At 43.6% G+C, this 288358-nt stretch overlaps 3 protein-coding genes and 1 long non-coding RNA gene across 10 annotated transcripts in view; 1 reads left to right on the top strand and 3 right to left on the bottom strand.

The window, feature by feature from the left end:
• csmd3b (CUB and Sushi multiple domains 3b) overlaps window positions 1-19108 on the bottom strand; it is a 363253-nt gene extending 344145 nt beyond the window's left edge. Inside the window, exons 1-3 of one of the 2 annotated variants that reach the window (XM_037092815.1) lie at window positions 18992-19108; window positions 12251-12639; window positions 11051-12127 (exon numbers count right to left, since the gene is read on the bottom strand). In XM_037092815.1, the coding sequence (XP_036948710.1) occupies window positions 11051-11300 (250 nt within the window). In that variant the 5' untranslated portion in view covers window positions 11301-12127; window positions 12251-12639; window positions 18992-19108. Of the gene's footprint in view, window positions 1-11050; window positions 12128-12250; window positions 12689-18991 lie in introns of those variants that run through there. The other variant, XM_037092814.1, reaches the window with a different exon arrangement.
• LOC119017026 (neurofilament light polypeptide-like) lies at window positions 15894-106493 on the bottom strand. The gene is made up of 3 exons (XM_037093414.1): window positions 106355-106493; window positions 16398-16619; window positions 15894-16319 (listed from the first exon to the last, which is right to left on the bottom strand). The coding sequence occupies exons 1-3, from the start codon at window positions 106491-106493 to the stop codon at window positions 16261-16263; spliced, it is 420 nt and encodes a 139-aa protein (XP_036949309.1). The 3' UTR covers window positions 15894-16260.
• A 44734-nt stretch (window positions 106494-151227) lies between these two features.
• trps1 (trichorhinophalangeal syndrome I) lies at window positions 151228-274999 on the bottom strand. Of its 6 annotated transcripts, none has more exons than XM_037093421.1 (11): window positions 274530-274999; window positions 251908-252399; window positions 220615-221316; window positions 218944-219059; window positions 213197-213809; window positions 212596-212810; window positions 211916-212117; window positions 211580-211829; window positions 204273-205110; window positions 162523-162645; window positions 151228-157252 (listed from the first exon to the last, which is right to left on the bottom strand). In XM_037093421.1, the coding sequence occupies exons 2-11, from the start codon at window positions 251918-251920 to the stop codon at window positions 155660-155662; spliced, it is 4665 nt and encodes a 1554-aa protein (XP_036949316.1). In that variant the 5' UTR covers window positions 251921-252399; window positions 274530-274999; the 3' UTR covers window positions 151228-155659. The 6 variants fall into 6 exon arrangements, with proteins under 6 accessions (XP_036949316.1, XP_036949322.1, XP_036949318.1 ...); XM_037093427.1 differs by lacking the exon at window positions 274530-274999 and adding an exon at window positions 274263-274521; XM_037093423.1 differs by lacking the exon at window positions 274530-274999 and adding an exon at window positions 273905-274182.
• LOC119017034 lies at window positions 274680-275579 on the top strand. The gene is made up of 2 exons (XR_005074320.1): window positions 274680-274813; window positions 274975-275579. It is a non-coding gene; the product is annotated as an uncharacterized LOC119017034 (long non-coding RNA).
• The last annotated feature ends 12779 nt before the right edge of the window (window positions 275580-288358 follow it).

Genomic DNA, 288358 nt, shown 5'->3' with positions numbered 1-288358 from the left:
GCGGGGTAGGGTCAGAGTGCGAGAGCAACAGACGGCCGGTGTCAAAGATCAAAACGTTTAATGTTGTCTGCTGCAGCGCCCTGCTGAGCCTTTGTCTGCGAGCGGGACAAAGGCTGCGTGCCGTCTGCACCTCTGGGATCTGCTCTGTCCTGTGCAATGCAAACTCCATTTCCCCAAAAGTGATGGAGAAGTAATACTTAATGCAACATCATTATTATACAAACTCATTTGCCTTTCCTGTTTGCAGACAAATGTGCTCTCTCTCTCTCTCTCTCTCTCTCTCTCTCTCTCTCTGTCTTGTCTCTGTTGTTTCTCCTTCTTTGCCCATGAGTTATTTTTACGCTACAGTATGTTTGTGTTTATGGCACGCACATTAGCTGTGACTGTGCCCCGCAGAGGTGTCCTCCTTTTTTTTTTTCGGGGGCACGCTGGTGGCCACTCGAGCATGAAAGCTTTTGAAAACGGCAATTTGAGTGAGGACCTGCGCTAAATACTGGTGTAAAAATAGGACTTTTGGACTCCTGGTGCAATCGTTTGACCCCACGGACTCTTTGGAGCAATTTTACTGCCAACTCTAAGAAGGACAGGTTCCAATTCACTTTTAGTTGTTTCTTTTGCTTGTCTGAGCTGGCCTCAGGACGAGTACGGGGATATATGGTTTCACCAGTGTTATGGCTGACATGAAGGTAAGAGGATAATGGAGGACACCGAGGAGAGGAGAGGAAAGAAGAGGAGAGGAGAGGGGAGAGATGTTAGGTAAGCAGGTGACAGCAGTAGCCTCTAGCTGTGAACTGAGTGCACCCAGAAACAGCCTGACAGGGCCTGCTGGGGAAATGAGTCTTCTCTGGGAATGAAGCAGACAAGCACGCATGTGCACATGCACGCACACACACACGCACACACACACACCCCAACAGAAAGGCACCCTATGCACGGAAAAGACACACACCTGCATAGACAGGATGAACAGCAGAACAAAAAGGCTCCCAGAGCGCAAGACTCAGACAGGAAATACATCATGACTCAGGGAGGAAATGCATCACCTGCAGAGCTCTGAGACACCGGGCCAGTAAGACTGCGGGAGATGGTAAGGTAACACTCTCATTTAATAGGGCTGTTTTAACTCTGTATAGGATCCTTATCAAAATGAATCCAACAGTTTAAAGCACTTGTGAGAAACAGCTTATGGACTGCTTACAATTGTAAATGAAAGCCTTGGGATTGTCTTATAATTGTTTATAACACTTTTCAATACAAAGTTTTATCAAGAAATTGAAATTGTTTGACTTTGTACAGTTTTAAATATAACATCTTTAAATGTTTGTAAGGTATGGTGAGATCACGTTCAAGATGATCGATTACAATATTTGCATGTATCCTGGAAATCTATACTGGCCAACATGTTGTTGTAAAAACACTGTGTATACCTACATTTACAGGTCACTGGGCTGCAATACAATATCCTAGATATAAAACTGCAATTGCCTATACTAGTAAAATGTCTCTGGTCACTTTGCTGTATGTTAATGTTCTTATAATTACAGTATACTACTGTGAATATACTGAAAAAAAGTCATTTAAGAAGCAATGCAGGCAAAAAAAAAAAAGGATTTACTGTGTAAATATTTTAAAGTATGTATTCATCGCACATATCAACACTTAAATGTGTTTTTACCGCTCATTATTGTCATCACAATTATTACTGGCGCTTCAACACAAAAAAAGCGCCCTCAGAGGCGAGGTTGCTGTATGCACTTGAGCACAACTAAACAATTACAACCGTAGTAATTCCAAATATTTTATTGTTTGCAAACACTTAGGCATGTTAGGAAATCCCGTGACAGAGGAGTATCGAAATTCTACCTCATAACCGCGGACGGGGGAATTAATTCAACTGCACAAATAGACAATCAACTATCCTCACGAGCACAACAGCATAAGGTGATGAGCCTGTGAGATTGTGTGTGTATGCGTGTGTGTGTGAAGCTGGCGAGGTACGCGTCATGTCAGCTGACAGCCATGTTTCTGTGGGTCCGGGGCACTTGGGCATACCTGTCATCACACACACGGTCTGAACACAGGCACACAAAAACAACCGCTGCTGCTCTCTTTTCCTCTCCTCTCCAGCGCACAGTTGTGCCAACAAATGCTATTTTCTCAAATAGTGGGAAAACAAAATGCTGTTTGTGTATGAATGTTATTTAATTGCTCCCCACAGGGATCACCATGCCAACTGCACCACTTGATGCGCTGTAGTTTCAACCAACAAACGAGTGTGACTCGTGTGTCTTTCATCCATAATTGATGGGAATTAAAATTGCTGAAAACGCTGAAGTTGAGATATTATTGTCTGACAGCAAAGACTTTAGCTGGGTTCACCGAGGGTTCATTTGTCCAGCAAACTGACTAATCACATTACTTTCATGCGTGTGTCCTGTGTACTCGTGTAGGTTAGCAGCTCTCAGTGTCTTCGGAGACCTGACGTTTAACCACTGAGCAAATATCAAATAATTGGTCCACAAATTGGTCCACAAATATCAGAGCAATTACTGTACAGTAGAGATTGGACAATACAAAGTCCCTTATGGCTCTGTGTTCATGCATATGTTTATACAGCTCTCTTAACTCTGTTCTTTTCTCACAGCTCCACAAACACAAATCAGATCTAACATTTCATTTTCGTGAAATTGCTGGATGTTTTTTGCAAATCTTACAGTAATGAAGGAGGCAATTCAAAGTGCACTTACACAACATTGTTGTGATTTTTTTTAAAGTCGGTAATCTGATTTCAGGTATTTTGTTTGCCTCTAAACTATTTTGTTTGTTGGCAAATGCCTTTTCTTTGTGTGTGTGTGTGTGTGTGCGTGTGTGTGTGTGTGTGTGTGTGTTTTACTGCTTAGCGACGCACTAAAAATGAAAAAAAAAAGCTAAAAATTTAATGTCCGCCGGTCACCGTAGAAACAATCTGATATCCATAAAGACATCAGATTAAAATAAGATAAAGGCCTAAAGAAGCAGGGCGAAGGAACTGGAAAAAGTATTAAAAGCAGAAGCCGATCTGTAAACTCTAAATACCGCAGATAAAGAAACTGAGCGCCCGCCGAACTGCGAGGTGATGGATCGACTGCAGAGGCTGAGTCACGGCGGGTTAAATTACAAAAGACAAATCACATTCAAGGCATTTTCAGGCTAATATCAGCCTCGGCGCCATCAGCATTAATACAATTAATCAACACCATATTCATGAGTTCAGATTATCACGCCGCTGGTGGGTGTAATCATTTGCACAGAATTACCTACAACGATATGTCAGCGGCTCGCGACGCCGATTCAGTGGGAACTCACAATTACCATTAGCCAACCTCTCGCTAAAACAGGTACAAATCAAAGTCACGGTGACAGGACTGACACCGAACTTATTCAAAGTAGCTCGACTTAATCTTTGGTTGCCATGACGTCCCCTTGATTTGGGCAGCCTGTTTATTCTCCGATAATGAACAACCTTCTCTATGTCATTATATTCTTTGCATTCCAATTAGTCAATCCCTCTGGTTCTTCACTTCATTCCTGCCGTTTCACTCCTGTTCTGTGGGCATTTCACGTCGGCTTACTGTATGTGTGTCTTCCTCACAGAGCAATGGCGTCACTGAGGGCGTCGATATCCTCCTAAAGGACGGCCCGACTCTGCCCGTCACCGGGGATCGAACCTTTGACCGACACTGCTGTTTATGTGTCCATCTGTCTATGCAGGAGGATTCCACTCTACGCTATGTCACATTCCACATTTCCACAGCGAGATTCTATCTTAGATGAAATACCTCACCCCATACTGCCTATGTTGCCCGTTTCTTTATTTAGATTAGACCACCTCACTCACACACACACACACACACACACACGAACAGGGAGCACCAGCTGGATATGAGACTGTCTGTCTTTGTTAATTTCTCATCTGCCTTTCTCGTAAGGCATCAGGGAGAGAGTGTGTGTGTGTGTGTGTGTGTGTGTGTGTGTGTCTCCTGTCCCTCAGCATGTGTGTGTGTGTGTGTGATTGCGGTCACACCCTCAGGGTAACACATGCTATCGTGGTGTGCCCAACATATTTGTGTATTTATTAGCGTGTGTGTGTGTGTGTGTGTGTGTGTGTGAGAGAGAGAGTAAGAGAGCATGCTTGCCCACTCAACATGTTCACGTCATGTCTACTTCTAATCATCTTTGAAAATAATGAAGAGGATTTGGAAGACGGACAGATTGTGCGCGAGCGTGTGTGTGGGTGTGTGCGTGAAAGCAAAAAGCTTTGAAAAAAAAACAACAAATTTCTCCCAAAAGTCACCTTCTGAGTAATTAAGAAACACTGTTGATGTTGCCAGTTTGATGAGCCCGTAATCAGACCTGTGTTCTTTATTTGGAGAGCCACACAGCGATTTAAGTAATTATGCATTTGATGTGTGAGTGTTGAATGCACAATGCATTCAGTGATGCAGTTTTCGTTGACAAAATACATAAGCGACCTCTCAGAAAGATACTTCTTCTAACTCCATCATTTCTCAGCTTGCTAATGGCTCCTGCGAGGAGGTCGCCACGTCTTCGCATCTAATAATGACGAATTATTGACGAACCAGTCTGTAAATGAGCATTTTGCACTCGGCCTTATGGGAAAACAGCAAAGGCAATGTGAAAATGCTTTTTTTTAATGGATCCACAGGGCCACGGAACAGCTGGAACAACTAACTCGGGCGCATTCTCTTTTTATTTCAATTTGCGCGACCACGTTATCGCTTCTTTCAATTTTAACAGCCCGCTCGATACATTGCGAGCTGATGTTTTTTTTTTTTTTTTTTTTAAATCATCGCAGGCAAACACAAATCTGAAATACATGAGTAAATTAAGCTCTCTGGTGATTTAAAAAAACAAACAACAAGAACACACCGCTCGGCTGGCAATCGGCGCGCTGGAATTGAATGCGTATCCTGTTTGTTGACGGGGGAGAGAAACCACACATAAGAGATTAAGAGAGCCGGCGTCTGTGAGCACCGACCACCTATTACAATCACCACTTACAACAAATCTGCAAAGGATAGGGGCTGGAGGGAGGAGAGGACAGGCGAAGACTAATAGAGGATAGGAGGGAGAGTCAGAAAGGAGAGACAGAAGAAAGGTGTGGGATGCGAGAGAAAGGTCGTGATCGTAACGTTTCGGCACGGGCCGGTGTTTGTGGGAGGAAGCAGAGGAAGAGAAGAATGGGCGATTACGGGTGGAGGAAGATGGATAGGAGGGAGAGTATGGAGCAGCTGAACATCAAAACCGTGCACCACGAAATACACGCTCGCTTGCTTACTCAATGGGAGAGCTCCAAGCACGTGTACTGTGGTGACAGTCCAGGAAGAACAAGGGTTAACGTGGCATAAAGTGATAAAAACGGGACACAAATTACTACTACAGTAAGCTCGCCACAGTAGTCAGTGCTCCCGGTGTTAAACGGCGTTAGGGGCTCACACCGATTACATTACTTGCCCATCGCCCCCAGCTTCATTTTACAGAGTTGCTGCGGCCAGGATCGCTCATAACGTGGGTAGCTGACTGACAAAATGAAGGTGGAGGATCTTGTTTTGAGAGAGCCCAACTTAGCAGTGTTTAGGATTTCATCCCGACGCCAACAGGAAACCCCAAATGAAGTTACGAGGGAAAATGAGTCGGCTACCTCCCTGAGAAGTTGGAGGTGTGCAGCCTTTTGCGCGAAGCTCTTCGTCCATCGGCTCTTTCTTGTTCCTTTACTCGCAAACGCCTCCCCGCGGTACTTGAAACCGATCCGTTGTCAACAAAGGCCGACAAATGCAGCAATCTACAGAAAACGAGGGTCTTACGGTGTTGAAAGCCAGTTTACCAGGTAACACCAGCGCTGTCACAAGCTTACAAGTCAGTGGGAAAATGTCATCGCTAAGGCAACCCTAGTGTTTACATGTTTGCTACTTGTTTGCTTTGGTCTTGAATATGATACCGCCGCGCAGAGCACAATGATACTGCGGCACAGAGCACAGGCTACAATACAGCTAACTTCCTGGAGGGAGATAGATGATGGAGTCTCGTCTTTGGGTCAGCATTCCGCCCAGAATTCTAATCCAAAGCGTCTGACAACCTTGGAATGGGACTCGACAGTCAACTATCTCCCTCCAGGATCGCCTTCTCTACCCTCGGGTCGTCAAACACCGACTCTTTTGTTTGGCGTCCAACCAGAGGTGCCAACCCAAAGCGCCAGAGTCTGGCAACCTGGAGATGAGACTCGACCATCAACAACCTTTCTCCACGAAGTAACATTTTGTTGCTTTCGGGTAAAGGATGCACTTCTCTGTTGAAAAATTGAAAACGTAGACTGAAGTATGACCTGAAATGTGGCAGACGATGTTTCATACAACTTTCAGCTTTGGTATAAAATGTGTAACAGTGGAGGAAAAGACGAGACGAGACAGAGGGGCGGCGGGGGGTGGTAGTGAAACAGCAAAGAAAAACAAGTAAATATAAGTGTGCTGGAAGGAGGGCTGGAAGTGCAGGAGAGAATTAGGCGAAGCAAAAGTCAAGAGGGACGGATGAGGACATATTAGAGCCGAGGATGCAACAGCACAGACTGAACTAAGTAGGTATGTTTGTGCATAAAAAAAATAAAAAAAACACAGGCAGGCACAAGAGCGCTGAGAGAGAGAGGCAGAGATAAAGGACTGGAAGGGGAAGGGAGGACAGAGGTGAGAGGCTGTTACGCCAAAGCCCGGGGGATGAACGTTGCAGCAATTCCTCACGTCGGCGGGCTTACAGACGATGCGCCTCCCCCCATCTCTCCCCCCACTTCTTGCTCCTGCTCTTCCTCGGTAAGTTAAAAGTATTTAATATGATCAAGAGGCTGACTCTGCGACAGACACATCTCCCTCCCAGAGAAAGGCTTCCATAAGCTATGGGGATTAAATGTGTGTTAGAGAGTCTGCGTTGCACAAATGTTTCGGCTCGTCTGCCTCAGCTTGCATACCCGGGGTGCTAATAGCACCCGGAAGCGTGTCTACGTGTGTGTGTGTGTGTGTGTGTGTGTGTGTGTGTATTTGTTGAAGAAAGACACAGAGATTTTACGCTCCCCTGTCTCATCGTAATTTTGCCTCCGAGCTCGCCATTAATAAGCCTCGTTATTAACTGTGCGTGGAATATCAAATCGATAATTGGCAGCGGGGAATGCCAAAATACTCAAACCGGTGAGTAACACAGGTAAATGATCGGCGGCGGCAGCGGTGGCACATTAATGGACGACGTCAAATCGATGATTTATAATCAGCATTAGAGGTGTAGACGGCACCGATCAATCTCTCATGTCCAGTGATGGGTTTATGAAACCCGGTTGAAGGACCACTTCACTGCGCCGGGTAGCCCGTTCCAATTTAACACTGATGGCCAGCATTGAATTACTAGACGCTAGCGGGCGGGGGGGTGACTGATAAATTTCAATTTAGCCATGTTGCAAGAACAAAGCACTACATTTCCATGGCTCGTCAATATAAATTAAATTAGCTATTTTTAGCCTCCTGGGTTAATTACTTGGGTCGGACGCTGAAGACTAGCCTTCAGTAGAACCGATGCCGCAGCCCACCGATGGCCAGAGATAGATCACCCAGCAGTCTAATTGATAATTAGGCCCCGATGATTGATCCGTGTTAGTCCCTTGATTGAGTGCAGATGAGACGCGGCTGTCAGTAAAACGCGCGCGATAAGGTGAAATCCTGGAGACGGCGGTGAAGCGAGCTCGAGCGTGGATCCAAGTCGGACGCGTTTTTTTTCTGACAGGCTGAGCGAAGCCCCAGAACACACCGAGGCCCTCTGAGAAGACGGTGAAAAATGTGTGTGGATTTTTTTCCCCTCCTCGCGCGCGATTTAGCATGTTTGGCGAGTAAATTAAGCCTCTGGAGCCACGGGACAAATCTGACAGACGAAAATGAAAGCGAGGGGAGCCGAGGAGGAGAGGAGATGAGAGCACAGAAGAAGTGCTGAGCAGAGGAGGGGTGGGGGGGGTATAAAAAAAAAAAACGGCGGGGCAGGGGGATTGGAGAGGGGAAGAGAGGAGAGGTGGAGTTAAGCTGAGTGGAGCAGCAGGGAGGAGGAGAGGGGAAGGGATGAAATGGAGAGCGGGGGGGGGCACCAGGGGAGGGAAGAAGATGAGCAGAGGACAGAGTACGGCAATTTCTTTAAGCATCTGACTTGGAGGGAAAACTTCATTTGAGGTGAATCTGTTGGCACGAGCTTCACCAATGTGCTTCTTAAATTACATTCCCTCGAGGCATTCAAAAACACACAAAAAAAGCGACCCTTTTTATAATAACCCGTCAGGAGTCGGGCTCCAAAAGGAAGCTTTCAGGCCTCTCCAAGACCGTCCCCCTCGTCCTCATTCTGACAGAAAGCCTTCGTGGATCACGGACTCCTCGATTCAAACCTCGGATCCTGACAAAAGGCCTCACTTCTTTGGGAAAACGGCACTGTGTCTTTGTGTCAAATGCGTTAGGCAAGTTGAGAAATCAACGGTTTGATTTTTTTTTTGTCCACCGGCTGCAGAAGCAGTGTGAATCCATTACTGCCTCTTTCATTACTTTACCTCCTCGATGGGTTTTTAGAGTTGCGGGGCCCCTTACAATGATTGGTTACCTGCCAATGGCCGATGGAGTTGACTAATTCGCGGGCCACAGCCAAAATGTAACAGCATTTGGCTGTGGCTGGTTTTAATTTCCCAGCCTCTCTCTGTTTTGATTTTTTTTTTTTTAAAGCCTTGGTCCCCCAAAATGTCAGCATGGATCAAGGGGACGTTTAATTACACATTTGTTTACCTCTTTATTCGGCCTTTACACTTCACAAAAAAAGTTTTTATTTGCTGCCCGCCTGCTCTGCCAACTTCTAGATTTACCTCTGACGTTTTATTCATCTCAATTTCCATTTAGCCGAAAACTATTCTTCAGCCGCTGTTTTTCTTTTTCTTTTTTTTAAAACGACGCCAAGAGATCTCCCGCGGGCTACGCAGCCATGAAGAGATCAGTGTCAGGATCTCCGCGCCCCGGGGGGTTTTAAAAATAAGACCTTTCGTGCCTGAGGAAATCCCGCCGTTCTCGTCTTTGTCTTGGTCGGCACCCCCCCCCATGAATCGCAATCTCTCATCTGTCTGATGGAGTGAACCGTAAAGGAAACAGAAGGGAAAGCTTTCCAAGCAGGCTAGGAAAAGACTGGAGATTCCTGTTGCGATGTTACAATCCTGCAAAGCCCGCGATGGTGAAAAAGACAAAGTGTCTAGACGTTTCCCGCTGTCGATTTTGAAATCCGTAGTATTTCCGCTCGCTCAGCCCGCACATGATCTCCCTGCTCCTGAGGATCATTGCGGACTTTGCGATGGCAAAATGGTTCTCAACAGCTTCCGGTTAGCTTTTTTGATGTCTTCCCCTGCCTCCCTCGTTTTTTTTTTTTTTTTTTTTTTAACCCCGAGTCTCCTCTTTCCTGCTTAGAATCATCGTTTGAAAGTTTTTCTCTTGACAAAATCAACCCAGCTTGGTGTTTTGCAGAAGCTCAAAGATCTCGGCTTGGTGTTCAGTTAGAAACCCTCTCTTGCTCGTGTCTCTCCACTTCCCTTCTCTTTCCCATCTACTCCTCTGCCCCCCCCCTCCCCACTGTCCCCCCTCTCCTTCTCCTTCCCTCATTATCTCGACCCGCTCCACTCCATCCTCCTCTCCCTTCTCCCTTTTCCTCTCGAGGTGCGTTGATGAACGGTCGGGCAGTTTGTGAAAACAACGCGAGCCTCCCACCTGATGCAGCAGTCGGCGGGGTTTGTGAGGAGTCTATACATGCACGCGTGTGTGTATGTGTGTGTGTTCAATCAGTGTGTGAGCTCGCACAGCATTTCTGAGCAGGATCAGAGAGAGGAGCTCAAATCAGAAAAAAAAAAAAAAGCTAGGGGAAGACCGAGACACAGACCGACAAAGACAGTGGGAGAGAGTGTGCTATACTGTGAATATTTTAACATTTTATTTCACTGGAGGAGCAAAAGCGAGGGGGTTGGGGGGGGGACACAGAAGACAGAGCAGAGGGGGGTGAGAAAGTGTGTGTGTGTGTGTGTGTGTGTGTGTGTGTGTGTGCGTGTGTGTGAGGGAGAGAAAAGGTGTGGGGGGGGGGGACACCCGCCACATAGGGCATCTTTTGACAGGAAAAATGAATACAAGTTGGTGGAAAATTTGGGAGGGGGGATAAAATGCTGTGTAAGGCTCAGGCCTCATCACTATAAACAACTCACGTTCTCTCTCTCTCTCTCTCTCACACACACACACACACACACACACACACACCAACACAAACACACACTCCCCGCACACACTTTTGGTATAAGCAGCTCACGTTCACTGCCACAGCCCAAGAGCTACCGCAAGAATATTTATTGGCTACCAGCTCAATGGCTGTATTGAAGAGAAGGATGGAGAGAGAGGGAGGGAGAGAGAGAGAGAGAGAGAGAGAGAGAGAGAGAGGAAGAGAGAGGGAGCAAACTGAAGCAAGCAGAAAACGAGGAAAAGAGGCTGTTGCCGCTTCCATCTCTCTCTCTCTCTCTCTCTCTCTCTCTCTCCCTCCATCCTCCCTGTAAGCCAATTTTCTGTTTCTCCGCTCTCCTCCGCAACACACCATACATCCAGGCGCGCATGCACGCACCCCGCACGCCCACACGCAAACCTACCGCCTCACACGCGCGCGCGCACAGACACCTCACAGACATCCTTTCGCGCACGCAGACACCCTCAGAGACACATACACACACACACACACACACACACACACACTCCTCACACACGCGCACGGAAGAACATAAAGAAGAAGCAGCAGCATATTTCTCCTGACTGCAGTGGAGGAGAAGAGAGAAGGGGGGGAGAGAAAAGAAAGAAAAAAAAACTCCCCAGTCTCACCCAAACCGTGCTCGTGAGGGCGTTTATGTCACACTGCGCGCGAGTGCGCACTTGTGTGTGTGTGTGCGTGTGTGCGCGTGTCGCATCCCCCTTACCTTGCGCGCGCGAGGAGAGCGAGCAGAGAACGAGACTCCACAGAAAACAGCGCATCGCCGTCATCCCTCCGTCCGTCATCCTCCTCCTCTCGTTCGCCCCTCTCATCGTCCTCCTCTTCTTCCTCGTCGTGCACCTCTTCGTCCTCCTCGGCGGCGACGAGGGGTGCGCGAGAATACTGGCGATACTGTCAGCCTCGACGCATCTTCCGCGAGCCGAACGCGAGCCCTCTACGCTCTCACCGGGCCGCATGCTGCTTCACATCCAGAAAACGGAGGGAGAGACAGAGAGAGAGAGAGAGAGAGAGAGAGAGAGAGAGAGAGAGAGAGAGAGAGGTGAGGAGAGAGAGGCGTAGAGAGCGAAAGAGAGAGAGAGATGGAGGGGAGACGCGTGCGTTTTCCTCGCCTCCTCCTCCTAACAGAAACTAGATAAATCCTTCATATCCGAGAGAAAGATGACTTTAGTCAACATCTACAGAGAGAAAACTGGGAGACAGATGGGGGGGAGGGAGGGATGGATGGATGGAGGGAGAGAAGGGACGGGCGCACAGGTTGCCCCCCTCTGTCTTTAAATCCACTCTCCGCCGGCTTCTGGCGGCGCCCCGTCGTCAGTATCTCTCTATTCCGTCCCGTCCCCGTGCAGAAAGAGTGATGGGGAGCCTCAAATCCACACTTCCTCCTGGCTGCATCCCCTCTTCATTCTCAAATTCCCCCTCTTTTTTTTTGGTCGCCTCGTACAATGTGCGTATCTTTTCCTCCAGAAAAATCAAAAACCAAAACCAAAAAAAAAAAAACAAGACACACACACACACACACAAACAAATGAAAAATATAAAAGATCCGCTCTGCTCTGTTTCTGCTCCCCTCAGGAAGAAGAAGAAGAAAAAGAAGAAGAAGAAAAATATGTGTTCTGGTGCTTCTTCTCCGGCCAGATGACCCTCCTCTCCTCCGTCTCCTCCTGACTCGTGCGTCTGTCAAACCTTCCTCTCCTTTTTCCTCCCTCTTCTCCTCCTTTTTTTTTGTGTCACCCCCTTTTCTCACAAACAGCGGCGGGGGAAACGGAGCATCTTCACCCCTCTCCTGAAAAGGAAGAGACATTAATCACTCTCTCATCATCCTCTCATTCATTCGACTTATCCCCCCCCCTCCAACGCACACATAAAAAAAGCACCCGGCATCAGTCATTCCTTTTCATATCCTCACCAAACAAGCCAAAGCAGCGCTCGCTCGTTACGCCGAGACGGTCCTCCTTTAGTTCTGTGTGAAGTCCGCCGAGGAAAAAAGATAATATGAAAATCCCTCTCGTAGTCAGAAACCAGAGGAGACATGTATCACCCCCTCCGCTCGGTGCACTTCTCTCCCGGTGTAGCGGCTGGCGCGTCTCTTCCTTCTCTCTCCCCCCCCACCACCGCCGCCGGTTACTGAGGATGCTGCCTTCAAGTGCTCCTCGTAAGCTCCCGCTTCCATTCACGTGCTGTAGGTCGGAAATAATACCCTTAAATGGATTCTCTGTTCAAACTGCTCTGTTGTTTTGAGATGATGCTTTGGTTTATTTGGAGCAGCAGCAGACTATATGGCGGAGGATGGCGGAGCTGTGTGGAGGAAAGAAAGAGAAAGAAGAGAGAGAGTGAGAAAAAAAAAAGAAGAAGAACAAAATGCAGGGGCGTCCGCTGATGGTGAGGAATGGGTGGGTGCCAAAACTTTACCAAGGGTGGCCGATTTGATCAAGTGGAAGAGGGAAGATCGACAAAAACCAAGAAGTGCACCCCCGAGGCCAAATTCAAACTTAAACCAAGCCATGTTAGGGGACTACTGCTGCCAGCTTCTCCCCCTAACAGCCAGGAGAACTAACCAGTAATGACTTCGCCTCATCACTCATTGCTCCACTTGTCGCCTGAGATGAAATCAATACAGGGAAGAGTTTGGGATTTGGTGGCACATGATTGACGGAGACACTTCTGCGTAGTTACTGGTCCTCTGAAGTGACACTGTTCAGATCGTCAATGGCATCTAATTGATTTTCTAGCCAATACAATTCATCTGCATGCTGAATGTTAACTCGCGGCCTAGCACTGTAGTTAACAGTTGACAGGGAAAATATGGGAACGCGTTACACTGTCGCCAATGACTGATTGCCGCGTTGAACGTTTATATGACTTTCTGTCATGTCTCCTGTTTTTGTTCTTGTTTCTGGTTTTTGGTTTCTTGTTCATGATTTACTTTTGTATCTTGTCTTGTGTTATGTTTTGCTTTTTCCATGTCTTGTGTCTCATGTTTTGATGTTCCATGTCTTGTGTCTCATGTTTTGATGTTCCATGTCTTGTGTCTCATGTTTTGATGTTCCTTGCCTTGTGTCTCATGTTTTGATGTTCCTTGCCCTGTGTCTCATGTTTTGATGTTCCTTGCCCTCATGTGTCCTTTAAGTTTCTCCTATGTTCTCCCCTCTGGCTCCCTCTGTCTGTTGTCTTGTTCCCTCCTGGTCTGTTCCTCTGTGCTCCTCCCCCTCATCATCACACCTGGTTTCCTTCCTCCTCTCTCCTCACCTGTGCCTCGTCATGTCATTAGTGTCTGTGTATTTAGTCTCTATGTTTCCCCTCACTCTTTGTCCAGTCATTGTATTCTGTTTGATGCTCCATGCTCCATGCTCCATGCTCCATGCTCCATGCTCCATGCTCCTGATCCATGCTCCTATCCATGTTCTTTGGTCCCGTTTTGGTATGTCTTGGTTTTGAGTTTTTTTTTGCTACTTTGCCTTTTGCTCTTTTGGTCTGCTTTTGGTTTTTTTGTAACAGCTTTAAATAAAAGCTCGCTTTTTGTTCTCCTGATTTTGCCTCCGGTGTCACTGCATTTGGATCCACCTTTCCCTTTCATAGTTTTCCCTTTACCCCAACGTGACAGAATGACTGGACCATATAACAAGGACCCAGCAGTGAATGGCCTGGAGATAATCCGTTGGTACCAGGACTTTGTTAATAACCCCACCAGCAGGGCTCGGCAGATAGCGGCTAGCAAACTTTTCTTTCAAGCCTACGACTCAGCCCATGCCTCAGTCACAGCCAAGCTACCAGCCCAAGGCCATGCCTCAGCTCCAGCCTCAGCCCATGCCTCAGCTCCAGCCTCAGCCCATGCCACAGCTCCAGCCTCAGTCCATGCCACAGCCGAAGTATCTCCTTTTTGGGGAACCCGGCTTGCCTTCAAAGTGCCCCCACCGAGAAAGCGACGAGCCCGTCCACGTCCTGGCTCCCTGAAGTCAGGCTCAGGGGCCACAGCCACAGCCACAGCTAAGCACCCAGCCCAGGCCGCAGTCCCAGCCGTAGCCACAGCCGAGCTCCCAGCCCAGGCCACAGCCGCAGCCACAGCCGAGCTTCCAGCCCAGGCCTCAGCCTCAGCTAAGCTCACAGCCCAGGCCGCAGCCACAGCCACAGCTAAGCACCCAGCCCAGGCCGCAGTCCCAGCCGTAGCCACAGCCGAGCTTCCAGCCCAGGCCACAGCCGAGCTTCCAGCCCAGGCCGCAGCCACAGCCGAGCTTCCAGTCCAGGCCACAGCCACAGCCGAGCTTCCAGCCCAGGTCGCAGCCACAGCCGAGCTTCCTGCCCAGGCCGCAGCTTCAGCCACAGCCGAGCTTCCTGCCCAGGCCGCAGCCTCAGCCACAGCCGAGCTCTCAGCCCAGGCCTCAGCCTCAGCCACAGCCGAGCTCCCAGTCCAGGCCTCAGTCTCAACCCCGTCGACACCAGCCAGTGGCCCCCAGTCGGCGGTCCGGTCGACACCAGCCAGTGGCCCCCAGTCGGCGGTCCGGTCGACACCAGCCAGTGGCCCCCAGTCGGCGGTCCGGTCGACACCAGCCAGTGGCTCCCAGTCGGCGGTCCGGTCGACACCAGCCAGTGGTTTTCAGTCGGCGGTCCAGATGAGGCCTGTACCTGCACCTCGGTCGGAGGACCGGCCGAGGCCTGTACCTGCACCTCGGTCGGAGGACCGGCCGAGGCCAGTTCCTGCACCTCGGTCGGAGGACCGGCCGAGGCCAGTTCCTGCACCTCGGTCGGAGGACCGGCCGAGGCCCACGCCACGCCTTGTTCATGCACCTCGGTCGGAGGACCGGCCGAGGCCCACGCCACGCCTTGTTCATGCACCTCGGTCGGAGGACCGGCCGAGGCCCACGCCACGTCTTGTTCATGCACCTCGGTCGGAGGACCGGCCGAGGCCCACGCCACGTCTTGTTCATGCACCTCGGTCGGAGGACCGGCCGAGGCCCACGCCACGTCTTGTTCTTGCACCTCGGTCGGAGGACCGGCCGAGGCCTGAACCTGCACCTCGGTCGGAGGACCGGCCGAGGCCCACGCCAGGTCCAGCGCCTGTTCCTGCTCCTCGGTCGGAGGACCGGCCGAGGCCCACGCCAGGTCCAGCGCCTGTTCCTGCTCCTCGGTCGGAGGACCGGCCGAGGCCCACGCCAGGTCCAGCGCCTGTTCCTGCTCCTCGGTCGGAGGACCGGCCGAGGCCCACGCCAGGTCCAGCGCCTGTTCCTGCTCCTCGGTCGGAGGACCGGCCGAGGCCCACGCCAGGTCCAGCGCCTGTTCCTGCTCCTCGGTCGGAGGACCGGCCGAGGCCCACGCCAGGTCCAGCGCCTGTTCCTGCTCCTCGGTCGGAGGACCGGCCGAGTCCCACGCCAGGTCCAGCGCCTGCTCCTGCACCTCGGTCGGAGGCCCGGCCGAGTCCCACGCCAGGTCCAGCGCCTGCTCCTGCACCTCGGTCGGAGGCCCGGCCGAGTCCCACGCCAGGTCCTGCGCCTGCTCCTGCACCTCGGTCGGAGGCCCGGCCGAGTCCCACGCCAGGTCCTGCGCCTGCTCCTGCACCTCGGTCGGAGGCCCGGCCGAGTCCCACGCCAGGTCCTGCGCCTGCTCCTGCACCTCGGTCGGAGGCCCGGCCGAGTCCCACGCCAGGTCCTGCGCCTGCTCCTGCACCTCGGTCGGAGGCCTGGCCGAGTCCTACGTCAAGTCCAGTGCCCGCTCCTCGGTCAGGGGTCCGGCCGAGGTCATTTATTGCCAGAGACCCTTCATCGGCTCCCAGGCCACCAGCTCCCGGCAAAACTCCGTCGGTGGTCTGGCCCAGGCCCTGGAGGGTTTCCCAGCCAGTGGTCTGGTCACCTGTGGGTCTCAGCCCACGCTTTTGCCGCCAGCCTCCAGCGGGTTCCAGCCCTCGCCTACGCCTGTGGTCCCCAGTCACCAGCCTCCAGCGCTTACGTCCTCGCCATCAGCCTCCAGCGAGTTCCAGGCAGCACCCACACCTTCGCCACCAGCTTTCAGTGGGTCTCAGCCCACGCCTTCGTCGCCAGCCTCCAGGGGGTCCCAGCCCGCACCTACGCCTTTGCCTTCGCCTTCGCCTTCGCCTTCGTTACCAGCCTCCAGGGGGTCCCAGCCCGCACCTACGCTTTCGCCTTCGCCTTCGTCTAGGTCATCAGCCTCCAGTGGGTTCCAGCCCGCATCTTCGCCTTCGTTACCAGCCTCCAGGGGGTTCCAGCCCGCGCCTTCGCCTTCGTCTACGTCGCCAGCCTCCAGCGGGTTCCAGCCCGCACCTTCACCTTCGCCGTCGGATTCCAGTGAGTTCCAGGCCGCTCCTATGTCTTCGTCGCCGCCCTCCGGCGAGTTCCAGGCCGCGCCTACGCCTTCGTCGCCGCCCTCCGGCGAGTTCCAGGCTGCGCCTACGCCTTCGTCGCCGCCCTCCGGCGAGTTCCAGGCCGCGCCTACGCCTTCGTCGCCGCCCTCCGGCGAGTTCCAGGCCGCGCCTACGCCTTCGTCGCCGCCCTCCGGCGAGTTCAAGGCCGCGCCTACGTCTTCGTCATCGCCCTCCAGCAGGTTCAAGCCTGCGCCTTTGCCTTTGTCCCTGGACTCCAGTGGGCTCCAGTCCTCGCCTCCACCCTCATGTTTGTTTGGACCTTGGTCCTCCCCTTGACCCCCTCCATCCTCCCGGTTTTGACTCTGGCCCTCCTCCTGACCCCCTCCACCCTCCCGGCTTCATTTGGACTTTGAACCCTAGTATTGAGGGACATCTGGGAGCTGTCCCTTAAGGGGGGGGTTCTGTCATGTCTCCTGTTTTTGTTCTTGTTTCTGGTTTTTGGTTTCTTGTTCATGATTTACTTTTGTATCTTGTCTTGTGTTATGTTTTGCTTTTTCCATGTCTTGTGTCTCATGTTTTGATGTTCCATGTCTTGTGTCTCATGTTTTGATGTTCCATGTCTTGTGTCTCATGTTTTGATGTTCCTTGCCTTGTGTCTCATGTTTTGATGTTCCTTGCCCTGTGTCTCATGTTTTGATGTTCCTTGCCCTCATGTGTCCTTTAAGTTTCTCCTATGTTCTCCCCTCTGGCTCCCTCTGTCTGTTGTCTTGTTCCCTCCTGGTCTGTTCCTCTGTGCTCCTCCCCCTCATCATCACACCTGGTTTCCTTCCTCCTCTCTCCTCACCTGTGCCTCGTCATGTCATTAGTGTCTGTGTATTTAGTCTCTGTGTTTCCCCTCACTCTTTGTCCAGTCATTGTATTCTGTTTGATGCTCCATGCTCCATGCTCCATGCTCCTGATCCATGCTCCTATCCATGTTCTTTGGTCCCGTTTTGGTATGTCTTGGTTTTGAGTTTTTTTTTCATGTTTATGTTGAACTTTGAATTTTGGTTTGAACTTTGTCTTGATCTTTTGTTTGCTACTTTGCCTTTTGCTCTTTTGGTCTGCTTTTGGTTTTTTTGTAACAGCTTTAAATAAAAGCTCGCTTTTTGTTCTCCTGATTTTGCCTCCGGTGTCACTGCATTTGGATCCACCTTTCCCTTTCATAGTTTTCCCTTTACCCCAACGTGACACTTTCCAAATAACAACACACGTGTAAATCTATTATTTATAGCAGTAATTATGCTATCAATCATTAAATGGCTCCTATATGATCACTATCGCCTAAATATCATATCTTAGCAACTTTCAAGGTGATTTATTTGTCATTACGAAACATGGGGATGCATGGCGAAATTAAAATGCAACACAAACGTACAACACATACGCTATATACACATACATAGACACAGAATGTAAACAGCTGCAACAGGATGGTCGTGATAATACGGTCGGCATCTTCACGTTAAAAGATTCGCATACGTTAAACACCGTCAAGCGACAAGCATCAGTGATGGAAAACACAGAATCCAACCACTCCTTGTCTCTCCTAGTCTTGTGGTGTATGGGCTCAGGACACGGCCCACCTGTCGAGTGCAACAGCAAGATGTGGGATGTTGTGTTGGAGACAGGATTCTGTAAAGATACGGGGTATTTTGTTGGAAACAGGTTTCTATAGATTCTAGAAGTTGTGTTTTAGTCAGGTCTCTAATGCAGGATGTTGTGTTGGAGACAGGTCATATATCTGTTTTAAGAACAATAACAAACATGATGTAATTGGCATGTTTCCTTTTTCGGGAGTCAAATGCACCTCTTTTGTATTTATTTTTTGGAGTTACTGAGGCGAAGGATTAGATGCATGTAGTTTTTTTTTTCTTTGACGAGAAAAAAATTAAGTTGCTATCAAGTCAACAGAACAAGCCAAAGTGCTGCAGTGTACTTCATATGCTGTAAGACTCGCCCAAATAGCATGGGAACTACATATTTGCATCATCACAAGTATGTTTCATCATCTGGATTTTGCCAGCAGACATTCTTATGGTTTTTAAGGCCACCTGAGTTTTAACACTTTGGATTTATTTCTCAAAACAACAGCCAAGTTGTATTTATTGGCATCATATAACCGAACTTATCACTGCCTCAGTGAGTCGAGACGTATAATGGGCTTGCTGATATCAGTGCCTGTGCAGAAATCTGAGGTGTACGTTTGACTCTGTGGTGCCACAAACCGATTTTAACTACTGAATGAACCGTCTGGGTATCTATTTTTCACATAGGCCACATCCATTTTTTATTTACCTCAGAGGAAGCCGGCGCATCAGAACCCATCTCCGGCCATCCGTTTCGTGCTGCATGGCATGTGGTTTTCCTTCAAGGTTATGAATGGGCCGTGTTCAGACTGGAGATGATGTCAAGTCCTTGATCTTGAGGCCATCTGAGTTAAGAGAGCTGGGAGCTGGTGGGTGCAGTTTTTCGGATGATGCAACCGAGCTGTTTGTCGAAAGGGTGAGGTTTGATTACTTATAAATGCAATGCTACCATCACTGAGCATGAAATAGCATTTCCACCACAGTCGTTTTTCGGGTAACTTTTGCAGACTAACTGAGAATGAGGATTAAAAAAAAAAAAAAAAAAACAGTTAAAATCAACTTGAAAGTCAGAGTTAAATCGCTTTTTAATGGTACATTTGTTAACCTTATTGTCATTTGATAAGTTAATGTGTTCCTTATCTTCCAAGCATCATTCATGAACATACACACAACCAACCAACCAACCAACCAACCAACCAACCAACCAACCAAAGGACGTAATTATTTCATTTGATACTGTAGTTACTGGATAAGTGGATGAAAATGGATGGATGGATGGAAGGACTGTAGTTAAAAAACAACCATGCACATGTTCCCACAAAAGGAAATAATATTTGACAGACAATTCCCGAACACTGAAATTCCCAGAAGGAAGAAATGCACATATTCAATGTAACTATTGATAGGAATAGAAATTAAGTTCAACATCACGGGGCTTTCAGAAGGAGTCTCAGTCAGTAAACAGCCCCAAGAGAAATATGCAACGCAAACTTCAGTCCCATATCATAATCAAAGTATTAATTAATGACAGTACCTCTGATTTTCTGAATAATCACTCTCAGTATGATTGCAGCCTCAGTGCAATCTGCAGTACCTGTGTGTGTGTGTGTGTGTGTGTGTGTGTGTGTGTGTGTGTGTGTGTGTGTGGTTGCCTGAAATCAGTTTAGGGTATTCTGTAAGGCGATGGTAGATCCTCACAGGTGTAGCCACATTAACACGTCTGTGCTAGGGGGTTAATGAGAATATGTGTGGGTGAGTGGGCATGTGTGTGCCTCTATGTGTGTGTGTGTGTGTGTGTGTGTGTGTGTGTGTGTGTGTGTGTGAAATCAGCTCCCACACGCTCCCTTAAAGCACTCTTCTGCCATCTACAGGCACATTCTCTCTCCCCTTCATCTCCGTCCCTCCTCCTTCCCCATCGCCAGCCCCCGGTTAAATGTTTTCTGGCATCATCTAAATATTCATTGCACGACTTGGGGGAGCATGTGCGCTCGTACATACTGTCCCGCATACGCGGGACCTGGATGGATGTGCGCCTCAAATCCTCAGCGTGCAGATTTGTGGGCCCTACGTCGGCTGCACGTCTGCGTGTTGCTTTCAGAAATCAATAAGCCATGTGTGAGGTTGGTGTCCTGAGAGAGCGACGGGAAGAGAAAGAACAAGCAAGGAGGGTGGAGGGAATAGGGGGAGCCAAGGAGGAGACAGTGGTGGTGGTGGTGGTGGTGGGGGGGGGGTGAGGTAGGAGATGGAGACGGGTGTGAAGAAGAATGCGGCAGTAGGTAGGAAGGAGAGGGATGTAGGATGAGAGAAAGAGAGGGGGAACCCAAGAGAGGCGAGAAAGGTGGCAATAAAGCAAGAAAGGAAGTAAGAGGGGGGAGGAAGAGAATAGAGGGTGACGGGGAAAAAAAACGTGGGGAGGTACAAGATGTAAAACATTTAGGTTAGAGAATTGTAGATAGGGAGTGAGTGAGGACGGAGTGGGGGGGGTGTGGAATGAGCATGTTAATGTGGCGTAAAAAATAAAAATGGGCATGGACATGTGAGAGGGAGGGAGGGAGAGGAGGAGGGGGAGGAGGAGGAAGAGACAGACGGGTGGAGATGGCCGAGCTGGAGAGACTTGCATGAGTAATCCACTTTTCCTCAATGGTTCCTGTAGTCGCCCCCCAAATAAACTAGACACACTGAACCGGTGGCTGTAATGTATTCCGGCATGTCCTAGAAACCCAGGAAACTGAGGTTCACATTACCTTTTTTCGACTGTATTTCTTATCCACTGCAGCTTGAAAGCCGGCGGAGGCATCAGTGTCTTGTTCAAAGTAATGTTGGTGACAGAGCTGAACCCGTCAACTTGTCCTTATTTATCCCCGTGTTCCTTCCCGACACACGGCGGTACCGCCGGTTCAAGCCAGGGCTACATGTTACGTGACCGTTCGATTTCTCTCCCCCTCAAAACCTATTTGTTTGTGTCCATTACCGCTCAATTGTTCCGAGCACGGCGATCAATTACTTGTTATGATTTGCGACGACACCGCCCGTCTCCTCGGATTGTGACGCCAACAGCTGACGGTGCTCGCGCAAATTGACAATTTCTCGTCCATATGCAATCCTTACTGTTGCAATCGTGGATGGCACAATTACAGCAGCCCCCCACCCCCTTACGCGGATTATGTTTTATATTGTGTTTGTCATGTCTGAGCTGTCCTGAAACGACAGCGCCTGGTGCAAGCAGGCAACGCTTAAAGGGAATTCATTAGTAACCCTCAAGAAAGAGCTGCACTGTCCTTCTGTTCTCACACAATGACAATTGTGTTCTCAGTCAGACAAAAACAACGCTTTCGTTTTGAAAAAAGCTTACAGGGACATTCAAATCAAGTCGAGTCCATTTGATTTTTTTTTTTTTTTTTTTTTTTTTTTTTTTTTTTACTTTTGCCAAATATCACAAAACCACAATTTGCCTCAGGGAGGTTGACTTGAGGGATATTTTAGCGACTAATGCTAGACGTTGTCAGGATAAGTCTTCGTCAAACTATTTATTTTTGGTTGATTCCATTGTTGCTGAGTCACAGAATTCAACCATTGGTGTGCGTGTGTAGCTCGTATACTGCATGATTTAAAAACTTCAAACAAAGAAGCATGATGTCTCAAGGCAAAAAGTGTTAATCATCATTCCAAAGGCTGTCACTTAATGAAACGTTGCAAAGATTTGCACTTTGGTGAGGTTTAGGGACTGAATCTATTCAGGGTAGGTTTAGGAAAAGATCACATACTGGGTGTTAGAGAAAGTTCATTCAGTGTAACTTCAGTGAACTCAAGCGATCCAACTGATGCCATGTTGGCAACGTACTTGCCGAGGCTAGTTATGTCACAGCTTCAAAGCAAAGCGAGTGGAAGTGTTCGGCCCACCCCAGCCACCACCCTGTGTCCCACTTTTTTTTTTGCTCTACTACTCTCGAGGGGGCACTTGAACGACTGATGCAAGAAGTGTGTTACTTAGAGGCGTCGGTCCACTGACCAGGCTGCTGTATTTGACATGTTTTTTTTTTGGAGTAAGAACGAGCTGAAAAACAGGGCACGACAGAAAAGAGTCGTCCTGGTGTGAACTGCCTGTTGGAGGTTTCAGAAAGGGACGGAAGTGTTCAGCCGCGGCCCTCCAGTTCTGACACGTGAAGTGCGTTTGTCAAAATACATTTTACGCATGTTACTGTAATTGTCCTCTTCTACCAGCGTGCTCTGTATCTCTTCATTCTTCCCTTCTGTCCACCCACCCCAAATCCCTATCACTGCTTCGAAACCGTTGGGCAGACAGGAAAGACACTCAGGTGCTTGCCCCGTGCAGATCTCGCATGTTACTGATCGTCACATATTTTGCACGGATGCCATTTTTTTGCAGGATCCGCCGTTCATCACAAGTATCAAGCATATTCAAAACGAAGGGAACTCCTGGCGGAGGCAGCAGCTAGGCTCCAGAACAGCAGGGCAGCAGGCATCCGCGCAGCAGGGTGGCAACAAGCCCCTGTCAGATGTGTATTCGTACTGTTTGACTTGAGCCCTTCTGGGACTGGCATAAAGCGGTCACGTCTGTAAATGAGCAGGCGGCTTAACTGCAACTGTGGAGCATAAGACTCCCGTTTTGCAGGACGTTGTGTGAGGAGCGGCATCCAAGCAGAACAAAAATAAAGGGACGGATTTACTTATTTATTTATTTTGTCGGCGGCACGCGGTCCCTCAACGGGATATCCACTAATGAGGTAATTGACTAACGAGGTATCCAATCAGGAGCCACGGCGCCGGAGGGCGGGAAGGCGGCTGCTGTCGACACAATTGAGTGATTCCCATTTCGCAGGCACACACGCGTTTATGACCACACACTCCACAACAGAGAGAATATTTGTTCATCACCAGCTGCCTCTGCACAAGCAATGTTGCTTGTGGGGTGTGTGCACGTGCGCGTGTGGAGAAAAGACAGATTGGATATTAGTGCGTGAATGTGCGCGTCTGTCTGTGTGAAAGGGGGGGATTGTGCAACAAGCAGCAGCATCATTGACTTTACAACAAGGCGCCGGTGGCTATTGCAAGGCAGACACACCCACACACCAACACACACTCACAGGCATGCGCGCACACACACACACACACACACACACACACACACACACACACAAACCAGGATTTGGCTCTGATTAGTTTCACACATGGCAGACAACATCAGGAGTGTTACCCTCGGTTATTGCGAGGATGGATACAGATGCCACCTGATTGAAAAGAGGAAAAAAGGGAGGAATGGCATTACTGCTACTGTCCTGCAGAAACCCTGTATGTGCAACACCCCGCCACGTCAGTTATGAGGTTTCTGCAGCACCCTGATCTTTGAACACTGTGTTCATGTCGAGTCGAAGGCTACCGCGATGCTTTATGTGCTGAGTAAGTCCCACGACCGCTGCACGGAGGAAACCGTAGCCCCATTTTTCTTCATTCCTGAAAAGTTGCCTTTCAGTGATTTCACCACTGTCAGTTCTCCCACATGCGATGCAGGAACCTCTTGTGTCGGAGCAAGAAACTTTTCAGAAAGTGAGCACAGCCGCTGCCCGCTGCCGCAGACACACGTCTTTTTGACAGTTGTGATTAATAATTGAAGGCCTTGTTTGGTAGGAATTCAAGAATTTTCCACTGCATTACAGATACTGTAATTTATCAGAGACGTGGACTTGAGTCATTGTGACTTGGAGGCAAGAAGGCTGCCGAGCCAGTGTTCAAAAGGCTGCTTTTTCGACATTTGTGAGCATGACACCGCTGGATAGTTTTCGGGAGAATTTTCTGTCTAGAAACTGATATTTTTGATGGGAAGTCGGGATATCTCCAGCTGTGACTGTGTGCGACAAGGAGACCTGGTGACAACTGTCGTCTTGTTTGTGGCGGTCAAAGCGGGGACTTAAAGTCAAAACGTGATCCTTTCCTGATCCTAACCAGGTGGTTTTTGTGTCTAAACCCTAACCAGAGCTTAAGCACAGTGTCTCACATGACATAAATAGAAATTTGAACCCTAAGTAATGTAAAGATGCAACATTTACTCTGGTGATTGGGTTGTAATAACAATATATCAATATCAATGTTACTGTTATTAGACTTGACTTGGCACAATCTATGAAAACAAAACATACTTGCTTGAGTCTTGGATAAGTTGACTGGGAGTCAAGACAAAACAAATACAGACGACGGTAAAAATCTGACACACGACTGTACAGAATGTTCCTCACACTCGGATATCGTGCTGTACTCTGTTTTTGCCACCGATGTGCTCAAGTGACATTTATCTCCTCTTGAGTGTTTCAGCTGATAAGAGAAGAATGTTTTGTCACCACTGGCAGAAAGCACATCGATTCTGAAAGGGTTGAAACATTTCAGTTTTAGTACCAGTCTGCGAGCGATCCTGCTGGTATTATTGCACAAAGTGAGATATTGAAGTGGCGTTTGGTTTTTTAAGGGGGTGAAGCGGACGTGGCCTCAAGCTACCCATTTTTATTTATTTTTTTTAACTTTATTTCCTGGATGGTGGTGATTTGGATGCAATCTGCTGCACCCCTGTTGCATTATGGTGTGTGTGTGTGTGTGTGTGTGTGTGTGTGTGTGTGTGTGTGTGTGTGTGTGTGTGTGTGTGTGTGTGGTCAAAGGTGTTTTGTAATCTCTAATAAAGCAGTGATGGACTGTGGCGTGCAGCCATTTTGAGCGAGGTGGACTGAATCTAAGTATTGTACTGCCTGCTCCAGCACTTTCTCTCTCTCTCTCTCTCTCTCTCTCTCTCTCTCCTTTACTCCTCTTTTTTCCCAGCCTCACACACGGCCTGCGGGAGAGGAGGAGTCTTCTAAAATGGTTATTTATCTACATCTCATTTCCTCTTTTCACTACCTTTTTCCTCTGTGTACTATCAGAGCAGGACATAAACACATCCTCAATCACACACACACGTGCGCACACACACACACACACATACACACACTGACAGGCAGGGCGTTTTTTTGGGCTGTAAATCCACCGCCGACCAAGAGGCTGTCACCGGCCCCACCTGATAAATAAGGAGCTCTGTTGAGTGTGTGCATGTGCGGGCATGGCGGGGCGGCGCGCGGGCCATGCGCGTTGGGGACGGAGGGGATCGAATTTATGGCTTTCAGTTTAATGAAGTGAACAATGAGGTCACACTTAGAAAATCATCAAAGGAGAGCGAGGGGGGGGGGGGCGAACACAGCGGAGCACAAGCATGTCCATCCATTATGCCATGTCGAGAGGGGAACACACGGGCCAGTTTGTTGTGGCTGTGATTGGGTCGTGTCAGAATTAGAGGGCTGGAAGTGAAAATTCAGTGTCTGAATGATTAGCAGTCTAATCCTTTAATTATTTATTTATTCATTTTTTTTTAATGATCGAAATAAATCAAAGTTAAATAGATAACGAGATTGGAATCATGTTTTCTGGACACTTTATATAGCCAAGTCCAGTATTTACTCTCCTTATTTGCTCTGTTTTTTTTGTTTTTTTTTTGCTCTCTACCAGCTACTGGGGATAATATCTGGCTCTTTAGCGGCTAAATGCTCTGCTATGTTATATAACAAGTCGCTAACTTTGTCTGTCTGCCATTTGTTGCCACAGCAGCCTTACAGCTGCGTTTTTTATTAAAAAAACAACCACCTGCTGTGGCTGGAGATGAGGCAGCGAGAGGGAACCGAGCTGCAAAAAGACGCTGTACAGCTCTGCAGAGCGGAGGGGAACTGCAGGGCTGAGTGGTATTCAGGAGGCTCTTCACTGTGGGCGTCCTCCTTCTTGTAGAAGTAATCATTTGATCCATAGTTGAAATATTAATAATAGCAGCTTTAGATAAATACTAAGCACGAACGGAGCAAGAGATGCCACGTGTGTCTCTTAATGCTCCTCGTTTTAACTCTGTTCCCGCGCTTGTGAGTCTAGCCAGTCTCAGAAGTGAAATGTGCACATTACATGCATTTGATCATAATCACTGGTCTGATCCCCGTCTCAACAAAGGAGCCAAACATAGCCCCGAGATTACTCAGAGGGTCCAAATCCCGAGCATGAATATTTACGAGAGTACCTGTAGACTGAGGAGACTTGATTCCACGTGCGTGAAGGCTCATCAGCTGTCGGATTATTTCCCCTCATTGTCCTTGAATGTGTCACGCAGCGGGCCTTTACACACCGGGCCTGTTATGTCTGTCACGCCTTTCATTTCTCTCACCTCATTATTTTTCTTTTACTGTTGTTTTTGGTCATGAGCACTTATCCCACACAGAGGCAACTATTACACGGCAAATTAGTGTTTTTCTTCCCGAACGAGGCTGATTTTTCAGAGCTTTTCGCACCATGAATGAAGGCATCAACCAGTCGCGTTGTAGGAAATCGACGTCTGCTATGACTATACAAATATTATATGACAAAGGGAACAGAACTATAAAGACAAGGTGACGAAGGCGTCTTGGGGGATTCACCGACTGGGACCTTAAGGTGTTCTATCCATCCGTGCTCTCATCAAACCCACCAGACTACATGGAAAGAAGCTTTAATTTAGTAACTAGTCTCCTGCTGCCTCAATTAGTTACTTTGTTTGTAACTTTGCTGTCATAATGTCTTCCTACATCTCAGAGCTGGCCCTGGGCATAGGCAGTATAGGCGAATGCTAGGGGCGCCGCAAACAGGGGAGGAAAATAAATAAATGATTAAATAAATAAACATTTGTTTTTACCAGTGCTATTGCTGCTATTATTTCGAAATATTATATCAGCTCACAGCAACATAACATCACAGCTAAGGCCATTAAACAATGGGGAGGACTTTTTTCTGGGGGGTCGAGAGTCGAGCTGCCTGAATCTGACCCCTGCGTTCAATTGTCCATCTAAAGGCCTTCAATTGTCCCCACTTTACTATAATAACAAAAAAGTTGAATGCCGGCTTTTTTTATGTAACATCCAGTGGTCACATATACTTCTCTTACCCTGCTGACTGGCCATCTCTTCTAACTGACAAAGTGAGATGAGAGTTAGTTCACAGAGGACTATTTCAAATTTAAAAAAGCAGTTACTCATTTCCCAAAAATGAAGATGGGAGAGTGTCAACATGACTTCTGTAACAGAGTCTTAGTCAATGGGGAAAAAAATCAAAAGAAGCTGGCTGATGTACTACAAACAGAAATGACAGCTCGCACTGCTTCTGCTGCTAAATGTTTTCTCCAAAAGAATACAGACTTAATAAGGAAGGACTCAAGGACTGCAACAATGCAAGCCACTTGCTGAAGGTTCATGAGGAGAGCCGGGAGCACAATACCCACATAGCAACATGGAACTAGTTGGAGGTCGTTTTGCAAAGCGGCTGACAATAGATAAGCGAGAGTTGGCACTTGCTGAGGCTGAGAGATAACATGTTTGCGCAATGCCTTATTTATATTGTATCTTTATCACATGTTTCTTTCTTCAGTTTTTATTTTGTACGATATTTCTGATTTAAAAAACATAAAATCTCGAATACATAATACGTGTGAGTATATGAAAACTGATTGTGAAATTGACTGCCATGCAGGGGTGCGCCGGCTAAAATCTTGCCTAGGGCACCAAATTACTCAGGGCCGGCAGTGATGCATCTCACCGGATCGGACTGGAGCCCCAGGACAGGTAGCTGAGATGAACCAGGTGAATGTGTCCCTGTCCGGTGCTGCTGGCAGTAAGTGCCAATTATAATGAGATAATATGCCTGAGCTGCAGTTCTTGCACATTAACGCACACTATCGCAAATCTGCATCGCGGTGTGAATAGTTTTGACGCAACAAGTCTGCAGCTGAGTATTTCACATACTCGTTGTTGTTTATTCATCACGTCCCCCGGTGTCTAAAGGCCTTCAATTGTCCCCGTTTTACTGTTGGTGCCACATCACCGCCCCCGCAAGACCTTTCAGCTCCAATCGCTGACCTCACCGACAGCAACACCAGATCATCAGGCACAGGACATAGGTTACCTAGCAACAGCCATGGTGCGGGGTTTGAGCTAACATGCTGCCGCTGAGAACCGAAAAGCACTTTCACAGCTCCTGGTGTGGATCGTGTCACGAGGGGGTTTCGCTGAAAGGCTGGTATCTTCATCTATCCCCCTGCGTGATGCATTCATTGCTTTTTTTTGGCAACACTTAATAATGAGATTTTCCCAAAGAGGTGTTGTATCTTTCATGAAAAAAAAAAAATTTTTTTCACAAAATAAGTGTTAAAAAGCAGTTTGCCCATTGGACCATGCAGGTTAGATGGAAGCGTGCTGTATTACCGACTCTTTTTACGCAGGTATCATCTCAACTCTAGTTTAAATTGTGTATAGACGACTTGTGCTTTCATTTCCCTCATTGCAGCGCTGCAGATGCCGGGTACACGCTGCCAATTTGGTCCCGACAAAGACAATTACGTTATGATTAGATGCAAAGAGGAGAGAAAATTAAAATTCCCAGAGTTCCCTTGGTCATCCCCTTAACAAATGACTCAATACAGTAGAGATAACAAATCTACGATGATGTAAAATGACACGTCATATGCACTCGTCTCATCTTACCGTGCAGGGATTTACCGTGGCTCCTTGCTCAGCCTTGGTGTAAGTGTGATAAAAGAAAAAAAAGCAACATGCAGGGACTTGTAGCTGCTTACAAAGACGCCATGAGGACGTTACTGTGTGTGCAAAGATCTTATCACTCTTATGATTGTCAGCATAAATGCCCCCCAATATGTCAAGCGGTGGTAAGGAACCTCGTAGAGGAGCAAAGCACTCCTGACAAATATCCTCATTTAATTTGAAAATATCTGATAATAGTTTATATTATACGTGATCCTTTTCTCTTTTTCTGGTGCGTTAAAAATACACTCCTGTCAATTTGACACCCACTGTCACACACTCATTACACTCAGCTGATGGCGTGTAACACCGGCTGCACTGTTCAGAGGACATTGTCGAGTGAGGTTTGAATTGCTCTCTGCAAAAAGGCCCGCTGTGTCTGTGTCAGGGACTTAAGAGAATTACCTGGAGAGGGAAACGGAACAGAGGGTGGTGTCCGAAGAGGTCGGGGCTGTGACTGGCAGAAGAAGGGCGGCGAGGCAAAACGGAGGCAAAGTCAGCGAGAGACAAAAAGAGGCAGGTGCTTGGCGCCGTTGTTGGACAGCAGAGTTAACCCGCTAATGCTAGAGTACACGTAATTGATCGAATTATCTCACAACAGCACACTTCTCATGTGGCCTGCACAAAACGAACGACATTTAGAAATACTATCATAATCGTATGTAATTAGAGCCTCTCTATTCATTTGCAAATTAATATAATGTGGAGGAATGAGTGCGTGCGTGAGTGCACCTTCATGGGAAAAAAAGGAAAAAGGGAGACAATGGGAGGAAACAGTGGGCACAGGTGAGATCATGCAAGCTCCATCTTGTTAGAATGACACATTTCATAACTTTGCATGGATAAGAAACTTGCGGCTTATCTCAAGGACACTGCCGGGAAGCGGGATTGTGGAGCCTTGAGGCACTGTGCTACAGTGTTTTCCAGTACCTGAAATATTCTCAAAGTCAAGATTCTTCCCGTTGTATAGAACCCACCACTCCATGTGCCTCTCAAGATCTCAGGTTCAGGGTTTATTGCAACATTTAAAAGCCAGAGATGGTAAAAAAACTAAAAACTAAAAAAATAAATAGGACATTGATGCTGATCCTGATGTTTTGTTTCTTATTCTTCAATGTATGGTATTGTGCAAAGTTGACACCAAGGGAGAAAATGGAGGTCTATGGGTGACCTAGTGGTTCGAGGCACCATTCAATTACTGAAAGGTCACGGGCCAGATGACAGAAAAATCCACAGAGTGTCCATCAACAACTGCGTATCATGTCAAATGGTCCTTGAAGCAGGCCCTGAACGCCTCTCGGCTCACTTAGTTCAAGTTCATGAATGGTAAACACAATGGTATCCCCTGTATGTTAATCAACTGGGGATAATAAAAAAAAAGAGGGGCGCGAAAGTAAAAAAAAAAAAGAGCTTTCACCTGGGAGTGTAGTGTGTGAAAGCAGAAAAAAATGAATACAAATCTTTGAAAAAACTGTGCAGCTTTCAAGCTAAAATGCAGGATAATCCAATGTTAAACACGGGACACAAAAGAGGAGCCCTTGGGGTCAAACTGAAGAGGCACACATCGTGTCTTTAAAGACTCACTTAGATTCTTGTGAGAGAAGGCTGTCAGCGCCGACTGCATCAAATATGGCGGAATGTGCAGGAAATAAGTTCTTGATGTCTCACTTGGAGAGGCTGAAGGCTCCTCTGATGTTAAGTACACCCTCAGATACCTGGTCAGCAGAGCGATAATGTGCCTCTCAGCACAGCGCCTTTCAAGACATGGAGATAGCGTCTCAGTTTCAGTCAGAATCACTCAGTGAAATGAAGGATGTAACGTCTTAGCAACCGCGGTAGCAACGAGAGGCTGCCGCAGCTTTTTTTTTTTTTCCTGAAAATGCAAAACACAAGAGCCGATGATGAGATTGCCGACAACATCAAAACAAAAACATCATTTCATTTTGTGCCTTTTAATGATAGTTAAACCTTAATCATATATGAAGGAATACAAAAACAAAAAGAACGTCAAACTTTTGCTGCTATAAATTCTACTCCGATCACAAAAGGGGAGGAAATATTAGGATGCAATCAGGCGTGATTTGCCATCGGTGGTGGTAGGTATGGGCCCAAGGTGAGAGAATGAATGTTGGGAGGATAGAGAGGAGAGGATGGATGGATGGAGTGGGAGGTTGAAGGGAAAAAAAAGATAGATGGATGAGGCGGGAGTCTCCCACTGAAAAGGTCAGGTGTTCCTGCTGCAGTTAATGTTTTACCTTTTATGTCCCGAGACAGAGCCAGACAGAGGCACAGTGATATATCACAGATTTTTTTTTTTTTTTTTTTTTTTTTTTTGCCAGGTATCATTCAAGGAAAAAGGCCTTGCTCGCACTAAGGTGGTGAGACATCTGTGGTGGATGGAGTCTATTAGCCCCCCCGCCCCACCGATGAAGCTGGAGAGAAGAAAACAAAAAATAAAGCACCCTCTTCCTGTTCCTCCCCTCCTCACCCTGTACTTTGTCAACTTCCGTTAGATGGGTTGTGACATTTCTTTCACATGTTTTGCACCAGCAGAGACTGTTTTTTTTTTTTAAACACCGGTTTTCAGTGGTACATTTGATGTACTTAAGGTCAGGAGCGGGGAGGGAGAGGTGTTTTATGGCCTTTCACAGGCTAGTGGGAATGTAGTGGTGTGCACCTGCTACACCAGAGAGAGGAGGTGTTAAAAGCAGCTGACAAACAGCGCTGTAACCGCCGGAGTCATTTCGGAGCAGCGAGTGGGTTTCCACCAGCTTTAAATTTAACTGCTCCAGCTTTAAGAGCGGTTATGTCTCATGCTCGATGCTAATTGAAGAGAAAAGTTTGGAAAGGGAGCTCCGTCTGACCTCAGGTGTAAATTCCCGGACCTAAAGCTAAAAGTTAGACCCGCTGTATGCTCAAACTACAGAAAAAAAAAAAAAACATCTGGTGCCTCATTTGTAAAAGCTGTTTTCGCTTCATCCTTACTTCCTCGGTGAAGCTCAGACGGAAGCAGCTTTGGAATAATCAGCCTAATTACAGGAGAAAGACGTCTTTTTTGGGAACACAGTGAGTAGAGAGCAGAGTCCATTGTGCTGACAGGGAGCAGGTGCAAGCGCAACTGCTCGCACTTGTCGGAAACTCCGGCGTACCTCGACGCAACAGCAACAACAACAACAACAACAACAACAACAACAACAACAACAACAAAATGCTCCAGCCCTTCATGCAAGGTTTTGTCACAATACACAACCAGAATTAACAGTCAAAGAAGAAGCTGCGTCAATCTCAAATGGGTTATCAAAACCATGTTTCACACGACGGCTGGTGCTTAAAAAGCAAAATATGTTCCCGTCCTCAGCCTCATAAAGAGTTTTTACTGCCTTCAAACGGAGTCTGGGAGTCCATGAATGTTCATTTTCAGTGAAGTGAAATGTGGCTGAGTCGGACAAGCTTGACAGTCAGAAACATGGCAATGCCAGCTGAAAATGTCATTTTCAATGATAGGCATTCCAGTCTGAAGGAACAAACAAACAAAAGAAGAAAAAGGGCATACTTTTCATAGAGGTCGGCCGTTGCGTTAGCCAGCCGGTAATCGTTTTTGCCAACACTGGCTAACCTATGATATGATAACTGTATATGATGCGATGCGTCCGTGATGATCTTGGCATGAACGTGATGAGACTCCACGTCGTCGAGTTACCCTCGGACAAACGATGGGTCTTCGTCGATGGCGTTGACGTTCTGATGGTGAAGTCAGCCGAGCGTGTGCCTGGGAGACATGCGGTCTTTCAAGTCAAGAAAAAAGCCGAGTTCATCATGAAGACTCATCATCACACTGCTTTTCTTTTGTTTATGGGGACACAAATGAAGCGGGATGAATTATTGAGCGCAGGAGCCTCGTGTCTATTTAAGGTAAGGCTGAGGCTAAGTAGGTCTGCTCAGGTGGGGCGGAGCATTCAGGGGGGACGTCCACTTTAGAGACAGTTCTGGAGTACAAACAGTTTCAATGTTAGACGGACAGAACAGTGCCAGATACACTGGAGAGCTTGTGGGGGGAGGGTGATAACAGTCTTGTGTGTGTGTGTTTGTGTGTGTGTGTGTGTGGGGGGGGTGGGCGCCGCTGTTTAGAGGCCGGGATCCAAAAGAACTGCAGGGTTTGTCATCGTCGCTGAATTCTGATGAAATGGAAAAGTGGCTGCTCTCCAAGATGTCACAGAGAGGATGGGTGCAGATTATTAATAATCTGGCAGCATCATCACTGTGGCACCAGCTGGCTGTTTCTTTTTTTTTGTTTTTTGTTTTTTTTTTTTAAACCAGCACACCCCTGCTAAGCCTTCAGAAAGCGCCTCTCAAAACAGCCACAGTCGATGTAACAAAGCAGCCTTCTACCTTGCCTGTGCATGAGGGAGGGCAGCAGGGGTCGGTGCACCAGAGACACAGACGCCTGACTTCAATACTCCACGCGGCTCAGAGCGTGTTTGAGTGTCGTGGAGGGGGGTGGACCACTGGGTTTCGAGCAGGAAGGCCAGCATGTTTGGATGCAGCTTGATTTTTAGGGTTAATTTAATCTACCTGTCACGAGCACTGGATATTTTTCGACAAATATACCCTTTTTTCCAGCATTTGGAGGGGAGAAAAAAACTTGAAAAAGACTTTCAAAGGAAGTTCTCCTGCAAGATAATACATATACTCCAGCGCTCCAGAGAAAATCTCCTGGATTTTCAGATGTACTGTACATATCATGCAGCAAACTAACTTCGTCTGTGCGTAGACCTGCTCCAACGATAGGAGCAAATTTTGAAGTCATCCAGCAGCCAGTTATGAAATGAGTCATCCCCGACTCAAAGCATCTCCCTGTCTTTTTTTTAAAGAAAAAACAAAGTTTTAAGGTCCCCTCACTGGCTTTCAACCCCTGCCCCCCCCCCCGGTTAAAACACTGACACTGGATGCAATCAGCCTGCTTGAGTTTAAATCTGTTCCTACTTTTACTTTGTTTACCTGTAGTTATTAATTTTGTACTTATCTGCATCTGTTTCTTTGTCTTGCAGTCACAACCTCATTTGCTTTTCTATTATTGAAATAGATTATCTTATCTTCAAATTCAAACTTGCCGTGATTTTCAGAACAGAAGAGTTGAGCTGTTTCTGATTGAACAGCCACACATTTCAAAGTGTAAATTGAAGAGCAGTACAGGAGCAATCTGATATTAATCCAACTAAGTTTAGTTTCCCGTCTCTTTGCCCCCCCCCCCGCATTTACACAAGAACATTGAATTCCTTAGAAAAAAGGACTGATTGATGAAGGCTGGAGCCTTTGGTGCACGAAAGCAAATAAAAGGAGAATTTTGCACGAATGCATGAGTGATGGAAGCTGATGAAACTGCACGGAGCTGGTGAAATAAGCAACATTTGTTTCCAGTGAGAGTGTTTTTTTTCCCTGTTCAGACAGACAGCTATCTGAAAAATGTGGCTGATTTGCATCCAATAGAAACAAACCTTTGGGGGGGGGGGGGGGGTGGTAGAGCTCTGCATAGCAGCGGTTGAAACCAGAAGCCCTCAAGGCTCCTGAATACGCTAGTGAAGATCAGTGGCAGGCAATTCTGGGAGAGCGGAGCATGGCTGAGGTGGAGGCAGATATTTACGCCACCTGTAAAGGATCAAGTGATGTGCAGAGGAGGATTTTTGGCGATATAGTCCACTTTTTTTTTCTGTTTGGTGCTCATTTAAAAAAAAAAAACATACCCATACCAGCCGGAAAAAAAAAAAGCAGAACCACTTCAAAATCACACGTGAAAAAATTTTCTGATTTTCTACGGTAACATTATTTCTGTTTATCAGCTTTAAAGTTCAAACTATTGTTGAGATGAGGTGCTGAAAAATGCATATCCGGACTGTCCAAAAGGACGAAGCCGGCGACGCCCAATGCGCTCATGAAACATGAATCCGTATCGCCGGCATCGACGAAAGAGACGTTTCGCTTTGCTTTAAATAGCCTCTTGGCTTTATTAGCATGCCTCATTCAAATCACAGGCACACAGCTGGAGGCGCTGCTAACGGCAAGCTCGTGGGCCGAGCAAATTGGAATAAAAGCGCTAAGATCACAACCTGACAATGAGAAACAATGTCAGTTCTACTTGGGAGGTTTAACTCTGTGTGTGTGGGGGATGTGCGAGCGAGAGTGTGCCTGTGCGTATAAAACAGTGTTGAAATGGAAAAATTGCACTGCTGTCTTACTCCCGTTCGAACCAGTCTATTAATGATTCATATATAGATTCTCTGCAGCTCAATTGTGGTACTCCGGCGATCTTATGCAGCACACTCAGACAGGCGGTTTTCTATTCTTGCGACTGCTCTCGATAACGTCAGCCTCGCTTGGGCTTCTGAAGCTTCGGTCCCTCGGAACCTTTCCAAGTGACTGACAGGTGATCTGGCTCCGCCCCTCCCAGCGCGGGCGGCAAATCACAGCCGTCTGCACATACGGACGGTTATTATATGGTTCTGGCTGTCTCGTCTGAACATTTATCTGTCTGGCTGGCCAGCTGGTCGGCGGACTAATAAAGGAAATTAAAAAAAGGTAAGGTCAAGTAACAGCAGAGAGAAAAGAGCTGATAAAGAAACACAACACTCCTAAAAAGGCAAAAAAAAAAAAAGTATGAAAACATAAAAGAGAAGATTTTCCCCCTTCCACCTCGCAGTCTGCTTGTTTCTGCAGATTGCTCACTTCATTCCTCTCTGCTAACTTATGACATTAAAAATGCAGTACTTTATAAGATTGAGTGTTTGCACAGTCCATTATCACTCCCACACTCAAAGTAAAGCAGCCTGGTCAGCGGCCCTACTTCTTTGAATAAATAAAGAGCAAGAGGAAGAGGATTCTGGGGCTGGCTGGATCGATCGTACACTGGACTTCTCCTATGACAGAGAGTTGAGAGTGACTTGTTTTGAGGGTAAAGCTAAATGAGTACATTAACTTGTGTCCTTATGTGAGTGACGCACTTGCATGGCAAGTAGAGCAATCCTTTGCAAAAGAAGCCAGTCACTTTAAGGAAACTTGGGATCCAGCACCGTTCCCAACTCTTGACAACAACACAGCTGCTTTCTTTTGGCCCCTGGCCGACCATTAAGGTTTACTTTTTACCCTCTGAGAGAAAAGTTGTTAGTACCCCGGGTTCTACACTACAAGGGCACCGACCAAGCTGGCGTATTTGACGGGTTGGGAGTGAGAACGTATTGGTTTGTGAGGGATGACGACAGCTGATGTCAAAAATGTAAAAACGTGGCCCCTAGTGAGCCGGTTTAAGAGTATAAGCCAGTTTCCCCTCACTGTCCTTGAGTGAAGCACTTAACCCCCCGACTACTCCAACAGAGCCCGAGCTCTTCCGCGCAATGTCATGGATTCATATTTGTCCCGGGGCCCCCCTCTGAGTATTTCACTCTTTGAATAATGCAATGCAAAGACTCGCAAAAAAAAAAGTCTCGCCAAAACTCACATAACGAATCAATCCATCTCTGAGTACGCGGGATGTAAGAAATCTTAAAAGTTCTTCATTAGCATTTTCTTTAGGCTCCCGTATTGTTCTGAATAAAACATTGCTCGGTTTTTCGAGCTGTTTACAAGGCGCGTGTGAGAGTGCGATGGCGCGAGTGAGTGTGTGTGTGTGTTCAGTTTCGAGGGTGTGTGCGTGCGTTTCCTTTGGGTACCAACCTATTGGAATTCATTGCTCCAGGCTGTATGTCCTCTACTTGTTCCCGCACGCAAATACACACACACAAACACACACTTGCGTGTCTGCTGAACGTGACCCAGCATATCAGCTATTATGTCAAGCCAAGGGGCCTGTAAATGCAATCATTGTGTGTGTGTGTGTGTGTGTGTGTGTGTGTGTTTTCACCAGCTCCATTCATTTTCCTTTGATGACGACTTAGCAATTTTAATTTGCCTTGGTGTGTCTGGCGCGGAGGTGGCGTAGATTTTAACAAAGCTCCCGCTGACACGACGCGACGCAACACAACGCAAACCACCAAATTAAACCCTTCGGATGTTTCCTTTGTCGGTTCTGATGGTTTTGATTTCAAGCCATATGTTGGTTTTTCCAATTTCATTGAATTTTCCCACCGCAACAAACCCATTCAAAACATTCTTTTCATGTTCCGTACCTCCGAACCCATCGACCTCAGAGCGGGGTTTTCTTTTCATTTTTTTCACCCCGTTACAAGTTGCTTTTTTCCTCACGGCTGTGTTGTATTTCAGACGATCCCGGAGTTCTGAGTCGACGCGCACTCGGGTCTACACTGACGTATCAATATGCGGGCAGCGTACGGCGGCGCGCACAAAGATGTAACTGCACTTTCCAGATGTAGGAGGTGTAGAAATTTAATGCCACCCATTTGCCTTTTCTTGTAATTCAGCGTAAAAAAATGTGAAAGTGATCACATAGGCAGGAGCTGTAATTTGCTGCATTTCCTTTTTTATGTAACCACAGCAGGGGCCGGGGATGCTGAGTGTACCATACGCACGCAGCTTACTGCTGCTCATTTTTCACGATTTTTCCATAATGTGTGACTGTTACAAAAAATAAAAAATAAATCTGTGCACTTTTTATTTTTTGGCTTTTGCTTTCCGTCTCCTGCTTCGCTTTCCCTTTTTCCCCCCAAACTGATGCTGTGTTCAGAAGCTGCAGGGACACAAAAAATATGAAGTTAGGTGATTGTTCTTTGCCGGGTTTGAGAAACAGACTGAATGAGGCTTTGTGGAAAAGCAATTGAAAAAGTTGAACGAATTATTGAAAAGGGAGAATGCGTACGTCTTTTTATTGGTATATGTTGGTATTTGATGTGGTCCGCGACGACTGAATAGGTCGTAGCTTTAGGTTGGACCTTTAACATCGACATACAGAGAGGTCAGACAGAGAACGACAAACATTTCTCTCTGTTCACTCCTAGTACTTCTTTTTTTTAATGTCCGCCTCCTCACCTTTTTGATGTTCATGCATCCCCAATTCACCCCCATCACTCTCCATCCATCCATCCATCCAGTGCTTGATCTCCCTTCCGTCCAGTATTTATCCATCCATTCAGTCATCCATCCCTTCACGCCGGAGCTGACTTTTATTTACTGTGCTGGCGAGATGAAAGCGGTGGCATTTAGCGAAAATTATGAACAAGATCCACTTTCAGTATTTCTGTACAATGGATTTAAAAAAAAAACAAAAACGAATAAGTAGAATTGGTTTAAATTTTAACAGTCCACACTGTTCAAGTCAAGTGTGTGTGTTGTTAACAGGATTTCTCTGATAAACCCATCCGTGGTTTTGGCAGCACTACCTCGCGGAAAACTGCTGAAAAAAAATTCCAAGGCGATTCTCGAAACGTGGACCCATCATTTATTCATGTTACAGGTCCGCAGGCTGTAAATCTCGAAAACATCTCGCACTGCTTGAGGATGTACCTGTGTGATATTGTGTCTGTGAATCAATTCCAAAATGCGAGGTCTGATCTTTTTCACATCATTATTAATATTTTTTTTGTGTGTGTGTGGCAATGACCATGAAATGTACTTCTAAATACTCACAATGTATGTGTGTGTGTGTGTGTGTGTGTGTGTGTGTGTGAGTGTTACACTTATCTGATTTCTCTTCTGATGCGAATGGCTCTCTGGTGGATGTGCTGGTGCGCTGTGCAGTGGGATCTGTATCAGAAAATCATTACCGTGATGAATGCAAAAATAAAAATACGGATGCCTCTACCTTATATCCCATCCGTTTTCAACTCTGAACTCGCGTAACACCCGCTCACAGTACAGGTTGCCGCTCCATTAATCAGCCGTTGAGTAAACGGTTGGTGACTGGGCATCATCCAATTGTATTGAATGGATTCGCTGCCAGCACATGTTAAAAAATTTAAATTGTGCGATCTCTGAGACGATGAAAAGAAATACAGTTCACCTTCCGGAAAAAGAAAGTAAGACTTACAGAAACAAAATGCCCGTTAAAGTGATGTTGAGCTCGAGAATAGCAACGGCAAATAAATACAAACACGCTCACTCTTTGTTGTAAAAACACACCGAAAATAATACAGCTGCAAACACTTAGCAGCTGCTGTTGAAGTCCCCCTTGTGAACTGAAATCCCTCATACGTCAAAACCTCAAATGAACTTCTGTCTTGTGCAAGGTCTTTTTTAAAAAAAAGTTGTATTGCTACATTTTGTCATCTTAGGCTTTCATCCCAAATTACCCCAAAATAATAAATACATTTTGAGAAAAAAAAGAGCACTTTGGACAACAGGGGTAGGGTGAGCTTCCCTTGTTCTCCGACTTGGCACAGGACAGACCGCCCCCTCTTCACTGCTTTAAGACCGCAACAGATGTCTCCAATTTTCTTTTAAAAGACTAAATACCGACTGTGATTCCTTGGGAAAAAAAGTGCATCTTTGATGTACGTGACAATGGACATCCTCTCCAGTATCGGTCTCAGTCAGATAAACACAATCTGATACTGTTGTAAACTTTTCCCCAATGTAAAAAAAAAAAAAAAAAAAAAAAAAAAAAGATTAAACCAAATGAAGCGCACGCAGATGTTTTCACTGGACTCGCCAAGGACATCCAGGTCATCCAACATTTTTCCATTTATCCGCTTCTTATCTTCTCCCTCGCTGTTACGAGCCCGAGAGGTGGGCAGACAAATATTAGTGTTTGAAATGAAGCACATATATTATGATTCCTGCGAAAGGGGAAGTGATTTAAAATGAAATTTCAGGATTTTTATCGGTCTCGATGTTGGCATCCTCGGAGTAAGCTTCTCCCAGCTGAGAGCAATTTTGTCGGAGACAGTGTATACTTATCGGAAAGTTTTTTTTTGTTTTTTTTTTTGCGCAAACCTGATTTAACTCGTGGGAGAGGGAAAAAAAGTTAAGAATAAACTTTAAAAAGGTAAATATAAGTGAAAGTGAGTTGCGGTTGGACAGAAAAATGGATTACAGCAGCAAACAGGCTCATCTGCTTAAGGAGGCTCATGTGTGCACAGTGCACTGTTATGCATGTTCTATCAGGCTGCTGCAGCCAGTATCCTTTTTTTGTGCCATTGTCCGCCGCAGGCCTGGCAACGTCAGCTCAGGGGACACGCGGAGTCGGAGAAAAGGCTCCTGTGGCTCTGACATCGCACTGAGCCCAGGCTGTACTGGCAGCGTCGGAGGAGAGGATGTTAACAAAACTCTCTGTTATAATAGGCAACGACCTCCACCCCTCTCCATGACACGCCGTCAGTCCTGCGGAGGACCCTCGGCCATTGGCTCGTTTCACAGAGCTTTGCCAAAGTGCCCATCAGGCGCCCGGGTTTGCCAGCTACCAGCTAACCCTGCGCCACCTCCTCCCACGGTAACACTGGCAGCGCCATTAGCTGTTGCCAGCTGGGAGTGTGTTCAGGAACATTTTGTATGCACAGCTCACCCCGCGCCCTCCCGCGTCAGCTGAGCACTGTTATGAACTTTAAAATATTCATGATTTGTGTTTTGTTTTTGTTTTTTTGTTTTTTTTTTTATGTTGCTGTTGACAGTGCGAGCGCAGCAGCGCTGTTGCTGGTGCAGGTACGAGCCGGGCGCTTACATCAATTTGGAATCATTTTCTCACGGCTTACCAGGTTTTGAAGATATATCGCTCACATTCCCTCGACTGTAGAGTGATGCCAAAACAGAAACAGAAACAGAACGGCCTAATCTATGCATCTGTAAAGCCTGGTTCGATTTTGTGTGTCAAGAACGAGCCTGGCAGGATGGGAGTGGGATGAGATAAACTCGCACAAAGTGAGAAACCTTTCAAAGTTTTGCAAAACATTTGCAGCAGAAGGTGTCAAACTGTGTATTATAAAATCGTTGCGAAAGCTCCTGCAGGTGGGAAGGGCCTATAGACTAACAGTTTTTTTCTTTTTTTTTTATCCATGGCTGGCATGTCCTCTATCTTCTGCTGGCGTAACGTTCCATTACATCTTTATCCTCATCTCATGTTCAATCCTGAAGTAAAATCAGTCAATCCTCTATTTATTACTGGATATGAGGGTGAGCTGAGGGTGACGCGCCTACCACACTTTAAGTCAGTGTTTAAGAGGGAGACGGACGGGGATATAACAACTGTTGGCTCTCAATTTACAGCTAAGACATTCAGACACACACACACGTAATACTTTTTCAAGCTCAGCTGCCAATTTTTTTAGGGGAGAGGAGACAAAGGCTGCTGAGCGTCCGGGGGGGGGGGGGGGGGGGGGCGGGGTGAGTGAGATGAGAAGGAAGCAGCAGAAGAAGAAAATGAGTGAGAGGAGAAAAAGAAGGGAAAAGGAGAGGCAAGAAGGGATACGGACAAAGTGGAAAACAAATTGAAAATGGAAATGCATGTGGGAAGAAGGAAGGGAAAGGAAATGAGGAGATAAGGCGATTATATTTTTCAGTCTGGTCAGGGATTCTTTTTTCCCCCTTTCCCTGAGACACATGGTCCTCTATTGTCTGCTTTTAATTTAGTCCAATCACAGTGCTTGAGACCAATCGTGTTTTGCGTGTGTGTATACGGGAAGGCCTGCGTTGCAACAAGGCGCGGGACAATTTCCAGCAGCGTTTTCTGGTGACCAAAAAGAAAAAAACAGGTTCTTTCAAGCCAATACATCTTTTTAGTGATCCTCACCCTGTGGTTTTGTGGCCGAACTTAACCAGAGCGCAAGTGAAGCAATAACGCAAGATAAGGAAATTGAAAATTGAACCAAGGCCTTCGGTTCTGCAGAAATGTATCAGTGTCACAGTTGCAAAATGCAACAAGCTGAATGGAGACACAGGCAGGCGGGTAGCATGACAAAAAGGCAAGCTTTGGTTCGCTGATTGTCCAAAATCCCTCCAAAAAAATAAAAAAATAAAAAAATCCAAAAGCGCAAACAACAACAGTGAACTATGCACGGACTCGCCTAGCAGACTAATTAATGCAATGAGCCACAGGTGGTGGCCAGTGCAGGTGTGACCCTTATTTCAGAGCAGCAGTGAAGCAGAGCGTGAGAGAGGAGAGGACGCCAAGACGGAGGGTGCCGGGGATGGCGGGCGCCATGATGCCGAGGACACAGAACGCCAGGACGGCGGCCGCCTGGAACGGTGGGTGCCGGGAATGCTGGGGTGGTGGAGACTTGGGCTGGATTCATCTTTTATTTTATAATAAATCTTGTGTGCCCTGTCTTTTGGACTTGTGGTTTTTAACTCTGCTCAACCCTGATTTTAATTAAGAACCTGTGTGTTTTGTTTTTTAAGCGTCCTAGGCTCTCAAACCTAGGTGGCCTTGTCGGCTTTTTTACTGAAAGCAGAAAACATAAGAGGCAGGCAAGGGCAAATCAAAGAACTAAGGAACTACAAAGACAAAAAAAACAAAAAAACTAAAAGCTACACTGGGAACACAGGCAGGAAGTGGGCAAAACATAACAGACAAACTGGCAAAGAGAGAGGGAGGGAGAGGGGCAGACAAGGACCTGAATCCACAGGGAGGGATGATAACTAATACAACACAGGTGAGGAGCATAAGGGTGCGGGAGGAAACAGACAAAGGGAGGAAGTACAAAGGGAAAAATGACACAAGAGGATATAATTGTGTTGATTTTTAAAAGAAAAATGTTTTATGTTTAATGCTGATACCTGCCAGTCTGTGTATATGGCACAACTTAGACTCCGCACCAACATGCTGTTATTTCACCTTGTGTTCTCCGGTGATAATAACGTCGGCCTTGGCCTCAGTCAGATGGTGACCTGACTTTTAAACTGAAAAGAAGAACCTGAAACTCCACCATATGTCAGCTCGTATGAGTGTGACATGAAATGAAAAACGAAATCTGAGCATTAGCTGGAGGCCATTTGAAAGCAGTGCGGATGCTCCTCCTGAAAGCTGGGTTCGCACCCCCCCGAGGCCAAGTCATCCTCTAATGCCTTGATGAAAGTATTGACCCGTATGTGATCGGATAACGGCGACTGCAGAGTTTGAACGGATCCCAATAACACAGCTCGGGCCCCGCAACGGTTATTGTACACTGAGTACACCAGGATCAGCGGAACACACAGAGAGCCCATTGTCCAAAAAAAAAAAAAGAACACCTCCATGAAAGTGTTTTTTTAGCCCCGGCCTGGTTCATTCCCCGTGGGACGCTGCACTAAATCCCTGCAGCAGAATAAGAAAGACAAAACTAACCCGCGGTATCGAGCAAAGACGAGGGGGGGAGACAGACTGCAGCATGTAAAGCCTGCGAACACAGCTGGGAATTTTTCAGAGGCTTTGCGCAGTTCCACACTGGCTAGGACTGGTACGAGCAATACAAAAGCCGACGTTCCCTGTTGGCACAAAAAAAAAAAAAAAAAAAGTTGAGGAAAGCAGGAAACTCAATTTCAATAAAAGAGCAGCTGAGATTCCCCGCGAGGACTCTGTGGCAGTTTTCACAGGCCGCTATTTTTTTCTGGCGAATCACGCGGCACCTTGTCAATGCGCTGATGGAAATATCTCGGTGTCAACTCACTCAATCGAGACTTCAGCAAAGTTTTGTTTCGGGAGACTGTTCGTTCTCCATATGCCGCCGTCTAACGTGCACCGGTTTGATATGCAGACCCCCTTTTTTTCAGACATTAGCTGACTAATCTCATTAGCCGTCTAACCATGTTCTATCTTATTGCCTCCGTCCCTGAGTGGTACAATGTCTAAGCCACATTACAGAAGTTAATTACGCCTTGTGAAGTTGTTCTCGACGGTGTTGGAGTTATATATATATATATATACACACCGCGGCTTCTTGCCAAGTCTTCAATATGCTGCCCGGTCTGTGTAGGGCACATTGAAGAGCAGCTGTGCCGAGTGCCACATATTTCTTTATTGCTGTTTCGTTGTCATAAAAAAAAAAAAAGGTTTTCAAAACTTAGCAGCTCGAGCGTTCCCTGCCTGAGTTGCGTTTTGCGCGCGAGGCATCTGATCTCCTCTCTTAATCTCCATCTTTTTCTTGCCGTCTCTCTCTCTCTCTCTCTCTCTTGCTCTCTGTCTGTGTCCTTCCTCATTAAAGTCAGCGACTTAACCAAGTTATGGATCAGTGCCATCTGCTCTCTCCTTGCAGCCAGATCGAGAAAAAAACGGAAAGACATGGGGCCCCGAGATAAAGTGACGGGCGCGCAGCGAAAAGGTCGGAAGAAAGGCGGGCGAATGTATAAGAGGAAGAGAACAGAGACGGAAGGCAGAGGGCGCGAAGCTGTAGTGAGGGGGAAAAAGGCATTAAAGTCGGCATGATGACTGTAAATTTATTTTCCCTGTGGCAACTGTCTGTTTCAATATTGGAAGGTCACGTCACTGCCCGCATGTCACATGGTGTTAAACTGAGTGTGTGTGAGTGGGAGTTCAGGATATAGAGTGGAATGAATTACATACTGCCGCGTATAACATATTTAATATGTAATAAAACAGGACCAGGCCAAGTTTATGTAAATTATACCCATTTTTATAAGCAGTTTAACTGGACACGGAGCCCAATCACACCCCTGCTATTTTCATAAATCCCCTTCAGTTCTAAACAGTTTCCATCTTGGTAGGATGGCATTTCAGTAAACAGCAATATGCACATCATTTCTTTTCCATTTTAGCTGTGTCTGTGGCAGTAACTGTTTGGTGGTTTATAGTACCTCCGGTTCGCATTAACCGTCCCCTGTTGCTTTGCAGCGTGGGTCCCTAACTGCATAAAAGATGTACAGTAATTACGATAAGCACGACGACGACTCGCAGCGGTTCGCGTGGAATATAACTCCCGATGAGGTAAATCGGCTGTATCTGCTCAGTGTGATCGTGTGAGACGCGGCACGAGGCTGCAATAACCCCTCAATATTTAATTTTCCTGAAAATGAAAATTAACCACGCGTAATGTGTACGCATCCACCTCTCCCATCAGAAAACAGCCATGTTTATACATCGACGCCGTAAGCAGCGATCCTGGTAGGCATACCGACAGGCTGAAAAAAAAACAAAAAAACAGACAAAGGTCGGTTTTTGGAATCACATAAAAAGGGGAAAGGTTAAAAACACCTGAAATATGTTTTACTCCTCTGTGGCAACGAGGTCTGGGCCCCTTATTAAAGTTAATAAAAACTCCACTAGAACAGCTGTGCAAGCACATTCTGAGTGCCATCTGAAGCTGCTCTCACCTGGCATGTAGAGCAAAGCTTGGCAGGTTAGAGAGAAACACCTGGCCCAGCCGTATGATTTCCCCCAAATTAATGTAATGAAAACCTTTAAATCGATTGAATCTGATGTGTGGTTTCTTTCTGGTGACAATAATGTTTTTGTAAAACACAGTGCATCAGTTTTTAAAGGGTAACTCCACCAATTTTACACTCTGACGTTTGTTTACAGGTCTTGGCGAGTTGCTACTGCATATGTGAAAAAAAAAAAAAGATGTATAAAGTCATTTTTGATAGCTGTGTGGAATTTGGTAAATTGCTTTTGGTGATGTCGCTCTGTGGTCAAGTTGCATTGTGGGTATTGTAGGCGCCATGTTTTGAAAAGCAGTCCATTAGTCCAGCCTTGCACTCCGATCAACACTGTTAGACTCATGACCAGTTAAAAGACAAATGATCCAAACGGACACAGCAGAACCTGAGACGTCACTTTTGTTACTCCAAACCTGGCACTTACATTACCCACAATGCAAGTCAGTCACCGAGTGACATTGCTGGAGCACTTTACCACACACAGCTCCCCATCTGGAGCCACAAAGAACTTTATACTTCTTCTTCACATGTGCAGTGGTACTCCCCAAGACCTGTTAGCACATTTTCATGAGAAAAATTGGTGGCTTTGCCCTTTAAATTGAAAAGCCTCTGTGCTGTTATGTCACTCAAGCAGTTAGTAATAGGCGGTCTCTGTGCGTGCTCAGTGCTGTGCAGGAGGCAGGAGGCAGGCGGCGGGCTCAGCTGATTGAGCTCCTCGGCGCCGTTCACTGTTTGTTTCCTTACAATAGACAAGTTAGAATAAAAAGCACATTCTGAAAACAAGCCATCATAATGCCTAATAATGCACTCTAGGGGGCCGACTGCAAGTAAATAAGCGAGTGAATAAATGAATTCAAATGTGAGTAAATTAAGGCCACGTTAGCTTGTGATGATAAAAAACAAAAAAACAAAAAAAAGAATTTCAGGACATGTCGCTGATGCATCTGGAGGGACAAATGTTTTCGGATGGCCATGGCGCGAAGGACAAAGGCCATCACAGAGAAGGATGAGACGTGATGAATCATATGATAATAGGGCATTGTTTTGGACAGTCTCTCCCCTAGGGCATTCGTGGTGTTGCGCTCATTTGCACATACAGAAAAGCTGTGCGAGGAATTGAAAAAGGAGAGCCTCAGAGAGACGTTCAAATGCTGAGCGCTTTCTCATCGACCGCCGCATAGGGGTGGACGCGCCTGATGGATTGATGGATCTGGAAACTTAAGTTCCAACATCTCGAAGGTTTGGGGTGTGTGTGTGTGTGTGTGGGGGGGGGGGGTCTGGGTTCTGACGCTTTTCAACCATCTGACAAGCACTTTTATTCTACAGACACACACACACTGGGGGCTGAAATACATTGCGGGGCAACAAGTCGACTTGTTGAGGCCGGGCTTGCGTGTCTTCCGGGCAGTCAGATACGGCTAGACGTGTGCTGCACGTCCAATCAACTGCCAGGCAGCAAAATTGCTTTTTAGGGCCAACTCCGCCTGTCTTTCTAAAACAGTATCTGCAGGGTAGTTAGCAACTAGTTTGCAACCATTCAGATCTGTGCCCAGTTCAGACCACTGTGCTGGGATTTGTTAACTGTCTTGCGAGTTTGCATGTGTGTGTGCGTGAGAGAGGGGGAGAGCGAAAGAGAAGAGGGGTCGGCAGGATGCCAGCGTCCTCGTTTGACACAGCGAGACACTGACAGGTCTCAAGGTCTGCCAGCGAACACACAATCGCAGGCGTGCACGCACAAACACACACACAGAGTCACGCAGAAACCCAACCACACAAGGTCTGCCAACTCACATCTGTAAAACTTTTCATGGCCAGAGGCTGTTATCACGGAGGGAGGGGAGGGTGGGCGGGTGGTTGGAGATGCGGAGGGGAGATAGCGAGGGATGAGAGGAGGTAGGAGACGGGATCAAGTGAGTGAGAGACAGACAGACAGACATGTGCACACACAGGAGGAGCGCTAATAAGCCTTTAAGGGTAAAACTAAAAAGCTGAGGGGATTTTCGGATGAATGGCTGGATTGAGAGGGAGCGGGAGGGAGGACAGACATTTCTTAAGATTTCTGAGAGCCGTGGCAAGAAGCCCAAGACAATCTGACCCAGTGAAGCTCGTTCCAAAAGGCTGCAGACACACACACACACACACACACACACACACTTCCTTAAACCACTTGTGGAAATAATTTCTGCCATTTCACAAACAGCTCCGAGCGGAGAAGATCCTTTACAAGCTCATACACATTTCAGTATTAATTAGCTGATCGCGCCCGTCTGTGGAAAACATTTCATCCCACTCTTTTCATTCACCTCCCGCGCCGCGGCTTCACCCTCTCCTCCCATCTGCCGCTCGCCTGCGTTTGGTTTCCCTCCGTGAGCCCACTTTTCAGACCAATTTTTATTCATCTTCAGGCCAACGCGTTTTTTTTTCACCCGATCCCGTCCTCCTTGTTTACCTCGTGTGTCAGCAGTTTGGAGTTTTAAGCGTCTAACCGTGATGCGTGATGACAGTTAAGGCGTAGTCGCGGCTTAAAATCACAGGGATTTTCTTAAAAATTCATCTTGTGAAGCAAGTTCTCTTTTAAACAGGAGGGTGCACGCCGTTCACTTTTGGGGGAATCTACAATTTGTGAGATTAACCTGCAGAAACACTAAAGAGCAGAGCAGTAAACTGTACTTGGACTGGCTATTGATTTCTCGGCAATTCAAGGGTCAGTAAAAACACATGAAATGGCGAACGACTGCGCCGGCTCCACTAATCAGTTATCTCCTACACTGAAAAACTAAGACATGAAGTGAATTAAAAAAAAAAACACACAAACTGGTTTGACTAAGATACATGACAAGCATGCAGGATTGCATATTATGTGTCAAATTTGAATTTAAGGTGCAGTATGTAAAAAAAAAGTAAACCACAAGTAAGGGGCAAATATAAACAACTGCAACTGCTACTGACTTAGCCTGCCTTTTTTGATGGTTAGCTCAGTTAGCCGTGCAGCGGCCTGGACTGGGAGCTCAGGGAGCAGGTGTGGGAGTGTTGGAGTTTCAAAAATCGCTAGCACAGGAGCACTGGACTGGGGCTAGCTGGTTAGCATGCCAACATCAGTAAATAGAAATCATAGTCAACTTTTTTTTAAAAAATGTTTTCAACTAAGACTTTCTACAAATTAGCTTCGTCTCGGACAGTGTGAAAAAAAAACAAAAAAAAAAAAACATGGCCAACAGCAATTCTTGGAAGATTCTTTACATTTTTTCTCCAGCATGTGTTTCCATGATTAGGTAGTTATGCATGTATGTCGGTATGTGCATCTATATCTACAAGCATGTATCCGTCTGTGTGTATGCATTAATGTGTGTGTGAGTGTGTGCGCGTCCGGTTGTGTATGTCTAAAATCCGCAGTTCAGCTATCCTGCTTAGAGAGCAGTTCCTAAATGTCAGTCTGGCCCCTGCAGGGCTTAACTTCCTGGTACTGGAGGATTATGGGAAAAATGTCAGGGAGAATCTGAGGTACTGACGAGTGCAATTAGTGCAAAACCGGAGTGAGGGAGAGAGAAAGAGAGAGACATAGAGGGAGATAAAGAGCCAGACGCGGAGAGAGCGGGTTTTGGGAATATGGCGATGAATGACAGAAATTAATCAGAGGATATACATTTGCAAAGGGCAAGACACACACACACACACACAGTAACACACACACGCAGGTGGTACGTCGCATAGCCTCTAGCAAAATGGCAGGAAGGACCACTGTGCACGTCTCTGTCTCTGTGTGTTTGCGTGTGTGTCACATGTCGTACTCTGTGAAGGACGGCGTGGGCTTCTACTTAGCAAACCCTACAGCCAGGCCAGATCAATCAAGACACGAGTGGAGCAGAAAAAAACAACTCCCACAGCAGAGAAATTGATGAGCGGGAGAAATAGACGTAAAGTTAGTAATCAACATGTACTGAACATGACACCGGTTTAAAGAGAGAGTGCTTAGCCGGAAGCCACTTGATTTCGATGCCGCGGCGTCGAGGGCGGAATTTGACACGTACTGAAATCATCCGCTGGCAGAGGGCATGTCGGGTTATCGGGATTTACAGCAGAGGAAGCTGGATGACGCTGGTTTGCGTTTGCGAAATAAAGCCGGAAGAAACTGTAAGGGAAGCTGGCTAATTTGGAATTTGCAGGAGTGGATGTCTGGCAGACAGAGTGAGCCTTTGGGTGCTACGTGTATAACAAAGATATGGGAAATCAAGAAGCAAACTATTTTCACCTTTTGTTTGCTAGACATCTGTGTTTTGGGTGACGTGTCTCTACATAGCGGTGATACATCCAACAACAATCACAGGACGGACACGCAGAACACCAATGTGGCACATTATAATAAGCTACAATCAAGCGAAAACAGCGCCCGACGTACCTCGGAGAAGACAAGCTCCCGAGATCTTATCCAGCACGCTCAGAACAGTAAATGTGACTTATTAAGACAATGACAGCGAGATAGGGGAACAGATGGAGAAAAATGATGCCGGCGTAGGACTTTCAGCCAACATCCAGAGCCGCCAGGACGGCGCCGGCACCCGCTGCCAGGTGGAAAAACACTGTGTCACACAGGACGTCAGCCAGTGCTAACATCTGTGAAAGCTACGACATTGATAGCGTCCACTGACACGTGGTGTTGCTTCGCACAATCGTCTGAGAAATGCGCCCGAGAGGCGGAAAAGACAGGTAGACACAAGCATGCGCACACACACACACAGAGCGCATGCACAGCTGAGTGGGGAGTGGACCTGATTTTGAATTATAGTTCAGATAGTCATAATACATTTTGCCTACCTACACTCACCTATAAACATCTCAACAAACAAGGAAAGTTAATTGCACATCGTCTGTTTCTGAAACAGAATTTAACCTGTATGATGTAAAGTCCCGCCCTTTCTGCCCCCATATTTGGTCAAGAGAAATTGAGCAGTAGTCAACAGCGAGAGACGAACACCCATCTTGTCCCATCTGAATCATGTCATGACTTACACATGTGATATTTAACAGCACAAAACGTGATTTTTAAAAGTTGAGACAGTCGCAGTTTGTCATGTCCTGGCATTTAGTTTCGTGTGAGACCGCTCAGTGAACTATGTCGACTCGCTTAATATAGGTCACCAATACCAACATGGCCGACAATTCGACACGAAGGAAGTGTCGAAAAAGGTTGAAAATCGCAATAAATTTGCCCGGATTGACACCTGCAGTTATACGTGAGCCGTACGTAGACAGTTCAGTCAGCTGGCTGATACAAGGACCAGCTCTTTGGGGGGGCGTGAAGCAAGGCAACATCACAGCCGGGTGTGTAGAATCAGTAAGAAAAAGACAAAATACGCTTTTTCACTCTGGGATGAAAGCAGTAAATTGTCGCTTTGGGCGCGTGTGTGTTCTTGTAAATCTCTACATTTTGGCATTTTACTTAATGATCACTTTTGATGCAACATAGAAGCACTCGAATGCTTGAGAATGCATTTCGCTGTACCTACCACCTACGATGAAACCTTATAATGAAGCATGTGTTGCCACAGACGCACACATGACTTAACCCAGCACACTCAATGATAACTGATGACACCATGAACTATTATACCATACGCCGAGACTACAGTCGATTGTCGAGGCGCGTGAAAAAAAGCAGTCATGACGCATCATAAGCCTCATCGGTCTAAGTGTTGTTGTCAGGAGCACATTCAGACAGTTGAACTCGTCCACGCTGCTTCGAGACATTTTTCTCTCTTGTCCTACGCTCTGCAATTATCTCCGCTTCTTCTTCACCTACGCATCTTGCTGCTATTGCAGAATGACAAGCAAGGATGATGCCCCCCCATTTACTTAAAGGACTTAAAGGGGATGGCCTCAAACAAGTAGCATTTTCAAAACTTACACAGGCTTCTTGAATCCGTCAAGCCATCTGATCAGCCTGGGAAAAAAACTACTGAGGGGATATTTTCTTCAATTTTCTAGACTAAATGAACATGATGCCACCTCAGTAACCTTGAACGTAACCTACCTTAGACTTCTAATTCAAAGTGTTAGTGGTTAAGACTTGTTAAACATGTTTGAATATCATATGAAAGTGGTCCAATAACACATCTGATCCGTTGTTTTCTACTGTTCCCCGTTTGTCTTGTGCATTAGTGATGACGGATGCAGCATGTGGTACATGGTGTTCATTATATCAGACAGCTGACGCCCTGAACCGCAACCTAATCATCACTCAGCATAGGTTTAAAGATAGATTAAATGCCTAACATTATGTTTTCTCTTCTCTTTATCAGTTTTGCTTCTCGGGCACAAAGTGATTTTTATTAGTTCTTTTAAGCTGACAGTGATGCAGCAGTATTTCTTTTTTCGCTCCAAGGGGAGCTGCGTGGTGGTGCCACCGAATGAACCAAGGTCATCTTTGCATTTTGGAGGGGGAAATACGACCTCTCTCCCCGACCGACGTAATAGCTCACTTATATTCACGTTTATGAGTTCAATAAAAACCGGAGCAAGGCCAGTTACTCTTCATATATGCCTTTCATAACTTTCCATCGCAGTGATGTTTTTTTTTTCTTGCTGACTGCGTGGAAACGACTAAGACGGTGCGAGTAGGACAGCTGTGTCAGACGTCTTCACTGTGCGCTGCACTCGAGCTCACTTCACAACACCATGCCTTCGTTTCAACAAGTGAAGGGCTGAAAGGAGTCTTGAGAGAGTCGGTGAAACTAATCGCAAGTGCTCTGGCGTTTTTGGGGTTTTTTTTTTTCCCCTTTTCATTTCTCCAGTTTCAGGAGCGGCAAAAGCCAGAGAGGGAAGGTGCTGGAGACACACTGCCGTAGATCTGGCTGTCCAAATTGTCCGTTCTGCTTTGGGAAGTGACTTGTGTCCAACCTTTCATTAGAGGCTGGTTTTTGCTTGGTTTGCTGTCAGCGGGCCAACAATCACAGTCTGTTGTGGAACAGCACTCCGAGCAATCTGCGCCTTCGCCGTGAGCTGCTCACACAAAGCTTCGGCAGAGTCTCCACTTAAGGGTACCGGTGAGTCATGCGATATGACCCTCACACACAAAAAGCACACCAGTATGTACAGTGAAAAGTTTGCCAGCCTCCGGAGGGTTGGAAAGAGCTATTAATTCACGGGGGGGGGGTGTATATCTCTATGAAATCTCGCCCTTCAAATTTTTCTCTTTGAAGTTTTCCATTTACCGCGAAACACTGGCCGCGTAAAATAAATTGGATCGAATGAAAGTGTGCCGTATCATTATGTGCAATTATTGAGTGACTAGGCAGAGAAAGCGGTGTCGCGTTTCCAACGGGAGGCGAGACGCACCCCGAGATGCTTGCTGAACCGCGCTGCAACGTATCTAAGAATGCTCTTTACCCCCTCCCCTCTCCTTCAGATTATCCTTTGTGTTTGAACTGCTAGTGTTGATCAATGCCAGTGATTGAACAATTACTTCACAGAGTGCTGAAATGTATGCCTTAGAAAATCACGTTTTCTGAGTGTGAGCTGGAGGTTTCAGAACAGGAGCTCCATGTCCCTGGCATTCAGGTTAGCTGTAGATGATGCAACGTGAACCTCTGACTCACAGCTTGTTTCCGACTTCAGTCCCTGCAACTTCAGTGAACTTTGAAGAGAGGATGGAAGCAGTGGCAGCACGTAGCGCTTTTTCCTTGAGACACTGTGATGTTTGCCTTTTGAATATTTTAGTTTGATATGGGCCGTCAGATCTTTGGACAAACCCTAAAAACAGGGTTCTTATCTTGATTCATTTTGATTTACTGATTATTGATTCAGCTAAAGATATTTCAGTTACAATGCCAGTTTTGCATAGATATGAAAGAGAATGTCCGAGATCTAGTGCTGTTAAATGTTCAAGGAACCCTCTTACATGGTGAAAATGTTAATGTTTACATTTGGAATCGGATTAAATGGTTCCTGAGGTTAAAAACCTGCCTCTACCTGAGAAATTAACAGGATACTTTTTTTATGATTCTGACACAGAATTATTGATAATACTGGAGTGAAAGATGGTAGTAGGCAGATGTATCCAAACAATAAATCATGAATTGGGAGTTGGAGATGGAGTTTTACAAGGTGCACTTGAATGCACCATGGATTCCCACTGAACAGCTCTTCTTGCTATTTCCAAATGGAAACTCGACCAGCATTTGGTGCCTGGTGAGTGCTAAGTGTAGCCCCTTTCGTGTACCCATGAGAAAATGCATATCAGTAGATGGAAGTCAGGATTTTACGAATCAGTCAGATCGTTCAAGTGAAGATCAGTTTGAATCGGGGAATTGATTTTTTTAAAAACCCAGCCCATGTGGGAGGGCAGTCAGCCTCAGTCTGCTGTCCTTCATCGTGTTTAGCATCTAGCATGTTTCTTCAGAGACGTTCTGTTTCCTCTACCGTTCCGTGAACTAAAAAAAGCAACTCAATCTGAGCCGATGGATGTCTTTTTTCCACGGTGTTGGTAACAGAATCACAGAAGGGTGAGAGGACTCCCTTCAACCACAAACAATTCCCCTCAAATGTGTTGTTTTAACATCTTCATTTGGCCAACACAGACCAATCTGTATGGATCAGGCCACAAATTAACCAAAGGAACCTTAACAGGTAACATAACCTCAGTGTTAAAGCTTTAGGTTGTAAAAGCGTGCAGTGTGTGTGTGTGTGTGTGTGTGTGTGTGTGTGAGCGAGCCTCCCTGTGCTGTACATCTTTGTGTGTTCCATTGTTTCAAAGTGGTGGACCATCCATCACTATTAGGCTGAAGCGGAGAGCCTGACTCACACTCAGGAACAATCTAATTCCGCTAAAAACACCTCTCTCCTCTACTCTCTTCTTCGCGTTCCCCACAGTCGGCTCTCTCCGCCTCACCTTCTTGTTTTCTCCCCTCCTCTCTCTCTGTCCCTCTGCAGGATTTAGGCAACAGACTTCGGCAGATGAAAACCTCCCAAGCATGTCTGCAGTAATACCTCAGATGCACAGATGCTGTGCTGCACACACACACATGCACACAGAGGACACAATCATGCAGTCAATATATTGTTCTGACTCAGCCTTTGGCATGTGTATGTGTGTGTTTGTGTGTGTGTGTGTGTGTGTGTGTTTGTAGTTATCATACTGTATGCAGCGTCGAATGTGAGACGAGAGCCTCTTCAACTTTTTTTCTGTCTGGGACCTCTAAGAGAGTGAAAGTAGCAGGCTGCAGGAAAACCCAGGCTTTCTGTTAGGCGAGTGGATTTTTGGCTTGAGACGGGTCTTGCAGAGGTCCAGAATAAGAAAACAATCGTTAGCTTGTCGCTGGCACAAAAAAGCACATGTAACCTTTAAGTGCGCACCTCAAAAATGCCAGTGCTCGCAGACTGACAGACAAGGACGATGGAGAAAGGTTTGTTTTGCGATCACAAGAGACGTTCAAGTCAAACTGGTGCGTTTTGTCAGGAGTGGAGAAAAAAAACGATTAAGTTATTACCCATGAGAGCAATTATTATTATTATTTAAAAAAAAGGGCTTAACGTTTGACAGGATATTCTAACAATAGGTCCAAAAGCTTTACTTAATTATAATTTTTCCAGTGCAGCGTCTCTCAAATAATACACGTCTTGATTTATGACAAAAAGCTGTTGACAAAGAAAAAAACAAGTCACTTAAGGGAGTTTAACAAAAATGAAGAAATAAGAGAAGGAAAATGTAGATAAAAGACGTTGATGCAAACTGAGGATACGCTGCAACTTTACGTTGCTTTAGGTTCATTTTCAATTATATCTTTTGCGATGCCATGATAACGCCCTGGTTAGGTTCAGGCACAACAGCTCTCGGTTAGGTTACCTTTCGGCTCACAGTGCTTGCTTTGGTTGCCGCAATCATGGCTGGAGGTGTCTCAGCTTCCCAACAACTCTTACATGTTTGTATGTCAAACTAAAAAAGTGAACTGAAATAATGTTTCCCCAAAGTTGGCCTTCTGTAATTTTTAGGCAGCTCTTACTTTGCTGATTTGCGCTCAAGTGTTCCATCTTTCAGGGGGAACTCTCTGTTGGCAACACTCGCATCTGGGATGTATTGACTTTTTGTCAAGTGAGAGGAAGCACGGAGCACATCTTTACATATCTCGATGTCCTGGGGCCACAGTGACAGGAACGCTGCCATCCTTCAGGTCAAAAAACATGGGATTGCCAGGATATTATGGACAAAACACAAAGCGTCGCTTGACAAACAAAGAGCGAGTGGGCTCCCCCGGCTGACAGACAGCCAGAGCAGGGTTAGCTCGAGCTCTGCCAGAGGAGAGAAGAGAAGAAATAGAAGAACCTTTTCCTGGCCACGGAAAAATATGACTCAGCTTCAGCAACACTTTGGAGAATAACAGAAAAGGGCAGCACCGTGTGTAATTAATACTTCAAACTTTTGGTCGAAATTGGAATTCTGCGTTTTCCTTCCAGCTGCTTCAGCAAAAATGACTTACTCTTGTGAAATCGCAAAGAACTGTGAGCTAAACAACACTTGGTATCTGAAAGTAGAAACCTGAGTGGGTTTTATGGACAGGTTGCGTGGACGGATTGCAAATTAGAAGTTTTGGCGGCAGATGGAAGATGGTGGGAACATTTGCATGGTAATTTCTGGTGTGTGCATATGTGTAGCAGACGCGCTCTGAGGCCTGTAATATCAGCGGGACGGGTTAAATCAGGCCCGTGACACGTGTCCTCGCGCCCTTCCACAGACGCCCCCAGCGCTTCATCAGACTGTGCTCATGACCGCGCTCGTTTATGTTGCCCTCTAAAGACCAAGAAAAACGATCCTGGTTCCTGCTCTGATTTCCCTGAGTCTCGGTTATTTGTATTGTAGGATTAGAGCGCGAACCTCCGGGGCGCGAGGAAGAGGCTCTACCCCTCAGGCTGTTTTCCCCCGATCGATAGAGACACTTAATCTGACTCGAAGCACTGAATGCCAAGTCGCGTCGCTTCACCAGCCAGAGCGCGGAAGAAGGAGAGGCTATTTAGCACCATCCAGTGCCAAATTATGTGTTTTTTCTTTCTTTTTTTTTTTTAAATCAATTTGCATGAATTGAAGCCGTCCAGACTTTTTTGACTTTTTATTTTTTCAGCGCTCTCTCTTGGGATAAATGCAGGTTATAGCGTATGAAGACTGTTTTGACTGAGATGCCGAAGAAAAAAAAAAAAGAAATCTTCCCTCAAGACACAAAAAGGTGAGGCGAGGTAGAAGGAGGTGGAGAAGCTTTGCTATCTAGGCCGAGAAAAGGGGGGGGAAAAAAAGGATAGGAGGGAGTCATTTATTATTCTTTGGCTCTCTTCACATATGATTATTTCTCCTCAGAATCATGTAGGAGACATCCTCAGCTGTCAATTACAGATGGAAAAAAGGGGAAAGATAAAAGCCTTTTTCGCCTGGACAGGTTAATAAGACACCGGCAAACAAGTAATTAAATCATGTGGTTTTTTGTTTTCTCTTTTAGATGCGGTGCAGGTTTTTGTTGGTGGGGCAGGGTTTGGCTTTTTCTGACGGCTGGCGTTACAAAATGTCGGCTTTGAAATGGAGTGCGAGTGAAGCGGGGCACTGGTGGAGCAAGTAAGAGCACGCTGCAATATTGTGTGGGTAGCACCCTTTTGCAGCGGTGATAAAAAAAAAAAATAAAAAAAAAAGGCTTGGCACAGGTTGAAGTCTCTTTGTGTATGACTCAGCGGGACAACGAAATACAAAACATCCACTGCCAACAGGGCAGGAGCAAAAACTGAACACCCACTGTGGACACACAACTGGAGGGAAAAGACAGGAAAATTTTTTAAAAAAGGAACACAGGACCATACCGAGCGCCAAAACAGAAGCTAATTATCACTCCCACTGCACGAGGCGACACGAGCTGGATTGACTGGCGTCGTCTGGTGGAGTCGATTCCAAGACTGAGCAATCTGTGACTAAGAAGACGCGCTGTTCTGGTGGCAGGGAGGAGACAGGAGGAAGCAAACGACATGCAGATTGACTGAATTGTTTGTGTTGGCTATGAAATCTCACCAGTGGCATTTCTGCCTGCTGGCGCCCGCGAGAGAGGCCTAGCACCTCGGACAGCTCCCGTGCTGCCAACAGACCCGGGATCAGCACTTTGGAGAGCGGCGGGTGGGGGGGCAGACTTTTTCCAGACCTACACTCGAACTATGAAACGGCCTCGCTAATTTACAACCGTCGAAGTTGCATGAATAGAATCTGTGGACTGGCATACGGACATTTAAGCATACGTGGAGAAAACAAGGTGGCAAACACTGAAATGAATTTCCGCCTTGGTCTCTGCATCGGATCTGCGAATACAAGCAGAAAGACGTACATCATTTCAATGATCTTGTTACCTCCGCGTGCTTGAGCTCTTGCGGGTCCGTGTCTGCAGCGTGTTTCGAAATGTGCCACTTAAGGCCGAAGCAGGAACCGAGCAGAGCTACAAAAAAGAAAAAAAGCCCCGCAAAAACATTGTTGTGAGCATCATCCGCGTGTACTTCTGCCCTGATCTGAGGTGGGACACTTTGTTGGGTCCAAGGTACATTGCTAAAAAAAAAAAGGACGAAACAGAAGAAAATGCATTGTTTTTTGCGAATACACAGTGTTAAAATGTACTAAATGTACGTGGCTATTGTAAGTGAAATCTATCTCTGCCTTGGCTATCTGATACCCTGATAAATGCACTGTTTGTATTTCCGCCGGTGAAAGTGTTTTTTTTTTTTGTGAGGAAACAATCTGAAAGTCATTTCCACCAGCAGACTTCTGGGTTTTGTGTGTGCGTATGTGTGTATGAGAGCAAGAAAAGAGTGTGTGAACAACTGTGCGGGTGAGAGCGTTGGGGTGTGTGTGTGTGTGTGTGTATGTGTGTGTGTGTGTGTGTGTGTGTGATGGAGAGCAAAGCCCACTAGAGAAAACCCAGACAAAACACTTCAACTCTGAATTCACTTCTTACTCCTTCTCTCTCTTTTTCACCGAGGAGTGCCTAAGAGGCAGAGATGCTGGATTAGGATGGATGCGTGTGTGTCTCTGTGTGTTAATGTGTGTGTGTGTGTGTGTGCGCATGTATGGGTGTGGAATTGGTTTCTGAGTACAGGTGCTTAAGCACGTCTGGGCTTCGCAGATTTGAAACCTCTCCTGCCATCTCTCTCTCTCTCTCTCTCTCTCTATCTTTCTCTCCCCCTCTCTCTCTCTCTCTCTCTCTCTCTCTCTTTCTCTCCCCCTCTCTCTCTCTCTCTCACACTCACACACACACGCACAAAGAACACACGGAATGATGCAAACATGACACGTTGGCATGTCCTTGTGTGTGCGAGTGTGCACAGGACTCACGCTCATTTAAGGATGCTCCCCCCCACCTCCCCAAACAGCTTTAACAAATGAAAGCACAAACAGTAGAGGCTACACACACACACACACACACATGTGCGCACACACTAATCTGAAAGCGAGCGGATTCATATTTATTGTATTTTTTGACACTTTTATTGCCAAACCGGTGCTTTCTGTGTGAGTGAGAGAGTGAAAGAAAAGCCCATTAGGAGGGAAAAAAATATCGAGATGAGGAAATACAAAAGAGGGGATGGGGAGATAAATGAAGTCAGTAAATGAAGAAAAAGAAAAGGGAAGCCGGGAAACATGAGCGAGAACGATAGGCATCTCAACACATGGATGTATACGGGAGATTAGGGGAAGACAAAGCAGCACAAATGCTGAAAAATGTTGCCGCTGTGCTGGTTGTTGTCGGCTTTGTCAGGGTTTTTTTTTTTCCCCCTCTCTTTCGCCGGTCAGCCCGCTTCTGCTACTGGACAAGATTGGCAGGTAAAAATATAATTGGGTGGTAAAATTCTTTCGCAATGAGCCGTGGCTGTTTGACCACATAGCTTGTTTCATGGCCTGCATATTACCCTGGTGACCCATCACACAGGCGCACACACACACACACTGTTATCAGGTGCAGTTGTGGCCCGTGTAAGCCATGCGTCTAAATAAAGATACAACAACACGCTTCAGTGTTTGGATTCAGCCGAGCTACGCCACTGGGAGTGTGTGTGTGTGTGTGTGTTTGTGTGTCTATTTCTGAGCAAAGTGTGCACTGTGCCGCTCTGTGGGAGTTTTTCTGACACTGTGCGTGTGTGTGCGTACGTGTCCGCGTGTTTAAAGCTATTGTCTAGCTACTCCTCTCAGCTGAAGCCAATTAACTTCGCTGCTCTGCTGGCGATAACACACACACACGCATGTGCTCTCTCTCTCCCCGACACACACAAACACGAACAAAGATATGAGTAGACGTGCACCCGCAGACGCACTTTTGGAGAGGAGAGGCTTTTCGAGCACCACTGTCGAAGTGACAACGTTCAAGGTTCAGACAGTGCTTGTAAACATGGCGGAGAAAATCTGTAGCGTACGGCTGCACGGGGGAGTCGCGGGTCGCCATATTTCACCAATTTGTTTCAGAATGTTTCTATGAAGAGATACTGCAGGGCGCGAAATGACAGGAAAGATTACAGACATTATCTCTCCATCTGCCTCAACGTGCATCCGACAGCGGGCTGTAATCCATAGAATCAGACGATGTAATTAAAATCCTTATTCCTCAGTTAAGATACGTAAACAAAATTGAGCATTTATAGAAAAGGCAGACTCAGTAATACTTGCAGCAAAAGCTCTGTTGGAGTGCTTTTCCAGATAACTTTTCCAGAGTCTTCGCAGCAGCAGCGGGTCAGTTACTGGGTGGACTTTAACAGAAATACACGAACACTATGTTCATCCTATCAGATAAACAATACCAAAAGTGTAGCACGTAAGGAGGAGGTTGGGGTCGCAGATCGAGCTGCTTCAACCCATAGTGTAGGCAGTAGCAATGCATCAGGATTGTATCAGAATGACAAGAATGGATCTTACTGGTTAGCTGGTAGCTAAACTGATAAAGAATGGACCAGTGATGCTGCAGGCGGTGCTTATGGAGCAATGCAAACATGACTCCGGTTCTCTGCCTGAAACAAGTTCTGCTCCACATGTGGCAGGCAAACCAGAACAATCTGGTCTGGATCATCTGCGACGTGTGGAGAAATTAAATGAAATGCAAACACAAAATTGTAATGAATAAAATAAATGGATCCATTCCTTTATCTGGATCCACATTAAAGGTTAAAGAGGTCTATTATAGAGAACCATTCTCCACCCAAGTTTAGTGGAAATCCATTCTGTAATTTTGTGTAGTCCTGCTGATAAGCCAACCAACCAACCAACCAGCCATCCAACAACCAGCTAACAAACATAACCTCAACTTATCTCTCTGAAGAGATATCAGTGCCTTACAAATTCTGCTCCACTTCATGGCAGAGCCAGCAGTAGGAGACAGTTCAGGCATTGGATAATCTGTCAAGAATCAGAGCGATGCCTTTCGTGAAGGTCATCCCATTTCATTCATGCAACTAAAGCCAGCCAGCTCATGTGGAATATATTTATGTGTAATTATTTGGATGTTTGGCATCTGGGCTCGGCCTTTGTCATTCCAGCAGGCATACATTAAGCCGAGCACTGAGTGGATTCAAGGTTGATGTAATAAATTGGCCTGGAGGAATGAAGAATGAGAACTTTGAGGTGGCAGCAGCAGCAGCAGCAGCAGCGTCTGCTAATGAGCAGTGCATCAACAGCATAACAGAACTAAGTTGGCAGAGCGTTGTCAGCTTAAATAAACAACATTATTGCAAAGGGTTCATTGGGGGCTCACTCCAAAGCCTTGCTCTAATCATCTTCATAAAGGTACAGGAATCAACCTACAGTATGTGGGTTACAGTTAAGCGAAGACACAGTGCTGAAACTCAACAACAAACATAATCCCCAGTGTGTGGTGTGTGCTCCCATGTGTCATATGAAACACATTTGTGCATGATCTAAGATCAGGCATCTCTGCCAGAAGTGCTTGGAGTCAAAAATGGCGACAGAGCCCTCCAAAAGTGGCTTATAGGTTTCACATGAGGCAGGTGGTGATTAAAAAAAAAAAAACCCATCATTGACGCAAACGATTCCAAAAAGGCATGCACAGACACACTGACGCAAACCCACAGAGCCACAGTCGGTCATCACTGTGCAGAGGGGGATCGTCGAGCTGACAGGTGTGTGACACGAAATCTCTGTGGTTATGGAGGGGTCGCAGCACTGATGTCTCGGTGTGTACAAACAAAGAGTCAGACGATTGATTCCACCTCTCTGTTGATCCTTTGTGGGTGTGACACAGCTACACACACCTCTGCCTACCTCTCTTACTTTTCTGTCACTCACCACAAATGCTTTTTGGAGCACAGTACAATTACCTTTTTCTCCGCCTGCAAGACAGGTGCGATTCCACTTGTTACATGAAAAGAAATCCAAGGGGGCAAGTACCCCAGGATTCTAAAGTAGTTTGTAGCGATGTAATTGAACGATGCACATTGGTGGGCCAGAGTTTTTTTTGTTTTTTTTTCTAGACAGGGCCGCTCAGTTATTTACTTGAGGTGCTACTGTGTGTAACTTGTAGTCACTAAGTGCTAAAGGCCAGGCATCAGTTGATCTGGCAGAGGGACAGACAGAAGCCAGTAGGCAGATGTACAGTAACGATAAAAACTTGCAAAACTGAAACTGCGGCTCACATCTTGACAAACAAGAGGCCTGAACTAAATGGCCACAAATGTGCTTAAGTGCCCTTTAGTGAGAGAATGCTCCAGCCAGCAGGCCTCATGCCCACAGCATTAAATAAAGCTCCTTCGTTGGCTGTGCGATGTTTGCAATGGGTACATTATCCACGCCGGATGTTGGGGTCTTTCTGATGGCTCCCACTGCTGACAGCATGGCCAGGAGATCAACTCTTGTTTGTCAAAGGCGATTTGCTCCTGCTTTTTGTTTGATACCTGCAGTCACTTTCTCATTTTTGCTAGTTTCTGGGGTGTTGTTGTTGTTGATGATGAGGAAACTAAACCTCTGCTGAGGCCAATATCAACATATGCAAATCTGCAGACAAGAACGTGACTTACACCACTGACAATATGGAAACACATCTGCTGGACTGAAGACAAAAAACCCTATTGCAAGATGTAAACTCAAGTATTAACACGTGAATCTGTTCTGTGATTTGGATCAATGCCGCAATATAATTAAAAGTGAATTTTGAGCAACATAAATTGTAAGCTGCAGTCCTCCCCTCCCTTTACCTTCCTGACTTTTATCAATGAAGTGTCTCCAAGTGCCTGTTATGTATCATAATTGCAACAAAAAGTACAATTGCGGTTGTGAAAGTTTGACAGTGAGAGGGTGTGTTATTATGAAGCCTGCTTTGCTCCTTCAACAGAGATGTGAAGTGCCTTGCTCCAAGGCACTGGCAATGAAAGTGTTGCTTGCTTCACCCTCTAGATACTGAGGCTACCTTTGCAGTTTTAGGTCACAACCCAAAAATCTGTCACCTCCTGTATCATATCAGTCCAGGGAGCCTGACCAAAAAGAATAATACATGTACTGTATTCAGAGGGAGAGAAAGGATGAGAGAGTATGGGGGAGGGGGGGAGGAGGGACAAAAAGGGAGAGACATTTAATAATTTATGCATTGTCATGTGAGAGACAGCAAAAGAGCGTGAGGGTTTGAGAAAAAAAAAAAAAGAAGGGGGGAGAGAGACCTAGAGAGTGACTGTGTGTGTGTAAGAGAGACATTTCTGTGACCTTCTGCCTCGCAAAAAGCCCCATCTGACTAAGAAATGAGGAGGGATGGAGTGATGGGGGTGAGGAGGAGGAGGAGAGAGGAGACTGCTAATGAGAATGGAGGGGGATGAAGGGGGAGAGAGTTACAGAGATGGAAGGGTGGGATTTAGCCATAAGTGTTGAATAGTTGACATTTATCCAAATGATAACACCCTCCCTTGTCTTTTAAAAACAGACAGAGAAGGCACACAGTGGACAGCAATCATGATTAAAAAAAAAAAAAAAAGACAGGTACTGAAACATAAAGTGGCGTTATCTTAAACACAGAAACAACGCTCGATTTGAGATGAGTCCACGCGTTTGATCGTCAGGTGGAAGCCTGACGTCACAGCGCGGCTGAAACCAGGCCTGCAGATCACGCGGCAAATCGGCAGTGTAAAGCTTCCACCTCCATTTCCCCCCCAAGGGACGGAGCTAATTATCATCCCACAACTTGTGTCTATCTAGCTTCATCACCCATGAGCTCATCTGAAGGTTGCTATAGTAACGCATCACAAAAAGTACTCTTATTTAACTTGACGGACTGACGATCCTGTTGAACCCCTCCCCGGTGGCTCACTAAAAGCACATACTTGACCAACAGATGAAGAATATGTGGTTATCGCCAGGATTTTTTTTTCATCAGTGATGTTTGTTTTGCTTTTCCCAAGACGTTAAATCCCTTCATTAAAAGGTTTTACATTGCTGTTATTAACAACCAGCGGAAGAGGGGGTGGTAAGCTCTTTGTAAACAAATGGGGCAGGACCTGAAACTAGATCACTAAACACAAAGAAATGGCCCCTCCATGTCAATCCAAACCTCCTCCTCTGGATAAAATACTAACAGCAGCACGACGTTGGAGCATCCGGTTGTTCCTCCCTTGCCGACTGCCCCCGCCGCAGACCTGTTATTGTAACTCTTTACCGCCTGTCTGCTGCCTCATTGGTTGCTCAGGGCTCCGGACAACCCGGCTTCAAACCAGCAGCTTCACTGGCTCCGGGAACCAGCTGTTTTCCGTAAGAGACCCTGTCGATAATAGCATCTCAGTTCAAAGCCTGCTTTGGCAAGTAAAAGCCAACTGCAGCTCTGGTGTAAAAAAAAAGCCCAAACAACAACAACAAAAAAAACCCACTGATGTGGCCTCTACATTGGCCTGGAGGACAGTGAGGCCTACTGCTCTGGCTCACATGACATGCACCAGAGCTGATTCTGTGGCCGTCCTCCCAGGCCCCAGCTGGAGTAAAGAGCAGGGCCGAATCATCGCTGTCCCCATCATCTTACCATCCAGCTACTGCCCAGCAGGCACATCTGTTAACCGGTGAGCATATGAGCTTGAGGAGACTCTCCATTGGAAGCAGGAGTGGGATCACTGATACCCAAAAGGCATTCACTGGACAGGACCGCCCGCTCCCCCCAAGGGTTGATGTACTGGCAGCAAATGGGGAAGCTTTCTGATCTCAGAGCTGGTATCAGTATGGTTGCACCACTGTCGTCGGGATTGTCAGATGAAAAAAAAAAAAGTTGCAGTGGGGCTACGTAACAGGGGTTTGTTTTGCAAAGCCACCAGTGTAAGGTTCTTTATCTCCTCTGAAATAGAAGTTGATGTCCTGGCAGATTAAAATAATACTTTTTCCTTAATCACAGCTATCATCTGGTTCCCATGGAACCCAGGAGACCTGTCCTGGACCTACGCATAACTACAGAATCTCTACTTTTACTGTAAAAAGGTGCTACTGTATCTGGTCATCAAATTGCTTTTCTGAAAAAGGCAATCATCTGATAGAGAGTTAGAAGTTCAGCGTGCAAAGCAGGTGAGTGCCAGCTGGTAATTTGTTTTGCAAGTGAATCAAAGTGCAGTAGTGGCTGTGCAGCTGCAGCTGCTCATTTACACCTGGTTTCCTCTGGAAATAAAAGGTTGTGGAGTTTATACCAGTCTGTAAGTCCCTAAAAGCTAGGATGACAGGAAAACACTGAAATCTCAGCTGAGTACATGGCGTTAAATTAAGCTGACTGGTCTCAGTGTGTGGGCGTCTGCGCTGATGAGGCCACCGCCATGACCGGCAAACAGAGTAACAGTGCTTATCAGGCCGAAAACTCCGACAGAAGGACGGTCGGATAAAACCGACAACCTGTGTAAGTGCCACAAAGTCTCCCAATCAAAAGGCTATCCACCAACATCCGCCCCTCTGTTGCCGTCTCTCAGGTTCTCCATCTTCCTCATTTAAACTGTGATGTCGGCATTGTAAAAAAATATAAATAAATAAATCGATAAATAAATAAATAAACTAACCCATAAAAACAGGCTCCATCTGCCTCGCAGGTGGCATAGCTGTAGAGTGGCAGCTTTCTTCCGGCTGACGCCTTCCACAGCTTAAAGTTGTGTGTCGTCGAGTCAGTGCCGTGGCAGGGGGTGCAGCTATCAGACTCCTCACAGAGCTGTCTAACAAGTCACCCCGCTGTTCCACTATAGTCACAACGGACATGGTGGATGAGAAGTAATCTCGTTGCTGCTTCTTTAGAGGTGCAGCCACCGTATTGTCGAATGGCCTAATCCTGATGTACATGAGAAATGGAAGTGTGTATACGATTGACAAAGCTTCTCGAGCCTTCTTCAAGAGCTGGGGTCACGTTTGTACGTAACTACACATGTTCTCTATACACATCACCTCTCAAAGGGACAGGGCAACTACACAACAGCGATGATGGTGCAGCGCCACTGGTTTCACTGTCACAGATATGAAAACGAGAAAGTTGGATCATTACTCAAAAGCCAATGACAGTGAAGTTCATCAAAATAACCGGCAAAATTGTTGTTGTGTATATGCATGTACAATAAAGGTCAGTCCATTTCAGAAACCTCTGGCTCAAGATGGAGTGTCACTTTGTCCTAGGGATGATAGAGAGCGTGACTGAGACAAACAGAGGCTCTCCCCCGAGATTCATCAGGACAAAATGGATTTTTTTTGTACATAAGCATCCATAGCTACGGCTCAGCAAATGTCAAACTTAATTGAGCACTAACTACAACGGAGAGCATCCTCTCATGCTGGCTGTCAAATCAGCATGCGGCCTACCAAAAATATGATGCGATAAAGGGGATGCAATCAATCCACCATCTTCGGGGGGGCACACAATATTTTTCCAACAATAACGCTTCACTGTTAATGCCGGTGTGCATCAGACTCCACAACAGCTTGTAGTGCAAAGAGAGCTATGAGAACTATGGCGTGAATTGCGTATAGCTAACAGAGCTTATAGAGCAAACGGTGCCTACGTTATTGAACGTAATGAGTTACAGCTACTGGCGCTAATACAGCCAGTCAGAGAGTCAGACAGACAGTCACACTGCTGCACTGCAAGTTTTTGCTCAGAGCAAGAAAATAAGAATTGCATGGGACAACACAAGTTTGCAGAAAAGAAATGTACTGACGCACTTCAGCTCAGTACAGTTTGGAGGCAAAATACTTTGAATGCTAATTTTTTATACTAACAAATACAGATGATAATAATAAAAAAAAGAACAAAAATGATAAACATTATTATTTTGGGGCGCTTCACTTCTCAATGGATAAAAATGTTTTTTTCCAAATGCAGGATCCAGGATGGTAGCATAAAACAATAGCCTGTGACCCTACATGCGTCAAGTGTTACCTTATTAACTGCTGGCTTTCTTTAAGTGATCTGATAATAGAATGCACATTTAGGTAAGTACAGCAAGCTAGCTGGAGATGTAGTAAATGTAGAGGAAGAGAAAGGAGAGCTACAGTATCATCAGGTGATACATTCACACAAGTCAAATTGCCAGGATGGATATGTTCCGGTGCAAAGACTTCATGTGGGTGTGTGTTTGCTTGGGCACGAGATTTGGCCTCATCAGATTGCAATGGGGAACCTCAACATCTGTTCCTGTGCATACGACAGTGTGTGTATGTGTGTGTGTGTGTGTGTGTGTGTGTGTGTGTGTCTCACTGTCTCCCAGGGGCATCATGACACTTCATCATTTGTTAATTAGCCAGTTAAGTCATCTAATTAACACGCCATCTCTCTAGTTCTCCGTCAGACTTGCATCTTCTTTGCCGTCGTGCGTTTGGAAAAAAAAACAATTGCTTGGGTAAAAACCATATGTGTTTAAACAGAAGCTAAATCAATTTGGCAAATGATAATCCGCTCGCAGTTCAAGGGCTCGGTAAACGCGCATGACACGTTTGCCACAGACATCTGCCGCTTGCTCACTATTAAGAGATGTTTCAAAATAAATCTTTGCGCATTGAAAGAAAAAAAGAAGAAGATGAGCCGGCCACACCTCAGTTAATACAGAAATATAATCCACATTCAATTACCATGATGTCAAAATGGCTCCCCGTGCATTAACTAACCCGCAATGACATTGATAAATCCCTTATTACCATCTCTCTGCCTATTAAACACAGACACACACACACACACACACACACACACCACTATAACATTTTCATTAGCATATCATCAATATCCATGACTTAAATGACCATAATGACCTACTTGTGTGTGTGTGTGTGTGTGTGTGTGTGTGTGTGTGTGTGTGTGTGTGTGTGTGTGTGTGTGCGTGCGTGTGTAATTCAGAAACACAATAAGAGTAATTAAGGATTCATCTCTGTCAGTTAATGAGACTCATGTATCCCGTACAGGGTACAGCACAGTTTGTGCCACTGTATTTTCTTGTTGGCTTTGTCTCCCTTTGAGTGTGTGCTCTTGTAAACAATCCACCCTATTATGAACTATACCCCGTTTAGATAATCACATCTGTCTTATAATTATTCTTTTGATTCTGTTCATGTCAAAATCTCCCCCTGTGTAATCATTTCTTGATTAGTGAGCCCATCTGATACGGAGGGTTTTATAAGAACAAACTGTCCTACTTAGCGTCCCCAATGCCCAACTTTAGAGGAGACGAACAAATATGTTGCTGTTTTGGTTATGATTTATATCATTTGACCATCATGACAATTGTGCTGGGGATGATTTCTATACAACCCACTTGTTAAGATTATATTAGAAGTCCCACGATGTGTACATTTTTCTGGTGCATATTTTCGTTTTGTGTAACTATTAGAAGAACCCACATCACTTGCCTCTTTTTTTCACCCTCTGTTTGAACGCTCTGTATTAGTGCCTGTTTCTTTAAGAAGCTCCTCCACTGAAGCCCAGAATGCTCCGATTGGTCAGCTCCCACAAGCCTGAGCAGGAAACGCCCACACTATGAGTTTGTGATGTCAAATACATTCAGTGGCATTCCTGACAGCCCATCTGAAGGCTAAGTTTCTCAATACAGGCTCTGTATATTTCTCCGAGGACTGAGCACGTTGATACTTGTAGTGGATACAGTACTTATATTGCACCAAGAACATTATCGGCCTTTAGGGAAATACTTTTTTTTCCCCCCCAAACTATGTTGTTATTGTAACAATGAGCTTACCCATAGAGCTAACCAAACCTTGACCATACCAGTGTATAACCATAATAACCTGCACCTTACTTTCCACTTACCTCCACATTTAATTTTATTTACCTCAGTATTTGTATTTGTATCTTATTTCATAACTACCAATATATACATGTTATTGTATATGGTATTCAGTTGTTAGGAACGTTCTGTTCTTTTCTTTTCTTTTGCATGTTATGTGTAGTACTTTATTGTTTCTTACTGCCTGTGTTTGCCTCTATATTTGCCATTATGTTGTATTTGTATTTATATTTGCCCTTATATTGTATTTGAACTGAATGTACTTGCTGGTATGATGACCGAACTTCCCCTGGGGAATAAATAAAGTTATGTCAAAGCTGAAAATTTAATGGAATGGACTTGCATTTATATAACGCTTTCCCAGTCTACTGACCACTTAAAGCGCTTTACAATATTTGCCACATTCACCCATGGCAGAGGCAAGGTGCCAACTGCACATCAGGAGCAATTAGGGGTTCAGCATCTTGCTCAACGACACGCAGCGCATCTCAGCCAGGGGGATTCAAACCGGCTACCTTCGGATCACAATACGGCCGGCTCTACCCCCGAGCTACAGCCACCCCTTCATGAAAACCAGGAGAACTATAAAACTAGACAAATCAAAAACGCGTCAAGGACCGACAACAAAGTAGCAGCAGAACAGCTTAAACAGAGTGCGGCAGAAAAGCTAAGGTCAAATAAAATGAAAAGTTACAAAATCAAAATCCAAACATACAAATGGGGAGGACACAGGAGGAGACACCAGAGAACATCGCGGCGAGACGGCCAGAGGCTGACGGAGAGAGAGAGAGAGAGAGAGGGGAGAACAAAGACTATATACACAGAGAAACTAACACGGGGATTGGAAACAGGTGAAGTGAGAGAGGAGGGAAAAGAGGACAGGTGAGGTAACGAGCGGAAACACTGAGAGGGGAAAAAGCACACACTAGAACTAAAAGGGACTTTGTTGCACAGAAAAGAATTGAGCAGCAAACATACAATCATGTATACATGTACGCCTGCATCTGCATTTATGTGGATGAAAGCAGCCGAGGATGCATGCTGAGTGTCATCGGCATAGAAAGAAAGTCTGCGTACTGTAGACAAACAGACGTGATCTGCCATCTGACATTTTGTCTAACCATTTCATGTCAGCATGTCAGGTCCGTCTCTTTAGAGAGGAGGTTATTGAGCGGTCACCGATTCCCTATAAGTGGAGGGCGAGGACCGAGACGCGGAACAGCGCGGGGAAGCAGGCGTGGAAGGAAAAAAAAGAAAGATGAGAGCAGCAACAGGTACGATATGAGCGGCTGACTTAAAACACACTCCACAGGTATTACAAAATAAATCAGTTCCCAGATAACTCCTTACTTATATAGATATATAGATGGATAAAGGTCAACAGAGTATGGTTTTGTCATCCGCAGTGGATCCATATCGCCAGTCAATATTGTGCGTCTGTGCGTGGTCTTTTCTATTCCTCCTCCAAATGGACTGACCTTTTCTCTAAAGGTCAGCCTGTGACACCGCTCACATGCACAATACTCCCCGCGAATGTTTAGCGACACAGAGTCACAGACCGGCTCAAACGCTGGCACATCCTCTGGGCTTTTTTTTTTTTTTTTTCTTTCTTTCTTTCTCAATACTGCTCCCAAAGTCTTTTAACCTTTCTCGCATGTCAATCTGATATGTTTCTTACATGTAGCCGCTACATGAGACCGCAACATATATACGCTGGACTCAACGTCAGTCTCACGAGAAGGCGGTAAACGCTGCCGTTATCGCCCTCTTTGTAAGGAGAGGATGGCTTCCTTGTCTGCTGCTGAGGAGAAACCTACCAAGGCTTTCTCACTCACTTTTTTTTTTTTTAACTGAAGAATATTTCCTCTCGACAATCTTTAATTACTCTGCGCTCTATTCATCTGCTGGCCAAGGCAATGTGTGCTCACCATAAAAGAAAGTCAAATCTGCCTGAGGAAGTGAGGTCTTTTCTATTTTTTTTTTTTTTTTTTTTTTGTCAAGGTCACAACATACAGTATGCGTCCTTCAAAGTGCCACTGAAAAAGCAACCCTGAGCGGCTCAGACTACTACACATCAGAGTTAATTAAATTTACATTAAAAAGCTGGATATATGTACATTAATTGGCAAACAGCTAAAGCGAGGTGAATATGGAAAAAAAAAGGCCTCACATTAGAGTTCAAGGTGGTGGTGTGTTCAGATACGTTAGATATGTAAAATGTGACACAAAACACAGTGTCCATGCAACGTGATACAACATTTGCTGTCTTTTCACATTGGGACATGACATGGCAGCAAGGCAAATTTGTGATAACTGCAACACGTGTTCAACAAAAGGTCTGAAAAGACTCCTGCCAGCTCATTCTTGAAAATAAAAAATAAAAAAAGAGCTGAATTCAGCATCAAGTGGCGACGATCTTGCACTCCTGCTCACTCAACAAAAGAAGAGGAGACTTTGTGTTCATCCCATTTTACAAAATAGAGGAAGAAATGGGTAATTCAACATCATTCAGGGCTGAAACTCTGGCACAAATGCTCATATTTTAGGCGGTCTGTGGGACACAATACATTTATAATGGGGAAGGTTGGACGAAGAAGTTCAACAACTTCCCGTTTCTTGGCACTTCATTGATGTTTGTGGCTCTGTCACGCCCACGGCCCTTGACAAAAACTCTGACTTTTGCACTGACAAAATCTGAAATAGGTGGCTTCATAGATGTGGGAGGAATTTGTTAAAATACAACACGAGCAAAAATGAGCACTAAGTTAAAAAAAATGGCCGATGTGATTCAGGAGAAACTGAGGTGTAAGAAGAGACACACAAGGGCATAGTTTCAAAATAAAAGCGTAAATCAAACAATAAAACCCAAAGACAATAAAAAAAATAGATAAAAGATAGTAAAAATATATAGAGCAAGATAAATAGCAAGATACACGCAAAAAAATAATAATAATAATGCGTGAAGGCCTTTCAGCAGTACAGATTAATAAAACGTCCGATCTTACAAGGAGTGCTGACTTTAACTGGTGTCTGACAGCTTTATTGAAGGAAGCTGTGGGTGTGGTGGGTGGTCTCAGACTTAAAAGATGGCTGCAGTCTCCAAATAAAGAGCTTTTTTGGAACAGGTGGTTGCCTGGCTGTGCAGGGTCGTGCGGTCCTTCCTGACTTTTTACTCACCCTTCATGAAGGGCAGCTGCCGGCCAATCAGCTGCCCAGCAGGACGGACGAGTTGGACCTCGTCCTTGGAAACGGAGAAGGCAGAGGAGAGGCGTGAGGGACTGCAGCGCCGAGTGTCAAGGTGACGCGTTGACGAGTTTTCGCTGGCCACCGCGGCAGGAACAGCCTGCTTCGCTGCTCTTAATTAAGCAGGAGGTGTTCAAATCTCATTCTCGAGCGCCGCTAATTGGAAATTTGGAAAATTTGGACAACTCATCTGAGCTAACGACGGGGCAGCGGCCCACAAAGTCCAGCCGAACAAGTGGGATTTGTTTCTCGAGCACAGTCACAGATGCAACAGTTGGGGCGTGAATATCACTTCTGTCGGGAAACAAAGAATGTAACAACACGAATGAATTGCCCTCCATGTTTGTGTTTCAGAAAGAATAGAAGGGGTTTTCACTATCAGTCATTTCCAATTATGCAACAATTTTCAGGCAGTCTGAGAAACCTCCAGATATTCTTTTTCCTCTTGTTTTCACCTGAGAGCAGGACAAGATATTCATTGCTCAATCTCTGTTTACGGAAGAGCGCGGAGATGAAAAACTAATCTGACGCTTGCCGAGATGTGATTCTTTTCAGAGAGATGAGGTTTTGCACAATGTTCCTCAACATTAGAGACGTCTTGTTCGGGATGCTGAAAAAAAACAAAAAAACAGCAGTCGGGATTTCACAAGATGATGGATTCCTGAAATGGTTCGGGTGGGACTTGGCCATCGGAAGATGTAAAATGTGACGACTAATAAGAGAGGCTTATTCTCTCTGTTCGTTTGCATGTATCCCTCCTGAACTTGGATTTTTTTCCGGGTGTCCAAGGCTCGCATCAGGTTGTTCTGTGTCTCTTAAATCCTGTGTAACTCCTCTGTCTCTTAATGACGGATTAGACTTCTCATAGTATGACTGCTCATCCAGTGATAATCCGCACACATAGACTTTGAGCTGGAGAAGGCAGTAGGGCCAGAAGGGGGAAGGCAGGAGGAGAAGGGGGGGGGGGGGGGGGGGATGTACAGTAACTGTGAGCAAATTATTAGCTCCCATATAAGCGGGAAAGTTATACTACAAATCCGTGCAGAGAGGATTGGCGAAAGTGTGTCAGCAGGATCCAGACTCATCCCCTAAATTTCCCCCCCCCCCAACATCAAAACTTTCCTGTGATGTTTTCCCGGCACCGACTTTCTATTTTTACCGGCGCGTCACAATGTTGCCTGTGTCAACTTTGACATTTCTCTCCGCGTCTGTCGTCAGCCGGGGAGTGAAACTGAAGGAAATGATGTCTGTCAGCGTGACAACCCCGAAAAGCACAGAGCCCGCGCGCAACCGAAGTGAACCCGCTGCCGACTCTCCTTTTCTTCTCGGTCGTGAGCGAGCCTACTGTATGTCTGACGCTCTCCTTCTCCAGTGCTGAGGGGGAAATGACTGATTTTTGCTCCGAGCCTGTCTGCGCAACAGCTGGATGCGGTTGCCTGCGCAGTGACGAGACTCCGCTGTGACACCTGTTGTTGTTCTGTCTTGTCATTTTGTCGGGCCATATTGCACACGCTATCCAGCATCAGCCTCACCGGCTAAATTACTGTCTTCCTGCTAGCATTTAGCGACGCAGTAGCTGGATGCAAAGGTGTAATGAACTGATATGGTAATAGTGCAATTTAGGAGAATTCTGCTGTGAAATAAAATGCAGTTTCAAGAACTGAAAAGGTGTACCTGTATATAATCAATAGGCATTATGAGACAGCAAACTGCAGTATTTGAGTTTGCACATTGATTAATTGGACGTTAAATTGTCTGTATGTAGACAGACATGAATGGACGTTGATGGAAAAGGGAGACAAAAACACAGTGCTGGAATGTTTTGATGAAAAACAGAGCAGTCAGATTCTTTCCGCCTCTCCACTGCATTTCTTTGTCAGGAGCTGGACTGTCTGCTGCCTTGGAACCAGACTGGGTACCTGTAACAGAAATAATAGAGAGTAATCATTCTGAGTAGTTTCTGCAACTGAGCAAACAACAATCTGTTTCCCGTTTCCACCAACAGCATCGGTGAGCGGTGACATGCATTGTCAGGCGCATCAGTAATATAATAATATATATTTTTATCCCTTCCAATTGGTACTTTTTTCTGTATACCTCCCGATTTCACAGCGTTCCAAATCTAATGGGAGTCCCTCAGTTTCCTTCGTGGGATGCGTGTCGTGGCACCTGGCAACCCGGCAAGTTCGCCTCGCTCAAGCCCTCCACTCAGCTCAATTTGCCCATGATAATGGTCGAAACAGGTTGTGAGAAAAAGATGTGCGGCATGCCTCTAAATTACACTCCACTCTTACTGCCATTTGCCCTCTGACTCACAGTTCCTGCATCATTTTCTCCTTCCAGTTCATCTTTTCGGAGGTCTGCCATTGCAACAACGCCTCCTCCACACAAACACACTCTCACTGAAAGATATTTTATACTGATACTGAGTTTTTATCGTTGTTTTTTTTTTTTTGTATATTTATTGTCCTGTTTTTTCACTTTGAGCTATAATTTGAAAAGTAATATGAAGTAATTTTACACTCTCAGAGTAATAACCCAGAGAATCTCTCCGTCTCATTCACCGCCCTCATGTTGGCAGGTATGCTCTGGTGGGTCCCTTAACGTTTTATGTGGCGCCATCATCAGACTAAATTTATTCTTTCACTTATCACCAAATCAAATTCAACAACATTCCCTACAGCTCTGTGTGGACGTGATGAGTGTAAATGGTAGCATGCTAACCTGTTGGCATGTTGGTGCTCGCTCAGAGAGCACCACTGTGTCAAAACACAGCCTCTCAGAGCTGCAGGTGCTTTTTAAAAAAAAAAAAAAAAAAGCTAGTTATTTATTTTTTGAGTCTATATTCCACCTGGAGGAAAAAAAAACAGGGATTTGTTGTAACCATTACATTTCTCTTCTTAGGTCACCTTGAGGTTGAACTCGTCTTATGTGCCGGCATCACGCACACGGACATGAAGTGTACACGCCGGCACACACAGAAGCAGACTCGTGGTCTCGCTTTGTCAACCAAGTGTGAAAGAAAGAAAGCCCGCTGTCCCTCTGAGATAGTCATACATGTTGCACAGGGCTGCACACCGAAAACAAGAGCGCACATTCATCCGTCGTGACAGACAGAACGCCGCAAAAACACACACAGCGACGATCCATCCGAGGAAACCACACAGAGACATACAGCGAGGGGGGGAAAAAAAAAAGTACACAGCGGAACGCGGACGAACAGATGGGCCCGCAGACGATCCCTCTCACTCCTTTTACACTCGCTCAATCTCTCCGTAATCACCACTGATGTGTCGCTGTCCTGATTTAATTTCAGCGACGCATGAACAAAATCAGCAAGTTTCCGTCGCAGGAAAGAAAGAAAGAAAAAAAAAAAAAAAACGACTAGAAGGACGCTTCCTCGCGCTTTGGCTGAAAAATGATATCAAGCAATCTGCTGCTGCGATATGAGCAGTCGAAAAACCCGAGCCGCGCGAGAGCAATTAAAAAGTCCTTCCTCTGATTCTTAATGATTTCAGCGGGTTTGTAAAAAAAATCTAATGCAGCTTCATCCAAATTGGGTTTTTAGTGACTCATCTGGCAAATGAGTTGACTTTCTATAAAAGGCACTAGAATCACTTTTGAAATTGCTCTCGCGCAGAGGGCAAGGGTTTTTTTTTTCCCCCGGCCCCGGTGTTAAAGTTCCCGCTTTAATTTTCACCCGCAAATGGCAGACGGCGGACACAGTGTGAGACGCTGCGAAGGAGGCGGGTGGACGGGCAGGCCGGCAGGTATTTCAGACGGGGACACGCGAGGGGGAGAACGCGAGATTGGAAAGCAATTTACTTTTTTCTCCGGGCATTGTGAGGTGACTTCTCACAACCCTTTTTGCTTCGAACTCCAGGGGACGGTATTGGTGTAACCGTGGTAACGGCACAAAACAACCCACTGTCTCCCTGTTCAAGTCTTCGGGCTGGCACACACACACATACACACACAGATTGAGCCACAGGTATAGTCAGGCAGGCACGTGCATACACCAGACGCACATTAAAACACTATTTTCGTGAATTTTCATCTCGACATAAGCGCATCCATTTGTGATTTGTTTAATTCTCCACTGGCAACAGCGGCCATTGCGTTTTCAGCCTTGACTTTTGTGAGATATGTTCTTGTTTATCCATTTGCTTCTCAGTCAGACAACTCTCAAACCTATGAAGGGATTCCCCGTGAAATTTGGCGGATAGTCAGAGCGTGGCCCACAGAAAAGATGAACGAGATTTCTCCTGGCAGCCTGGAGCCAGGATTTCCCACGTTCAAAGCCGTGACGATTTTGAGCAATAAATGTGGAGATGCGAGAGATTTGATTCCTAGGTGGGTGTTTTTTAGAGCCGGGACATCAACAAGTGTGTGACAGGATTTCAGCTAGAATGAATTTGGTTGTTGTTTTTTTTCTTCTTCTTACAACTCGTTTGAGGGCAGCATTAGATTATCTTCTATTTTCAAGTGTTCACTCGAGCCTCCGAGTGCGTCAAGTAGCTCGTCTGTTTGATCGAGGCGAGGGCAAATTAGCGAAGGCACAGTGACGATTCTGCGAGTGAGACGATCATCCTACAAAAATAGACGACACAGTGGCGTGTTGTGTTTGCGTCTCCGCATCTACTTCCGTGCCCATTTTTCTTGACACGTGACTGATAACATTTACCGTCCCAGGTGCACGCTCCTGATAGCTTATTGAGATGGGTTCCAAAATGCTCTGGGTGTCAGTGGCACTGAACTGTGCAATTATTTCCCAATTGTAAGCCTGGGGGCTACAATCTCCAGCACTGTGTGAGTCACAATGGCGTCAGCGCCGTCTTCTGCATCTGTCTCTCCCCTGCTCCTTTTCCCATTGCCTCCTTGTGTGTGTGTGAGTGTGTGTGTGTGTGTGTGTGTGTGTGTGTGTGTGTGTGTGTCTCCCACGTCTTACAGATTCCCCACCTGTCGATCAGGTGGGGAATCTTCTCATCAGCCCTTGCGCTCTGGACACCTGCCTCCACAGCTGACTCATATTACTTCATTACACTCCCTGTATGATTACACTCGACTGGCTGTGTCATTATTAGACGAGGAGCTCTGTGTAGAAGACTTAACTGTTTCATTATTCTTCGTAAAGGAGAGGATCACGCTCACACACTAAAAGAAAAAAAAAGAAGACACATGTAGAGTTCATCAAATGACGGTGTCCGATGGTCTGCGATGCCTTTCTGTATTTTTTTTATGTTACGGCACATGTCCGTCTATCCGGCTGGAACCGATGCCTTGCCGGCTTATTCCAGTTATTGCTTGCCTCTCCCCATTTCTGATAAGCTGGTTTACACCTTGTCCCCCCAAAAAACAAACATCTTTTATCATACTGTTTCTGCATACTCAGTCCCGCACTTGGGTCCCAATTCTTGCAATCTCAAATGGGCTGTGCATGTGCTGCTGTGACACAGAATATGGGGCTTTTGTGTATTTTGCATGAGAGTGTGCCTCTAGTTTAGCTAGAGGTGTACTTTGGTCTTTTCTTTGAATCGAAAAAGCTTAAGAGAGAGAAAACGCCAGGGGTCAATAGCTCGACTGGTCACGCTACTGCTCATCGTCGTTCATCGTCTCCCTTCCTCCTATATAATTTCTCTCTTTCTTCCTCCCTCCCTCTCTCTCTCTCTCTCTCTCTCTCTCTCACTCGCTCTCTCTCTCTCTCTCTCTCTCTCTCTCTCTCTCTCTCTCTACATGGTCGCTTTTTATTTCTTGTCGTGAGTAATTAGTTTTCTGTTCTTGCAAGGGAAATCATTGCCTTTGCTGAAAAAAGATTTTTTCATTTGAAACAAACCCAGGCGAAGACTATACTCGGATCAGTGTGTGTGCGTGAGTGTGTGTGTGAGTGTGCGTGCGTGCGTGCCTTTGATTTACATTTCCTGTAAGTGTGGCTGTACGTACACTTTTGCAATGCTCAAATCATCCAGATGAAATCCCACAAAGCAAAACCAGCGGATGAGCAAAACAACAAAAAAAAAACAATATCAAGACAAGAGCAGATACATTTCTGCTCTGGTACGCAGCTTTGGAATGAGATACGAGCTAATTAACCAATCAGAATGCTTTGATCTAATTAACCAAACATGACATGTTTGGTTTGATATCAGCAGACTGCAGTCTGCTAGCATGACAATACGTGAGATGAGCAGCAAAATTCAGCCTCGTCATTTGCTCTCACTCCGTTTCTAACGCCTCGCTCAATGAAACAGCCTTGTGCTTTAATTGCACTGAATTGGCCTAAAATCTTGAAATCCGCTGCACATAATTTGCCTTTTTTAATGTGTGTGTGTGTGTGTGTGTTATTTTCACGTTTTTTTTTTCCTCTCAAGCTCCGTTTGTCACTGCAGCATCTATTCCTGGTCCCTGTAGGTGGGCGCCATGCGGCTGAAGTGGGTGACTGTGAATTCAAGTCAGGCCCTTGACAGACACGACAACAATGTGTCATAAATGAATCAAATATGATAATGAGAAGTGGAGTAACAACATGCGAACAGGTGCACCTCGGCGAGTGTTTACATGCACATTAATGTCATGATACTATTAAAGATAAGAATGTCTGCGCCGGCAGACAGAAACACCAATTACCCAGATCGGCATACATGAAACACTAAAACGAGTGCATTTACATACACATTAATAATAGAATATTTTTCAAAAGGCTGAAGTACTTTGTTTTGCATTTTGTTTCTTGTGAATGGCTCATTTACATTAACCTGGATAAGAACAACTGGGGTCACATCTCAAAGAGAGCTGAATTCATTAGTAAGTATTAGGATTAGTAGTGCATTTTTCAGTGGGAGCGCTCCTCTATGTTCTATAATTATAGGTTATTATTATACTCTTGTATAGACACAGGCAGGGTGAAACTGTATTGGAGAGACTGTGGCACACAGAGTCAACAATCAAACATGACTTTAAGGCCTTATGTTGTAGAACATGTCTTGTGTCGAGTGATTTACAAATATCAAAACACTCAGCATCTATTAACAGTCCAAGCTTTTAACGGCACAATATGTAAGAATTTTAGTTGAAAACATGAAAATGATCTAAAATTATAATCTGAGTGTTAAAAAAGTAACAACATTTGATCTATTGACACATATGTATTGTGTTGTAGGGGCATCACTGAAGTTGGCATGCTAACAGCTACACTTGACCTGTCCCAGTCATGGACGTATAATGAGACCTGGATACAGTGTCAGAAAACGATCACGGTGAAATCCTATGAAAGCTTCTCAGTGGTGCTTGAAGCTAAAAAAGCGACTTGTTCTTCGACTTCTTCCCTCTTGTGGGGCCCGTAGAGTGTGCGCGCTAAAGACTTCTGACGACCGAGCCAGCCAACCTTTGGTTTAGCATCCAGCTAACTTGACTGGGGATGAAACAATTTCATCGTAGAGCTCTTCCAGACTTTTCCAAATTCTATTGGACCAAATAGCTCAGATGCTGATAGTAAACCAAGTCAGGGAAGAAGTATTTTAGGGCCACAGTGCATCACCAATGTCAGAAACAGGGTGGGCGGTACTTGCTCAGGCCTGTGACAGCTGACCAATAAGATCAGACGGGGCTTTTCTGAAGGGGTTACCTTAAAGAGACAGCCACCAAATTGCAGCAGTGGCACTTGCAGGACAAATAATGTGTAGCACGTTCACATTTTCTAAGTAGATATCCAAAATGAAAGTTCTTATAAAATACCTGAGCATAAAATGGGGCTTTTAAATGCTGCACAACTGTGTTGTTGTCTCAATAAAAGATGATAGAAACACAAAAAAGGCTGTTTACTCTTTCCTGTTGGCTCATGGGACAAAAGATCAGCGTGTGTGTGTGTGTATGTGGATGATTTTGTGTGTACATGTGTGCCTGCACTCTGCATTTTAAAAGGTTAACTATCGAGTCAAATGTACCGAGAACTTTCGAGACGAGGCCAGTGCATGTTGTCACGGCAAGTTTTGTGCCGAAGAAAAAAGCCTGGGGAAGCTCAAGCAGAGGCTGCAACGTCTCAGAGAAAAGCATGTAAGAGGAGCCAGTGCTTATTTGTGAACACACTTCAGAGACGCGCCGCAACTCATCAGTCATCACTGAGGATGTGCTGTTCTACTGCGTTACCTCCAAACTCATTAAAAGCTAATTTCCCGTCTTTCTTTAACATCTCCACCGAGGAGCGTATTCATCTGAAAACTATAGGCCTCTTGATATATCATCAAATTATCTGTGAAAGAAAAAAAAAATCACAAAATTATCTTTTTGGAAATAGAAAACAGGTTAAGTACTACAAGTATCTGTGTACTTGTAACATGTGTATGTTACTTTACTAGATGAACTATGGATTAAGTCTAAATGCACTAATATAATAACACTGAATGCATCTGGAAGGATCTGAAATAATAGCAAACAATAAAAAAAAAAAAATCATGAAAGTACTGAAGGTCTTTGAAATCAAACTCAATTCTCTGATGCTTTTTAGTATTCTGAGTTGTTTGCACATGTTTTTGTGTGCAGCCCGCTGCAAAGGGCAGCTTGGTTTTACTGAACAGACCTTTATGTCAACGGGGCAGCCCGGAGAAAAAAAAAGAAATCTATTAAAAACAGCTGCTTTACAAATTCCCCAAACAAAATAATACATTATTGACGGTTAAGTTGTCCTGACCCTGAGTTTGCGACATGAAGTAATGTTCGCTGCGGAGGAAAAACTGCTTAAAATCCAGTCACATCTCAGATCAATTCAGCTCTTGGATCACATCACATCTCCCTCATCTTTCTTCCTTTATTTCTCTCCAGCGCAAGGAAAATGAGACGCTGCGAAAGATATAAAGGGAGGAAAAGAGAGATAAAGATACAGAGAAACAAGGCGGACTGTCATGATCGCGATCAATCTGTGAAAGTGCTTTCATGCTTACGTGAAGGGTGCACGTGCACGTGTGTGGGAAGGAAAGAATTGCAGTAGTGGAGTAAAGGCATCTGAACTCATGTGCAATGATGTTTTTAACATGATTGATGTACATTTTTTATTTACATTTCTAAGAAGAAGCAAAGACCAGCTGCTCTATTGGTCGCTTCATTGGCGAGTCACTCTAGGAGGTGGAAATTTTCCATGAAGGTAGGGCTGGGCGGTTATAGATAATAATCGTCTCAATACAACATGACATAAAAGTTGACAGTCGTTTGATACAATTACTGTAAACCTGCACCTTGGCAGAACCTTTGTGTTTGAGAGCAAGAGCGCACTGAGAGCAGAAAAGAAGAGAACCGTTCCGACAATCCTACAGCTCTGTGAACGCCAATATGGTAAAATGTGCCATCAGATATATTCATGATATATATATATATATATATATATATATATATATATATATATATATATATATATATATACTCACGCTGACAGAACACAACTGAAAAGAGGTCATCCCAACAGTCCCTCATTTCAGGCTGACCACAGAATTTCAACGCAATAATACTGCACTTCATGTTCCCTGTACTACTCCAGATGAGGGAACATGAGCTTCTTTGGACTATTGTATTTTAAAATAAGTGACAAAATGTGTTTTTTTTTTTTTTTTTTTTTTTTTTTTAAAAGGCCAGCTGCATTCAGCGTTTGTTTTTTTTTTTTTTTAATGCCATAGAAAGCGCCAATTCCATGAACGCTGACCCTGAACTCAGACTTGTGACATTACTAATAATGTTTTGCATCTGAGAATTCACCTTTGTTAAGGCTAGAGTCAGGGTTACGGTCGTATTGGAGAAACCGGCGACAGCAGGCTGGATCTCGAAAATATCCAACCGTCTAATCTTTTTCTTTCAGGCCGCATGAAATGATTGGATCGGCTTATCACATCTGATGATTTCTGCCGAGATGTCAAGAGGTGTCTGAAGAAACTCGCCAACCTCAGCTTTGAGCATTGTTCATGGAGCCTCACACCAATGCCCCCATCTGCGCCTGTTCTGAATTAAAAAGGCAGATCCTGTGGTTTTGTTTTGAACATCAAAGCCAAAATAATTTCATCATGGAATTTGAAAAAAGTCCAGACCCCTCCGGAGCAGCTTTTTACAAAGTCTCCTGACTTGCTCCGCTGAGATACAGCATGCTCACAGGGATTTAGGCAGCTTAACGGTTGTTAAAAGATTGCTGTCAATATTTAGCAGTACGGCACTTGAGGTTTAGAAAAGTGCAGCTCATCCCCAGAAATCTGCTGAAAAAGGGCTCGCGACAGCATGTTTGCCGCCGTGTTCAGTGTGCCTCTAATTGACGCCGTCCTTCCCTTTCCCCGCTTCACCAAGGCGGGCGGGCCTCGCGCGTCTTAAACTTCAGATTCCTGCGAATCAAATTCTCTTCATGTTATTTTTGCATGTGTTGTACAGTGACGACTCCATATTCACACAAAAATAGAGGTTTTTTTTTTTAAACACTCTGATCCTCCAGTGACTTGATGTGCATAAAATAACATATCAGCCTCTCTGAACGTCTATTTCCATAATCGCTGCCCTCCAAGTTAACAGAAGATGCAGTGTGGCCTGTTTCAAAAGGCGGCTTGGAGGTTATTTTGCATTCTGAATATATTATCATAGCTCTGCCTCATGACATTTTTTGACAAGCGCAGTCTACTCTTGACCATGGCCCCTCCAACACTTACTGCCCTAGCAATGGCTGATGGCCCAGGGGAAACCTTGATCTGCACACCAACTGTCAATACTATATCAACGATCACAAAATGTGAAGATAAAGGTTAGCTTGACCAACGCTTGCAAAGTTCGGTAGTCGGGTTTTAAATCAGAGAAACAGGCCCATTGCATGTTGCGTACAGAATGAACCTTGCCACATCTGGGACTGGCTTCCCATTCGCAACTGAATCGGCTTTTGTGAGAGCAGCAGAGGTGGACCCAAGTGCAGGACACAGCAGGCAGGCAGGCAGATCAATGGACCAACATTTATTTAAAATAAGTCACAGGAGCAGCCTAACTGTGCAGTGAACAGACGAGTCAGCAGAGTCTGAACTAATGGGCTGGACTTAAATACGAACTAAGCAGATGAGGGAATGAGGTGTGGTTGAGAGGAAATGATGTAAAGAAGTAAAAGAGCAGGGAAGGAGCTGATAGGCCGGGAAAAACACGGAGAGTGGGGCAGGACTATAGAGGCCGAGACATAGAGAGAGGAGGGAAAACTGAACACAGACACGAGAGTGAAACACTGGGAACACAGGTGAGCAGGAAAAAGGAAAAAAGACAAAGACAGGAAGTGGAAAGTAAAACATGACATGAGGAGATTAAAGAGGAAATAACTGAACTAAAAACCCAAACCACAACAGATCTTGGCCTTCAGAGGATGTGGAAGGATGGTCTGGTTATCTTTACACACAAAAAAAAACCACTTGGTTAGGAAAAGATCATGTTTTGGCTTAGAACACCTGTTTGGTTTTGACATAAACACAGCGGGATACGGTACATAGCCTGTGGTACTTGCAAATGCTAACGCCAAGTGAGCTATTACAGTATACCCCCAGGATCCCACCCTTATCGGTGTAGGTGAGCCAGCCAATCAATAGATGTCTCTTTATCTGCAAACCGATGTGATTCCTCACTGGCTTCTCACTGGTGGGATAGCTGCCAATGATAGAACCAAGCAGGAGAAGTTTATGGTGTTTCTTTAAGCAGCCACATTTATTTTCTCATCAGTCTTTTTCTAACAAAGGCTGTTTAACCTTTAATGGGCAAGTTAAGGAGGGTGAAATGTCCACTGGGTCAAAGGGGCTGACTCAAGGACAGCTGAAACGCGGGGGAGTAAATTCTGTTGACAGAGCATTAGAGCAGCAGAACAAAAGGGCTGCGGGAATGTGAAAAAAGCCCTTTTATTTCAATAGAAACTCTGAGACACGGTTCATCTGTGGTGAACAAGTCGAAGCAATCAAGACAAAGCCACTTGACTTAGAATTCACGAAATGTTTTGAAAACGTTCCCCCCGTCACTCTCGCTCTCTCTTTTATCCATTACAAATCAGGCTCCCTCCCTTTCCCCTCTTCTCCCTTTTCCCTCTTCTCAAGAAAACCTTTCGTTTCCTTCTTCGTCTCCTCACCTTTTCTCCCCAGAGGCTTCTCACGCCCCCCCCGGGTTAACTTAAATAGTGATTACAGACACAAAGCAGACAGACAGTGACACACACACACACATTCACTTGCATCTGTAATGCCAGGGGCAGTTTGCATTGCGTGCGCGATATATTAAGCACCTGCGCGAAGGTGCATCACGCAAAGGCAGCCGGATTGGAGGTCTTGTCTCAGCTCTTCAGAGAATATGATGAATATGAATACAGCATCAATCTGCGCTTTAATACTCAGACGTTTCGTGCGACAAATTTCTACTAATACAGAGTTGAATGAGTCGTCGGTTGATGAGTGGATTCAAACTGAGCGCCTTCATGGGTGGAATGCAGATTTTTTGCTTTGTTGTACATCTGGCTGGAGTGGACTGCTGATTATAAGTAAGCGGTGTTCTTAATTGGAAATTCCCTGCCAAAAAAAAAAAAAAACTTTGTCCCCCAAAATCAGAGTGTTTCATTTTTCAGACGGGTGGTTTACATTTTTTTCTGGAACAACTGCGTTCTCCTGACTGAATTACATGGAGTAGGATGCTTTACCGCTAAATGCTTTGGTACGGCTCGGAGCCAGTGTTTTCATGATAAACACGCCTGCGGTAATGTGCCGCTGGTGCTCTTCTTTTCCTTTATGCACCTATACAGCTCCCACTTGTCTGTTGTCCGGCGCTGAGCGTGCCATTAATATTCATCCTCATACTAGAAAATGGCTGATGTCAGAAAACTGTCACTGTGAAGATGCCTCGTCCTGCTCTGCGGCAAATAATTACACCCATTTCCCGGTGATAAATGACATCCCTGCTCTCTTTCCACTCCTTCCCTTTGCCCGTTTCCCCCTCGTGCCCGCTCTTATTTCATAAACTTCTTTAGTTCTGCCTTAAAACACTGACATTACTCAGTTTTGATAGTTTCACATGTTACCGACTCCTGTCACCTCAAAAGCGTCCCTCACACTGTGTTTTCCTTCTCTCTTCCCCCTTTTCCTCTCATTTCCTCCGGTGTTCTAACTCATCTCCTCACCTTTGTGTCCCAATTTCTTGCCCCTGCTTCTCCCCTCCCATCTGCAGCCTCTTCACTCTGGTGTCTCCACTCCACTCATCTTCTCATTTCTTTCCTGCCCTCTCCTCCCCCTGCTCGGCTCTCTCCATTAACAGTAAATTACAACGTTGTTTTTGACATGTGACATTTCCCCTGCTCCGTATCGCGCCGTCTGCTCTGACACATGGAACCTCTGCCTTGACGCATGACACGTGAAAGCTCTGGCATATGAAAACCTCACGCCCCTCTTCCCTTCACTTACATCCCTTCTTCCTTCACGTCTCCCTTGCTCAGCTCTGCAGCTCTCAATTACACCGTCTGCCACTGACATGCATGTGATGTCATCCCTCTTCTCGTCACATTTTTTCACGTGTTTTCCATCACTTCCCCTCCTCTGCTTTCTCCACTCGTCTCCCATCAACTCATCAACTGTCCTTCAACTTCACACGACTGAATCGAATCTGCTCCTGTAGTGTAGATGATGATGATAATGCTTGTTTTTTTTCTCTTGCTCTTTAGAAGGTAATCCTATCCCCCTCTCTTTTTATAAGGTTGAGGTTGAGGTTACCTCCTTAACCTACTCTCTCTCTCTCTCTCTCTCTCTCTCTCTCCCCGTTTCCTCTTCCTTTATCCCCTCCAGCCATAAAAATCATTAAAAGCCCTTGTCGTGACTTAAACTGATGAGTGTCAGCCAATGCTTCCTGCTCTGAATTAGTTAAGAAGTCCAAAGAGTTGGTGCTATGGTGGCCCTGAAGGTCAAACACACGGCTGTCAGAAAACTAAACAAATACTTTGGAAAAAGTGACATTTCGCAAAATTAAAAAGCACATTTCACATCACAAAAGTCTGAGTCGTGTTTGTGACTGGAAAGAATGCAAGTACCTGTTTCCATCGTGTCGGGATGCTGGCGTGACGCCGTCTCATTCTTAGGAAATACAAGATCGTGAGCATGAACACTTTCCTCCTGCGATTGGAGAACAGCCCCAAAAATAAACACCACCTGGATCTCCTGGAAAATGCTACCAACGTAGCACCGCTATTGCTAGGTGACTCTTGTACCAGTGGTCATTAGCGGCAAAGCACGAACCTCTGACTCCGACAGATGAAAAGCAGCGTGTTAAATGCTGCATTAGCCTAGTCGCTAATTGCATTTCTGCTGCATCACTACTCAAAGCTCTTGATATGACTCGTGCTTTTCTCTGTGAGTCAAAGATAATGTGTGTGCCTGACTGCGGGTGCCAGCCTTAACTCAAGTCTAGATCACTGCAGCGTTTAATGAAGGTTTGCGAAAATCACTGAGGTTTTTTTTTTTTTCCTTATGTGCGATGATGCCAAGATACAGAAAATTACAAAGGATAAAGGGAAAAAAAAGAGTTAAAACATCTAAAAAGAACAGGACTCTGTGAAAACGCACACGGAGGTGTTTGTAGATCACAATCTTGATCTGCTTAGAGGAAGCGAGAGCGTTGATCTTGGGAGTGTTTTGTAGATAATCCCATGAGTTTGGTGCACAAAAAATAACTTTAAACCCCTGCTTTTAAAAAACAACAACTGTAAAGTAAATTAGGCAGGGTGTTACAAGTTGCTGTTACGAGCCCGAAAGAAAGCTCACAGCCTAGAGAGGTATGTTGCAATTACACAAGTCAAGAGGTCTGAAAAAGAAGAATTTTAGTTCAACAGAGAGAACATGATCAACTAAAGTTCAACTTAACTAACCCCAAACTACAAACTGATGGGCCGGCATCAGTGATGGTCCAAAATCCTCACAGTGCCGTCGAAACCGGGCTCTTCCCTCCACCCTACCCGAACATTCTCCAAACTGAACCGTACGACAGAAATGGAGCCACATGTCTGAACCACCAGGAAAAAATAAAAAGCAAAAAAACAAACAATCAAAGCTACGTGTGGTGCTGGAGACCACGAGTAAGCGACGTCAGGGCGTCACAGGATCAGGAGATGAGGAGCACTCAACATCTGTACATTAACAAGATGAACGAATGCTACTTTACTTCTGATGGACTTAGTATTCACACATCTCGTTCGCATTAGCATGCAATCCCGTAACTTCTCAGGCTTCTGGTCTTGACGGACGTGAATCCTCTCCTGTCTCCTGTTTCACCATAAAAATGGATTCTTTTCTGGGGCTCGACTGACACGGTCTATTCATGTAGGACACCTCTTCCCTGAATTTCTCCGCCCTTTTCCTGTTCGTCTGTCCCTCCTTGTCTGTACTCTTCTCCTCTGCTCCTCCTTCTCACTCCATCTGGTTTCTTTCTGTCCTCCGCAGCCCTCTCGTCAACCTCTCCCTTCTTATCTGCTCTCTGCCTCTTGTTAGCTCCTACCTGCCTGTAGTAGTGGGGATTTTTTTCTCACTCTCGTCCCCCCCCGCCCACACCTTCCCACCACATCTTTCCATATTGTCTCTTGCCTCTTCAGCACTTCTAATCTCCCCCTACCTGACTTTTTATCATCTTTTCCTCCGTCCACCTCCCTCTCATCCCTTCTCGCCTCCCCTTCTCTTGTAATCTCACATCGTCTTTCTCCCCCCCCGCGCTTTCCCCTCCACTCTCTTCCACCCCTGCTGCTACATCCCTCTGTCTGAAAGTATTAGAGCCCATTGTTCCCACATCAATTAACATTGCAAATCCCTTTTTCTTGCCCGGATCCAGCCACATGAATCATTCGTCTCCTCCGCCGCTCGTATTTGCTTCTGAACCATGTGATATTTTGGATTTTCTGATTCATCTTACTGGCTTTTGCTTTCTTTCAGGGATGGGTGCTTTCCCTCGAATTCATCATCTCGCAGACTGTTTCATGTTCGAGATCTCGTCGAGGAAGGGGGAAGGAATGCATGTGATCATCAGGCCACAGATTGGTGTGCCCGGTTAGATTCTTCATGGCTGCGCAGTCGCAAAGTGAACATTACAAAAAAAATAAAAAAAAGTGAGCATGTCGGGGTCAGTGAATAAATCAGTTGCAACGAAGGAGCGTGAGTCATCCGGCTGGATTTAGGTAACCCTCTCCCCTCTCCTCCTCTCATCTCCGTTATCTGCAACACACTCCTCTCCAGTGGCGGACTCAGACTCAGTCGGACGTACGAGGGCCAGGGGGCGAGACATTTTGTCCCCTGGAAGGCCACCGTAGAGCGCGCTTTATCATGCTTTATATGAACCACCAGTGCTCCTCTCTTTATCTCCCAATTCCCCTTCCTCTCAAGAAGCCTCTCTCGCTCTCTTCTACTTTGCCCCTTTTGTCTTCCCACTCTCATTTTTCCTCCCTCTCCTCTGTCTCTCTGGTTTCCATTCCCCCCAATCTTCTCTTCTCATTATTTCCTCGAACACATCATTGCTCTCGCGAAAAAGGATGAGCATCTCCGAAAAAAAACGTCTCACTTTATCTAAAATTGCAGGAAAAAAAAAAAAGTGAAAAGAACTTCTTTTTTTTGCTACAGTACATCATCGCGGTTTGACACGATCAAAGGGGGGCTTCTGTAGAATATATAAAAACATGTCAGCGTCATCTTTCAATTATGATATGGAAAAGACGGGGCTTGCGTCAGAACGCTGGCAATCATAATATTGCGGCGATATGCACATCGTGTGCCATCCAATCTGCCCCGGGATTTAATAGAAGTCTAAATTGACATATGGCTCATGAAGAGAGGAGCGCCGCGCCTCAATCACTGTCATGCTACGGACACGCACACACACACACACACACACACACACACACATGCGGAGACCACATATTCACTTGTACAGTAAATCTAACCACACGCGCACACACACACACACACACACACACACACACACACACACCTATAAAGTCCATATATGTGGAGTGACCCCGGGTTGAACTAAAGCTGATTGCAGTCATCTGTCCGTTAACTACATTTTCTATAGGAGGATGACACAGTGATTAATGAAAGATGAATAGAGGGGGACTTGAGAGGGAAGATGGAGGACGGGAGAGGTGACGAGAAAGAAATAAAGAGGGAGCGAGAGACAGAGATAATCAGGGGGGTAGTCGGAGAGAGAGAGAGAGAGAGAGAGAGAGAGAGAGGGAGGAAATCATGATGAGGGGAGAAGAAGAGTAGTAAAAAGAGATAATCATCCCACTTTCCACTTATGACGCCGGATGCTGATTGGTTGAGTGACCTCCGGGCCCAACGCCCCCCCCCCCCCCCCGGCGCTATTAGCAGCGGCATGACTGGTGGGGAAAATATAGTCCAGCGAGGGTCCAGAGTTTGGACAAGGAGACGGTTCTACTGCTCCCTCATGGCCGGACGCGAGGGGCTCATCTTATAAACCGCAGGTCACGACCCGAAACTGGGCTGGACTCTGTTATCCTCACATGGCAGGAGGTACTAATATGCTTTAATGAGCCTTAGTCCCAGGGTGACAGAATACGTGTACTCATTTTTGGCTCCCGCATGACAGGACTATGTCGTAATGAGCCAGGCTCCCAGGGTAAGAGACTACATTTGCTCGGTTTGGGTCCCCAGATGACATGAGTGCTAATATGTTTTAATGAGCTGGGGAGACAACATTTACTCATTAGAATCGCCACGTAAGAGGAGCTGTGGTATCATCTAATGAGCCTATAGGTCCCAAGGTGACGGGCTGCTCAGTTTGGGTCCCAACATGTTTTTTTTTTTTTTTTTAAACGTGTCTGACTCCCAGGTTGTTTTTTGTTTTTTTTAAAATTATTTTTACATTCGGGGTGTTGCTGCTTTAATACAGAGTGATCTGTGAATAATGAATGAAAATGAAGACTAAAAATATATTCCTGAATTACCTAAAAGCTGCCAAAAAATGAGGGGATACAAAATTCTTGACCTCGTGACAAGAAAGCTGACGGTAAGCTGAGGTTTTTTTTTTTTTTTTTAAAGAAGAAGCAAAGTGAGTAGTGGTAAGCGGAGAGGAAGTGACATTAAACTGGGGAGCTGCTCTGCTCTCCTGGCACTGATTGAGCAATTTCACTGCGAGAAGGCAGAGAGTGCAGACTGGAGGTAGTTTTTGATTTTGTTGAGGAGAAACGTCTCAATACTCGTTATGTACACTATACTCACTGTGCCGAGCCAGTTCCTTTTCTGGGCGGGGGGAATGAGGTGTGTCCTTACTCTGCTCCTTATTGTTTTATTATAATTCAACTGAAATACACCAGTTGCTCTCACTATCAGCACAAGAAGTGCATCATTCCCCGTACTCAGTTAAAAAATGCAGCTGGTCAAAGTTGGCCTGCCATGAGGTTCAATTTGCGCGGCCAGATGATTCTAAATAAAAGAATAAATAAAATAATATAAATAAAGAATTGCAACTTACTGTATGCTGTTTTGTCTTATTTTTTTAAGGTAGAAATGTCCTTCTTATATCCAGGATCCTTGATTATTTGGTATTCTTTATAATCCAAGGACAGTGTGGTATTTGCGCAGGAAGTCAGTTAATTAAGTGAGCTTGGGATCCTACCGCTATTCTGAATCTTAACAATAAAATACAATAACATTTGGTTTCTAAGTGAAAAGAGTTTGGGCACCAAGGGCCCTAAAACCTGCACAGATTTCTTGCTCGCTATACCTAAACATCATCGTAGTATTTCCAGTGAGAACAGGGAACTGCCCTTGTTTTTTGTGTGTGTGTGTCTGTGTGTGTTCGCTATATAAGTGCTCCTACAACCAGATTCTGTAACTGCAGACCAGTAAGTAATATTTGAAAAAGCAGCATTTATATTCACATGTTACTTAGTATATTCTATATCAAATACCTGTTGCTTGTTTGGACTCATTAGTCTAAATCTCAGTGTATAAGCTTCTGACATTCATGTATGCATATATGCAGAATATTTCAATACTAACCCTCTCATGTTTCTTGTTTCCCATGCAAATTTTATTAGCGCGAGCGACTCAGCCGACTGTTTGATTTTCAGTCCCGTGATCATGAAGTTTACGTTCAACTGAGCTCGACTGCTGAAATATTTCTGGAAATGAAACCCTCTGACAGCGACAGGGTTGCCCAGGGTCTATATCCTTGACAGTAAATGGCAGATGAGCTTCCAAGATTGCATTCCAGCTTGCACCTTATTGGGCAGGGCTTTAACTGTATAATGACCTCGTAAAATGATAGATCTAAGGGAAGGTGGGCAACATAAGTGAGTAAGAGAAATAAGGCGAGCCGAGAGATGAGTAAAGACAGAGCAAAGCACAGAACAGGATTTCTTCCCATGGCCTTAAATATTTTTGCAACCCACAACAAGCATCGGGTGACCCCCTGGTGGAGGGCCCCCCCAGGTCGGCTGGGTCCAAAAACCAACGATTCCCCCCCGCTGTGCTCCCGTTTTAAGAGATAGTAAGTCGCTTTGATCTCTGTATGTTTGTAAGTACACCTAGTAGAAAAAGGGTCTGCGTAAACACCATCATACTCGCAGATAGAGGGGTGTACGCAAACACATAAAAGCATGCGCACACACACACACACACACACACACCCACACACACACACTTTGTAACAAGATTTATTGACTGAAAAAGCATGTAATGTGAAAGAGCACAAAGAGCGGGCTGTACTGCATTGCACGCTGTCACATACACACACACACACACACACACACACACGCATGCACACACACACACACACACACACACACACACACACACACACACACACACACACACACACACACACACACACACACTTGCCAAAGGAAAAGAAAGATGAGAGGAGGATGCAGTATTGAGCTGTCGGCATCTCGGACATTTCGAGACAGCTTGTTTCTCGCTTCCTTCCCTCCTCCCTCAGACACACAGAAGTTCTGTGCGATCCCTTTTTTTGTAATTGCATTCATGTGATTTACGTGAATGAGAGGAGGGGGTCATTATCTACTTGGTGCCCCTTGTTAGAACCAAAGTGCATCATCTTCAAAACTCCGCCTTCACTTTAACTATCGCTACTACTTGTACCTTTAAAGAAGCCAACAGACAGATAGACATTTTCACAACTGTGTTACAAAAGAAATGTCTTCCCCCGTTGATTAACACACACACACAGACACACACACACACACAGACTAACAAGGTGAAAACATCTGGATGCTGTGTGTCAAGTGGTCTCCACATGAATGCCAGCAGCCAAGGTTTCCCAGCAGAATGTTGCAATGTTGTAATGAGATTCTCAATGTGATCCACAGTTCAAACTTATTCGTAACCTCTGTGTCAAAATTTGATCTCTGAAGCCACTGATTCTTTTTTTTGTGAGGAGAAAACAGTAAACGGTCTTGCATGGTCTTGCATTTTTATAGTGCTTTTCCAGTCTACTGACCGCTCAAAGCACTTTACAATACTTCACCCATTCACATGCACACATTCATACCCTGATGGCGGAGGCTGCCATGCAAGGCACCAGCTGCTCATCAGGAGCAATTTGGGGTTCAGTATCTTGCTCAAGGACACTTCGACATGCAGCTGGGGGAAAACTAGCAACCTTACGATTACTAGATGACCCGCTCTACTTACTGAGCTACAGCCGCCCCCCCCGAGCGACAGGAAGAAGACGGGGTGACACTGCGTGGGAGTGTTCGAGCAGTCATCGCATTTTTTTCTTTAACGATTCAGCTGGAGCACACAGGTAGAGGCATGGATTTTATTTTATTTATTTATTTATTTTTTCATTTTTGTTATTATTATTTATTTCTTCAGCACAACAATGCCGCGGGCATCACCGGGCAAATTCAGGTCAAAGAGTCAGAGGTGAGACATTCCATTTCTCAGTTTCCAGACCTACTCACGGCGCATGAAAATAAGGAGAGTCTGCTGTGAGGAGCAGAAGCTTGATCGAGTGAGAAAATCTGTCCTGGTGCTTTATGAAGACAAGAATACCCAACACATTCAGTTGCGTTGTTCTGTCAGCATCATTGTTTGTCGAAAGGACAATTTAATCATTTTAATTCCAAACTGATAGAAATCTAAATCTTCAGAAATGCGTCATATCAAATATGCCTATCTTGATCGCATTTGGCATGCTTTATTTTCAACACGCACTTGTTTAACATGGCTTTCTACGAATTGCGTTGCTGCAACTGCTAATGATTTCAAAAACCAGATTAAGATTATCATCTGAGAAGCAGCTCTTGTGCGATTTAAATGGTGTAACAAGTGCTGTTCAGGGCTGAATAATACGAAACCGATCTGAGCTCCTAAATGCTATTAAATCAAGAAAAGTTTATTCTGTAGTGGCAAGACCCACACTGGGCAGATTTTCCAAAAGCGAGGCCAGCATGACACGAGAGGCTGCTACAACCAGGTATAAAGCCTCCAGTCAAATTCAGTAGAAATATTCAGATGTAGGGGATGTTTTGCCTTCTCAGAAACCGGTGCCTCGCAGAGGATGAACTACACGCCGACCAAAGAGAAGCACCGTTCCATTCTTCAGAGGCCAAGCCCCTTCTGACTGGAAATCATGCGGAAAAGGATTCATTTTCCAGCGGGACAATGGGCCCCTAAACCCGCGGCGACGCTGTGCCAGGTCCGTTTGAAGTCCAAGGAAGAGCAAAGAGTGCTGACGTGCAGGCCTCTCCCTTCACAGTCACCAGACGTCAGCCCCGGCCGAACATCTTTGGGAATATTTGAAAAGGCAAAAGGTGAAAGCTACTGTAACATCACAATACTCTCTCTTGGATGTGCTGAGGGGGACTGCTTGCATAATGTGTATTTTCATATATTCCCAGAAACTTGCCAACCGAAGTGAAAGCTGCAGTAACAGCAGACAGTGGACATGATGTCTTTTACTTATATGATAGACTATAAGGGTACTGAGAGGGTACACACACACACACACACACACACACACACACATAGTGTAGATCGTAAAGTTATGTGGAAAGATGGCACCTTCCTCGTCTCTTTTGGTTGCTTATACGAGCCTGTGGACGATTCGTTTAAGTTGTTTAATGCTACTAGATCGTGGATTTCATTGTGAAGGACTCGGGTTGGATTTTCTGCAACAGTCCAAAGGGATGTGACTTCATGCACGTTCTCAGGTGCCTCATCTCTCCACTCTGCTAACGGAGAGCAAATGTTAGTTTTAGGAATAGAGTCCGCCAACATAAACTGACGACCGGCTTCCAGCATTAAACCCAGGAATTGCCCTGCCAGGTCACCAGGATCCAATGTTAGCAGTTTCTGCAAACCACAGGCACATCGGAGATTGACTTTTTAAGCAAACATGGCATCGGCGCTGGCAATATTACATCCGACAAGGCAGCCAACCGCAGCTCGATTCACACCAGTGGATATTTTTTAGGAGACATGTGGACGTTTCCATCTATTTTTCGCAGGAAGTCGACCTGTTTTTCCATGGACACACCAAAACAAGCGCCTGTGCCTAAACCCAGGCAGATCAAACATAACTGTGACAAGACCATTTTTTTTAAAATGCAACAAACGTGAAGTTGCAACACAAAGGAACGTTGAGTTTAGAACGTATCTGTGGTTTTGCAGAAACGTGCACAGCTAACTGGACCTCTAAGGCAACACGTAAACAGAAAAAGGGTCTTTTGAAGGGTCTTTTTGGAATTAGAAGCAAGTCCTCAAAAATACACGAAATACCAAACAAATGATTTGGTCTTTAAACACATGTCCGTAAAGAAACACACCTTTAGTGACATCTTTATTCAAATTCAGGCTCTCTCTGCTCCGTCGGCATATCCTTCCACATGTTCTTCTTCTTTTTCTTTTTTTTTTTTTTTTATCTGTACAGTGTACCTCATTTGTAAATCAACATTCAAGTCCACTCCCAGTCGTCCTTATCATTCACAGCTCCACACCTCACTGTCGTGGTTTTAATGAGACGTGGAGACACGAGTTGGGAGACTTTCGACATGGTAAGTACCCGGCGCGCCTGCGGAGAAACGTTAGGCTTCTGCTGCAGAGCCTGCATGTTTCAGCAGGACACACACACACACACACACAAGAACATCCAGACAGTTTGATATGATTCATGCACAGATTTCTTTCTTTTTTTTGGGGGGGGGGCGCTTGTTTGCATTTCACTTTGCATTCCATGTGGCCAATATATTCACAGAGTCGCACATACACACATAAAGAAATAAAATGCAGAGGAGAATAACACTGTGGCGCTGGGACTGACTCACCGGGCATCTCCCCCGTGACACCCCCCCTTGTCGGCGGCGCATCGCGGCATATATTCCATGCAAATGACTCGCACGTACGCATGATATGACCGCACACATGGAAGCGCTTGTTCCCCTGTGACAGTCGAGCAAAAGTTCCTTGGGGAGCACTCTTACGATTCTACACAATGTGGGGCACGCGTTTCGACGCGCATCTCACTGTGGTGTTGACATGTTTGTTTCCAAGTGCCCGTCTTATCTCGACTTCTCTGCACGCACACTGTGCCCTTGTTATCTCAGGCACCATGAGGTCGCCAGTGTTTCTGCATATTGTGTTCATAATGTTTTGAATTTTTTTGACTTTTTTAATCAAAAATTCTGGCTATATCTTACATATAATGTGATCGTTTCTTGTTAGTGTCAGTGTTGTATCATTAACTGAATACCTGAAGGAAGCTGAAGGACAGTGGTATATTGCAGAACACTGTAAATCCCATTTATTATTAACCCGTCTTTGTGTTTGTGCTTGTCTGAGCATGTGTTTGTGGAGTGTCTCTCCATATGTATTGTCTGTGAATCCATGTGATTTCTTCATAAGACCCGAAGACCAATCTATAATTCACATGTTGATGCCTTGGGATGATGTTTTCCCCGAAGCGCAATTCTCATTTTTTTTTTTTTTAGGCGGATGACCTAAGGCCTTGATCCAATATTGATAGAACTTTATGACCATGTATTATTGGAAAGGTTTCCAGCTGCATTATTCAGGTCTACAGAACCAGCTCGGAGACATTTCAAAACGACTCTGACTGTAAATATGAATGGAGGAACCTGATTAGGCATCAACAAACATTTTAAACCCGCAGAAAAAGGAGGGATTCCCCCGGCACTTACTGCGCTGCATGTTGTGTGGTCTTGTATGTATATTATCTACTGTGTTTCCATACATTATTCACTGGTGTCTGTTCCGCGTCGTCACTCGCATCGCGTTGGGCTTTTTCCCGCAGATGTCTGTGAAAGAAATACAGCTGATGATCATAACATCGATGATATTGTTTTCCATTATCCTAATTTCTCTTGTTTTGGAGTATTTCTGTGTTGTGGAGAGCGAAAAATAACTATTGCACACTGTGTGTGTGCATCAGAACAATGCCTTGGCCTGGAGAAATTACAGTTTTTCAATAGGCGGTCCACTCCCCGCAGCCCCACATTCGACCCGTAACAACACATCACCGAGAGAAAATTGCCTATTTTGTATCAAATTACTGTCCGTGGTGTACCAGAGTCTGATGTTTTATTTCACTAAAACAAGACAAACAGTGTTTACACACGTAAACTTTAGTGTGGTCAGCGTTGCGTTCAATTCACTTGAATTTCAGAGGGAAATCCAATCATCTGCAATTAAAACAGAGGCCATATTGCTGCACTCTGGCTGTGTTTCATTCAGCTTACGGTGTTTAGCTGAACATTGTGATCAAACACTGACACACACACGATGTACACATTCACACGATTCACTGCTAGCTGCTTGTCAGCTTTCAGTCACTGCTCCATACAATGAATAGCCACTGCCTTCCCGTCCTCTCTCTCTCTCTCTCTCTCTCTCTCTCTCTCTCTCTCTCTCTGACACACACACACACACACACACACACACACACACACACACACACACACACACACACACACACACAGTCAAGGGTGTAATAGATTTCCCAATCACCACTGCAGAAAATTGTCTATGGATGTGCACGCACATCCTTGATACATGATTATTAAACAACAAATAGCAGACAGAGAGGTGGAAGAAATAATTTGGTGAGCGACGGAGAGAGAGGCTGCACAGAGACAGAGAGAGAGGGTGAAAGAGAGAGAGAGGGTGAAATGGAGAAGAGGAGGAGAAGATGATTATGAGGTTGTACCGGCAAATGGATATTGCTCGAATCATTCGGTAAATGACAGAAAGATAGCGCAATATTTACCAAATGGTTGAATGAAAGATATACTGAATTATTCAACAAATGGCCTGGAGATGCGGAGCGAAGGAGCTGGGTGATGGGATAAAGACACAGGCTGGGAGAGAGGCAGAGACGGAGAGAGGGAGGTGGAGGACAGAGCAATTTAGCAAATGGTCAATGGGACACACGACAGATATTGTTGTCGCCTTGTCAAAACGGGGAGGGGGGGAGGACAGGAGAGGAGAGGAGAGGAGAAGGGGAGGAAGCAAGAGGGGAGGAAGGTGGGGAGGAGGTGTGAGAAAGAGGAGACGAGATGGTAATTGGTCCATCACGACAGTCTCTGGAAGCAAATAACCATGGCCATAATCACACCGCACACTTAACAGATAAAATGTGTGTGTGTGTGTGTGTGTGTGTGTGTGTGTGCTTGTGTCGGGCGGTGGTCCTGGGTGTGTGTGTGTGAGTGTGTGAAGCATTACTTGCTATGGCTGTTTGTCAATTACAGTTTCTGCTGCATCATCAAAAGAGTGTGGAATGGTTTCTTTGTCCTTTCACCATGTCTGCGTGTGCTTGCGCGTGCACACGTGTGCGTGTGTGCTCTCGCATCACCTCTCATACTTTCCAGTACTCTCTGTGAAGTGCAGTGAACATTTCAACACCTTGAAAGAGAATGAGCCGTGAGAAATCATCGGCTCAGCAAAGGGAATCTGTCACACACGCATGTATGTACCTCACATATACACACGCGCAAGTTGGGTTCGGTGTCAAAATGTCCTTTTATTGATGGACGCCTTCAAGTCAATGTGAGATGAAGATGATGAATGTGTAACAATTACCATGTTTGGAAGTATACACACCTGTAATCATTAACATGAGAGGCGTTCAAGAGGGTCAGGTGACTCCCCCGTGCTAAGCCCCCTCTCTTCGTTCGCCTTCCTCTGATTGCTGTGTGTCACTGATTCTCCAAACGTGAACACTGACATGACAGTAATTGTACGGAATGACTTGTTTGCGAGATGAAACCTTTTGGCAAGAGAAGGATTACAGTGCAGCTCCCGTGTCCAATCCCAGTGACCAATTTCTCTGAAAGTACTTCACGGCCTGTGATTTTGTGTCACTCGTGCTGATGAACCACTCGTCCGAAGCTCCAAGTTCAGAAATGATTCGGATGCCGATTCTGGCAGCCCCTGTGGACAAAAGCGGTATGGGCACCGTCGCCACGGTCTGGCTCTCCTTTGCGTTTGTTTTAGAAGCCCATAAAAACAAACATGCAACGTATTTTTTTTAATACTGTATTTTAATACTGTACTTTTTAATAGCTAGGAGGCATTTCTGGCCATGTAAGATTAACAACTTTGCCTTTCCAGAGCAGCCTTCGTCCTTAAGGCTGTGGTGAGACCTCTCAATTCATCCCCATAAAACATAGTTTAATTTTTGTGACATATCTGACCCAGATACGTCGGTGACAGGCATTAAGAATAACTATTATAAAATATGTGGAACTATTCAATCTTCTCGCTGATTGTATCATTTGCTTATGTAGGTCACGAACAGGGATCAGTGCTGAGTTGAGGCGGTTCCATAAGGGGTTACAACTTCATGCAGTGCGTTTCAATTTTTCTGATTATTGGTCATTTGAAGTTGTGAAACCAACCTATAGGAAATTAGATAATATTTCAAAGTTGTATGTCAAACAGGCATCACCCTTCACAGTTTGACAGTCCCTTAGGCCAAGACTATGCGATCAGTGAACGAATCATATGCCCTGTACAATTAGAATTTGAGCATACGCAGTGTGTTTAGACATAATGGGGCATGTGAAGGTGTGACCGATGAATGAGAGGAACGCGCACAGTAAAAAAAAAATCAGATTATTCCTGTTTCTTCTGCAGCTGCTGGGATCCAACCGTGACTGACATTCATGTTTGGGAAAAACCGTAATAAACAGCTTAATAATAACAGCAAAAAAAAAAAAAAATCATCCCCAACCTGCCATGTATCTTGTTGATAAAACGTTTTCTCCCTCAAAATAACTTCACAGTTCTACCTGTGGAAATAGGATGGCTTGACACCGTGTTGTTAGAGGTTAATTTACAAAGCGAGTCCCGATTTCTGTCTACGCTTTGCATTCTGACATTTTCTGCTACACAATTTTGAAGATGAAACGCTGCACTTATCGCACGCGCACGCTCGCACGCATCCTCGCAGGCGCCGCACACACACACTCACAAGCCCTTGCTGTTACTAAGTGGAAGCCAGTTCCATAATTATGTTTCCTCTCTGTCTGTCTGATTACCAAAATAACAATTTCAAGATGGAAGCAGTATGCAAATAATGCGGCGTTGTGTATCTGTGAGCATTTCTGTTTTTTTTTTTTGTATTTCTGTGTGCGAGGGGGAGATAATCAGATGCCAACTGAGCTGTGAAAGTGATTGCCGCGGAGCACTGCCGTCAGAGAGTGGGAACAATCAAAGAAACACGAAACTTATCGCGCCCGCACATACACACACACACAGACACACACACACATGTGAGTGGCGCGCGGCAGGACACGACTCATACACCAGTTTTTGGAAATCTGAGATTGCAATTTGGGAAGTAATTACGATTCGCCACTTTTTTTCGGGTTTGCACAGGACTCTCAGATGTCCTTTTTATCTGCTAACAACATATCAACAACATAATTGCAGAAGAAGGAGAAGTAAGATCATGAATCATTAGGAGGTGCAGCAGCGGTGTCATATCTGTACTTGTGTTGCTAATTTTCACACTTGCCAAACTGTCTTTTTTTCCCCCTGTATGGTATAATTATACTGAACACTGCTGGTCACTGAATTCACTGTGATTGATTCCCATTAGAAACGACTATGTGTAGAGCAACAAGCATGCTAACACACACCTCTGCCTTGTAAAGAGCCACCTGAAGAGTGCCTGAATGCATTTCTTTTTCTGTGTTGCACTGAAGCAATAGTGAAACATACGCCCTAAAGCAAGAAACGAGCGAATTAGACTATATAGGCATGGAAAAAGTCATCTCGTTAAGATAATGAGTCAAGTGAGAAAAGGGTAATTTTCTCATAAGCTTACTTACAATCGGACTTCCTATTGGAACCAGTGGATCTGCTCCCTACAGGCCACCAGAAAGAATGTGGTTGTAAGGCACCTCTGCCTCAGCTTAACTTTCTAGACCAGGAAGTTCATCATTTGTACAGCCCGTGCTTTGCCGTTACTACTTTTTTATCTGCAAAGGTTAGGAAGGAATGTAAATTGCAAACTGAACTACCATTAGGCTAATTGTGGCACACACACACACACACACACACACACACACACAGTCACATTGTTTTTACACTTTATAATTAATTCATAATCCTCCACAATCCTCCCTCCATTTATCATTCGCCTCTTTCTCTGCAACATCGCCCTCCATGTCTTATAGTTTCTATTTTTCCCCCCAATGTATTTTTTCTCTCTTGTCCTTTGCTTCTTATCTCTGTTCTCATTCTGTCTCTCGGAGTGTGACCTCTTGTTTCCTACCTTTGACACGGGGAGATTTGACTTGACCCATGCATAATTGCGAGCCTGTGTGTGGCGGCGACTGTGCCTGTGTCACTATGTGTCACTGTGCTGTGTGCGCTTGTGTGTGTGTGTGAATGTCTTACATGGATGCCTTTGCATACTGAGGGCACAATGTCTTTTTCGTTCTTCGGCTCAGTCTTTCCGTGAGTGTGTGTGCGTGTGTGCGCTAGTGCATGTGATCACTCGGAAAGCCCCCGGGGAGCTGCCGATGTCGCAGGTCACACCCTCAACACCTCTACTCTGTTCTTTCTTCCCCTCCTCGTTAAACACTGGTTTAGAGGTCCTCAATTTAGAGGAGATAACGAGCACAGGTCAATTACGGAGGGAGATAACAAGGGAAAGTGTGATAGAGGGACAACACCTGGGGGCTGCTTCACACATTAATGAGACATTGCAGAGAGAAGGAGGAAGGTGTGTGTGTGTGTGTGTGTGTGTGTGTGTGGGGGGGGGGTGGGTTCAGCGTTGACCGCTGCTAAACAAACTTCGGCCAGCCCGTGAGCCGTATCATGAATGCGAACCATCCCGAGAATTGATATTTATCGCGCGAGCCCTGAACTCTTCATTCCTACGACACAAGTACAGCGCAGAGAAACCTTGACCCAGAAAGCCTGAATGTGGATGTTGCTGTGGAGGCGGGGCTCTATGAAATGCTATGAGGAAAGCCTCAGCAACAACAAGTAACAGCGGCGATGTATAGGGTATGGAAGTCATATGAATGTGACGCAATAGTTGGGTTGTCTGCCTTAATTAGCCTGACTGTTTGCTTCATTTTCTGCAGGACATACACAAATCGCACATTATGAATGGTTATTGCTCCCACGTTAGAGGTTCTGCCACCGGTGTATGAATGTGTGTGTGAATGGGTGAAGGGATTTGAGTGGTCACTAAGAATAGACAAGGATAAAATATTTTTCCAAACATTTAAGCCTTGATAGGATGGTCAATGTACCCATTAACATGATAAAATTAGAAAGGCACTCGATTGAGCGCATACCTCCAACAAGGCCAGTCCCCTTTCATACTGTATACTCACAGACCAGATTTCTAAACCGAGATCCTAATATTAATCCTTAGGAAATTAACAGAAATGTCCAAAAACACCTCATCTCATAATTTAAAAGAAAGTGAGAAACAATTCCTAGATCTATCCCTTTGTCCGGGTCTGCACCAAAAGCTGAAGGGGTCTATTCTGGGCCAAGAGCCATTTTCCAAGTTTTGTGGAAATACGTTCAGTATTTTTTGTATAATCCTGATGAGAAACAAACCAACCAACCAACAGAATCACAAACAAACACTGACTTAAATGTAACCTCCTTGTTGGAGGTTATTATTTAATTTATTAACGGTTCAGGTAGTGACAGTTTAATTAAATGTCTGAACAAAAAGCTAGTTTATTTGAGTTTGATAATTAGGCCCGCTATGATACACACACCCACACACACCTCTTCAAATAAAGAACAACCAAATTATTTGATCTTATTATCAACCCTTTAAAGAAGATTAAAAAAAAACATGTTCAATAATAGTCAATAGAGAAAGGACCTCCACAACATGGTAGAACGATCTCTGATACAACCAAAACAAGACAAAACAGCCACGTGAGTTTAACTTGCCATGCGGTGGAGTGTTTTCATATAATAAGTGCTATCAACAATCCATCAACAGGAATGGCAGAGAAAGGGTTAGGGTTAGGTAGGCGGTTCTGCCGGCTGTGCAACATCTTGACATGTGCTACTTTGATCATCTGATTGCTCCCGAGCCGTCCCCACACTGACATCTGTATCAGTATTTATCTTTTCTGCTTTACTGAGCTGTCTGGTAGCCATTTCATGCTAGCCTCTCACAGCCACGGACTTGTGTGTAAAAAAAAAAAAAAAAATTGTATTCTTCCCATCTCATACACCCACGAAAATTGCCACAGTCGATGACAAAGATCCAATGTAGCAGCCTCTGATGAAGAGTCTCAGTGTCAAGTGACTTTTCCTCGGAAAACACATCAGTCAACCCGGGAGCACAAGATTTTCTCTCCGGCTGTCAAGGCCAGATCAGATTTACCGTGATTGCCACATCCGGTTAGCAAATTCCTGCAGCTTTTTAAGCGCTATAGCTGAACATCAAGACGCCGCATGACCAATCAACACTGCATTTGTTGAATGGCATATCAGAGCTGCTTCTTTGCTGTGTGCCAAGCCTGGGGAAAAAAAAGAAAAAGAAAAAAAAAAAAAACTGGCAGGATGAACACATCTAAACTGGTAGTGAGCTCTCCAATGCCCCCATACTGTTATTTTGGCCAAAAATGGAAGGCTGGCATTGTTACAGCCATGGAAGGTTGCATATCCAGCAAACTCGTCTAATACATGAACGATAATTGTTGTGTCTTTTATCCAAACTGAAACAGTGGGGCGGTGTTTTTAATTGTGTTTCGTGCACAGTTTGGTTCATTAAACCTACGGTGAGGCAGATGGACGTACTGCAATTTCTTTTCGCTGGCAAAATTTGGCGCTGATGTCGGCTTTATGGTGATCATCTGCGAGTGATCAAAACTACACAAAGTTGATTCTGGAGTCAACAGAAGCAGCAGTATATGGATAACCCAGTGAAACTGTGTGGAAGGCATCAACCGATGAATTAGGGTCATCAAAGTTTTGGATGTTAAATACACATAGCGTTGTACTTGCAATAACACAATTAAGGCGTATGCGGGTATCTTAGTGGTAATAGTGCTAATCAATTCAGAAATGGCTGTTCAAGCAGAATAAATGGGGTTAAACAACCTGGAAATGCAGGGTTATGGTAAAGCATTAAGAATTAGCTGTGTAATGGCAAATGATGATACCACTATATAACTGAAATAAGAAAACAAATGTGTTGATAAACTGACAACTTACTGATCTGCTGCAGTCATTTTTTTATCTACTTATTTTTGTGTGCAGTGATAAGGATCTTCTCAATGTATATAGAGTGAAATGTAACCAAAAATGTACCAGAGATAGAGTAAAACACCAGGAAGAAGTACAATTGACAATGATGAGCGAACCTATGAAGGTTAGAAGGTCACTGTTTTTGCTTTTCTCCACCTGCAGAGCATCTTACCTCAGATTGTTGGTGTCAAAGCCAGGTATTTAGAAACTCAGCGTTTTATTCAGGTGTGCCTTAAGTGGCATTGCATGACAGTGTTAATCTGAAAATCCACCTCTCTGGTCCAGACAGAAATAACTCAAAATCTAACAATTCAGCCAATTTCACTTCCCACAGTAGATATATTTCCATCAAAATCTGTTGCACATATAATCGAATTTCAAGAAAAATGCTAATGACTACCACTTTTCCATCCATTTAATTTCCATTACTGTAAGGCAATTGTTACGATTTGGTTAACTGAAATAAGCAGTAGGTGGTGCATATTTCCAGTTGGGTGCCATTATACCACTGTGGGAGGAGGGGGGCAAAACAAGATGACATAATTGGACCAGCCAAACCTCAAGCCGCCACAGTGTATTATTGTGAGGATCATTACAGCCTCCTGATCAAAGTTTTAAACTTTTCATCTCTCCAGCGGAGCAAAAGCCTCAGTGGACTTAAGTCATATGTTTTATGTATATTTATTCACTTTATGTCTGTTTCCATTGCACTTCATGGCATTTCGCCTTCAGCGATACGACAAGTATTCCGCCTTTTCCAAGCAAGTGTAAAGACATTTTGTAATACTTTAGAACATTTTCTTGCAAAGTTCACAAAACAAAATTATTATTCATAGCACCCAGAGGATGAATCCTGAAGATATAATGACTTTTTCACATGACATCATCACAAATATGCATGATTAGATTTGAGGAATATAAGCCTTGATGAACCCACAAACATTTTTTAATAAGCGACCATCATACTCCCACACAAAATCAAATCTGATTGAACAAAACCGTCTAAACTGAACCTCATGATTTATGCAGGTATACATATAGCTGGTGAAAAAAAAAAAAAGCGACTGTTCGGGCTGTTAAATGTACACCCATTACGGCTCTTTAACTGTCCTCTGAGTGCTTTGGCGTTATCAGTTTCATATTTAAATTGTCATACAGGGTTTATGAGACCGGCTCGTGCTGCTCGGCTAATACATCAGAAACGGCGAATTTCAGAGCTCATTATCTCTGCTGTTTCAAAAAGGCCATTTCGCAGGTCTTCTCATGCCCACTGAACTGCTCCGATATCACCAATCCCTGAAATAATTAATATTCAGATTTAAGCCTTTTTAATTGCTCTAACAGCTCAATTTCTACCGTTCATATTTCTAAGCCACCGCCAAAACATCAGGGTGTTGTTTCTCCGGCCTTCTGGAGTCATTTATTTCAGGCTTTTTTTTTTCTTTTTTTTTCCACTTTTCACATGATTTCATGTGTAATTACCTTGAAAGCAGGCTGTGCATTTCACAAGCATTCTACTAAGGAAAGCAGGGAACGGGCCTCTGAGCTGCAGGTCTGAGACTCACTAAAGGGAAGCTGTGGTCACACAATGCCGTGTGCGTACGCGCGTGTGTGTGTGTGAGTGCGTCGTGTGATAGGGGATCGAGATTTCTGCACTGATCATTAAAGAGCTGTGTTTGTGTGCGGAAGTGTGTAACAGGTTTAAATCTTGATGACATATATAAGAAAGAGAGAGTGTGTGTGCCTGTTATTGCTCCCCGAGATACTTGATATTTAATGAGGGAAGGGAAAAGTGGAGAGAAATGGCCATCTGGGCTCCAAGTGGTTGTTTTTTCTCCATGCATCCACGCTTTCTGTGCGTGAATCATGTAAGTGGATGTTCTCTCTCTCTCACTCACTCTCTCCGGCGTATGCGCGTGTGCATTTAAGTGTGTACTTGTTACTTTGTGTGTGCATGTAATTATCTCCTATAGTCACGGGGGCTTAGGTAGCTAAATACACAAGCCTTGTGTTGGATAAGTGGGTCGCTGCTGTGATGAGTTTTGATTTATGCCGCAATGTCATGTTTTGAGTCAGTGCCAGAAAAAAAATAATAATAATAATAAAGCGAGACACAGCTGTGTTAGAGTTGTACTCTACACCTAAATGATCTGCAGTGTTGTCAGGGGGCGTCCACAGCGAAATAATCATTTTCCGGTACCTGATAGCCAGGAGAAACCCAGGCTGCACTACAACTGGAGGAGTCCTTTACCGTGTAAATCACTACTTCCAGTGTGGGATCAGGTGCTGTCTTGTTAATGAGGGGTTTGATACACCTTAAAGCTTATGTTTTATGAAGTTGTTCAGTTATGGACAAAAAGGAAGAAGCAGGTTCAGAAGTCAAAAGCAGAAATCAAGCATGTTCAGTCCCAACGCATCAAATCCAGCAGCCTACTCAGTGGCCACATGAAATATCGACGCTGCAGTTACCCCCTCCAACGTCACTTCTTGAACCTCCTAGTGCAGTTTGTAAAAGCAAGAAGAGTCTGAGCCAGGGGCTGTTGAAGGTCGTTGGGTGGGTCATACAGATTCATAACATGTTATTTAATATGAAAAATGTTTGTCAGCTAGCATTATTTTGAAAGTCGATGTGTATGTTTTACTGTTAACTTGATTTTGGGGCCATTCACATCAGAAACTAACGCAAAGATATATTCAAACCAAGCTAAAATGCAGATCGGAGCACACACACAAGTACTGATAGCAAACTAACACCGGCAGCAAAGTGATACATCACCTATTAACATGCCGCAAAGAAATCTTGTTTTACACTGCACTTCACGGATGAAGCTCTCCATCTAGCATGAAAAAATATCAATTTTGTGATGATAATGATGCGCCGTGTGATTAACGCTGACGGAGCAATCTGCTCAGATCCCCCGTGGTATTACATTTCTTAACTCGGAGACGTGAGACCGATTGCGAAATAACAGGACCAGTCCTAACATATGTGTTGTGGGGACTTGTAATTCCAGGCCTTGGCGCTTCCGTACCACTCCTCTCCGCTTCCGCACATGAGGTCCATAGACACATTCCACATGGTCCCTGACAGAGACAGACCCGGGTCGTACAACGTGGACTCCATGACAGCTGGGGAGCTGTCTCCGCTGCACCCTCTCTCCGCCTTGGAACACCTTTAGTGCGAACCTGTTGGCTAACCGCCATCTGTCACCTGCTCCACCAACGCTAAGACGAGGTAGTGACTCTCCAGAGAATAGTATGTCCCGGGCTCTCATATTTTCACCAGAAAAATGGCTATATGCATCATGTTTCTGCTCACACTGAGACTCATCTTGGCCATCTTAACACAAAAAAATCACGTGTCATGGTTCTCACGCATCATTTCACATGAAGTATTCGCAAATTCAATACGAGAAGTTCCAAGAAAACATGCACCTTCATGTGAAGTTTACATGTGAAATTGTGTTTCATACATGACAAATTCACTTGTGCTTTTCTGCAGTCGAATACACACACACACACACACACACACACACACACACACACACACACACACACACACACACACACACACACGTACAGTAAGTTTATTGACCTATATAGCTTCCTACAGGTATGGGGTAAATCAACCTAGTTGGGATCTTAGGAGTCAAATCTACTCGGCTCACGCTGCAGTAAGCTGTCATTCTAGATCATAGTGTAAACACACACACACACACACACACACACACACACTAAACATAACATGGAGAGGTAAATATACCCAATGTACACATCCATGCCTACAGCAGACACATTTGACAGTAGGTCAAGAGAAAGTGCAATGTCTTCATGTTAGAGATTACTGAGGCGTTATAATTGGCAGTAGGCTAAACATTTAACATCATCATCAGCAACGCAGAACATCACAATGACACACACTAAGACATAGTAGGCGTTTCTACATGGTGAGAGTTGTCCTCTTCCCTGTCTTTGCCTTTCTCGGTGTGTTATCGTCACCTGCAGATCGGCGAAATGGCCTGAAACTACTGGCACGGACACACATGTGCTCGAGATAACCAAACGGGGTCCCACTGATAGAAAAACAGCTCCATATCGTTACCAGAGGCGATAAAAAGAAAAAAAGAAAAAAAAAACACTACAGGGAGTCTTTCATGTGCAAATCTTGATCAGTGTTTATTTATCATTTTATGAGCAATCTGTGTACCCAAAAAAAGCTGTGGTTCAAGTTACACTATTCGACTACTGCGTTTGACTAGCTCGCCTGAAAAACTTCCCATGAACTCACTGATCCCGTTTATGCCTAATCAGTGTCTGGGTTATGGTCAGTATTACATTTGTGGTCAGAGTTACACTTAAAACGCCTTTCAGAAATGCAGACTATCGTAATGGCGTTGGCGTTTAGATACAAACAGAAAAACTAGTTGGGATAAACGAGCACACCATTATCCATATATTTGGAATGGTGTTAGTGGTGGTGGTACGATACTCCTACTAATATGAAATTCATTTTATACATGGGGAACTTCCTTTAGGCAAGTTGCTCGCTCAACCGTGCTAACTGGCATTAAGAGTCTCACCACTTGCAACAATGTCCTACTGACTGGTCAGGAGCACCAATAACACTCACCATGCTCTGTTGGGTAATCTTACACATGTTCATCTGTGGAGAAAGCCAGATAGCACAACGATCTGGCCTACTGTGTCTGTTGTCCGCCACCAAACATAGGGTCAATTCTGTTATACGGCGGTCTGCCATCTTGTGGGACTCATTAGGTCCGATGATTGTTCTAAATGGCTGTGTAATGGCTGAGGAATATGAGGCTATTTTGCAGAACCAGGTGCACCCAGCGGAGCAGAAACTCTTCTCATATCCCAAGATGAAAATGGCCACACACACACACATACATACACACAGCTAAACAAAGTGATTTCATGACGGCCTCCACTACCAAAATTTGAAAATAAAATGAGCCCATAGTCATGAAATGCAAACAAGGATTTTATGTGTGACAATCTACGGGAATGATTTGGATCCTCGAAAAGACACACTGGGAGGAGAGTATGGTCGATACAGCGGGCGGTCGTGAACTAGCACAAGGTTTCAGGTTTCAGTAACGATGAATAATAAATAATAAACAGAGAAGGAGGTAACCAAAGGTAAAATAAATGAATGTGTGACAAGCTGTGGCAGCGCAAATACAGAGCTCCACTGTGTATTTTTAAAAACTTGAGTGACAGGTAAATTTGAGTGCATCCATTTAGCACTGATGAGTGACAGTGACAAAAACCATTAATTGTTATAATCATATCACCAAATTTAGCATGCAAAAATTGAATTTTTCTTCTACTGCATAAATAAAATAACATTCAAACTTGAAGTCTTAATTCTCCATGTAAGACTACAGTATATCAACGCGGTATCACAATATCTATAGCTTGATATAGCATTTCATTCAAAATGATAAAAAACACATTGTTTAAAGATTGTTGTTGCAAAGGTGGAACCTAAATGAGTGAGCTCAACCGTACCATATCCAATTACATACATATGCGATTGAGTGGTATTGTAAAAAATCATTTATTTGGTCCTAGATTTATAGTACTTCTTACTTATTTCATGACCCAAGTAATTTTAGTTGATAGTAATTTCATTGTAAATATGACTTTATTTAGCAATTGTTTAAGTTGCAACTGATGTTTATAATACTTTCTCAATGGTTAATACATACCATTTTGTTAATGCATATACATTACTCGGATAGCCATTATAAATTGATGTTTACAGACAAAAACTAGATAATTATACTCTACATTTATCATAAATAATACATAACATGTCAGGTGAACTAGAAATGTATAGAGGCAGTGCAGAGTGGGGAGACACATGGGTGCATCCATCAAGATCGTCTTCAAGCTATAGAAATTACACAAACTTGTATTGCAACTCCAACAAGAATTCGCAAGGAATGTTTGACAGCCTTGACCCAGCACTCTGTCTACCCAGCAATCGATCAGCTAAGTATAAAAGCACTCAATGGTATTTTGCTCTTGTGAGGTAAAAATCCAGACTTGAAACCCTGTTCAGATCACAGCCCCTTCTTTCATTCTTGAGTTATATCACACAGCCCCTTGAAGAACAGGCATCTGATCCGCTCAGCAGTACAAACAGCATGCTGAAGATTGTCCCTGGAACAGGAGGATGTGCAGCTGTATTAGATAAAACAGGGAGGCTTGAAACAGTGTTGACCGTGAGGACCGATTAACAGTGAGCCTCATCGGTTGCCTCTGAGCGACTTTTTGTTGGGTTTTCTTCATTAGTTAGAATTCTCATCTCACTGGAAGATATTCGTGAAAGCCTTCAGCTGAAACATCAATGATTTCACCTCTTTACGGTTTTTATATTTTTGTGCATTTATATATATATATATATATATATATATATATATAAATATACACACACACCAAAGACAAGCTGCTATGTGCCACGGAGGACTGGATTTCTGTAGGTTTTCATTCCACTGACAAAAGACACAACATGTTCATCCAGGAGGGAAAAAAATGTTGCCAACATATGGCCCGTTGTTGCCATCCTTTGCCTTGTGCTGCATAAGTTGTTTGTTTTATATGTAATGTTGTTTTATTACTTACCCATGAACAATGGACAGGAAGCACTCTAATTACAGAGACTACAGACTATAGACTTCCACTGACACCGAATAATCTCTTAAGTCATATCAACAGTGTGTAACATCAATGTCAAAAAGCACGTGTATAAATCTAGCCAAAGTTTAGCTGGTATTGCTAAGGGGAAAGACAATGAAGTATGAATATCTACAGCAAATATGGCATTAATACCTAGTAGGCTATGGTGTACCTTCACTGGAAAAATAAAAATGAACATAAACAACACAAAAATGACCAATTTCACAAAATAAAGGGCAAACACCAAGGTCAGATTTTCTGCTCTTGGCATTATGTCTTTCCGGACATAGAAACTGAGTGGCGATCACATCGCCACCTCTCAAACACACATCACTGCAGTCACTGTCTAGAGATTGTGACTTCCATGCTCTAATTTGTAAACCACTTATTAATAAAACAATAATGGATAACATCTGTTAAAAAAAAAATATTCAATACTCGTTTTGAATTTGCGAATACTGTGGCGGTTACATGTGGAGAGAATAAGTAAGATATCACACTAAGACCAACAGGGGGTTAAGCAAAGCTTGGACATCTCAATATATGTTTTATGAGGGAATGTGTTGCTCCTGCTGGGTACAACAAATCAAACAACGGCAAAGAAAATGTGAGTCCTTCAAAACAATCCTCAATGCTGCAAAGTCAAGGTAAAGATTAAGTCATCTTCGAAGATCAAAAAGAAAAAGAATGATTAGAGGATAAAAGAGACTGAATGATAAAAAAGATTTGGTTGTTAAGATCATCTGAGTTCAGACGTTACAGAAAGCAACGGTGAAATTAATTTGGCTTTCAAGCAAATTGTCTCCCGTCGTCAACTTCAGTGTCAAAACACATGGCTCGCAGGAGTCAACAAGGGAAGGGCCTTTAAGTCGGACCAAATATCATTGATTTCTGTACAAATCCTCAAGGTTATGCAGGACATACCAAATATTGGCATTTTTGGCATTGATGGAGGATCAATAAAACCTAGAACTGACCTATGGATCACAATTTGATCCTGGGTTTGTCAGATTCATCACAATTTAAGACACACACGCTACAAAACTAAGACAAGGTAAAGGTCTTTAAAGATACAGAGAGCAGTGGCCTAAGGGTTGGAGAAGCAAGCTTGTGACTGGAGGGGCACTAAAAGGCAATGCTTGCCCCTGCCTCTATATTACCACTGATGTGCCCTTAAGCAAGGCCCCTAACCGCAAACGCTCTTCTCCCCAATTCTTCCCCACTATCACTGATCAGTGCAGAGGTTCATCAGCATTGGATACTTGAGAACAATCAGTATTGTACCCTGCATGCATCCACAAATGGTCAGCCATAAAACCACGCGTCTTCAACTAGGATTGAACAAGCACAATGGCTAGACTGCAGTCACTGTGGGCTCTTGTTATTCCCACTGCCGGCATTTCAATTCTGCCCGAAAGACATTTAAGACCTTGTTTTCCAGCAAACAATATCGTTAGGTCAGCAACTCTAACCCAGGTGAGATGTATGTATGACATCAGTGAACCCTGGCTGGGGCACAAATACCTCAGCACGTCTCTGCAATTGTTACCTCTTCTGTGTTACCCAGATGGCAATCACTGAAGACCGGCTTTTGCTATTTGGCCATTGTTTGCAACCTGAGACTGGGGAGGAAAACAAGCATCTTTTATCCCCTGTGAAAATTTTCTCAGTGGTTATCTCTGTTATACAAGCAGCGTTTCCTCACCGGGGGCAAACTTTCCTGCACAATATTACCCACTGAGCTGAATTCTGTTTGGATTGTCGAGTTTCATTCTCAGTGGCTGGACTGTCCTCTGAGATTTAACTGGGTCCGATGCAGCTCTATGTTCTATTATACAAACGGTCGAGGTGATTGTGGGGTGGCCCGTGCCTGCTTAGAAATCCAGATCATTCATGGATTTGTACTCATGAACAACTGTCACTTCCCATTTAATTAACATTTGTAATCACCCAATTAGCCATGTCCTTGTATTGTGTCCATCTGAGAAACTACATAATAGAGGCATTAAACACATACTCACTCCCGACCCACACACAGCAGCTTGGTCAGTTTTGGACGTGAATTTGCACGTCAAGTTTGCAATAATACATATGCAACGTCCAGCTCCACTTTTAAAATAGAGCTTGCTGGCAAATATTTGACATTATGACATATTATGACTTTTGGACTGTTATGAACATTTTGGTTAGGTTTGGGCGCAAATACAAATAGCGTTTTATTAGATCTGGGGGCTAAAACTGGTTAGGTTTCGTGAACAATACCACTTGGTTAGGTTAAGGGAAAGATCACGTTGGGGTAAGTCATGTAACTTATGTCATGTATGTGATGTAAGTTACGTCAGTTACATACATTAACTTATGTACCATCGAATCAACCTAGCCAACCTCCAACTTGGAGCTAGTTCTTTATACTGTTTCAAAAAGTGACACTAGAGGGTTCCGTCAAACTTACAAGTGAAGGGGCATCGATCTGGCTGCTGTTGAAGCAGAATATTTTTCCTCTGTTGTACCTCTATACAGAACTTCCCTGGGCAAATCTATTTTCCCCAGCACAAACCTAGCCAGAGCCTACAGCCATTATATTGTTAGTAGTCTCTATGACCCTAGTAAACTGTGCCACTTCCTGTTGTGCCTGGGCAGTCAACAGCTGATGATGCCAACTCTGAAAGCAGGACCCCCCCTCACAACATGAATAAAGGCAGCAGATGACCCAGCAATCAAGGGCAATGTATTCAGTGGCCCGTTTGTGTCTTTTGAGCTTGACCACACATTCAAACCTTCACACCAACTGGGTGTGAGAAAGACTTGATATTTTCTTGCTTTCAACAAATTCTTGTATCTTCAATACATCAACAAAGTGTTCTCTAAAAGTTTGCCATTGTTGTTAATGTTCTATTTTAAATTTTGAAATCTAAATAACTGTAACTGTCTGTAGTTTTGCTATCTGGCGATTTTTTTTTCTGGTTCTAAAATCTCAGTCATGAGAATCTTTAAAGGTTAAGTGAAAGGGCAGGTAACCATAGACTCACCCTGGTTAAATTACTAGTATGGATGTGCCCTTGAGCAGGACAATTAACCCCTTTCTGCTTTGGTCAGCTGACATTAACAGACTCCCCCCCGACCCCCCGGGGTTCGGTCTGTTAGTCGGCAGGTCAACGAGGGTGCAGAGGGGAAAAAAAAAGTGTGCATGCTTTTATAATCCGTGGATTAAAGAATGTTAAAACACACACAAACCTCACAGTCCACTCAACCCTGAGTTCTGATTAACTGTGTACTGAGCAAGATCTGGAAATGCACATCACATCAGCTCTGGCAACCCCATTAATTCAGCCTTTTGGCCAATATAACCAGTACACAAAATGTTCTCATTTAAACTGTGTGTGTATAACACCGTGGGGTCTTTATGGAGAACTGAAGGCAGAAGTGAAAGAAAAAATTAATAAAGAGAGTTTACATTCTACCATGCAAGTAACCTTGGAGTGAAACAAGAGCACATTTTCTTAATTGTGATCATTTTAAATCAATTGATGATATGAGCAAAGTTGAATGCAAGACCCTTAAAATCTGATTGACGACAGAAATAAAACATTTACAAAATCGTGGTTTGCCATATTCTAGGACCCTGCTGCTGCGACGATGCATTGCAGATGAACAGGGTTGTCTGAAGGAATTAAGCAACCAGCCTTTCTTGGTATGCGCTGAGAGGAGTGCGCCACGACATCTTGGACGGGTCACCAGCCAATCACAGAGGCAACGCAGATTGACACACATCGACTCACTTTCACGCCAAAGGGCAGTTTAGATAGTCCAGTTCACTTGACTTGCATGCTTTCGGAATGAAAGATTGTTTCCTCAAAAAAACAAACAAAAAAAAAGGACCATCACACAACACTCAACATGGAAAGGACCAGGAGTTCAAGTTGGAGGGCAACAATGCCATACGCTGAATCACCTGAATCGAGACAGTCCAGTCAGTTTTAGAGGACTTGCATTTTTGCACTGCAAACAATGACTTCACAAGTTCTCTTCCTGGTTTGTAAATGCGTTCACACCTGACAATTAGGCTGCGATGGGGTGTCACACTTGACAGCACGACTTACTTGTAGGCTGCACTGATGGCTGTTAACATCACAGGAGCGCGAGAGTTGCTGTGAGACGTGACCATCAATGTGATAACAACGACAGAAATTGAGGTAAACATACAAGCTCAACATGACCTGCTTCACCTCCTCTGAACCCAGAAAGGATTTCTTAAGGGGGTCATTATGATCTGAGAATACAAATATGACTCAAGCCACAACTGGCTATCTGACGGATCAGCACCACCATTCATGGAGCTCCACGGAACTAAGAATAGCTTTAATGCGGCCAACAGATTACTTCCTGTGGGTGCGTTCCTGTGTGTGAAACATTAATTATGTAACAACCAGAGGTTGAAGCATACTCAGAAACTCTGATGCCATGCAATAAATTTTAGGCTGAAAGACAAGAATACAAATGCATATGCATTTATGTGCACACAGAGACAGATTGCAGTGGCTGCTGGCTCTGTCCTCAAAGAAGGAGGATATTTATGACACTGGCCAGAGTAATGGAAATGGATTAATAATTTGTGATGCATTAGGAGTGAGAAAGTAATTGAATTAAACATATAATCAGAGATATTTTCAAGTAACCAACTGTGTCAGTGCTCTAACAGCTAGTGACTAAAATTAAGCATGTAGCAATATCATTATGCCGTGATCAATGACTAGCACAAGCTACACAGAGCATGTGGAAGGAAACAGTGACAAGTTTCCTACGTCATACATATCAACGTCTTAACTCCCTCGTCGTGTGTTCTCATTTTTGAAAAAATTAGAAACCAAAAGGAAAAAATCTAAACAAAAAACCTAAAATGTTTTGGTTTCATGATATCACACCCTATTTTGCATTGATTTGACTCAATAACGTTTTGGTATTCGTCTACATAGATGGATACATACAGCAAGTCAGATGTTACATCAGCTTTTGTCATGAGCAGAGCAGACACACAAGAAAAACAGTGTTGAACAACAACCGCACTAGCTTTCGTGCTAAACCATCCTTCTTATCTTACTTATAAACATTAACACACGTCACGTGCACCTCAGCTTGTTGAACAAGGGACCAAGCAAACATTCACTGGGGGATTAGCACACTATTAACTTCAGCTTGCAGGCTATCCAAATAACTACTCTGCTGCGAAACATTACACAGCACGCAACTGTGCCTGCACATCACTTTGGTTGTGGTCTTCACTCGTGAATACCAAACTTGACCTTCAAGACACTGTTTTTCAGTGCTGTTCCTGGAGGCCTCCTGCCCAGCAGCAAACCTGATTCAAGTGACCAGCTCGTCATTAAGCAGCCTGATATTGACAGATTCATTTGATACAGGTGTGCTGGGGAAGGGAAACATCTTAAACATGCAGGGCAGGGGGGAAAAACACTGCTCCAAGACATAATTTTGCACAGTGCAACATTGCAAACAAACCCTTCACAAGCCAGTGGTGCATGTGTCAGCGGCGTTACTGAATTAATTGTATCAGTTTTGTGCCACATTCAGACCCAATGCGGTGAAAATACGCGGCATTGGTATGAGCCCAAAACTAAGAGTGATCTGTGATCTGACTGCAATGACGCTGGAATAACATCAGAATGCCGCCTCGTGAGGAGCCTGAATTCATGCTTCGTCAGGTCCAGACGACAAGCAAACAACTTTCACAATCCTTGTTCCCCGAATGGAGATCGGATCGATCAGCGTTGTGCTTTGTTGACATATTTCCATGACTTACCAGGTAGCCTGACCTTCTCGCTCACTTCCCTCCGCGGCAGCTCCTTATTTGTTGTAGATGTGTTATGGTACGGCCCCGGTTGTCCATAAACAGCCAAACATTTGTAGACGACAATTCAGTTGTTTTTTTTTTTTTCAAAAAATATAACAATAGTTGCCTGATAATCACCTGTCAACTGTTCAATGTATTCATTTTCCGACTGTTGCAGCTCTAACTGGGGAAAAAAAAATCACTGCATAACTCTGTTTTATTGTGAAACTTCAGTCCAAAACATCATTACCAATCAACCTGCACCTACAACAAATGCTGCGTCACTGCTCATCTGGCACACGCCTACAGTATAAATCACCCTGACAGTATGTTTATTGTCTAATATACACGGGCCATTCATTTACTTGACGGTTTGTGAGCGATGCTACCAGTCCACCCGTCTCTCCATGCCCATTTACATTCCAAAGATATCGGTTTTCTTTTATCAGTTCCCCTTTTTTTCCAGGCTGGTGACAGTTGAGGCAGCAACATGTGTAAAGGGCTGACATGGCTGACATCATGATATGCTGACAGAAACATAAAAAGATGATGTGGTCCGGATGGGGATCAGAGTCGCTTGCGCAGTCTGAGCCTGACGCCTTGTCCCCAGCTTCCCCCGAGGAATCCACTGGCAGGGTATCCATCACCTCCGTGTTTGCATTCCATTTAGCATTTTTCTCAAATTACAACTCAGCCCCTCGTTTAGAAAAATGCACATTACCAAACCTAAGAGCTGCGACGTCGACGGGCGAGCACACTGAGCATTATTTAAAAGTTTGAAAACAAGCCAGGAAAGGCTTATCAAAAGCATCCACCAGAGGAGAATGAGAGAGAATCCGGGGAGAGAAGGGCAGCGTCGTTTCGGATGATTGATTTGTTTGAAATAAAAATAGTTTTGGTCCCCTTTTATACAAAAATGGTCTCTGAAAAAGCACCAAAGAGGAAAAGGTAGTCGAGATGATTAAGTTGGACAGCGCCGCGCCTTTGTGCCTCTGGTTACGTTACCTTTGTCGCTCATCTCGTGTTTCATTGTCACGTGTACTTCCTGTTTCATGTTGATACACACCTCTTGTCTCGTTTTAGGTCCTGCACTTCCCACCCTGGTGTGCTTCCCTCCCGTGTGGTCTATCTGCCCTGCCCAAATGTGTTGCGCCCGTGTCTCATTTTCTCCCCTCCCTCTGGGTATACAGTTTCTACCAGCTTTCTGCCTTTTTGCCTGACGATTTCTGTACTCCTGCCTCGATGACTGATCTCCTGTCTACTGACCTGGTTTATCATTAAAGGGCCGACTATGAACTTAAACCTCCATGTCTACGTTTACGTATGCCTGAGGTTTTCATAAAGAGCTGTTTTCCCACTGCAGTTTACCGCTTTTTTGTTTCCTGTTCCATTGTGGATCATACCTGTTAACAAGTCCTTTCATCTGTATCACCTCGCCAAATCTAAAAGGTGAGAATTCATATTCATCCTCAGCAGTGGAGTTGTCTGTTCTGCAGTAACTGTAGGCTGGAGTGTCACAAGACCAAAGTAAAACTCTGTCTGTTGTTTTCCAGCAACTGGAAAGTGAAAGTGGCAAGGCGCTGCTGTGACGAACAGCTATTAATCCCACCTTTGTTTGGGGGCGGGGGGGTTAGAACTTCGTGAGCAGACCCGGGCTGAGGCGAAAAACAGTACACATGGGCTGACAAAGTTGCTCTTAGACTGATGAGAGCCGACTGATGGGTCCGGTGTGACTTCAGTGTTATTCTTTGTTTTCATTTTTCAAAATTCTCCTGAACTTCTAATGGAGTCAAAAGGCAGCAGTTTCTGGAGGGTACAAAACTCTACATTTTGTTTTCATGTATGTGTGTGCGTGTGTGTATGCATGTGAAATACGGATTCCTGTAAATATGCGTGTGGCTGCTAATTTGCAAACTCAGCAGAAAGGAAACAAAAGACAGGGAAAACAAAGGTAGAAGATTGGCCTTAGGCGATGTTATAGTGTATATGGCCAGTGATCTCCAGCTGCAGCACCGTGTGTCTCTGAGAGCTTACAGCCCCACGCAGGGTCCAAATGTCCCAAAAAAGAACAACAAAACAGAAGAAGGGGTAAAAAAAGAAACTTTTGTTTGTACTCGCGTTGCTATCATGCTGTTTTATGCCCAACATATAAACACACATCGGTTGGAAACAGCCTAATTGCTGTTTGCATGAACGGTCAAGAAAACAGCATTTTCAGTCCTGCTGTGTTTTCTGAAGACTATTGCGGCTTTGCATTAACCGAAGGTTATTTTTGATTATATTAAACAACAAAAGTTTCATAATTACAGGCTACGACAGCACATTATTTTAATAGTAGTTTTGTTGTGTCCATTGCAATCATTTCAGGGGGAGGGGGGGGATTTGTTAGTTTTATTTACAGATCTCTCATTGCGCTGAATCATTTCTAAATGGCTATATTTATGCGTTAAAAAAAAAAAAAAAAATCAATGGCCTGTACTCTCAGAATACTCTACAGATGTTGTTTAGAACAGACTTTTTGGCAGGAAAAAAGCTTTAATTCCCAGGGAAGGACCTGAAATTGTTGGAGTTGATTAGTATTGGAGCATTTGATTTCATTTTAAATGATTGTGAAAATAGCAGTCTTTGGTAAATGTGATTGCTGCTATTTTCCCCTTAAACCATTTCAGGAAATAGTTCCTATTTCTTCATAACAAGTGTTTATTCTGCGGCCTCTGGTTGCTTCACTGCAAGGTGAGCTCATCCAAACAACTTCACACTTCACACTGGCTGCAGAGGGTCATCAAAACACTGACATTAAAACTGAAATTAGCGGACACCTTGTTATGTTGTTTGTGCTGCTTTCAGCATTTCGGCACATTTCACTGCCAAAACTGACATGTCGACTTCTAGTAGATTACAACCTCAAATCCCCCCAAAAGTTGGGATGCTCTGGAAAACTGAATGCTATCATTTGTTGTGATTATTGACCATTGTTTTAGAGCACTTAGAGTAATACCAATTTATACAATTCATGTGTTGAATCCTCGCTTGTGACAGACAAACGATGAGTTGACGAGTCTAAACACATTAGCTATAATGTCTTTGTACTGTTTTCAATTGAGTACTTGTCAATAAGACTTTAGGAACTGTCGACTAGAAAGAATAGAATTCTTAAAGAACAGAGCCGCTCAGATGTGCATCTCTATGCAAGCACAACATGTAATTATTGAGTGGCCCGATGAAATGTAGTTTTGTCCTTGAAGAAAACAATTTCTCGGGTTTCTTATTGTTTTTTTCTTTGTGTTAACAATGGTTTAGTCAGGAGCTGTCCTTCCCGCCACCGCATCTCCGCTCGGCAGCTGCTGCTTACTGACTGGAGCAGTCAGCGTCTAGCCAGTGAACGGAAGTTGGAGTCGATATGTAGCCTATTGGAGCGAGGGTCTCTTGAAAAAATACCCAAGTACCGCTGATTTGTTACATCTGGTGCGAAGTCAGTGTGTGCTGCACTTGGCAGGAGATTGAAGTCCTAAAGAGGCCTTTTGAACTGGTAGGGTTGAGAAATCATCTAGCTTGAAATAATGAGACTGCATGCTGCCTGCTTGCTTACTTTCTCTTGTCTTTAAACTGCTGTCCTTGGCTTCTTGTTGAAAGAGACTTCCCAGGGACCGCACGCAACACTGGAAATTAACATGAATAAAATGAGGATCGGACCAGTGAAGAAAAAGAAGAAGAAACCAGAGGAAAAAAACCTTTCCAGCGGAGCTTTAACAGACAAACAGACAAATCTAGAATATTTTTTGGTAAGTCAGTCAAAATGTCCCCGCTGCTCAAAGCACTTGTCAAAACATCTCATGAGAGGTTTGTGCGAGATTCAGGTGAGGTGCTGCACGTCCTGGTGACGAGCCCCCTGACGAGCAGAGTGATTATTCTAATCACGCCCTGCCTGTAATCAATGACAGAAGGTCACACACACGCCTCAGAGTGCACACACCCGCGTCGGACTGATGCACATGCATCGGGGCAGGATGATGTCCACGGGCTTGCACGATCGGTCACGCACGCACACATGCTAATGCAAAGCAGATACAAAAACACACGCACACGCACAAAGACTTCCACACATTCCTGGATCGATACATTAGGTCATAACCCTAGAGATGAACCATATGGAACATCAATAGACTCATCAATCACACAATCACAGAAAATGGCAGGGTCACTCAGTCTGTGTGTGTCTGTGTGTGTGTGTGCGTGTGTGTGTGTGTGTGTGTGTGTGTGTGTGTGAGAGCTAGAGAGAGAGAGAGAGAGAGAGAGAGAGAGACACACACACACAGTGAGTTTTACCTCCTGTGTGTATTGTACGCCAGCCCATATTTAAAGGTTATGAATACATTTCCTAGATCAACCATATGTACCGATTGGTCCCACTGAAACTATGTATCATTCCGGTGTCCAAGCATGTGTGTCTGATTGTGTGTGCGTGTGCCGTGCCCAGATCTATAGCGAATGATTACAGGAAGCAGCCGCATGTGTGTGTGCGCATGTGTCTCCTTGTTCGAAAGGCTTATTTGCTCATATTTAAAGGTTATGAATAGGTGTCAGATATTGATTGTGTGTCTGAGTTAGTGTTCTTGAATACATTTGGGACTGCTGTCGGTGTGTGTGTGCACGCATGTGTGCGTTCACGTGTCAGATATCGACAACCTGCCCATGAAACATCTGAGAGCCGTAAACTTTTATTTTATACATAAAGATTATTATGAGCACCTTGGCACTTGATTATCAGTCTGACCCCTGATGCTGGCAGTAAATGACCTTCCTGTTAAAGGGGCATTGGACTGAATCAAAACAACCCGGCTCTGCAATGAGAAATGAAGATGACTGGTAGCATTTCGCTGCGAGAGGTAATTTCCTTGTGATCTCAGAGGTCACTGGTGAAGTAAATAAGGAACTGATGATAAGGTTCTCTTAGTAATCAAAAAGTATTCAAAAGCCACAGTAAACTAGGCTTGGGGGTGTACTCTGAAGCATTTTAAGATGTAAGAGTTTAAAAATGCAGTATCTTGGACAGTCTACCTACACACCAGCCTGCCTGCACACACTCTAGCTTTTGCTGTGTAGAATCTACTACAAGGGTAATCTTGATGTATTTCCTAAGCTTTTAGCAAGCTAGCTGCACAAGCATGGCAGAGAAAATGCAGCCATAATACCCTAATACTTACTTGCCTGTCAGCAATGAGCACCATTAGCAGTGTTCGTTGTTTACATTGACTGTGAGAGTGGTGGGCGTTCTCTCACCTATGAGCAAGACATGAGGCAGTTGGGTTGCTAAGTACATGTCAAATGATTCACTGGACTCGCAGTGCACAGCAGCTACCTTGACTAAGTCGGTAAGACAAAGCACACAGTCCCCCAGCCGTAGATCAGAGCTGTGGCAATGGCAACAGCCTCCTTCATTGGCTAATGTTAGCAAAAAGTGCACGGCGCCAGTAGCGCAAAGCACACCTACAGCAGTAAGGAGTAAATGTCGCGCCACTTGCTTGTGTTCATGCGCTTGTGACATTTTGGCACTGAACAGTTGTTTATGTATTCATCAGACAAAATAAAGCCTTTTGAATGTAGCAGACTAGCTGCTAACGCATCTCCCTGCAGGCTAGCGAAGGCTATGGGGCAGTCGGTATGCATGAAGTCATGCAGTGAGCATTCATGTGTTCTGATGAGTTGGTCTAGAGGGAGGCCTGAAAAGAGGATTTTGGGTTGTAGTCTGTACTTTAAAAATGTAGTTAGCTCTTGCTGGGTGTTACAATCTTATCAGCCCCAGCTTTGAAGAAAATACAGGGGGTTTTTTTCTTCTTTTTAGTGGAGGGCTCATAGAAGTATTAAATCAAGCTTGATTTCTGACTTTCTTTTCTGCCCTTGTTCACACCCCGGGAGCCTGCAGTCCTGCTGCCTTTGCATGATCAACTGCTCAATACTGACTTCTTTAAGTAGTGCTTATTTATGCTGTGACCACCTTATTCTATATTACAATCCGCTCTAATGCACTGGGTTGGTAGCATCTCTTGAAACTTTAAAAAGTCTCTCAAAACTACATAGCAATATAGCAAATGCTCCAGTGTGTAATTGTGTTTTGATTGGTATATAATCAGCCATGAACAAGAAGTGTTTGTGTTTTCATTACCTTGAAGAGTGAAACATTTATATCTATAGAAGGACTGGGTCTGCTGTGTTTCTGGTGCCTGGAATGGACAAATGAAAGACTGACTCCAGGGACGACCTTCACCATATTTAGCAGCCACTGCAGTTTCTCTTACACACTTGGAAGGTGGAGGGTCAGGCAAGGGGTATTCAGTTGGTCACAAATCTGCAACCTCATAGCAAGATCCCACCAAATCCTATACACTTGCCCTTTTTCAGGAGGATAGTGTATATGTTCTTTTGTGTCTGCAGAATCTCTCCTCTATTAGCCAAGCTCTAGATTCTCACACATTCTGCCTTTTAGAGATACAAACTTAAAATTGTAATTTTCTGGTTTCCAAGAAGACCCCAGTGTATATCTTAAAGCTCCTTTGAATCTCCAAACTAGTCTCTTTCACCTGGTTCTATCACACATCTTTAATTAAAGATCACAAACGCTCCTATTGTATTCCTGCAGAGACATTCGGTGTGTGAATCTCATTAGGAACCCTGCCTGTAGTGGACAGCTCAGGCCCAATTGAACCTCTAATGACAGCAGTGTGTTTTAATGAGCCTGAGCCCTTGAGCGACTCTCATTATCACATGGTAGTAAAATGACTACTGAACAAAACGTATTGTGATGCTGCAATAAGAGCTATTTGTCTCGCACACTTCCTTTTTCATTGTCTCTCTCTCTCTCTCTCTCTCTCTCTCTCTCTCTCTCTCTCTCTCTCTCACATCTGGCCTCATCTGGGTCACGTTTGATGCAATCAGTGTCGTACACACACTTCACAATCACACGAGCACATGGGTGAGTAATAACAATAGCCGCTGTGCGCTCACTGTACCTAGGCTCACAGGCCATTCTCACTCCCGCGGTCTGAAGTAAATAACCTGTTGTTTCTCACTCTTGACACATGACTCCTTTTTTTTTAACCCGTCTTCCCCCCGTGAATGTCTAAATTCGTTTTTGTTCTTTTTTCTTCTTTCAGAGCAGAAACACTGGCCAAAGGCTCAGCCCTATCACACGCAGCCTCGACGCGACAAACATGCACGCCGCTCACTGATATCTGCCCTAAACAAAACAAACACACGCCCGCCCTCACTTGGTGATCATTCATTTCCCATAGAGCCCCTCGGCCGAGCTACAGTGTGCGTTGCCGTGGTAACTAAGTACTCTCCAAATGATGAGTTGTTTGGTAATGCCACTTTCGGGAGGGGGGGGATTCATCGCACATTTGTGTACGTATGCGTCTGTGTCCTGATTATGAGCCCAGGTGCATCCGAGGGATACGGGCACACACCCCCTGCTCGCACAAATGATGGCCCATCCATTGTCCCCTCTGTCAAAAGGCTCAAAATCGCTGATGACACCATGCGGGCATTGATGCGAGATGGGTCGGCTGGCTGTCAGCGTGGAGCGCAGACAAACAAATTGGAGCTTAATGTGCAGAAAACAATAGAGATTCAGGTCTCACACTTTTCCTCACACTCGCCCACTCATCCCCCTCCCAGATCTTACAGGCAGCAGGGTGGCTCAGTTATTAGAGAGACATCACTCAAACAGGAACAACTGTTTTGTTTTTTTCTCCCAGCTCTGCGCTGTGACCTGAATGGAGTTGTGGGGCAGAGGGACCGTATGCTGATCAATAAAGCGTCACATTATTATAAAATAATAGGCCCAGCAGTGAGCATGGGAGTGCTGTTAAAGTTCCCGAGGATCATTATCTCTCACACTCCAAAAATTCTGCCCACCATCCACCAACAAAAAAAAGCACAATTGAGGTTTTTCTTTCTTTCTTTCTTTTTTTTCTGTCAGAGCTGAAAACACTACAATGTATCAGTGTTATAACTGATACTCACCCAAGTGTGCAGATCTGTTTTTTGACGAGCATCAGCACGGCGTCCATCACTGTCCAGGGGCTTCTCCTGTCTTCCAATAACCCCTGAGAAAAGATATCTGCAGTGTCGCCCTGTCCCGCCGAGAGAGTTGGTGGCCGCTTTCTTCTCATATCAAAGACCTGCAAAGTGTAAGAAAAGTGAAGCACTGATTCCCATGACCCCTCTCACCCCCCGCCTAACACCTGCTTGAGACAGCACACTTTGGGAGAGGGTACTTGTTCTTCCCTACTAGAAGAGCTGACTACCTCTTTAAAAGCTGCCTTAAGACTGTGCCCTGTCTCAGCTTGTGCTCATCTGTCAATCTGTCTCCAAAATCTCTCCATCGGCTGACTCTGTCATTCCGGTACTGGCTACGCTTTAATTGGCCAACAAGGTTTTTATATATAAAAAAAGAAAACTCCTACTACATGCGGTTCTTTTTCTCAACAGCACATTAGGGCACCATTTCTACCCTTTAGGAGTCCCGGATAAATATCTTTGTTTCTGGCCCAATTCCCACTGTATACTGTGGCACGGGCTGCTTCACTGATTATTGATTATCTGCCTGCCGTATCTACACACACAGATACACACACAGATAATTTTAATCCATCCTGGGACCAGAGACATTTGTGTTTTTGTGTGGGTAGACGATAGTGCTGAGCACTTTGGCCAGAAGAGGCAAAGCTTTTGCACAGAGCAGGGAAGAGATATTGAAAAATCTGGACTCTCCGACTCCAACACCAACACCCGGGCCTGTCAGTCTGTGTTTCCTCTGAGGTTGCAGGATACAGTACAATTATGGATTACCTTTACTTTACACCCTTTACCCACATTTCACAGGGATTTCTGCTATTTACCACAATAAAACAACCTAAGAGCTATAACTAGGTACACAGATGTGACATTGACATAAATAATGACCCTATAAACTGTGACATTTAAATTCCACGTTAAGATACGAAATGTATGAATTCTGCATAAAATCAAGACAAAAAAAGACTAGAGTTGTATACTTAAAGTGTTCTGTTCAAACCCAGAGAAATCCACAAGTTTACTCAAGGCAGTGCTATGCTTCATTAGGGTTTCCATCGGGAACAGGGAAGTCAGCAAACCATAATAAAGTTTACATAAACAAAACTTTACCTCATCTGTTAACATTTGTGCCTGAGCCACATCAGATTTTTTTCTATTTATTTTTTTTCAGTAATGGTGGCTGGTTTTGCATCACCAGCAAAGCGAGTATGACAGCGGGATCATTTGTGGATATTTTGTGTTACTCTGTTACTGCAATGTTTAGCCGCCAGCCAGGGATTTTCTCACCCCTTTTACCCCATCTTCCTTTCTGTAATACTGTTCTTGTGGTGAAGTACATATCACATTCAGCGCCAGTCAGTAGTCAACAATATGGTAACATTACACAACATCCAAAAATGGAGATAAGGTTGATAAACAGGAGTGATTTTTAAATCCCAAAAGCAACAAAAGTCGTCTCTGATTTCTGCTCATGACAGTAGGCATCCTGCACAATGAGTAGTTTTACTTCTGAAATGTCACCTGCTAATATGTCTGTACTCGACTGCAAAGCCAGACAGTCTGGCACTGTCTGGATACTCTGTCGCCTTTATGGAAATAAAGCCCAAAAATGCAAACACATCTCTGACTTTGTTGTGGAGTATATCATCTGAATTACCATTCGAAAGCATACCATTGGCACACTTTTCTTTAATGTAACAGTGTTATATTGTGATTTCCAGCTTTGTTACCCTTCAACGGGTCATGATACAAAAGCACCTTAGAACACATCATAAAATGCAGTTTTGAGTAATTCAGCTCCAAAGCCATTTGGTTTGAAAAAACCTCTGAGGCCCTTTGCTGTTTGCTTCTCAGGTGAAACTGTTTTATGACTCAACACAAAGTCAGCCCACTAAAGATTAATCGCTGCAGTGGATGTGAAACATGGGTGTCGTTGTTGTGCATTCAGTATGCGTGTGTTCGCATTTTGCAGCACCGGCTTGCTGCGTGAGCAATAATTTAAAACCTCAGGATTTTACGCGAGGGCTCAGTTGTCCCTCCGAGACACACACACACACACATACACACATACACACACAAGCGTGCACATACACACACTTTTGAGTGATCGTACTTATTTGCCGTCTTGTGTCGCAACACACTTTACAAAACAGGACAGCAAAGAAACGCGCAGTGAGGTTTTGTGAGAGCTCAACTTCATTAAGGAATTGTAAACAATACCTATGCAGACAGGCAGCGACAGAGCGATATACGGTTCGGGCATCACATACAAATGCAAAGAGCGCCCGTGTGTGTGTGTTTGTGTGTGTGTGTGTGTGTGTGTGTGTGTGTGTGTGTGTGTGTGTGTGTGTGTGTGTGTGAGAAGAATATGAGAAGTCATCTGGGAGAGTAAGGGATAAAAGCCCACACAGCATACTGGGCTATTTGTGTTGTGTTGTGGTTGCAGGGAGAAAATTGCGCAACATGCTGCAAATAATAATGACAATCAAAAGTTCTCCAGTCGAACAGGCCAGCAGGGACTGACTCACTTCGCCGAGGCGAGGCAGGAAATGATCGTCAGGCCGGCGGCGGCAGAACGCTGCTGAGATCAGAAGAAGGGTGGAGCAGGATGGAGGTGGACCTGGGTTCAACGCGGAGCCAAGCCAAGTAAAGAGCAAGTCCCGCACCCGTCTGCCTGTCCCCCTTTATTGATCTAATGTCTTCTAAAGTGTTCAGTCCAATCTCTGTCACTCTCTCTTTTCACCCTTCTCTTCTCAGCCCCTGTCTACCTTTCATGGGCTCACTGGTTGTGCCTTTATTTATCTCTCTGGAGCTGAATAACTGATATTCAAATGCCGCACCACACACACTGACACACACATACAGGTATTCACAGTTTGAGTTAGCAGCAGGTGGGACTAATTGTCTCAGCGTGGGTACACTTCTCCTCTTGTTCATCCACATTTTTACCCTCTTCTCTCTTCAGCTTCTGTCCTTGTCTTCACACTTCACCTGTCCTGAACTTTTTTTTTTTCCCATTCTCTCCCCTCCCTCCCATTATCTGTTCCCTTCTCTTAGTTGCCCTTACTTCTTCTCTCCTCTATCCCTCTCATCCTGTCTCCGTCCATCGAGAGTACAACCTGGCCTGGCCACACATACACACCTCACACCGGGATGGTGCAGCGGAGACGCCGACTCAGTGTCATTCATTTTTAATGAGAGATTATGGCTAAATTGGACGCTGCTGAGTCTGACTGCAGGGCAGCAGGAGCTGAAATAGTAGTTGGTTTTTAGCAGTTCCAGATTTTAGCCATCCATTGCAACAGACTGTCGGAACAGATGTTAACAGTAACAACAAATCAGAGCTTTTTAAACACATTTGGTGGACTGAATGGTCAGTGGCTTCTTCTTATCAAATGCTCATACTCTACTCTTCAGCTCCCACGAAATGCTGCGCCCACAGCAACAAAACTGACTGCGTAATGTCCATCTTGTCTTCCTGACAGAAGTTATTATTCCACATCAGATTTGCCTCAAGTCCCACAAAAAAGTGTCTCAAAAGTCTGAGGGTTCAAACTGTCTGACTATCTTAAAATCTTGCCCATATATATATTTTTTTCCTTTTTTGTGTATCTAAATCTGGGATCAGTACCACTGGAGAAACCAGCAAGAGAGCAAGCCAGATTTTAAAGTATCCAACTGAAAAATATCCAACCCCCTTCCTTCAAGGCCTCCCTCCAAAGCAGCTCCACCAAAACACATGCCTGACAACACAGACTGCCCTGTAGCTATACTGGCCAGCTGGGAAATGTGAGTGAGCAGTGAGTTTGCAAGGTTCAACAAGCTCTCTTATCCCTTTTAGTCTAATAAATACATAAATAAACAACTCTGCTGAAAATCTTGTTAACACGAGTAAAATGGCATCATGAATGTACGTCAGTCTGGAAAGGCTAGCGGGCCCGGCTGCTCTCTGATGTGGGTTTGTGCCATTGTGCTAACTGCTAGGCGCCATAGCAAACTTTCACTTGAGTTCGCTGCAGCATCATATGTGTTTGTTCACATCGCACGCAAACACTCACTAGAAACTTTGGTTCTCTCCCTTCTTTTCCTCGTTTCTTCTGTAGGTTTCTAACAAAAAGTACATTTCTCCGACAGCTCCCGTTGGCAGTCAACATCACAGTCCACAGGCACCTGACAATGGAGGATCATTGCTGCGGTCAGGTCGACGAGCGGGGATGAATATAAATCAACTTTTGAATTCAAACAGTTTGAGAGTAATTTCCAAGTTAACCTCAGGTCGGAGTAGAATCTGATGTGATGCTGGGTGTTTACTCCTCCATAAGATTTGGCTCCCGGCACAAACACTGCTGATACACGCAAACCTTTTTGCTTTCTATGTCTTCAGCCCAAATTTAAAATTCAAATTACTGATAAAATTACTGAAATGACCAACTCATGCATCGATGATTGGTTTCGTGATCAACTTTCCAATCATGTCTAAAACCATCAGTTCTTACAATAGAGTTAGTTTCATGATCCTGGTTTTGTGTTCATGGTTTTCTCTGTTATTTTGTCATTTTGCCTCACTGTGTCATGTGTTGCTTTTCATTTTCTCCCATTGCATCATTTTCCCTCCTGTTTTCTCGCTGCCCACACCTGCCTCGGCATCTCTATCCTTAGCCTTTCCATCCGTCCTGTGTCCTCAGCTCTTCCGTCACCAGTTTAGTTCCTTCACCTGGGTTCCTCCGCCTCACTCCACCCATACCTCTTCCCCTTGTTAGTTGTGCGTGTATATAGTCTTTGTGCGCCCGCTGGTCTTTGTCAGTTTGTCCTGTGTTACTACCCTGTATTATTTCTAGTGTATCCTAGTGTCTCCCCATTTTGTATTTAGGCGTTTTTGCACCTCTTGTTTTCTTGGATCTTGTTTTTTTTTTTCTTTTTAAGATTATTTCAGCTTCAGTTAAGGAAGCCCACCTGTTGTTTCTTAATCCTGCCTGCCTCCCGCGTGTTCCTGCGTTTGGGTCCTCACCCTTTCCACAAACTCTAACAGAGAACTTTATCTAAGGACTAGTACTTCTGTCAGTTTGGAAAGTGAATAACTAATGAAGCTATGCCCAAATGGTGATAGACGATCACGCAGTCATGTCTTCTGACAGACCAAACAAATCCAAAATTATAATAATGGCTACTTTTTTTGTGTGTTATCTTAGCTGTACACACAGGCTGCTAAGAAAAAAAAGGCAAAGAAAGTCAATTTCTCTGATTTCTTTACGCGTCTAAAGGTATCTGAGGTGACTGTCTCAAATCGAGGTAGTGTGTCGGCGGACTCGAGGGCAGCAAAGCCTCAGCGGGCAGCAAAACAATAATCTCCTCTGTGATATGGTCACCGTTGTAATTAAAGACCTTTGACACTCCACACAGCAGCATCAGTAGTGAGCACCCATCAGCTGACTGAAGCAGCAGCGGCTACTGAGGGACGGATGAAAAGGATCGCTCTCCCTTTTTGTGCAGTAAACAATGTTGGCGGTGGCGCAGGTTATAACCCTAAACTTAAAAAAAACTATATTTTTGACATTGAGCAAAAAAAAAAAAAACTCGCCTCTGCAAAGAACACGAACACACACACACACTATTCCTTGCCAAAAGATATAAAAGGGCCATGACCAAGTAAACTGCTCAAAATGTTGGACATAGAACAAATGCACAGTCAGATACTGTTGTTATTCTCTCGCTGCAGCTGAGAGGACAATCTTTATTTCAAGTCAGAACTAAAACGGAGTGCATTTGGTGCTAGCTAGTTACTAAATGAACCAAATCGCGTAGCTGCTGTATTCATCTAGCAACGCTTCAGCCTGACCTCCAGCGGATAAAGCGGTGAAGTCGTGTTTAGTGCCAATTCTCCCAATCACTTAAGCGCAATTCAAACCATTCTGGGCCATTTTCACGCACTCCCACAAATCACACAGCCGAGGCGGAGAGAAAGCTCGAACAGATTGCAAACACGCCTTTGTGGAAAAAAAAAAAGAAGATTTTCCACTGAGTTCTCTGAAACAGTAAAGAGCGCCTATTGATTTGCAGCCTGTGAGAAAATACTTAAAATGGACCATCTGCTTCGGTTTTTTTTCACTTGGGCTGCGTCCGGGTGTCGTCTTTCGCTTCTGTGTACATGGCCGGAAAAAGCACTCCAAATGCAAGTGGATTCTCCTCCTCATTTCACTCTCAAAATGTCATTAATGAAAGTCTATACGTGATGTACATCATTTTTGTTTGGTAATTTTCTGAAGTTAATTGGCACGGACAAACTTGCTTGCTCAGTAACCTCTTGCTGCCAGATATCTTCCTCTGCTCCGTCCGAAGCTGATTGCGTTGTTGGCTTGTACGGTGATGGATGGTTTGGATATCTGGTCGTCTGTTTTTTTTTTTTGGCGGGAAAGACAGGAAATGAAACATGACACACATTAAAACATCGGGGGGGAAACAGAAATGTGATATAAGGTAAACTTATTCACGGATTATCTGCGAGTAGGAAAACTCGGCAGCAGTCGCCTGAGGCCCCCGAGAAACTCCAGTCAGGCTCTGACTCTGTGCATGTGTTTTATTATCTGTAATAATGCCATTAATTGTTAATGGATAGACTATCAGGAAAATACTGTCTCAAAACAAAGAGGAAAAAGGAAGCAGAAGGATGGAGAGGAAGGATGAAGAAATGAAGAGTTGGCGATCGGGGTGGGTGAGGGAAGGGGGGGATAAAGAAGCCGTTAAACAATGGGATGACAGTGGGTGATAAAGTATTTCAAAATGAGAGGAGAAGAGAGACGGCGAGAGAAAGACCTCCACCTTTCTATCTGCGTTGTCATCTTGTCCTCACCACTCATTTCCCTCTGTTTCCCTTTCCCGCGACTCTCCCCTCATCCGTCACTCACCCTATCTCCACCTTGCTCCCTCCTAATGCTCTCCTCCCTTAACTCCTCGAGGATCATTATCGTTCCCCCGCTTTCTCTTGTTGCTTCATTTATTCACTCTAACTCCCTCCCCGATGCATTTGTTCCCCATTTCTCTCTGCCCTTCTCCTCCTCCTCCTCCTCCTCCTCCTCCCCCCGTCCCCCCTCTTTGTTCACTCCAGTCATCAGCTCTCCGCTGTCTCTCCCTCACTTGTACTAAAAATGCCTTTAGTGCTGGAGAGAATCTACGGTCAATTTATATCACTTGGTGGGCGCTTTCATTTTCTTTACAACTCATGTCCCTGGCTCTCTGTCATGCAAGCTATTCCATTTGCTTCATAATTTATGCTCCCTCCTTTGTCTCTCTCTCTCCCTCTCGTCTCACCTCCTCATTTTCTGGACTTTCTCTGCTTCTCAGTTGTCATACTAAATCGTCTTTTCCTCTTTTTTTTTCCTTAATTAGTCAAGTGCACCATTTGAATCTCTTGTTCACTCCACAACGCTGCCCCCACCCCTTTTTTTTTCTTTTTGGTTTTAACTCGCTTTACCTTACAATACCTCTACAACACACTTTATCCAGCCCAACTTGTATACATATTTAATCGCGCAGCGTCCACTCTCTCATTATCCACTCATTCAGGCTTCTTCCACTCCAGTTGATCCTTTCTCTCATGCTCTCGCAATAAAAAACAACTTTTCTGTCCCCGGCGTTCTCAGTATTAAGGCCTCTTAACTCGACGCAAATGTTACATGTGCTCTTGTGTAAGGACTCTCAAAATACAAATGAACACATGTATTTTAATGAGCTATTAAATTGTTCCCGGTGCTGTCAAATGTGGTTTTACTTCAATGTGTTTGAGTGAAAAACATCTTAATTAAGGGGTCTATTCCAAGCAAATATTGACAGACGTAATATTCAACAATTAACTGCCGTATATATATTTCGGTATTTCTCCATGCCACCCTCTTTCAACCCCATGAATATTCACCCCCGGTATGGCCATTTCAATTTGATGCAAATGAAATCAGCCCGGGCACATAAATAATATAAAACTACCTCAAGGCACCACGCAACAATTCCACTTTGCCTCAGTTGCTATGGCAATTCATGACCGCGGTACAGTGTAAAGGTAGCAGAGGAATCCCAACTTCACAGAAAACTGTGTGTTTGAGCGCAGGTGAGCTTTCTGAACGGCCCCAACCGCAAATGATTTCAGCCGCCTCATTTTTTTCAATCAAACCAAAGAGAGACCAAAGAGTGGAAAGATTTATGGTTGATTTACATGCTGTCACCTTGGCGATGCCATATCAAGTTAGAATATTAGCACAACATAGACTTAAACCAATAAATCATTTATTATTATAGATTAAGCCAAAATTAAAATTAACTCCAGCATTACCTGAAAACATTTCTGTAGCTCTACAGCAAAGCAGCACTGCAACACTCTCCTAAACAACTGAGGAAGCTAAAAATGAGCCAAGGAGCCATTTATTGCTTTTCTTTTATTTCAGTTGTTAATTTACATTTTAAGACAAGTCCCCATCTACTTCGTCTGTTTAGGAGGATGCCGTGAAGCTGTTTTGAGGTCAAGCTCCATAAACTTTCCATCTGCATGAGGTTAGAGTAGATGACGAGTGAATTTACATTAGGTGAAGTTATTGTGACAGCCCTCAGCCTCTTGACTTCCTGCTTGGGCCGTCCCTCCTGATTAGGAGTGGAAGCAGGAAGTGCATCGCTAATTACCACCTGTGACTGCAGCTATATAAACAGGTGGATTTAAGTTTCTCTCTCTCTCTCTCTACCTGGACGTATGGTGTGTTTGAATTAGGTGTGTGTTCATTTTTTTTGTGCACCACACTTGATTCAAAAAAGGGAAAACACAACCGACACTGCAGATGTACAAACTTCATATTGTTACTGGTTCATTTATTTGTTCAGTCATAAGTTGTGCATTCTGTTCCTAGAGGCAATGTTTTGGGTCCTGCATAACCATCTTATTTGTTGCATACTGGTTGTGTGTACTTCCTGATGCTCTATTCAACAACTGAGGGAGTGAAAAATAAGCTCTTCATGCACATTTGTTTGGACACTTTATCATAAATATAGTAAAGCTAGTTTAAGGGGCTAATTTATGTCTGCAAATGTAGCTAAATTATGGAAGGCCTAAAGGGCCATGCATTCATACATTTTATTTCCTCCGTTTTCCCGTGAGAATGAGTTCATTTCATTTGTTTTCTTGAGATCTCGAGTTATTATCTCGAAATAACAACTGCCGTTTTCCCGAGATATGGGATAATTAATTGAGATCTCGAGATAATGGCTGTGATATGATAGGCCTGAGATTACCATCACGCACAAGTGGCATGGCATGCTGACCGATGGGTTTACAGATAATATTCACATTAGAGTGCATAATCTAAAGAGACGGTTAGCAAGATTTCAGCTGTATCGGCAGCGCAATCTAAGTGAGTCTGATGCCGTCATGAACTACAGCTGACCAGCTACAAGGTCCAGGGCATCCATGGAGACGCTCGGGACCTTGCTATCTCGGGAAAACAAAGGAAATAAAATGTATGAATGCATGGCCCTTTAGGGCTTCCGTACTAAATAGCAGGGGATTCTTCTCTCTCAGAGCATGAGGCAGGACCTGGAAGCAAAAGTACTAGTTTTTGGGTTCCTGTCAGCTCATTCTCACTCCCTCATGTCAAAAATAAAGCAGCATGGTCAGCGACCCTACACTTCTAGCAAGACGATGCAGGTACCCTCGTCCAGCATCACTTATTGATGCACCCCTATATGGCAGTCGTATAAAGAGCAAGAGAAGGGGAGCTGGGAGAGGGATGGGTTCGCTGGATGGTTCATACAGTAGTCAAAGCTGGAGTTCATACCCATGTGTTTGACCCTATTCTAACCCTATGTTTAGACTGCCGGCCCAAATCCACATATCCAGATGGATTTTAGTAAGTCTGGGGAGTCAGTGGTTGTCAGTGTCGCTTGCATCGCAACACACAACAGCGACATCAAATCCAGACAGACGGCAGGGCCTCGGAGCAGCTGTGCAGCATCCATGCTGCTGCTAGCAGAGCGGTGTGGAGGATAACACAGAGAACAACGATCCGCGGGCAGTCGCACTGGCATGAATTGTGTGTTCGCAGCTTGACAGTGTGATATGAGAGATGATAATGTTTCCATGTTGGAAATTGGTGACCGGCATCGTTACTCAGCAACCCATGCAGTTATATTGCCAATGTCTGGGCACAAAAATCCATCTTTCTGATGTAGTTTGGACATAAATCAGCTTTGCCCGCTGTCTGAACACAGCCAAAGAGTCGAGTGACTTATTTGAAAGTTATGTTAGTTGAGAAAGTTAATGTACTTGAATGATTTCAAGAGTAAATGGAGTTTTGTCCAATGCAGTATCATTTCCTTAACGTAACCAAACCACAACCATTTCACCTTGTTAAGACAATTCAAAAAGTCATATGTCATAATCCTGGAACTGCTTTATTTTGAAAGTCTAACCAAACGTTGCATTTCTATCATAGCAAACTTGACCGTGTAGCCCTTCGCGTGCTGAGGCTCGAGGGGTAGGTCGAGCGTCAGAGTCTGAAGCCAAAGGCTGCAGAACTGGCTGCCACATTTGCAAGTTGGAAGTGAGAACATGTTGAAATGTTGCATTGTACTTTAGAATCATATTGTGTTGTGTATAGTGGGAACCGCTAGTTTTCAACAGTGTCAATGGGTTCTGGAAGAAGTCTAAGAGTGTATGTGAGAGTCAGACACCTAACACGAGTACACACTGAGCGTTCTTAAGAAAACAAAATGTATTGAATTTGGGTGTTATTTACTGAGGCTGAGAAGTGGTGTGAAAATGGTAAATAAGGGCCAAAGTGTGTGCCAACGTGTGAAGGTGAAAAATGAGAATTCGAAATGGGAAAGAAGAACAGACGTCAGCCCGAGCGACACTCGACTACCGCCACGGCGGCGAGAATATGAAATTTAACTTCCCTTCAACTTGGTATTTCTCAAGAGCTGTAATTCCCTTTCAGTCATGGCAGAGAACTCAGGCTTTTGTGAGTGGAAGGTAAAAGGAACCTCCATCTAAAGAGACACAAATCTGTATTAAAAATGCACAGTTGCCCTGAATTCTACCTGGAAAAAGAAAAGTAACTCTAGGGGCTGCGGGGAGTGTTAATCAGTCACACAAACACACACGCACACAAAGGCCGATACTGACTCAATGCGTTTCGGAATTTAAAAAATGAAATGCCCAATAGCCGCTTATGAATGAAAAAGCTTGACACTTTCAATTTGTGGCTGTCCCGCTCTCTTTGTGCTTTTGCTCCCTCTGAAAAAAAAGAAAAAGAAACTACCATCGAGCCCTGTGTGTAGCCATTAAGAATGAAGAAGTGGAGGAAAGAGGAGAGGGGCAAGTGACACTTTACTACCAGGAACTTCTACCCTTCAAAAATCTATGTGCATATGCCTGTAATTAAAATCCTGGAAAAAAAAAAAAAAAAAAAAAAACAGCAATAAAGTTCTGACATTTCAGAGCGAGGTCTCTTATCCCTCAGGTCATATCTGGGGAATATGAAAAGGGTGACAGGGAGATGGAGAAAGGAAAGATTCCAGAGAGGGAGATGCAGTGCAGAGGGGAAGCAGGGAGGTGGGGGGGGATGTAAAGAAGACACTGGGAGTTTTGACCTGAAGGTATACTGAATTATGGATGGGTGAGGCGCGGGATGGAGAGGAGAGGTGGGAGCCGCCATTCACCTCGTTCTCCCTTATGCGTCTCTTTGTCTGAACTCGCTTTCTTTGCTCCTTTTCCCTTCTCTTCGATCGACACCACACAGGAGAGACCCCTTGTACTCCCATCGTGAGTATCTCATCTCATTTCTTTTTTTAGTTGTTGTGGATGCAGTCACAGTAACAGAAAACAAATGCTAATTGTTTTTTTTTTTAATTCTCAATTGCTGAATTTACAAAAGCAGCGGAAAGCTCTTCAACTTTATCCAGCGGCGAAAGGTCGGCACACTTTGACCCCGCGTGTTGTGTTTAAGCGGAATCGCACGCCGAAGTGCGCCGGAGAGATGAGTGTGCACACCAATTATTAAATGGATCCGCTTTAACTGAGCCATTGGAGAAATTGGTGGTGCTTTGACCCGTGTAAACACTGTAATCGAGAAAAAAAAAAAAGAAGAAAAAAGAAAAGGAAAAAAAACTGCCTGAAGCTGATAGCTCCGTGGCGGTCGAGGTTTTGTTAAAACGTACTCAATTAGCAGATCATAAGAATAAGCTTAAACTCCTGGATTGCTAAGATTACAAGCGGGCAACGCTGGGAACACAAAGGTCAGGGCAGCAGTGCAGGGAAAAAGAAAAAAAGAAAGAGAGAAGAAGCAAAAGAGCGAGAGAGATGCAAGGTTTTTGGATAGCCGCCACTGGCAGCTTTTAGGAGAGTTAGAGTTTTAAAACCTTTTCGTGTTCTTTATTTATTTATTTTTTCCCGGTGACCAGGGGGAAACAACTGGAGGAGTAAACAAAAGGGGAGCTAGGAATAATTTCATACCCACCGACAGCAGCTGGAGGTGGTATCTCAACCGACGGAGACGTCAGATGATTTAATTAAAGAGGAGGATTTCTCGGCGGCTCATCCTCAACACGCAGCAGCGCAATATTGGTGTTCTTTATCGACTGGTATAATCAAACACATATTCTAAGGTCAACTTACAAGCTTGTCTGAGCTTTTCTGAGCATGCCTTGGCGGTAATTACTTCATGAATTACTAATTAGGGCTCAACATTGGCTGCAAAAAGAAAAGCTCCTTTGGGTTACTCATTACTCATACTCTTTCAGGTTACCCACTGAGTTCTGCTACAGGTTAGTCTCCCCCCCCCCGCCCAAAAAAAAAAACATCCAGAACACCTGACTCCTGAAGTGAGCGCCGAACAGCTCGCTCTTTCTTTGCTCTCACCAGAGAGCCCAGCACTTACTTTTACCTCCAGTGTCTTTTTTTCTCACTCGGTCTGCTCTCTGTATGTTCACAAAATTGAAAATACTTTCCCCTTTCAGGCGAGGGTGCGGTCAAATCCGAGTGGAACGCAGCACATTACATCGGATTCCACCACCTCTGCAGCCCTTTGCTTGCTGCTGTTAAGGCCACAGCAAAAGCAAACAGCTGGCCCTGCCTTGTGACCAGCAGCATATTAGAACAGGACGCCCCCGCTCTAGAAGGTGTTTGCTAAAGAAAATATTTATTCACAAATCATTCCAAACTTACGGGAGTCTGGAGGCCTCGGCAAAATGAACAAAAAAGATGGAGAAAGTCTGGGCAAGCCACGCAGCGGGCCATAGGTCCCAGAACTTCGCTCTCTAAACCAACAAAAGACTGCATAAACCAAACTAACAAACAAAGCTGTGAAAACTGGACTGCCAGACCCCCACCCCCCAAAAAAACAACTGAGGACAGAGACAATCTAAAACAGTTTGGCTCAATCAAGTTGACATCAAGCGCTCCTTCTCCTCCACCCCCGACCCTCCATCTAATATGAGGCCAGGCTAACTGCCTGATGAGCTGCACCTGAGAGAAGGGAAGGAGAACAGAGGAGGGGGGAGCATGTGACAGCTGCAGACATGTTGGGAGGTGAGAGTAAACATAAATCCACTATAAAAAAAAATAATGCTATATAAGCAGTAACTAACTCCATTAGCACTGGCTTAATTTTTCAGTTGCCACTTGTGGCTCATTATTGTTGTTATTATTAAACATGAACTGCGTGGTGGAGCGTTCAGGGGCCTCACAGTTTGAAGGAAGAAGCTGCTCCGTCGTCTGATAGTAGACAGAGTCCAATAATCGCGAAGTCACTAGTTTGATTCCCCGGCTCCCCCCAGTGCTTGTTGAAGTATCCTTGAGCTACAATATACTATATTTAAAATGAAGTGAGGCTGTAAGAAAACTAACATACACAGAAAAAAATATAAAACTGCAAATACTACAAGATAAAAATGCCCAATCAAGTGAATAACAGACGTCAGAGGTGGCAAATAACAAGAACAAAGTACGTAAAGGAACGAATAACACACTAGAAAACTAAGGGAGATCAACAGTTTGAGGCAACATTAATACAAAAACTTTTTAACTGTAATTTTAAAATGTTTACAGAACTTGCATCTGTTATTGCTTTGAGAATTGAGTTCCATAGTTTCAGCTCAATGCACTTTGTTCAACTATAGAATGCCTTAATGTATTATTAAATACTGCTTTCAGGGGAGTCCCAGGCACGTATATTGAAAACAATGGAACAACAAAATAAAACACTGTTGAAGCTGATCACAGTGGCATTGACGAAGACGTATTTTGGCTACAAGGGCTGCATGTGAAGCCAGATGAAGTTCAACTTCCACAGAGGATGTCGTATCCACTGCCCTCCACTCAGTCTCCACACACATCTTTAAAAAAAATAACAACAGCCACATCAGGGTGCTGTTCGTTTCACTTCACCTCTGCGTTTCATACAATCTCACCCACGGAGCTGGATGGAAAAAAACTTAATACACTGTGCCTGAGTACCACTCTCTCCAATTGGATACTTCACTTCCTCGCAGAGACCCCAGACAGTACAGATTGGCAGTCACACCCTCCACTATGTGTGTGCTCCCCGATCATCATTTCCAATTGTTCCAATTCGCATTGAAATTTGCATTTTCGCTTCATCAAAAAACGCTTTTTTGAAACAAAGTGTCGAGGCGTCGCTGTTCTTTTCACGCTGTGGTAATTATATACAACAGTTAAAGTCTTTTTTTTTTTTTTTTTAACAAAGCATGATGGTGTGGAGCAAAGTTTGTGCTACCTGTCAGGGGAACTTGTGGCTGGGGCCGGCCGTTGCCAAGTGGAATTCAAACAAGACACTGAAAACTTCTGCTCTTAGTAGGATCTCACTCAAAAGTTGTGTTTCAGAGCTGCACCATGGCCCGGAGCTGGATGACCCTTTCACACCCTTATTCATAAGAACCATCCCACTGTACGTTCCTCCCAGCGATTGTGACCGCAGGACGGAATATATTAATGAAAATGAATTTTTTAGTTATCATATTCCTTCGTAGTCCTCACTTATTGAGCATGAATATATTTATCACTAACTGTATCACTGGTTGTTGATGTGAAGTGTCAGTTGCCTTAAGCCAAGTTAAGATGTATACGAACTATTAGAACCATCATTGAGGAAATTAGCCAGTCGTGAAGAGAAGGAGTGAAATTGCCATCGGCAGTGATTTTTAAACCAGCTAATTTTTCTGTCAGTGCAAGTGGAAGTCTGATAAGCATGAATAGAAGATTAAATCACTCAGTAAGTCGGTCACTGCAGTGTTTTCTCGCTGGGCTCTCACAGCATGGTGGGGTAAACACATTCTCTGCTCGTGTTTTTTTTTTTTGAGTAAGGGTTTGTTTATCTTGTTCATGAGGCCACAGTGAAAAACACAAAGAAGACCTCTGTCTTTCATATTTCTTCTTTGGTTGTAGTCGTATTTGGCAGGTATGATTCTTATGTGGGGTCGCACATAAGAGCTCACAGAAGGCAAGTTTTATTGAGGCCGAATACTAAATTAACCAGTGCGTCGCATTTTTTCTCAGGAAGTGGAACCAGGCTGTGCCCAAATTCCCACTCGTCAACACGAAATTAGGTTTGATTGTCAGACTTCCCTACCGATAAAAAAATGATTTGCAGCGATTGTGCAAAGATACTTTTAAGCTTATTCTATCTATAATTTGTAAAATGCCTCAAAAAGAAACTTTCCCATTCTATATTTCTTTGTGCTGTTCTTTCGTCGTTTTTTAATGATATATGAGATGTTTTAGGGCGTCTGAAAGTTTCTTCAGCTCATATTTCTGAACGCCGCAGCAGTGATTAACTGCTGCCTTTGCATAGGTTACAAGTGGGTTACTTATAATGATGGTTATATAACACTGTGCATGTAAGCTGATTTTGTCAATTGCTTAAAATTGGGAATGTGTGAATTCAAACAAAAGTGGGAATCAAGTCATGAAAGTTTTGACCTATCCTGTTCACTGTTAGTGTTGATGAAGGCTCTCAGCCACCCAGGTCATGGTAAATCCAGGTGCTGTATCGTAGGCAACTGGACCTGTTTCAGTTTCTTGAAGACGTCTTGAAGATGTTTCACAACATTACATCTTTCATCTCTCAATGCAGTACTGAGTTCTCTTCCCAGACAGCTTAACAACCATTTACACCTGGGCTCACCTAGCCATAGCAAAACACACGAAGGCCAGTTGGGTCAACGACCAGCAAGTTAGTTTGAACTGAACAAGCCTCTTGGATTAGAGGTGAAACATCTTCAGGAAACTATAACCTAAAGCACCTAGATTTACCTTTAATATTCTCTTGTCCTAAATCAAATCTACCACATGGAGCTCTTGGGTCAGAAACTTGGTCTATCCAAGTACTCAAAAGCAGACACAACGCTTCAAGTTACGCTCGATCAATCTCGCGTTCTGAAGTGTGTCACCTGAACGCCAAGCCTCAGTCCTATTCTGATTGGATTCACTTCACTTCAAAACAAGAACTGCTTTTCAGTTTGACGAAGATCTCGCTGAGCATGTCTGTATGCACTGGCGAATTTATGATTCTTTCTTGCTCAGTGGGAACAGCAGTACACTTCCCTCCACAGACACATTGCTTGTTCAGTGCTGCGGTCATGGAGACACTCTGCTTAGCTCTGTTTCATCACTTTGAGGAGTTGTGCATCAGTGTCTGCGCTGAGTATGCTCAACCAGGTGTACTTGCATAGCCCTGGTGTTGACTCCCCACACTGATGTAATTCTCCCTTGATAAAAGATGCAGCATGACCCCTAGATAGGGCATCGAAGAATCCAGGGAAGGCAACAACAGTAAGTATTTGTCACAGATGCGCGACACATCCTGTTTTGACTCGACAGTGTTTATGTCACTGTTTTGCCTAATAACTTCAATTTTGAGGATGTCAGAATGCAGCGGTGGAACACATCAGTCTCCCAAATTTGATCAAATTCCAATTGTGGGGGAGACATTGCCCCGCGAGCAGACCGATGATTGGATAGGGGGAGGCTGTGGGAGATAATAAAGCTGAAAGGAACAGACACATCGATGCTGCGCGAGCGTACATCAGTGATCCGAGGGTGCTGAGCACAGGAGGCACACTGTGAAGACACCAAAACGCTTCCATAACAAACTGTTTGAGGGATATATATTTTCTTTTTTTTAGCATTGCAGCCTTCACAAATATCCACTTCCACAACCAAAATAGCAAATAAACAATAAAGTTATGAAAACAATAAGGTAGAAAAAAAGTCTTCACTGCATACTTAGACTACAGGCTGGCAAAATCTGCTGCTCAGATTGGTTGTGAGTTTCCTTTCCCGCTCGATTCCGAAGAGAAAGATTTGAAGAGAAAGAAGCGTTATTAATGTTTAAACTGCACATTCACACACGCACACACAGTATTTCTCTTATAACAAAAAAACACACAACAGCAGATAAACACTCTCCTTTTAAACATCAAGAGCCCCATGAAAGTTTAATAAACGATGCAGAATCCAAAGTTTCAAAATTGTACGGTTGAAAATCAGAATAAGACGGAGAGAAGAAAGAGTCAGGGTGCAACGTGGATAAGGGCGCCGACTAGTAAAGGCAGATTAAAAACAAATCTAGCAGAAACAGAATGGGAAAGTGTTTTTTATTGTCAGCTGTTCTGACTGTTTGCCCTCATGTCCTCTCATGAGCTCTGCAGAGAATTAAAATGCATTTTATTAGGTAAGTGGGAGGGGGGATGGTGGTTGTGTAGTGGGTGAATGGTGGGTTGAAGGTGAGGCAAACTGAGCAAAAGCTTATCAGAGTTCTCCTCAGAAATAGAAATAGACTTTCTGCTAGACACACACACACCCACACCCACCCACACCCACCCACCCACACACACACACACACACACACACGGAGACGCATGCTATTATCAGTGTTATTGTGAGGAGATGTTATTAATGGAATTATTATTAAAGAACTCCTGAGCCCTAATGTGAAGGACGGGCCAAGGAAAAGCTGTATGAGTGTGTGTGTGTGTGTGTGTGTGTGTGTGTGTGTGTGTGTGTGTGTGTGTGTGTGTGTGTGTGTGTATATATATATATATATATATATATATATATATATATATATATACATGAAGCTGTGAGCATGTAAGCAGCAAAACACTTTGTTCCTGTCTGCACAGCCATTTATGTGTGTAACGGCAGCCGTGGCTCAAGGGTAGAACCAGCGCCTAGTTATCGAAATGTTGCTGGTTCGATTCCCTTGGAATGCATGTCGAAGTGTCCTTGGGCAAGATACTGAACCCCATAACAGTTCCTGATGTGCTGGTCTGCACTTTGCATGGCAGCCGCCGCCATCAGTGTATGCATGCATGTATTAATTACTGTAAATCGCTTTGGACAACAGCGTCTGCTAAATGCCCCAACAGGACACTCTGACTTGCAAACCTGGGGAAACAAACTAGTGACCTTCAGATAGCAAGACACTGGCTCGACCCCTGAGTCACAGTCACCATTTCCAGTGTATTTCAAGCATGTAAAGCATAATAAAAAAAATATGTCATATATATCATTGCTTTGGTTTTTAATATAACTATGATTATACAGTGCTGTAGACACATTATCATGCATTACAAGTGTGTCCATATTGCATTATAGACTCAGGCTTCATAGAAAATGTTACCCAGTGATTCTCTATATTAAACAAAAGCACCAAAACTAACAATGAACGTCCTATTCTACGAACAAGTATTCCCTTTGTAGCCGAGGCCTTATATGGCTTTTTTTCCTGTGCGCTCCATTGTCCTCCAAAAACTGTAAACAACACATAATTGAGCCACACTGTCGCCTGGGCGACTGTTCCCTCATTACGACGGACGCGAGCGCCGCGGATTGTTTTGACTCAATCCCACACACACACCGTCTGGCTGCTGTGAGTACTTACTCGCACATCAAATCTGCAGCTCAACACAGTCGCCAGCAAACGCTCTATTTAGTCATGTTTGAGTAGTGTTCGCTAAAAAAGGCGTCCAGGTGTTCCGAGACAATTTTTACACTAATGGGCACGGGCAGTGCTGCAGACGAGCTGGGGAAGTCACAAAGTGTTTCTGTTTTCTTTTTCTTTCTTTTTTTTTTTTTTCCTTTATAGCCTGAGATCTGATCAGTGTTGTACAAAGAGCCCAAAGGACATGCAGGAGTAAAAGTAAAGTTGTGGTGTGTTAAACTCAAAGTGAAGGTCAACCACTTGAATAGTACTTGGGTAAAAGTCTTAAAGTATCTTAAGTATCAAAAGGACAAGGAGAAATAAATTATACATCTATGCATGTATCTACAGAATACTGCAGTTTGAAGAGTTGCCGTCCTCTTGAGAAACGCGCATCTCTATAAAGTCAACTCTCCACGAACTCGGGGGGGGGGGGGGACAGTTGTGTCGTCGTCAGTGTTGTGATGGTGCATTTTCCAGCTAATCCAGGAGGGTCTTTAAATACTTTATTCATTTGTAAGTGGGAGGCGAATTCATCCGTTACTTTATCACGTGTTCTGTTACTTTATCAAGTGGGGGAAGAGGGGACGAACATGTTTTTTTAATTGCAAAAGGAAGGGTACGAACAATTGCAATCTCAAAAGTAAGTCTACAATCTGCTCGTGTCACACGACTGCTGGGGAGTCAAAGGTGCAATATTTCAATCCGCTATGTTAGCTGTGAAGTAATGACGCATCAAATGGAAATGAGTGCCTTCATTTTGTATAGCTCCCTCCAGTACACAGAATTACTGATGATGGACAAGCCGCTCCTTTTAACATTTTAGCGTGTGCATTTTCCGCTCATATGTGAGAATACTGACCTACCTGACTGCTGTCACTTAACATAAATCACAACTCGTATCGGTAACTTTTAAACCTGGGCTCTTTCCTGCCGTGCCATATGATGCAGCAGCTAAGAAATTGATTGAACATACTATAGCTGCTAGAGTGGCGGGGAGAAAAATGAAAGGGAAGAAGATTACACATCAAATACCTTTGCAGTGGACCTCACTGTGAAGTTGATGATGCACAGCTGATACACCGAGGCGACGTGGAGCTGTAATTATGCTTTCGTCAGGGACCGAGATCCTGCACGTGTCACAGCGGCCATCTATCTATCTATCTATCTATCTATCTATCTATCTATCTATCTATCTATCTATCTATCTATCTATCTATCTATCTGCAGTATTATGACCCGAATATGAATATGAAATCAGCTCACAGACCTCACAGCAGTCACTGTTGGAATCATTCAATATTCAATATGCCTACAAGCTACATCATCTCTCTCTCTCTCTCTCTCTCTCTCTCTCTCTCTCTCTCTTCTCCTTATCCCATTGTCTTCTTCCATGTGTCTCTCTTGTACTCCCTTCCTCTCTGCACGCTGGTCGACTATCAAACTTCACAACTGTCAACATGAGCCGCATTCATAATTCAAAGTGCCCACAGTCTACGTTGTATTTACACCTATCTATCTATCTATCTATCTATCTATCTATCTATCTATCTATCTATCTATCTATCTATCTATCTATCTATCTATCTATCTATCTATCGGTAATCAGCCCACATGAGGACGTGACAGCTTACATATGTGCTTAAGTATGGAGCAGCTTATGTATGGAGTTGCTGCTTCATACATGAGCACCTGCTCGTCAAAACACACACACGCACACTCATGCGCCTCCTTACTCTGTTGCTCTCTTACAAACAGGCACACAGAGTCAAACCCCTCTGTCAACAGTGTAGGTAACTCATACATTTGAATTACAATAAACAGAAACAATGTTTGCGAGATGTTTAACCAGGGAGACGGGCAGGCTGAAGGACAGACAGGCAGGCAGGCAGGCGGGCGGGGGGGCAGACAGACAGACAGGCAGACAGGCAGACAGGCAGACAGGCGGGCGGGGGGGCAGACAGGCAGACAGGCGGGCGGGGGGGCAGGCAGGCGGGCGGGGGGGCAGACAGGCGGGCGGGGGGGCAGACAGGCGGGCGGGGGGGCAGACAGACAGACAGGCGGGCGGGGGGGCAGACTGCGCATACAGAGAAGATGCGCAAGCGTGACGCGGGGAAATAGAGGAATCGCGTGTGCAGGCGGGCATACATCTGCCATCTGATGTTTTGTGTCCCCTCTCTACCACACAGAGCATTTAAACGTGTCCATGAATTGTTGCATGCTGTATTGTTTTGTTTTTATTCATCTGATAGATTGTTTGGTTTTTTTTTTCTTTTTTTTTTTCTTTGTCTTTTTTTTTGCCTCTTTGCCTTGAACAGGTTCATAATTATGTGCAGCTGCATGTCTCTGCGTGTTGACCTCTCCAGTAGACACTGGGGTGTTTAATATTCTGGCCTGCCACCGACTCTCTGTGGCCAATCATCACACACTCACAATGCTGGACACACAGACACGCGCTCGCACACACAGACACGCACACATGTTATGTCCACGTTACAAACTACAAAGATGAACCTGATGATTCTAAACATAATATGAAACGAAGATTGGATGGCTTTTGTCTCGTGACAGAGAGCACCGCGGCGCTGATTGAGTTAGTCAAAGTTCCTGACCCAGAGGAGGTTTATGGCGATATTAGAACGTGCTCTTTGATGATGTCAGCGTGCTGCGCGTTGGAGAAAAACGCACCTCCGGTTGTGTCGCCAGTGTTTTATTAGGTCTCAGCCATGAGAAGTTCAGTCAATAACGTGCCGTTACAGCGAACAGCGACTGCGAAATGCCGCGCTTCATTATCTGATATTGCCATTTTAACCTCACCGTTTGAACATTAGCGTGGCTTAATATCTCAAGTCTTCCGGGAGGGCATGGGGTCAGCACAATCAGCAGCATCATGAAACTCTTCTGTTTGAAGTTAACATTTTGACCTGGCTGTGGATCAAAAGGAGAAAAAAAAAGCTCAAACACTGTCCAAAAGATCCTTGTTTACTCTTTTGTCTGTAAATTGAAATCTTGGCCCGAGCGTGGTCTCGATGGAAAGCTCGGATGATCACAAAGAGGGAAAAAAAAAAGGCCAATTTATCCTCTGGCGGCCATCGATGTTTACAACAAAATCGTATCCGTTTTCAGGCAACCTTGTCGCGGGACAAAAAAGTGCTGACTCTGCAGAAATGCTCTACTTTAGTTTTGGCACCGGACAAATGGTTACAGGGTTACAAAAACACGACCTTTTTCTTTGAATGTTAATTCAGCCTCCAGCCCTGGCGCATTTCTCCTGTGGACTCCCTCAAGGCTCAGTCCTTGGCCCCCTAATACATTTTTTATTGATATTATTTCACAGAAATGCAACACTTCATTTCACTGCTGAATGTTCCCTTTTCCTTCCCACTCAACTCAACAGCTAGACTACCCTCACTAAATGCATGCCTAGTATTAAATGATCCATGACTTTTATGACCATAATTTTCTACAATTAAAGGTCCCATATTGTATAAAGTGAGAATTGCTGTTTTTTTTTTTATGAAGCAGGTAAAGGTGCTCAATCCACAGAGAAATATATATTCCGTTTTCAGTAACTGTGCCTTCAAATGAGCTGTCAGGACTTTTGTGAGATCGTGATGTCACAGTGTCACACCTATACTGTCATCGCCCTCAGCACCACGCCCTCCAACACGGCCCACGGTTGCATGGGGTGGAGAGCAGGGGGACTTCCAGAAACATGGCTAGTGCCTGCTCAGGTCTGTGTGAGCTGACCAATCAGCAAACCATTTTTTTTTTCTTTTTCCTGGAAGCAGTTTCTTAAAGAGACACTAAAAGGCACTAAAATGGAGCGTGCAGACTGAATATGAATAGAGAAGCTGGACATCTAGTAGACGATCAACGTGAAAGTATGAGTCTGAGAAGGAGCATGATGTTGGAATTTTTCCAGCTCAGAATTATTACTTTCTCATCTCAAGATTTAGAATATCTCTTATATTTCTTATGTATCTTCAAGATTAAGTTCTCATATTTTTGTGTCGAACATGTCTCTACTCACAGCTGAGGTAAGACTCTTACACAGAGGTACAAAAAAAAAGGGGGGGGGGGACATACTATGCTTCTACAAGAATTTTTGCACATGCTCCTCATTCAGTAACCAATTCCTTAAAAGTCTCCTCTTTCTGAATGTGTTTAAAGCCCTGCAGGGTCTCATCCCGAGCTGTGTTACAGAACTATCTATCTGACCTTGACAAAAACCATATGGAATCTTCCACCGGGAGCCATAAAGAGTGGAACAAAATATCATGGCTGTCTGAGCGGCTCCAAATGTCTCATTCAGGACCAGGGATGTGCAGACTGACAGAGTGACATTAACGCTCGTTGACACTTGTTTTTATTCGGAGACAGTTTGATTTCAAGAGCACGTTATTTGTATTGAACAAACAAACACTGTGATACTTGTATCAGGAGAAAAAAGCAAGCCGGTATAATGGCAGGAGCAGAACATAACAGATGTGAATAGAAATGCACGATGGCTGCGGAGCTCCTGGCTACATTCAGAGAGCACAGCGGGGGGCACGTTGAGCGGATTCACAAGTTTTTCTTCGACTGCAAATCTTTTCTGAAATATGTCACCTGACTTGGTATGAAGGCTTTGTGTTAAAGAAATTGCATCTTTTCAGTTCACAGCCACCACATTTGTGCCTTTGTGAAAGGAAAAGTCTTCGGTTTGTGTCAGATTAGCACCCACGCTCCGAACACATGATGGGAAGGATTTACATATTGCAGCCTGTGGGTATTTGTTGACAGAGGATTTATAGTGCAAAAGCATTGTTTTTTGTCTCCTTTTCACAATTAATCACCGACAGTGTCCGGAATTTGGAACATTTTTGAAATGTAACAGGTGACAGATCTATCTATGTAACTATTTTGACCACTTCATCAAAGTAATGGCATTGTATTTGATGACTTTTGATGACTTTGATCTACTGGACATGCGCCGAAAAACTACAGAGGTTCAAGCACATCTTGAATACACATCCTGTAAATATCGATCAATTGACGCACATTGATCTAGTGCAAATTCAAACAAGAGAACCAATCATCAGCTACGACGGTGCTCAGCCGAGTGCATCTTTTGTTTGCATCAAATTGTACTCACTCATACCTAAATACGCCATTAGGTTTTTTGTGCAAGCCCATGCTCTATTACCTGAGAAATGAACTAAAAAAGAAACACAAATATCTCAAATGCAAATACAACATATCTCAGAATGTAGAATAAAGTGAGAAAACTCCCAGATCCGTCGCTCTGTCTGGATCCACACTTAAAGCCAGTGGAGCCCATCCTCCACCCAAGTTCTGTGGAAATATCATGCCGAGAAACCAACCAACCAACGGACACGGACGAAAAACATGACCGCTGCCTTGACGGAGGTCACGACGTACAACCTTGCCTGAAGAACGGAGCCTGTCTAGACGTATACAACTCTCTGAGCTGTCGTACCTTTGATAGTTACGTTCGACTATGGCCCTATGGCTCTGATGACCCAAGCTGTCTGAAAAATATGCTGTAAGAAGCTGTTCCAGCGCAGTGAAAAGTGGGATTAATGTTACATATAAGCATTTTACCAAGAATAATATATCTGGATGTAGCCCCCTTAGTAATCAAACATTTTTTTTGAGTAACTGTCATTTAATTACATACATTTAAAGGGGCACTGTGTAGCTTTGGGGAAGACATTTGAATCGGAAGAGAAAGATCTTTACAGACTGATAATTTTGTGCCTTAAGAAATAAAGTAAACAAACTCTCTTTGGTTTCACGACTGAATAAACAAACTGACCCTAAAGGAAAACACAGTTTTATACTGTTCTACTTTGTTTATATGTGGTGAACCCTGCCAACTTCCTAGCTTCAAACAGCGTTCTGGGGAACTTATTTTCCTCTGAGAACAGCTTGTTTATTCAGTAATGGGAAAGGTTATTAGCTCATTTGTACTGCGAATATTAAAATTCTGAGTTTGAATTTCTTAAAACTGCAGTTTTGAGAAAAAAGTGGGACTTTTGCAGCCCTGCCTTCAGAGCCCCTCCCCACAGAGGAGCCTGCTGTGCACGAGCTGGCTTGTAATTACTGTAACAGAGGAGGCCAGATAACCAAGATGGCGCATTCAAAAAAACAACAATAAAATAAGCCCAATTCTGACCAATGCAACTAAATTACGATGACGAGTGCCTCATGCCGAGTCACTGTATTAGCCAGAGTTAACAAACAATGTTCCTCACATTGTGGTAGACAGAGTCACCAGATAATTATTACCCAGTTCAACATTTTTGAGTAACTTTTGTTTCTGTAAAATTCAACCACTTCAGAGCTTCTACTGAAAACAAACTGAAGTTATAACTGCCCGGTCACTTGATATACACTTTAGCTTTGTCTCTATGGCTACTGATGAGCAAAACAACGGAGTTAGCATACAAGCTAACAATCTAGATTTACCAACAAGCTACGTAGCTCTGCTGCAACGTCATACGGCAACATTGCAAGTGTTACTGTAATTACCGATGCCAAAGCCTTGTGGTTAAAACACAGAATTAAACATATATCAAGCAGGGGTCCTTACTTGTCCAACAGAAAAGCGTCAAACTCTGTGTCGCTCTTGAGTCCTTACAGATCCCGCAGCTCCCTCCACCTCTGAAATGACGCTCCAATATTTCTCCTTGTTTTCTCTCTGGCTCGGTCCAATTCGTTCATTTTACACTGCTTTTCTTCGTCAGTCTTCTTATTTATTCTCTTTGACATGGGCAACGGTGAGGCATTTTTCGGCTCTGTTGTTATTGTCTGTTATTCATACAGTTTGGGCTTGAATGTATCTGACCACGTGAGAGCGGACAGGGCGCCTGTGCGGGGGAGGGGAGCTGCCAGCTGTGTAAGGACTGACAATTCTCAGACACGCCCCTTGGCTCTGATTGGTTGTGTTGATCCTGGAGCAGTGGATTCTTGCAAATCGGATTAGGGGTCACTGGGTGGAGCCACAGAGAGTGGATTTTTACACAGCTGACCTGTATCTTACTCTACTGTCAGATCATAATGACAATGTTAGCAAATATAACAAAATAATTGTTAGACTGCAGCTTTAAATTCTCAGTGCCCCTTTAACCCTAAAAGATTACAATAACATTTATTTTGTGATTTATCGACAAGTAACTTGTCACCAATCAATCAAACACCAACAGTCCATTTTCGGTATGTTTGTTATTACTTTTATTAATTATTATCATCGTCATCATCATCATCATCATCATCAACATTATTCTTCAAGTTTAGCTGTGTAACAAACTTTTTCTTGGCTGTCAAAATATTGTTGTTGAAATATCACTTTTGCATGAAATAAAACCTAAAAACAAAATAACGTACAGAAAAGGTAGCAGAATAAAATACAACATGAGAAAGAAAAAAAAAAAAACCTAAAAAAAAAAAAATCCTTTTTCTTCTATAAAAGCCATTCAACTGAATAGAGACAAAATTCTACTAAAAATATATTGGTTAAATGTACATAGTTGATGTGTGTGTCTGCATGCATGTGTGTGTGTGAGTGTGTATATCCGACCATAATTCAACTGGCCTTTAGCTCCCTTCTCTCCCATGGTTAACACTGTACATCCCATAATGTACACTCAATCCGTACCGTCGCCCGTGTGTGTCTTTGTGTGTGTTGTCCCTTCCTTGGCAATAAGAACATAATAAATGGAGTGCAAGCAACAGCATAACTTTTCTAACACATTCAAGACACAAGACAAAAAAAAAAAAAAAAACACTTGTTAAGGCTCCCCCAATGTAAACGCTGATGTGAAATGCCATCAAATCTAAAAACATACACTCATTATTGAAGTAAAAACAAGATCAAGTCACGTGTGTCCTGCAGAACCTCATTTCTTACCAAAAATTGCCTTTTTTTTTTTTTTTTTTTAGCCCTAAGTGGCCGCTCTCCCAAAACATTCCTGTCAATCGTGATATCTATGTATGTTTTAGATATGCAGCATCCTTAAGTGACTCCTTGGAGCCAATGATAAGCTGATAAATGTTTGGATAGGAAGTGGTTCTGCAGAGCACTTGCATTAAGAAAAATGTGCATGAGCTAAGTTTTTTTTTCTTTATTAAATGATCAAGGCTGTGTTCTTTCTGCTTTCACGCTGAAATGTCACAATTTGTCTCCAGCTCATTGAGAGGTCCTCATCCCGTTGAGATGTACGCCAGATTTAACCAAAGAGAAAAAAGGCAACAAAAAAAATAATACAACTAATTGAATCCCTTTTTGTCCTACTGTTTCCTAGCATGAAAGTCTTTACCAAAGGATGCGATTCCCACTGGCAAAAATGAGTAAACCTAAATCTGAGTAAATCCACATTGCTTCTACCTCTCCTTTGATTCTTTTGCACGTAATCGGTTTTTCTGTCAGCTCTGTGTCGACCTCTCATCTAAAACCCCCTCCACTGCTCTATCAGCCTTTATCAAAAGAAGGGGCGCAGGAAAGTGGAGGGAAAAAAAGAAGAGACAGAGGTGAGAAGTAGCAGGGGGAGAGATAAAAACAGAGAGATGGAGAGGTGGTGCGTCAAATTAGACAACATGTCATTAACATATTGAAGACGGGGAAATGACAGAAGCTAGCGCCGATGTCTCTCTATTCGTATTTCCTCCACATATATATATTCTTCGAAGGCACCCGTCTCTCCATCTCAGCAGCTGTCCCTCTGTCCCTCCTTTTTCTGTCAAAAGTTCATCCTCTGCTTTTTTTTTTTAATTTGCTACATTTGCAAATGTAAACAGTTTTTTTTATTAAGCTAGCAGCCCCTTGAGAGATGCCCATAACTTAAAAAAAAAGAAAAGAAAAAAAAGGTACATTTAAAAACTTTACAGATTTCCTAGAATAAAAGACAACTGTCGTCACCAGTCCTTTTTACAGCATGATGGAACCTGTTCACCGTGTTATTAACGCAGTTAATTAGCCTTCACGTGAAAGATGTGATCGAAGGGGCCGTACGTGGTGAAGTTGTTAAAGCTCTGCAGAGGTCATAAAATAGTTTGACTGATTTCCTCGCATTAAACTGCGAGACTTCCAATTCCAGAGCGAGTACGCCGCGCTGACGCCTTCAAAGGTTCCTTAGTGTTTGAATCTGACATGTTGAGTGCTTCGGTGACGTGCAGGTGGCAGATTAATTCAGCTGTTATATAACATGGACGCAACATGCCTTCAACATTCCAACGGAACCGCAACAAAGGTTCCAGCTGGCTTCGGCATGTCACATTCAATGTTTTTTCAAAAGACTGGGAAATCTGTGTGCCCGAACACACGGAGTACGCAAGGTCATTCTTTCACATCTGACACGAATGCTCGAGGTGTTCACCTGACGCCAGCGCTCGGCAACACGTTGGCGCTCTGGCGAAAAGTTCATTTCAATACGTATGAGTGCTAAATAGGGTGTGGAGCTTGTATGATTGTATAGTTTGTTCTGTTTGCTGCCTTGACCTTTATGCAAGGAAGAAATCTCGCCTTCACAAGATTTTTTTTTTTTTTTAAAAAGGAATTTGACCTTTTGATGCCACCAACCATCGACACTTAAAGGAGCACTATGGAGTTTTGGGGAAGACGTTTCAAAGAGACATTTTTACGCTTTAGCAAACCAAATAAACAATCTCTTTGTTTTTATGACTGAATAAACTAAATATATTGTTGATATTTTGGTGAACCCTGCCAACTTTCTAGCTTCAAACAGAGTTTCTTGGGAATTTACTCTGAGAACAGCTTGTTTATTCAGTTATGGAAAAAAGATTGAATTTTCTTCTCCGAATCCACACAGTGCCCTTTTAACCTCAGACATACTAATGATAGACTCCTCTTCGGAACAATAACACCTCTATCATGATATGAGCCCTAATCCAGCTTCCCTCTCCAAATAAACCAAATACACAGTCAAGAAACATCTTCTTGGTATGAGTCTCCTTCATACAAAGTTATGCTGTGAGTTGAGGTCGTGCACATACATGCAAAAATAAAAGGCAGCCGATTTCATTTTTCAAAACTGTCTCACGGGCTGAAACATGTGAACAAGTATCTGACAGACAGCAGGGCTGAAATCCAGTATCAGAACAGATGACTCTGATGACTCGGTGCATTGGAATTAATACAGAAGTCTGTTTTGCCCAACTTCTGCCTGACTCATAACTTACGCAACGTTTTGACACAGATAAACACACCTTTTAGAAAAAAACTGTACAAGTAACCAGGCACTAGGCGGAATACTTTTTCATTCACGTTTTTTGGATAAGCATAGAAAAATATCTTTCTCTTATTCTTTTCTTTCTTTCTTGTCTTTTATTTTCTTGCAGCCTATTATTATTTCCTTCAAAGGAGTAACTCTGTGATTTGTTTCTTTTTTTTTATTTTGTTTTCTAGCAACTAAGGCAGCAAGGCTGGAGAAGTGATTCTCTCTTTATAAAAATAAACAAGATGGCCACCGCGTTCCTCCGTTCTGAAGAGCAGGGGGAACAAAAGGACCCGGCCGCTGTGACGAAAAATCACCAATGAGAGCTGTTAAACGTTTGGTTTAAAGAGAGTCTAGGTTGTGGTGTCAGGTGGGTCTTTAAGTGTGTTTAAAAGGCTGATTTATGATCCCAAAATCGGGCAAAGAATGGCAGAATTGGTTGTAGATGAAAGCAACACAATCACTCCACGTCACGGGATGATAAAACCTAACTGTGTGCTCTCATCTCGTGTTTTTTTTTTTTTTTTTTTTTTTTTTTCAGAATTAACTGGGTCGAACATGTAACAGTTCCTCTCCACGGAAAAGGCAACTTACTTTTGCAGATTTGTATACGATGCTAACGTGCTACATAGAGGTAATCTACCAAACTCTCAGAAGTATGAGACTGAGGCTGAATAAAAACACTGTAGGCAAGAAAACTCCGCAGACTAACAGAGCAAAGGTTCATACAGTTAACCAAAATAATTGTTCCGTATGATGAAGATCAGGGTTTACCTCCCAATGTTCCTAAGTCTCTCTATAAAACCATGTAACCTAAACAACATGTGAAATACATAAAAGGAAACAAAAACAAAAGTTACATACTCAGACCGTTTCGACCTTTCAGCACATACGAACATACACGTATGAGAAACGCATGTAACGTGCTAAAACCAATAGACCCTTGACATGTAAAAAACGATGCGTCACATGCTGTGAAACAGGCGGGTTGGTGTGCAACATGTGTGACCCCTGAGGACTGAAATACCGAGCGCAAGCCTTCATTATTTTTACACCATCGTTTTGGGGACGGACACATCCTCTGCTCCTTACAGACATTAACGCAATAACACAAATGCACGCACACACACAACCCCCCCCCCCCCCACCCTTCGTTTTGCTGTACCATTTCTGTTAGACGGCTGTTATCAATGTAACAAGTCTCCATAAGAACACAAACGACAAATAGCTCGAAAAGAAACAAACAAAACTCAAATAGACTAATTTTTATAGTACCATTTCCTGCAAAAAAAAGCATTATTTGTCTTTACAAAATAACATATTATATATAGGAAAGTGTAGCAAATTGCATGTTTTGTACTATAACATCATCATAATCATTATTACCATTATTATTATTAATATAAATGTTAAGCAGGTTAATAGATGGTTGTTCTATTAGGCAGGCAGCCAGGCACGTAGCTAGTATCATGGCACGGAGGAAGGTAGAAAATAATGTCACTTGGTTCGATCCGTATGGATGAAGAGAACACTTCGGTCCGGAATCTCTCCGGTGGAACCAGTCGAGACTGGTTTTTTAGCAGTTCAGAAAGTCAAATCAAACCCGACCGGTCTCCCATTGTGGGCCACTTTTGCAGCGGTGATGATTTTTTATTTTTTTTTGCACCATCAGTTTCAGAGACAACAGGGCACGTGTGAAAGAAACCGGCTGATCCTTTTTGTACCAAGGCTACACCAGCAGAACTGGAACAAACTGGTTTAACACTGACCAGTTTCCGAAGAGTCAAAAAAAAAAAAAAAAAAGTTTTGGTTTTGCATCCATTGAAACAGTCAAAAACACATGCTCTGGGACCAGATCAGATCTGGTTGTACCAACATGAAACAGTCTGAATGATGCATCAGACCAGTTTGGACCAGCTCGGGGGTTCAGTTCAGCTCGGTGCATAACCAACCAGCTCAGTTCACTTAAAGTGTTTTACTTCGAGCATTTTTAATTCATTTAGTCTTTTTTTTTTTTGCTCTGCTGTATGGTGGCTGTGCAAGTGCTGAGCTCCTCAAACTCATTCTCAATGAGACCAGTCCAACTTTCATTGGAGCTTCCAATCCTCTTATTTGGAAAGCACATGAAGTGGCTGTTTATTAAAAGGTGATTTCAGCTGCATGCCCGGACTGTGCTGTTGAATAGTTGCCACAGAGCTGTCAAGTGACTGTCACTCAACACAGGAGTCGGGCTATTTTCTCCAAACTGTCCCTGCAGCAGTTCAGCGGGATCCTACAATGATTTTTGACCATTTTGACAGCCGAGTGCTTCCAGCATGAGGATGTGTTCCATTTAGCGCCCGGCATAGGCCCATTTTGACATGAGCTCGCCTCCAGGAACGTGGAGACATTTACAGCTTATTCATCCAATAAAACACGTTCTTCAAGGTTTGCATGAGTCAAACGCAGCCGATTAATTACTCTCCGTGTCCTCGTCTATGTTTTTAGATTCAGCAACAGCTGTGACCTCTGTGGCTTGTGTGATGTCACTGCTACCATCTGAAGCCATCTTGTCTTCCAATTCCTGGCCGGATACGTCGTGAACCTCGCTTCCGACCTCCTTTTCAACCTCTGTTTCATTGTCAGTGGCGTCACTGCCTGTGATTTCTTTTGCACGGTCGTCATGACACGCTCCTATGACATCACTGCTTTTGTCTGTGACCTCGCTGCGATCTCCGTCATATTTTTCCTCTGACATCACTGTGGCGTTCTGAAGGATGCCGTCTTGCATGTGGGCCCTGTTTTGTGACGTTTTGTCTGTGTACCTGTGTAAGCCCCTCTGTATGTGTGTGGTGAAATCGTAGCGGTCCACACACACGTGAAGGCAAAAACTGCACTGGTATGGTCCCTGGTCACCGTGGCAACTCATGTGCAGGGCATACATGACCTCGTCTAGGAAGTAGATCCCACAGTGGATGCAGCGGTTGCTCAGGTCGTCCTGCGTGGACGCTTCGACCATGGCGCGACTTGATGGGACACTTGACTGACTTTTTGCCACATGATGCTTCTCTTCCTTTCCCATCTCCTCCCTTTGGTTCCCTCCTTCGTCTGTTCTGTCCTCCTCCTCTTTCTCCCCTTTCCAGCTCTCTCTCAACCTCTCAGCCAGAGGCGACTCCTGCCTTCTCCTCTCTGCGCCATTTGTCGACATGTGCGCATTTGCGGCGCTTGTATCTCTTTGTCTTATTGCAAGATCCAAAGGCGCTTCGTTCTCTAGCGATGAAGAGGAGGAGGTCTGGGAATGATGAGGAGGTGGAGGATAGTGGGGAGGAGCTGGAGGAGGGGGGAGAGGAGAGTACGGAGAGGCACAGTAAGGCACCGTGTAGCTTTGCTGATGATGCTGCACTGGAGTCACCATTGCACTGAGATAATGAGCGTTATTTCCGAGGCCACCGGGGCTGCTTAGATTACTGATGCTACCAGGAACCCCAGAGGCTGCCGCCATCTTATACTTGGTCCAGAATCGTAGCCAGTCTGACTCAGGGGTCAAATCGGGCGAGAGGGTTAGTGGGAGAGGTAAGGAGAAAAGGGGATACTGATACTTTTCAATGGGCGAACCAGGGGGCGAATAACTCGATGGTTTGGACGGACGCATGTACTTCTCAATCGGACTTCCTCTTTCCGATCCCCCTCCTCCTTTACCTCCCTCTACTTTCGATATTATCCCTCCCTCAACGATTCCCCCGTTGGCCTCGGCTACCAACGATGAAGGCGGGTGCGAAGGCAGGAGCAGAGGTGGCATGCGTCGGTGGATCTCCAACGTTTGATTGGCGAGGAAGGCTTGAGTGGACCTGGGCGAGCGCGAGCGAGGGGAGGGCTGCTGGCTTTTGATCGAAGCGCAGCTTCGGTCGGACTCCTCGCCGTTCATACGCTCCTCGTTGGTGATGCGCTGTTGCTTGGGGGCAGGGGTCTCAGACGACAGCGAATCGGGGTTGAGGCGTTTCCGGGTTCGCCGCCGGATTATTTGCTCGCCGTTGTTCTGCTTTATGATGTTGAGAGGTCTGGGTGTCTATGGGAGACAAAGAAGAATGAAAGAGAGAAATGGGTTAAAATATTTTAATAATAGACTTAGTGATAATTCATTATTCTGTTTAAACACCAGCGATGTGGATTTTACCATGAATGATTAAAGTTCCTCATCGCACTTGATTTATGTAAAGCATACATAGGCATACAAGGCAGGACTGACTAAAGGAGCAGTGTGTAACTTTTTCAGCTTGCCCTCATTAGAGAAAACAACCATATACCATTTGTTGTGTTAGCACCGTGCTGGTATATAGTCCTTCACTGTTAACAAATCCAAATGCAAACAAATGGCTTTAAAAGTAGGCCTAATCTAAAGCTCATGTTAGCACCTCTAAACTTCTATCCCATGTATAAAGAGTCCTGTCCCTTTTTTTGGGGTATAGGGCTGTAAAAAAGCCTCATAGTGAACCCTTAAATGATGATCATTGGTAGTTCAGTCAATGTGAAGTATTCATTTGGACCATATTTGGAGCTTAGAACCAATTAACCATTTTATTAGCATTACCCATACTGGGTGAAATATTATGCTAAGGAAGTTGCACTATAGCTGACAGAAGATCTAAAACTGCTACTCTTTCTAACAGGAAGGACAGTAAAAATCGATATATGTTAAGTATGACTTTGTTATATTTAACATAAAAAAGAAACTTTTTTTTCAGTTACCTTCCAATAGTAGATCAAAACTCATACAGGCTTAACTTGTGAATAATTAACTGACATGCAAATATCCAGCCCTCCTAAGACTGCGGTTTTTGCCCTTACCACAAGGGGGAGCACTTACATCTGATGTAAATGGAGTTTGTTTAGAGGGCTCAACCTTAACTTCATTGACAGACCCCTCACTAACATGTGAACATACTTCCACGTCAGTGTTTTACCTATTGTGCAAGTCTATCGGGTACCAATAAAAGTATGACCACCAAACGATAACACAAAACAATAAAAAAACAAAAAAAAACCCAAGACAAACATTTATACCTCAGTACAACTTATCGCAGGAACTCAGTGTTTGGGTTGAAAATGGCTAAAGATGAGCAGAATTACACAGAATAAACGCTGCCCAGTAACATCGACAATCTCTGAAAATCTCTGAACCAATTTCATTTCCCACTGGAATAATGACTGATGAAACTTTTTGGATGCTCCCTTCCTAAATACATGCCAAAAAATCCAAAACAGTCAAAAACATTTCCAGACGAATAGGCAAAATATTTTCTTTCCTGGAGGTAAAATAAGCCGAACGGTTCAAAGCGTCTTTTAATGTGTTTACACTGCAGCTCAGAAGTAATGACTCGCTGTCCTTTTCCCCATTGAAGAACGGGCTTCATTGAGGCCTCCTGTCTAAATACATATTATGAGTAGTGATCTCCACGCGGCGTTAACTGACAACAAAGTCCAATTCGACTGGGGAAAAAGTGAAGAGCTTTTCGAGCATCATTAACACCATTTCCGTTTATTCAAATTTACACTGAGATACAGGTTTAATCTATTAGATGTTCTGTGCCCTGAAATACTGAGGGAAGAGCCTTATTATTATGTACATTCATGTGCCTCCTGTATGTCTCTAGAAACTCCCCGCTGTGCCTCTGTGTAAGTGCTGCAGGGCTCTTGACATGCATCATGGCAGATAAAAACCAATCAGAAAAAGATGCACAGAGAGGAGAGAGACAGTGAGAAATGGCGATAGAGCAACATGGATGAATGAATGAGGTGTTTAAGTGGATGAAAGGCAGTTAGAAAGGCTTCTATTTAAAGGGGGAAAAAAGCAATAACCCTCTGACGCTTTCTCAATGTGATCCCCTTAAAATGAATCATCCCTGTGTGTGTGTGTACTGTATGTGGATAGCCCTGTGTCTGTGACTGAGAATGTATGTCTCTCCAGGTCTGTGTAGAAAAGCTTATGCATGCGTGTCAGTGCGTGTGACATGGGCAAAGACACTGTCATCCCCTGGGTGGGGTCTATCAGTCACTGTCGAGGTTTTTTGTGTTTTCCAACAGGCTAAAGAGGAGCGAGGAGAATGAGAGAAGAAACGGTAAAAGACGAGACTGCATGGGAGACGGGAATGAAGGAGATAAATGAGAGCAGGGGAAAAGTAATACTGTATATGGTGGGTGGAGGAGGAGGAGGAGGTCGAGGGAGGGGACATGAAACGAATAGGAAGAGAAAAAAGGAGGCAGGGAGAGACGGGAGTTAATACAGGAGGAGGAAAGAAAAGGGAAGCACTGAAGAAACAGTGACCTCCATGGTGGAGACGGCCAACTTCACACTGCATATTCATTCTGGGTGGGATTTTTATCCATTCACTCTGGCAAGGTCATAAAACAAAGCAAACTCAAAACAGTATGTATGAATACTAAAAAAAACACTGATTTAGGAGTGTGCCCAAGTGTGTGACACGCATTCTGCCCTACACATTTTCTCTCATTGTCCGTTTTTTTTTTGTTGCTCTTTGTCGCTACATTGGAGAGAAGTTTGCCATGTCTCGCTCATCGGCATGTATAAAGATGGACGTCATGACGGCTATTCATAGTGAAGCCAAAACATTTAAATTGCTCCCTGGTGGCTGGCGGCAGCATAGCTCCTAAAACCCACCTCCTTCACGTTAGCAGATGGGTCATGGCACAAAACAAAAATATACATCAAATAGAATTTGTCCAAAGATAATTTCTGCCATTTTAGGTTGGCCTTGTCACACAGACGTATCATTTAAGTCCCACTACAATATATTTTAAAATCTGTCCTTTCCTGACAATTGTTGAGTTTGACAAATAGCTCAATTCTGGCCTCAAAGATTAAACATTCAAGCTGCTGCTAATATGGAACAATGACATACGACTATAGCAGAATCTAGTAGTAATGTGTCGTCCTCCAAGCTTGGCTTATATGACTGATAAGATCGTAGGGAAATGTAAATGGAAATGTAAATGTACTGTTCAGGTTACATTTTGCTCGGTAAACTCCTCAATACCCAAGAAGACTTCATGTTTTGGATGAAATCTCTCGCTATCCTTGCTCATGTTCACGCTATCGCTCATCCATGCCAACATTGTTGATCTTGCCAGAATGGCAGTGTGCAGATTCTTTTTTCTTTTAAGTACAGTTATAATGACTTAAATGATGCTATAAAAGGGATGTGACTCATCATGATTGCTGCGGAACCCTGGATACTGTGCAGACTTGTATCCATGATATTATTTTCGTACAGTTAGAAGAAGTGGCGTAGATCTTTATAATACATGCCAGTGGCTTTGCCTTCACCTCAGAGTCTTCCTCCTTGTCTGCCTCTAAATGTCCTCTTCATCTTTACCTTACCAGTTTGTATTCAAGTATCTTGGTCATGGTGTACTACTGTACTACTACTTGAAGTGTTTCTGAATAGAAAGGAGATCACTAGCCCTTCGAATCAAACTGATTTTTTTCTAACTTCACACATAAATCAGCAACTTATATTTCAAATTTAACTTACACTGTGTACTTTGTGGTTAATCGAACTATTTCTATATGTACATCAAAAGTGAGATGCTGAACATTTACAGCATTTCTCTGTCTCCTACCCTGCGGAGGACACCCAGCTACACTCACAGATATCTGTAATGTTGTACACCTTCATGGTCCTGGGCTGAGTAGCTGCTGGTAGACACAGTTCTCTCTCCATCTATCCGTCCTTCCACCTCTTTCTACCTCTTCTTGGACACCTCCGCTAATCTCTCCATCTCCAACTCTTCACACTCCCTCCCCCTCCCCTCTTTACCTGCTTCCCCTTCTCCTCTCTTTGTTTTCCCTCCTCCCTCCCCTTTATGTCCACCTTTTTCCACCTCTTTATTCATAACTCTTCACTCGCTCACCCTCTCTCACTCTGAAGTGTTTTACTAGCTGCTATCCTCTCTAATAATGTGTGTAGAGCGTATAAAACTTTTATTATGGGATATAAAATACGGTTGTCGTGAGGATTGTCAAGAGGGGAGGGGGGGCCGGGACGTGATTGGAGCGGCAGATGAGAACAGGTTGAACCAAGGACGACTGCAGGGGCAGGAAGGAGTACACTGCTGTAGCTTGTCATCCTCTAAAAGGTCTTTAAAACTCCATTTGATAATTGCAGCACGGCGCTCCGGGGTTGTAACACGGTCAACCCCCCGGTGCATTTATTAAAACTAAGATTTATTACAGTGGGACATTTTTGTTCACTTTTACAAGCTGGGCTTAAAAAGCCAATATGTGAACATGAATTCAGCTTCTATTTATATATACGTTGAAGCCCTGAAGGCTCGTTCCACACTGATAATATTTGTAAACCCTTCAGTTAAATAGGTATATTCAAGTGTGAAATTAGTGTAAGCTCCATAAAAAAACATATCTGAGGTGAGAAAGCTCAATATTCCGAAGTCAACTAAATTCCAGGCTGGCCTCTTTATCTCATCTGTAATTCATGCGGTCTAATTAAATTTGGGATTTCCATAGACTTTCCCCGGGCTTAGATGGTAAAGTTGATTCATTCCATCATATTTCTCACTCCATGGAACTGGCTCGCTGTGACTGCTGAAATGGTCTGTGACTCCCAGCACCCACCAAATCAAATAGACTTTATCCACAATATTACTTTCACAGCGGGATTCACAGAATATATGCAAGAATTTCAACCGCGGCATGCAGCATTTAATTAGTGTCCTATGCTAATCGGCCGCGTAGGAGAATGGTAATTAGTGGCCAGGGCCGCCCTGTTGATGTACTCAAACACAGCACGGTCATAAAATAAGTTAAAGTACAGGGTTCCTGATCCACTACAACCTCTATGAGTGGGCACATGTAGGTCTCATATGTGTGGATGGGGAGCACTAAGAAATTAACTTTGTTCTTGTAGCTATCATTACACTTTCCTTCCTCACTACCTTTAAAGTGAATTTTGAAAATTAAAGCTCCCTCCTTGTCTTTTTTTTCTAATTAGTTTGAGAGGAAACTGGAATAACTGGGATCACAAACATACAGAAACTAAAAACTAAAAGGCCCCATATTGTTTATTAAGTTCTCCATATCTTTTTTTATCTTAAAGAGACAGGGACTTATACGGAGTGTTAAAACAGGCTGAATAAAGGTGCTGCAGCAATGGACAATAGTAAACTTTTACTTTCGGTTGCTTATACAAGTTTTTCGATGATTTGTTTATGTTGTATGATCGATGCTGGTCCAACTGTTTCTATTCATCACCAACAAGTCAGTGTTCTGTCCCGTGTGCTGTGGGTCCGTGTGTGACTTACCGAATGTAGTTTTTGGTATAAACCACACGCGTTGCAGACGTAGCCTCCGTTAGCGTTCTTCCTCCACAGCGATGTCTTGGTGGTCAGACAGTTGGCACAGAAGACGCCGCTGCCTCTGCGCCGCTGTGGACGGAGGAAAACAGAAAACATTAGGGAGGGAGGTGAAAAACCCGGCTCGGTGAGGAATCTTTGGGAGGATGAGGAAAAATGCAAAGTCATGGAGAGAAAAAGGACAGACGGAAAATGTTGACTTAACATTTGATACCGTTTTCATTTTCACACCACTCAAGAACAGTGACTTGGCAGTAAGGTTAGGGGAGAGAGAGAGGAAACAGATTGGTTTGGAGGCAGAGAGATGATGTGCTCTCATTTATCACGCCTAATGGGAAATCCTATTGAGAACATTGTTCTCCTCTGCACTGATTTTCTCTGAGTTGAACAAGGTTAATAAAAACACAGAAAAATACACTTCAACGAAAGGAAAATGATCTCCTTGAGCGGAACAAATTGTGTGTGTTTTAAACACACGAGTACGTGTCTCTGGGAGAGATCTCTTGTGAGGGAGACGTGAGACACTGCGGTAATTTTTTGTCAAGTGCTACTCGACGGATATGGAAAGAGGAGAGTTATGCTTTCACCTTGTACCACAAAGTGTTTTAGTGTTTGTCTGAACGGCAGGAGGTGCTTTACAGGGAAGTGTTTGACTTTTACAGTATTAGCGTGCATTTCCTCGTACTCACACACTCACTCACACATACACACAAACACACACCTCTGCAGTTCATCGAGCAGTGGTGCATAGAAAAGTAGTGTGTGCAAGGAAGGGTGTGGGGGTGAAAAGGCCAATTGCCGTGGCAACGTGCTCCATCACAGTAATGAGCCAATCACAACGTTTCTCCATCCCATTAAGTCTCTGGCCCCATTCACCACCTTTATGACCCTGAGAGGACAGCATACCTCATCTTTCTCCAGCCTGACTGTGTTTCTCTCTCTCTACCTGCCTGTCTATCAGCGACTTCATTCGTTCTTCTTTAAGTTTTTTTTTTTTTTTTTGGTGGATTGGTGCTCGCTGTAGTTTTAGCATTCTTCCGCTGAGGTTTACTGATTTGACTATAAGTAAATCTGGCATGTAATTAGTTTTTTTTTTTTTTTTTTCTTCCTTCATTGGCCTGTGTGTTGTGTGCACTTCTGCCTCTGGCTCTTACAGAGGGACAGCACTAAAACCTTTTGTGAGGCAGCTTTTAGCTTTTATGCTCCGAGCAGCTGAGACAGTCCGTCCGAGGATTTCAGAGCAGCTGGAGGTGTGGAAATCTTCAACCTGGCTTCGGATTAAAAATGGTTAATAGACATTATGAGCTTCATTTCATTCATTTAATCTTGACATGCTTTATGTCTGTTGTTGACTTTTAAATCATCATTCCTTTTAAATTCACTGTCATCATTTTTCCCCCCCCGCCAAGGAGATTATGTTTTCACCCTTGTCTGTTTGTTAGTTAGTTTGTTGTATTGTCAGCAGGATTACACAAACACTAATGAACAGATTTTCACAAAAACTCCACGGAGGACTGGTCTCGGCCCAGAACAGACCCCATTAGCTTTTGGAGCGGATCCAGGAGTTCTTTTCATTTCAGTTCACTTGTCGCCCCCTACGGTTTCTGAGCGCATCGCCACTGCCGTAAATTCAAATCCCAGGTCTGTAGCAATTTGTCAGACTAACTGACCTCTCACTGAAGCTACATAGCGCAGAGTGCAAGTGAAAGAGACAGAGACACCATTCATCCTTATTACAAGACCATCTCAACGACATAGAGGCTGTTATTTTACAGTCAAACACTCACATAATGTTGCTTTAATATTGTGACATACGGCTTTTTTCCAACATTTCATGGATTTCTCAGGGAACGATGACAAAAAATGTGTTTGACTCTATTAAGGTCGACATTCATTCTGTCTTATACTGTGTATTAAAGGTGCAGTGCAAATAAAGTTTGATTGATAGCACAGTAGCACCATCACATTTCACTGATGAGCTCAGTTTAGTTGTACTAGTATTGTCTGTATGCTGTATACGCCCAAAGCTATGGCTTGCTAAAATCCATAACACGCAGCGTGTGTCTGCCGGCTTTCCGCTCTCCCTCTCTGTCTTGTTTTCTCTCCGTCATCCCAATCTGTTTCTCGCTCCCCCTCCAACATGGACTCCGTGTCCACCGGGACCTTCTCCTTTCAGCGCCGGCTCCTTGTTGTTTTATGTTCATGACAGTGCAGAGAGCTTAGCATTTTTTTTTATTTTTGGAGTGGGGGAGGTGGGGGGTCTCAGAGCACCCAGTGGTGGAAGTTTAAAACATTTAAACTTTTCACAAAAGAGCGCTACACTTCAATCAAGCTTTCTGTAGTCTCACAGCTACAGATGGAGCCACTACCAGCACTTCCACTGAGCATCTGTTTCGTGCTGCCAGCTAAAAGCAGCAGAGCCCAGTGGGCACAGCGCCGCTCGGTTTATTTTTGCAATCTACTGTATTGCAAGGATCACAGCGCAATTAAAACCACTTAACATTTCTCTGGCAACACACACCACAAACAGACAAGCACATATACAGTATGGCCCTGAGAGATGCACTGCATGCGATTTTTGAGAAGTATAACACTAAAAGTCGTACTGACCATTTATGGCAAGGATCCAGAGTACATTTGCTGCTTTTGTGCAAACATACAAGGACGTTAGGTCCCCTCAAAGAAGAGAAAAATGATCCATGTGACCATCAAAATAGCAGCTGGCCAGGAGGAGAATAAACACCTGCACCAGACAGTGTTCAAAGATTAAACATCAAATCCTACTGCCAATGAAAAGTGGTTTAATGGCTCTTTTGTTTCCTTGCCGCAAATTCTAGCTCATAAACACACATTTACGATGACATTATTCATACCGTCCGGATCAGGCTAGAAAATCAAACTTACACTGTTCAAAGATTTAACTTAAAGGAACACCACGGGCGTGTTTATTTGTCCTGGAAAAAACTCTGTCCCCGTTTCCCGTACTGCTGTGTGCCATAAACACCTGAGCTAATATTAGAGTCTTTATGGTACATGTGTTTTCGTCCGTCCAGCATTAAGACAGCAGAACACTTACATGATCAAATCCTCTCTGCGGTACGCGGAGCCAGCGCCGGTGTGTGTGTGCCTGCCTCTGTGTGTATGTTGCACACTCACCATACGGTCACCACATGTAGAGAGACAGAGCCAGGTGATTGATTGATGTGTGCTTCCTGTGTCTGTGTGCATTTGTGTGCAAGTGTGGGTGTGTGTGTGTGTGTGTGTGTGTGTCTAGCATTGCAAGCCAAACACTGCATCTGTCATCAGAATTCAGTTTCCCTCCGAGCTCCCAAATCACTCACATATGGCCCCACAGCTGCCCCTCATCGCAACACACGCACACACGCACACACACACGTATTCACACGCACGCACACACACCTGAAAATATTTGCTTCCACTAACTAATGAAGGCATGCAAGATTTGGATGAGAGGCAGCAATCCAAGAAGTGTGTGTGTGTGTGTGTGTGTGTGTGTGTGTGTGTGTGTGTGTGTGTGTGTGGAGGGTATTTTGGCTACGAGGACAGAGCAGTGTGTGTGTGTGTGTGTGTGTGTGTGTGTGTGTGTGTGTGTGTGTGTGTGTGTGTGCATGTGTGTTCTCAAGTGTGCGATTGTGTGACCGAAAGGTTCAAGTGTCAATTGCACAGGAAAGTGCGTAACATAGCCCCACCACCTGTCAAAATGTACATGCGTGTGTGCATACACGCACACGCACACACACACACACACATGAAATTTGGCTCATGATCTCTCACTTCCTTTTCAATTACTGGTTGGCTTGACATGCGTGGAAATGTGGACGTTTACGCAAACACACACACACACAGAGTTCTATAACTTGTTTGCTTGTTGGGAGTTTTTCATGCGTGTCCACAGAATGCGTGTGCTCCACCGCGTGTTTTATCTGATTGATTGCTGATACCTGGCCTCTTCCACTCACCTCAGCCTGCGGAGGAGGGCTGCAGGTAATTAGAGCGCAGGGTCTTAATGGCATCTATTTATCTGCGGCCTATGATACCGTTCAATTAGCACCACCGACAACGCCCTCTGACAAGCTCGTGCGCACACACACACTTGCAGCACATGCATGCTGAGGGCACAAACACACACATGGATGGGTTCATTAGTCAGGAAATTAACGCTTTTATCAACTTCCTCTTAATCAAGCCAAAGCCACGCCAACAAATAAACTTTAGTTTGTTTACAAAGTTAAGTTTTTCTTTTATTCCCAGGCCTTAATCCAAATAAAGCTGATAGGTGTCCAGCATTGACCTCTATTATTAAAGGACACTCATGGAATTTTCTCATTCCCGTGCGCTCAAATAAGGAGATACAGGACATTAGATAATTTAATCTCCTGGTGAAGGCATCAGTGTAAACAACGAGCTTGCATCAAAAATATACCCCGGCCATGTAGACAATGTTTGCAGATTTTATCGCTCTCGTAGTGCTCGTGAAACGGCCGGCAGAAATAAAGAGTACAATCCACTCAGTGGCAGGCTGCACATAAAACGGCATTTATTGGTTTAATAACTTTCACAATCAGTATGGTCAGTCTCTGCTCTAATGCACAAACAGCTCTGATGGAGGGCCTGTTTTCCCTCGTGGCAGTAGATTTAATGCAAGAAAGCATGAAAGAGGCGACATGACCTGACTGTTGCTTGTTTGGGGGGAAAACAGGCAACATTTTATATTCCATGTTTTTCCTCCCCTTCAGTGTTGTTGAACAACTCCGAAACTCCAATTTTAATTTTGTTTTTGGACTTTTATGGGGTTTGGGCCGCAAAGCCAACTTTCCATTAAATGGGTTAAAGTGATTGCTTTCCTTTAAAGTTATGAGCTGTTTCCCTGTAACTTTTCTTTTTTTTTTGTGACTCTGCTCATAAAATGCACTAATAAATTATAACTTCATTCTCGTGACTCCAATTTTTATTCAACATCAAAACATATGGTGTAACCACACAGTGGCTGAACCCTTCAGCTGTGGCTTTGAATCCACTCTGAGATTCTCCTGAAGCCATAAATTTACAGATGTTATACAAACTGTTTACACGGCTCGGTCTTTCAGATCTTTATAGAAGAGCTGGCCGAAATAGATAAGCATTCACTGGTTTAGGTTTTGGAGCAATATCGCGTCCCTCAAATGTACTTCAGCTTCCATCTGCAACCAATATGCGGTGGCATCTTTAAACTCTGGTGGTGTAGCTTCACTTGAAATAATCTGGCGAGGCAGACGGGTGGCCTCCACATCAGCTGCTGTGCTACAAAATGCTTTACGTGCATTCTTTAAAAAAAAAACAACAACATTTGAGTCAATTCTTATCTCCCAGCCCATAAAAACATCCCTTACAGAGCAAGACAACATTTCCTGGTATTCTGTCCCATTGCTTGCTTGAATCTGTACCACTTTACACAAACATTATCTAATGGTGAAAAATCTCATTTTGCAACCAAAGATGCTGATTTTCATTTTATGGTGGAGAGAGAGAGAGAGAGAGAGAGAGAGAGAGAGAGAGAGAGAGAGAGAGAGAGAGAGGGAGAGAGAGAGAGAGAGAGAGAGAGAGAGAGAGAGAGAATGTGAGATTAAGAAATAGATTGAGGCGCCCTGCGGTCTAAAATAAATTTAAAAAGAGGGCTTTCCAAACAAAGTCTTTCAAAATGAAATTACATTTAATTCACTTATGGAGTAGATCAGACCTGCTTTTTGCACACACACACAATCACACACACAGATAGACACATGGTTACACACCTACACACTTAAATTGACACACGCACTGACTTGCATTAAATCAGCGATTATTTAATCAAGCTAGAAGACTAGCTGAAGGAATTAACTAAATTCCATACTGCCAGGTCCAATATCCTATACACTGGATCTGTTCCTTGCTCGCTCTCTCTCTCTGTATCTCTAATGTGCACACACACATGCAGATGTTAAAAAAGAGGAGAAATAGACTTGTGCACTGGGGGTAGTTTCAGATGAAAAAAATCACCAAATGAATCTGACACACACACATGCATATAAGCATCTGGGACCAATCTAACAGAGACCCTCCCTATAGGTGCTCTTGTGTGTGTGCGTGTGGCTGCAGAGGTCCATCTGTGTGGTTTACTCTCAGACTACTGTGCGCATTTAAATAGCTTCTCCCTAATAGAATAATTGGGTTTGAGTTGAATGAATCTAAGCTGAACTGACTCTAAATTAATTAATTTATTCTGCTAGTTTATTCTTACCCAACAAGGAAAAGCAAAAAAACAAACAACTAGGGGCCACAACTAACGGCTCTCTTCAACTTCGATGCATACAGTTAATCGATTAATCATTTAGTCTGTAGAATGTCAAAAAAATGTTTTATTTTGTCCAACCAACACAAATTTAACCATTTTAACAAAGACAAGCAGCAAATCTATCCAAATACATTTAAGAAGCTAGAACCAGAACACTGCTTGAAAACTGAATAAAACAACTGAACAACTGATCAATTATCAAAACTGCTGACCTTTTATTTTTGTCTGATCATCTACTTAATTCATGGGGTAATTATTGCAGCTCAACAAACAACACTTATACTAATCAAAAACAATGTTTAGGAGAATCTTGAGATGCAGAGGTAGAAATGGTACACAGCCACTTAAATAATCAAGAAGTCCAGCTGAAGACTGTTTGACTCAGCGGGGGGGGATAATCTGTGATATTTGGAGAAAACATGATTAGGGAACTGAACCTCTCTTCCACTTTGAGCGGAGACAGGCTGTTTTCCAGTCAGAAAAATGGGCACAGTCCGACTGCGACCTGCAACAGAAGTGACATCTCCTGCTGATGATCTCCTCAGATGACATTAGCAATGAGGCGGAGAAAAACGAGTATAGCAGCAAACTTCCTCCCCCCCAAAAAAGCCCCTGCCTATAGTAACTCTGTGAAGGGGTGCAACAAAACGACTAATTATCCCTTCAGGAGTCAGACATTTTTAGAAAAAGAGGATAATGATAACATACTGTAGCAAAACAAACCTGCTGTGCTGCTAATGCAGAGCCCTTCCAATTAATTCTCAATAGCTGTGTTAACCTGATATTCAAATAACTATCAGAATGAACGCCTAATCAGAACAAAAAAATGCCTCATGTAGAATACCTCAATCGGAAGCTACTGACTCCATTTTCAATCAGATCGAGAGAGGTGTTGTAAACCTTGATACAACTTATTTGTTGAAGTTTGAAGGCAGCCTACTGTCTTAACATGGCTAAAAGTCAAAACGACAAGAGTGTTTCTGGCCCAAACAGACTTATTGATTATATAATATCGGCAGCGGCATTACTGGTAAATTCAGTCTTGACAGCTAATGACTAAGGTCACACCATTTGCTAATGTTAGCTCAATAAACATGAACGTGAAAAGTGTCATAACAGAAATGAATGAATAAACTGACTATTTTCAATACAGCTGAAAAAAAGACGGGAAGCTTCACAGTTCAGCGCCACTGTCAGCCACCGATTACTGTAGCTGAGTGTCAACGAATCAAAATCATAAGGATGTCTGTGACAGCAAAACTGCAATGCTACGTGAAAACGATGGAGGGAAAGCCTGAAAGACAGCTGGCGGGGAGGAAACTGTTGCTAGTTGGCCGGCCCGTGTCCTAACACAGCACCTTCTGCCCCATCACACGGGGCGTGACCTGCAGCTCAGTGGGCACTTGCTCCGAGCTGCCCTCCTCACACGGCCTGCAGCTCTCCTTCAACAGTCCAGCAGCTCTCGCACTCCCAGCGCAACCATATCACCGCAGCGCATTCGGCAGTATCTCCCCCTTCTTTGGAGGCCGTGGTGACGGAACTCTGAGAAAATCCAATTTCAGGTCATGAAGGAAAAATACGAGGCTGTTTTAAAACCGAGGCTGATGTAAGGGACGAATGCTGAGTAAGATCCATCCTCAGACATTAGCCTGCATGTTGAGCAGCAGCAGCAGCAGCAGCAGCAGCAGCAGCAGCAGAGGAGCTGGAAGGTTCTTGTGCTGCATTGGGATTCCCAATTTGTAGTCATCTGTTGCAATGACACACCGGCGCAGGCGTTACCCCTCATAAATGCTGGACATACACAACGGTGATGCAACGGCGTCTGAGGCGAAGCCCAGACTGTAGCGTTTTCTCTAAACAACTGCAGCTCCCTGGACATGACACGCAAACCAGGGGGAGTTCAACTTAAATGATCAAACTTATTAGAGGTCACATCTCGGCAAGACAGAGCATTTCATTCCAGCCAGGACAATCAGGTGTAACAACCTCTTTATCCATCCAGCCCGAGGCCGCTATGTGATGGTGTGAGCGGGATGAAAGTGATGATCGCCTGTCATTGATTGGGGTTGATGGCCGCAGAGACCGTGATAATGATGAAGATGGTGATTTGTCCAATCCCGTCACCCTGCCTCTATCAACACCTTTTGTCGGGGGTCTGTCAGTGTCTTTGCCTCTTAAGTCTTTCAGTTTTTATGCATGGTGCCTTTAATAGCTGCTGCAAAGACCAAATGCCCAGTGGGACGAAACAAAGTTGAAAGTGAAACTTGAGAAGAGCGTCATATGTGCTGGGATGCGATAACAGTTTGTGCAATGAGAACGTTGTTATACAGTGGTGGCTGCACTGTGAACGTGAAAAAAGAAAAACGGTGAGCGGCTCCACACAGCAGAGGGGCTGGATAAGGGAGTGGAAGACACGACAACCCAGATCCTTTGTTAATAAGACACAACAACACACACAAACACACACACACATGCTCAACTCTTTGTGAGAGTGAAATAGAAGATGTCAGCTTTCACAACAGCCCTGTCATACTGTGTGTGTCTACCTGTGTGTGTGTGTGTGTGCGTGTGCAGAGGAGTTAGAAACCAAGAGTGTCAGCTGAGTGTCTAAAGGAAAAAAAAAAAAAAAAAAAGCAGCAGAAAGCACCGGAACAAGATGACATCACCATCACACACACACATATCCCTACTTAGCACAAAAGATGAGTGAGGTCAATCTCTCTCTCTCTCTCTCTCACCCACCCACACACATACACACACACACACACACACACACACACACACACACACACACACACACACTCACACACTCACAACAACAACACACACACGCAGATGTGGCCCACTTCCCTCCTTTCAACCTCCTTCCACTCTTTGCTATCACTCTTTTCCGGCCCTTTCTTCTTCCCCTCTCTGCAACGCTCCTTTCATCCCTCCAGTGCTTCGGTGTCCTTACAGTAGCTGCAGTCTTTTGTTGCAGACCGGCATGGAAAATCTGAGTTCCTGTGCAGGGGAAAAAAAAAAAAAAAGACGTGCGCAACGACGTCTTCATACGCAAACACAGACCATGCCCGCACTTAGGCAAAATCCGATTTTCATTGATCTAATTTTGATAAACGATCGCGGTCGCATCGACTTCGCAGTTATGTGTTCTGGGTAAAAGCCTGATAACCAGTGAACTCTGTGTGTGTGTGTGTGTGTGTGTGTGTGTGTGTGTGTGTGAGAGAGAGAGAGAGTGGGAGAAGTACATTACCAAACAGAGACAAAAAGGAAATCGTTCCACGTCGATCTAATTTTGATAAACGGCCTCGATACGTGCAGACTTGGGGAGTCCGTGGACCTGGAGACCACGCTTGCATATGTGTGCGCTTGTTGTTCTGTACTGGTGTGTGTCAATGGTAACGTGTATGTATGTGTCTCTCTACTGACATGCAATTGTATGGGCTTCAGTTTTATCAAGCACCTGATTCTATGAAGCCAAAACTTATCATTCTGATAAGATAGCAGAAGATAATTTATGTGTGTTTTCTTCTTCCTGTAATAGAAGTGATTTAACCTTGCACTTTCTTTGTGCGGTGACAGAGCATGTAATAATACACCGAGAGCAATGAGAAACAGAGGGGCCAGGCCTCAGAGCTCCTTTTTTCTTTTCTTTTTTCCGCCTCAAGTTCAAATAATTAACCTGAAACAGAAACCAATCAGCGCTGAAATTGTTTGTGTTTACACCTTGTCACTGTGTGGAAAGGACGGCGGATGGAATCGAGAGCAAAGGGGGGGTTTCAAACCTTGAAGTCGGGACCAAGATATGATTCTGAGGTGTCATCGGATGATGAAAAAGAAAAAGGAAAAAAAAAAAACTGAATTACTGCATCGCGGTTGTATGCCTCCTGCTGTTCCTGAGCTGCGTTGAATGTCGGGAAGATTTTGCAGAATGTTACGATGCCACAGTGCATTTAACCTCTGACCTTTTGGTTATAAAATACCATCTCTGCGTTGTTATCACGATAATGTATAACGTTTTATCCTATTAGACATTTGTGTAAAAATCTTTCGCAACTATAGTGAGAGTTCTTGAGTTAGGGCCAAAAATAGGTTTTGTGAAGTCACAGAGACCTGACCTCTGACCACAGAATTCATAGCAGACATCTGCGTCTCTAAAACATCGTGTTCATGAGAATCGGCCACCGCAGGCTCACAATGACCCTGGCCTTTGACTTTTGGTCAAGGCTGGCTCGGAGGTATAAAAACTGTTGAATTTTATTCTTTGGTTTATTTTTCAAACACCACCCTTTGTGTGCTTGTTTGCTTGTTAAATACTCCATAATGTCCTGTCAAACATTATCTTTGATTCAAGTATAGTTAAACTACTCATGACTCATGTCAAACTATGGTCACAACCTGTGCTGCGAGGTCGAACTACAAGTTTTTTCCATTTTTAAGCCAAGCGGTTTAATAATCAGTGATTATTAATCTGCATGTGATACTCAATAAAGAATTAAAAGGAATTAAGCCGAATTCTCATTATGAGTACAAATGCTTTACTTTATCCACCATAAATGATAATTTGTATTTTTTTTAATCTGCATTTTCCGCATTAAAACGCTACATGTGCATTTCAGTGGTTAGAAGTTATTTTCCTTATCTAAAATTATATTTCCTTCCTTAGAAAAACTTTTTTCATATTTGTGTCTGGAGAGCGGTGACCCACTTCACACTGACCAGCAAACCACCTTGTGTGTGTGTTTGCGTGCAAAAGTGTGTGCGTGTGCATGTGTAAGAGGGGCTACCAGAACGCATGTCTGTGTGTGTGTGTGTGTGTGTGTGTGTGTGTGTGCGTGCGTGCGTGCGTGCGTGTGCCTATATGTGAAGGCCCCCGTAGGTCGACATTAGCACACTTTGCCGCAACGTGCACGCCTGCACACATGGCTCACACATAATCCGGTGTGGAAACCAGGACACTGAAATCTTAACTCACCCTACTGCCCAAAGGAAAAGAGAGAGAACGGGGGGGAGGTGGAGAGAGAAAGAGAGGGAGAGAGGAGTTATTATAATGTGCATCCTTAATACCTGTAGTCTTATCCGCTGGTATTAAGTGTCTTATTAACTGTCTTAGACTGTATTTTGCTGTTTATCTGAGAATAGTTCAGTGGGCTGATTCCCACACAACACGGACCCACATGACCTGTTCAGGTACTGGCTGGGTAGAAGCTAACTCATGAGTAATGCTACACAATAAAACAGTGTGTGTAAAATGCATAGATTACTGTGAGTCAAACTGAAACCTAAAAACACCAAACTGTCCCAAAATACACTCCTTTAATGGGAAATTATGAATGATTGAGGACTGCATGAGTGTGTTCTCCCTCTTAGTAGGGATAACGGCTCATCTCCTAGCCTAAATTCAGGGCGTTCTTATCCAACATTAACTTGAACTGACACCTGACATAGAAACAGTTTTGATATTATCACACGTCTCTGAATTAATTATTATGATCACTGATCCAAGTGAGGGCACAGGAGGAAGTGTGGGCTGTGGTAGGGCGGTAAAATAAAGAGAGAAAGTCACGTGTCAATCGTTCTCAATGGAAAATGCCACGAGGTCAAAGAAAGGTGTGAAGGAGGATTCATAAGGACGGAGGAAAAGACACCTGCAATGCTAAGGGTATCACATTTCTACCCTAAATTTCCCTCGGGATAAAAAAAAGGGCCTCTCTACCTTCTTACCTTCATACTCTTCTCCCTCCCTTCCTTCCTACCTACTGACCGTGCTCCCTACCAACCTATCTTTCTGTCACCGCTTGGCTCGCAGGGAATTGTGGGATGGCATTACCTTCTTTCATTGAGTAAGGAATGTCCAGTGTATCCTCGCACCCTTCCCTTGGATCTACAGCTTTAACCCAGCTCTCATCATTGCAGCAAGTCAGACACTTCCTGGACATTTCCCTCAGTGGCTACTTTAATTGCTGTATATTTACACCAACTTTGGATGCATTCACCTCAGATATCTTAGTGTGTGGAGCCACAGCTTTGGGGCTGTGTGGTTTTTGTAGTTAATAATTAAAATGTCCCACTTGCACCACCGTATTAACAAGATAATGACCATGAAGTTTATGAGAGTGTATATATTTAAAAAACATTCAAAAATGGGATGATAATGATCTGAACCCTCGTGATACAGTAGGGTCTTCGATTACTGAATTTTCTCTTTCTAATGTAAATTGCAAACTAGCAAGGGTTCAGGTTCGTCGCTGTGATTGCAGAGGTGCTGGAAGAAAATCCTCCCGTCGACACTCTCTTTATAAAAAAATTTTGATCGGCGAAGTCTCTCCTGATTTGAACAACAGCTTCATTATCAAAACGACACGTTCTCGAGCTCAGTTACAATTATCGACATCCCTTAATGATGTTCAGGTAATGATGGTGCTCACCTGCAGAGAAGTCTGATTTGGTGATTAGTTAAACCATTTTACTCAGTTGGTAAAGTAATGGCTCTACAGAGGACAAATTTTGACATGCACAGAATGTGGTAAGCTGACTTGACAGGCAATAAACTGTGTTAGTATAAAAACTCAGAAACACATATAAAAAGACACAAACCAGCACAAACACATTTCTCTCAGTTAACACCGACATGAAAAACAACCTGTTTCCAACACTCCCCAAATTTCCATTTTGGACTGATGGCAACAGCTGGATTTCCTAATACCTTAAATTGTTGTAATTTGAACAGGGTAAGGACGGCGGTGCATCTTAATTGCCAAACGACATTTGACAGGAAAGAGACGAGGGGAGATAAAGACACAGGAAGTTGTACAAAAACGACTGAGTGAAAAGAAAAAAAAAAAAAAAAGGCAAAGGAGGCGGAATGGACGGCACTTTAGAGTGCTACTCCTCTAAATGACCTCACACACACCATGCTGCACACGCTAAATGACTTTATCTCCCCAATTAGCCCTAGCACGGATGGAGGGGAGAAGGGGAGAAGGAGGCCAGGGTGGTGAGGAGACACTGGTGAATCCACAAGTAGAGAAGGAAATATAACATCACTGACATTCGTGATATTTAAAATTCCACAGAGGTCCTTCAAAGAAGCTCCTCCTGATAGCTTTTAATTTATGTTCCCACACTGGGGAATGAATTATTGTCTGTACTCTCTCACACTTACTAGCCACTTTGTCTGCCTGGCGCTCAGGTTCGGCTGTTTGTCCACCTATTCACCCACTCGGCGACCTGCCTGCCTGTTTCTCTGTGTGTGATGTCGATAAATGTATGAGAGAGAGAGAGAGAGAGAGAGAGAGAGAGAGAGAGAGAGAGAGAGAGAGAGAGAGAGAGAGAGAGAGAGAGACGGACGGAGATCGAACACGTGAGATCGAGAGAAGTGAAGTGGTCTCTCCGATGGCAAATTATGTTTTTTTTTTGCTCTGTGTGAGCATGCGTGTTAGTGTCAGAGGTCATCGCAGTGGGAAATGAGCAACACTAGGTGGGCTAAGAGGTCAAGGTGAACACTGACGAGAGGAAGATATGGATACACACACACACACTCACACACAGCAGCATGTGCTGGACAGTACAACTAATTTTGAATTCACCAATGCTTGTTGCTGCATAGGTCAACACACACACACACACACATACATAAATGTGTATATACACCACATCAAAACTGACCACCACATATTGATTTGAAATTTTCAGGCATAGTGTTTCCCACACATAGACTTAAAGTACATGTCACCTGCTAGAGATAAGGTAATATAGCCAACCTGAAGACTTGACTTTATATTTTACAAAGATGGTGTAAAAATGAAGAACAGACATGGTAGTAACACTGTATGCCCCAAAGCCCACTAAGCAGTTCAGCAACTTCAAAGTGCACCTTCAAATTGAAGCCAAAAGGACAAATGATAAGGCTAGCTATCTCATTAAGGCCCACTCATCAAAATGCAGAGGCCACATTGGACTCCTGGCAAAACAAATGAACAATACTTCCACAGAATAATGAGAGCAGGACCTAGCGATTGCTCGAATGCGGACAGGAAATCTATGAATTAAAAATTCCCTCTGAGCCAAATATTTTGGCTTTAGAAAACAACAGCATGGTAAAAAATCTACAGTGAAAAAAACATTTGTGTCCATGTCTTCACCCTGTCAATTCGGATATCTTCCTCTCAGTGTCCTCTGATGGCTCCATCAGTTTTTCCTCTGCGTTCATTCAGCAGCAGAAACAATTCAGACCAGAAGACTGCTGCCAGTGATATAGAGCGCCTGAAATTAATGAAATACTATGACCTTTAACCATCATTACCGTGGAACTGACAATGCTGTAGCATTGCATTAAGCAAGCCTCAATATGACTGTCCACAACCACCAGCAACCCTTCAAAATATAGCAGAGTGCTGCTGACTGCATGCCGTCATTGTCTCTGAGCAGTGTCAGTGGTGAAGAAGACGGGTTTGTTTAATAGGCTCTGCTTTGTATGATCCACCAGTTTATGTGCATTTATGCGTAAATGCATAGAAAGGCAACACTGCGTGTATGAAAAACTAAGGTCGAGGCTGTATTATTAATTATGGGGAGGGACTCAGAGCTGCTGCTGACACAACTACGCCCGCTACTGAAAAGAAAGAGAAACCCTTGCTTTATGCATACACAGACACAAAATGAAACTCTGAATTACTCTCAAGCAAAGAGTGAAGTGGCGGAAAACAACAGTTGGCAAGTAGTGATTAAAACGAGCACTTGAAGAGAGCATGGAACACTTTGAGTCAGGCTGCAATTCACAATAATCATTACTGGCTAATCTGATTAATCTTCCGATTAATCATTTCTTCTATACCAAGATTAAGAGGCTGCAGCCATACTAGCAGTTCTGAGAGGCTAAAAAACAAACATCAACATCTCAACATACTCATGATGTTAATCCTACTGAGGTTAAGGACTAACGGCTGCTGTGTTGTCTGTGTTGTTTTAATTTGTTTTCACGCTAAAAATATAGCACAAAATAACGAAAGTTTGATAAAAAAAAAGTACAACTGCAGCAGAAGGGAATGCTGGAATTTAGTCATAAAATGTCACCAGCCCTTTTTCCCTGAAGGGAACTTGAATCTCTGCACGATTTTTCATGGAAGTCGATCTAGTAGTTATGAAAGGCCTTTTCGTATTTTTCCTCTCTTTCAGCGCGTTGTGTAGGCTCTTGTGCATGAAAAAGGTCCTGAAAGCTAAAAAGGCATGAGTCAGCAATAGCAGCTCTGCTCTCCAAAAGAAAACACTGCTCCTGAAACGCCTCATCAATAGCGCCGCCTTTAATTCTGTGTCTTTGTGACGTAACACTAGATCACCGTGTCACACATTAGGCATCTGCGTAACTTAAGTCTGGCTAACTGTTCAGTGGTTGTTAGCAGTGCTTGATCAGGCATGTGTGAGCTGACTAATCAGAAGAGACAGGGTATTTGGGAGGTGGGGCTTAAAGAGAGAAAACAGAGGGGGTTATGAGAAATATGAATTTAGCACATTTTTGCCTGCTTAATCAATAATTCAAGTTCTAGTCTAGTCATTTTCTGTTATTACTTAGTCAATTAATCACTAATCTCCGTAAATATATGAACAGTGCGGCAGAAAATTACTCTACAGTAGTGGTTTGAGAAGTTTATAAGCAAACTGTAATACTCTGACACTGTGGAAACATATCAGTGTGTGTGCTTTTTTTTGTGCAGCTTAAAGCGAAAGTCAGTGTTCATATGTTTCAATAAACCTATATATTTGAATGTATGACTGAGTCCAGTTCTTTTTATCTGTGTGTACACCTGCTCTGCATCACCACTGAGGGCTCCAGCGATGCTAAGTGGTGCAACCATCCAGGGGACCGCTTGACATTTTCCACCTTGACGGGCCCTCGGGGTGGAGCTGGAGCCTAACACATCAATATCTGAATTACTCCGAACCCTTCTCCAGCCCTTCTCTTCCGTCATCCCTCTCTCTTTCCCAAATTCCTTTTGCTGCGGTGGGGCTGTGCATGGACACACATGAACCCAAGCTCAAACAGAAGACAGACAGACACACACACACACACACACACACACACACATACACACACACATTTGGGGTGCTGATGGCCGTGCGCTACCTGTCAAAAAGAACTGATCAGCTGCACTCCAAGGACTGTGTGTGTGTGCATGTGTGTGTGTAATCGATGTCTCATCTTTGTTCTATTTGCGCCAGACAGCACCATGTATGATAACCCCCATGTTATCAGAGAGAGAGGGAGAGAGAAATGGTTTCTTAGGGAATATCACCCGAAGCCCTTTATGTCGAGCTTTTACATGCTGGGCTTCAAACAGCCTTCCATCCACAGAGAAAAACAGCGGCAACACAAAAAAGGTATCCTATCGGGCCTGTCACTTTATCTGATGCTTTAATTGGACTTTTTTTTTTTTAAAAAAAAGGGGGTCTTTTCACAGTCAGCTCTAACAACAGGTTTGAAATCCGGCACCGGGATCTGCTCTCACGCCTCCAAATGCAGCGTGCTAAAGCTACCGACGAGGCCAGAATCCTGAGCGACATTTGAGTCAATTGCTCCCTTTATGCTACTTTACTGTATCTCTGAAACCTGCAGTGTTTTTCTCACTAACATGATTGTGAGTGAACATTAAGGCTGTCCAGTATACCACTTTATTTTTTTCCCCTGAAAATATGAAACTTCCAACAGCGAGTGTTGGGGGGGGTGGCTATTAGTGTAATCATAAGTCTAATGAGATATGGAGCAGAAGGTGAGACATCATGCCCCCGTCTATTCCTCAAGTCTCAAAAGTGTTGAGCAGTTTGCGAGGGTCGAGCTCACGTCAGTGCACACGGAACAGAAATGCTCTCTCTGGAGGTTTTTGGGTGCGCCATAGAGGAGCACCATTTCTCGCCTTTAATCAGTCTTCTGCCTCTTTTCTGGTGCAGCTGACACACCGTCTCCTGAAAAAGGCATTCGATAACAGATTTGGATGTTGGTCACCATGGCAATGATATAACCGTCAACGCATTCGACACCATGTCCCCGATCTTGATGAATTTTCCCATCTCAAATGGTTATTTTTAAGCCCACGAGAGAAGATCAAATAGCTTTCTTTTATCCCTTGAGCAAATCAAATGGATCACAAAATGTCAAAAAACACACTAAATATGGTCTAATATGTGACATAAATGGACTACAAGTTGTTCTGTTATGTAGGAGTGTCAAATGTGTGTGCTGATGTACTGTAAATTAGTTTACATACATGACTCACCAGTGATGATTACTAGGGCTAGGGATAAAACATCTGAAAAACCCTGAAAAGCATGGAAACACTGGCTGTTTGCATTACTCAAGGGAGGTAAAAAAGAAAAAAGAACCTGTCTAAGATTTATTAAATTCAAAAAGCCAATAACAAAAATCCTTGTAACAGAAGCGGCGGTTGGAGAGAACTACAAAGCAGACTTTTTCATTTTCAGTGAGAAATGGAACTGGGTCAGTCAAGGACGAGGAATCTCAATTTTTCTCAATGTCTATCTTTTCTTCCCTATACCACCCCTGCAGAAGGCAATCTGTCTGAGAAAAAAAAAAAAAAAAAAGACACGGAGAAGGGGAGAGAGAGCAGGAGGGACAGTGGAAGAAAACGAACGTGAACAAATCACTGCTAGTGAGTGAGATTTTGCACTAACGGCTTCATATTATCCACTGTACCCACACTCACACATCATTCATGCGGATACAGCCTGAGGGCCTGACTTATTCTCCTCACACTCCTACACACACACTCTCATAATGAGACACACATTTGCACACTCTCTAAAGACGGACACAGCTGGCAAACACCAACACCTTCAAAGCCATAGTTAGCACCTATTCATTACAGAGAGAGGGAAGAATGGAGAGAGGGACGAGACACAGGTAGACAAGGTTAGAGAGAGAGAGAGAGAGAGAGAGAGAGAGAGAGAGAGAGAGAGAGAGAGACGAGGAGATGGGTATACAGCTTCGACTTCCTTTACTTTTTTTCCCTTTCGGGTTTAACTTTCATTATTTTATCTCCGGCTATATCTTTTTTCCCCATCTCCTCGCAGCGAGAAAACAAATATAAAACAATAGAGACGCCACAGGTTGGAGAGGGCGTAAACAGCTTGGGAGTGGAAGGGGGAGATACCGATCGTTTCCTACAGAAACACAACACAGAGGGATGAGGTAATATCAAACACAGAACGCCCCCCCCCCCCGAATATGTTTTATACCGCGGATGAAATAAATAAAAAATAAATAAATAAATAAAACACAGCCGGGCCCTGCTGGAGTGTGTGTCCACTCCTTCTGGTGTCAGGAGTGAAGCAGAACAGCGATGACGGAGAGAGACAGAGAGAGAGACAGAGAGAGATGAAAACACATCTTACATCACCCTAGCTCCTCTGTTTTTGTTGTCGTCTCTATCCACACAGTAAGTGCAATCTTGTGAACACGGGGAATTAGTTTTTCTTTTTAAACATGTGTGCAGGGAGCCACAGCTTGTTGCTCCCTCTAGTGGTTCTGAACTTCCCTTAGAGATGTCACAGATGAAGAGTCGCCTCCTCCCACACACACACAGATCAGCACATTAAACGAGGCGACGTGGGGGCAAATTTCCTCGACTTTCAAAAATGCGCACCGGGACATTATATCAAAGTGACTTTCCCTGATTTTTTTTTTTTTTTTTTTTTGCTGTGTTAGAGAATATATGTGATTTCACAGCTTTGAAGGTGACAAATCTAAATTGAGATTAACTGCTCACGTTCGGAACAATGTCACTGATGAATGCGCGATACAGTTTTTTAAAGGTAATACATCACTGAGGGATTATTTCCTGGCAGAGGCTTTACGTTTCTTCCTACAGCTGTCAGGTGATTGACAGTAAGCAGAGCTGGGCGTTGTGAAAAGACGAGAGAAAAAAGAAAAAAGAAAAAAAAAAAAAACTTGGCTGAAACCGAAACACAACCACATCTTAAGGCTTTGTGTGTTGGACTATTAGTCATTGCAGACTTTCATAATGAACATGAATGCAGGCGGCAGAAAGGTTTCTTCTGAAAGTCTGCTGTGGGCGGATCTCATCGAGTGTGATATGAAGAAGTGGGTTTGATATCAGACCTTCTTAAATCAGGTCAACTCAGGTGAAGACGGAGACTCACAATGGCACAGCGGCACATGTAAGCGCACAGCCGATTCTGAAGGACACTTGGATTTAACCCCAGCAAAGACTACAATATATCCCCTCATGAGGCTATCCTACACCATTAAACATGTCCTAACACTCTATTAGTTTGTCTCCAAATGAAGATCTGCTTACCTAAGTCGTGATTAATAGAACAATGTGTGGTTAAGGCTTAAAAGGAGACGGTCCGTCTTCTCTCCGGGGTACGAGGAGGACGATAAACTTGAGGCGAGCTGGAATGTAACCTTGGTTGCCTCGGAGACGGCTCCACCTTATTGGCTCAGCTGTTATCACAACTGTCCTTCCTTTCAGGCTGTGAATGAACTATCACTAAAAGGGGGGGGGTTACCCTGCTCCTGGAGATGCATCTGACCCTAAGAGTGCCCTCAGGAGCCTCTGAAGGAGCCTCTGAGTAACACTATCTCTGAAGTAAATAAGGGAAGGGACATACACTGTGAAATCCCGTCCTGTTAAGAGTATTTACTGACATGAATACTGCTGATAACTCTGCTCTGTAGCTTAGTGTTTAGCCACGCTGCTCATGCCCCTGCAACTGACCCATTATGCTCAGCCTCTGATCGGCGGGTCGTGTCTTCACTACAGCAGGTTAAGAATGCCAGTCCTTCAGTGGTTGTCCACATCCACAAGTGAAATAAAGTGTTTTAAACAGGTGCACACTTCTAAATGGATTATATATGTTTTCTGTCATTCATGCAGTGACAAGCATTTAGCTGCAGCACAGGATTTGGTCTAAACGCAGCCTAAAGATTAGCTAACAGGAGAGCTTTGAATCACAGAGGTCTCAATTCAGAGATTTGTCAGCAATTCACTTAAAACAGTGACATCATTCTCTTGAATGTGTTTGAGTAGAAGATGCTGAGTACTCTGAGCACCACCTGGCATTTACACTTGACAGCTGCCAGACAACATAGAGCATAGATGCGTATGTTTTCTATGTATAACATGACTCTTGGTATGGCCTTCTATGAACTTCTTACTTTTTCTCAAAACTCAGAATATCAAACTGTGGTCGCGGCTCGAGGCTAACTCTTTACTTTTTACAGTGGTCGCTGGTTGGTCTCTTCATTTTGGTGCACCAGCACATAATTTAGTTGCACCCAATAATACATTTAATTTGACAGGCAACAAGAAATGGTGGTCACCTCAGCCGTTTAAATCATAAACTGCTACATTTCAGGCACACTGGTGTGACCAATGAAAATTATCTAGCTGCCACGAAAATATCATCTGTCATCTATCAGAGCGTTCCAGCGATGAAGATGTACGTATTCTTTAGGTTTGTTTGGCCAAATCGCTGAAATTCGTGAACTACAGCTGAGCAAAATTACCAGCGACAGTTGCCGTTACAGCTCGTGAAGTCAAGACCGCAACTGAGCTGACAGCCATGTAACTGGCATACAAGTTATAATCAAAGTAGTGTTGATGGTTAATTTGCTGGCAAACTACATGTACCCTCCCGACTGCAAATCACAGCCAGTTATCTTTAAATCCACCAACACAGATGAGCAAACAGAGCAGGAGCTGGACACCCTGGACACAGATGAGGTAATAAGCCTGTAAATATATAATAGAACAGATCACACTGTTTACTCATAGGGCATATGCACGTGTGAATAGAATGTGTGTGTTTGTGTGTGTGTGTGTGTGTGTGTGTGTGTCCATGTGTTGGCTCTCCATCAGCACGGTAATAAAGTGTTAGGACGAAGACAGGAAGCAACGCATGTGCACTAACCAGCCGACCCTCCCCGTACACACACACACACACACACTCACACCCACACAGTGAGCAACAATGTTATGACAATAACTCTGAGTTTTACAGTCCACTGTAGCTGCACATCTGGATAACATCAGGACACACAGGCACAGATAAAGACACACACACACATACACACAAGCAGAGTAAGCGAGAAGTGCAGAGATGATGTCGAAGGAGAGAGACGGGCCAAAAGAGAGAGCACACACTCACACATTGCCAAGAAAAAGGCAAAAAATCTTGTTTTCCTCCCTCTCTCTCTCTCTCTCTCCACCTCTCTCCGTCTTCCTCTCTCTCCTCTTTCTATCTATTTCCTCCTCATTCTCCCACTCTCTCATTCTTCCCTCTGTTCTCTCTGTCTCTTCTCTAATCCTATACGACAGAGACACAGAACACAAATCTCCCTGTTGGCAGAGGAAGAACAGTGTGTTTCTACTGAGAGGGAGAGAGGGAGGGAGGGAGACGAAAAGAGAGTGAGAGGGTGAGAGAGAGACAGAGATTGACTGTTGAACACCAGTTGAAGTGATTTATGAGGTTGGAATCTGTGCTGGAACATATGTAGACACTCCTCGTCTTTCGTTCGCTCTTACCAGCATGCGCGCGCACGCACACTCACACACACACACACACACACACACACACACACACACACACGAACGCGCACAGATCACACTCTTTAGCCGAGTGTGTCGAGCAAAGCTGCAGGTTGTTAGTCGGGTGTACAGTAGACAGATACACATTGTGCACTCACACACTGCATCGTCTGTAACCTACAGCCATGACACTGTACTGCACGCAAACCACACACACACACACACATGCGCACGCACACACACACACTCATGAAGGATACTGGCAGGCTAGGCTGTTACATTCAGCTCCTCCGGGGAGCCACATTTCTAAATCTTTTGAGCTGCGATCCAGAAAACGTTTGTAGAAAAGCATCCAACCTAAAATTATCTTAATGAGAAAAATCAACCAAGACAAAAGGAATACCGCAAAACCCTCCTCTGACAATCAAACAGCAAACACGCCCAACCCAATTCTTTCGGGGGTTTAATGTTTGTTTTTACTTTGATCATCACTGTGTTTTTGAGATATTTTGTGACATTACTCAAGGACCACACTGACTTCAACACTCGTGCAAAGTTTCTAGTCGAGTTGGACAAATTTGCGGGTAGTTTTATGCTCATCGTGCCGTTTTTGAAATGAAAAATATCGCCTATTAGACACGCAGTTTGTGTTATAGCTTCTGAACTACATACAGCAGAATATGAACATACAGCCAAAGTAAATCAGACAACGCTGAAACATTTTGGATCACACAATCATGTTCTGATTACCAAACTATATGACTTTGAATTGTACGTAATGCATGTCTCAACTCCTAAAATAACACAATGCACATTTTTGGAATTAAATCTCTGCAAGATGACAGTACATTTTTTGCTTCCTATTAAATCTCAGTTACAGCCTGACTCACACTGAAGAGGAAGGTGCAATGAAAAACATCCCAATACTCGCAAGCTGGAATTAACCTACACCAAATATTTATGAACCGACAACAATGACCTTTGGAGGCTCCGCTGCAAAGCACAAGAAAATCCCTGAATATTAAATTAGAGGATGTCCTTCAGCCAAATGTATGCACTTGACAGCTGTTTAAAATAAATCAGACCATAGGTGGGAAAGCACTGAAGTACTCATACTAAGTAAGTACTTTGTATGTGTGGACGAGCACCTATTATGATCATTAGCTGAAGCCCAAAAAGGTAATCTGCCACAGTTTAAATTAAAGCAATATTGTGTAACATTTTCACCTGAACATAACAGCTTTAGGATCATGTTGTTCAGTGTCTTGTGATAGGGTGAATGGTGTCTCTGTCTCAGCCAATCTGGCCTCCATCACTATGTAGCTTCTGTGGGAGGCTAGGATCACAGCGTCACACATAACATTGTTGATGTAATGAATTTTGTTTGTAGTTGGCGCCTACATTATGTTTGACAGACTGTTACAGACCTTGGATTCGTTTTTATGACAGTGCTGTGGCACTCAGCAACTGTAGGGGGTGCCAAGTGGCACAAAATATACATTTCTACATAATGTTGCCTTCATTTTCAAGTCAGTTATCTACATAGACAATTTCTTTCTTCTGGTTTCTCAACTCTGCATCTTTTCTCTTTGTGAAAGATCAAATATCTTTAGTGTTCGAGCTGTTGGCTGTAGAGCTGCAGCAATGAGTCAGTTCATTGATTAGCTGACTGACAGAAGATTTACTGACAATTTTGAAAAGTGATTTATTGTTAAAGTACATTTTCAAGCCAAAATTGCAAATATTTGATGGGTCCAAGCTCTCAAATGTAAATGTGCTGCTTTTCTTATAAATTAATTGCTTTGGGGTTTTGGACCTTTTGGACGTGCAAAACAAGATTAATACGAATTATTTGTTTGTATCCACACGGTTGAATGCAATTTTTTTAAGTCTCCGCAGATAAAAGTGTCAGGAGGAAGAGAAAAGATTTAGACGATAGATTGAACTTGATAAAATTGTGACAGTTTTTTGCACACAGCAACCGTTTTCTGATGTTTATCAACCAAACAGTTTCTCAAGAAAATATTCACATTAACTGATGACAAAAACAACCTTCAGTGCAGCCTCAGATGGTTAGTTAAAAAACAGCAAATTGAGGACGACGCATTGGGCTGTCTGAAAGTTAAGTTTTGTAGAAAAAAATCATTGGCTGATTGATCAAAAAATAGCCAATAAACCTATCAATAACAAACATAATCATCATCCAAATTGCAAAAATACCATCTTTATGCATCTGATCTCTTGGAAAACGGTCAAGTAACTAATTTGAATAACAGAAAACAGAAAAATATCCGGGGGCAATATTGAAAAAGCTTTCACAATAAGAAGATATTGATAGGAAAAAGAGAGAGCGAGGACATGAGGCATCTCACACAGATGGAAAAATTGACTTTTAAAACAAAAAGAGGATGAATGACAGAGATCAACAAACACAAGGAACCATGTCTGTGGTGTGCTGATGCGTAAGAATAAGCTGATTCTGTCTCTTTTCCTTCCCTTTCTCTACCTCCTGATCAGTCTCTCTCCCTCGTTCCCATAGTAATCATTCAAACCTGATTGCTCTGATCCCTCTATTCTATTTGTCATTAAATACAAGGCGCACACACACACAGACAACCACGCACATAACCACGCATGGACACACATACACACCGGGAGACAGAAACAAATGCCATTTAATCAAATTGTATAAATAAATAAAAGGTTTTTTATTTCCCATAAGTCCATCTGGTCGCCTGCTTCTCATCACACACACACATAGACACACAGCCTTCATCTGGTGGTCAATAAAGCTCACACACACACACACACACACACACACACACAGACTTGCACACCTACACACACGCACAAATACCCACACTCTAACTAAAAGGCACGGATGACCACACACATTGGGCCGGTGAATCTAAATGTAGATGAGTTCAGTCTGCTAGAACGACTGGCGGCAAGAAGAAACCTTTATCAAGTAAATCTATTTGTTTTCTGCTATTTGACTCAGTGTGTTCGACCATAATATCAATCGGTTTAACAAAATGTTATCGACATGTGTGTTTCGTTTTAATTTCAGCGCTCTCTGCAGCTTAGTTACAAACGTGACTTCAGTTCCAATCCAGTGCTTGGGTACCACGCTAGTGTCAAGTTGCAGAGAATAAAAATGGAACTAAACTCAGGGTACCGCGTAAACACACGCCAGAAAGAAAGTGCTTCATACGTTCATTTGCTGATTCGTTTTTGATGGATTATACCTTTCAAGCACGTAGCCGTCTCTGTTATTCCTTTCTTTCCTTCCTCGTTGAGAGCAGTTCGGGATAATTTGAATTCTGATGCAACGCAGAGTGCAGAGAGTAAAATATGTGTACGTGTAAGTCTGTGTATGTTGAAGTCACCTGTAGTTTTGTGTTTTTTCTACTGGATTAAACCCATATTGGTGGTTAACCGAAAGCAGACATGGTGCTGCTGTTCTTTTTCAGACCTCCTCTACAGTTACAATTCAGGCATGAATCAGCTTCTAACCCCTCTGATTGAATAGTTCCAGGTACTATGGTGCCATGGGAACTAAACTCAGTCTATGTAATGACAGCACTGTGTCCTTGCTGTTTTGTGTGCATACATGCTGCTGCTGATACATCTCAAATAGGGCAATATGGGTTGATATGTTGGCATAAGACAGTTTTGACTGAGCCGATCGCGAAAGAACCACAAGCAATGCTTAGAAACGATTCAGAATTTATCTAGAGAATTACTTTTGCCTGAAAACAATAAACCATAGTCACACGTTGGCCATTTTCCCCTAAGGGTAGGAGATTTGAGTGCCAGGCTGCATTCTGGCATGTTGCTATCATTTCCCCAATTTCTGATTTGTCAGGAACTGGAAAGACAAACTGATAACCCATAAGCTTCCATTAGACAACAGCTAATGTTAACATTCAACCATGTCCTAGCTCATGTTAACATCTTGGACATATGTATTTAAACCTGGAAGTGAAACACACGTGCATGTAATTAAATGTTTGCAAGGAAGTGGTTAAATACTAATGTTAGCTAATGGGTCATCAAATCAAATATGTTGTTTTAACTTATAATATGGCCTGCAGCCCTTCTTGCGCAATGATAATACCTTATGTTTGTATGATTTACAACTTGGAACACAGTAGCATTCCAGCTTCCCACCCGGAATGTGACATCAGAGGAAAATGGCCACTGTGTGAATATGGTCCATTGATCAGAAACGAAAAACCCTGTAGCTAATGTTAGCATTAGACCACTTCCTGGTTAACACTGCGGTTTAATCAGGCCTACATCCAGTGTATGTCGCTTCCAGGCTTAAACTAATGTGTCCAAGATGTGCGTCAACACTTCAGAACTAACTGACATTCTGTGTGAATATGAGTCTATGGAACCACTGACGGATGAACATTTCCTGTCAGACTGTCAAACTGCTTTACTCCACATAGAACCCCATGTCATCTATCTTTAAAAAGAACCAGAAAAAGGTATCATGTTAGGATGACAATGTGGATTTCTTGGGATAATCTGTATTCTGAATATTACTGTGTTTGACATTCTAAAGGTTTGATTAGCACCAAAGGGAGAAATTCTGTCAATCCCTGTCTCCTAAACACACATCTACACACAGATTCGCACACATACAAACTCCTCCCTCCTACCCTTCACCCCCCTCCATCCCCCCCTCTGAATGAATCGTTCCTTGTCTCTGAACTGATGGAGCGATAAAGTTGGTTTAAACAGCCGTAGACACACCGGCACACACTGCCGAGGCAGGAACATGTGTTTTACATCAAGAGCTCCCAGCTATACAAGAGCTAATGTTACCATCTGTATGCGTGTGTGTGTGTGTGTGTGTGTGTGTGTGTGTGTGTGTGTGTGTGTGTGTGTGTGTGTGTGTGTGTATGTGTGTGTGTGTCAGAACAGGAGTGCAACATGTCTTTGCAATCTCCTATCAGCTTTTAATCTCCATTCAGCAGAGAGGGGGACACAGAAAGGGAGAGAGAGAGAGAGAGAGAGAGAGAGAGAGAGAGAGAGAGAGAGAGAGAGAGAGAGAGAGAGAGAGAGAGAGAGACACAGTGTGAGAAAGAGATAACCACTCGGGGGGGGGGGGGGGGGGACACACGCAAAATTATCCTGTATCTCTCCATCCTCCCATTATTCATTTTGTTTTGCAGGGCTCTGTTGCTTTTTCCCCGCCTGAGGCAGACGAGGGCAGAGCAAGCAGGAGTTGTCTACTTTGGTTTATGTGTGTGTGTGTGTGATTTAATTTTTATTGTCTGAATACTGTGGGAGTTGACGAATTTCATTTTGGCCTCTTAAGTTACTTAAGAGAGCTGCGTTGCAGGCAGTCATGTCAACATTCATTCCTCACTTAGAGCATGCTAGGGACTCAACAGGTATTATTTAACTTGGAACGGCTGACTTGCCGAGTTTGTTTAGACCTTCCACGGTATTGTTGCTGTCCAATTTGCAACCCAGTGGCCTCTGTGACATACATGTTTGTTTTATAGTTGCCTTAAAGTGTTTTTCATCCAAGAAAAATAGCACATGGGCGCTGGAATAACATGCAAACGTGGAACTCCTTTTTATCATTTCATGACTTCATCATCCTAGTTTAGCGAGTCAAATCTAATCCTTTGTCCAATAACTTTTTTATCTAATCACTTTTAAATTCATGAGACACCAATCTAACAATCACACAAACACAGAGAACTTTTAAATAGATTCAGAACTGCCCAATAACAGAGAATCCCTGGTAGTCTTTCTCTTGCATTTGGCCTCAAAACTTGATCACTACTCACTGCTCAGACCAGAGAATGTGATTTGTACCTGATTATGGAGCAGCTACAATATTGGTTTCAACTTCAGTCTAACAGGTGTGAATTGCTGCTCGGCTTAATGATGTTTAAACAAATTGGTAGAACTAAAGAGGGTATTTGGGGAACTCAGTGACAAAGATGCACAAATTTATACCTCAAGTCCTCAAGGCATGAGCCACTTTATATGCTTCAGTAGATGACTGATGCACATACACTGAACTTGTTGAGCATCGTTTCAAAAGTCAAATACCAATATTTGTGAAAGTCAAATGGCAAAGTAAGTTGATGTCAATGCTGTTAAAACTGTATGATGCTGTCTCTTAAAGTGCCCATAAAGTTAGTGTTTTTCTCACATATTTCTGCCCAATATCTCAATTATAAGCCATGCAATGGCCAAAAAAGTTGTTCTGTAGGTATTTTAATGGTATTTTAGCATTTGCAACTTCCTGGAAAACAACACAAAATGTTGATGACTAGTCCTGCACTCGAGGGCATGTACTAATTGATCGCTAATCATTTTGATGATGTTGCATTGGATGTTTAAACAAAAGGAAATCCGCCAGAGCTGAGTGTCTCTGAGGAAGGGCCTCATGCAGTACTAAAGTAATAAAGTGATTGCTTCCTGGTGCTAAATGTAGTCGCTGTTAGCTAGTTAGTGGTCCTAATTGCTGACTCAGTCCCAAGGTGCCAGGAACCTACAAACCAACAAACCAATCTTAGTACTGCTTAACATTTCGTCAAAGTGGCCTTTGTCTACTTGGAGGTTGTACTGTTCATCCAAGTCCAGCTGTGTTTACTGGGAGCTGTCGGTCTGAGTAGAGTTGATTTGGTGGACCGAATCGATGTAGGTCATAAAGCACATTTAGTGCTATTGGTTACTGTAAATGCCAATCAATACCAGCAATAAGTCCCTCTCTGACTGCCTGTTTTTACAGGAACCATGTAACTATGCAGTGGCAAATAGCAATCCAGTGGCCATTTCATGGGTACTTTAAATACTTTTCTGTGACAGAGAGGTTTTAATCTGCATCCGTTTGGCACTGTACTTTTTGATGTAAAGTTGATACTGAACATAAAATGACTGTTAGGCTACAAACAAGAGAAATTGTGGCCTCATTGACGTTGTTTTGATCAACAGACTCAACTGACATAAACTGAAGGACATTTAATCTGACACTCTACCATTTAGTAACAATCAGTCACAGGAAGACTTGAAATGCTGCATTATACATGACACTTTCTTTTTTTTCTCACTATGACATTTCAAAACAGGCGAAAAAGAAACTTTAGAATATAGATTTATAGTGTAGACTGTCTAGAAAAACACAACAGACCACACACACACACACACACACACACACACACATACACACACCACAGTCAGAACGAGAGACAGATAGCAATCTCCAGCTCGAGCGTAGCTTGGTAGATAGCAGGCTAACACAGAAAAAAAGCACAGCAGACAGGATACATGTTGATGTTGCAACGCATCCTGTGACCAGCGCTGTGTGACTTTGGGTAGAATCTGAATGGAGCCATCACTATCTTAACGTTGCAGGTCGTGCATGTTCACAGAAACACAGAATAGACACTGGTACCTAGTGACAGTAGATTTGTTGTAGAGCACAGAGATGGAAAAAGGCTGGTAAGACAGCTCTGTCTGTCTCTGTCTACACTAGACTTAGAAGAGTCTTTAAATATCATGTAGTCTAAAGTCAGGAAAACATTACACATCAGAACAGTATCTATCTCTGGAGGCTCTGGAGGCAGATGTTAGTTACTGCTTACTGTTGCTTACTGCAGAAACACTGATTCTGAACACTGGCCAAGTCTGTGTGTATGTGTGTGTTTGTGCGTGCATGCACACACTTTCAGACCTTATTAGGTTGTACTTGTGGTGATGCTTAACCCCACTCAGAGCTTGGCAGCTGCTCCCTTCCCTCTCTGTGTGCCTTTATTTCTCTTTACTCGTTCTCCCCGAGTCTTCTCTCTCATCCTTATGTCTTTGTCATCTCTCCCTGCTCCTACTGTCTCTCGGACTCCTACTCTTGTCTCTTTGGTGCTTTTTTTCCTCTCTCTATCCCTCTCTCTCTTCCTTTCTCTACTCTACTGCTTACTGTCTCGGTGGTCTTGAGGTAATGTTACACTTGTTTCCTGGTTGATCTGCAAATAGGGGACTTTACATAATGGTGATCTTTCACATATGTTCATCTGTTTGCGAGTTGTGCGTGTGTGTTTGCAAGCTTCGCGCTTACTCATATATGTGTGGTTGCATTGTAACTTTTTTAAACTAAGGCTGGCAGCACTGTGGGTGTTGTTTTCATGATTTGGTCCCCTGTTCTCTTTCTACATATCGTGCACTGATCTCGCACCACATCACCCATCGGAAAATGATAGAGGGGTTAGAGGAAAAACCCAGTTTTACATTTCTGGCCACTTCAATCGAGTTCTCATCAGAGAAATCGCTGCAAAAAATCCATGGCAAGAAGAGTGATTCTGCAACAGTTTAGATTAATTTCACTGCTTTATCTAAGAAGGTAAAACTGAAAGTTGCGGCACAACTTCAGCATGTAAGGTAGGTCAAAGTTAAACGACAGGGTCTGCAAACCTTGAGGGATATCTAATGCAACATTGTGTAGAAAATTACATTTGTGCGATTTGGGGCCCGCCACAGTTTCTAAGTGTAGTATATACAAATCCCCAGGCTGTAACAATTTGTCAGACGTCATAAGTGGCTGAGACAGAGACACCATTCACCCTATCACAAGACACTGTACCATCAAAATTACATTGAAGTTGTTGTACTGAGGTTAAAAACGTACATAATCACCGACGGTTTGAGTAATAACTACTGGGTTTTGGCTAACTAGGGGCTTTATTTAAAGTTTGTAGGATTGTTTGTTGACTCTTTTTCTTGACGTGTTTGCTTGTTTCGTTTAATAATGCTACTCTATGATCTCAGGAATGAATCTGATCAGCTGTTGCAGAATTACAGTGTTGCTGCTGACAGAAATGGCGCTCGAACCAATGAAAATAAGATCTAACTTTGACAAACTGCAATTATCCTTTAAGATCCAGCAGACAGATAGGAGAGAAATTCCACCATTACCCTCCAATATTTCTGTCAGTCGCCTATTTACTGTCAGCGTGGTCCACAAGCCTCTTGGCAGCGTCGCACATTGACGCTGCGACTCTCAGGTCTGTGGCTTTGACTGAGAGGGAGAAAGTTGTTCTTAATCAGTGAGCTGTGTTAGATCAAAGGGAGCAACATGGATCCACTTTCAGAGAGGATTTTCTCTTTAAAATGGCTTTGGCTATATCAGCGACCTGGACCCAAAATGCAGAAAATAAATGTAGGGCTGGAAGTGGATGCTATCAGACTTGGCATGAATAACAGAGGAATATCCTGTTGCAGTTGGACGGACAGATCGCGGTTCCAACATTTCTGAGAAGAGAGGAGATAACAGTGTCGTAATGGTGTTGATCTGGTGCGAGTGGACACGCAGGGCCAGTTGCTATGTTTTCTTCTCATGGGAAACAAACGCAGAGTTCAGACGCTGTGCGAGTGAATGCATGCATGCGTGTGTGTGTGTGTGTGTGTGTGTGTGTGTGTGTGTGTGTGTGTGTGTGTGTGTGTGTGTGTGTGTGTGTGTGTGTGTGTGTGTGTGTGAGATCTCCTTTTGTAAGTTATATCCACTTGTAGAATGTTTACGCAGCATAACTCATTAGGACAACTAGAAAACAAAATGCTCAAGGACATGTGAGATTACCGGTAGCTCAGAGTGACACACACGTATATACACATACACATACACACACATACACACACACACACACACACAAATACACACATAAGGACATGCATGCACACACCCATTGTTAGGCTGCACCTGGTCTATAAAGGAACAGGATAGATGGGACTAGGGGACCTGACTGTGTGATTGTTTGTGTCAGAGCTTGTGTGTATGCATGTGTGTGTGTGTGTGTGTGTGTGTGTATGTGCATGTGTGTTTGTGTCCAAACATCTGCAGCAGTGACGCACCTTCAGCTAACAGCCCAAGTAACATTACACGCGCTTTTATGAATAACACAATATTACACCGATACTGGGCACAGATAGTACTCTCTTACCACGATCTGTCTTCTTCATCTCTGTCAGTAAAACAAGAATGAAAAGTGTGCGTGTGAGCCACAAACACACACATACGAAACAGATTTCCAAGTCAAACACTCTAAATATGGCGCGACAGAAGCAAGATCTTAACAAATGTGAGATAGCGTCAACATCATCCCAGGCTCAGCTAAGACTGACTGACCTTCCAGGCGAACCAACTACTCTCATTTAAATGATAAACCCTTCAAAGAAAAATGATTGAGAGAGATTTACATTTATTGTTTACTGCAATCATTGACCTGCGTCAACGTTTTGCAATGTAGCGATATTTCTCTTGGTATTGCACTGATGTCAGAAACTCTAATATCATGATATGTTTGCATCTATACTATAGATGTAATGGAGAAGCTGTGGCAATGGATTTCATACAATGCAACTTGAGCACACTCAGCCTCTCTATGGCTCTCATCAAAACGCCTCAGCCGTAAAGAGAGAACAAAAACAAGACTCTTACAGCACAACTGGACTGTTATGTCTTTAGCTTGATCCACTGAGCTACGCGGGACCCACAGAAACACAATACGAGTCGATATACACTCCGAGAGTGAACGTGTCTTGAGCGGTTGAAGCTGTGCTGAGTTGTGTCGGATCCCGTTGTGTTGTACAGCCAGATATGGAGGGAAAGAGGGGGAAAGAGAACAAAAGAGAAAAGAGTCTTAAGGGAAATCGGGTATACAAGATGCATCATGCCAGTGGAGCAGAATTCATAAACACACTTGTGCGCGCGCGCACAAACACACACACACCCTGGTGGAGAATTCCTAATGAGTGAAGACCTCACAGGGGACACGGAGGGGGGAGACAGGCAGAGAGAGAGGGAGGAGTTGAGAGGGAGACAGACAGAAGAAGAAGAAGAGAGAGAAAACTGATATACTCCTCGAGCTTTGACCCTCAGATTAAGTATGCATGACACTGTGATTGCGTGTTAAGTTTGACGGTGGATGTGCGTTTCCACTGAGAGGAGTTAAAAGTAAAAAAATCTCCAATCTACATTCCATTCACACAGACACGCACACACACACACACACACACACACACACACACACACACACACAGGGATGGCAGAGTGTGCTGCACACGCACGTGTCCAGAGCCATATTGCTACCTTGCCAAGAGGTCCTTGGATCGCCAAGGTTGCCATGGCATTGCTCTCTCACAAACACACACTCTCTCTCTCTTTCTCTCTCTCTCTCTCTCTCTCTCTCAACCCCTCTCACACACGCACACACCAAAGTAAGGTGTGACTAGATGTTCTAAAGTGAAGTGGATTAAAGTGTCAAAATGACTGGTCGAGCCAATGTGCGTGCGTGCGTGTTTGCGCGCATATACTGTATGTGTGTTTGAGAACGTGTGTGTGGCCCAAGTGTGTGTGTGTGTATGCCTATGTGACATGAATGTGAATACGTGTGCTGCACTTTTTAGATTCTTTACCAAACTGGTTCTGGTTGCTGTGAGGGAGGTGTGCTGCTGCGAAGATGAGTCCCATCATTCACAGACACTCCAACTCTGGCCAGAATGCGAGGCACGCTCAAGATGCGTCACGAGGGAGGAGAGATGGCAGTGGCTAAAATGTGGGTGGGAGCGCAGATTGGTTTATCTGAGCTTCTTATTGCTCATTGTTTTTGTTGTTGCGGTTTGGCAGGTGATCTAAGAAGGTCACATGACATGACAAAATGCTACTCGATGCTACAAGGCATATCCTTCCACTAGAGGAAGAGGATGAAGGTTTTTTGAGCTTTTAAGGAGTAAATTCAAACTTTTCCAGACTCAAAAACCTTTATCATCACATTTAAACAATACAGAATGACAGCGTTCGTGAAAAATAAGGTACAGATTGTATGTTCTGATCATTATTATTTCATGACATTTGTCACTCAACTGCAGTTAAAGAGCCTTGCAATGTTTGCAATGTTTTTAATTTATGCTTTGGCTTCAGTCGCCCCTGTGGTAACCAGACTCTATCCTCCAGCCACAAAAAGGTGGATTCACATTATACATCGAAAATATGACCAAGAGCCCAGATGAAATGAAAGGAAAGTAGGGCCGCACGGTTAATAATAGTGCATCATCAAAATCGCAAGAAGCTGCAATTTATTAAAAAAAAAAAAAAAAAAAAAGGTAAAATTTGTGACACAATGGACTATAATAAAATACTGTGTTGCAGATACAAATCAAATGTATCTGTTTGGTACAGACCCCCACAAAGGTCATATGAAAGTTTTAAATAATCAATTATGACGATGGGGTTGTTAGATTTGAATAATTAGCAATTGTGTTGATGAAAAAACAGATCACGAAGAAAATCAACCATTTTTCAAGAGGTATCTTTAAACTCAAGCATATCGTAACATTACCTTGAAAAAATTACCTTCAAGACTTTGTATGATCCCTGCTCTACCAAAACATATATAGGAGAGGAAAATGAAAAGATATGTGTTAAACATCGGTGGTTGTTCTTCATTCATTCCTACTTAGCATGACATTTTATATTCTATGGCCCTGATACACTGATTGATAAAAACAGGAAAAAGCCAATTATAGTCTACTTTCGGTCATTTGCTGTAAGCAGTTTTACATTACAACCATTTTGTCAAGCCTCTTCTCTCCCGTTTGTCAAATTACATCAGTCACTATTACCGAGGCAAAAAGTCCTGATTGTGTGAAAGAACCTCAGATTAAAAGAAGAGACGAGGAAAGGGAGACGGGCCAAGAGAGCCAGGAGACAGAGGGGAGGGGAAGGCAGGCAGGGCTTTCAAATTAACTATTGGTCAGGGGTCAGATGGACATTTAATCTAACCAATCAGCTTCCTAATTACACAAGCGCTGCCAGAACGGGGCACCCAATACATTTCTGATGTGTGTGTGTGTGCCTGTGTGTGTAGCTGGCTAGCGTTGCGTGTAGAGGTCTTGTTGTAGCAGAATGATCATCTGGCCCCAATATTGGTTCCATGTGTGAACACACACGCATATGCACGCCTGCATGCACACACATATGCACATGCGCGCACACACACACGCAGCCTGTGGTGAATTGCTCCCACCTTACACAAAAAAGAGGGAGAGAGAGAGACAAAGAGAAACATGCAGTGGATGTGAAAGCCATGGCAGAAAAAAAAAAAAAAAAAGAAATATAAAAAGAACAAACATATGCACACATGCACACACATGCACACACACACACTTCCAGTAGTGTGTGGGTAAGCTGATTGTAACAGTAATTGATGTAAACGTCTAAATTACAGCTAGGAGCTAAAATAACCACTGTGTTTTACCGTTGCCATGTCGACATGATGAAAAACACCTGGTTGGTTCACTGGCGGGGAGGGTGGAACATGTGTGTCATGGGCGCCCAGCTCAACCAATGAAAAGGCCATGTGTGTGAGCGGCATGTGTCTGAACCAGTGAAAGGCTGAGCCGAAATGGAAGACATTTAAATAGATCGGCATGTTAGGCTCAGCTCGAACTAATTATATCATTCTTCATGATATTATGAGAGCGACCGCTGCATCATTCACAAAAAGTAAAGGCGGCTGGTTCCGTCTTTTTGTGCAAATGCATTTCGGATCAACATTCTTGTGTAATCACGCTTAATCTCAAGGTTGGTGGTGGATGTATCCGAATACTTTAAATGGTTTTTCCTACTTGGGTGCCAGATCAGTGCGGTGTGGCATAAATAGAACGATTCACCGAGCGCCAATAAAAGTTTGGACAATCGCAGGAAAGTGTCTATTCTACTCCTCTGATCCCAGAAGGAGTTACTCCTCGTCTCTCCTCCTAATGAAGGTTAACTGCAGGGTCAGCTACCTAGCAGCAGCCCTGGAGCAAATGGGGATTCTTTGCTCAAGGACACTACAGCTGGGAAGAGTTTGTCAAGGCAGAGGGGACTGAGCCTGCGCTTTCAGCCGAGGGACATGTGACTAATCACTACGCCACCCTACTGCCAAAAAACTAACCACACTGGCAAATCCTGAGATTTTAACGTCAATTTAGTGTACTTTTCTATGACTGATGACCGACTTTACACTCTCAGAAGTGGTTTTGATGTGGTACAAAGTCATGTTTGCCGAGCAGGTTGACAAGGAACATTTGACTTGTCATGTTTTTTTTTTTTGTTTTGGTTTTTTTTTCCAACCCGAGTCAGAATCAATCAATCAGACAAATTCAAAGCCCACTCGAAAGGAGGATTAACATCCAAACATGGAGCCAAGCTATAGTCGAGCAAATAAGCTACTTGTTGATTAGCGTGAGCCAAAAACGCCAAGCTGTCACCTTGTTTCTATGTGCGTCGTCAGCTGTGATGTGTGTGTGTGTGTGTGTGTGCGGATTACCCAAAATGGGTCTGAATGTGGTTAAAATGGTGTAATTTGTTTTTCAAGCCAAATGTAATATTCCTCGCAGACAATGAGGCTGCTGTGGACTGTCACACAGCGTTAAGCCACATGCGGGTCATAGCTGTGACACACACGCGCACACATGCTTATCCGGCCAGTTTCCACAGACAGACACACAAACACGCGCGGGTCAAAATTACAGCAAACAGGTCGTCTGATTATGTTTCTGTTACACTAAACACAGCCTGGATTTTATGCACCAGGCACATTACCACACACACACACACTATATTTCTTTCCAGCATGGCTGTGTTTATTTGAGTCTGTGTCCTGATGGGAAATGTGACTGCTGCACAAACAAACTGAGCAGCCCAGAACAGACAACTCTGTCTGAGTGGGGGGGGGGAGAGTGGGAGTGCAGTTTGATGAATATCAGTGGGTCTTCCCTTTTTCCGACGCTCACAAACAGATATGCACACACACACAAACCGTGCCGCAGCAGCTAGAAAGAATAAAGGCAGCACTCTGCTCGTTTTCCATAAGGCCGGTACATGAGATGCTAACAGGTTAAGCGGAGCATTCCCATCTTTATAAGGACGTCTGTAGCAAACGCAGCTTTTCGCAACTTCTGCATTGATGATTAATGACTGCTGTTCATAGCTGGCACTGAAGGACTTACTGGCATATCCAGCTTACCGGCAACTTTTATTGTCTCCCAAGGCGAAATCTACCACGTCAGCAAACAGAGAAGTAAAGCAACCAAGGTCTCTCAGCGATGACTAGAAAGAGTCGAGATAATGTTCCACTGTGCACTGTCAGCTGGGAGGTTGTCTGAAAAGGTCCATTCAATATCAGCATATAACAATCAGAGACACTTCTGCAATGAAAAATAAACTTTTCAGTGCTCTGTGACACTTTTTACATCAGTTTAGAACATATATTTGACATTCCTCTACAAACAGTTTTTGGTTATTATAGGCTGAATTGCATGACAATAGCAACATATCTGTGCTAACATCAGCCGATCAGTGAGGTCTACAAGTCGAATTCTCGCCAGAGGTTGATCAGCTCTTTCTTCTCACAGGAACACATTTTCCAGCCTTTAAAATAACATCTCTTCATTGCAATATTTTGTCAAGGGATCTTCATGTAAAAATAACAAAGGAATATGCTTAAAGGGGAAAATGTAAAAACACACAGTCCTACTAGAAAGTACTTTAAAGGCGTACTATGCAGTTTTAGAAAAGAAACTCAGAATGTATTAGTTGATCATATATAATATTAATGTGGCAACAATACAAACTCTTCTCGGAGGAACAAAAGGTCCCAAGAACTCTGTTTATATTTGGTGGACCCTGCCACCTCTCTAGCTTCAAACAGAGTTCAGCAGTATGAAATTGTGTTGTAATTCAGGTCAGCTTGTTTATCTAGTTTATTCAGTCATGAAAATAAACAGAGTTTAGTGGTTTAGGCATAGTAGAAATCAGTCAATCAAGATCCTCAAAACTAAAAGTGTCTGTTTTTTTGTGAGATTATAGCGGGAGTGCAAAGGACCAAGAAATAAAAAGACAACATTCAGATAAAACAGCACGACAGCTGAGGCCCACAATTCACAAGTTAAATCGCTCAAGTTTTTTTTTTCCTTTATCAGGCACACAAATACAATGACACACACACACACACACACACACACACACACACACACACACACACACACAGACTGGAGCATAAGCTCCATAATTTCCTGTAGCGGATATAAAGCGATGTTAAATTATCAGCACGGAAAATAAGTTCAATTCATGCTTTAATTTCCTCACAAAACACACACACATTCGCTCTCACACAATCGCGCACAGACAGAATGCAAATGCAGCCACGCATCGCACATAATTAAGCACGCAGGCAGTGGAGAGTGCGCACAGATGCACATGTACACCAACACGGAAGAATCTACCCAAAGAAAGAGGGAAGAAGGGAAATAGAATGCAAAGTAATGACAGCTTTATGGAAATACAGCTGTGTGTGTGTGTGTGTGTGTGTGTGTGTGTGTGTGTGTGTGTGCATGCGCGTCTTTTAAACATAATTAGCTCCGTCGGGCAGAAATGTAAACGAGAAAAACTTTAATGAAACTCTTCTCTGATCTGCTGAAAGCACACATTCCCGTTTATCTCTCTCGGCCCGTCTCTATTTTCTCCGTCTGTCTCTCGACTCAAATGGAATTGAATGTCACGCATGGGACTTTTATAAAACCCTGGAGGTTTACGTTTCAGTATTGCATTATGACCACATAAGATGAACACAATTATGTTGTGTTCGTAAGGTCGCATCCACCGTCTTTTTTTCTCCCTCTGCGTGCATCCATTTATCTCCTCCTCTCTGCCGTCCTTGAGATGGAATTCCCTTTGAAAAAAAACCAGTCTGGAATGTATTAGACGGACTAAATTTTCGGGTCGATTCACATGTGTTTGGGTACGTTCACATGCGTTCACATATGTTTGGCTCAGAGGTGGACCTCTCTCAGCCCTACTTAACTCAGAGAAACCACCATTACTCAAAGTATGTCCAATTCCATTTATGAACTAAAATGTCAAGCAGGCTTTTAGTTGAATTTCATCTCTGAACCCTCATACACAGTCTATCTTTGCCTCGCGCAGTCAGTCAAAACTTACTGAGAATAAGATTTCAGACTGAGCAAATGTCTTCAGTGCAATAAATCACTATGAAAACAAAGCCAATAGTGGAGCAATGTCTCAACACTGCACAGCAATTATAGATCAGTCCTTTTCAAAAGAAAATATTCTCCCCTCACTACAAAGCAAGAAGCCTCCAATACCAGAATACCAAGAATTGTGTGCGTGAGTGGCTGTTTGTGTTTGCGTGTGTGTGTGTGTGCACGCGCAAACGCCTGAATGCGTGGTGTGTATCGATCCCCTGTGTATCAGGTGAGTTGTCCTTTGAGGAAAAAAAGAAGGGAAATGAAAGAAAAAGAGTGTAAAGAGAAGAGGGACAGATCGATGCGGGGGGGGGGGGGAGAGAACACAAAGAATAAGTCTGGACGAAGGGAAACACACATACACACACACAACGTAGAGAAATCATGCACACGCATGCAATAGCTCGGATGGAATGTGACAGAATAGTTGTTTCTGCTTTTGTCTTCTTATAATCCTTCACATCCCTTTCGCTAACTCCCTCTCTCCCTTCAACCCCTCCCTCCTTCCTCTCCTCCCTCTCTCTATCGCTCTCTCACTTGCCATTTACAAAGAGTCAATTTGTGTTTCGGGCCGATTTCACCTTTTTATAATTCAGACTCTGCCCTGTTGCGTCAAAGGGTGCATTTAAATCGAACTAAACGTGTGCGTGTGTGCGCTAAGTTATTTCAGATGATCCTTTGCATTAGCGCCCCTCCCTTACCCAGCCCAGTGATGAGTCAACCTAAGCCTGTGTGAATGTGCGCGCGTGCGTGGCAGTGTGTGTTGGACTTGTCGGTGCATGCCATGGAAACTGAGAATAAATATTGTGTAGGGAGAGGAGGGAGAACGATAGCAGCAGAGGCCATATCTCACGAAGCTAATAAGTCATGTTGGTGTTTCTCCTCTAATAAATTGTTGGTCTCTTCCGCCTCTTACTTCCTCTTCTCCTCCATTATTTTAAAGCAGCTGTAAGCATTGTTGCAGCGTTTTGGCTAGCTTCCTGTCCGTTTTTTGCAGTTACCAATCCCCTTCCCTTTTTACATCACCACATGAAGGCGCAGCGGTAATCGGCAGACTTGGCAGCTAAACAGGAGGATCCCGCTCTCTGCACAAGCACGAGCAGACGGGACCGCCCGATTTATGGAGTTACTCTGTCCTGATTGGATAAAGCAGGCAGGGATACCAGAACATTTCTTTTCTCTTTCACTTAACTTTAGCACAGATCCAAAAGTTTTCAAAGATACCAAATATTTTTATGTGAATCGGGGGGGAAAAGTCCGATTAAATTGTATGGCGCAAACATTGTTTGGTAACTTTCACTTCAGGCAAACAGCTCGAATAGCTCGAATAGCACTGTCAGAGGATGTGGGATGAGATGTTTTTGTTGTTTTTTGTTTTAAAAGGGATAGTTTAACAGTTTGAAAACATGCTCCCTTGCTTCCTGCCCAGTTAGAGTCAGGACTAATAGCTCTTCTCAGAAAAAAGAAAGGAAGCTCAGCAGCAGCTATCCTGACTCTGTTCTAATTAACACATTTATAAAGCTACCTCATTCACATTGTACAGCTAATCTGTTACATCTGTACACAAAAAGGAAAGTAAAAAAAATACAATCTGAGACCTTAGAAGGAGCTGAATTTTGATTACTTCTTCCTCCTCGAGGCAAACAAATGGGAAAACTGCACGTGAAGGGGTTAATTTTTTACTTTTATCTCCATCGGACTCTCTCCGTCTTCCGCTATTCATCTCAGTTTTTTTCCCCCTTTCTCTCTCGTGCATGTTCTCTCTCACTCAGTCTCACTCTCTCACAGACATACGCTGCCCCACCCACGATAATGAGCAAACCTCTCGCTGCCCCACCCTGCCCAGTCTGCCAAGTTACTGCCAACACCTCACACACACACACACACACACACACACAGACACACACACACAGGACAGACCAACCTACAACTTGGACAAAGAAGCCATACACTCAACACTGATATGTATGTGCGTACACACACACCACGAACACCACTGTCACACTCAATAATACCAGTTACACAGACCCATGTCAGTGCCCTGACACTACACACCCACACACACACACACGCACACACAGTTCAGTCTATTCTGAACTAATGTGATCATAGCCAATAAGCTCTGCGGTGCTGGCAAACCATAGTCTGTTCCTGCCAGTCCATGACATCACTGTGAAGTGAAAAGCATTGTGGGCCACAAAGTGGGATGAGGGAGCTGACTGACAGGTGGTAACCATGGGAACTTTCAGTTTGCCTCTCCGTTGCCATAGCAACAGGCAAGTTTCTCAGTGTTGCGAGTTAAAATTTAATTTAGAAAAGAGATGAATGCAACTTATGGGAAAGGAAATTATGTCATGGAAGCACACACACACACACACACACACACACACACACAAACAAAAACTCACACAGATATGCACACACTCGTGCACACGTTTCTGGCCAACGTGAATCTGCATAAGTGCTCTAAATGACGGAAGAATTACAGATTTCATTGTCACCGCTCTCTGCATGAGGTCTAATCCTCAAATGTGGTTCAAAGGAAAGGAAGATACGGGCGTATTAATAGAAGCACTATGACGCCTATTGCTCTCAGCAGGTCAGATCTGCTTACAGAGATCTAGATACAGAGGTCTTCATTCTTAGACTCAGAGGCTAAAATCAGGATGTGAGAGAGGAAATGAGGAAAAATTAGGCTCAAAAACAGAAACGAGCTGAATGTGAAGCAGCGGGGTTCACGTGTTCCACCTTACCCGTAGAAGGGATTGGGACTCCTCTTTTGTGGCTCCTCCTTTCGTCTCCTGTCCTCCTCCGCCTCCACTACCTCCTCCACCACCTCCTCCTCCTCCTCCTCCTCCTCCTGTATACTGCTGAGGGGCCATCTGGACTTGTTTCTCCCCTCCGCCTCCACCTGCAGCAGCTCCTCCCGGCCTCCCTCCGCCGTAGAGCTTGGCGTCTCCCAAAAACGACTTGGTATCTCCCAAAAACGACTTGGTGTCTCCCAGGTAAACCATGCTAGGTGAGGCCACGCCTCTTTTCTGCTGCGAGGCCTCGTGATTGGCTGAAACAAACGACAGTGAGAGGGGGGAGGGGAAAAGAGAAGGGCTCCCACCTCCTGTTCCTCTTTCAACCCCTCTCTCGGGTCCCATTCGCTCCTTGGGCACCCAGAGTAAACCATGGGCCTGCTCACCTCCTCTTTCGCCCAGTCCTCTGGTCTCCCCAAGGACCCAGCCTTTCTCACGCTCTCTCTCTTTCTCCTCACCTCCCTCACTTTTTACCACCCCTCCTGCCTCTTCTCTGCCTCCCTCTGCCAGCCGTCCCTCGGGTGGTGCGAGGGAGTAGAGGAGGCGAAGATCCCCCTTGCTTTCTTCCTTGATGGCTAAGGTGGAGGGAGCTGAGCAGCCATTGGCCGAGAGTGTTAACGAAGGCGTCAGCGAGGTGGTCAGTGAGGTGGGTAAGGAGGTCGTTGTCAGTGAGCTCAACGAGGGGGAGGATTCGTGACAGTGGGCCGAGTTAAAATGGTCGAGGAGGGCGGACGAATCAGGAGCCGTGAAGTCACAGCGTCGGCAACGGCAACATGCATGGACACGCCTGCAAGGAGAGGAAAAAAGCCATGAATGACTTATCCACAAATGAAAAACATCAATAAGAATAATTAAATGATATATTATGATATATATATATATATATATATATATATATATATATATATATATATATATATATATATATATATATATATGAAAAAGTACAAAGGAGCCGGAAAAATTTACTTTTTTTTATTTTGGAAATGGTCGGCAATGAAATGACATTATAAAACCGCTTAAACATATACATAAAAAGACTTATTTCAGGTCTGTCGACGACGCCAACGTGACCTCCTGAAAAAACGATTTGCTCATTAGAGGTGATCGTCAATGAGAGAGTGAGTCACACTGAAGTCAGAACAGTAAAACTAACGAGACTGAGCAGAAGTATTACGACTTAAGTACCTGGTTTTGTTTTCATTTCTAATAGCTTTTATTGGGCCGCGTATGAGATGGGGAAAAAGTGGCTACATTGATCACATTTCCAAAAAGAAAAACTCCACTGCCTGAATGACTAAATTGAAAGTGCATTTCCTCAAAACACTCAGGTAAAGTTTCACCCAGCCCGTTGCCAATAAGTGACTCAGTATTCCACTGAATCACTGTGAATTAGGACCAAACTGTGAGGAATGTAAATGAATCTGAATGACATGAAATGTATCAGCCATCAACAAACCACCTTCATTTCCTGCTGGCAAAGCCCTGAACGACCGCCAATATATACGGTACACAGCATCGGGTTTTTCCGGGCTCAGAGGACCGTTTTGGTGCTTCTTGTGCGGGCCAGCGAGCAAAATCAATCGAGCGTCTATACCGAGAACTTGGATCCGTCTGCAGTGGCTTTTGGGGGAGCCTGCTATGGGCAGCTTCTTTATATTTAGGTACACAGGAAGAGCATTAACTAGGAGCTGTCAAAATATACATTCACAAATACATTAATATAAATCTTCCTGAAAATAAATAACAGGACAACAAATAAGACCTGTCTTTCTCCAAGCATTTCTCCTCCTGCGTATTTCTCACTGGCGACTTCTCATTACTGCCACAAACGCTCGTTTATAACTGTGGAATGTGTCAAAAGTGTCATTAAAAGCGTCGAAAAAACAATCAAATTTCCATGTCTCTGTTCCGGCATCTGTCATGCCCTTTGGGTTCTGCTAAGGAACCTGCCAGAACTGTTCTGCACGCAGAGAGGAAAGAAAAAGACATGGATGAACACACCCACGCAAATATTAAGGACGCATCCAGGTATATAACTTTTGAGATCACGCCTACTCTCTCACAACTGACGTGTTTTTTGCAAGACCGATAGCTACTGAAGTGTTAACGACATGTAGGTCTAATCACATCTCTCTTCTTCGTCTCTCCACATTTACCTCTTTATATCCCTGCCCTTTATAAACTGATGAACATAAAAAAAAAAGAACTGCCCGTCGAGGAGATCAAAATGATCCAGGCATGTTGTAGAAAAATATGTGTGTGTTTGAGTAAAGTACACCTCGTACCTTACAGACTTAAATGTCTCCAGATGCTGAACAAAGACACAGCGGCCTCTGTTTGTCATCACCGCTCACACCACACGTGTATGCACACATGGACGGGCGCGCTTCGCTGACTCATTTACTCACCGTTTCTTTCTTCCTCACACACACACACACATTCATGATAGTCATCATTCATCATGTGTGCTGGTCTAATGCACCCCTACCCTGAGAACCACCAAAATCGAGGTGTTTTTTTTCCCCTCGGACAATCTTTTCATGTTGAAATGATAACAAATATCAAAGTAGTCTGAATTAGGGCTGCAGCTGCCCTACTATTGTTTTTAAAATATAATAGCTTATATGTCTGTCATTTTGTGAAATTTTAAGAAAGCGTTGGGGTCAACCACAAAAAGAGTCTTTTTTCAAGCCATTGAGGGAAAAGTTCCCCCAACACTGAAAACTGAGTCATTATCTGCTCACTCACTTGCAGAGAGAAAGTCGGTTGAAGTTTCGCACTCCACAAAACACTTCTGGAGCTTCACAGAGAAACAGTGTTACAGCATTTATTGTAAAAAAAAACTGAAGGAGATGGAGACTTAAAATGGCTCGTTACAGCTCATCCAGCATAATCCAAGTATCTCGACGCCCCAAGATTCCAAGGTGATGTGAAAAGATGACATTTACACCATTTAAATATCACCCACAAATCCATCTCAGGGGCTTCCAAAGACTTGGATGTCAAACAAGTTGTATGGAGCTGTTTTATTATTTTGTCTTTCTTCGTTTTTTTCATGTTTTAAAACGAGTCCCCATCTACATCCATTTTTCATGGATTACAACACGTCAACTGGCTCTCCATCAGCACGAGAGCGAGAAGGGTTTTCATTTTTGGGTGAACTTATCCTTTAATAAAGAAAATAATATAATTATAATAATAGTGTGACACCACTCATCATGACACAGTTAAGTTGTGATATTCACTCTCATACTGTTAAAAACCTAGTTTGAATGCACTGCTTTTAAGAGCTTTACTAAAAGTTTCAGAGTTTTTGGTAAAGTTAAATTGCATTTGTCAGATTTATTTATTTGTTTTTTTTACGCCAAGTAAAGTTAGTCTTTGAGAGTAATAAGTAACCTGGCATCACTAAAGTACGAGGAGTTTAATGGGAAACTCACTGCTGGTAATTTATTTGTAAAGCGACGCTGAGGAATGTGGAGAAAGAACTATAAAAGGTCTTTTTCTTCCAGAGAGTTATGTCGAAAAATGGTCCAAAAATTATCCTGAAGATAAAAACTGCTTAGCTTAAAAAAAAACCTCTTCACTGTTATTTCTCCAACGCAACACGTGAAGTCAATAAACTGTACATCAGGGCTGAGGCCTGTAGCTGGTACACAAGGTTTTTTCAGCAAATGACTATGTAGCCGATGGAAGCGCACATTAAATTTGTTAATATAGCCGAATGCAGCCTCACATTTGTAGATGAGAGAGTTTCATTCTGCTACCGATGCCAAGAAAGCCAATTTAAATGCATTGATGACTACAGAGCCTGCATGTTTGTGCACTTTACATTGAAAGTCTCAAGGTCTCTCAACTAACTAATCTGTCTTACCGGCCACAAACCCCTATATGCGCTGAGGTCAGCACAAACCTGCGAGTCTACACACACACACATACACACACAAATGTTAATAATTATAGAGCATGGCGGTGTTTCTGCAATATAAAGACGTTTGAGAATGAGCTTTATAAGTCTGTTTGTTCTGTTTAATAAAATGTTTGAAGTTCTGTTTGTGCATGAAAACACTCATTTGGCATCTTATTTTTAAGCCCTTGGAGCTTCGTCATAAATAGCCCTAAAAATCCCAGCATTGTAATTGCATAATGCACATTCTCAGCAATCACAACATTTGTCAAAGCCTCGGCGAGGGTGTTACGGTGTGGAAGCTATAAGGGAGATTGATTAGTTGGTCTCAGCTGGTAACTCCCCCCCCCCCCCCCCCAAAAAAAAACACTACATGCCTTTGTTCTGAGCACCCTGTAATTAAATCCTGGATTTGTTTTCTAAAACTTGGCCTCGGAATCCTTTTAGGTCTGGTTGATTTTAGCGGTGGTGTGAAACTTTCTGGCTTTATTTCAGTTTTATTTGATTTGAGCTCCGAGATTCAGAGCTTAGATTTTGTTAAGGACGTGAGTGGACTGTTAAATCCCCTCCGCTCTCTCTTTGTCTCCCTCGCTTTGTCACCCTCTATCCACACTTTCCTCCCTGCTTTTCTCTCAGTTTCTTCTTTCCCCACGCAGTCTCCTTCTTTTTTCACCTCTTCTTTCCTCTCTCTGCCACTACATCCCTTCTTCTTCTCTCTCTCTCTCTCCGCACTCTCACCCTGAAATGAATCAAACTTTTTTTAATCTGTCATTGATTTGTGGCAGACGTCCTGCTGAGACGGCTCCGTCAGACTGTAATTTTATGTTTGTGTGTGTGTGTGTTCGAGAGAACAAGTAACTCTGTGTTTGTGAGTTTGTTTTCGAGCAAATCTCGAGAAGCAATCCAGATCGGCGATCTGGATCAATACAAAAATAGCCAAAACGATTTCACACAACCATCTCTCAGTCTCTCAGCCTTCAGACGCAACTTTCCCACACACCCCCGCTCCTCCCCACCCTAACATACGTAAGCTTTCGCTGTCATTGTCAGGCACTGTCACTGAAACCCTTGAGAACATGTGTATGTGTGTTTGTTTCTGTGTGGTATGTAGGCAACAAATTGGCTGTGGAGTCTAGACTGACCTTTACAGGCTCTAACTGAGCTTGTGCAGCAGGTGTACACACAGACATTTGTATGTGCGAGCAAAAAAGAAACATTTGACTGATTAACTGTCTCATAAAAAGTGTTAAAAACATTGAGAATTAAAAGGTCAACACATAGGAATTCTAGTTGAAAAATGTATAGTTTTCCTCAAAATGGACTGAGTATGTAAAACCAGTTAGATCTGATTTTAATTGATTGTATGCCCCCCCCCCCCCAATCCCTCTTAGAAAAGTGACATTTGAATTGTTTTGAATTGGTGCGCTCTCCTGTTTAGTTTGTGAATGTTAAGCCAAAATTAAGAAGTGATCCAAAAAAGAAAATCCCAGAAGGGCAATATGTATGACCTGCATTCTATGTACTATTTCACATTTATGTTTTGAAATAATGAAGGTTGTAAATGATATATGTGATGTAAATTTGCCTTTCTGAATAAAAAGATAATTATAAAAAAAAAAGAAAAATGTATAGTTTTCCATGTTATAATAATAAATTATGTGTGGTTTTTGCAGACACATCTACTGAAGCCAGCATGCTAACCAGTTAGCCCTGGCCCATCAGTCCTGTGCGAGGGATTTACAAACCAACACACCCCTGGTCCCCCGGCTTCCAGTCCAGACAGCTAGTTGCACAGCTAACTGAGCTCGCTAGCTTATGGCAGTCCTAGTTACTAGCAGTTAGCGGTTACTCAGGTGATCTCCTGTCTCCTCTTTGTCTGAAGATGTCCATCTGAATCTGACTGGTGTCCTTTTCTTACATATTCCAAATTTAACTCAAAGTCTTACATTTCCAGGCTGATTCTCCAGGAGAAAGCTGTCCAACGAAGGATAGTCAGTAAAGAGCAGTTACAAACACCTCAAAGTCTGTTTACAGATCTTTTTTGAAGTACTACTGTATGCTTGACATATTTGTATAAAGTCTTTTTGTTGTTCAGTTGGGGAAAACCAAAGACTACAAATCAACTACTGGTGCAGCACACTTAAATGTCCAAAGTAACTGTAGATGAGCGAGCTACACTGGGGGTAGTGTAAGAACTCCGATGTTGACACAGAAGTCGGTGACTTAAAAACACAATATATCTTGTTGTGCTACATCAATTTTGATCCTTTTTTTTTTGTAAACTGGCTGTGTTAATTTGGGAGTGCTTAATCAGCAGAGTACTCTTTTATAGACCTTTTACATGTAGGTGATTAACAATATGGCAACACACAGCAGTGTGTATTTAAATAGGGTAGCTCCAAAGGAAAACAATAGCTTTAAAAGGTAGTGATGCAAAGCCCATCTGTTGAAATCATTTTTCTAAAGGTCCTCAACTTAACTAGATTCTCACAGAGTTGATGCCAAGATTGGATTAAGGCCTTGATAACTCGGCAGGTCATGGCGTCCTTGTGCTGATCTTGTTCCTGAGTCCCATAAACAGCAGAAAAAAGAAACAAATATCTATCGCAGGATCTGTCAATGAAGCTCATCACTCAGTTGGGATTTCTGGCTCAACTTCGCCTGCTTCCAAGGCGCACGGAAAGTCTTAACACCGGCAACACTTGGTCTATAAAGAACCGCTTCACTTGAAGATCAACGTGTTCCTGCTCGTGGGTAAATGTTTAACATGTTACCATAAAAAGAAACTAAACAAGTTGGTCCAACAATAGTTTGTTATATTACACGTGTTGCTGGATGCTTACTGTTATGTAAATTTTAATTTTGATGTTCTCGGCTTTGTATTTTGAAAGCTTTTCTGTTGTTTGTTTTCTTTGGATTCTACATGTTCAAAATTAAAATCGCTCTATCTAAGAATAAATATGTAAGTAAGGGACTGATCAACATTTCCTGGGTAATTTGGGAGTGGAAAAAAAGGAAAAAAAGATAATTAAAAGGTTTTGAATCCCGGCACAGGCAATACTTTATTATCTTTTTCTGACTTTAGAATGTAATTTCTTTTTTTAATACTCATCAATCTAGTCGTCAGAACATCCAGTCATAACATTCAAAATAACACTCTACTGTTACAAAAGCTGTGTAGACTGAAAGGCAGAAATATTGCGTATCTTACATCCTTACAGCCTTTAAATACCCTTTCAAGTTTAAGAATCAACCCTGTGAAAACACACACTCGCACTGAATACTATATAATATCAGTATTAATAATTACCAGTATTTAATCAGTTTTATGTGGAGACTCTCTTACCTGTAGTGTCTAAAGATTTCTTCTTCCACTTCCGTGATGAAGTGACACTTGGTACAAGAGTACTCCCGCTCTCCTCCCCCTCCTCCTCCTCCTCTCCCCCCTTCCTTGTCTCCCACGACCTCATCCTCAGCCTTCACATGCGGGGGTGCCCCCTTCAGGTTTATCAGGCTGTGGCAGCTCTCGTAGTGTTGGAGCAACACGTCGATGTCGGTGGTGGCGAAGGCACACTGGTCGCACAAGTGGGTGACGCCTGGGATCAGAAAACATAGGGGCATGTTGTGAGAAACATGCTGATATGCTAATAAAAAGTCTGAAAGGAAGTAGGCCTTCGATTACCTTTCGTGACAACAGGATGGGCGGGGTTAGAGGGGTGAAGAGTCACCGCGGGGTCTCCTCTAGGATTAGGAGGGGTCATGCCGGGTGAGGTGGCGGTGGTCGGTTTTGAGCTGACGGCGTCTTGCTGTTTGGTGGATTGGGGGAACTTGGAACAGGAGCACTTGGGGCAGGTGGGCTTCCGACAAGCGAAGGGGTGAGAAACCTGTTGAAAACAAACCAGACAGCGCTCGTTAAAGAGAAGCAAGCAAGTTTCACCGACGAAACTGTGCAAATAGGGTGAATTTAGACGTCTGATGTTTATCTCAGTTTTGATGTAATTGTGTTTTCGTCTGTGCAGGTAAATGTGCATCATTAACTCAACGACGACCACCAGCAATCTTGGCTGCTAACCGTCCTCTTTGCATTTGAAAAACAGCTGCATCGGTACCGTTTGGCAGCTGGCACGCGGGAGGGTGGGGGGGCGTGTGGGGGTGGAGCGGGGGAGGTAAGGGGAATTTTAACTAGGCTGAAAATTGGAACAATTAGCTTTAGATTTCTTCATATTCCATTTCACTTTCTTGCGCTTACAAAAACTGCTCATGATTTTTTTTGTTTGTTTTTTATTTCTTTTTCTTTCTAATTGTCAAGCAAATACGAAAAACATCAAGGGAACAAACACTCCATCGGTTTATTAATCTCACCTCCCCCAGGTGCTTATGCGGCTGACAGAGCCCCTGTGGACAGTACATGCAGTGCTGGATGCAACATCGGTGGATGGAGTGGTTGTGCTGGTAGTGCAGCAGCAACGGCGCCACGACGATCACGTCGGCGCTGTGGGCCATCGAGTACCGGAAATCACACAACTGGCAGTTGTAGCTGGTCACGACTGCTTCTGAGTCGCTGCTGTTTGGCTCTCCTGGGGAGCAGAGGAAGCAGAGCGAAGGCCTGTTAAATAAAACAGTTTGGGCCTTGGAGTGGAAAAACAAGGATGTGTCAGATAAATAACAAAGAGGGTCAAGTACCATCATAAAACTCTAAACAATAAAAAGGAAGAGGTCAGGAAGGATTATGGAACTTGTTACAGCGAAATAAGTAGAGGCCAGTTGAGCTTCTAGGAAAAGTTAAGTCAAGCAGCATTATAGTACCAGAGCAAAAAAAAAAAAATATCATTAGACTGCTATTTAATTCTTTTTTTTTACCCATGATCATTAATCTTGGCCCATTAGAGTGGATACCTTCTATTGAAAAATGCGCAACACAATTCACCACCGCATTTCAACATGCTTTTGCCCGTTTAATTACCTTGGCTGGTGCTGGATGGGTTGGATGATGGATCTTTGCGGCTTTTGGACGCCATGTGGTCTCTCTCTCCTCCTTCCCTTCTCCCTCCTCGCTCTCTCTCTCTGTCCATGCCACCAGGATTAGAGTTGCTGGGGCTCATGGTGCCTCCCGTGCTCATTCTGTGTCTTTGTTCATAGTGCTCCAAAAGCTTTGCCGAGCCCCCCGACCACTCACAGCTCCAGCTACAGAACTTGCACCAGTAATATGCCTGCACGGCACCTCGACCCGACTCCCCCGCCCAGCTCGGCGTGTCTGAACACGCCCTTACCGGGATGGAGTACCCGACCAGAGAATCGTCATCCGCTATCACCGCGACTTGCTCAGCGCCGTCTAGGATTTGACCCCGCTCCTTCATCTGGTTGTCGTGTGTTGGCAGGTTATTGGTCGCCAGCAGGGGCGTGGTTGGCGGCGTTTTGACTTTATTTGGGTGCGAGGAGACGAAGTGTTGTTCAAGTTCTACTGAATTACTGCCCATGTATGTGAAGTTGCAGAATTTGCAGCGAAAGTACTTAGTATTCCCCTGACAGTCAGAGGTCTTCCGGCCGATCCCAATTAGCGTGCCACCTAGCGTCACCTGTCGCCGAGCAGAAAAGAGAGAAAAAGACAAAAAAAAAAAGGTTTTGTTAGATTAACGCTAAAAGTCAATTTCTGTAGAAGTCATATGTGGTTAAGACTTGAAGATCAGCAGGTCCTTGCTTAGTGCTACCGCAGACAGGGAAGATTACAGACAGCTGGTTCCATTTGGATCCACTTCCTGGTCGGCATAATAACTTTTACTGAGCTACAGCGCAAACAAATCTCTTATCAAACCCTTTGTTCAAAGCAAAGCAACGTCAAAAACTTCTCATTTGCCGACAGCTGACTCTTGCTAGTTAAACGGCAAACATTACCGGTGGTAGATTATATCAGCTGCAGTTAATTACATACTCATCTAACAGCTTATAAAAATAAACTTCTGGCTCATGTGTTCTCTGCAATCTGGTGTCTTCATATTTGCCACACCACTTTAAGGGTAACTCCCTCACTCCTTGACAAGGTTGCATTGTGGGTAATGCAGGCACCATGTTTTGAAAAGGAAGACGAGCACTTGGAATAAAAAAAGGTGATATCTCTGCGGAAAAATAGAGGAAAACTGATTATTGATTACCAACTGAAGTAGACTAATAACTTCAAGCTGTTAAGACTTTTTAGCCTGTCCAACTTAAATCAAATAGTCTACTTTACTTAGTCAACCATAATCAGTTTTCTGACTTTTCTTAAAGTAAAGTCAACTTTCGTAACTTGACAGTGCACAATGATTACTGGACATTAGACAATAGCTTATTACAGTTTGGATCATATGTCTATATATCTGTGATGTGCATGTTTGGGTGTACTGTACCTGGAATAACTTGTCTTTAAAATTCCACAGTAAAAATAAAAATACATCCACCATTGTCATTTTTCATTTCTAAGCAGCAGATATTTGGGTAACATGATCCTTCGAACACAAAGCTGCACTGCTGCAAATATGGAAAAGTGTGCTTTACCTGCTCTTAGCGCTAAACAGCACAGTTCCAACTTTTTTTTTTTTGTATGCAACTGTAGACAATTAAAAGGCTGCTGAAAGTCAAACTAACTGACCAATAACAGATCCATCAGGCTCGACAGTGGAAGCGGCCAAGATTTTACATTACTGAGCGAGCAACCTGACACTCGTCTGGTTTTTATTAGGTTGGCCCGTCGACTGTAGGTGATTATAGAGCGCTTCTGGCTATACTGGTGAGCAGGCAACCTGGCAAGTCTTACAGTGACATTAGACTTACTACTGTACAATATGGATTTGTCTTTTCACGGATCTGCGGTTTAATGCCGAGTGTTGGCAGTCTTGTAATGGAGGTTTGGCAAGAATAAAATGCAGCTGGTAGGCTGCACTTTAAGCGAGTAAAGGTGTATGGTTTGATTTTTTTTTTTTTTTTTTTTTTTTTGAGAAAGCATTTAGCTTGTTTTTTTTTTGATGATTCTGTCATTATTGTATGGACTTGGAAATGAATTCATTCTCACAATAAATCTTGGAGACTCAGATTTGGAGAAAACCACTGTAGGAATTGCTTTGTTTTCCCTTTTTGCAATTAAAACTCCCTCATTAAACATCTGTCTGTCTCTTTCAGATGAGGAAGTTACATCCACGGAGAGCTATTTCCTCAGCAGAAATATCTAAAACTGGCAGAAAAGGACAAACTAAAACATTTATGTGTGCAACGACATGAGAAGGAGAAGTCATTTAAATGTCAGACAGTACATTTTGGCTTCATTGAGGGGAATAAATTCAGAAGGCTAAATGAGATCTATTACTGCCTGTGATCTCACAACAGCAATCATCCAATCTTCGTGTTGCACAGACCCCGCCGAGGCAATTAGAGAAGAGCCACGAGCCAAGCATCAAGTCATTTCAACAAGCAGAATGGACAGAGGAACACAAAGACTGCAAAGGGGGCAGAGAAGAGGCAGAGGACGAGCGGGACGAGTGTGTTAAAGGAGTGAGGGAAAGGGACAGAAGAAAGAGGTGAGAGAAAATCTGATTTAGAAGAAGGAGAAAAACAAATGTGAATCAGTCAGAAAGAGTGAGCAAAGGGCAAAGGAGAAGGTGGAAGAGAAACAGATGATGACAGAGACAACTGGAGAACAGAGGGAGAAGAAGAAAGTTAAATTTGTCTGACAGCTGTTTCATTACGCTGCCTAACAGCCGATTATAACTACTGGTTTCAATGCCTTTCTCTCTGTCTGTCTCCTCCACTCCCTTCTCCTCTTTCCTCCTCCATCCCTCTCTCTCTCTCTGTCTCTCTCTTTTCTTCTTCCCCCCCGTCTCTCTCTCCTCCCCGAGTCTTTTTTCTCCTGAAATCTCATTGGTCGACTGGACGTCTCCTCTTAGCAAATGACAGCATGGAATTTTCCAAACGTGGGCGGGAGAGAGAAAAAGCGAGCGAGGGATGGAGAGAATAGAGACCCCTTTCATTCGCTTTTTTTTTATATATACTTTCACTTTTTCTTCATAATGACGACTTAAGCCCACTGGATTTTCTATTTCTGACTCTGTGTGTGAGTGTGAGTGTGTGCACGCGTGCGCATGTGTGTGGTGCTCGACTACTGTGTGTGTACTATGTGTGTTTCTGAGGCCATTACGTGACTTACAGCCATTACAGACTCCTGGTTAAAGTGAAATGAAACTCCTCACGCACACACACACACACACACATAAATACGGCCACGCACGCACACACATACACACACGCGCACACACATACACAAACACATACGCTACGTTTATTAGATCATCTCGTCGAAAGCTTTTTCAGACAAAACCCTACTGTTCGCACACACCGAAAGTCCTAATCCTTGACCCAGCTGTTAACAAAACTGGAGTTGTTTCCAGTTCTGAATTCTGAAACGCTTAATTAAGGAACAATTAAAGACCTTATTTTTGTTTTTAATCGTCATTAATCATTCCTTTGAATCATTCAAAGAGAACCTTCAATCGTAGCCAAGTACTGAAAATATACACCTGCACAGAATGAAAATATGAACATGAAAAGTCCTTCCTCTGTATCTAGTTGAAACCCATTTTTAAAAACTTGAAATTCACGTGCACCATTTTTTTGCCCTGTTCTTGATTGGCATATTGTTAAAAATGTGACTTTTAGGGAATGTGACAGCCTCTCAAACAACCCCCAAAAAACACAGAATTACAGTAACGCAGAACATGTCGATAAAACTTGAAATATCAGCTTTGTAAGCGTTCATTAAATGTGATAAGGTCTAATTGCGGATTCATTATCCTGCTTCACAAAATCAACTGGATGGCATTTCAGCGTCCACAGAAGTTTGGCACTAATGACTGTCTCATTTCCAAATGGTGACCTGATGGATCGCCGTCTTAGCTAAGGTCATTTCAAAATAACACCCTGTCGCCTCACAAAAATACCCATACTGAAGCTTATACTTAAATACGGGCGTTCAAAAGAGACATTCACTTCAAAACACATTTTTTTCTTTTTTTTTTTTTGAAGAACAAAACTACAGTATGTCTAGTCATTTAAAAGTAGCATAGGAAGACCAACATAAGTTCACGAGGCAATAAATAATATGTGCATGTTTTGCCAGTTTTGTAGCAGACGTGCACACACTTGTGTCCGAGGCTTTACATGTCGCTTCATTGGGATTAAAACTAAGCGAGATGAAGCAGCTTTTAAGTTTCCACGCTCCCCACCTGTGAGACAAGCTTCCTGAATACCTGAAGTCCACTTAAAAAACGCCTTGCTGTGGCTTTAAATAATTTGATCCAGAACTTGTGTGTGACTCTTTATTTAATTGCTTTTGTCTTATTTGTCACTTAAATGCCTATTTTTTCATCCATAGTAAAATCTTTGTCTATCAAAAAACAATTTGAACATTTTGTTATTCTTATTTTGGAATGTTTATCCATGTCTCTGTAAAGCATTTGGTGTCCGAGACGAATGGTGCTATATAAATAAACTTGCCTTGGGAGACACTCGTATCTACAATAACAAGGACGGTAAACTACAGGGTTTACGGGTTTTTTATTCTGACCAGTATACAGCTGTTGATTTCACTGATTAGTAACTCTTGATTTAAAGTGCAATAATAAGTGACATTAATAGATGAAGGGATTTTTTTTATCCTAGAATTAACTGTCTGATCTTTGGTGTTAATTAAGTATGATTTTTGACATGCTCTGATGGTGTATAACTACAAGGTAAACCTCAGTCATCTTTCATTACTTGAACAACATTTCAGATCACTCTTTGAAGAAGGAAATATTAATTGCAACGTTAAGTGTGTGGCATTCCTGTCTTTATCTTGCAATTCCTCAGCAAAGTGGCTCACGCCTGACACTGTCACCCTTTTTAAGATGTTTACACATTGAAGGTTGCATAGGGTTTATTCTTTATTTGGATCCCAATTAGCTACAACTGAGGTATCGGCCACTCCTCCTGAGGTCCATACACAAGAAAAAAAAAACATGCTGCAATCCATCATAGTTGTTTAGGCAGGTTAATTTGGGGCTGCAAGTTAATGTTGTTCAAGTTACTGTCCGGTTGCTGCAACGATCATAGTTAGTAAATGAGTTATTAGCACGGGATACACACTTATTTATTCATGAACAATGACGCACACACCGTAAGATGCATGCATGTCTACATATGCATTGCCTCTGAGTGATTTGCAACCACTGTGTGCCTGCACCAGTGTGTGCGTGTGCTTGATTACTGCGAGTGCACACAAGTGTGGCCTTGCTGTCTGCCTGGTGCCCTGGTGCTGTCTGCCTTTCTGTGTCTTTCCATCTGTCAGTCTATAAAGTTTTATAACTTGCGGCACAATGCCTCACTGTCCAAAACAAACATACACAGACACACACACACCCTTTTGTTAGAAATCAGTTGCAGATTGTTCGAACCAATAAATTAGACGGTTCAGTTATGGGCCAGGATTTTCAGATTTAAGAGCAATGCTTACATTGAATTGTGAACTGAATCAGCGCTTCGCCTGTTTTGGATCAACGTTTTTCAAAGTGAAGTCGATAACATAAAGCCATACCTGCCGGCTATTATTTTAAAGGTGCACATGTTGTTTCAGTATATGAATGAAAAAGGCTGGGCACCGTCGCCACGTACATCTATCTGTATTTCTTGACCTTGGCCCGTGCTCACCTGTACGTCATATGTGCCGTTCATCATTACCGTCCTGTGCTGCTGATTGTGCACATCTGGTCTGGTCTTCCCCAACTCTTTGGCTTGGTTCCTCTGCCCCTGTCCTGCCTGTATATCTGGGAGCAGAAAAACAAGGAGGAGGTCAGACTTGCAGGAGCAGACAAACAAACACGGGTCAGGCTGCCAGAGGCACAAACATCCAGGAAGCATGTCTGACTTCTGGGAAGGAGGAGAAACTTTTGGATCAACAATCAACAAGTTCTTGTTGCTAGAAACTGCTGCCACCTGCGCACACCGGGAACTATTTCAAGCTGTTTGTGTGATGTGTGATTTATTCTTTCTGCATGTGGTTTGGTGTTTTCATGTAAATCAGTGCGAATAATGAAATTTAACACCTGTAGTATTTTTGATTGTGTAAGTTTTACAAGCATACTGACAAAAAATGTCACAATAATACCTTTAGAAAAATCTAACATGTTAGCTCAAAATGTTATAAAAGGGACTTCATTCAACATATCTAAACTTTTATACTTTTGTATTTAAGACTTGTTATGCCAGGCACCGTTTTTCCTTGAATTTCCTTACACTGCAATAAACCTAGAAGGGTTCAAGCATGTATGTTAATACATAATGGGGTGATAATAGGACAGTTATGGTTCAGATTTATTTTTCCGTGGCGAATGACTAACCCTTGCAACACTTTCTCCAAAGCATGATCAGCATGGTTGGGAGGTTTACTTTAAAAAAGTATCCTGGTACCTAAAAATTGCAGTCAGTAATGTAATCCAAGTACCAAACATTAAAGTAATGCAACTTGATTACGCTCTGTTACTTTTGGATTGCTCTAAACCAAACATTTGCAAACAAAGAAAGGGAATATCAATAGAATGACTTTTATTAACGGGTGTGTTCTTGTGTTCTCTGTTGTTGTTGTCATGTGTATATCATTCTTTATTCTCAAAGTGCAATCCTATTAGAAATCCCCCTTTGTTAATGAATGTGTCTGAATTGTATGCTGATTACATAATCCTGTTTCATGTATTCTGCTACTCCCGAAGCCCGGTAATCAGTGATGTTTATTTCTTGACCTTTTGCATGGATCTATATCTTCCATTTATTTTAATCAATAAGTTCCAGCACATGTTTAACAATTTAACAAAGTAATTCCTGCACTATGAAACCAGGGCCCTATTTCTATTTTTGTTTTTCTAAATGGGTTCAAAAAGTCTTGGAACTGATCCAGCTGATCGCCTCAGCCACCAGCGGCGAAACAGGCAGCAATGGCAGCAGCTAAATCCTTTTGGGGCAACTCAAGGTCCTCATTTCTAGTCTCATGTGTGTTTTATGGTGATTGCCACGGTAAAATGATGGGGGGGGTTTTCTGGTATAGCGGCTGTTTCTTTACCATGAAGGTCTTTCTTTATAGGAATCCTTTCCACAATGTTGTCAGACGCTTAGAATAAAAACCAAGACAAGACAGGAGTCTGTCGGCGGCAAGAAACAAGCGCTTGCTGCCTGTCTCGTAGCTGCCACCTGTGGTGATCTACCAGACCAGTACCACCATTTTATGTACCTGTTAGTCATTTTCACAGCAAAATATGTAAACATAGGCTAAAGGTTTCAAAATAAAAAAAAACAACCTGAAATTCTGTTTAAGCGCAGAGTAATTACCTAGAGGTGTGTGTTGGGGAGCCATGTTGTGGAGGGCCAGGATGTGTGTGTCGAGGGCAGCGTCCTGCCGCGTGCGGTTGTGCAGACCCAGGTGATACTTCCTAAAGTGCTTCACCAGGTCGGCGGGGTCGTTGCCATAGTAACCGTAACCACACACGTTGCACTTGAAGTCCTGGAGTTTGGGAGAGGGGCTGGAGGACAGCGGAGGGGTGTCAGTTGTCGACTCCTCCCCTCCTTCCTGTCTGGGGAGGAGGTGGGCAGCAGAGAGGAGAGGAGCTGTGAGGTGATCGGCCTCCCCCCTGTCTCTCTCGCCCCTCTCTCCTTCCTCTACCCCCTTCTCCCCATCCTCGGCCTCCGACTGGCTCTCAGGTCTGTCGGTCGACGTCGCACCTCCTTGCTTTGCCCTCCCTCCTTTCCTCCCCCCTCTCTCCTCGTTGCCGTAGCGCTCGCTGACGGATGAGGGAGAGACGGAGGAGGACGCGCACTCACTCTCTCCCTCCTCTTCCTCCTGCTCCTCATCTCCTCTGATCCGGTCAGAGGATTCCGGCTCAGAGGGTCGGTTTATTCGTTCGGCCTCTGCTCCTACCCTCCCCTCCTCCTCTCCCTCCTCCTCTTCCTCTCCTGCTGGCCTCCTCCCCTCTTCTTCCTCCTCCTCCTCGCCTCCCACACTCCGGATAGGGGGATTCTTCTTCCTCACCATCTCTGATCAGACAAAAAAGAGGCAGAGAAAGTTTTCAGTGACGCACTGACAATAAAGCATGTAGACTCTGTATTGTTTATGCATTCATGAGGGAACTAAGGGATGAAAATATCAAGCAGATTTTAAAGAATCCTTTAAAAGAAAATCAAGACGCTAAGAGATACAAGGTGTTTGCAGGACTCAAAAACACACAAGTACAATTTTTCTGACAATGATGCGTGTGTACAGATTCGCTTTGATTCAATTTACAGTCGTCTTTGAAGGCTGAAATCTGTGACGATACTCAACCACAAACCTCGTCAAAGAAAAACAGCCCCAACAAATCAGAAACATCTCAGCTGACAGAGAGTTCTTTTCTGGGATGTGTGTGTTTGTGTGTGTGTGCGTGTGTGCACGCATTCGCAGCATCCTTACGTGCAACTTTCTATCCTTTTTGTAAACCAGGGAGTGAATCTTTTTTATCATTATGGAAACCATCCGTGAGAATCTTCAACACATGACCACATCAAAACTCAAACCATATCAGAGAAGGCTGGGATGGCGCGCGAGGGGGAGGGGTGGTAGGGAGTGGGTGAGGCAAGCAGGGGGGAGACGGAGAGATAGAGAGAGAACGAGAGAGCGAGAGACTGGGAGAAACAGACGACCACATCAAACCACACATCCCATATCAGAAAGATGGATGAGGGTGGCGGCTGACTGCGATTCATCCCCTGCAGCCCTCCAGATTCCTCTTCGTCTCTTGCATCTCTTTCGATCACGTTCTGGCTTTTCCCATATTCTCATCTCTCACCGTCCCTCGTGCTCCGTCTGTGTCACCTCTCTCTCTTCTTTAAAACAAATTCCCCGCTTACTTTTACCCCCCCTTGTCTCCCGTTGCTCTTCCTCAACTCGCAATGCTCTCCTCGCATTTTAGTCTTTTTTTCCTTAACTTCACATGCGAGAATAATTGCAACAATAACAGTAATTCCGTCATTAAATGTTTTTTTTTTGTGTTCCTTCCCTCCCCCTTGTCACCCCTCTTCCTCCCACCATCCCTTCCCTCCCTTATAATCACTATACAAAGCCATCAAATAACCAACCATGTGTTTTATGTTAAACCATAATGTTCCTTTTGTTTGAAAAGAGAACAATTGTGGTCGTATTGTTCACAACAGTCATGACAGAGAGATGGAGATATTGTGTGTGTGTGTGTGTGTGTGTGTGTGTGTGTGTGTGTGTGTGTGTGTGTGTGTGTGTGTGTGTGTGTGCTTTACTAGTGTGTATGTGTGTGCGTGTTTATTTGTGGTCGTTCAGTTCATATTCAGTCGTAAACACAGTCAACCCATTGACCCATACGCTGTTGTTTGTATGCGTGCATGTGCGTGTGTGTGTGTGTGAGTGAGTGAGTTTGGTAATAAACACAAGTGAAACCCGACAGATGCCTGATAGATGCCAGAAACTGATCACTTTTAGATCAATGCAATATGTGTGAGTGTAATGCGCGTTTGATGACGTGCGTGGCAGCGAGACAGCTCCCTTAGTTAGTGCCAGAGATAAACGCTTATTGTTGTTTGCTGATCGCTCAAACTGCAAACAGTTAAAGCGCGAGAGGGCAAGAGAGAGAGAGAGAGAGAACACACACGCTCTTCAGGAGGGAAAGGGGGAATGCGGCTGAAAGCGGATAATCAGCCGGACGTAAACAAACAGATCAAGATACGCGTAAACATATTAAAAGGGACCATATTCTGTAATGTAATCTAGTGGATTAGGAAAGAAAAGAGAAAACAAAACGCGCGCACAAACACAGAGGAAGAGAGGGCCAATGGCCGAGTGACAGCTGCTTTTCTCTGTCGAATCCAATCCGCCGTCTTTTCGGGTGTTCTAACGTTTTCTTCTTTCCTTTTTCGCCTTTCTCTACCATACAACTATTAAACTAAAGCAATTTATGTCTGCGAGGGCCCACGCCTAGACCAGCCCTGGCACTCACACTGTGTGTGTCTGCATGAGTGTGTGCGTGTGTGTGTGTGTGTGTGCAAGGGAGAGTGAGCGAGCGCAGGGAGCGGAGGAAAATCTCATCTGATGTTCACCACACCCAGTCAGAATTCATCATTCGCACACACACACACACGCACAGTGGAAAACTACAGATCGTTGTGGTAGAGCAATGAGGCTGAAATCCCGACCTAAGAAGCACTGACTGACCTAACTGTGTTTCCATATGCCCTGTGCGATCTCCGCGGGGACTGCGAAAAGTTAATCAAAGCGATAATAAGAAAAGACAAAATTTACGAATGATTTTCGCCGAAGCGTGAAATCAACAATCAGGCTAATGCGCGTTACTTGCATCGCCCCCAAGAAGACGAGGTGTGCGTTGAAAGGCTGTACCGTATGCTTTCTTTCTCTCTGTGTGAGTGTGTGTGTCAGTGTCGCAGCACAGCCCTTTGTCTGCTCCAGGCTGTATACACAGACTGGAACCATTACTATCAACTACAATTAGGTACAACCCACCACAACATACCGCATAACAACTACTGCTACTAGCTACAATTAGAGCCTATACACCACAATGGCCTCAATGCCATCGTCAGGATAAATGCGTCTGTTAATCATTTCCATCAACTACAATTAGCCCAAACGCCAGTGAGGCTTTTTATCTGAAATTGCCAAAAATCACCCCCAGAGACCTGTTGAAGGACGTACCAAGAGCGGTGTGGGTAGTATGTTTGGCCAAGGTAGGGAAAACATGCTGGAGAGCTGAATCTGCATTGCATGTTTGTAGCGTGGCGTTCAGCAACTTTTATCAGACTAACACAAGTAGATTATTGCGGTGTTATCCCCTAGTTTTGTTGCTCTTCAAGCAAGTTAAATGTCACAGGTAGAAGTTACAACTCTTCTGGTCGGGCTGTGCTGCTGATGGGCCCAAACAAAAGCTGATCAATGTCAATATCTCGCATCAGGGAGTGACTGCAAATCAGGAAAAAGTCACATTGTTTGCCTTCTGTAAAGGGAGTTCAGCTGTTACACTCAGCTCTTTGATATTGTCTCATATAAGTTTGAACTGGATCGAAATTGCATCGTGGCAGAGTTTGAGACATAAGCAAATAACGTTTCATTGTCCAAGAACTTGTGATTTTTAGACCCTAAGTAAACAACTAGGACAACAAAAACGACAAAAGAATTTCAATATCAGTGAATCAGTCGGTTGTCCAACTATCATTTGGTCTGTAACATATCAGAAAACAATGAAATTGGCAATAGGAATATCCATGTGCCCAAGATGTTGTCTTTAATTTGCTTGTTTTGTCCAACCGGCAGTCTGAATCTCACTCAGTTTGCAAAAATTTAGCAAAAACACACATTTGAGCAGATGTTTGACATTTATGTTTGGTAACTTTAACATTTGGTGGACTAAAAAATTATGGGAATGAATTCTCAGATCAACAACACATTGCAGCACCAAAATGACAACGCATGTCAAACTTCTTCATCTTTTATCGTACAGTCTTTTTTTTGGGTTACTACTAGAATAGGTTCACACGCTTTAATGCTGAAATTCCCCCTCTGTCTGACATGCTGTTTTGGCTCCTGTCTCTTCAAGGCCCCACTTCTTGAATACCTAGTCTGCTCTGATTGGTCAGCTCACACACGCCCGAGAGAGCACTGCTTACTGCAACAGATCAGTTGTGCTAAATCAGTTCTTTCACGGCAAACTACCTGGTATTTACAAATCATGCCAATGTGGACATGATGACGTAGTGCAATGTCACAAAGTCACAAAATAAGGGCGGGACTACTGACGAGGCGTTTCAGGTGCAGTGTTTTCTGTGGGAGAGAAGAGCTTCTGCCTTTTCAACTTTCAAAGCCTTTGTGTATGTATAAGAAGACATATTACACACTGCAGAAAAAGTGCAACAGGTCTCCTTTAAGATGCGAAGAACACAGTCATTTCATGGATCATCACATAACACCAAAAAAATGTTTGTTTTTTATCCGCAATTCTGCAAATGCATATCATTAAGTCACTGATACAAATCTCAGTCGCACATCTTTCTGCTCTCAGATAGCTTTGCCCCTCTCCTCCCCGTGGGACAGCTGTAGTTGGCATCTCCATCTTTCATAAACAAGAGGATTAATGTGCAACATATGAAGAAATAATGCCAAAGGCAAGGTCCCATTGCACAGAGATTTCTCTCAAGCTTTTCTTGATCTGCGTCATTCCGTGTCTTCATAATTCTCTCAGTCTTTGTCCCTACGCTTCCTGCTCCTCATCATCTGTCCTCTGTCCTTTTTGTGCAACAATACATCTTCCTCTGCTTCATGATGTCCTTTGTAGGTTTTTGAAATGATAGACAGATTTGTGGATAAGTGTGAGTACGTTGAGGAGAGGAGGGAGAGTGTGAGGGAAGTAAATGGGAGGAGGGGAGGAAAGACTTCAGATAGTAAAGAGAATATATTTTTCTTCATTTAAAAAGAAAAAAAATGAGATTGTCAGGGGAAATGGATAGACAGAAATAGGAGCAAAGGAAGGAGTGAAGGAGGAGAGAAAAAAAAAGACAGGAGGCAAAGGGCAGATGAGCCCCACATACTAACGAGCATCCTCAGAACATCTACTTTAAAACTTCTCCTAATCTCCAAAGTGAGTTGAAGTTCTGGAAACAGCACAGTGTTTATTAGCCACAGTCTGGCTCCCGCAGCGGGGCACTTCATACGCAACCTCTCCTCGCGCTTCAAAGTTACAGTGGTGCAACGGAAATAACTTCCCATTATTTGAACTTTTCAACAGATTCGAGCACAGTTTGGGCCTAATTTGTCCCAAACACCACGATGGAGTCATGCATCAGGTCAGGCATCCAGCTGGTCGCCCCTCAAATAACATGCAGCAGCACACAGCGGGGCATTCTCCGTTTATTTTGCCAATATTTTGATTTCACAAATAAATAATTTCCCAGATGTTGTCTTCTGAATTCCTTTTTTTTTTTTTAAGTGACGAGGAACAGGTTACAGTTAGGGTTAATGGCACAAATGTGGTCACTTAAAGTTGAGCAAATTGAATTAATAAAACGGCTCCTTTTTATTTTCCTCTCAATCCACAATTTGGATGTGTGAGCAGTTTTAAGCTTGTATTCATATGATTTGTAAGACTGATATTTGCAGTGTATCTTTAAGCTCTCAATGCTCAATGTTTTCTCGTATATGATGACCTGTGAACCTGTGATGAATGTTCAAAATGCGACAGGGCTGGGCAATATATCGGTATATCATTATTGTGATCTGAGACTACACAGTCTATCATTTTGATTTTGGATAGCGTTATACGGTGTAAGTGTTGCCTTTTCCTGTTTTCCAAGGCTATATTACAGAGTGTAGGGGAATTTGATATTTTGATATGGAGGTATATGTTGTGTATCGCAGTGTCATTTTAAGGCCATACTGCCCAGCCCTGGTATGCAAGATGAAACATGTAAAAAGCTCCGATAATTTTGTCAGGATGCCCAAAATTACTTATGAGCAAGTCAATCAAGGCTGCAACCATCATTTAAATAGATTTTATTTGTTTTTTTCCTGGTACAAATTGATTAATCATTTGGTCATTTATGCAAGGAAAACACTCAACTGATTGATGGGCTGACAAAGCAGCTGCAGATTAATTTTCTGTGGACTGACTGATTGATCAGTTTGTAAATGTTTTCCTGTCTACAGTCAATGTGTCCAATAATTTGGCACAACGATGTGATTTTCATTGGGTTTACAATTTAAAAAGCCACTGTGTTCACATCTTTTCTGTGTACAGCCAGGGTCCGCTGCTGAAAGACTGCATTTCACTCCAAATAAATACCACAGAGGTCGCTGCCAGAAACCTGAAACACACAGACACTTCCTGTCGGTAAAAAAAAAAAAAAAAAAAAACATTTTCCCCGAAAGGACCTGCTAGACACCAGCTGTTGTTGTTGTTGTTGCGAGGTGTCAAAGCTTTCAGGACTGCGGCGTATCACTCAGCAGTCATTTATTTCTATGAAAAAGTCACAGATTATTACTTCTAGGAAGGCCACTGATGCACAAAATGGCAGTCACGCTGAAATGGCTTGTAGCCTTGGGTTACGTGTCGCGGTGAATGAAAGCAGCTGAAGAAAATATTAATGAAAGCGCGCACGTGACCGTTTTAGTACCCGCACAGACAAAACAGATCAGTCCGTGAAACCAAGCCTATTTAGAGCGGTGGGATAATAATAGGAATCGGCCGCAAGTGCACGCCGCTTGTGAGCGCTGGATGGGAGCAGAGGGGATAAGGAGGGGGGGCAAAGAGCCGGCTGAAGGTACCATTTCAAGGGGTTTCTTTTTTTTTGGGAAGGGGTTGGGGGGAAGAAACAGCTTGGAATTGATTTTGCAGAGGCAGGAGTCTAATTGAAGATTGGGAGGGAGGGGGGAGGGTTGGGGGAGAAACAGAAGGAGAGAGAGACAGGGAAAGGGGGGACAACATAAAATCACTGCGAGACGGGGTCCACCTGCCATTTTAAGACTAAAAGCTTTCAGTTGCCTGCTAGGCCCCTAATCAATGCCAGAACTCTTACTTATACACACACACTCTTCATCTGTTGTGTAGCAGGGCCCCCAATTCATTCCTGCCACGGATCAAGCAAATCACACACGCACAGGCACACACATGCACACGGACAAAAACACACACGTATAGACTCACATGCAGACACACTCCGACAGAGTGTAGGACTCATTTGTAATGGGGTAACAGCATGCAAAATATGTCATCTTAAATGTCAAACTTAATCAGGGGTTCACATTTCAATGCCTCTCTCTCGCTCTCTCTTGTTCTGAGAGTTCCTCCCTCTGATCCCTCGCTCCTTCTAGCTGCCTCTCTCTGCCTTCTACTCCCCGTATCTGTCTCTTTCTCACCGACACACACAAGAAACAGATATGGCGGACACACCTCCCCCTGTGTGCTCCTCTCCCTATCTGTCCATCTTTCATGTAGCTCTCTCGGTTAATCTCTCGCCTCCCTCTCGCCCTCATACATTTCCTTCCCTCCTCTGCGCCGCTGTCTCGTTCTCAATCTCAATTCCTCTTCTCCCTTTACTTTACTGGGCTGTCCTCACATGAATCTGGGGTGTTTGTGTGGGTGTAGGTGTCGACAGTACAACAGCTTTAATCACCCCAAATGACTGACAGATGGGAATCTATTCAAAGGCAAGTGTGTGCAAAAGCAAAAGACTGCCATTTTTACTTCACTTCTACAAATAATACAGAATAATAGAGGGAAAAACACTTCTTAACATCTTAAACTGTATTTACACTAAAAAAATATCAAAGTTAGTGTGTTCAGAACAAACAACAGCAAGCACAGTCAGGCTTCCAGATTCTCAAACAAGCCAAACGCTGAACAACTATAACTTTTTCCCAATTCATTTTGATTATTCTGATTTTGGCTTAAATCAACATTGTTGCACCTACTGCATTTGAGATGTGATTGCTCTCATTTGGTAAAAGTAAACAGAGAAATACTGTAAAGTACTGCAGGAAAGAGTCCTAAAACCTGCATTTTTGTACTTCAGGTTCCCTCATCTTGAACACAATGGGTTTTATTGAATGGGTTCAGTTGGATGCCTAAAAATAAGGGCTGTGGTTAACGCAGGCACATAAACTATGTCAGTAAATACCCCACGTTTGAAGGAAAAAGCATTCACATGTCTTTAAAAATGTGGCAAAATGAGACTACAGAAGTTGTCTGGGACATTGAACGTCATCCCACAGCACTCCAATCGACACAAGCTCCACGCTACAGAAAACACTGGTTCAGAAACCAACGGTGGAAGACGCACTACTTCACAACAACAGAGGCCCTGAAGACGACTGCGTCCATGTTGCATGCACCCAAATACAGACTTACACAACCCTCGTCCAGCCCGTCCCCCCACCCCCCTGCTACACAAACTTTATTAAAAGTCTATTAGAGGAGTCTGACCTCGAATAACTACATTGGATTACTGTACCACACAGGGTCTGGAAAGCACTGCGCTGTGTGTATGGGTAAGTGTGTGTGTAATACTCTGTAGGAGGGCTGTTTACTCCTTTAGGGCAGAACACTGGTTAACACCAGTCACACACAGACATGAACACATAACTGGGAGCTGTCCAGTATAACCATGGTCTCTTGGCTACCGATCGCTCTGGGGCCGTTCAAGTGCAACTCAAAAACTGCTGAGAAAGAGAAGAGTGTCTCTTTTAACTGGTCTGCAAGTTGAAACAGCTGATTTTTTTGTTTGCGTTTAAGCTCAATTAACTCTCCTAACTTTAACAACACACACTAAAAGACACTGACAGAAATTGTGACCTGTGATAGAAACCCACTTTATCAGCTGTGACTTGCTTGACACTGCACAAACTAGCTGTTTTTTTTAAACTGGAAAGGCAAATTTGAAGGCGCTACGCTCATGCTCTGGGACTCACAGTCTATAAAACTTTATTTAAAGTGTGTGTCGATGCCCACAGGTGGGTGAGAGGAGTATAAAAACCGGTTACTCAGTTTCTCCAAAGGAACGGGATTTGAACTTATTGTGCGGTTCAAGTTTTTTGGTTCTTGCCAAATCGGTGGAGGTTAGCAGGTTAAAACAAGGTACGTTCTCTTAGATTAGCCCACACAATAGACTGTCTGTGTGCATGTCAGACTATTACAGAGAAATAGCCGCCAAGAGGTTGCTGGTTCAGTTCCCAATGGGGCTATAAACGATGCTGAAATAAATCAGCGTTACAACACACACACATGCAGGGATCCAGGCTGCTACTTCAAAGGCACTCACACTGCATCCAAATCTCACACAAACACACACACACACACGCGCACCTGTGTTTTATAATCAAATCAGACATTTATTCACATGAACACACACACGTGCAGGTGTGTGTTCATGCGTACGTCTGGATTTCTGCATTTTCTTCTCAGCAATTTGTGATTTTTTTTTAGTCAAATAGTGTAACAGAAGACACACACAGGCACAGACTATATATCTCTTCTGCTATTTCAATAATCTGTGACCTGAGAGTTTATAAGACTCAATAGTCTGGCCTCTGGAATGACTGTCTGGATTTTAACTTTATATATACACACACACACACACACACACGCACACAAAAAAGCTCCCCTGCTATGGTCCTTAGAGTCTACTCTGTCTGTGTGTGAATGTGTGTGTGGAGCATACCATGTGTGTGTGGTCACGTCTAAGAGAGCTCCTTTAAAAATGGATCCCTCGCTGTCTCTCCCTGATGATGTCACCTTAACCGATATTTGCGGCGCGCAAATTGTGGTCAGCAGCTATACGTCGCGTGCATCTGTGTGTGTGTATGTGTGTGTGTGTGTGTGTGTGTGGAGTTGCATTTATAACTCAAAGGTCAGCTGTCACGTCAGAGCGGTTTTACACACGCAGGATGATAAAAGACAAACACACACACACACACACACACACACACACACACACACACACACACACACACACACACACAGGGACCGACTATGAGGAGTGTGTGTGTGTGTTATTACAAAAAATACAAAAAATTTTTTGGTGGACATATATGTTTTTTTTTGTTTGTATTATTACTTAATTAATATTGTAAATTCTCAGTTTCAATTTCTTCTCAAAAACCACACAGTGACAGTAACAAACCTTCCAGTGCAGAGGAAATACAACAAATACACACACATCCACACAGGGATTGATTAACAATTACATCTCCCTCTTTTTTAAAAAAATAAAAATAAAACACTTTAATATAAACAATTTAGATTAGTTCCACCATTTGCATCTAATCATTCGCATTATTTCAAAATAATCAAAACTTTAATCAAATCCCCATTATGTTTCTTCAAGCACCACACACACACACACACACACACACATGGGTGACAAACACACACACACACAACAATCACAAGGTTGAAATCTGTTGCTGCACTAAAACTATACTGAGTAAACAACAAACTGTTTTTTAGGGGGCGTGTTGGATTCCTTCAAACCAAAAACAAAAGCATTTTACACTTTTACGATTAAAGTATTAAATCACGGCCTTTAATACCAAAGGGAACACGCTGACAGTATACAGAGATACACAATAAAAACACTTTATATACTCACAAAAGAAAAAAACACATCAAAAGCGGTGTCTGATAAATAATTAAAGGGCGTCCTCCAAATCCAAAGACTGTTGCATTAAAGAGACGCCTGTTTTGAAAAGCCTCTATTTAAAACAAAGAGTGAAAAAAAAGGCAAAATACTGTGTGAAACAAGAAAGAGAGAATACGTTCATGGTGGTACCACAAACAAACACAACGTGACAAGAAAATATAGACATTAAATAAAGAACAGCCCATGATATGAAAATCTTACTACAACAATTACCCCTGTTTTGCCTGAAAATGTTTTCAGCTTGATATGGCGAATACACAAAACGTGACATATCTAAATTTCCTGCAACAACTGTTTTAGCGAGCACACTGATGCTTCTTTGAATTTCCCAACACGGGCACTGACTTTTCTACGGCTGTGTTCAAAGACGGGATGTTGGAGTCTGTCTCAGGATATTGATTTACTGTGAAACTATCAGAAACAGTTTAACTCCGCACACTTGGGGGGCACCAGCTCACAAGCACTGGCTGCAACAGTCAAAAAGCCAGAAACAAAGCTCTATCCCGTGTGTGTGGGTCAGGTTTTTTTTCTACCATCGATTGTTGGGTTTTACGGCTAATCTGTAGATCGGCGTTGGAATCCAATTTATTTTTTACTTTTTAGAAGTTATTTTGGATAAAAGGACGTTTTCTTTCATCTCACCGCAGTGCAACAGTTTCCCTGTCCTGGTCGTTTTGCATGTCATTTTCCGAACTTGTAAGCTTGAGATTGTTCTACTTGTTCAAATTTATAGCAACGTTATTGATGATTATTCATTAAAAATCTCTTTCTATTAATATTTTGACAGTCATCACAACAATTTCCATATATCGAGATATATTTTGTGTAACTCAAAACACCCTAAAGATATCTCCATGTCATATTAAGGACCATATCTCGCACTCCTGGCATGTGTATATGTTAAGGCATCATTAGAAAGCCACACAATTAGGTTTCTCTGAGATACAGCTTGTTAGCCCAGCTTCTTTTAATCCCTTCCTCCAGTCTCATTAATAAGACTCGAAAAGCCTAAAACAGAGAGCAGATGATAACCAGGTAACTAAAACGCAAAACACATTCTCTCTTATGTTGCTACAAAGTAGCGAGTCTCTTGATCTTGTGTTCGGGCACAGTATCTGAAGGACTGTTTTTCCACCAGCTAATAAGCTCGTAATAACACCAGAGTTAACGATAAAAAAAAAAAATGCCATTTTTACAAGAAAAGATGTCCACTATCTGTAGAGCTTTTCCCTAAAGTGCCACTGAGCAACAACAGGTCCCACTCACGATGAAAAGCAGCCTGACGCTCCGCCATGTTTTGAGTCTTTGTGTGTGAATGCCACGTTAGTTTGATGAGTAGTGGTAGATGCCGTGCAGAGAAGGAAGGGGTGGGAGGGGGGCAAAATAGAAAAGATGAGAGCAAGATAGCAGAGTGGAAACAGACATTTCACACATGAAAAAAAAAAAAAGACTGTCGCACCTGAACGCTGTCTCCTCCCCCTGCCCCCCATTCTCTCTTGTCCCTCTTCAGTCTTTATTCGCCCACCGATACCATTTCTCCTACGAGTGTCAAAGCGTGGGAGGAGGTAGAAGTGTGTGTGTGTGTGTGTGTGTGTGTGCGTGTGGGGGGGGGGCGGGGGGGATTGTGTGTGCGTGTGTGTGTGTAAAGTGGAGACCTGACAACTTCCCCTCAACTTCCTGTGATCAGAGCTCGGGGGTTGCTGGGGGACAACCAGGAAATTACACATGCACGCACAAACTGGGTCGTAGTCATGTGAGCAGACTGAACAACAAAGCAATGTGTTTTTGTAAGTTAGTGAACAGCAATACATTTAAGCGAGGAGTGATTTAATAATGATATTTTCTTCGACGGTATATTAATCTTCTATTAGCATGCAATGGTAAGCAATAACCACTATCGTCTGAATGATGCAATACATTACGTGTCCGCAATGTAAGGAAAGACAGTTTGGGTCTACACACAAAACACCTCGGTGTGCACAAGACACACAGACCACAGTTGAGCGCGCACACACACACACACACACACACACAGAACAAAAAAGAGGAAGGAGGTGGCAGTGCTGCCCCATGTTTCACAATAAAAGCTGAGATTCAATCACTTCCTTACACTGTATGTGTGTGTGTGTGTGGGGGGGGGGGGGGGGGGTATAATGGAGGAAGACAATGTATTCTTTCCTAATTTTCGTCACTAACTCGTGTTTGTCACACACTCATTTATGGGAGCAGATGTGCTCAGGCTCAGACGCACACACACACACACTAACACATGCATGTGAAGGACACTGAGACAGTTTAGAAAAGCCTAGGGGCTCAGTCTGAGCTTTCATTTCCTCTATCCTGCATAACAACTGACAAATATACACACGCAAACACACACACACACACATGCACAAGATCCACACAGACAGACAGCGAGCGGATGGTTATCAGACTTTTGTCCTGCCCAGGGGGACTACAGAGACATCTAGCTCTAAGAGAATTACTTCAGAACCCCATTCTGCATTAAAACAATCAAGAACGCTGTCAAGAAGACCGAATGAACGATAATCATCCAGCCAGGGATGAAAATTAACTAGTGGAATAAGAGAGAAAAAAAAAGCAATTTTTCTCACAATTACACCCAAAATGATATTCCCAGCAATGCAGTCATCATCCATCAGAGACCACAAAACAGAAGACACCGGGGAGGTTTCCTGCAAATCGCCATGTATCCATTTTATGTTTTCTTATAGCTAAAAAGGTGTCACCTGGAGCTTTCACTTTGATTTCTACAAGTCAGAGAAGACCCAGACAATAAGAGCGGGGTTAAGAAGTCAGTCCAAGTCTGAGGGGGCCTTAAAAAAACTCTTCATGAAGTGTCAAGTCTTTGTTTCAACTTCAGGCTGTATTTCTTCTCTTCAAGAGCGAGTGTCACACTCATCGCGAGGAGGATACCTCAAGAAACTCAAAGGAAAAGCTTTCGTCATCCTCTTAGAGGCGATAAAAGTTCTTCTACTAATTAAAGCTGCCACTTTGTCGCCCGGCGGAACAGTGATGGAGAGGGTTTACCTGAAATAAAAAAAGAGTGGGGGGAGGAGGGCTACGAGCCCACATCACCCAACTCTCACACATTACAGCCACACACTGCTTTTCTCACCCTTTTCTCACACTTTTCTTCATCTTCAATCATCCCCCCCACCCAACACACACACAAAACACACACAGGGGAAGTTGCAGGTCGTTGCGACATCAATCTTTGAGATAAAAGCTCCTTAGCGCGCGCGCACACACACACACACACACATACACACACTTGGTTTAAGACTTTAGCTTAGGTTTATCGGAAAGACATTATTAGAAGTAAACTGAATTTTCTATGTGTTTATAGAAGCTGTAACAGTTTGCATAACACATATATATGCGAGTGGGTGAAGTTCGATTGAGACAAATTTTTTTGTTTTGGGTGTGTCACTGTTTAACCTACAGTGTATGAATCCTGCTGTATCAGGATTTCCACCTGCGTGCACATGCATATGAAAGGAAACGCAGTCTTGGCGCTGCTTAGAGAGATTGTAAATAACCATTCAAATCATGAATGAAACCATCAAGTCAAGCTACGAAGATGCAGTTGCTGAGTTCAATCCATATAGATATGACAAGATAAACTAAAGGTGAACGTTGTGGTCAAGAAATTTGATTTGATGAAATAAATATATCCCCACTCAATATGAGTAATCATACTTAATATTTCAACAAGATGGGCATGATAGGATATAAAACCCCAAATGTTGTTTATCTGAGTTTAACTCTTCAGGCGGTTGCTGTATGGCTCTTCAGCTTAAACAGGGCAGATTGCATTCCTGTATCAGTCACTCTTACTCTTTGAACACATGAAATAGACTCCTGTTGTTAAGCATTGTCTCCTAACTCCTGTAGCTGTACTAAGAAAGTGTCTGCCACATCACAAACACGTTCAGCTTTAGCTCCAGGGGCCTACATTTTCCCTTACATTTACAAGTATGTATATGGGGATTTATCTGTCTTCACTAGATACTGGAGGAAATAATGGTAAGTTGCACCAAAGCCCCCAACCGGACTTGAAGAATGTTGGTATTGAATGAGCAGCGTCTTCGGGCCAAGACACACCAAACCGACATCAAAGAACTAGCGGGGCCTGTCGCATCCGTATCGTGTCGCCTGTGTCTCAAACAAAAAGAATGACTCGAAAGCACAGCAAAGACTACAGCCGATGGCCAACTAGCTTGTACGTTCTTCCCCTCCGTGAGAGGAAATACCTCTCCATACCACCAGGTGGCGATACTCTGTATTCATCATTCATAGAAAGGGAAACCCGGAACTGCAGGTCTACAAATCGCTGCTATGGTAAAGCAAATTTTACCTATGATTTTCGCACCGTTCTTGCTAATGTAGCCAAACAACTAGGAAAAAAACGGCGCTAAAACTACAATGACAGGCTCATGAAGCTTCTCCTTTCTTGCCTACGTTTCTCTTCTCGTTCACAGATTCGTTGTCAGTCAGAGTGATTTCTCTCGCCAGGCTCCACCGCAGATTCCACACGCTCAGTCGGCCGAAATGCAGCCGACAAGGGTTGCCTACAGCCAACAGTGCGCGACACACCGCATTAACGAGGGCCACAGACCGTCAACGATGGCCACTGGTTTGTCGGGGCCCTATAAAAACCCCCCAGCTCAACGTGATCCACATGCGTCAAGTCAATGTAATGAAAAGCAACAAGGAAATACAAATCAAGCTTCATAACTACGTTTTTGTTTTATGTATCGGGTACTTTAATTGTTATTGGGCAAACAAGCTGCCAATCCACTAAATCACTACATTACTGCGGCCTGCGCCTTTAACTACAAAGCTGCTTATACACACCGAGGAGACGGCTGTAATGTACATTGATCAGATGTGATCTAATTCTGCATTCTCGACATGATAAACTGAAATCGATCACCGAGTGAGTATCTGTCTCGGGCTGCTCGGGATGATTTTATGGAGGACAGGGGAGAAGAGGCTTTGCAAGTGGGATGAAGATGGCGATTATTCATGGAGTGTTGTCCTGACACGGCTCCTCTGACTGAAATATCGACAGAACGTTATCGACCCTCAATCGTGTATTGTGGAGCAGGCGCTGGCGTCCCCTCTGCAATGCACTTTGGGTAATAACTGAAAAAGCATGCAAACAGAGCCCCCCGGTAAACACCTGCTGTGGAAATTCACTTTGACATCAGTTGGGTTGTTTTTTCCGCCGTATTCTGACCCGTGGGCAGGCACGGCATCAAACCCGACTTGTCTGATACAGGCTGCATGCACAGTTCATTATGTGGGTTTACTGGTGCTGTGTGCAGGTGCATTTCTTATTGAAGGAACACAGTTGTGTGTCGCTGTATTGATCCCAAAGAGGTGATGCACAGAGTGACGCATCTCGTTCGGCTGTATAGTGCTTTTCCTTTATGCAAGGTCAAACCAGGCCTTCGTGTGTGTCCGCACCTCTTTTCAGTGTTCCTGGACACAATTTACCCATCAAATAGAAGAATTAGGATTGTGAATATAAAAAGATCCCGACATCTGTCAGCTGCAAAAAGCCCAAAGATAAGCCTGGAAAAAGGAGGAGTGATATTATCACTCAGAGGATTCGGGCGATCTTTGCGCTCGATTTCCAAAAACACTGGCAGAGCTCCCTATCTCACCTCGGAAGACCTTTTTACCGGGGGTGTGATATACGTGTTTGTTATCAGCTCTTCAGGCCTCAGAATTAATAGCAAGGCTCAACACACCCTATCCTGCCTGCCCTGTCAGAACTTATCAACCTCTTTCAAGTGCCTGCCGAAGTCATGTGACCAGATCAGGACACCGTAAGTAGGTCAAAAGATTTGCAAGCGATTCAGGTGTGGATCAGTAATAAGAGCGAAGGTATGTCATCTTTAGTTCTCACACCCATCTAACTGCTGGTACACCCTTAAAGATCAACATGCGCGCACACACACACACAAACACAAGCATGGACGCGCACAAACACGCAGAGTTCATTGCTTAAACCTATCTAGCTGTTACTACACCCTAAATCCTTTCATCTTCTATTTCATACCCAGCCCCTCCCTCCGTCTTTCCCTTCTTTTCATCTCCTTTTATTCATCCCTCTAATCTCTCTCTGATCCACACCGCTGATGAATGATAAAGAACGGGGAAAAAAAAAACCAGCTCTTTGTACGGCTGAGACTTTCTTCCATTTTTTTTTTTTTTTTTTTTCCATTTTCAATTTGTACCGCAATTGACAGCTGAAAGTGTCTTCTGCATGTTGGAAAATGTTTTGTAGCCCCGAGGCCAAACCGCAGATTGTGTATTGTAAAATGTCAAAAATACATGGGCATCAATGAGGAAATTATTCAGAGGTACAGCTGACTGTTCCCCTCTATCTGCCTCTCGGCTATCTCCATCACCGTCAATCACTACCTGTTGCCTGCATTTGATATTTGCACTTGCACCATTACGAGCCAGTCACGCATGACTCAAACACGACAAACCGCAAAAACTCTGGCAGCGATTCAAAAACCCTGCCGACGCCTGACAACACAGAGTGGTTTATCTCCTGGCGTCGATTCTGCAGGGAACATACCAAAAGTCTAATCAACTGATCCCGAGGGGAGAAGCCCGACAGTCCCCGAAACTTCCACCAAATCTTCCCAACGCTTGACAAACTGCACAACGTCTGCCGGCAAAGAGACGGGGGAGAATATCGACTCCTCCTCCTTGGTTGCTATCTGTAATCTCTCAACCTGTCAAACCTGCATCTCCGCATGTTTCTGGCTCTGAATTTACATAATCTCTACAAAGTACACAGACGAGATGTGACTGTGGGAAACAGCGCAGAGATAGAGAGAGAGATGAATGAAATGGATACAGTCAATTAATCAGAGTTAGGAGGCAAATGTAAGCGACGCAGGAGATAAGAGACATACGATTTGCATTTCGCACCGTTTCATGCTATGTCACGCAGGAAACTGAACATCTATTAGCCAAATTTTGTGGGCGCAGCTGCCGTCTTTGTGTTTGGCAATGAAAAAAAAAAAAAAAACTGACAATAACTGCTCTTTTTGACTTTAAAAGACAGGGAGAGATTAAAACACAGGAACAGGCCGGGAGAGATTTAAAAAGACAGCACGAAAGGGGGGAAGAGACAGGGAGACAGAAACAGGACGAGATGTGAATTCATTGCCTTAAAAGCAGCTCTGAGTCAAACGCTGTGATAAGAATCACACAGCGCATGCACACGAGCGCACACGCGCGCACACACACACACACACACACACACACACAGCCAGACACATACGATCTGCGAATCTTTACTTTGAACCTCTTTGGACAGATAAGTAGATAAGAAGTGTTCAATTACTGTTCAATTATGGCGTGCACGTGCGTGTGTGTGCACGTTGAAGTGTGCAAATGTGTCAGAGGCGAAGAAAGAGAACGCTCGTGTGAGACAGGAGCAGGGATGAGATTCTTTCCACCTATGTGTCATTTCCTCCCGCTCTCTCCCTCTCTCCCCCTCTGCTCTCGCACCATAATTTCACTATAACAGGACTTTCTATCAGCGCTATCCTCCTCACTGAGCCCACCTTTCAGCATCATCCTGGCAAATCTCCCTCCCCAAAGCAATAAATTCGGCGATCCCCAATAAAAGGAAACGGATTAGCGCTGTCAAACACGTTGTTGATTTCTAGCCGTCTGACAATGTGTCACTGGGTGATCAAATGAAAAGTAGTCCTTGTCAGATGTGATACTCTGCTCTCGGTAACAGAACTGTCTTTTCCCTTGCCGTAGATTAAAAGTGTGTGTGTGTGTGTGTGTGTGTGTGTGTGTGTGTGTGTGTGTGTGTGTGTGTGTGTGTGTGTGAGGGGGGTCAGAGTTCAGAAGCGGCTGCGAGAAGCGATTCTGGAGCTGTTACAGACTTACTGACCATATAGAAACCCTTAAGTCATTTTTAAACAGGTGATTCCAACCAGGTGACTGTTGGGAAAACGGAAAAAACATTATTTTTCCAACATAAAACCTATATTTGGGTTGTCTTTTTAGCGGCAGGACTCTATAGAAGGAAACATCCGTCGCCCTGACTGACTTTTGGTGATCCTCCCGATACTGCTTCCAGCAGTCGGTGATCGATGGTCAACCCCAAACATCCTGATCGGAACACGATCATTTTTCTTTGTTGCTACTTAGTGTCATACCATGATGAACTGAGATGTTGAATGTTATATGTCTGCTTCACATAAGCATGTTGGAGTCTTGCACTCTGAGCATGTTAGCATTAGTGTCAGCTCAGAACACTGCCTCAAGATGCTAGTGCACCAAGTTAATTACTTCATGTCTTTGTGATCTGATTGAAAGTGGCTACAAATAACAATTATTCTTATTACTGAATGATCTTCTAATATCTAGCTAGCAAAAGGGCCCAATTCCTAGTCGGTAGTCTCTGGTCGTCCATCAACCCAAAGCGTCACATTGTTTTAACTAGTGCCTATGCCTATCTATGAAGGCCAAATACCTTAAAGTTGGGGAAACCACATCAGTATACATAATATGCAACCCTAGTAGCTTTCTCTGTCCTCTCCCGCAGACTGAGGAGGACGATGGAGCCAGGAGTTTATCAAGATGGGGCAGCGTTCGAGCACAAAAGCCAAGGGTAGCAGGGCAGAATGGCAGAGCGACTAAAGACTAAAACATCCCTCAACCGGAAGGCCAAGTTGTCTCCCCTGCGACTGCAAGAATTCACCCTGCCAGTGTGTCCTTGAGCAAGACACCGAATCCTTACCAGTCCCAGGGGTGCTGTTCTATAGCGGAGGCTGCAATTTCAGGGGGGGGAGATGAAAAGAGAAATCTCGCTACAGGGGATCAGTGGAGTATCACAAAAAGCCTGTGAGCTCGAGTCACCAAAGTTCCACGCCTCACCTCACCACAAAACACTCTGGTGGCAAATTATCTGCCTCCCCCTCCTTCTGTCTATGTGGCACTCTTTTCTCTTACTGCCTTCCTCGTTCTCTCTCCTCCTGTCCTATTATGGACATAGCAACAGAGTTGCTGTCAGGACGACTAAAGGTTTGATTCACCGTCTGTCCCTGTCTTAATGTGCGTGTGTCTATGTGTGTGTGTGTGTGTGTGTTAGATAGCAGATAAGAGTCATATATAAACAGCACTTGAAAGCAGAAATGTAAATGTTTGGAAGTCAGTGCAGAACACAGACCATATCAAGATACCAGAGAGAGCAAGAGAGAGGGAGGAGAGATTAAAGCAGAGTTCACACCAGGAGAACTAGCAGGAGACTGCAGTCAAGAATCGAGTCAGACTCCAGTCATCAATAAAGCTTAGTGGAGCTCAGCATCTGAGAGCCATTCAGCCAAAATCCCTAATCTGTGGCTGAATGTAAGGGGATGCATCAAGCTCTGAAAAGGCTGACCCGTCTGATGCATCAGACACCTGTGTTTATTAATCACAACTTTTTTTTTTTTTTTTTGATGACGGCACCGCACTCACAGAGGCTGGCACGTTTAGTTTAAGTTAAGAAAGTGGAAACATTGTGCTCAAGCACTGCTGGTGTTCTCTAGTCACATGCCGTTAAAATCAAATATGTGTTTCAATACGATGGAGGTTGGCCCGTCCGTTATGATTTGCAGCCACATATTGAAAAATGTCAGATGCACATCGTCTAAGACTGCACAAAAGTTGTAACATTTGTAAAGTGACTGCAGCTGCTGGTTGCAGAAGCACTTTTCCCCAATCTGATTTCAATTTCAAGATTTTCCTCCAGCGATGGCCTCAATGTTCCTCAACGCACAGCAGAAACCCAGAAGTGTCACGAAGGATGCTGGGACCGCAGTATTTCAAATCTTGTCTCCAGATCTGCCTGGATCTAAATTATTTTTTGTAATTATATATAACCATCGTTTAGCATATGACAAACACCATGACTGCCTGTCTGCTCAGCGCATCTAAAAACACAATGATGCAGTGAAAAATGCTTGGCCACGCTGTGAAACTCAGATCTGTGTTGAAATCAGCAGGAGAAGGGCTGGTTAGCAGGTGCTGGACAGAGTTCTCCGGTGTGCCGATAACTAACGAGGCCGAAAGCTTACCCAAACACAGCTAATAGAGCTAACAAGCTAACTGGGCTAAACATACAGCAGGACTGACAGTTTCTGCCTAGAGGAGCACAAGTCTTCTCACAGTGAATTGTCAGTTTACCGTGACACAACACGTTTACAGTAAATATCTGTACTTAAGTACTTCAGCTGGGTACAGTTTGGAGGTGAAAGTACCTTGAATGCTAATACTTTCACAACAATGGATGATGATTACGAAGTAAAAAACACATTTAGATTTTGGGACTGTTTTCTTCACTTCTGGCTCTGATACAATACCCATGAGCCCCAGCTGCCATCGATGTGAAAAGGAGGCCATTCACCTTTCGGACAGCAACAAGGAACAAAGGTAGTTGTGTTGGGAAGGTTTGGAGGGTGAGGATTCAGACACTGTTTTGACTATTCCGCAAGCACTACATTTGTAATATGCTGACCTGATTTTACTTTTAGTGCAGCAAAGAAATGTAGATCAGGTGTTATCGCAAGTGTGTGAATGAGCCAGTGAGCCAGATTCATAGAGAACTCCACTTTCAAAAGACCATCAGACTCTCTATCCTAAGTATAATTGGCAGGTTTTTGTTTTTTTTCCCCTGCAAATGTGGCTTTAACTTGGGATCTGACACGCACAGTGAAGCTGCGAGCGGCATCCATGAATCAAATGTGTCACGTTTCTGGCAATAAAGCCAATGCTTGCAGAGTTTGTACTGTAAGTGTGTGTGTGTGTGTGTGTGTGTGTGTGTACGCGCGTCCCTTGCGCAGCCTGTTTGTAAGTACATGCTTACATCTGTGTACTCTGTGAAAACGTACTTGAGAGTGCATGTAAGTGCGTGAACGGTTGCACAAGTGTGTACTTGTCCATGTGCGTGGATAGTGAGTGAGTGATTGTTAGCAGAAGCTCGTTAACCTCAGAAGTCATTACCACAGCCCTGAGGTTTACGCCAATTAGACAAAATAAACGACAAGCGAAAAACAAAACAGACAAATGAAAAACAAGAAGAGGGGAGAAAGTGATTACTGAGGGAAAAATTAAAGTGATTATTTTCACCAATCTGAGAAGAAAAAGCCGCTCTGAATGACAAAAAAGTGGCAAAAACGTTTTGCCAAAAAAGAAAGTAATTATCAAAGTAAGAAGCGAAAGTCATCGTCAGCAGGACGACACATTCGACTCTCGACTCATCAGAACTAATACAGATAAAGACACAAGGAAAAAGACAAAAAAAAAACGACAAATCAGGGAAGAGAAAAAAGAAAAGCGCTGTTATCGAAACCAGAGGAAAAAACTGGAGAATAAATATGTTAAAAAGAAAGAAGTGGAGGATGTGACGATGGATGTTTTCTTTGTGTGTGTGTGTGTGTTGTGTGCACGCGTGTGTGTGTGGTGTAGTATTTGACATCACTGCTCCTATGTATTCTTTTTTTTCTTCCTTTTGTTTTTACAGCTTCACCACAGGCAGACCAGACTGCTGTACACATTCATACACACAATAACACATATTTTCTCTCTATCTCACACACACACACACACACACACACACACACACACACACACACACACACACGCACGCACACACACACACACACACACACACAAACACACACACACAGTCCCATATGCACAGACCCCTAAAGGGGCCTTTTTCCACATTGGGCCATATGGTGCAGACAGGCGCACGGAAACAATTCTCTAAAAACAACACACACTCTGCACTTAGAAACCTGCCACATAGCCACACACACACACACACACACACACACACACACACACCCACACACACACCAGACAGTTAAACCTGCTGAATGAATTGCTGCCTTGTTCAACAGTGCACTAATGGCAAGGAACCTGCCATAGAGATTACCACACACACATACACACACGTTGAAACACACACAGGCATACACACGCAGAGGCTCAGCATTAAGCATTCTGGGGCACTTATCCATTAGAGAGGTTAGTTATTTTCCCCCAGTCTAAAAGTAGGTATTCAACTTCATATTCCAACGGAGGCAGTTGTAAATCTGCTCCGTTAAGCAGCTGGGGCAGATGTCTGTGAGAGCTGGGACTCCTCACAACCACAGAACGCCGGTTATACCGGCTAATAGAACAGCTAACATGTGACTTATTTTGAATCAGACAAAGATGCTTTTAAACATAACTGTGAAAAACAAAAGTTTCATGGCATGCCTGTCAACACCTGACATGCAGTGATCTAACAACGCTTACAGAAGTTGGAAAATGCATCTCAGATCCCAGGGCTTTGGTGTGATGGGCTACAGATTGGCTGAAAGTGTGAACATTTAAAAAAGGTACTGTTAACTCCAGTACTACGCGTAAAGAAAAGTCTCATCCAAAAGTTCAAATTCAGTCATAATCTACTCACCTGCATGGTGATTAGAAGTCCAGAGAAGTTTCGTAGTCCACAACATTTTTCGAGCTTCACAACAAAATATGGCAGCATTCTCCTAAACAACTGAATTAGAGGGAACAGCTCGTCCAGTGTAATGAAAGTCTTACAAAGCCTCAGAGATCACAAATTGATTTGAGAAGACGCTGCGTACACCCTGCTGATGAGTTTGTGTACCCACTTCAGACAGGGTGTGCACTGTCACTTTTAACTTAGCCATTTTTTTTCCTTTTATTGCTTGCTCTTTACAGTTTAGAAGGATGCTGCAATGCTGTTTTGCTGTGAAGCTCAGAGATGTTTTGTGGTCTACCAGACTTCAACCGACTTTCTGTTCACGTGACAGTGAGTAGATAATGACCTTGATACTTCAAGCGCCACATTGCGGTACTTGTTCTTGCATCTGCCAAGCCCGATAATCAGTCCATCCCTGGCAAAAGGCTGTGCTATTAGCATGTAGCATACTGCTATCTAGCTCCCAAGGATTGAGATGAGTATCATTAGAGGCATTGTTGCGATAGAGATATATGTGAAGATATTATGAATTCCTACCTAGTCAGTAAGATAAACAACTGACGACAGGGCTTTGCTGTGGACTGCCATCACCAACTTTTTAGATTTTCAAAAACCTGCATTAGAGCTATTCAGCAATGAAGGTCTGACATAAAAATTCAACCTCTGAGACAAGCGCCAGCATAAAAAGCAAAGCATTCAGTCAAATTTCACTACGTGACAAATTAACTGGCGGCACTCCCGAAGCAGTATCACATGCCAAACTTGAGCAGATCTTAACTAAACACAGCACAGGCACCTCCTTATTAAGCCTGCCTTGAGATCATCATGACTTCATTCTCGTGGTTATACATTCAGTCTAATGTCTCTCTCACTGTCTTTTACACTCAAATCAATGAATTGCCATCTTTGTCGGTTCTATCAATATGGTACACTGCCCACAGTCCTTCATTAAAAGTTTTCTTTTATCCACTGCCTTTACGGTCTGTGAAGGTAAATCCATTCCTCTGCAAATGTCTCATTGTCCGATTTTCCCGGCGCAGTCAAAGACGCGGCAGGTCTTTCAATATATTCAACAATATGGAACGTTTCATGTTGCATTACTGACAATTGGCTCTGAAGGGATTCAGGAGTCGAACTCGGCAGTGTTTGTTATTGCAGTCAAACGTATCCGACGGACTCAAAGCAGCCGGAGTCGGAAACGTCCCATTTTCCAGGTCCACTTAGTCAGCAATGATTCGTTAAGACCAAAAAAGAAAAAAAGTGTTTTCTGTAAGACATGACGCAGAGAAAGGGAGCAAGTCTGAGTCATCTCACTGTGAGCAAAACTTCCTTTCAATAAAAGAGGGAAGAGACATCATAACATTCAGTTTAATGAGGCTCCAGACTAAGTTCTCTCACCACTGTTTAGAAAGACAAATTTAAGTCTCCTTGAGTGAATGTTCCCTGAAATCTTTTTATTTATTACTTTTCTTTCCCAGTACTGATACTCAAAAGTACTCAACATACTTTTACCTCCCAGCTGCATTTAGATAATGAAATTCAGCAGATTTTTTTTCGCTGAGTAGCCAGCCACTGATAGTTACTATGTCAAGAAACGTACGTGCTTCGGTTCAGTTTGTCCACCAGGAGACATTAGCATTATACGAACAAACATATATTTCTCAGAGTGATTCCAGGGTACATCTCTATTCATCACAGACGATTCATCTATCATCCCCGTGACAACTGGATGCTGTCAGTCACTTAAGCTGTTCTTTAACATGTTTTAAAATATACACTACATACAGCAGTAATTCCCGTACTCAATAATCACATGTACCAGCTAATACCATTAATTGGTAGTCGTGAGTGGTAAACACAATCTCTCGTTTTTTAACTAGCCAGCTCTGCTCTTAACTGCCTAAATCATTCTGAAGTATTGCGTAAAGCATCCAACATTATCAATCATGAGATCAACAGACAACGAGCAGAAACACATGTACTGTATGTTTACAGACAGTCTCATTCAGCATCTCTCGTTGTTTTTGGCCACGCTCGTGTCTTCCTGTTGTGCCCACATTGATTCACAGATCATCACTCCCCCTGCGCTGGCATTGGCAACGCACTCAAACAAACACAGCGGTCTGCTGAGGAACTCACTGCTGCGTGGTGGCTGACTCGCTCGTATTGTGCTTTGATGGGCACCTGGACCTGAAAAAACTACCAGTTGGAACTATCTGTCGGCCCCCAGCTACTCTGCTTTTATTGTTCCTGCAAGTTGTTCTACCCTGCCAAGCAGCCTGGCTGCTCTAGCTGGCTGCGTTGGCTTGCTAGCTGCCGCACCACCGCTAGCCACTAGCCTGTCAGCTCCCAGCTGCTCTGTCTTTATCGTCTTGGGTAGCGAACCTGGAGCTGCCGAATTGGCAGCGGCACTATCAGCAGCCGCCTGAGCCTCTGTCTCTTTGTTGCTTTTCCCAAACAGTGGACTGCCTAACACAAATCTGCATAGATTCTGACAACATTTTATAAAATGTGAAGCAATCCATAAAATCCACTGCGCATGGAAACGGTTGCTGTGAAGTTAGGATGTATAAGTCAATGGGGAATGTTGCCAAAGTGATACAGAAAACATCCGCAAGTACTGCCAATAAGGGCAGTATGTATGACTAATACATGGTGATGAACGGTGAATATCAGCAAAGTGCTCCTTCAAGCAAAAAGAAGTTAAGTTTTTGTCAATATAAGCAGCCACATACAGGCTGACTTGGCACAAATTTCTGTACCTCAGACAAGGCTGCGACTGCAGAATGATTTTTCCTTCCAGACATACCAGGAGCAGCACACAGCTGTATAGTTCACCAGCATATGGATTAAATAAATACAGTCTGCACAGAGCTTGTTAACACTTGTTCACTTGGCTACAACACACTGCTGTAGCCAAACTGAACGAAAAAAAAAAAAACACACACACACCCACATCTGTGCACACCCAGACGAAGGCACACACACGCAAGCTCCATGCACACAAACACAAACAGGTAGCATCACACACACATGAGCAAACCTTAAAGGGCGAATTTGTGAGTGACTGGGTGCGGAAGCAAGTAGTGACACATATGTAGGTCTAATGGCTTGAGGAGCACACGCATACAGGCAAATTTATGTTGTTGAGGCGGAAAGCTTTTCATAAGCACGTGTTAGCATTAACAAATTTACAAGACTCGAGCAAGTGTGTGTGTGTGTGTGTGTGTGTGTGTGTGTGTGTGTGTGTGTGTGTGTGTGTGCTACAACATGTGGTGCTACACATAACCAGTTTTGTAGCAGCATTACTTCGCTATGATACATACAGGTCCACAGACTTATTTAGAACAGGAGCCTCTCACACACACACACACACACTCGAGCAACAAGCTGTGAGTGTAATCCTGTGGTATAATGGCATTGAAACACTGAACCACTAGTTGGGGTCTGGTCTCCCTCTAGCTCTGTGGTCATTCGCTATCCCAGTCTGATTAATGGATCTCAGCCCCGACTCCTCGACAAACACAGACGCAGACAGAGAGGAAGATAAATCAGTAGAAGCCATGAAAACTAGGTTGGGTCCATTGCCCCTGCTTTGCCTGGTTACCATTCTTAATCTGATTAATGGATTTTTTTGTTTTTGTTTTTTTTCCTGCCACAGGAAAGCTGGGAAAATTAACACTGAAAGCGGCAAAGAAATGTCAGTCTCATATGGCTGTGCACAGCAGTCCAACACAGTGTGCACAAACGGGAGGAACAACCGAATTTCATGGGTGTTTCAAGTGAAAACTCTCTATATTGGCAAAGTGAAGCTCCTTACCATAATCAAGCTATATGCAATGAGACGTACTGCAAGCTGGATGGGGTGGATCGGCAAAAAACTACTCGAACATCACACTGATTTATTATCAATCATAGAACCAATCTGAGGCCAAGTTCGGCTGACTGTTGCCGAGTGCAGGCAAAGTCACACATGGCTGTTGACTGTTCCTTCCGAATATGTGGCTGCTTAGCTGCAGATGGTCTGGGCTGCGAATGAGCTAAAGTTAGCTGTACTGGGGCTAGCTTTGGGAAACGAGCGCCCATGGACTTGGCCTAATAGTTATGCATTTCCAAGGTAAAGTCACTCATCATGAATTTGTCATGAGTCTGGGAACTAGAGTTGCCATAGTGAATTCTTTTATTTCCAGGTTTGCCTCTTCAACATTGAGTGAAACATCTATTAATCTGTAACGTGCCTACTTTTTGACAGATGCAAAACATCTGACTCACTTGTCCATACAGTGCCGTGCATTATGGTTGCTGTAGTTGAATAACCCGCCCACTGACCCCGCCTGCTCCTCCCAGCCCTACTTGTTAGAGACAAAGCCAACGAGATAATAGCGAGGACTGACAGCCTCAATTTCCAACGGGTTACAAATGACTATAATGCACAGACACACACTTCGGACAGAAACCCACGCAGAGAATGACAGACACACACACACACATCTGTCACTTTGATCTCTGATTGATTCTTTGCCCTTTAAACAAGTCGATCATTAACAAACCAACAAATTAAGTCATTAATTGCCATGACAGCTGGAGACACCTCCTTTATTAATCTTTGCCTGCATAATTAATAAGCCTTAATTGGAATTAATTAGAATGAATTGTTGTTTGGGGTTTGGGGGGGTGAGGAGAGAAACGTGCTGCCTAGGTGCATGTAGGAGGGGTTTAACACCCTTTGTACAGGATGATGAATGGTCGGCTGTTGCTGTCAAACACACACGCACAGAATGGAACACTGACACAAAAACCTGTGTCAGTGCGTGTGTTTGTGTTTGTGTGCGAACTCTGAGCAGTACATCCTACCGTGAGAGGATGAGATCATCACACACACAATGTACAACTTGTTGACCCATTTTGTGCAAGTGGGTTAGCAGGCAGCTCGCATATGTGCGTTCACACATTTTTTTTTTTTACTGAGCCCGATTCGAACTCCTGGTGTTTACATGTGTGTGTGAAAGAGGCAGGCTGACACACATACACAGAGAGACAGAAGGTGACGCAGAAAAAAAAAAAAGAAAGAAAGAAAGGTCTTCTGACAGGCAAGAGAAGAAAAAAAAGAAAGAAAAAAAAACCTGCATGGGGGTTCGCCGCCTCAGAGCAGCAAAACTCATCTGCGGAGCAACTCCTGAATGTCTCGTGCGTGCGTGGGCGCATGTGTGTGTGAGCATGTGTGTTTGTTTCTGCAAGTGTGTAGCGCGAGAGTCGAGCTCGCTCGTGGGCCCGACTTGAATTGTCTCCACTCAACATTCCTCGATTTTTCTAAGAAATCTGCCAAATCTGACTTGTACTTGCACATCAAAGACTACATGATACCACAACACATGGGCGGCCGTGCACGCGCGCACATGGGCATATACACAGCTGAAAGGCATGCGAAAAGGCACATGCGTAGACAAAGTGGACACACACACACACACACACACACACACTCTCGCGCAGACCACAGCTAAAAGCATCAAGCAGCTCAAAGCAATCCGCCCTGTTGAATAACATCACCGAGCAAAGCCACCATACCACATAATGAAAAACATACACAAACGCACACACATACAAACACACACATGTGCGCACAAGGTCTCATGCGTATATGTACCCGGTGCCATGTACTAAAGCTTGCACTTATCATGTATCTGTACAAACACACAGAAATAACACAGCATGAATTCACGGAATGAGGCATACGTGTGCTCTTTAAAGGGTCAGTTCACCTAAATGACACTCCAAAAAATAACTTTACAAAACCTGACATTTATTATTCAAGGAGCTGTGCCCCCCCCCCCCCTCAATACAATTAGAGTGAGTGGAATTGGTTTCAAAGCACTGAAAAGTGACATTTGTAAAAAAAAATAAAAAATTTAAAAATGCATTGTTTCCTTCCAGAAACAACATCCCAGTTATTTTGGGTGAGAACGCTTTTTTTTTTGGCGTGTTGTTTTTCTTTTACTTTGTCAGAGACCGTTCACAATGAAAACTGTCGACGCAGCAGGAAAAAGAGCATGTGCGAGAAAGAGAAAGGAAACAGGCAGAGGAGCGCCTCGGCGTGTGTGATGACACAGGTGTAGGAGGACAATGCAGCAGCTGTATCTGCGCGCGTACACTTGGTACGAGTGATGACTTTGGAAAAAAAACAAAACAAAAAAACAAGCTGTCTGTATGTGTAAGTGTGGGTGTGTGTGTGTGTGCACCTTTAATGCACAGTTTTATGACAGACCCAATCCAGCGAAATATGGGGCATCATGCCGCCTAAATCCCGCGCACTCACACATAAACACACAAGAATAATCATTTTTTGCATCTACAGCACAACTGAGCAAACACAAAATCCTGCTTGCTTTCACATACACACGTACAGTATTCTAACAGAAACAATAGTCACAGCTATAATTACAACGTATCCTTCACCACAAACCACTGCACCTTCGCGCACACACTTACACAATGACCTCAACTGTATGTACTTGCATTTCCTGTAGTACAATTAACTCATCCAAATGCATGAATGTGTGCCTGCAACTGAAGCACCGGCCTTTTCAATTCAGACAGTTAAACAAATAAAGCTCTACACGTCATTAACAAGCCCAGACACGTATAGTTTTTTTACGTCACCCTGTAATTGCTCACTATCACCATCACCGGTCTGTCATACCGGCTCCTGGATACATGCTGTTACTTATCGATGTCGCTGGAGTATAAAGTTTGCAGCAAAAATCGACCGTTGTGTCAGAGAGGATCAGTTTACAAGACACGTCTGGTAACAATTACTCGAATATGATCTTAGCCTTCAAACAACTGACCGAGCTGCTACTGCTGAAACTTTACTGAGTGCAAGGAACTAATGAGCTGTGTTCATGCAGAGGCTCACTGTACCAGGGTGCAACAAATGAAGGAACAAGTAATCGCGCGTCAACCGCTCCACAGGGTCAGACACATGCTTCAGAAAAATTCTGAACGTGGATAATAATCACACTGACACTTTTTTCCACCCTCACAAGTGCTGCAGTTGAAACTAAAGACCACAGCCTATGGGTAGCATTTCGGGGCAACACACACACACACACACACACACACAGTCACTTCCTCCGACTGTGATGACTAAGAGCACTTTTTCATGAGAATTCTCGGAGTGGCTCTGCGTAAACTCCGTTTTATCAGCGAGTCATTTACTCTCAAAACCACCTTTCTGCAATGAAGCTGCAGCAAGGCACCAAACAGCGATCTGCTGCTGAGCCCCCGCGAGCTGCTGCAGCTCTCAGAGGCAGAGAGGCCGGCTGCAACTTCTTGTCTTTCCTCCTCCAACGAATGATGCCTGGAGTTTTGTGACTAGTTTTTATTGAACTTTAAACAACAAACATTGGTCACTAAAAATGCTGCTAAAAAAAAATAATACGCTCTAGCATGGGCGTGAGAACACACACACAACTTGGTCTATTAATTCTGTCATGCTTTCTTTTACTTCAAACCTACATAAATGACAGCAGTGCTTAAAGACTGAGGCTAATCTACGAATAAATTCAATGATGCATGTTTTAATTTCATGGTAAAAACAAAATATTTCAATGACTGTGATCTAACATTTTAAAAAGGTTCATATAAGGGATATGATCCCACCTCTAATAACCTAGTGTTACCAAAGCGAGCAGACAGTTAATTTATACACATATATTATGCCTATTTTTTTTATTTCATATTAAATTAATTAAAAGTCTTCCATTTTATCAGATGATTTATGTCATATAATGCTAGTAATGGAGATAATAAGGGTATTAAAGTAATTAACCTTAATAGTGAGGGATTCATAATTAAAAAGATGACTGTCCTACCTCTGTCGTTCATCAGGTTATAAAAACATCATGGCTGACTCCTGGCCTTGGCATCAGCTCTGTTGAAGTGGCTCGATTCGACCCAGCGGTCCGTCCAGCAGCAGCAGCAGCCACCAGTTCAGCTACTGTCCCTCTGTGTACTCCACGCACAGTAATGGGAAGCAGAAACCAGGTGTCGGGCCCAAACTAGTATCCCATCATTTCTTTACCAGGTCCACGTAACTCCACACAGGTCCGGGAACATCAGAGCAAGAAGGTCTTAAACTCCATGTAGCGTCAGCTACCTTTGGTCCAGGTCTGGTGCTCCTGTTGTGCTGCACAGCTGGGCAATGCAGCTTTGAGTTCGATCAAGTGTGTTGTAGATCCGTGTAAGAAGTATTATACAGGCGGCCCCCTTCTCGCTGTCCGGTCCTTTTTTTTTTTCCTTTTGTTTTTAGGTTCTGGTTTAGGTCCTCAGTCACGGTTGTCAGATTCCACCATCACGTTAACAACCTGGAAAATGACAGAAGGACAAATAAAGTTAGAACACGACCACATTCTGCAGCATTTACTGGAACCACATTTTTTTTGTACATGGGAAGCCATATTTGCCCCAACTTTAGACATCCAAATTGACTGGCTGATCAAAAGCTGCACAATAAGCTGAGATATTAAGTGCCCTGCTGAGACTCCAGCCAGTCAAATACTCTAATTGTACCAATTTCGTTTCATCACCGTAGCTGACAGCTGACAAAGCCTTCCACATGTGAAGACTGTTCACAAGGGCACGAGATGAAGCCAAGCTGCCGATAATGCATTCCACACACACACACGCACACACACACACACGTTGAAAAACAGTGTCATGGAAAGAATCAGCCAGCTTTTCTCAAATGAAGAGACCTGTCATTTTTTCCACTTTGTAAAAATGCGTACCATCCCCTTTCTAAGAAGCTTCTAGTGAGGAGGCTCTATTGATAGCAAACACTGAAAGGGAAGGGGTGTAGTATAGAAATCGGTGCAGTCTAATAGCTGCTATCTATTAAACAAAAAAAACGCTGTCAGCTACAAATAATTTGAATAAAGAGCTGAGTACAGTGTGTTGACAATAAATTGGTGACAGAGGAGCCACTAATAACAACACGAGGAATTAATTCAAATTAGGAAACTGTAGTGGATTCTTCCTCTGTGTTCCCACCAACATTCACTCCATTTCAATATTGATCACCTCATGAATCAGAACAAGAGAGTCGTCATCATGCAATTTCCAGGAATTAATAAATAAACTCGTTCTCGCGTGTCAAATTTCCAACGGCGACCGTTTTACGCTTGTATTTTCCTTTTATTCGGTAATTCTAGTGTTAAATGTCAAGACTCCACAGCTCTCAGTTCCCCCTTTTGTTGCCCCAACCACAAAAATCACCCCACCCTCTTTCTGTCTGTACCACTCCTCTCTTGCTCTCTCTCTCCGTGCCACCCCTTCTTCTTCTTTCCATCCGTCTTGCCTCTTTCTCCCTCTCACCGCAAATCTAAATCTGAGTCTGTATTTATACAAAGCCCGTTTCCTTGGGTCAGTCTGAGCAGTGTGTGTGTGTGTGTGTGTAGAGGAGACAAGTCCGAAGTCTTCACACATACACACACTTCAGAGCGGAGTCTATATTTGGAACCTGTTTCTCGGGCGCTTATAAAGCCACCGTTTTATCTTCTGCACATATTAAACTGTCGTTCTTTGGGACGCAACAGAGTTATAAACTTCACATTTCCATTACAAGTCGAAGGACTTCGTTTTGGAGTTTAAGTGGAAAGGACAGGAGGCGCTTTTATACCTGTCCAGTGGTTTACCTGGTCCGGTGTGGTCCTCACCACATCCACATGCAGTTCTAACTTTCTTCCGGCTACAGATAGAAAAATTAACATAGCAGCTATTTGGGAGCTGGAGTGCGTCATTATCTGAAAAAAAGGGATATCTGCTGCTTTAAAAGAAAGGAAAAATACAAAAAGGACTGTTGGCATGAGAAGTTAAGCACATCATGACTCATTACTGAAATTATGAGTCATTTCAAAGACCCGCCCATCCTAAAACAGTCATGTTTTTCAGGATATAAAGATTTTTTTTTTTTTTTTTTTTTTGCATATCAGTTCCAGGTAGAACTTTATCATCGTGTCCCTGATGTATTTGGCTGCCTTTAAATATACATAAATGGACACTGAGCGCATTATGAGGAGCGAATGCAAACAAACACACACACACACACAGATTGCACACAGCGCACACACACACATGCTTCCGGTTATTACATGATTGGCCACATAATAGCATTAGCTATTACAGCAGAGACAAAACGTTTACTTCACCGGTGATAGAACGAAAAAGAAGAACCAGCAGGCAAGCTCACTCATTAGTAGTGCTCGCAACGGGGAAAAAAAGAGGAAAGAAAGGAGTTTTCTTTTTTTCTTAAAGAGTGTGTGCGACTCTAAATATCTTCCCTGTGGAACTCTGACTCAGTCGGGTTGCTGCTTACTCATTTGCTCGATCTCTCTCTCTTTCTGTTTTTCTCCTTACCCTCTTTATTTATTTTTTTTGTTCCTACACCATGACTTATCTCGCTCTTTCATTCCCATCTCTTCACGTCTGCCCATCAGCTCTTTAACTTTCCGTCTCACTTTTCCTCTCTCTCTCTCTCTCTCTCTCTCTCGCCTCTATCTCCATCACTCTGTCTTTCCCATCAATCCATCACTGAGCTCTCTGTCATTTCCACATGCGTCTTCTGTCTGTTTTTCCAACTGTCATTGTGAGATCACCCCCCGCCGCCACCGCCACCACCACCGCAGCCGCCCTCCTCCTGCGCTCCGACCCCCCTCCGCGAACGTGTGTGGTCCGTTCCGACTATAGACCGTTACATTGTCCCAGACAGGTTGGACTGCGCCACTAGCCGGCAGACGAGGGATGGGAGGAGGAGGGAGTGGGGGGTGGAGTGTGTGTTGGGGGGGGTTCCTAGGGAATGTTTGTTTTTCTGTTTCCAATTTGGTCCAGCCCGAGGAACTCCACACTCCGCTCTGTCTCAAACACACCATTCATGACGGCCTGACGTACATGATTACACACAAATACCCACTCACTGACTCCCCCCCACCCCGCCAACCCCACCCACCCACCCAGCTCACACGGACACGCGCACGCATGCTAAGCTGCGCCGCTGCCACCGAAACGCGCTGGACATCTACGCTGACGACCACGCTCCAACTCCATCTTCATCATTATTACCATGAAACACAAGCCACTTCATTTTATCTTCCTCCTCATCTTCTATTGTTTTCTCATTTGTTATTGCTAATGCCGTTTCAGATGACATGGTGGTCAAACTAATTACGCTTGTTTCTTTCTCGTCTGTCAGTGATTTTTCCCCCCGCCCTCTGTCTCCGGGAAAATGATTTTCTTTGAAAGGCTCTTTTTGATGTGTCTCGCCGCGTTTTTAGACGTTATGTAGACGGAGTTAAGCTCCATGTTCCACCAATTAGAGCACAGAGAGCACATTGTCTCACATTCAAACTCGACCGTTCCGTCTGAAATTGATTATTTAAGTCGTTTTTTGTTGTTTGCGTTCCAAATACTTAGCGCTGATCTTCACATGTACTGATAAGACTAAGATCAATGCAAATAAATAGACCGATAGACGGACAGCTACAAGGGCTTTTCCTTTTTCTGATGCATATTGGTTTGTTTTAAGATGTCATGTAGGCCGGGTCCAGTTCCACATTCCACCAATTACTCGTTGGACCGACAGGAAACCACACTGTTTTTTATTAAAATGCTACATTATAATTACAGCCTCGTTCGGTTGTTTGGATTGTTTGGATTCTAAATTCACAAAGCGTGATGCTCAAACGTTCTCAGAAACATTCAAGACAGACAGAAATCAGATATCAGAGGCAGACAGACGGGGATTGGCACGCAGATTTTTAAAAGTTATGTAATTCTGGGTTTCCCTCCGACCAATCACAGCGCAGAAACACTAGACAGTGAGGCACAGCTGAAAAGAACGTCACCACATCTGAAAGTTGCTGTTTTGTGCGTGCCTCTTTTCTTTGTATTCCAAATACATAAAGCATTGTGGGGAATTCAATATAAATGTCCATTTGCATATTTATTTTTCTATGAAAATTGCCTCAAAGTTCTTAATTGGTTCTAACTGTTTGTTTGCGCTCTGAACGCATTTACGGCTAAATTGAAGTTACAGCTCGGCTACGTCTGCCCTCTGACAGGCGGAGAAGTAGGTCTTATTTTTACAGTTGTTGACTCATCACTACTGCAACATGGATTTATCATCAAAAGCTGAATGAGAGGCAAAAGGAGCGGGCGAATACAACAGGAAAGGCGGATACATCTGTTCTTCATTCGTCCTTTAAATACACTATGAAATTGCCAGGAGCCTTTATAATGTTCCAGAAATGAGCTTGAAATTTACATTAGAGGGAAACCATTGTTTTGCATAGTTCTATCACAAATATCATGTTAAACCACAAAAATAAAACAAATGTGTATTCTTCTCTATCAACAGCTACGGTAACCCACCCCCCCAGGGTCAATTCGAGTCAGCTAGTCACAGCTCCTCTGTCGTGTGGACTGATGGAAGAGTGTGAAAGAGGATGAAACAATACGGTTTTTTTAGACCTTGGCTAGGAAATACTAATACGATATCTCCCGGCGGGGGACATGTCAGCAGTTGAGGAGCAGCTGACACTAACTGCTGATGTCAGCGTCAAAACGGCGCGCTGATGACCGTCTTTGGTTACACACAGAATATTTGAGTTGAAATGAAATCTGTTGTCTAAAAATCTACAGCTTAAATGAAAGTGGAGCCAAAACAATTAGTGAATTCATTAACAATTAGCAGCTCGAAGAATTAATCCGCGACAATGTTGTTTTTGAAAAGCACGGCCAACAGTTCCTGAGTTAGATTTCTGTAATGTGAGGATTTGCTGCTTTTGGTTCGTGGGAAGCGGGGTATTTGGAGGGTTTGGATGGTTTTGCGCACGAAACAAAACATTTCAAGACCTAACCCTGGTGTCTGGTTAACTGCGGAAACAATTTTCTTTTTTTCTTTTTCTCTTTGTTTTGGACCAAACAATGCCTCAAGAAAATCAAGAAAATCTGAAAAAACAGGAATAATAATAATAATAATAATAATAATAATAATAATAAAAGTTTAAGCAAAAAATCTGATAAACCTGCAGTAAAATATACTGTCACAACACTTTATGAACCTGCATCCTCTGCTGTGACCTTTTTTTGTCACCAGGTCTTTTCAGACATACTCTACTCAAGCCTCCACCTTTAAGACACCGATTTGGTTTGCTGCGTGCTCCCCAATGTAGGCAGGTTTAACCGAGCGAGGACCAATAACTGAACCTTGTGAAAGCCCAAAAAGGACATGCTGTCATAACAGGACCACACCAACGATTTTACATAAATCAGTAACCCTGATCAACCAGATCTCTTCAGCTGTTGAGGTTAAAGCTGCGGGCGTGGTCCAATCTTTTCATTACAAGAAGCAACGCCCAGCGCTTTCAAGTTTTGTTCTGACACAGATGCACACGCATGTCACCAAGACACTGCCACTTCCCCCCGTAATAGATATGTTCCTCTTAGTGCCTCTCAGCTCCTATTAAACTCTCAAACAATTGGTATCAGCCCTTCTTCTTTCCTGTGGAGTGTTAATCGACGACTGTTATAGAGGCGAAGCATTATGCTCAGCACTCAGATATGTCAAAATGCAGCCAGCAGCCTCAGAAGTATGGCTATTGTCTGTTTTAACGAGGCTATTTTGGGGCACTGTGCTTTCGTTCCGGAGTTGAAAGTAAAGTCGATGTCATGGGGAGACAGAGTGAGGTTGAGTGACATGCGACAAAGGTCTCCGGGTAGACCGGCGACGCTGCAATTAAATGGCCGAACTACACCCCAGAAACATGACAATGTACAGAACTTTCTATTATTAAAATCAATCAAATCAACAGCTCAAATCGGCCTCCTAATGCTTTACTATAGACCATCTGTACCTCAGGGAATTAAAACTATCCTTGCAATGTTGGAAGTGAGAAATCCCGGCTGTAAATTTTAAGTTTTAGATACAGCGGAATGGCAACGGGGGAAAAAAGAAACAAAAACAAATGACTAAAGGATTCATCAAAAATTTAAAGTTTGTGGACTGGAAAGGAAAACGTTCTGGTCTGGTTAACATAGTGGCAGAAAACTGCCGTTGGGTTAACTGCCACTGCAGCTGGTAGAGAGGGACAAACTCACCAACCACAGTCAAGACAGATTCCCTCTTTGCCTGGATGGATGGCGTTAACGTCCCCGCCTTGATGTACGATAGCAGCAGGAAACCGGGAGCTGCATAAATCAGCAAGGGGACTGTTGATTTTGACCTTGCTCTACGCAGCTTAGACTCTCATACATCAAACATAATGGAGAACAAACTCGGCTTCAGTGCTAGTTGTAGGCGTAATGGAAGGAACTAGTAGCTGCGTAAATCAACACGGTGATTGTTGACGTTCGCCTCGCTGTCTTTTTCCTCCCCGAAAAAATACGGAAAACAAACTGCAGCTCCGCCAGAAACACACACATTACACACATGCATCTCAACCACCCTGCCCCAAGTCTGCCAGGCATATCTGATGATTTTAAACACACACACACACACACACACACACACAAACACACACACAAACACACCTCTGTATGTGTGCATATGTGTGTGTATGTGTGTGATGGTTTGGTTTGTCTGTCTGGGTAAGCTCAAACATTACGTCAGTCATACACACACATGCACACCCACAGACAGAAACACGCTGATACACTATACTCTCTCTGCCATGTATACACGCGCACACGCGCACACACACACACACACTCTTTCCACTTCTGGAGAATCGGACGTTTCCTGCGAGCAGCCGGCCCAACGGGAAAAAAATGTCTGGACAAACTTAAGACGCACACGCGCGTATGCATACAGACACACAACGGAACATTTTCAACCCACAATGTTGACTTTGTATTGCTTTCCAGAGCCCTTCTATCTGCACGCCGGCCAAGTGAAGCAGCGTTTCCCTGTCGAACACCATCGGGAAGCGGGACTAGGAGGTTTCGGGGGGCCTGTGTGATGTCAACGCAGGGCTGGAGAGGGCTGGACTTTAATCAAAAGCTCAAAACCAAATGATCATAATATCACAGTGAGTCATGTTGGGTTGTTTTCTTTTTCTTTCTTTTTTTTTCATCATGGCAGATCATTTTTGCAGCAATTATAACATTCTTAAATTTGCTTCAATCAAAGATCCCGAGCCATTAGCGTTCCTTTGATTCTTGTATAGAGCTTCAAAACTGATCTCGAGACCGAATGCCAAGGCAGCTTTTACTTTCCTGGACTGTGGCAAGGAATGTTATGTTGTTAATTTGCAAAGAAATAATGTGAAAATGATTATGCAAACCATATTTTTAAAAGGAAATTTTAAAAAAAGAAAAAAAGAAAAAACACACTACAGACCCGTGCCAAGTTCTTGTCAGCTTTTACAGAGGAGCGATTGAAAGCGTTCTGACTGGAAACATCATAAACTGGCACAGGCTATGCACAGCACAGCACAGCACAGGACAGGCAGAGGAAGGGTCTACAACGGGTGATTAAAAACCTAACCAGAGCATCACCTATCTACCGAGCATCAGTGACATCAGTGTAGTGAGATGTCCGCACGGAGCCAAAAGGCTACTATAAGACAACACCCACCTCAGCCACAGCCTGTCCGCCCAGCTGCCGCCTGACAAGAGATAGAAAAGTTGCTCTACGACCAGACTCCTGAGCTCATTCTCCAAAAAAAAAACAGTTTCATTCTCTATAAATCATTACCTTCATCAAGATAGTTCCACAACATTTGGGTGGAGGATGGTTCTCAGCCCAGAATAGACCTATTAACTTTTGCCGTGGATCCGAAAAAAGCGACAGAACCGGGGATTTGTTCTCACTGTCTCTAACACTATGAAAGGCAGTTTTCACATTTTCATTAGTTTCTCAGGGATTAATGGACCCTGATGAGAAAAAACACCTACGTGGCTGGTATCTATGAGTGAGTACAAAGGGGGACGGTAAGTCCGTGGCTGGTGTATGGACTCTCCTAGTAGAGTTTGTGAGTAGTATCGTTATATCTGCGCGATCTAATCCAATCAAGTAAAGCAGCTCTGACACATGATCAGCTTAAATGAAGCTTGGCCAGTTTTTCTTAAAACTTTCCATGAAGTTTTCAGCCCATCACGTTCGTACATGGAAAAACACCTCTGAATATACAACAGAGACCATTTCAAAACCACTGTTACCTAATCAATAAATATATATACAGTTTAACTAGTAAGTCTTTGACATTGTCAGTCAAGATTGAGCATCATTGTCTCTGTAAAGGTGGGCATTTATGGCTGAGCTGCTGTGTCGGATTTCACAGATAGACCTAATGAAGTGGTTTTGGTCCGGAGCACACGCAGCGTTATTGTAAGTTGCAACAAATTACAACAGGATGCAATACTCCTCTGTTCCTCCCTCCTTCTCTACACCTCCTCCATTTTCATCTGTAAAACTGTCAAAGCTGCTTCATTCGCCAGAGACTTGCAGCATTTTGAGACACTTGCTGCTTCATAACCCCGTGTATGTGTAGGCAAAGTGAAGTTGTTGCACTGTGGAGCAACATCACCGGAACCCACTCTTAAAAAGCAAGCAGCACTTGTTTCACGTTATTCCTTCAAGACTCTGCTTTAAGTACCTCCCTGTTCACACCTTGCCAAACTAATCCTGAAGAAGAGCATTTGTTTCATCTCATCTCACAACAGACACATAACCCGGAGGTTTTATTCAAATCTGGTAAAGACGCATAAGGCGCATATTTCTTATTGTCCAAGCAACTGACAGAACACAGGATGGCAGAGGGAGCGGCCAATCACAAAAGTAGAGTCGATCTGTCAAGGCATGTCATCTGTCCGGGTTTTTCTCCAACCTCCTCCCAACCCATTTTATGTGAGGGGAATGTAATCAAATTCTAACTTGCTCCTTCGCTGTGAATATGTCAAACATAGTGTGCTGCGATGCACATCTTAGTACGTACGTGCGTACGTATCTGCAATCGTCTCGCGACCTGCTGTGATCCTTATTGGTAATTTCTCAATAATCAGATTTCATAGTGATACTAAATAGATAGAATGAACTTTTTTTCATTGCCTTAATTTCACAGGTATGGAACTTCAGCATGTGAATAATTAGAACATATTAAAAAAAGGTTTTTTTAATGTTATCTTGAGGTGGCTTTAAAGCCATTTTCCAGCCAATGTGCCTCATGGAAACACCTTTCTGAATGCAAAGCCAACATTTAACTCACTTGACTGATGAGCTTTTTACGCTTCAAGAGAAGAAGTAGAAGGAAAAGAAGAAGAAGCTGTGTCCACTGTTGGCGTCTTCCCAGATAATGTCATTAGATTCCCATTCCAAGATGAATTCCCACATTCCCCAGTATAACATTAAGATGACCACATTGTTTCTTCTTTTTCTTCTTCTTCTTCTTCTTCCTAAAAGTTTAGTGGCAGTTAGCAAAGAACTGGTCTTGCTTCCAATTTGCAACTTCTACTTCTTCTACTCTGTTTATTACAGCGACGCAGTACACAGCCCACACCTTCGACTTCATCGAAATCTGTTGATTTTTAAGCGTTTGCTCTGAACTTCCCCTGATAATTAGATGGAAATGGCTCCAAACTCGACTAAAAGAACGAGAAAAAGAAAATGGGAGCAACTCCGACAAAAGAGAATCTCACATCTAGGTGAAACCGGCCTCTAAAAGAAAAGGCAGAGGACATCTTGGGGTGTGAAGCACTAAAAAGCCCAAAAGCCATGTCGCAGAACAAACGCCATGCCCCCCGCTGTGCTTTTCCACCCACCCCAACACACACAATCACACAGGCGCACTCGCACACACAGGCCCGGAGTAAATTCAACTGTCAGCCGTAAAGTTCTCGACTATAGCGAGTGATCTTTTGCCCCCTTTTCTCTCCCCACTTTGCCTCGTTGCCCGCTCCTGCATCCATGCAAATGAGTTCCTCGTCCGTCCATCTGTCTTTCTTTATTTATTTCCTCTTATTTCCACCTTATTGTTCTAAACATTTCCTTTTCCTTCTATGCCTGTGTCTATCTCTACTTTTACTACCTCATCTTTTGTCTCACTTCCTTTCACCTCCCCTCCCCCCATTCATTAATCCATCCATCTCTTTCTCTCTCCGCCACACGGGCCAGCACTGACCACAGACTGCCTTCTTTATCCCACTTTCCTTATCTTCTACCTCCCTAAAAACAAGAAGCAACCCTTTCCTCTTCCCCTTTTCTTGCCCATCTATTCTTCGTTAACCCCCACCCCCCTACTAACCACACACACTCACACTTCTGACTGTGGGCCTCTGACACCCACCTTCTCGTCATCCCCTCGACAAAAGTCTCAAAGACCCCCAGATGTGTGCCCCCTTCATTTCCATTTCAAAAAAAGAACCACCTCCCTCCCTCCGGTCGTCCATCTATCCATGCATCCACTTCTCCACACACACTTCAACAACACACTGTTCAACACATTCACTCACACACACACACACACACACACACACACACACACACACACACACACACACTTATCAGCAAGTTGGCTTTTCTGAGAGACAGAATTTAAAAAAAGAAAAAAAAAAAGGAACATGCTGACCATGACAAATATCACTTATCGAGATCCTTTTAAAGGGGAGTGCTAGACTGTTGCACACAGTGTTAACCATTGGAAGACTTCCCCTTTCAGTGAGAATTGTTTCAAACATGCTGATGGTCACAAAATCCACACATCTCTCTCTCTCGCTGCTGGTTCAGGACCAAAGCGCTATTGTTTAATAAATAGTTACCAGTGTATATGTGAAAATCATTATGTTAATAGGTTAAAAATTTCCCAGCCCTACTTGCAATACTACAAAGAAGACTATCACTTTGTGAAACGACATTTACAGTATTTACCTACAGAGCTAATCCAGTGACTGCGACCGGGGCGACCCTGTCATTTGCATCACGCTGCAGCAACTGAAATTCAATTGACAAAAACAAAACAAAACAAAAAAAAAATCGACCTGCGCCCACGGTTGTGGCTTGCAGCTCAAAGTCAATGATTCATCTGACATCATAGAATTCCCTGCATTATATGTGACACACACATTAAGCTAAAGTTTTTGCAGCAAGCCAAGAAGCTGCGCCTTCAAATATGCCGATTAAGCACTCTTAACTGCTCTAAGAGGAGATGAATCCCTGCCTCTTTCAAAGTTCATGTGGTTTGAAGAGAAGCCCTGAGGGCGTCTGCTCACACTGTCTGCAGGCCCGTATCCCCCAAAGCCCAAAGCTGCTACTGCAAGATTACTGAACAGCATCAGCAAGCCGAGCCTAGCCCCATCACGTAGAGAACAGGTGAGACTGTTAGCTGTATCTCACCATATTTCACTGGCTCTCTCAGAAAAGTCAAGCTGGACCAGAGGCCAGTTGGACGGGTGTCACATCCCCATCCCCCTGTGCTCTTGCTTCCCTCTGCTACGGTGCAGCTGGCCAGAGTTACATGAATAAAATAACACAACCGACCAGACTGGCCACTCAAGAATTACAGTTACCAGATCCATGCTTAATCTTTATTTTATGTTTTTTTTTCTACAGTCTAAACAGTCCACACGGCCAGAGACACGCGCAGACAGAATCTGCAGAGGCTGGTGTGGCTATTCGCTTTACGGAGAGAGAGAAGGAAAAAAAATTACTTGTTAGTCGTTTAAATCATAGTTTTAATTTGACGGGACGCCATAAAAAGTCTGCCCCTTATTACACAGACACACAAATGCACAAAACGCACATGCGAACGCTCACGCCGACAGACACACACATGCAAGCACACACGCACGCAGAGTGAGGACAAAGACTACTTTGAAAAGTTACTCAGCCCGCCAGATGTTTTAGCCAGATCCCAGACTACAATACTAATGGGGCTGTGCGAGCATGTGTGTGTGTGTGTGTGTGTGTGTGCGAGCGCGCAAGAGAGTGGAGGAGAGAGCGAGCCCAAAAGTTTTAAAAGAGGCAAAAATGAGTCCCCGTCCTCAGCGGGGATATGGTTCTAACAAGGCTGCGAGAACTCGCTCAGGAATGAAACAAATGGCTTCACATTTCACTCACGCAGACATACACACACACGCAAAATGACATTTTTAACAAATTTTGTTGCGTCGAAGAAAAGTGGTAGTAGCTGGCAATAGTGCCGTATGACTGCGAGACATGCGCTGAGCAGGAGGCTCCACAGAGGAGACCGCCACATCAAATCCAGGAAGGAACTGTTATTGTGACTGAGAAGGATCACAATAGCAAACAAACGTCAGCGCGTATTTACACAAAAAACGAGACTTAACTGCAATTTGGGAGCAAGTAAATCTTATATTTCGACGATTACAGTACGATCAAACACACGTGACGCCAGCAGTCTGTCTTGCCTCGCGGTACAGTAAGAATAGGACAGACAGAGATTCGGCGATAAAGAGACAGGGTGACACTTACAGAGAAAAAGGAAAAAGTGAAACACAGATGACAAATTCATCGGTAAGACATCTCGTGTTTGTGTGTGTGTGCGAGCGTGCAGGTTCTTGCTCTGACTGGTGACAGTTAACCTTTAGTAGAGAAACAATCCATGAGTCAGTTCAATCGCAACCAAGCCGAGCAATGAGACAGATTTGAACCCAGAGGAAGGTGATAAGAGCTGATAGACTCGTAGAATGACTGATAGGCATCTATCAACAACGCTGAACTGACTGGCCTGAACGCTCACCACTACTCCAATGCTGCAGACTAACCGTGCAAATTTGTGCATTTTCTGATTTTTAGATACGCATCAGGAACAGATGCCATATTAATGAAATATAGTGAGCTGCAGAGGGGTTGAAATCGCCTGCAACACCACATCAAACACAACTCAGAGCCCAGATTGAGCTTAAGGAAATGTGTTCTTTGCATTCATCCGTCGTACACGGAACAACTTGTCGATAAAATGCAGAACTTTGACCTGTAACGGTGTACAAATACTTCAACTCACAGTTGCAAATCAACAGGTGGATGTGTTGATTTCTCTTGCAAGCAATTAAAAATCAAAAGACTTCCCTTCAATCAGGATCAGTCGACTGTGACTACACTTCAGAGAGAGATAACTTTTTACCCAAGCAGCTTCCTCGATCAGAGAAGAAAAAAAAAAAAAAAGAAGAAGAGTGCCACTTCCACTCGAGAAAAGTCTCGCTGAATAAAGCAGAACAGCGCTTGAGGGAAAAAAAAAGTTGTTCGGCAGTCCCTCCAACTGTTGCACGGCTCCTTTCAGCCTCCACACAAAGAAGCTTACAGCATAAATCACGTCCAAGCTCATGCCACTTGTGCCACTGTCACATTTTCCGTGGATAGTTTTTCGCTGTCTGTCCGGGTGTTGTGTGAAAACCGTAAGAAATTACAGACGGAGCCGTGCTTACGGGAACACGTGAGCGAAGTATATAAATGGACAGCGCAAGTTTAAATGGATGTTTTTTAACAGCTTGAAAATGCATGTCACAATCACTCCCTTCACGATCTCCCTATCACACTATTACATTGCCTGACATACATATTACATACGTATTCTTTTTTTTATCTTGCTTGTGCTATTTTACTTTTTTTATCTCTGTCACTGCTGTTCTTTTCCCTCTGCCTACGACTCTTAAGCTGTTGTAACGCGGATTTCCCTGCTGAGGGATTAATAAAGGCTCATCTTATCTTACACCACAGGAATACAGTAATTATATACACTCGTGTGCCTGCGTCAGCTTTTTCACTGTATATACATTAAATATTTGCTTTAAGAAAGGCATCATCACCCCCCCGATTCATGTTCTGTCCACCAGAATCACTTGGCAACACTGTCATTTTTTTTTTCTACAGCTAGTATATTTCTCCGAATGCATCCCAAATACATTTCAACATATTTTTTTCTCTTTTGTAATTCTTAAAACAAACATTAAGGGTGATAAAACAAATTTGAAATGCTGTTAACAGTGGCTTCCTAATTATAAATACATATATTTGTGTACATATGTGGAAATTCCTGATTTTCTTTATTAATGAATCCATGATTATTTTCCAAAATATAAAAAATGTGAAAAATGCTCATTACTACTTCCTAGCGCCGAAAGTGATATGTTTAGATAAAAAAAATTAATACATCTTCAGCAAATGCTTACATTATTGCCTCAAAAACAATGATTCATCAATCATCAGACAGCTGGCGATGAATTTTCTTTAAGCTGACTGATCGATGCAGCTCTGGTGACAATGTTTACAGGAAGTTTGAACCCTCACATAGACTTTCATATCTCCCTAAAAGTAACAGACGACAGGAGGGGCTTTATACAACACAGTGTGTTTTGTCATTGGTAAACACTAAACTCTGGTGTAAAGAAATGAAACAAAACGTAATCTCTGACAAAACTAAACTCAAACTGCTGTGTTTACTCTGATGGATTATCTTGCTCTTGACTCCTTTTCAAGCCATTTTAAAATGTTTTTTGTGTTTTTTTTACACTGAAAACAAATGCCAGCCACTGGCTTTTCATTAAAAAGGTAGCAGAGCCAGCTCCAGTATCGTCTTCAGTGAAAAAGCGTGCAGAAATCTGAGCGAAAAAATACACAAAACAGTCCCCGCCGTTGTATATCCTGACATGAGAGTATAAGTGACAAGAAATAATCACAAATGTTTAAAAACGACATGAGGACCTGATTCAACAGCTGCAAATGTCCCCACTGCACTTACAGCAACCTCTTAAAAATACTGTTGCCATGAGAAATAGCAATACTGGATCTCATTCAAATTCATTATGCGAGGATTAAAAATTTACAAAGGGCAATCCCCCTAATAATTCACCACAATAGCTAAATTGATTCCCCCCTTCAGTGATTTTTTTTTCCCCCCGCAGGTTTAAGCTCAATATTTATCGTTGTCAATTACAAGTTGTTGCAATTGGACTTTACCTTTTTTTAATGAGGAGCCCCTGATCTTCAAATGTGAAACCATTAAGAGGAAGCTTTTTTTTTTTTACTGCCTATTATCACAACAAGACCTACAGTGCCAGTGGACTACATCAATCAAATTTAATGGTAACTTTTAATGCACTGTCAGAGTGTAAAAAATAAAATAAAAAAAAGGCTGACTAATTCTACAAAGCCTCAATAGTAAAAATGGTCATCCTCAAGCGCAGGGTAAATACAAATAACTTTCCAAATGTTTCTTATTAGGATCTCAGTGACACCAACATTTAAAACACATGTAACTGTCCGCTTCGTTTCAAGAAAGTTACCAACGGGTGTGCAGTCTTCAATATTTCAGCTCCTTTTTTTTTTTTTTTTTTTTTTTACTTTTTGTGAACCCCTTCAAACCTGGGACGACACCTGTGCTATAGCTGAGAGACGAGGAGCAACTGTCACCACCATTACACTGTCGACTCATCATACATGTCTCATGTTATTTCCCACTGCCTGATTAATTTATGTCCATGACTTTTCATGAGATTTCTGTTTTGTTCACTTTTTTTTTTCATTTTTTATTTATCTTGGCATAATTTAGAATAGTTTCTTATTTGTTTCGGATTGTAATTCCAAGTCAATTAAAAGTCAACTGCTCTTTGTGTCATTAGTATTTTTAGGATTGGTAGTATTTTATTATAATTACACTGGTAGCACTGCATTACAATACTGTTTATTGCAATGGGTCATCCAACAAAAGTGGTTATTATTACAGGCATACAGTGTTTGAGACCTGTGGAAAAAGTGCTGTCAGTGAGTTGTCAACTATGAAATAAATCAGCAACTATTTTGGTAATCGATTCATCAGTTTGAGTAATCTTTTTTTTTTTTTTTTTAAGGAAAAAAACTTTAAATCATCTGAGTCCTTTTCTTTCCAAATGTTCTGTTTCATTTTCTACTGTATGACAGCAAACTGAATATATCTGGAACGTTAAGAATAAGACATTTGAGCACTTCTTCTTGGTCTTGATAAATATTTCTTTTTTCCATTTTCTGACATCTTACCAACCAAACAACTAACTGACTAATTAAGAAGATAATCAACAGATTAACCAATGGTGAATCTTATGGTCAGCTGCAGCACGTCCAACATATGGGAAGTACAGACAAAACTAAGGCTGTGTGGTAAACTTTAATGCGACAGTTGACGAGCATCATTTTCAATTAGATCTTGATTTATTTGAAAGTTAATTGAACGCAGCCCTGGAACAAATCACCCACTTGTGTTTCTTACGCAAGGTTGAAAAAGCGAGTGTGAACAGTGATTGATAACTGAACGTCTGGGTGCACAGGAAGCCCGAGCATGCCAAGCACAATGCTGAGTCAAAGCTGTCAGAACTCGCAACTCATATCACATCACATAGCAGGTCGGCAGACTTCTCAGACAAGTGAGCTTTCGTTAATTGCCTCAGGAGGAAAGCTGTGTCGAGCAGAGGATCCAAGTCTCTCAGGTTTCATAAAAAACAGCATATTTGAGAGATTTAACTGATACTCAGTTACCTTTCCGAGTCTACATTTACCACAAGAACTCCTCCTGCTGCCTGTGTCATCACCGTCTACCAGTATATGCCTCAATCTGCTCAGCCACCACTTTATCAGTCTCCACTGTCTCGTGACAAGAGGATTATTTATTCTCTCAGATCTAAGGAAGAAAAATTGTCCCATATTTAGAATTTGTCTGTCCCAAAAGAACTACAAAAAGAAGGAAAAAAGATCACCCTTAACCAAGACCATGTGCTCGTTATCTGAAGCAGGCCGCCTAAAAAGGCAGACTTAAAAGTCTAAAATAAGACCAAAAAACATTAGAGACAAAACTCGAGCCTAAACAAGGCTGCACTAACCACAGACAGAGTGGGGATGACATTTTGGGCATTTAGCAGACACTCTTTTCCAGGGCGACTTCCAGTAAATTCAAAGGAGGAATACGCTCAGAATACTGTATCGCAGAAGTTACAAGCAGCTAATATAAAGCAATGAAAGGGCAAGAACAATGTGCCCAGACGGTTAAAATAAGTTAAAAACAATTGTGTCCTTGGGATGTGTGCAAAACAAGAGACCGAGGTAATAAAGCAGTGCGACTTACAGAGCGAGCCAAGAGAGCCAGAAGCCCTTGCAAAAAGTTTCTTTTTTTTTTCCTTTAAATAAACTATCCGTGACAAATGGAGGTTTTCCTTTATCTGAACTGCATCGAGGCTCGGGATGAATAACGGCTGATTGCTCTAATAGATGCTATCTTTTTCCTGCTTATTAGAAACAACGAGGGTTAGGACGGTACCCGACCATAAACAAATGGGATCAGAAATCAGAAATAAATTAGGTTTGTGCATCCACACGAAGGAAAACACTTTTAAGCCTAACTCTTGTGGTCCAGTCGACACTGTGGTCTCTGCTTCGTCTCAGTTTATCAGCACAGGACCTAACTGGTGACGTATGGAGACGTCAGCTGTGAACACTTGTGCTGTACCGTCAGAATAAATCCAGGAGCAAAACTTTAAACAAAACAGTTCAATCAAAAGTTTTAAAAACAGCTGAAACACTCGGCAACTGTCTCAGCAATGCAAAATGTTTAACTCAACCAATTCTCGCGTGTCTCGCAGCCACACACTCCTTCTAATCTCAGTGGGCAACAGGTCCTTAAAAAGGGGATTACTTCATTTGCTAGCATGTTGATATCCCATCCACCACCAGAATACCAGCTTACAGAGCGGCAACAATGAGACACGAGTAACTGAAACACATTACAAGGCGCAACGCGACACGGCAAGAAGCAGAGAGCAGTAACACAGGAGGAGTAACTTGCATTCTTCTCAGCAGCGACAGATTTTCAGCAGGAGATGTAAATAAATAGCCTCACCTCGCCCACCCAACCTTCTGCTGTGTCATGCAGACGAGGGTAGATGGGATGAGGTCGAGTTGACAAGAGTAATTCCTGCGTACATTTGTTTACGTCAACATTTCAGACCGTTCTCAAGACATCTCTGTGACCAAAACTTTTAAATTAAATAAAACATTTTTTTAAAAATTAATCAATGCAGAGGTTCAAAAATGCGTGCAGGCCTGTCGAGGAATCGGATTCCCTGCCCAATAAAAAAAAAAAAAAGAAGAAAAAGCAAGTGGTGTGCGTGTTGTCTCCGACTCATAAATCACTCCCAGACTATTCTGATGATTGCTTAATCGCGCTTTCAGTCAGCTTTTCAGAAAAGAATATCTCTGAAATTCTCTGATTTCAGCTTCTCAAACATGAATGTTCTGTGGCATCTGTACTTCTCTGCGAAACTTAAACTGTTCGTCACTGGTTTGTGGACAAAACAGGACGTTTGAGAGAAAGCGATCCAACGCTTTTTATTTTCAACTTTCCTGACATTTTAAGGAGCGAGCCAACGGTCGATTGATGGAGAAGATTATCGACCAGATTAATAGCTCATGAAGGAAATCAGCATTTGAAGGCACTCGACGAGGTACAGCAGAAGTTAGGCATAAGTCGAGGAGCTTCTATCAATCCCATAAATTTTGTTCTCTATTGTTTCTTACGCAGCGTGGGTGAAGTTATCGATTTCACTGTGTACAGTCTCAACCCACTATTTGTAAAGATGTGGGCGTTCTAGTCTTTATGTCAAACACACTTTGGCTCGGACTGCAAGTGGCACTATTTTCCAGACTGCATTCCTTCCTTTTTATTTTCTTCAACAGCAGGTAACATGCCTCTCTTTTTAAAAAAAAAAAAAAAAAAAAACACTTACATTAAGCATTTATCAATGAAAAGCAAACTCCTTCCCAACTCGTGAAATGATCAATTATGACGAATGTTTGAAAACCGCTGCGTAAAAACTGTTTCCCTGTCTGTAACACCATGCCGTCTGGCCTTTTTACACTCCATCTCAAACTTTTTTCCCCCCGCTCGTAACGCGGCGCTTCGCCTCGAAACGACCAAAGGAAAAATGCATGGCAGCCCACAAAATCACTACAGTTGTTCCTCGTGTCTTACAGAACATCAAACCGTCAATAAAACACAGGAGATACATTCCAGCTAGTTGAACAGGACATTTCTGACTTCCCTCTCTCCATGTGTTCTCCCTCTCTCTCCCCTCTCTCTCTCGTTCTGTTTGAGTCTTTCTCACTCAAAACTTTCTCTCTTCCCAGTTCCACCGCAGAGACTTCACATATTGCAGCCATATGAGTAAGCCATGGCCCGTCTCCGCACACACACACACACACACACACAGAGGAAAAAGTGCTGTGCTCTCTCCCACTCCGTCTCACACACACACATACAGGAAAAAAAAAAAAAAAGTTTTACAAGCAGAGGTTCTCTTTAGGAAGTCGTCAACTGTTTTGACGTTTAATAGCAGCTACGAACAAGGCCGTAAGATACAATAATATCCAGTGTCTGGAAAGAGGAATGTTCTTTCAGAAAGTTATAGATTGATAGGCTGCTGGATCAAGTGTTTTTACACGTTCTAAAAGGAACTGAAGTGTTTCGTAAAAAAAGTTTAACAAAGGCATATTACATGCATGATATAGGAGTGAATTATTTGGACTGTTGAGGGTGAGGGGTGACGATACGCGAGGCCGGAGCGTGTCATATGCAAGCATGCTGGGAGCGAGGACAGCAGAGGACCGTCTGAAAATACGCACAACTAAATTAAAAGATAACGGGAGTTTGATTTACTCTTTTCAAAAGTGCCTTAAAGGAGCATAATGCAGTTTTAAACAAACTCTCTTCATTTTTGTGACTGAATCAACAAACTGACCTTAAAAAGGACAACACAATTTCCCCTCTGTTTAACTTTGTTTGTATGTGGCGGACCCTGCCACCTTTCTAGCTTCACACAGTGTGTCTTGTTTTCCTCTGAGAGCAGCTTGATGATTCAGTTATGGGAAAGATAAATATTTCCTCTTTTTTTGTTTTGTTTGTATTATTACCTCAGTCGTATTGTAAATATTGAAATTCTGACTTTTGAATCACTTCTCCGAAAACCACAAAGCGCTCCTTTAAAGTGGCATTATCGATATCACTCTATAGATGACGAGGTCAGTTCTTTCAAGAAAAGCAAAGGAGAACTTGTGAGAAAAAGTGACACACGTCACGTAAATTTACCGGATTCTCAACTTTAACTGAAACTAAAATACTCAGAGCTTGATTCAACTTTGACAGTATATTCAAGCTTTGTCCACCTCCCCAAAAAAAGTACTGAAAACAAACTTTTGTCACTATCCTAAATCTCAGAGAAGAGTTGTCTGTCCTTCCTAAAAATAAAAGCCGTACTATTATGAAGTCCAAACAAATACTCAGCATTTACTGCCTCGGAATGAGAGCTGCGTTAGTGTGCCGCCTATAAAAACTGCAAAGCAAAACTAAACCTTGAAAGTTTCATAAATCATTTTGTCCGTTTGTGTTTTCCTCAAGTAGAACCCCCGTAGTTTTTATGAAATCCCCCATGTGTGAAGCGTTTCGGTCACAGAAGGGGAAAAAAACTCAAAGAAGTTCATTTTAAAGTTAGTGTTTTAAACTTTTGACAAGTCGGTGTAGAAATTTCGATCTCGAACCGCGAAGCCTCGGAGCCAGCAGCGTGTCAACAGACCTGCTGCAAGACAGCCCCGGCCAAAGTTTCTGCAACTTCACGAGGTCACCCGGTGAATAAATGATTCAATGAAATCGCTTAATAAAACAACAAACTGTCCACTGTTCGAACAACTGTGAACAAGCGTGAGGTCAGAGCGGAGTCTCGCAGGCCCTGCTCTGCTTTTTTAGGAAAAAAAAAAAAAATTCATCCGAGGTTATCTGCTGAATAAAAGTCGCTCGGCACATAAGCAGTTCTTTCGGGGGGCCAGATTTGGAGAACTGTGAAGGACTATGTAAAAAGCTTCCTTGCAGTGTGTGCCTCATTGTGCTGGCTTCACATACTCCGCTCTCCCCACAGAGTTGTCATGCCTACCCGGCTCCCTTATCTCAAAGGAACATCACAGTTTCTTACAACGAAGGGGAGGAGGAGGAGGAGGAGGAGGAGGAGGAAGAAGAGGGGGCAACTTTTCTCTTTTTTTTTTCCACAAAGTTGAGTGGAAATGCAACTCAGGGCTTCCCAGCATCAGTCGTGGAAAGTTTTAAACAACAAACAAACAAACAAATAGACAGACAAAAACAGAATCATCGCGTGATATCAGAGCTAGGAAGTTCTTTAAAGTTGATAAGACAGGATGTTTGGGGAGGGGAGGGGAGGTGAGGGGAGAGGAGAGGGGAGGAGAGGAGGGGGAACCCTTTTTTTTTTTACGACAATTCACATCCACCATGCGCTCTCGGAGCTTCCTAACAATGAAAGAGGTGCAAAAGAAAAACAAAACAAACAAAAAACACATCGCCACATCTGAAAAAGCACTTGATCAACACGCACACCACCCCCCTCTCTGATCTGGACTACTTTCCACCACTTTCTAAAAAAAAAAAAACTCCAAAGTCCACCTTTCAGCACTTTTAAGAAAAAAAACCTCTTTCCCTCTCTCTCTCTCTCTCTCTCTCAGCGACATGCGTCACTCGGAGGGACCCAGAGAAATGTGAACTTGGAGTATCAAGTTTGCAGCCGGAATAGTAATGAAAAAGTTATCAATGACAAAAGTAATCACACAGAAGATACATGAGAGATACTTTTTTGAAGTGACAAAATCTCCCACCCTCCCCTCTCCTCCCCTCAAATCGGAAGGCACCGGCTTCTGGACGCTCAGTCAATGAATGTCAACAACAACAACAACCAAAAAAAAAAAAAATCACAAGAAATCAAAACTTGTTTAAAACACACACACGCCACACACACACACACACACACACACACACACACACACACACACACACACAGACAAACCTACTTGAGGCGACTTACTCCACGTCCCCTTGCTGCTGGGCTTCAAAAACTCAAGTCTCACAAAATCAAAGCCGTTCCCCACAGCTAGCCCCCCAATTTGTATTTGTGTGGCGTTTGGGTGTCCTAACCTAAATGTAAATTGCCATGTGAATTGGAAAAGCGGGTGCTGCTGCTGCTCTTTTCCTCCCTCTCTCTCTCTCTCTCTCTCTCGCTCTCTCTCTCTCTCTCATTCAGCAGATCCCTCTTTCCTTCCCGACGCCGCTGCTCAGGCCGTTAGTTACATAAGACGCAAAGCGACTGCTGCCCGTCGTAAAAAAAAAAAAAAAGAAGAAGAGAGAGCGAGGAGAAACCTACCCACCGCGGCTAACAGAGCAATGTTTTGTCTCCCTTAAACGCACCACTTTGATAGCTTCCCCCTTCAACGCGAAGCTAATCTCGTTTTTTCTCTCGCCATGCACGCGCTTCGCCATCTACAAACTCCAAACCGCCGCCGCTGCCGTTTCTTCTCCTCTAGAGTGTTCTTCTTTTTTTTTTCTTTACAATGTCACTGCACCAACTAGTAAGAGAATGGGCTGTGAGTGAGTGTGCATTCGTGCGCTGTAATTCTTTTTGGGTAGCTGCTTACCTGTTGATCAAAAAAAAAAAAAAATAAGCATTAGCCTCTTTTTTTCTCTCTCTCTCTCAGTGTGTGTCTCTTTCAGCAGCCTGTTAAGATGGTGGCGGGCTGGCTGTGCTGGCTTGGCTGTGCTGGCTGGCCGGTTCGTCTCTTTGTGGGGTTTTTGTTTGTTGATGATGTCGGACGGGGTGACTGTGTCTTGGCTGTCCCTGTTTCTTTCTTTGGTCTGAGAGGGAGCAGAGAGAGAGAGACAGTTAAAGGCTTCGCGGCAACACTGGTAACCGACTGATTCAGTGAGTTCTGGTGTTCTGTAGTAATATTCCGTTGTTATTGGTCATTGTTATTCTGCCGCCCAGAAGCCCGGGTCTGCTGGCCAACGGCAAACCAAAAGCAGAGCAGAGCAGAGCAGCTCGTTATCTGTAATTTTTTTTTTTTTTTTTTTTTTTTTTTTTAGGTTCAGACTAGTGTTATCGCTTTGCTGTGACAGGACCCCTCCGCCTGTCTCTCTGTAGGCTGTGGGCATTACGTCAGAGGAGGAAGACACAGCAGCTCTATTAATATCAAGAAGCCACCCGAAGACTGACTCTTAAAGTGACACGCACTGCAATCTCACCAAGTTACACAGTTAATACTGGAGCAGATCTGCTACTCATCCTACATGACCCGCGCTGACTCTTAAAGTGACATGGACGCTGAATGACTTAACACAACACAGATACACGTTTTGTAGATAAAAATCAACAACACTGACTCTTAAAGTGACACGGACTCTGAATGACTTAACACAACACACAGGCACGTTTTGTAGATAAAAATCAACAACATTGACTCTTAAAGAGACAGGCACCACTACCTCACTTAGTTACACAGTTACAACACTGAAGCAGATGAACCACTCATTCAAAATATAAAGCACTGACTCTTAAAGTGACAAGCACTCAGAGTTACTTGGTGAAAATAAATGCACTTTTTTGAAATATAAAATCAACAACACTGACTCTCAAAGAGACACACAGGATAGTCTCACTTAGTTACATAGTTAATAGTGAATCAGATCAACCACTCATCCAAAATAACTAACACTGACTCTTAAAGTGACATGCACTGCAATCTTGCTAAGTCACACAGTTTATACTGAAGCAGATCAACCACTCATTCAAAAGTAAAAAAGCACTGTCTCAGAATAACTTCACTAAACAGTAATTATGCCAAATCAACTAATGTTGCTCAGATGAATCAAGAGTGCTGACTCTTGAAGTGATAAATAATGTAATCTCACATGGTTACACAGTTAATACTGAACCAGATCAACCACGCGTGCAAAATAAAGAACACTGTCTCGTAAAACTGACGAGCACTTAATTACTAGCCTAGATGGTCATTAAAAACAAATCAACCACTCATGAAAAATAAAAAGCACTGAGTCAGAATAACTTAACCAAAAAGTAATTACACCAAATCAACGAATGTTACTCAGATAAAATAAAGAGCGCTGTAATCTCGCTTTGTTACACAGTTAATACTGAATGAGATCAACCACTTATAAAGAACAATAAAGTACACTCACTCTTATAGTGACAAGCTCTTAATTACTTGCCTAGATAGTTATTAAAACCAAATCAACTGCTCATCCAAAAAATAAGAAGCACTGACTCAGAATAACTTAACCGAACAGTTATTAAACCAAATCAACTGACATTACTCAGATAAAATCAAAAACACTGACTCTTCAAGTGACACTTAAAGACTGAATTCAGCAGTAACCTTTATCATAGCAGTGTTGTCATTATTGTGAAAGTAAACAACCATGACTGATATCAGAATGTATTGAAGAGACCCTGGTTTCCATCACACATTTGTTATTCAAACTATGGAAAAGAAGGCTCTCAGAGTTTTAACTCTCTAAACAGTGCAAATACTGATCAGCAAATACTGATCATGTTTCTTTCGAAACCTTTCAAATTTTCCGACTCCAGATGTGTTGATAAGTTGTGAAGTGGTCTGAAATTTAAAAAAAACTTTAAGTTCTTTTAAGTTTTGTATATTTACTCTAAGTGCATCAGAAAATGATTTGTTGATTCCATGTGGCTTTTTACACTGAATCAGCTAATTAACAACAATCAAGAGGACAGTTAATTACACTGTTAATAATACTAATACTACATTGACATCAGAAGCTCTGTTACAGCATGAGACACAAACAACGTTGGACTCCACTCATCAAAACATTGCTCTACAGCGCCACTGGTGGTCTAAAACGCCACAAGGTGACCTGTAGTCATTAATGAAACACTCTTGTGAAAGAAGTATGAACATCCTTTAGTAATGTAAAAGTTGAAATAATGCAATGATCAAACACTGTAAGAAAAACGGATGTTAGATTTAAATGCACAGAGGTATAAGCAGCAAAATGTGATTAAATATCATAACCAAAGGGCCTTCTTCTGAAGACAGTGTTGAATTATATGTGATTACAAAGGATTATATTAGAATATTTTGCAATTCCGATGTGGGCTAATCCTACCCCTGCAGCTCACCAACTTTAAGGATAATAGGACAAATTAGACACGCAGTGAAGCTTCATATAAACTTATGTTACAAGGTAGTTCATGGCTAAATCAGCCCTTTATTTGATATTTGACCATTTGCAGTTTGTCTTCTGTTTTGTGTACAGTTTATCCACATGAAGGTCTAGATAGTTTTTACTGCTGGAGTTTAAGATGATCCTTTTAATGAAGCTTAACAATAATCCATATGCCAATATGTTTTAAAGTGTTTACAAGCATTTAAAAATGTAAATCAGTCTATCAGTCTTTCACAGCCACATGTAAAACTGTAGTAAAGCTCTCATGGCAGGTCCAAACTAATATCTTAAAAACCTCAGGCTATATATATATATATATATATATATATATATATATATATATATATATATATATATATATATATATATAAAATGTGTTTAATCTGAACCAGTTTGATGTGGTCTGTCCTCTACACCGTAAGATCAGAGGCGCATACATATTAATAACTCTTATCTGCCATCACTACCTATTTAACCAGGGGGCAAAGAAATACGTCGGCCAGCACGATCAAAATCTCGACCAGTAAGTAGATTCATAAAAATGATAATTTCAGCAAAGACGTCCAGCAAGAGCATCTACTCGTGGTGCATTCTTTTAATTAATGTTTTAAGATCCTACTTGATGTGATCCTCGTTGGAAACAGGAGGCAGACCACACGACTTTGGATATCACATAATTCATTGAACGCTGCTACTCAAACCGTTTCAGTGTCACGCAGATGTTCTGCGTGGGTGGGTCGAATGAGGCAACACGCAGACAAGATGAATGTCGGCGAAATAGAAAAATGCTTTTGTGTGATTTAGTGGTGCGCCTTCACTCACTCAGTCAGATTTTCTTTATGGCGGACATGATGAAAAAATAATCAAAGGCTAGTTTACAGGAATGTTTGCGGGGGCATGAATAATGAATATACTCTTGTTAGCTCGGTATGAAAACGCAGGCTGTTGGTTGAGTATCTTACCCTTCCCTTCACAGCTCTTCTCCCATCGTCCCCACGGGGGAGGAAGCCACTGTGAACTTTTTGAGTCTCTTTTTTTTTTTCAAACACTGCCCTTCAAAAGCCAAAGGTAAGAATTTTTTTGCTAACAAAGGCAATACTGCAGCCCTCCAGGCGCACACTCTGCAGGATCCACCACCTCCTGAGTGGTGCAGGCTTTGGACGGACCACAGAGGAAAAAAGTCACATTGAAGAAATAATACACCTGCCACCAGCCGCAGTCCTGTACATAAAACTCCCATCGATTTTCCTTTTGAAATTTCCCATTTACTTGCTCTCCTCCATCATTTCCTTGGTTTCTTCAATTCTGTCCTCAAGGAAGAGCCTGTGAACCACTTACCTATAGCTTCCCCTTTTCATTTGCGGTTAATATTCTCCTTCTTGTGCGGACAGCGTTTGTTTCTCTTGTTCGCTGCCCCTGCATGTCATTTAGCAATGTCGCTTTTAATATTCCTGGGACCGGACTGTCTGGACTGTTTATTTTTTTTCACACAGAAATGTCTGTCTGGTTTTGTACTGCTCTACGCAATCACAAAACTTTGTTTGCGTCTCGTGCTGTCACTATCGTTGCTGTCTGAAATGGTTTGGTAATGTTATCACAGTCCTCTTTTAGTTATTTAGATTCTTCATCTGGTTTCAAGGTACAGATGTCACATCTCACTAGCTGCTGTTGTGGCTCTCAGAAATAAACAAGGGAGATTTTTAAAACGGTCAAAATGGCAAAAATGGCACCCTGGTCTGTGGCTCAACGCTTCTAAGACTGACGCTGTAGTATCCCCCACTTCTTTAAGCACACTTGTGCATTTGTATAAATGGCCAGAATAGTCTAAGTTTAGGGGTGAGTTGGGGTGGTTGAATTGGTCGCACACTGGACCTTCCCAGTAGATGAATCATAAATGCCTAAAATTATGTTTCTTTAGTGATAGTACTTATGTTACTTACGTTAAGAGAGTGAACAAAGTTATTTTTACCCAAAGTGTGATCTTTTCCTCAACCTAACCAAGCAGTTTTGGTACCTATCCCATGCCCCATATTTTACATGTTGAAATCTTACCAAACCACGACTTTTCCACACTTTGAAGCTTAAAGCCAGCAACCAAGCTCAGCTTTCGTGTCACGGGTACCTTTTCAGGATGGTTGAGGTTGATAACTCACCACAAAAACAAGAGGAATCAGACTAGAAAAGGTAGAGGAACAACGTGGTTGCTGTAGCACTGACCTTTAGTAAATGGACCAAATCATACAAAGAGTCTGGCCCCCATGTGGCTCAAAAATGCGGTGAAATGATGTTCAGTATTCAGCGCAGAAATTAAAAACAGGAGATGCATATATTTTGCTCATACCAGGGTCAAGAGATAAAGAGATTCCTTTGACTCCGCCGTCTGCGGATAGCGAGAATCCTCTGCAGTTTCAGATCAATGCAGTTTTCATCTTTATTGCCAAGCTTTGGATGGAGCTGACCTTAATCACAGCACACAAAGAGGGCGATGAATAAGTGTGTATATACACAACAACAAACCATATCCCAGTAATCAGCAGTGCGCATAATCCCTGTGAGAACAAGAGCTCTTTGAGTCAGCATATACAGAGAGGTGCATTTCCTTTATTCCGTACGCATCGAATCCCTTTTTGTTTAAAGGCTCGGAAAACAGTTTACACAAAAGCAAACAACACGTATGTGCAAAATACAGGAAGTATGTGAAAGTGCTGGCAGATCTGTGTTGATATAAGCAGCAGATGGCAGCTGCGTTCGTCTGTCTGAATCTGAAAAACAAACAGAGAAACAGAATCTGGTGGAGGCTCTATTCGTATCTGCCTCTGTTATCTTTGAAAACTGGCAAAAATGTGTGTGGGGAGCGAGGACTGCCTGCTCAGTTTTACAGAACAAAAGAGGTAACGGACAATAAAATATCAGTCAAAAGGCACGCACAGATTTTCCTGGGAGATTATGTAAAATGATGACCCCCCCCCCCCGTCCACAAAAACTGCCCCGACACTGACAGACTTAAAGTTTGTCCCTCAGTGTTTAATGGTCCAGCGCGACCGTCCTTTTGAAACCTGACACTTAATGCTCCTTTAAATCTTTCCCCTTTACACTCCGTAATTTAAATGGGGAGAATGACACAAACTCACACGCAGACCGGCCGACAGACGGACTGATACTGGACACAACAGTGTCAGCAGGAGTCGGCTCTCAGGTGTTTAATGACCTGGTATGACCTTCCCTATATGAATCAATAAACACCCCTGAAGCATTTTATATGTACCGTGCCATGGCGTTTGGTTTTTAGTGCTCCATCCAGCTCTGTTAAACCGGAGCCTACCATGTTGTGCTTACTTTCTTACTTTGGTTAACCTTGTTTATTCTCTTTCCACACCAGTTTGTCTGGAGGCAGCTTGCTGATTTTTTCCAGTTGGTCAGTGCGGCTCGCTGGCAGACGCCTGTCTTGTGGACAGTGGGCAATTACTCAGACAAAGAGGTTCCTTCAGCCACGTTTCTTCTGCGACTGCCTGGTGATTCGGAGTGTTTTTCAAAACATCTTCCTCAATTTTTCACTTCGGCATGTTTTTCAGCATTTTTGCTTTTATTAGCCACGCTGCGGTACCCAGCAACAGGAAAGACCGCGAGGGACCAGTCGTCAGGTTGGACTCAAAGTTAGGCCATTGCTTTTTAGATGGTCAGTACCTTAGCCCTCTGAGTCACCAAGACACACTGGCTTTTTCCACATTGGATTGATTGTTTGGTGTCATTTAACCTCATAACTCATGTTTCTGTCTGCCAAGGTAAATCCATTATTTTATTTTTTTTTCTCACTGTTCTAACTTATTCACAGCCATGACCCTTAGATTCCCCTCTGGCATGAAATCTACTGTTTATTCAGGGCATCATTACCAAATTCTAACAATGATATTAATCTCTAACCTTGGCAACAGAAACAACAGGCTGAATAATGATAGGAGAGCACATAAGTAAAAAGTTTTAAATACCACAATAAAACTTTCACAGGGTCATAAAGGGACGAAGTACAAACACTTTGGTACTGTACTTAAGCCGATTTTTTTTTCTGGCACCTATACTCTACTTGAGTATTTATTTGATCTGACAACTTTTTTAAAACTTTTACCCTCTACATTTTAATACAAACATCTGTGCCTTCTACACCTTATATTTTCAGAACAGGCTTGTTACTTTAGGTTAAATGCATTTGAGGGGAATTATCAAATTGTCAGTCATTGCACACTGCCTTATTGACATCGCAAGGCTGATTTCAACCTGTAAGTGCATGTCACAGACGTATTGAGACAGAAAAAGTCAGAGTGGGAGACTTGAATGGGAAGAATAGGCAGCGACATGGATGAAACTGAACAGGAGACATTTTTGACCAAGGCAGAGCAGATTTTGAGAAGCGCCCATCACCTTATCTAAGTTGTTGGCTCCGATAAATAATACCTTTAACTTTATACTGTTTCAGAGCCTTTTACTTGAGTCAGGTTGAATACGTACTTCTACTTTTACTAGGTTCTTTTTTGTGCGAAAGTGAAAATTACTTTTAATTAAACATAAATAAACCATATATCAATGGTGGTCATGATAACGTGTTACCAGTTTTTACACAGCAGCAACTTACTGCTACTGAAATAATGATTTTACATCCTTTAACAATTAAGTGTTAGTGACACTGTCGATTCAAGAAAGACGTCATTAAATTCATCACAAATTCCTTCATTGCAGAGAGTCATAGAGGGATTGGAAACTCCAGCTCTACACGGTTGCTGGTTGTTTTTTTTTTGTGTTATGTTTTGTTTTTTAGCAAGCCTCATTTCTTTTAACTTCAGTTCTTGCCAAGTTCTTTATCTGTAGGCTGGGTTGAACACACAAGCCATGGGCTTACAAAAGAATGACTTTTCCCTGTGGTGGTCCAGCGAAGAGATTGTAGCCAGGATCATGACCACATCCATCACGATTAATGGAAGGAATGAGCCAAAAAAACCCGTGGTTACAATTTCTATGTAATTGTGCCTTATCACCACAGAAAAGACTTTGTGTGTTTAAGTCTCTCTTTTGGTCTTTTCTTTTTTTTTTCTTTTTACCCCTGCAGGGATGAAATAAACCAGTTTGTTAGAAAACAAAACATGTAAAGGAAAACCCAGCGCTTTGGCAGTGCAGCTTGGGCTGCCATTAAAAGGCAGCAAGTCAGAAAGATAAGTCAGAGGATAACGAGTGAAGGGTCTCTCAATATCAGACCTGTCATCTATGATGTGTTTGACTTTCCGTGGAAGATGCAAGGGGATCTTTATCTTGATGTCACCTGACCTTCAGTGAAAGGAGGCTCTTTCTGTTGAGATAGTATCTCCTGCGAACAAAGAGCCTGAGCGACAGTAAAATTGGCCTCCACTGAAAGTGATGGGCTGTTGCTGTCATAACAGAACATCCAGAGGAGATTCCCCCTCATCACTGACATCACCGCATCTTGGCTGATGAAGCTCAGATGGTTTAGCGGGGGAAGATGATATCCTAGGCGGCCAGCGGTTACATGTCTGAACTGACTGCAGTAACACCATATTTTTTTGGCAAATGGGAATATTCTCCCGTCGGTGGAGACATAAATCTTCATTCTTGCACACCAGCACTGCCTGGTGATGAGGTCAGCCCATCCCCATTGTAAAAGTGACCATTACATGACAGTGAAAGCATCTTATTTCAACACATGTTTACCTTAGCAGCGACCTTTGTGGCCATATTCGCTATTACTGTAGCAAAGGAGGAAGTCGGGTGATTATGAGTGTAAAGACTAATAAAGGCCACATATGGAGGATGACAGGGCTGATGGCAGGGTGAAACAAACACTGTTGGTGTCCAAAAGTGAATGGCGAGTTATTTAAAACTTACTAATGTAAAACAAAAACATATTATTGTTCAGTATATAATAGAAATGGATCATCAGTTGACCTTCCTTTTCCTGGGTGACTGCTTGTGTAGTGAACGAGCGAGGCGAGGTTTGTAGTGAACCAGTGTGAACCTTAATGGTGTCATTATTCTATATCCATAGCATACTTCATATATACTTTAAAGCAGAAAGTTACATATTCTACATAACATTAACATATATAGTGTGTAAGTGAGTTCAGCAAGTAATATACTTATTTTAACACAAACCACAATCATATCTTAAGATTATTTAAGTAATTTAAGTGACTAAACCTTAACTTGTGCACCTATGAGACGAAGAGCCATTATGCCTGTGGCTGGTCTATGAACATGACTACCCAGCCTGAATCCATCGAGGCCTGTCAGGATCCAATGGGACCCGATGAGCAGACCTGTTTGGACAAAAATTTGGAAGTGATGTTGTTAGACAGTTGGTTCAGACCTTCAGACATATTGTGGTGTAGAATCAGCCAAAAAGCTTCTTTTTTGTTCGTTTTTTTTTTTTTTTTTTTAACTTTGGACTCAAACTGACTAACTGAGCTCTGTCAGATGGCAGAGCTTGTGTAACAAATGTAATAACAGTTGCGTCATACAGTAAGTATTATACTTAGTCGGATGTCCAACCCTGTAATGAGTTACTTTTTCGTCCTATGCTCACTGGAGACTGTGTGTCGCTGTAATGCTGAATGGCGTCATCTTGATTGAGTATTCATCTAAATACGTGACAATATCTGTGCAAAGAGATGGAGAAATGAGTCACAAATCCTTTACAGTGTCATAGTAGGATGACACCCATGATTACTGTGTGCGTTACTCCTGGATCTGGAACTAGAGAGGAACATCACCACTGAATCCTCTCGCAGTTTCACAGATGAGGTTACCTGGAGTGGAGAAGAGAGGAGAGGGAAAACACTGGAAATGGAAGTGGCCAAGAGGGCTGATTCTTCTGTGCAGCGGTGTGTCGAGCCCCCGACGAAATGATTTGCCCGACGGTGAGACCGATCCCCTGAGGTTAACATGGCGACTCTGCCCACACTCAATATGGCTTCTATCACTGACTGCAAGGTGTGAGAGGGTTTCCAAGAAAGGAAATTACACCCAAGGTAGGTGAGATGTGACACCCAGTGTCCTTTGGAGGCGCTTTATTCTGTTAAGAGAGTATCATCTGTGGTGTTATAAAAACAGCCTGTCTTCAACATAAAAAAAAAAAAACTACCCTAACCAACAGGTCACATGTAAGAGCAGCTTATTATTACATATATTTACATTTCTTTAGCCTTAGTGGTTATTATAAAGGAGGAAGTCAGGTGAAGAGAAAGCGTAAATCAACAGCGAGTGAAACAAAGTCAGTAATGTAATAACGTAGGCTACGTCAATAATGTAGTTATTTCAGGCCAAACCACAATGTCTTTCTCAACCTTACCAAGAAGTTCTCTCGCCAAAACCCAACCGAACTGCGAGGCTTTGAGAATAAAGGTTATTGAAAATTACCTCAAATAAAACGCGACTCTTTTTCCAGCATGCAGTTAGTACAGCGAGCCATTTCTTTCATACACTTCCAGGAAACTTCCAGCTCCTTTCTGGCCAACCTCTGCCGATCACGCTGCTTAATCTGGTTAGAATGCAGCGACTCACTTCAGTTTAGTGGCCTGCCGAGGGGAAGTTAGACAGACACCAGTGGGAAATCAAAATGGCACGAGTTAAGCAGAAACAAGTTGGAAGTTTGTGGAACCGGCGAGCCAAATCACCAGCTATTTATCAGCTGCTTATTGGTAGATGAAAATAAATAACATTGTGGGTAGTTTTCAATAAACCTTGAGGTAATAACTGCGGAAATTTGGGGAAAAATTTCAAGTATGTTACTTGGTCATTACCACCTATTTACCATGAAACTGGCGGACATTTTTCCTCCTCTCTGTTCTCAGTAATCTGATCACAGCAGTGTATTTTCACACAGCATTTGATGACTTTGATTGTCAGCTAAGCATTTCATCAAGATCTTTTATATGCAGCTATCCAACAGCGCACAGACAAGTAAACACGTTTATTGTTGCCTCGGCAACAACAGTGTGGCTCCCATTATGTGCTCCAGTGGACGAGGTGTGTTATCTGCCTTCTCCTTTTTTTGAATCACGCCCGGAACACAACAAGTCATGTCAAAAAATAATTGTGAGCTGACTCATGTGTTCCGCTAAGTGGTCGATTACAATAAAGGGAGGAGTGGCCCATTACAACTGATACTCCACCCGATATCCACCTCTTTGAATATCAAATATTTAACCCCAACGGTTAAAGGTGGCTGCAAAAAGTTGCTCCTTTGTGGAGAGTGGCAGCCGGTGTTGGTTCGTTGTTGATCCAGTTTTACACAAATAACAAGTATTACGTTTGTAAGGGAGCACGCGTTTATATCCTGCCGTCCATCTGTTTGCACAGAGTTTACCAAACACTCAATCTTTTGGAAATCACAGAATTTATGGAAGAACCTCTTCAAGCCCATGGATACGATTGGCGAGGTCATGTTTCACTTTGTCCTCGTCTGGGTGGGAGATCTGTGGTTTTCAGGATGAGCGTAACACGCTGAGGGAATAGTCTTCGCACCATATGGAACATCTTGCAAAACGACCTCGGTCACTAGGAGCACGCAGAGCTCTCGCACAGTCGCAACGACTCTCACAAGATGGTTCTCCATGCTGTTACAAATCCAACATGATCCCAGACGCCGCAGCTGACATTTGATTTAAAGCATCTTCCACATGGGAAAATATAAATCTAGCTAGGGTTGAGAAGAAAGATACCTCTGCTTCTTTTTGTTTTATTGATCAAACTGATCGATACAGGTTTTCTCGCCATTGCTGCGAATGCGTGTGCACTGACCTGCAGTTCATCCATTAATTCCAGCTTCCGGTGTTTGTTTATGTTTCAGATTTCATGACAGGGATGCAGATTTGTCGGTATATTTAGCAGCAACTGCCGAGTGCCTATCAGGGAAATCAAACATATACTTGCATGCTGTATAGTTCACATGTGTCGCCACCACAAACTGAACTCTACATTGCATGATCATTGAGTTAGTATCACTTTAATTGCAGCGCTGTTGCTGGAGACCGGTTTGATGAGGAGTTCCCAGAGGAGAAGTGAGTCATCCCGATTGTATCAAACAGGGGGAATACTGTTCATTCTTATATAATTAGAGTCTGTTGCCAGCTCATGGATGTACATAACAGTGAATTTGAAGGCGTAACAAGTCTACAGTCTGATTTTCTTCAATTCAAAAGCAGCAGGAGCAGGTTATGTGTGACGCTGTGGACAGAAGGGCACACCCAAAAACCTCACTGTGTGCTGGAAGGCCATGCAGTTCTGACTGTGTGTCCGCCAACTCCTGAAGAAAATCATTATTATGTTAAATTTGATTATATCATTATATTGTCATTACACTATTCTTCCAAAAAAGTTTGAATATGTAACTTTTGTATTATATTAAACATATTCTGCATGACAGTCTCACTAAAAAAGCAGTTTAAATAAGTTTTATTGTAATGAACGATGAGTGATTTTTTTCCCCTTGGAGACAGGGCGCAGTGACGGATAACAAAACAAATACGACTGAACGGTTGAGCTGAACTTTGTGTCGTCGTATCTGTAGTTTGGTCGCTTATGTGACTTTTACTGAAGAACATCAGAAGACAGGAGCCATCAAGAAACGTGGACTTATAATGTGGCACAACGAAAAAATAATTCTAATTCAGACCCAGCCGTGACTCAGTGCACCACAGAAACCCACAAAGGGGTATTATATCCAACGGCATCCATCATTTTTACTAAATATTCTTATTATTTTGTGGTCAGAACATGACGTCAAGTGGTCATTTTCCTTGTTACTGTATAAAGACGTCAGCATGTGATGGCAGATAAATAAAAATAATGTATTTTGAAAGATGAAATTGCTTTGTTGGCTGCAGGACAGCCAATTAAAGATGACACTGGCCTGTTTTCCAGTGTCAAAATAAAAGACTAATTAAAAAGTTGCATTTTGTATGTGACGTTAACGAGTGTTAGTTGGGATTTTTGATGTTTAGATTCATGTAAAAGCGAAATAACGCCAAAAGCACTCACAAATGTAAGTACTGCGAATGTAATGTTGTTACAGTAGCACACAGGAGTCATGGCGTATTTGTTTACAACATGCAAAACATCTTTCTTGCCTTACTTTGGAGATGTGTGTGTTACCGTGTTGGTGTGTGTGCGAGAGGGAGAAACAGCACCACGGCCGCAAAACTGGAGTGAACGAGAAACACATTTTCTGATGTATCCCCGTCCCTCTCCCTCTCTCTCCCACACATGCTCACAAACATCTGCACACTAAAACATTATTACTGTTCATGTTTTGCGAGTAAACAAACAAAATCGCTCCCCAACGGGATGTGTCCGAGCGTTACGCTACATGATCCGATCTGATCTTAGGAGTAGATTAAAAGGAAAACAACAATTGAAGATGTTTTCTTTGTCAATCCCCCCCCCCCCCCCCCCCCACACACACACACACAAGACCTAAATGCATCCATCTCAATGACTAAAAGGGATATTCTTATTGCAAATAATGCGCCCAACCACAAATCCATATTCGTGTTTTGTTGCGCCGTGTGGCCTTGCTGAATGTACAGCAGTTGCACTGTTTGCGCAAAATCAAATTAAGGAGATTTATGTTGTCCAAATTTGACCAAGAATGTATGAATACTTGCCCTTTAGCGGCGCAGACCACAGCTTTCGGCTGCTCTCTGACCACAAAACCTATGGGAGCAACTCGGGTAGAAAGTCAGCGACCGGGGGCGATGTTGTTCAGTTATTTTTTTAAAAAAAAACTGTTTTTGCTTGTTTTAGGAAGTGTAAAACAAAACTTTGCACAAGTTTTAATGAGTTGGATGCAACTTAAAAAAAACAGCATCTTGATTTTTTGGGGTAAAAAATACTGCCTTTTCTTGCATTTCGAGTCAACGGACACGACAAACTTAAACATTTATTATATTTTTTTGCAACGTTCCAATGTTCACATTATGCAGATCAGATGAAGGTAATATTTTAAATCGAGTGGAAATGCATTATTACAATTCGAGCCAGTGTGCGTACTGTAGCCCTTGGAAATACATTACTGGGACAGAGTGAGTATTTATACACACATTATGTCTCTGGTGGCCATTTGTCTAAAGGCGCTGAGAGGTTTCAGTTTCAGACTCATCCGTCACAAATGCACAGATCAAATAAAAACCCGTTCCACAAAGCGTCGTATCTGAATATCTGCTGCTCACCTGCAGTAGAATCAAGACTTTGT

This window comes from Acanthopagrus latus, chromosome 3, assembly GCF_904848185.1.
Source record: "Acanthopagrus latus isolate v.2019 chromosome 3, fAcaLat1.1, whole genome shotgun sequence".
Taxonomy (NCBI): Eukaryota; Metazoa; Chordata; class Actinopteri; order Spariformes; family Sparidae; genus Acanthopagrus; species Acanthopagrus latus.
This window is presented reverse-complemented; position numbering and strand designations above follow the sequence as displayed.

What these genes read in the sequence shown, in the direction of transcription:
- LOC119017026 (XM_037093414.1), bottom strand. Translation starts at nt 106,493, where the DNA reads ATGGAGTCCACGTTGTACGACCCGGGTCTGTCTCTGTCAGGGACCATG. An exon ending in CAAGTCCCCACAACACATAT is followed by an intron (nt 16,620 to 106,354) that starts GTTAGGACTGGT and finishes CCGACGGCGAAG; the next exon opens with GTGAAGGTGCGGGCTGGAAC. An exon ending in AGGCGAAGGCAAAGGCGTAG is followed by an intron (nt 16,320 to 16,397) that starts GTGCGGGCTGGG and finishes GCGAAGGTGTGG; the next exon opens with GTGCTGCCTGGAACTCGCTG.
- trps1 (XM_037093421.1), bottom strand. An exon ending in TCCCCAACACACACCTCTAG is followed by an intron (nt 219,060 to 220,614) that starts GTAATTACTCTG and finishes TTCTGCTCCCAG; the next exon opens with ATATACAGGCAGGACAGGGG. An exon ending in GAAATCTTTAGACACTACAG is followed by an intron (nt 205,111 to 211,579) that starts GTAAGAGAGTCT and finishes CTCTCCTTGCAG; the next exon opens with GCGTGTCCATGCATGTTGCC.